Below are 288,358 nucleotides of genomic sequence, written 5' to 3'. Positions count from 1 at the left end.
CTGCTTTTTCCAGACACATTTATTGGCCTTTCTTGAGACAACAGCTTTCTATTTCGATGGGTAATTCCAGTTTCATAACTATATATGTTTTTTTTTCCTTATGAACCTCTTCAGGTACCTGAAATAGCACACTCCTGGGAGTCACAAATCGTAGCTGCACATTTGCCAAAGAGACAGGACCTGGAAAAATGTGGGGTGGGCTTTGTAATTTTTGCTGTAATGGCCACAAAGCTAATTTCTGCCATTATATAAACAAAGTGCTGCTGTGTTCCTTAACGGGTTTGTAGTTCCCATTTCAAGATCACTATTGAAAAGATGTTAACAAGCCTGCTCGCTTCTTTGACTGTATGTAGGAACGCAGAAAGTTGCCTTATACCAATTCAGACCCCTGAATCATTATCCAGGGTTTCAAGTGGGGGGACATTTCCAGCCCTACCTGGAGGTGTGAGGAATCTGTTATATAGAAAGTAGATGCTCCATCACTTAGCCACAGTCCTTTTCTAAAGGACTGTTAGACCTGACAATCTAAACTCTAAAGAAATGCCCCAAATGTGATAAAAAGGTTTTTTACTTAAAAAATTCCACTTAGATTGAAATTTGAAATGGGGAGGGGGGTATCCAAAGATGGAGGCACTCAGCACCCTGCCAGACTTGTGTCAGCACAGGAGAACTAAGGGTCAATAGCCATTCTTGCATTCCTCTTTCCTTTTTCGGTGGTTTCCTTGTTTTCCCTTGTACAGTTTCCCTCCCATTGGTATCCATCAGTTGGGAAAACAATTACGGCAGCTCCGGGGATGGTGTCATTGGTTCCTTGTTCCAGGGGAAATGGGAAGGCTGTGGATTCCACAGGCTGGCACCACCACTAAAAAGGCCCTCTCTCCATCTAGCCACCAGTAATGGATCACTTCTTGTATAGCAAAAATAAAAATAAATCCCCAAAGCACCCGCATGATAGAAAATATTCAGAATACCAGGATGAATGAATTTCTTACAGATCTACACAGTCAAACTCCAGGAGCTTCAATATGGAGCCTTCTTACTATAAAAAATGCCAGATTAGTCAATAAAATTTTGTCAGTCATTCAAATTTATTTTCTAAAAACCACCAGTCATCACAAAAGCTAAGCAACCAACAAAACAAATTTGAGTCAGAGTGATGCACATCAATTTATTTCCTTCCTGACTTTAGCAGAACTGAAATGAACAGTTGCAAAATTATGGAACACAATATATTTTCAGTAGTTGATGTCAATACTTGTCTTCCAGCTTCAATACATTGAATTTTGAATTGAAATACAGGCTGTGGGAATCATGTCAAAGCTCAACAGACCAGTTCTATCAACCTCTCTCCTCAGAAGTAAAAACCAAAAAGAATCTTGTGGCACAATGAATATTAACAAATTTATGATAGCATAAGCTTCATGGACTAGAGTTTGTTGGATGCATAAACCTTAGAGCCCCTCAGCAGTTCAACTCACATTTAAAAATGGCCAAAATTAGAGTGACGGAGAGAGAGAATTTCTCAGTCAACATGAAGTGCAATGCATAAAAAATCTCTCCTGAATGTAGGTGTCAAAGCACTTGCTCAGTCAAGTACATCTAAATGCTTGTTTACTTCCCATTTAGTGTTTTTTAAAAAAACTGCTTCCAATGGGGAATCTGCAGAGATGCTGTTCATATCCTTTTTTTTTCAGATGCACTTCCCATGCATTTCAAAGATTTCCTATAGTAATTTTGCTGTTATACTGACTGCAGAGAGAGATCTGCTTTTTAAAGGATTCACATAAAAATGACCATAATTCATATTACTGGGATGTAAAATTTGGGGAAATTGCCAGCAGATGTTTGGGTCACATTTGCACCCTGCTTATTTTCTAAGGGTGTGATATACACATGAATACAGTGTTCTTCAGCACTGGGTCCTCAGATGTTGTTGGACTACAGTTCCCATAATTCCTGACCAGTGGCCGCATGAGCACAGCAAAAACTGCCAAGTTACAATTGGGGCTTACCCAAGACTGAGGTGAAGGAGAAGATGGTGTCTCCACACATAGAAACACACACTTCCATGTACAGTACCAGGCTTTGGAAATGGGGCAGTTGGGATCCATTTATGTCTCCTAAGTTATGTACGTAAGACATTCAGAACATTTCAAAGAGGTTTCCAGGAAAGGATCAGGCTACTTGCTTACCGATCCCTTTGAAGGATGGTCAATCATTCTCCCCTAGTCTAAGTGGTATTTGCTTAATTCATTTGAAGATAACTAGGTTAATATCCTAAATTCCTAAAACTGGAAATGATTTGTATTGTGACGTTTGAGACCAATGCACTTAGTAATGAAATAAATGATTTCTTACAGCTTAAGCACTGGGTTAATGTGATCCACCACTGCCCACTATTTCATTCTGCAGCAGATGGTTATCGAGAATGAAAAGGAGAATCCTATAATGTCTCATTCTATATGGCAAAGCAGGCCGAGTGTGCTTCTGAAATGCTGCCGAAATCCTTAAAGCAATTTCTAACATTTGTACGGTGCCCTTAGCATTTTGTTTTATCTCCACAACAGTATGCTTAAAAAGGAGGTTCCACTGAGACAGTGATTTGCCCATGGCCACCCAGTAAGCTCTATAGCTAAAGGCTGCCTCACACTTCACTGGTATTGTAAATAGGTTTCTCCTGACTTTTGCTTCAAGGCAGGCTCCCAATTCTATGCCTTCCCATGGAAGCTGACACCAGAGGAAGTAAAGATTGGTTCTGAATCTTAATGGGAACTGATGCTGAAATCCAGAGTTCTAACTACACAGATGAAATGCTCCTACCCAGAAGCTGCTGTACAAAACAAACAAAAATCCAGTCTCCAAATTTATTTTCCTCCTTCAGTACAGTGGAACCTCGGTTGTTGAATGCAATCCATTCCGGAAGACTGTTCGACTTCCAAAACATTCGACAACCGAGGCGCAAAGGACTGTTGGCAATTTCAATGGTGAAAATTGAGAAACACACATCGGAGGCATGTTCAAAAATGGAAGGTTTTCAGCATTCGGGTTCCGAAACATTCGGCTTCTGAGATGCTGGAAAACTGAGGCTCCACTGTAGTTGAATGCACTGTGCTGTGGTAGGCTGCAGTCACGGGTTGTAAGTGTTTGCCCAGGCTTCATGTTTCCTTTGGAAATGAGGCAAAACGGAGACACTGGTGTCTTTATGATATATGTTTTATTTACATATATATACAGCCTGAGCCTAATGTGGAGAGATTCAGAGCACTGACTACCCAAAAGGGTCTTGCTTCTCCCATAGGCACAGTCCTGGATTCAAATAGGAATCAACCATGCTCTGTCTCCTTTCTGCATCATAAAAACAACCCATTTGGTAGTGATTTTTTCCCATTTTGTTTTTGTAGAGGCAAGTGGTTACTCACGTCCTCCCCATTTTAAATTACATCTCCTTATGCCATTAAGATGCAATGTGATGTCTGTGTGTCCTTTTTGTCAAGACAGAAGAATGAATCAGCTTTATCCTGACCATACTATCATGGATGTGTCAGTAAATGTTATGGTTAGTGAGCCACTGGTGTGTGCTAATGATTCTCCACGGCCTTTGCTGTTCCCAATCTCTTTGAATGTGGACAGGAGGGGAACATTAAAGAAGATGAGAACATTAATTAAATGGCATACTTTCTTGATGAATTCTGAGGCTCTCTTTATTTGAAAGCACCGACTAAATCCAGAGGAAGTCAGATGGATTAAAATTAAATCCCAAGATTTAGTTGGGCAGATGTTCGTTTTGGAAGGTTTGCAGGCTATTATTGGATCAGCAAATCGTGGTACAGTTCTGTACAGGCTCCTTTCTCGATAGGCCTACAAATATTGTCGAATCACTACCCTGACCCCACCTCACCTCCTCTCCACTTCCCCCTCCCCTTCAATATCAGTGGTTAACGGACAAGCCATATTATTCTTAATGCTCATTCCAGTGCAATGCTTCTGAAACAAGGCTGAAGACAGTTCATTCATCTGCAAGAGGTTTAACATAAAGCCTGCATTAAATCACAGTATTTGCATGGAGGGGAGGGAGGAGAACTTGGAAAGTGTTTCTGCTCCTGTAGCTGAATTTTAGCAATAATTTATCCTTTGAGATATACATGGAATTTGGTGCTGTGAACAAGACGTTTTTGGCCATCTGTCACCACTAACTATGTAGGGAGCAGAATGAAAACATTGGACTTGCTAGGTGTACAGGGGCAGAGCAAATAGCTACGTGTTGAAGACATGTACAGAGCCATAAACGCACAAGGTGCATGATGCATAGAGGCATCTGATGCATAGAGGCAGTCAAACTGGACTTTACCCACCCTGAGATTGAGTTTTGGGATGGCAAGAGGAAAGCCAGGTATGCTGCAGACAGCTGGCTGTCCCATGATGGACCAATGCCAATGTGAGGTTCATCTCAATGGAAGGCACCACAAAGGATCTTCCCTTTGGTGTCTCCCATTCTGTTGGAAAAAAGCCCTGGGTGTTCCTGCAGCCCCCTCTGTCCAAGTGTCCTCCAGTATGTGCAGCTCTGGAAAAGGCATTTCCCTTCTCCAGTGTGCTCAGCGACATATACCAGATGGTATATGCACACTAATCTTTTAACATCACACAGCAAGAAGCGTGACACATCATACGACTAATTACATATTTATTTACACACTATGTACAGATAAAGAATTATGGCATCCTCTCTCATCAGCTCTGAGAGAAAACAGGCACAAGTAAAAGTGAAAGTACACTACAAAGTACATACAGCGGAAGAGATAAGACTGTCTTCCGTTTCCCAAACTCTTCTCAGACAGGCATGTGATTTACACCAATCACAAATGCATCATCGGAGGAGCAAAATTGCTAACAGATATCACCCCAATGGAAGTGGCAAATAGATGCAGGAAGGACCCCAAGAGGCAAGGGAAGTGAGGATCACCCAACATGAAAGACTAGAAAAGGAAAGGAACACTTCCAAGTCAGACCTGGGATAATCCGACATTTTCTGTGGGGGCAGAGGGGATTAACATCTACTTTTGTATAGAGAAAAAATTGTTGTTGTTCTTTAGGTACACTGATTAGGATTATGATTTCTCCTCCCTGATTTTTAGGTTGTTGGTGTTAAATATGAATTATGTTTTATACCCATACTTGAGATTACTGTATTTTTCACCCTATAGGACACACTTTTTCCCCTCCAAAAATGAAGGGGAAATGTGTGTGCGTCCTATGGGGCGAATGCAGGCTTTCGCTGAAGCCTGGAGAGCGAGAGGGGTCAGTGCGCACCGACCCCTCTCGCTCTCCAGGCTTCAGGAAGCTATCCGCAAGCCGTGGGAGCCCGCAGGAGTTCCCCCTGGGCTCCCACGGCTTGTGCAGCGCTGCCTGCACCCCGAAGCCCCGGCGTGCTGAGCAGTCGCGCCGGGGCTTCGGGTAGCTCTGCGCAAGCCGCGGGAGCCCTCCCACGGCTTGCGGAGAGCAGCCTGTTCTGGGGGCTGGGGTCGGGGGAAGCTTGGGCTTTCCCCGCCCCAGCCTAGCGCCTTGGGGGAAAATTTTTTTTCTTTATTTCCCCCCAAAAAACTAGGTGCGTCTTATGGGCCGGTGCGCCCTATGGGACGAAAAATACAGTAATAGGTAATAATTTACATTACAAAACTCTGCATTTTACTGTGTATTTCTTCTTATAAATAACATCTCTCTAATTGTTTCAGTTTTTTGTTCTATATAGATATAATTTTATGTATCGACGTGCAGCATGGGATTCAAGTAAGCTGGGTCCCCCCTGTACCCCTAAATCTGCTCTGGTTTAGGGGGATGCTTAACAGGTTTAGGGGCATGCAGGAGGCATTCTGTGTGTGTACTTGATTCCCTATGTTCAGAACCCACTTAGTGCTATGTTGAACACCACTCATGTTGTTTATTATGGTCTGTGTTGTAAACCAAGCTGTGGCTTTCTGATGAAGGATGTCATACAAGTTTAACAACTAAATAAATACCATATTAGATAAAGTCCAAACATCCCCTGAGTCCAGTATTCTGTTTCCCACAGTGGCCAACTAGATATCTCTAGGAAGCTCACTGCACTGTTATTGTCATCTGTCTGTCTTGAGAGACAATGGAGTGCAACTATGGAGGTGCAGTGAAACCACTTGGGAATCACAGTGCCTGCTGTGGCTGCAGAGACCAGTAACTTGTAACTGCTGCCTCCCACGTTGTTTTTGCTGTGTTAGCAGCACTGAAGTGACGAAAAAGTTTGCTTTGCTGGGCAGGTTGGGTCAACAAGTGTTTTCTTTTTCTTTTTTCCCTGACAGCAAATGGTTAACGAACGACAGCTTATGATTGGCTGGGGTTCCAGGAGAGGGGGTTGAAAAGGAGAGGATTTGTAGAGACAGCTTTTAAGTTGGGATAGAGGTTGGGAGAATAGGTTGGGAGATAGGAAGTGAGAGGAGAGAGAGAGTTGGTTCTGGGTAGAAACATCCACTCTGAGAAATATATCACAAGCTAAAGAAAGGAGACTCTGAGCTTAGTGTGAAGGACAGTGTGTGGTATCCTGTAAGAATAATTAGGCTAGGAATTAACTGGGAAGCTGAGGCTGAACCAGGAGAAGTAGAAGCTGTGAGAATTCCAGTCAGGAGGGGAGAGATTCTTCTAGAAAGAGAAGACTCCCAAACCAGTTAAGAGGAGTGTGGTGATCCCTTGGGTCTGTTACTTGGAGTACCTTAGGAGTAGGATTGTCAAAGGGGTGTGTAACTGACAGGAAGTACCATATTGTTTAAGAACCAAAGTATTAAGCGGCACCAGCTGTGCAACAACTGAGAAAGAACTGAAGTGAAATAACATTATGATCTGAAGTATCCTATGTTTTACCCACTTTGTGTCATAAACTTCCTCTGTTTAATAAAATCTTTCTTGTTTATTTGATCAAATCCTGCCTGAGACTACAAATTATTAAGTTTTCCCTCACACAAGTCCCCCACAAAATAATCTGGGGAAGTTTGTAGGAATTCGTGGAATTGGTGTTCTGTGAGGTGGGTGCACTAATATTTAAGTGAGGGCAGGCCCAATGGCGCCAGGGGTAAGAACGCTGTTGTGTCGTCGCAGCCTCTCTGGGGCTCAAACCTGGGCAGTGTGTATGGAGGTCCTGGGCTGTGCAGATTCCAAGACATCCCCACCCCTAGCCTTGCTGGTGTGGTCCAAAGGGAAGCAGAGCAATATGTTTGGCATTAGCTTGACCGCAGCTTGCTTTCTTAATGGCCCATCACCTTTCCTTTGTTTTATTAATGGTTGACTTATGTCATCAGGAAACTAGCCTGGCTTATATTTTAATGCTTGCTCTGTCCATGAGTTAGAAAGGTCTGGCACCCACAAACCCCTAATGCTGTTTTCCATTTTGTTTGTCCAAAATCGTCTGCTAATCAGTTTCATTGGAAACTCTCTGGAATTATATATAGGGTCTGGTGACTTCTGTTTCAGTGTATCTGAAGAAGTGTGCATGCACACGAAAGCTCATACCAAGAACTAACTTAGTTGGTCTTTAAGGTGCTACTGGAAGGAATTTTTTTATTTTGTTTTGACTATGGCAGACCAACACGGCTACCTATCTGTAATTGGAAAGGGAGAAAAATCTATGTTTGTCCCTTTTAGTTGTCCTATATCTAAAATGAAAATTGCAAACTTTTGAATATGTGAGCCAGGCCCAAACAGAGGTAAAGGAAGAAAAGGCAGGTGATAAGGTATACCTGCAGCCTACAGACTGGTGGGGTGGAAAGAGTGGAATACAAAAGGAGATTGTCAAGGACTTAAGGTCAAAAGGCTCCCTGGTTGCTGTCTGTCTGCTGGTCTCTTCTTTAATTTTCTAAACAAACTGTAAATTCCCTCGTTGCTCTCTAATGGATGCCTTTTAGGTTATGTTATGAATTGACACTGAGTTTCCCCCTGGCACATGGCCCTTAAAAATGCATTGTCTCGATATGGTTTCTCACTTTAAAAATTAATAGCAGAATTATCTGACCTCTGGAAATGTCAAGAAGAGAGTGACATATAATTTTGCAGGAAAAGAACATGCAACAATAAATAATCTCTGCAATGCATAAAGCCCAACACACTTTGATTAATCCCTGTTTCTGTGAACCGTCCGATGTCAAAGGCTTCCCTGGATTTCAAACCAAGGAAGCACTCGTTTTCTTAAAGAGACAAATGTGTCAATTCCCTCATGCATTCTGCAAAGTTTTGTGATTTCACACATCCTCTTTTTTAGCTGTAGTGTTCTTAATTTTTCACCCTCCATTTAAAAGCAAGTAGGATATAATGGAGGGACACGGGTGGCACTGTGGGTTAAACAGAGCCTGGGACTTGCCAATCAGAAGGTCGGCGGTTTGAATCCCTGCGATGGGGTGAGCTCCCATTGCTCTGTCCCTGCTCCTGCCAACCTTTTTAGGATATAATGGAAGTGCAGCATCTCATTTGTCCATATGGACTAGTCTCCAATAAATCAATCAACAAGTTGGAAGGGAAGTTGGAGGTGATCCAGTCTAACTCCTTGCTCAGTACAGGATCTGTGATGCAGCAGGATACAACCACAGCATCCCTGACAAAAGGCTGTATAGTATTTGCCCCACATCGCATCAGAATGCAGCAATCTCCAGAGTCCAGAAGCACTTACTGCAATGATATCTCTCCTAGTGTTCAGCTGAAATAGACTTCCCAGCAATGTCCTCCCTTGGGTTCTGTGTTTTGGAGCAGTAGAGACATCTTTAAGAAGGTACAGGCAGGATTGGGTATTGTGGCTATGTGTGACTCATGAGACAAAGATGTACAACTGGGGAGTTCATGGTAAATTCAAGAGTTTCAACCTCATTTTTTTTCTTGTTATTATCCCTAACTTTCATGGCTGCAAAGATATGGGGGAAATCAGGAGTTAAGCAATCAAGCAAGCAGTAAACTATGGAGCTTTATTATTATTTTAAACTTTATCATTATTTTTAAGGCACATGGTATAAACTGCGTGATGTTTTAAGTTGCAATTCTTCTCCCCCACTTTTTTGGAATAATGTCAAAATAAGGATATTCGGGGGGGACTTGGGGTGCTTTCAGGGTGCCATTTTTTTTGGGGGGGGGTTAAATCATATGCTGGCAAATTCAGGTTGATTTATTAGAATTGATCAGAAGGTCTTGTGCAACAACCCACCCACCCCCAAGTTTGATGCATCATCAAACCATACCACAAACAGATAAGAACGAATGCTCGTTAATAGCTAGCATTGACTAACCAGGCTGAATGCTGAATAAACAGGAATTCTGGGAGCATCACTGAACATGTCCTCTAATTGACAGCTGACAAGGAGTAACATTACGAGGAAGCCAGAACGGGGGAGTCCCAGTCCCCCCTTTGCTCCTCCTGTATTTCAGATTACATGCAATTTCATTTTTATTTCACGTCCAACTTAGCCACAAAAGAATTGGACCCAAATCATCTCATCGTACATAAGCATTTCATAGCATAACAGTAAAGACTCTGTCAGTTCTATCCATATCTACTCATTGAGCTCAGTAGGACATAATCCCAGGAAAGTAGCCATAGGATTGCAGCTGTAGTGACATGTGGTTAACATTTCACTTAAGAACATAAGAAGAGCCTGGCTGGATCAGTACCAACCAGATGTCTGTGGGAAGCCCACAAGCTTTAAATAAGCATAGTAACAATACATCCATATGCAAATTCAATAAGCAACTAAGCATTATATTACCATCTCACTGTAAATGAAATATATCACCATTTCAGTAATATTTGATCTGATCAGCTCTGCAACAGCAGCGGGGGGGGGGGGGGGGATGCATAGACAAAAGACAGAAGTAAAAGAAGCAAAATCATTTCCAGTGAAGTAAATTGCATATGAAAATCAATTAGCAGTGGCAAAGCTATCATATAACACTCATGGAAAAGTAATTGGCATATTTTTTTTTCATAAGCAAAAGTGGCATGTGGAAAGCAGCTTTGCTTCATATGCAATTAATCCTCATGAGTGTATATATGGATACCGTGACACTGAATCAAATTATTCAGACATGCTGGGTGAAACAGAAACATTTTCAGGTGACACGGTATCACAATTGTAGGTGCCGATATGATTTCAATAGGAACAGAGTTCCAGGGTATTTGTGCCATAATAATAATAATAATAATAATAATAATAATAATAATAATAATAATAATTTATTATTTATACCCCGCCCATCTGGCTGGGCCTCCCCAGCCACTCTGGGCGGCTTCCATAAAAACCAAAAATACAATAAAATATCACACATTAAAAACTTCCCTGAACAGGGCTGCCTTAAGATGTCTTCTGAATGTCAGGTAGTTGTTTATCGCTTTGACATCTGCTGGAAGGGCGTTCCACAGGGCGGGCGCCACTACCGAGAAGGCCCTCTGCCTGGTTCCCTGTAGCTTTACTTCTCGCAATGAGGGAACTGCCAGAAGGCCCTCGGTGCTGGACCTCAGCGTCCGGGCAGAATGATGGGGGTGGAGACGCTCCTTCAGGTATACTGGACCAAGGCCGTTTAGGGCTTTAAAGGTCAGCACCAACACTTTGAATTGTGCTCGGAAACGTACTGGGAGCCAATGTAGGTCTTTCAAGACCGGTGTTATATGGTCTCGGCGGCCGCCCCCCAGTCACCAGTCTAGCTGCCGCATTCTGGATTAGTTGTAGTTTCCGAGTCACCTTCAAAGGTAGCCCCACGTAGAGTGCATTGCAGTAGTCCAAGCGGGAGATAACCAGAGCATGCACCACTCTGGCGAGACAGTCCGCAGGCAGATAGGGTCTCAGCCTACGTACCAGATGGAGCTGGTAAACAGCTGCCCTGGACACAGATTTGACCTGTGCCTCCATGGACAGCTGTGAGTCCAAAATGACTCCCAGGCTGCGCACCTGGTCCTTCAGGGGCACAGTTACCCCATTCAGGACCAGGGAATCCTCCACACCTGCCCGCCTCCTGTCCCCCAAAAACAGCACTTCTGTCTTGTCAGGATTCAACCTCAATCTGTTAGCCACCATCCATCCTCCAACCGCCTCCAGACACTCACACAGGACCTTCACCGCCTTCACTGGTTCTGATTTAAAAGAGAGGTAGAGCTGGGTATCATCCGCATACTGATGAACACCCAGCCCAAACCTCCTGATGATCTCTCCCAGTGGCTGCATGTAAATGTTGAAAAGCATGGGGGAGAGGACAGAACCCTGAGGCACCCCACAAGTGAGAGCCCAGGAGTCTGAACACTCATCCCCCACCACCACTCTCTGAACACGGCCCAGGAGGAAGGAGCGGAACCACTGTATGACAGTGCCCCTAGCTCCCAGCCCCTCAAGACAGTCCAGAAGGATGTTATGGTCGATGGTATCAAACGCCGCTGAGAGATCCAGCAGAACTAGGAAACAACTCTCACCTTTGTCCCTAGCCCGCCGAAGATCATCAACCAGTGCGACCAAGGCAGTTTCAGTCCCATGATGAGGCCTGAATCCCGACTGGAAGGGATCCAAATGGTCCACTTCTTCCAGGCGTGCCTGGAGTTGTTCGGCCACCGCTCCATTATGCTAAAAGCAGGTATATATATAGGAATCTGATTAAATGCTTTGAAAATGACCCCTGCCACCGCACAGATTTCTATAGTAGTTCCCCCCCTAAGTTAGACCAGAATGGCATAATGACTTAGATATAAACATGGGTTTCTCCTTGACCCGTGGCGTAAGAAAGAACTGAAGATGGAAAGGTCAGTTCAGCACCTCCTTATATGTATGGAGAAGTAGAAAGAAAATCTGAAGAGGAATTTAAAGTCCAGTTTGTCAAGGATATTTGTTGCCCACTGGAGAAGGGTTTCCAGATGGGCATTTGGGTCTTTTTTTGTCTCTGTCTGTCTGGTGCTGTTGCCATGCAGTGAGGCAAATGTGTGAAGTAGTACATCACATCTTTCCCCTGCAATATTCACCTTCCACATATCACCAGGGACAAAGTGTTGGGTATTTGCAGTATGGTAGCGCTGCAGAGAGCTTGCTGGGGAGACCATGCATTAAAAAGCAAGGGACTCAAAAATAACTTAAACAAGGTTTTAATTACAAAAAAAACCCAAAAACTCCTTATACACTAAATACATTAACAACAAACCAGACCCAACCACCAACCCAACCCCCAGGGTAATGGGAGAGCTAGGTGCTGCTCCTTATATACTACATGCAAATGCTGACACACCTTAATCAATGCAACTCAGCAGCACCTGCTATATTTCACAGCTGTAAAGCTGGGTCTCGTTATCTTACTCTGGCCCTTGCTCTGGCCCCTTAAAGACATACACATTAGGTGGAACAATGATGAACCTTTACATTTAAAGAAACCATTCAACATTTCCCCTGCGGTTCATCATTGTGGAACAAAAACATAAAGCATACTTTGTACATGTTTTTCATGTGTAACCTTTGGAAGTGCTTTTGTAAAAATGTCCGCAATTTGATTATCACCTGGGACATATTCAAATACAATCATTTCGTCAGCAATTAATTTCTTTACAAACTCCAAACGTAATCTTAAGACTCTGGTGCGCTGCGTATTGTTTTCTGAACATAGGATAGCAAGTCCACTCTGGGAATCAAGGTAAACTTTAACTGGTAGTGTTACTTGCATCTGTAGGTCTGCGAATACTTGCAGATACCATTCTACATCACGAGTGGCCTGAACGCATGCACATAATTCACTCTCTGTTGTGGAGAGACAAATAATGGTTTGTGTCTGGGACTTCCATTCAAACGGACAACCATTATAACAAAACACCATACCAGACACACCCCTGCAATTATTTTGTTCCACTGCATGAGATGCATCGCAGAAAATTTCAAAACCTTTGTCAATACTTGATGTAAACTGCAACCTATAATGTTTGGTATGTTTAAGGTACATTACCACTCTCTTAAGAGCAGAGAAACATTGTGTAGTAGGTTTTTCCACAAATTTTGCCAGAAAGTGAAAAGCATAAGTTATATCTGGTCTTGAGATTCTTTGAATGAAATTTAGCTTGCCTATAGCAGAACGATACAAAGTTTTGTTAGGAAATGGCTTATCTTCACCTGTAAAGGTGAAACCACACACCATAGGCGTTTCCTTCCCATTTGCATTTTCTAAACGTAGCATTTCAACAAGGTCATCAATTTTTGCAGTTTGATGAACCAGAAAAGATCCATTTTTGCCTTTCTCAATTTGCATGGATAAGTAATTTTTAGCTATGCCTAATTCCACCACATCAAATTTCTTCTGTAACTGTGAAACTACCTCTTCATATTCCTGTTTAGTTTTTGTAGAAATTAACACATCATCTACATACACACATATTTTTGTCACAGAGTTTGCCCTTTCCTTTATAAATACACAATTGTCTGCCTTTCCTTGTGAAAAACCAATATCCAGCAATTCTTTTGCTAAAGTTTGGTGCCAATTCCTTCCACTTTGGTGCAGACCATAAAGGGATTTATTTAATTTGCATACCAAACCTTCAGCAGCGTCTATGCCTTCAGGAACACGCATAAAAATTTGTTCTTTTAAATCTGCAAACAAATATGCAGTTTTTATATCTAGGTGATAAACAGAATGTCCACGTTGTGATGCATCTTTTAACAAAAGCTTAACTGTTTCATATTTTACACTTGGCGAATAACACAAATCATAATCTTCGCCTGGGATTTGTTGAAAACCCTTAGCAACTAATCTTGCTTTGTACCTTACAACTTCATTTTTGTCATTCATTTTAACTCTATAAACCCATTTTGAATCAATAAGTCTCATATCTGGGGTTTGTGGTACAAGAGACCAAGTGTTATGCTCTTTTAAAGAAGCTATCTCAGAGTTCATAGCTTTATACCAATTTGCAGCTTGGTGCTTAGGTAAATTCTGAACGTCACTGTAGCTGTTTGGCTCAAAAACCACCTTATTGGCATACACAGTATTAAAATGTTCATCTGCAAATCGTTGTGGCTTCTGCCTCTTTCTATCTGAACGTCTTAGTCCAGAAGGAGAGTCAGACTCCTCAGACTTAATGGGACTAAGTAAATTACTAGTTTCAGGTTGTAAATCATCATTGTCAGACTGAAGAGGTGCCTGTAGGCTAAGCTCACGGTCAGAAAAATCAAGAGAATCTAACCTCCCCTCGGGTGCCTGTGACTTTAAATCATCAAACAAATTATCAGATTCAACAGGCTTTTTGTCTTTTTCCATTAATTCAGAAGCACCATTTCCTGCTGCTGCTGCTTCTTCCTCTTCTTCCTCAGTATTATCTATACCCTCAGTATTATCTATACCATCAGTATCTTGGAAAACAGCAACTCCATTCCAATTTACAGTTTGTATCATGCTTCTGGTAATATGAAATTTGCCAGTTGCTGGTATGTAAATTCTGTACGCCCCCTGCTGGTAGCCCATTAATTTACCCTGGACACTACGCTCACCCAATTTCTGCTTAGCGGGATAATGCATAATTACATCTGAACCCCAAATGCGTAGGTATTTCAGATTAGGGCGTTTTTTAAACAGCTTCTCATAGGGGGTGACATCTAAACCAGAATGATAACTGCGATTTCTAACATAACAAAATGCATTAAGCGCTTCAGCCCAAAAGTCTTTGGGCAGATTAGCATCGTGCAGATACGTTTTAACCCCTGCCTGCAGGTCACGCTGCACAACTTCAACAAGCCCATTTTGCCAGGGACTTCGGGGGCAAGATAACTCATGAGTAGTCCCCTGCGCTTCCAGGAATTTCTCAAAATCCTCAGAAACAAATTCCCCGCCCCGGTCAGAAAACAGGTTCTTAATTGGTTTGTTAAAGTGCGTTTTTACCCAGTTGCAAAAAACTTTGTACTTCTCAAATGCTTGTGACTTTTCAGCTATTGCATAAGTCCAACAGTATCTACTATACTGGTCTATCAGGGTAAGCCAGTACTTAGAACCTCCTAATGATGGTGGGAGTGGCCCAACTAAATCACAATGTACACGCTCAAATGGCTCAGTTACTTTCCTATCTGAGCACCTACCCTTGCGTGCAACCTTAATCTTATTCTTGCAACAGGATAAACATTGCATAAAGAATTTACATGGCTTTAAGTTGAGGCCATTAACAATATTCTTCGTCCTAATTACATCAGCAAAATTCAAGTGTCCCAGAATTCTGTGCGCCTCGTGGAGACACCCGGAATGAGGCCTTGCATTCCTCAACCCCTGGCTTGACTGTGCTGCTCTGCAATTTATAGGCAATTGGGAGTAGGTGCGAAAATACAGTCTATATAAACCATCAGAGTCCCGGGCATACAATAGACGTTTGTTCCCCTCAAAAAACTCACACATTGAATTTAAGAAACGCACACTTATGCCTTGACGAGCAAAACACCTTACTGATAATAAGTTGTCCACTGATGGGCAGTAAATGCAGTTCGCTATTGTAATGTTTAAAGAGTCAAGTTTAACAGTACCTCTGCCAAGTGACTGCAAGACTTGTGAATTGGCTAAATGTACATTACCAATTTCCTCTTCGAAAGAAATAAACAAGCTTCGATTGTTGCAAACGTGGTGAGAAGCTCCTGAGTCCACAATAAAAGAATTCCACTTGGCACCTTTAATTCTTTTATGATCTGCAGTCCGAGCGTGAAAAGCTCGTGGCTCGTTTCTGTCTTTACGGTGCGATGTTGGCTGCTGAGATGACAACCGTGACTGACGATCAGAAACAGGCTTGGGAGTACTTTGCTTTCTTTTGACTCTGCAGTCCTTTGCAAAATGTCCTTGCTTATTGCAGAACCAACAACGCTTTGCAGCTTTAAATGCAATCGCATCACCACAAGTTTGCATATGGCGTTCCTCATTACTTCTGGAAATAGGAGTGCTTATGGCACAAGCCTCCCTTCTATCCAACTCGCCCATTAATCCTGCCGTTACCCCTTCCACAGTTAATTGTGCTGGTGGGATGGCAGATATCTGGCTAGCTACACCATCAAAGTCCTCGTTAAGGGAACAAAGAATGATAAAAACATACTGAATATCAGGTATGTCCATGTCCCTTCGAATTAATTCGCCGCGTATTGCCTCCAGACGTCTCAAGTGTGCTGCCAAATCACCACCAGGCTGCAACTTCGTCTGGTACAGCTGCTTGAAAAACGTCAATGCAGACGCTGACTCTTTTCTAACATGCACTGCTGCAAGACTGTCCCACATTTCTTTGGCAGTTTTCTTATTCCTTATATAGACTACTTGCTGGTCGCTGACTGCCAAATTAATTATCGCCCTGGCTTTCGCATCTCCTTTCGACCAAGCATTAGTTACAGGGTCAGGAGGGTCTTCAGTTACATAGGTCCATACTTCCCTAGAGGTCAAAAGCGCCTCCACCCGAAAAGACCATAAACTATAGTTCTCATCTGTTAGCTGTGGGAAGACCAGAGACTTCTCAGCTTCAGGAACCCGGTCAACCATTCTGGAAATCTTCCAGACCCACAAAAACTACACTAACAGGAGAAGGAGTTTTCAAACCTTTCTCAGAGTCCAAAAATATGCAGTCATCCACTCAGCAGCTGGGCCCATAACCAAAGATGTTGGGTATTTGCAGTATGGTAGCGCTGCAGAGAGCTTGCTGGGGAGACCATGCATTAAAAAGCAAGGGACTCAAAAATAACTTAAACAAGGTTTTAATTACAAAAAAAACCCAAAAACTCCTTATACACTAAATACATTAACAACAAACCAGACCCAACCACCAACCCAACCCCCAGGGTAATGGGAGAGCTAGGTGCTGCTCCTTATATACTACATGCAAATGCTGACACACCTTAATCAATGCAACTCAGCAGCACCTGCTATATTTCACAGCTGTAAAGCTGGGTCTCGTTATCTTACTCTGGCCCTTGCTCTGGCCCCTTAAAGACATACACATTAGGTGGAACAATGATGAACCTTTACATTTAAAGAAACCATTCAACACAAAGTGGTGGTGTTTATCTTTTTGGCTGCCCTTGCTGGATTCAGTCTATCCTTCTCCCGCTTCCTCCTCTATCTTATACCATCTGTTTACCCAGGAAATGGTTGTCTTGTTTTCATTTCAAATGCCTGTCTTTCTTTCTTGACCGTGCTTTAGCTTTACAGTCTATTTCCCAGATGGCTGGTGGAGATCAACAGGCACTCAGTTGAACCTCTGTTCACATCTTCCTCCACACTGTGTATAATGGGGCCCTGCTTCCTGGCCCCACCGTTCCCATCCCACTTCCAGTGTTTATGAGGTCTGCTGTGAGATGCCTTCTCAAAGGGCTGCAGGTTCTCCATGCAGTTGAGAGCACCCCGTGATTCAGAATCCTGATCTCATAGACCAATTACACCTGCTCATTTAAACACACATAGCTGCCCTCTGAACAGGGAGGTACAGTATTACAAAACTCGGTCAACATAGTCTTGCTCCATCCTCCACACATTAGATCCACACATGGAGAGCTATATGATTAGGGATCACGTCTCATTGCAACATATCACTGGTGCTCTCTTCTGAAGAGGGTGGTGAACCACCAACTACAGGCTTTCCCACCCCACCATAGCTGCCCAGCAGAAAAATGTATTGAGTTTTTGCTAATGTGCTGAATGTTCATCCTAATCCTGATTAGCACAGGTGGTCTTCAGCAGAATTTACTGAAGTCAATTGCTTTTAAAAAAATGTAAACTTAAAAAAAATTATGTGCATGTCAGTTTAAGGTTGTTGGCATCCATCCTTCTTGGGAGACAGTGGAAGAGTGTGCTTTCCTTACTCCTTATGGGGAAGACTCCTTACGGGGTCCTCGCTGCGAGATCACATTCACCCGGTGCTATACCAGCTGCACTGACTCCCGGTGGAGTACAGGATCAGGTTTAAGGTGCTGGTTTTAACCTTTAAAACCCTATATGGCCTAGGACCCTCGTACCTACGGGACCGCCTCTTGACATCTTTCCGCAGGGCCTGCAAGTCAGAGCTGTTCCACCAGGCCTTTGGCCAGGGCACAGCCTGACTCCCTCCTTTGGCAATCTTCACAGAACTCTAGCCCAATGGTTGCCATCAATTTGATTTGAATTAATTTTATAATGAAATGATTTTAGAATGTTGTATTATTTTATTGTTGTTAGCCGCCCTGAGCCCGGCTTTGGCTGCGGAGGGCGGGATATAAATAAAAAAATATTATTATTATTATTATTATTATTATTATTATTATTATTATTATTATTTCAAGGGTAAAGTCAAACTGTTGGAGAGTTACAGCGCCTGCAGTGGCTGTAGAGACAGGAGAGACAGGTTTTATTGCAGGTGGGGCAGATGAAGGCGTCCAGTTTTGCTGCCGCAGGTTTACCATGACATTTCTTTTGTCTGCACTCCTCCCAGCAGTCATTCCTCCTCTGGTCACTGCTGTGGATAAATGACCTGACTGTCCGCCAAAAGCATACGAATCAATCTGGCTAACCTGATTCAAATACATGCACACACACACACCACTCGCACACAAAAACAAATCTCACTACAGCTACCCAGATACAACCAACCACAACCGAGGCCAGTCCCCAACCTCTCTCACCACCAAGGAAGCACAACAAGCAAATAGTAAGAGAACCCACACAAGTAACACTGACACAATATCCCACACATACACTAAGTAGAAGACTGGAAACATAACCACCCCACCCCACTCACCATTCCCCCCCCCCTTTTCTTCCTAACCTAACATTGTATGTAACACTAATGTCTCACAACAAATGAAACTGAATTGTAGAAAACACAACTTGAAAAAAAGAGACAACACACGTGTTTTTGTACACTAAGAAACTTTTAATTATATATATATATTTAATCACCTGTCTCCAGGCACATCTTCAAGTGATTCACGTATGGTTGGGGTTAATGTTGGCAGCCTTCATATCATGTTTGCAGACTTCTTTGTAACACAGAGTTGGTCTGCCAGCAGGCCTAGTGCCTGAAGCACTAGGTAAACCCCTTGGAACTAGGCTGGGGGTAGGAAATCAAGCCAATGGATAAAGACTTAAAGCTCATCCTTCTTTAGAAACAGCAGGTGGGCCATTAATATAACAAAGTGCCTTGACTGCATACAGTAGCTGCTCTACAAAATCATTTAAATATCTGTAATATTGTCTTACCAGGAAGTAAGCGCCGAGAGCTCTTTAGCATTTGTATCAGAACCTACCAGCCCCTTTTGACATTATATTTTATGTGCAGCAGCCATTTCACCACAATTCCTTGCTGCACTGGGAAGGTAATGTCAGGAGTTGACATGAGAGGAGACCATTTTGCCTGCTGCAGAAACTGGTTCAGTGCTGGCATGAGAGGGACCTGTGTTATGGTCACAGAGTCATCCCTGTGACCTTGGACTTCTGATATTACCTCCACAATGTGAGATGGAACACCACTAAAGTGAATTCCACACAGTCAAGGAAATTTCAGAAGGAGCCCTAAAAGAATCATAAAAGGTAGAAGGAGGAGGAGGAGTTTGGCTTTGATATCCCACTTTATCACTACCCTAAGGAGTCTCAAGGTGGCTCACAATCTCCTTTCCCTTCCTCCCCCACAACAAACACTCTGTGAGGTGAGTGAGGCTGAGAGACTTCAGAGAAGTGTGACTAGCCCAAGGTCACCCAGCAGCTGCATGTGGAGGAGCGGGGACGCGAACCCGGTTCACCAGATTACGAGTCCACCACTCTTAACCACTACACCACACTGACTCTGAGATATGATCAAATGCAATGAAAGTTTTGCTGATAATGAACAAAGTTTATGGGTAGAGAAGATGAATCCTAAATTTATTTCAGCTGACAAATTGTTCCATGACTGGAACTATCTTTGACCTAGCTTCCTACATGGCCTATTAAGCCAACGTTAATCAATGAGAACTAATTGTGGTTACTCATGGGCCTGTGAAAGCTCTTCTCCCCATACTGTGCAAATCGATGTAAGCATATGCAAAAGCAGCTGAATCAGAGTAATTCAAAAGATACCAGATCTGCTCAGGCTGCTATTAAAAAAAGATACAACAGATTATACTCCACTTCAGAAATGTTTCGTTTTGTTCCTTCACCAAAGGAAAATCTAACTTGTTCCTTAAATGTATATGAACATCTTTTCCAGTATGGAAGGGGGTTCCTTTTGAGTCTCAGACCCTAGCACATCTGATAAAGGCCTTGAGCTATAATTGTCTGTCTGGGGTGGTCTTACAGCCCCTTGATCCACCAGTCATTTAAGTCCTATTCAGTCATTTTTTTAAAAAAAGTCTGATGAGTATTTGTGAGGGATCTAGGTTTCTGCCCTTTCCACGTGTGTTCAGTGAATGCCTGAACAGAGCTTCTGCACATACAGCTGTAAATGGAAGCAGTCTCAGATGTTTAATGAACACACGTGCTGAGGGAGAGGAGGAGCTTCCTGCTGCAATGCCGTTCCCTCTCCTTCTACATGCATAAATTGAATACTGTTGTTGAATGAGTGAACAGGGCACCAGTCAGAAGGGGGATTCCTCAAAGACCTTCCGGGGTGAAGAATGCCTATTATGGCAGCTCAGGTAGAAGGAGAGACAGAATCATCCCTCCAAGCAACTCATTAATTAGTGCAAAATTCAAAGCCAGTCAACAGCAACGAAGGCCTTGGCTGTTTTCTTTTTAACTTTTCAAACCAAATACGTTTTAAGTAACTTTTTTTGTTGTTGTTAAGAGAACACAACAGATTGGTTTTACAACCAACCATGAAATTAGACAAATCCAATAGTTTTGTGAGAAACTGTGTCTGATCTAATTAAGATCAATGTAATGGGCTGCTTGCAGCCTAGAAGCAAATAAGTAATTCACTTTAATTTGATTGCATTCTGATACAACTCTGGGGTTGTGTATGTTTCAACTTAGAAAGATTTGTCACTAAACTACAGTAGTTCAGTTTGACATAGGATACTCTCTAACCTCATTATTTTTGTCCTACAGCTTTATTTCTCGTATTATTTATTGTTGATGTTAGTATAATGTTGATGTTAAGGTAATATAATTTCTATTATTTATCAGTAATGAAACATTGATGGTATTGTTGTTGTTGGAATCTGCCTGCCTCGAGAGACAATGGAGTACACCTCCAGGGGCGAAGTCAAACCAGGAATAGCCAGATGGAGGTACTCTGGATTTGTGTCAGGTCTACCCCTTAGAATTTTCTTCGCTAACAATATCTGGAAGGCTATTGTGAGAACAGAATGTTTGACTGGAAGGGTCTTTGGTTTGACCCATATGGGCTCGTCTTATGATCCTTGTCTCTGCTCTTAGGAAGCCCAACCACTCTTCAGTAATTAATAATCAGGCAGAGGGAGGCATAAACAGCATCCTTTGACCACCTTCCTCCCCACACATCCTTGTTCTAATTTCATTATATCTAATGCCCAAAAAGTAATATGATAGAATAGGCCAAAAATATGTGTTCTTTCCTGTCCTACTTCCCAAAATGCAACCCTTACACTCCTTTGTACACATTTATAAATAAAAATGTATTTGTTGGGAATACTAACACAGAAGCCTTTTCCAGTTCCAGAGGATGAAATGCCTAGTGCCTGAGAGTGAGATTATTGTCTCAGTACCTGGTTCTCTAATTGAACAATTGTGGAGCATTAGATGGGAAAAGGACATAATAGCACTTCTAACTGTGTCAAAGTGCTGATCCGCTTACCACATAAGCTGTGCAGCCATTTCTGCATACTTCAGCCAAAGTTATGTCTATTTCCCTGCCGACGGGCTTCCCAGAAGCACCTGTCTGGGAAACAAGATGCTGGACTAGTTCTAGCAGGACTGATATTATGTTCTTTATTTCACTTGAACCAACCCAGAACCTCTGATAGTCATCTGGGACCCCTCTCTGTATGCCTATTCCATAGGAGGTCAGGAGGGTAGTAGTACAAGAATGGGCCTTTTCAGTGATGGCTCCCTGCTTGAGAAATACTCATCTCGGGGAAGCTCACCTGGTGCCATCTTTTTTTGTTTTTAGGCACCAGGCAAATACTTTCCTTTTTATTTGTGTTTTTGGCCATTAATTTGAAGGGATTCCTCTATCAGTGGGGTGGGATCTGCAAGACCTGTCTTTTGTTTGGAGAAATGTGGTTTTAAGGTTGTGTTTGTTCTAACTGGTTTGAATGCTTATATTGTGTTTGCAAGTAGCTTTGGGTCATTATCATTATTAACCCTGCAAAGGCACTTACGTATATGCCTTATCTAAGTATTACAGTAAAACATAGGAGCTGAAGTAGCCACTGCAATCTTCCAAGAGCAGCTCTGCCTTGACATTTTTTGAGTGATCTCAAGGGATCTCTGATCTTCTGAGAATTCTTTCCATGTGCATTTCTTTGCTCAGGTAGGCATAAGCAAAACGCTTCTTATCTTCTGCCCAGATTCTATATTTGTGTTTTGGTTTTCCACCATTGTGGCTGCTGATTCATCATCCCTCTTGATATATACCCTACAGGATATCTAATCTGACCTCAGTATGCCCTTTTGCGACCAATATTGCTTCAACAATTCATAGCCTCAGAGAGGAATTGAACAATATTTTGCTGGCTGATCAACTTGAGCAGCTACAAGGCCAGAAGCTCAGCTGTGAGTGTTGAACTTTAGCTGCAAACGTTGAAACACTGATTCTCCCTGACTTCAGAGGCTGGTGGTAAAGAAGCAAATGGTTCAAAATAAAATGAAAGCTAGTGCTTAAAATTAAAAATATTTTGAAGAGTGAAACTTCACTATGCTACAGAAGAAGCCTTTGTCTTTTGATTCTCTAATGACTTCTGCTAGACTTCAGTTGTTATCTTGGCAGCCCCAATGAAATTTCTGTGTCAGGGCATTGCCAAATCACCTCTGACAATCCCAACTTCCACCTTAGCTGGGATTGTGGCTCATTTCCCAGTCTGCCACCTCCACCCCAATTGCCTCTGAGAGTTGCTTTGTCCCTTCTCACACAGGTCAGCCCAGCCCTTGCCTCTCCCATGGACCCCCACCCTGCGGTGTCTTTCAGTGTCATGGGGTGGTCACTTCAGTGCTGCTAACACAACAGTTTGACTTCACCCCTGGAAGATCACTCCATTGTCTCTTGATATAGATGAATGCCAACAACTTGCAAAATTCAGTTAATTGCAAAATTTGCTATTGCAACTCATAAATTCAGATAAGTGCAAATTTTGAAGGATGGCTATGCTTTGGTCTGTGCATTGTTTCAGGAATTGAAAATTAAACCTAGTTCACCTTTAACTGTGAACTGGTTTGGATGTCTCCCCCATCTCTAGGTAGCCAATGGGCACCAGTTCATTGACCATTGGCCATGCTAGCTAGAGTTCAACAATGTCTAGATGGCATCATTTGGCTGTCCCCAGAACCACTGTCTTGTCATTGTCTTCACTCCCATTGATCCACATTTGCTTGTAACCTCTTAACAGTGCTTTTGAGTTTTAGAAAAAAATGATGGAACGTAACACAGGATTGGATGTAAGAACTCATTTGGCAACTAAATAAGCCAGAAAACTGAAGGAGAATTTTGGATGAGGGTGAAAAAATGACACAGCATATTTTATAGAATTCTCTCTGTGTGCCAGTTTCCCTTTGTATGAAAGAGACTTGGTTTCCTGCTCAGTGAAATGTTGGCAGTCCCTTTCTTTTTCTCTCACTGTAGATGAATTCATTAGCTTGCTTTTTGGTCTATCTCGCTATTGCAGCATTCATTAAGCCTTCCCAAAGCTGTGCCCGGCTGGTTTATGGTATTCAGAGTGCAGCCTGGCTCTTGGATTGATCCTTGTGTTACACTAAAAAGCTGTAATTTTCAAAATGACAGCTCCTATTAGGTGGCTGCTTGCTTTAACTAACTGTTCAGTGCTGGACATACTGAACATAGCCCAGGGAAAATTAACTGCATATTAAGTCTCACTGAAATAAGTGTCCAATTTAAAACTTTATTATGATTTATTTTTGGTGGGAACTCAAGTATTCAGGCATTGTGAAGTAACTGTGCACTGCCCCTTAAGGACAACCCAGCCTGCAGGCTTGCCTCCATCTCCTTCTCATTTCAACCTAGGAAAAGCCCTGCTGCAGTCCTGGATAATGAGTCCTGCCAGTGAGTTGTGTAGAACTCTGTGTATAAACCATTTAAGTTAGAATCAGCATGGAGGCGGCCCATTCTTACACTGTATTTGGAAATAATTTCAGCCAAAGATTTCATAAGTTTCATATTTAATCATGAGTTTGTTTTGTGAGTTGTACATCTCTGACAGGAACAATTACGAAGCTTAATAGTGCCACATTTTATAATAACAATTTAAATGGTGATGTTGTTCATATCGCAGTAGGAAGATGTATAATTTGATCTGAATAAATCCCATGGTAAATGTTGATGGCGTGTGGTGTGTGTGTGTGTGTGTGTGTGTGTGTGTGTGTGTGTGTATTACTTCAGTCACTGTTGAGCATCACCTTCAATGAGATGGAACTTTGGCCTAGTTTATTTGGTTAAAAGAACATCTTTATAAACTATTTGTCTTCACTGGGAATAGCTTTTTCCTGTAAGACCTATTGCAGTCGTTAAGAGTCGTCAACAGGCTCATCACAGCTATCTGCCAATCACCCAATCCCACCACCTTCTGAGTAATACCCCTCCCCACCTTCTCACTATATAGAAGGGTCTGGTGACTTCTGTTTCAGTGTATCTGAAGAAGTGTGCATGCACACAAAAGCTCATACCAAGAACTAACTTAGTTGGTCTTTAAGGTGCTACTGGAAGGAATTTTTTTTTATTTTGTTTTGACTATGGCAGACCAACACAGCTACCTATCTGTAACTGGAATGATAATAAATGTTAGACCAATTCTATCATAGAAATTAATACTCCGCCTTATAGGCTTTGGTCCTTTGCACACATCCCCATAAAATATTTGAGGGAGCTGGGTGACCCCAAAGTTGATGGGCATTGCCATTCAAATGGTGTGCATGTGCCGCATCTTCTGATTATGTGGTGTGGGGCTTCCCTGCCCCCCCCAAATATTTGATTCAAGTTGGCATCCCTGCTCACACTTCAGATAGTAAAGCTGTCTGGGAGTATACTAGATCCTTGTCATAACTATGCTCTTGCCATGGTTAACAGCATTCTTGAGCAGCATGGTGACCTAAGAGAATACTTAGTTCTGAGCTTTACTGATTAATTTATTGAACTCTCCGTGTGTGAGTATTTACACAGCACGTTCAGGAGCCAATTGTGCAACAACGTAAGGCTAACTCAGAAACCTTCCATGAGTTCTCTGCAGACAACAGGCCACTGATTTTATGTTACAGGAATTCAGGTGGCAAAGTCGTGGGGCCTCTTTTCTTTATATTTCACAATGAACAAAAGACATTTCATAACCTTTACAAATAAGGAAGAGGTGGGCCAACTTGTGCCACCGGCATTCTGGGCTATCTGGTATTGTATAATTTTTGTATTCAGCAATGTCTTTGTACTTAAATTGCTTAACCCATGTAATGAACAATACTTACCTTGGCATTGTTGTGTGCTGCATACTTTTCCCTGAGGGGGGAGCTGAGTTTTTATTGTAAACTGAATAAACATATAAATAAGTAAAACAAGGAACAAAGCAATAAGATGCTCTCTTTTGTATGCTGAAGGTCCCAGCTTAAATCCTCAGCATCTCCAGGTAAAATTGGGACCCTGGAAACCATGGAGAAATGCTGCCAATCAGTGTTGACAATACTGAGTTAGTAGACCGATAGTCTGATTTGGTATAATAGAGGAACCTCCTATGCTCCTGACAGAACTGCTGCTTTTAAAAATGGGGCGGGGGGTTTCACCTCTAATGCTGTGGCCTTCATAGCTGGAATGACTTTATTAGGAGTGAGATAATTTAAAGACAAGGGACATATGTGGTGCTGAGGGTTAAACCACAGAGCCTAGGACTTGCCGATCAGAAGGTCGGCAGTTCGAATCTCCGCGACAGGGTGAACTCCCATTGTTTCGTCCCAGCTCCTGCCAACCTAGCAGTTCGAAAGCACGTCAAAGTGCAAGTAGATAAATAGGTACCACAACAGCAGGAAGGTAAACGGCATTTCCGTGTACTGCTCTGGTTCGCCAGAAGCGGCTTAGTTATGCTGGCCACATGACCTGGAAGCTGTACGCCGGCTCCCTCGGCCAATAAAGCGAGATGAGCACCGCAACCCCAGAGTCAGCCACGACTGGACCTAATGGTCAGGGGTCCCTTTACCTTTACCTTTAATTTAAAGGCAAGAACAAGCTTAAGGATCCTGGCTGGCCCTGTGGGAGGAGAAGAGAACAGAGGGAGTCTGCATGACCTTGAGGCAGAATATGGCTCTTTCTTGCTGACGCATGTTGTGTCATGTCATGCCACATGCACATTGGGCCAGCAAATGAATACAGTATTGGAACAGGAACAAAATTCACTTAGTTGCTTGCTGATATCTAGTCCTGATAGTCAGTTGATGTTATTTTCTAAAGCAAAACTGAAGTTGCTTGTTCAGTGGCTTTCGATGGGTAGATTTTTCTTCAGTAAGATTGTTCTAAATCTCACAGTATATAAACTCAGGGATGCTAAGCCTTATGGTGCCTGTCCCCTTTACGTTCTGGGCAGGCTTCTCCAATAAGGGGGCTCCGTCAGGTATTTTGTATCAGCTTCTCAGCTGGCATGATTGGCTTTCATTTTAGAAATAAGCAAAACTGTACTGTTTTGCTTCAGGGGACTTGTTCGGAGCCTCTGGTTTGCTGCTGGAGTGCTAAACTGATAGCACTCTGCCGATGTCCCTATCCTATAAGCGCCAGAAAAAGAAAAACATCACCACAGGATTTTAAGAACCATTTGTTTTGAGCAAGGAAAAAAGGAAGAGATAAAATCTTCCCAGCATTATACTGGTGCTAAGTGTTTATAGTGAACAGTTGGAATTTAGCCTACAGGGTTTGTTGCTTTTGGTGTTGCTGCTGAGTGGACAGAAGCTGGGCTGCTAAGATCCCTGCAATGCACAGTGAAGTCAGTGCGATGTGGGGGGCTGGAATATTGAGTCCTATTGAATTCAGTGGGGCTTTCTCCAAATTAAGTGGGTTTAGGATTCCAACCTAAGTCATGCTTAGCATAACCCCATTGAAATCAATGGAACATAATGGCGCACTTAACTCCCACTCATTTCAAAAGGTGTACTCTAAGCATAGCCAAGGCTGGATCCAATCCATTAATTGGGCAATGCATCTGCCTCTCGTTTAATATCAGTGTCTTATCAATGCATCTGCCTCTCATTTAGTATCAGTGTCTAAAATAACATGTTCTGCCATATGATCATCAGAAACTGTAGGTCAAGCTGATCTTCATTTTTTTAAAAATGCTAAGATTCCTGCTTGTATTTATGCAGTGTTATTCATTTGCCTTCTGTGAGGCTTGATAAAAATTTAAACCCGACAACCCTTTTAAAAAAGCAGATTCAAATATATCTAGAACACAACTGGAAACTCAATGGGGTAGAACTATGTGATTAACATTCATCTGATTAGCCTTTAGGGCTAAAACAAAATCAATGAGTGTCTGTTTGGTTGATGGGTTTTGGACAAGGAGGTAATTTTTAAGGATCGTTCCAATCAGATCTGCATCATCGCTAAGACATTTTAATCACCTTCTGCAAAGACATGATGGTGATTATGAGCGTTTACTATGGAAAGTGTTTTGCTTTTAAAATCACCCAGCGGAAGCTTGGCCCATTGTTAAGTCTACTTGTAGGGCTCTTCTGACATAAATCCATGCTTCTACAAATTGCCAGAAATCAGGAGCTGTGATGTCATACCTCTAGCTATGCCCACTCAGCCATGTATTCTTAGTATTGGCAATCAAGTGAATGATTTATTCCACCTTCCTCGTACTGGTTACCTTGGCATCAACTTGGAAAACATAGCGCAACCACAGCCCTGCACATGGTGCATGTTACACTGAAGCATTGGATTACTTTTATATGGTAGGGACTCTGCACAATATAAGACTAGGGGAAAAGTAATGATTGCAAATGCTTTTTACTTTTTGGTGATATAATGGGGAAGGGTATAATTTATGTGCCTTTTTGTGGCATCTACTAACTTCAAATTGTTAACATAACCCAGAAGCTGTGGCTCTTTGAGGAGCTGGGTGGGGAACTGCTGTTTTGCCAGCACAGGTGGGGCATGCCTTCTATAGGATGGTTTCATTCTTTCCTGGTGTGCAGCTGGAATGCAGATGAGGTCCCTTGAAAAGGTAGGTGCATTTGAAATGGAGTGACCATTGCAATCACTCAAGCTGCGTATGAGAGAAGTAATTTGTCACAGATCCTTGCCCTGTTGCTAAGCTGTTGGACCAAGAAATTGTCACACCTCTTGAAAAACATTCATATGCAACCACTTCATTTGCAGCTAGATCTGCTACTATTTGCAAAATGTATACGAATGCATCTATAATAAACACTGGGGCACTATCTTAGATAACTATCAAAGGAATAATTACTTGAGAAATATTCATATGTAGTATTGCAGATGCAACTATAGCAAATAGTTAAGAATATAAAGACATAAGAAAAGCCTGCTGGATCTTTGCCTCTTTCACCAAAGTTGTACTCTGAGGTCACGTTTCCTAGAACCCAATGGTTTTTGCCCCACCGTGAGCTGAAAGGCAGCACCCCATGTTGGGTCAAGTACAAAGATTTGCTGGAAAATAAAACTCCAAGGTGACTGTCTCCTGTGGAGGCAAAGGCAGTAAAAAAACTTAATATGGAATCCAAATGGCCGAAATATGGGGAGATTCTGGAACAAAAAGGGGATAAATGGAAATTGCAGAGTTATGAGAAATTGAAAGATAAAGTGCGAGACTGGCTCCATTATTATCAAATAATGGAGGTTTATAAGTTAGACAGGAAAATTGGTTTTCAGGTGGAAAAATCAAAACTGGAGACAGAACTGTTAGAACCCAATGCTAAAATATTATCAAGAATGTATAACTTGCTGTTGAAATGGAATACCCAGGATGAAACGGTTAAATCAGCTATGATCAAGTGGGCTCAAGATATTGGTCATAACATTATGTTTGCTGACTGGGAACAGTTGTGGACCACCGGCATGAAATTTACGGCATGTAATGCCCTAAGAGAGAATATTATGAAAATGATTTATAGGTGGTACATGACCCCAGTCAAGCTTGCAAAAATTTACCACTTGTCTGATAATAAATGTTGGAAATGTAAAGAAACTGAAGGTACATTCTTTCACCTTTGGTGGACGTGCCCAAGGATTAAGGCTTTCCGGGAGATGATCTATAATGAAATGAAAAAGGTATTTAAGTATACCTTCTTGAAGAAATCAGAGGCCTTTCTCCTGGGCATGGTCGGCCAATTGGTGCCAAAGAAGGATAGAACATTCTTTATGTATGCCACAACAGCAGCAAGAATACTCATCGCAAAGTATTGGAAGACAGAAGATCTACCCACCGTCGAAGAATGGCAGATGAAAGTTATAGACTATATGGGACTGGCAGAAATGACTGGCAGAATCTGAGACCAGGGAAAAGAGACGGCGGAAGAAGAATGGAAGAAATTTAAGGACTACCTTAATAAAAATTGTAAAATTATTGAATGATAGAACGATGTGGATTTAGAAATTAAGGGGTTTTCAGCTGTAATGATTAGGTATCAAGAAAAGGAAGATTAAAAAAGTCAATAGAGATAAGGGGAAGGATTTGCTGAATTGAACTAATTAGAGATTGGAATACAGGAAGGGGAGGTATGAGGAGGTCAGGAAAGTAAGGCTTATGAACATAAGGGACTGAAATTATACTTGTTATTGTATGTGGTTTGTATGTTTTGTATGTATTTCTTCTTTTTACTTTTCCTCTGTTCTTTTTTTTTCTTTTTTAGATAACTTTCTGAAAACTTTAATAAATATTTTATACAAAAAAGAAAGAAAGGCAGCACCCCATGTTGATTTGATTGCCGTTCTGGGCATTAGTACAATACTGCTCACACTTATAAGTCATACATTAAGACAAGCACCCTGCACATCCGCTTATTGACTAGACAGAATAACTGCTGCTGCTCTAATCAGTTAATGCTCATTGCAGTCACTCCAGCTGGATATGAGGAGAAGTCATTTGTTGCAGATCTTTGTCCTGCTGCTAAACCGTTGGACCAGGAAATTGTGGCACCACTTGAAAAATATTGATATGCAAGCACTTCATTTGCAGCTGGACCTGCTACTATTTGCAAAATGTATATGAATGCATCTTGGCAAACACACATCTATAACAAACACAGAGGGCACTATCTTTTTTTTTAAATAAACTCATCAATTAGATAACTATAAAAGAAACAATTGCTTGAAACAAAAACAAAAACAAATAAATCACTTCTTAGACTACATAGCTATATTAACCAGCTGTTTCTATTGGACCAACACCTTGACTTTTTCATGATTTAAAGCACTGCACCAGAACTACACCAGATGATTGCAGTGCCTGGAGGGAGACAATCAGGTTGTGTATCCAGAGCAGGAATGACAGCTGGAAGGAGTGCAGAGAGAAATGTCATAGTGCATCTGCACCAGTGAAACTGGACTCCTTTATCTGCACTACTTCTACAGCCACAGCAGGTGCTGTAACTCTCCAATAGTTTGCCTTAACCCCCGAAGGAATCCTATTCCGTAGACAGGCGGATGCCAATCAACAACCAACACAGGAGTCTTTTTCAGGAGTCTTCAATAGAAAGTCTGTGACCTCTATCCAATATATAAAATTAAAAGCAAAGGCATAAAACCTTCTAACAGTATAGAGACAGGAGCTATAGTAATAGATTTAGCAGCAGGACCATATTCTGATGGATGCTTAGAAATCCTGCAGTGCTTTTTGCAAGATGAAGAGTGATAACCCATCATTCTGAACAAATTCCACTGGTGGTAACTTTACTAAGCCTTCAGACAGTTACTCTGTTGTCTTCATTGGACAGAGTAGTCTCCCACCTGCCAAAATGTACCCCAGTGAGGACAGCTTTTTGTAGCTGCTGAAATAATAATCCTTGCTAAATTTGCTAAGTACTTTGGAGGTCTTCAGAGGTGAGAGGTGCTATAGAAATGGAGACTCCTTCCTGATTCGCTGAACTTTCTTTTCCAGAATGAAAATAAAAATTGAAGGGATGTTGTTCAATATGTGAACAAGAGTGTTACCTATGCACATGTTTTACAACTCTAAAAAATCTGGAGTTGGATTTTATTAATATACACATTTTTTCCTCACGTGTTGAAGCATGTGACAGTGAGAGAGCGGGGCATGCAACATTCTGAAACCAGAACTGTCAGGGAACTGCCATTGGCTCAGGGGCGAGAGGGGAAAAGCCGAATGGATTACAGAGAGCCCCCAAAGATCGTGGGAAGCAGCACTTCCTCAGCGGAGGAAGGTAGCCACGCCTCTAGTGGAGAGGAGATGCAGGGCTCGGAGGAGGCAAGGCAGTGCCAGGACACCTTGCCTGGGCAAAGCGGGGAGGAGAGAGGTCCCCTATTAACCATGCCTTCCTTGCGCAGTAGGCTTCCATGCAGAAAAGGGAGGTGCAGACTGGGCGTCAAGAAACTACTCTGCTGGGGAAGGTTTAAGGACCGCCCACTCTCAGATTCTGCCAGTGAATGAGCAAGACACGGGATAGAGGCGCTCTGCTTTCCAAAGGTTTTTAGCACCGATAAGAAAGCTTTAAAACAGACTATTGCAGCATATTGCCTGATTGCTCTATACCTCTAACAAGAACTCTCAATCCATTAGGGATAGGGACCCTCCAGGACTCTGTCTTGCCCACAAGATTCTCCTCAGGCCACACTCCCACTGGTCCTGCTCCACACCCTCCTTGACCTGCAATAACATCCTTCAGCTGTGAAAATGCCTCTGGCATGCCAGGTGGAAGACAGAAAGTTACCATAGGTGTGTGTGAGTCATTTGGTAAAAATGCATACTAGTTGCACTCCACCTTTCATCTTGCTTTGAGATGCTATTTCCTTCCCTTCAGCTGGGGTAGGAACCTGTGGCCCTCCAGATGGTGTTGGACTTCAGTTGGCATCAGTCCTAGGCAGTGTAAGCCAGTGGTATGGGATTAGGGGATTTGTTGTCCCACAACTTCTGCAGAACAAGTTACCTCAGCCCTGTTTCAGAACATCACTGGTTGGACAAAACATTACCACTGGACAAGAACATTGGTGATACCCAATATTACTCATACTTATAGTAGAGTACATTGACATTAATGAGTTTAACTAACAATGAATTTCACCCCCCCCCAAAAAAAGGAAAAATCTGTGGGTAAACAAATGGCTATGATTTCCTTAAAGTTATATTGAAATCTGCCTTCACGTTGGTAGCTTTGATGTTATACTTCAGTGCCTCATTCTGTTTGTTGATACTTGATCAATTAATTTCCCATTTTGCTATATCTAAAAGGTCTAAATCATCTTGCAAATGATAACACTTATTTTTAAAAAATATTTTTTTCATATAATAATTATAATAAATGCAACTTTTTACCACATTATTGCTTCAAATACCCTCCTTCGCAGGGCCAGCCCAAGACATTGGACTGCCTGAGGTGAAAGGCAAAATGGAGCCTCTCTCCATTCCATGTCCATATGCTGACCAGGCTGGCCATAAAGCACTGGCAATCAATAAATGTTCTCCAGTACACCTGAGTGCAGCAGGTTTTCTTAGGGGACATAGGACAGGAAGTACACACCACCTTCTGTCTAAGGCAGCTGCCTCACTCTGTCCAATGGTAGGGCCAGGCCTACCTTGCCACAAAGCTTCAGTGGTATTTTATTCAACACATCACAGCACTGTTTGTAAATTTAAATTTCAGAAAAATCTTCCTGGAATGATGCTAAGCAAATGAGGAAAAATCTCGATGTAGAAATGGTTCGTTCAAAACATGTACTTTTCCAACTTGAAGTAGCTTTGAACAAACAATGAAAATAATGATGAATGGCTCTGAAAAGCAAAAATGTGGATCATGGGGATCAAGGAGACAGATGTGAAGTAATGCCTGAAGCCTGAGGAACATGCCAAGGCACAGCTGGCTGCAAAAAGGGAAATTTAATGGAAAGAATAAGCTGTCAAGTCAACAGTTGATTGGAAATAGCCTTCAATAGCTCATGAATGGTGGCAAACAAGGTGAACAGTAATAATATATGCTATTCTTTCTTACAGTACAATTTGTCTACTCAGAAGTAAGTTCTGCTGAATTCACTTGCGATTCCTTCCAGGAGTATTTTTGGACTCCAACTCCCATCATCCCTAACCATTGTCCAGTCTGTCTAGGACTGAGAGGAATTGGAGTCTACCAACATCTGGGTCCCCATACCAGGTTTATATTTAAACTTTAGCCCTATATCACTCATCATTCACCCTTATTTTATCTGTAGCCCCCTTTTATTTACTTCCAAAAGGAAATCCAAAGCAACAAATACAGCAACAAGAAGCAAATGATACGAAACTGTATATGACAATTCAGTTAATCACAAAATACATAAAACAACAACAATTTATTTATACCCCACCCATCTGGCTGGGTTTCCCCAGCCACTCTGGGCGGCATCCACAAAAGATTTTAAATACATTAAAACATCAGTCATTAAAAACTTCCCTAAAATGGGCTGCCTTCAGATGTCTTCTAAATGTCTGATAGTTGTTTATTTCCTTGACACCTGATGGGAGGGTTTCCACAGGGCAGGCGCCACTACCGAGAAGGCTCTCTGCCTGGTTCCGTGTAACTTCGCTTCTCACAGTGAGGGAACCACCAGAAGGCCCTCGGTGCTGGACCTCAGTGTCCTGGCTGAGTGATGGGGATGGAGACGCTTCTTCAGGTATACAGGTATAAACAAGAAAGGAATAATGAAATAATAGCCCATATTTTAACTAAAAATGTGCACATATCCCTTCTCCAAAAAGTCAGCGTGCAAAACCATTCAGATACAACATTCAGGAAGACAAATGTACCCTACTGCCAGTGGAAGCCAATGGCTGATAAGGATAAAAAGGGCCACTGCATACCAAAAAAAACCCCCTTCATTTCACAACAACCTCCTACACCACAGCTGAATACAGAGGCTTCATATTTAGTACTTTTTAAAGTGCTTCCTGAGATTGAACTTTGTGTGAACTTTGCAGAACGGAGACAGTTCAGTAACCTGTTGACCTCATGCCACTAAAAAACAGACATAGTGCACTGACTTTAAATCTTCACAAATAGGATGGCAAAGAAAAGGCAAAGGGATTATTGTGTCCATCAAAGCTTCCCCTTTGGTACTATAGTTGTGCTCTGCAAGCAAGAGAAACTCTAAGTTGCCTTTTATTATATTGTTATAAGTTTGCAGGTTGTGCAGATTTCCCAAGATTCTTAAATTTAATAAATGCTAGACACTGGATTTAGCCAAGTGCTAAAATATAGGTGAGACCAATTTCCTGGTATCAGGAAGCTACTTGACAGAGGGCCCACGAGGAAGTGATTAACCTAACAAGAGAAGGAGATGAATGATCAGCATAACTAAGGCTGTGCGCCAGCCAGCAATTGGCTGGGTAGTTTGGAAGGCGGAAATTGCCAAGGTTATGGGAGTAATGGCATAGGAAAATTGTGCCTTTTGCACCAAGCTTGGAATGGCTGAGGCTGAAGGGGAGGGGCTGCATTTGGCAGGGAGGAAGGACAAGGAGTTGGGGACTGAAGGGAAGCAGACATTAGATCTGGATGGAAAGCAGGAATAAAGGGATGGTGCTTAGGATGGCTGCGTTTCCAAACTGAGCTGCTCTGCAGGACTCTGAGTATATTTCAGCTGCTGTGAAGAACAAGCTGCTCTTGAGATGACATTGCTGTAAGGTCTGCAGCCCCTTCATCTAAATTCAAGCACAAATATGTGTAATTAAACCATATTTCTTAAAGGCAGCCTCCACTGCATCTTACTTCTCAATGGAAATGTGACCCAGGGTGAGTCCCTGGGACCCCTTGGTATCTTGGCAGAGATTGAGGGAGTGGCGTGAAACCTTTGTAACAACAATAGGTGCAAATAATGGTTGTACAGTTAAGAGTGGCAGACTTGGGGTTCTCAAATGTCAGTGGCACCCTGTGCAATGCTAAATTTTGGGGCACCCCCCTCTTCTGCTCTGTTCTACAGCATTGTTGTGGTGCCCCCTTGAGCTTGGCACCCGGTGCGGCCAAACCAGTTGAGCTACCCTAAAACCACATCTGAAGGTAATTATTGGATCTATAAACATTAAGTACATAGAGCCCGTCCACACCATGCATTCAAAACCTAATGCTTCCCCCAATGAATTCAGGGAACTGTAGTTGGTCATGGGTACTGGGAATTGTTCTTTAAATGTGCTTTAAATGTATGGTGTGGATATGACAGAGAATGATCGACTGGCCAAAGGTGACCCAATTAACTTCATTGCTGAGTGGGCATTTGGATTTAGGTCTCCCTAGTCCTGCATTCTGCTATGCCATTGATATATGCATAAAAATGTTAGGAAGATAATATTGCCATTGTGATATGTGTTGCTCCCAGTCCATTACTCTACTGTATATGTAAAGTGAACATAATAAGTATAGATTCAACTATTATTTCAGACAATGGATAAGATTAATGGATAACTTTCCTAACTAAAAATAGCATGACATCAAACTTTACAAGACATTTGGGCAAAAAGTGAGACATATGATGATATCAAAATGATGGATTTATTCTCTCCTAAAATCTCTCTGACCAAGTTTTGATCGGTTCAGCCAATATCTTTGGACTTTAAAATCTCTAGGGACTTGTTATTTTCCCAGGAATATGATTCGATGGTCTGACTTTTCTTGGTAGGAAATAAGATGTTGAAAATAAAATAAATACTGGGGTGAAACAACAAACACTTTCCACAGTTCTCATTATCTGCAAAAAGAATATCTGCAAACTTTACATCATGAGACACTTGGGGTTTTGTATCCAGCTACTCCAAGTACACTAAATGAAATCAATGGGCTTACTCTGGGTATTGTTATGAGGCACAGGTATCACCCCACTTAGGTGGGGGGATATGTCCCAGGCCCCCGTGTGCATAAGTGAAATTGCATAGAGTGAGGACCCTCAAAAAAGCCTCTAAATGTCTATTTTCTCCTGCTCTCTCTCCTATCCAGAGCAAAATAACTAGTTAAAGCTCTGGGACCAGCTGGAGGCTGGAGGATGCATGGGAAAGCAGCTGCTGCTGCTGCTGCTGCTGCTGCTGCACTACCCCGCATATCAGCTGCTAAGTGGAGTGAGTGAGCAGCCTAAACAAAGCCCCAGTATGCCTCAGGTCTCTTCAGGGCTTCCTCCACCCTCAAGATGTCTTCTTCGGGCTCTGGGGTCTCCTCGCATGCCACGAGGACTCTCCAGCTCTCTCCCACCATTTTCTGGTAGGATTCTATTTATTTATGTATTTTCCAGCACCGCAGATATATGCCGCTTGTGTGAGTAGAACACAACTAAGCACCTGTATACATCAGATCCATGTATGTATCTACCATGTTTATAGATCCAATGTACACTTTTGAAAGGAATGGAATCTTTTGAGGGGAGTAAGGACATTTGTCCATTAAAAATGTGTGCACACCTTTAACCGTTATGCCCAATAAAGAACTTGTTACACCAGGAAATAGAAGAAGATTGGTTTATTACTCAGAAATGAAAGAAACAAGAGGATATTTGTGTTACTTTAGACAGCAAGGTTGCAGGTATGTGGGGAGCAAAATAATCATTCAAGGCATACTCACACCTTAGTCCTAAAGTGTAATAGAGTCTTGAACTACCCCAAAGTCTAGAGAAAGTGAGCGTAGTGATGTGCCACAGTAGTCACACAGAAAGAAAGAAAAAGAGGGTAGGGTACACCTGACATTTGAGCAAGTGGAGCACAAAGTCAGGAAGTCGCTATGTGCCGTCTTCAAGAGTTAAGCTTCCCCCACAATTTTGAAATCCTGTATCAGCAAGGCAACAGAGTCTCTCACCAATTCCTTTCATCTGTGCGGTTCAGCATAGGGTAGGGTTGATCCCTGAGATCCCTGAAGAGCAAAGAGGGGGTTCCTTTGAACTATTGTGCCTTCATTCTAGTGTACTACAGTGGTACCTCAGGTTACATGCGCTTCAGGTTACATACGCTTCAGGTTACAGACACCGCTAACACAGAAATAGTGCTTCAGGTTAAGAACTTTGCTTCAGGATGAAAACAGAAATTGGGCTCCGGTGGCGCGGTGGCAGCAGGAGGCCCCATTGGCTAAATTGGTGCTTCAGGTTAAGAACAGTTTCAGGTTAAGAACGGACCTCCGGAACGAATTAAGTACTTAACCCGAGGTACCACTGTATTGTGTTTTGTGAGATACATTTGAAGTGAAGAGGACATTGCCTTAATTTTGGGAAGACCACATCTTTATCTTTGCAGTTCCTGAATCATAAAGTAACTTTAAAAGAGATTTTCATTTTCTGTTCCTGCTAACAGAAGATTGGTAACTAGATATTTACGGCAAATACAAGGATTAGTGTTCCGACCTTTTCTGCAATCTATATGATCAGGGTGTTATCATAAGTGATAGGAGCTTGCACCAGGTTTACATATAGCTCATGAGTTTTATTTTATACAGTGGTACCTCGGGTTAAGAACTTAACTTATTCTGGAGGTCCGTTCTTAAGCTGAAACCGTTCTTAACCTGAGGTGCCACTTTAGCTAATGGGGCCTCCCGCTGCCGCCATGAGATTTCTGTTCTCATCCTGAAGCAAAGTTCTTAACCCGAAGTACTATTTCTGGGTTTCTTCAGGTCTGTAACCTGAAGCATCTGTAACCTGAGGTACCACTGTATTAGGTATTTATTTCTTGCATTTATATCCCAACCTTCTTCTCCAAGGAGCTCATGGTTCTCCCCTCCTCCTTTAATTCCCACAACAACCCTGTGAGGTAGGATAGGCAGAGAGACAGTGAGTGGCGCAAGGTCAACCAGTGAGCTTCTTGGAATTTGAGCCCTGGTCTCCTAGGTCCGACTCGTCCGACACTCTAACCTGCGCGTGTATGAAACTCCTAGCAAACGGCTAGAACCAGCCATAGCAAGCCAAGGGCTGGGCTAGAACTTCGCTGCCTGGTGTGTGTGTGTGTGCGCTGTTTTTCAACTTGCGGGGAGAGTTCCTCATAAGCGAGAACATTTTTTTAAAAACTGTTTCGCTCTCAGGCGGCCCAAGGGCTAGAGCTCTTGAAACCACCTCGTCGTGTGACATTGACACAAGAGAAGCATCTGGCGGTGGTGCTTGAGACTGAGCGCGCCACGCCTCACGTCCTTCCGCGGCGGCGGCGGCGGCGGCGGCGTCTCCCTCTCTCCCTCCTCGCAGCTGCTTCTGCCCTCATTTGCTTTCCCGCCTGATGGGCCCTCGGGGAGTTTGGAGGCGCGCGAAGCGGCGCGCGCGCAGGAAGGGAGCGGAGGGGGGGGGAAGAGAAGTGTGTGGAGAGCCCCAGCCGCGCTTTTGCCTCTCATTTATTATGATGACCAGCGCGCTGGCGAGGTTAAATAGTTGCCAAGGCGCCAGCAGTCCGACTCCATCTCCTCCTCCTCCTCCCTCTCTCTGTCCGGGCGGGAACTAACGACTCCACACACCAACTGCTGCGAGAGGAGAATCACGTTGTTCGAAACAGCTTCGCCTTCCTTCTCCCTGAGGCACTTTTCTCCCTGGCCGAGCAGCTCGAGGCGGCGGCGGCGGCGAAGCCGGCCACGGAGGTCCCCGCCCCCCAGCCCCCTGAGGAATGGAGTCGGGGGAAGAGTGAGAGGGGAAGCGGGTGTCGTTGGCTGCGCTCCTCCGGCGGCGTCTGCGTTGGGGCGGCGGCGGCGGCGGCGCGGGAAGCATGGCAGAGGCGCACGAGCAGGTGGGAAAGGGCATTCGGGACGAAGAGGCTTCCTCTTCCTCCTGCGGGACCCAGAAATGGAGTTTTCCTCCTCGGATACGGGCACGTAGGTGGGCCGAGGGAGATGCAGGGGGGGGGGGGCGACTTTCTTTCCCCACCCACCGGCCTCTTGGTGGGTCTGGGGCGGGAGCGAAGGAGTTGCAGTGTGCAGAAGATGAGCGCCCCAAAGAGCCAGTCTCAGGGGCGCGCTGCGCTGCGAAAAAAGTGTCTCTCACTGCGTCTTTTTATTTAATGCATTATATATTTATTTAAAGGGACTTGCTGCCCTTCTCTCTTCAGTTTCAAAACGAGATGGTCTGAGCAGCTGGCGTCGACACGCAACAATTAACCACAAGGACCAGGTTTCTGAGAAGTTGCTAACATCGCAGCAGACTCCCAACAAGCTCTAGCCCACACCTGGAAAACTTGTTCCACAATAGCACAGGGCATCTCTGTGTGTGGTTGCTCAGAAGTAAGTCCAGCTGGGTTCAGTGGGTCTCCTTTCCAGGTAAGTGGATACAGGAATGCACCCCGACAGTGCAATTCTAGCCATGGCTACCTGGAAGGAAGCCCCATTGAGTCCAGTGGGATTTACAGGATCACAGCCTTATTCTTTTAGTCTTTAAGGTGCTATATGACTTAACTGTCCGGGGTCCTTCACCTTTACCTTTTTGACTCTTGCACACTGTGCATTTGTCTTTACTGGTAGGATAGAATCCCATCTGCTCTCATTTCTACTGACAGGCGATTAGAGGTGTTTCTCCTGAGCTGGGGATTGCTTTAGAGGGAACTTGGGCAATTTCTTAGGGAAACAAGGTTTGCGCCACTTGGCTTCATAGCTCAACATTTGCATAGACTTTTATAGGGAGACTCTGCTCGGCACCCTTTGTGAGTTGTAGATCATTTTGAGGAGGAGTCTTCAGAACTTGGTGGTGATGAAGTGGCAAAGTGATTGAATTGTTGCGTGGCATCACTGAGCTCATCCCTCAGACTGGCTGTGGTGTCCACTTCAGTAAAAAAACCAATCATTACATAAAAAGGACATGAACATTATTCAGAGCGGATTCATTCATTCATTCAGAATTGATTTTTATGCTGTATTTGAGAGCATTCCTAAAAATCCTCTTCAAAGCAGCAAGATAAGTGACTGCACTGTGGTCCTTAAGATGTTGCAGGTTTCCCACTTCCATCAGTCCAAGGCAGCATAAGAGGTGATAGGGGATGATGGAAGTTGTTTTCCATTAACTTCTCTCTCTCTCTCTCTCTCTCTCTCTCTCTCTCTGTGTGTGTGTGTGTGTGTGTGTGTTCAGGTTCTCCCTTTTTTTTTTTAACACTCCCCTTCTCCAAAGAATGGCTTGCTCTTTTCCCCTGATTTTAAATAAAAAAACTGTGATTATGTGATAAGATTTTTTTTTTTTTTTTTAAAAAACCAACCCATAGGAATATTCACTAGGAAAACTTAGATGGTTTATGGGTCATGTCTGCAGCACAGAAGAACTCCTGTCCTAGAGTGGCAGGGACAACACAGTCAGATGGGCAGGATATAAGTAATAAATTATCATCACCTGTCAGGCTAGTGAACCATTGCAAGTCCTTGTGTCCATGTTGTGGTTTATAAAGTTGATGGGAGGATATGAATATTTTTGTTGTTTAGTCTTTTAGTCATGTCCGACTCTTCATGACCTCATGGACCAGAGCATATTAGGCACTTCTGTATTCCACTGCCTCCCGCAGTTTGGTCAAACTCATGCTGGTAGCTTCGAGAACACTGTCCAACCATTTGTCCTGTGTCGTCCCTTTCTCCTTGTGCCCTCCATCTTTCCCAACATCAGGGTCTTTTCCAGGAAGTCTTCTCTTCTCATGAGGTGGCCAAAGTATTGGAGCCTCAGCTTCAGGATCTGTCCTTCCAGTGAGCATTCAGGGTTGATTTTCTTCAGAATGGATAGGTTTGATCTTCTTGCAGTCCATGGGACTCTCAAGAGTCTCCTCCAGCACCATAATTCAAAAGCATCAATTCTTCAGCGACCAGCCTTCTTTATGGTCCAGCTCTCACTTCCATACATCACTACTGGGAAAACCATAGCTTTAACTATATGGACCTTTGTTGGCAAGGTGATGTCTCTGCTTTTTAAGATGCTGTCTAGGTTTGTCATTGCTTTTCTCCCAAGAAGCAGGCGTCTTTGAATTTTGTGACTGTTATAGAACCCCTAAAATGATTTATAGACTAGTAAGCTGGGAATAGCATTAATTGATCTGATGGAAAGTAGCTATTAATAACTATAGTGATTTTTTTTAAAACCACGATTGAAAACAAACATTGTTCAACTTATAATGAATATACAGTCGTACCTTGGATGCCAAACGCCTTGGTACTCAGACGTTTTGGCTCCCAAATGCCTGGAAGTGAGTGTTCCAGTTTGTAAATGTTCTTTGGAACCTGAACGCCCAACGGCACTTCTGTGGCTTCCGATTGAGTGCAGGAGCCGTGTTTTGTTTTCCAAACATTTTGGAAGTCCAATGGACTTCTGGAACAAATTCTATTCAACTTCCAAGGTATGACTGTACCCTCTTAGGTTTTCTAGAAGTTCAAAATCTAAGGGCAGCATTACTGGAATCATTATTATTTTTTATTAAATTTGTATATCACCCTTCATCTATAGATCTCAGAGCAGTTCATAACATAAAAACTACAATATAAAAGAACAGCTTTACAAAGCCTCACAAACCATCATGATGATTCTTTTGTACTTTTTAAATGGTGTTTTATTTTTTATTGCATACGTATTGTTGCACATTGCCCTGACATTTTATGAAATGGTGGGGTTTAGATACTTTTATAAATAAATAAATAGTTTTACCAGCAAGGCTGCAGGTATGTTCATTTGATTTAAACTATTTTAATGTTGTATTTTATGTTGTTCTAACCCACCCTGGGAACTTCTCATGAAGAGTGGTTGGTAGTAGTAGTAGTAGTAGTAATAATAATAATAATAATAATAATAATAATAATTAATGTAGACTGTGTGTTTAAATAGGCACTCTAAATAAGAATATGTCTTTAGATTTCTACTCTGTCCTGTCACAAGCATTTTTCATATATCCTTTCATGTTTGTTTTTAAAAACAAGAGAGATGGATGTTGCTTTATGCATGACTTAGAGCAAAATTTCTCTATTTTATAAATTACCCTGCCAGGAACAAATCTAGGTTTATTCTGTGGACTCTCCAAGGAGCCAGCTCTCTGATGTTGTATTTGAATTTCAAAAACACGTACCTAAAATAAACACCAACATATGAAAAGGCCCAAAGTGCCAAGTGAGCCTCCTTTGAGAGCCGCAGACAAGTGGTTAATTTCCACCCCATTGTGTTCATTGAATGGGCTGGAAGACCTTCCCATTCTGCTCATCACAGGAGTCTGTACCCCTATGCTTTCTGTGAGTTATTTGTGCTGGGAATCAGTGTTGAAATGTTCCTTTTCTTCATAAGGTTTTGTTTCCTTTGGGCTTTATCCCTTCACATTTTATACTTTCCTAGGTTCACCAGGCTCGGTTCCTTCTCTTAATGTTTACTTTCATTTCTTTTAAAGGGTAACCACTGGCAGGTTAAAACATTTGTCACTGTTTTGTCCCATGCTTGAAGAATCAAAGAGCACAAGAAGAATCCTCCCGGTTCATACCCAAGGGTTCGTCTAGTCCAGTATCCTGTTCCAGTCATCCAGTTACTTCTAGGAAACCTACAGGGTTTGAAGGCAACAACTCCACACTGTCCTGTCTACATTGCCTCTGAAGTTGGAACTTCCATTTACTTATCATGGCTAATAGAGGTTGATAGGCACCCTCCATCAATATGTCTAATTCCCCCCGTAAATCTATCTAAATCAGCAGCTATCACCATGTCTTGTGGTAGCAAAACTCATACCGTTTCCCCTGAAGATTTTGTTTGTTTAAAGGCTGTTTAGGAGACAGGCTTGGACTGACTTGGCTGGAAGATTTTGTTTGTTTAAAGGCTGTTTAGGAGACAGGCTTGGACTGAGTTGGCAAGATCTATGGACCAGCAAGATCACTCTCTGCTTATATAAGAGAAAATGCACATAAGGTTTGTCACAGGTGGTGTATGACCTTGGTCAAAATATTTCGTGTTACTTCCAAACTAGCTCCAGAATATTGACATATCTGTGGTGGCTGGGGTACCTATTTCCACCTGTGGTGGGGGTGTACTCCATTGCAGAATCTTTGGTCTGCAGTATTCCGGGAATCTGATGCCAGATTGGCTAATTAGGAGCAGCGTTTGGAGAACTGAGCTCTAGTTCCCCTTTAGTATGTGATCCTAAAAAGACACTTGTCCAAGGAAATTGCCCTGTGCGGAGGCTTTCCTGGGCAGGTGGCATACTGAGGCTGTTGGTTGCTGCTGTCCTAGTATAAGAATCATTGCTAGTTTCCTACACCAAAGTAAGAAGGTGTTTTAATCTAGCTGTATCCCATATACATTTGTGAACTGTTCTTATAGCTCTGGAGAGTGGATGAAAAGCATTTTGTATGAAGGAGTCCCTGATAGTTTAACTGGCATGTCTTCATACAATAGCACTCCAAAATTATCCGTCTCTTTTTAACATTAAAAATATTGTTTGCTCTCAAGACTTCTGTAGATGGACTGGTCCATGTTATCTTAGCTTGTTGCAAAATACAGCTTAAAAAATCTTCTGTTGCTGCTGCTAATGAGAAAAAATAAATTATTCAGTCCCTTGGAAAACTTTAAGCATACCAGGGTTGGGTGATGGTAATCTCTTAAATCTTACCAGTATGATTAATTGGTCTTAGTTCTGCTCCCATTCAAAGATAATAGAAAAGGAAATCTTTACATATCAGAAGATAAGACTGCTGGAATTGTGGTTCTGACAGAATGAGCATGGTGGGAAGTTTGCCATTTAATTAAATAAGAGAGCTATGATTTTATCTGTGAAACTAAAATGGCAAAAACTGACCAGCTACAATACATTCTACTTTTAGAAGCATCACTGTGGTCTGTTCACAAATGGATGTTGGTAATAATCCTTGTTAAATTTAAGGACAACAGGTGAGGGAAAGCTGTGCGAAAACTGCCAGCAGTACAATCAGACAGTGCTTAAAATACTTAGGCTCCCTCTGGATTCTTAGAAAAGCTGTCATTCTCCAGCCAGAGATGCTTGTTAGGCACCATTAAGAGTTGGCTGCTAAGTAGTGCAATTCAAAGCATGCAGTCAACAACTTGCCATTACAACTTTATAGTATGATGACTTTTTTGTTTGTTTGGCATTTTTACTCAGATATAATGGAAAACAAGAGTGGGGGGAAAAATCCTATTGCTCATGTGGTCACAGTTTACTATTGACAAGTTTGAATAAGAACAAAACAATAATATGTGTGTCTTAAGTACTAATTAATATAAGTAGACATTGCTCAATTATCTGATCCTAATGGTAAATATTTGTCTCCTAGCTCAATCTGCCTACAGCACTGGAATAACATTTTTACAATTCCAGTACAACTGCATAGTTTGTGCCATTACGCTTGTGCAGTATCAGTGTGCCCTAGTCTAACATGCTTCGTTGCTTTGTTTAAATTTATGTATCTAGTTCCTGTGCTTTCACTATAGAGTTATGATGATGGAGTTGCACATTCTCTCTAATAGTATCACAGAGATAAGTTTTTTATGCAAACATTAGCTCTTAGTATCTTATATTGAACTCTGTATCTACCATAATATGAAAGTAGGGGGCGGCGATCGTTCTTTCCTGGTGCTCAGAAGAGTCAGGAGGATTTTTATCGTCTTACAGAATGAATCTCAGTAGTCAAGAACAACTTGTGATCTGTGTAGTCAAACACAACACATGAGTCATGTATGGCAACCCAGCAGAGGTTTGACAAACTTTCTATATTTGTTGCCTAATTGAACTTCAAAAAGAAAAAGAAGGTTTTAAACACTTGGCACACTGCTATGGGTAGTTGAAAGGCTAGATTCTGCATATTGAGTCAAAGAATGTTTGCAGAGGTTGCTTTAAAGTATTATGCCCTTATTGTAAAGTTTTTGTACAAAAGACATGTTTCCCCTTTTGTACTTGTCTGTTTATTTGGTTTGGTTTCTGACCTCGACTATTTTTATGCTGAAGTTCACATACAAGAAGCAGCTATATTAACCTTGGGAATAGTCACATGGATTGGTTTGTGACCCAAACCTTGCTGATAATATTTGGCAGATAGGAATGTAGATGGGGAAATGACACATTTCTAGAATAACTTCAGTTTAGGGGCCTGTATTTTCCTGCAACACCAAGAAACCATGGTTTAATTATCATGAATAAGCCCAAGTCTTGGGTTTCCAACATTTCTTCTCTCTTCATCATTTGTGCGTGAGAGTCATCTATAGTTCCATGTAACATACACACTTAGAACTGTGTTTTGTTCAAACTCTGTTTATTTGGTTTGGTTTCTGACCTCGACTATTTTTATGCTGAAGTTCACAAATCTGGTCACAATCTGTTAACAAATCTGGTTATCAAACCATTTTTTTATTAAGTGGAATTCTTGGCTTGTTTGCCATAACCTAAACCATGGCTTAGGAGATCTTTTGAATTTAACTTGTAATTTGCAGTGAGTAGTTTATATTAGTTAAGCCAAAGTAATTGGATTTCAGCTTATGTTGTCCCATTGATAGCATTAGTGCAAAGGGATGATATTACTTTACCCGGGTTGTAGATCAGGATGAATGAAAGCTTTTCTGCTAGGGTTTATTACAATTTCTGAATGGAGGTTAAGAGAAACAACTGGACAATGGCCAGCAAATCCCACTGTATTTGCTGTTCTTACAGTTCTTTGAAGTCAGTGGCAGAGCTAGTCGCTCTGGCACCTGGAGCGGTGCACATGCTGTGCACCCGAGGAGGGGGGCAGGGCGAATCACCCAGGGGGGTGATCGGCGCAGCGATGGGCGCCCCTTGGGGGCGATCAGCACAGCGATTGACACCCGGGGGGGGTGTGCGACGATCTACCGAGGGGGGATTTTGTCACCCTCTCTCAGGGATGACACCCGGGGCGAGCTGCCCTCACCGCCCCCCTTCCTATGCTTCTGTTTGGAGTGAGCTATGACACTTGTACTGGCTCAGATTTGAGCCATTTGCCTTACTTAAATCATATGCATTGAAGTTAGTGAAACTTCTAGGTATGTTATGGGCTACATGTTATTTACAGACAAGACTACGAGAAACTAAGCCAGATATACCTTGTGGAATTATGTTGGGCTAGACTGAGTTAAATCAAACCCTGGTCACTTCATTAGTCAGACCATTGGTAAATTTGGTATTATCTACACTGTCTTGCTCAGACTTCCTGTTTCAGACAGAAGTCTTTCCCAGCCCTAAGTGGAAACTCCAGGGATTGGATCTGGGGCCTTTTTCATGTAGTGTATCAATGAGGTACTCCCCCACCTCAGATTGTCACCCCCATGCCTGAACCAGTGTCCTATCAAATTTTAGCACTTTAACTTATTCTCTCTCCCCCCCCAGTATTGTACAACACTTCCTTTGACATGTATCTATGACCCTGCATGCAACACTTTAGGTTTTTTTTAATCTGTTTTCTTATTAAACAAACAGTGGCCAGTACAAAGGTTTATCTAACTCTTTCCCAGCTTTGATCTAATGGAAATATAGGCTCAAAGGAAAGCAACTGCAAACTTGCTTCAAAGATTGCTTCTGTCTCCAGAGATAGCAGAGTTTCCAAAGCTAAATACAAATGAAGCAGAAATATAAACCGCTCTTTGGTTATCAAATTAAAAACTTTCAGACGTCTGCAGGCTTATTACTTTTAGTTCTTAAGCTCTAAATAATTATGTTGCAGTTTTCTGTTGTTGATATTGGCCAGGAACCAAAAATAGTGTGGATTTCTGCACATAACACAATGGCCCATTTTGTATGTGGTTTCAAACCATCGGTTAACAGTATGTGTAAAACTCTTGCCAGTCCTGCAGTCTCGTGACTTCTTCCTCAAGTGCAGGCACAAGGAGTCTGAATGTGTCCAATTCTGCCCCAGAAGCTAGAATTTGTCAATGGCTATGTTTGTACAGTATGTAAAGCTGTATGGTTAGTATTATGAGGTCAAGCTACAGTGAACTTGTGCTTCTTTTTTATATTAACTGCAGCTTGTGATGTCTGGGCTTTGAAAAATTGCAGTTTGTCTGTAGTGAGCTAGCTTATTCTCACTATACATAGTTATGATAAACTAGTTAATACAATTTAGGGTTCAGGAATAATGCTGAAAGAGAAGTAAAAGCTTCATACTTCCTTGTAGCTGCACTGGACTAGGGGAAAATGAAGAATATGAGCCAAAAACACCTTGTAGCTCATTTTTGTTTTGCTAAACGACAGTTTTGTATTGTGTGCAAACTTGGTCATTATATCCAAACTTAGGAGAACACCGGTTAGTTAAAGCTTTGGATTTCTTAATGAGTATGAACCATGGTTAATGAACATAACTGACGGTTTGATGTTGGCTTTCTTGAGCAAATCATTGTGTCCACGCTCATTCCTGTAGTGCTTAGCAATAGTTAACATTAGTGTTATCAAGAAGGTACCCTCAGCAAATCTTGATACAAAGTGTTTGGGATGAGACAGTGCCTAAGACACAGATGGGGAACCTTAAAGTAGAAGTGGGGAACCTGTGGCCCTTAAGATATTGCTGCGCTGCAACTCCCATCAGCTCTAGGCAGTGTGACCAGTGGTCAGGAATGATGGGAGTTGTAGTCCAGCAACTTCTGGAGGTCCATGTGTTGTGTATCCCTGATCTAATGTGTGTTGAGCCCACCCATGAGGCAAGGTGAGATGACCACCTCAGGGATCAAGATCCACACGACAGCAGATCCCAATGCAGATCTTTATTCCCCATCTTGTTTCTGATGTAGATCTTCACTTACCCCATCTTCCCTGGTGCAGGGGGCAGGGGGTACCATTTTGTGGTTCGCCTCAGGCGCCAAGGTATCTTGGGCCAGCCCTGGTTGAGCTTTATCCTTTTAGGGATTAAAATTCATACCCTGGATGTTGACCAGAGGAGGACAGAGAGTCAGTGCAGATGTTGGAGTACTAGCATAATGCACTGACAGATTCTCAGCCCACTTACAGGACATGCTCGTTTTTGCATAAACTATAGTTTCCAAGTGGATTTCAGAATGTGTTTAAGACACTACAAATGTAAATGAAGAATGTAGGGACTTCACAACATAGAAATGATTATGCATAGTGGGTAGGAGGTGTTCCTGGCTATCTCTGCACCTGTCATAACATTATTTTATCCCCTGATTGATCCTTTGCATTTTGAACATAGAAGACATTTTCAAATGTTCTTTCTTGACAGCTATATTTCATTTTCAGCCTCTCCCCCTCAATTCTCTCTCACTTCTGGGCAATCCACTATGGTTTTGTCATACCTTTTACCCAGAGCATTCATTAAACAGCTGTGTAAAGTAACAAGCCACATACCTTGTGCAATCCAGTGCCTTTAAACGCTGCTTTCTTAACTCAGTTGAAGCTGTACTACAGAGAAAGTGCAAAGAAGATGATGAGGGATGTGTGAATCAAAGATTTGAAGTGACTGCTAAAGAGCCCTTAAAGACAGCTACTATACACATAAAACACTAATGAAAAGCAAGATGAACACCAGTAAGGTGTCAAATGGAATAAGAATTTGTCTGCGTGCAAAAAGAGAGAGAAGGAACTCCAAATTGTCACTGGCTAAGGGTATGTGCTAGCTTTAATTTGGACATGCACAAACATCTGCACACTGGCATAATAAAACAACCTGATCTTATGTATGATTACCACCAAACAATCACCAAATCCATTGAGGCTCACCAAGTATAGAATCGCAGCCAAAATCCTTTTGAGGCCTTGGTGGGAGAACAGTTATAAGTTAAGAAAATCATGGTTATGAATTTGTACCTCTTATAACAAATGCATCTTTCTCAAATCAATGCCTTGCAAATATTTGCAACGAGCATGCAAAATTCTGCCTTCACTCACCTTCGCCCTTTCCTCGTCCTTCAACTTCCAGTTTAGAATTCAGAGTTATTTTTATTCACATGCTGTGGTAATTGCATTATGGGAAAAGCTGGGGGCTGAGTAGATTTTCTGTTTTGCAGTGTAATTTGCAAATCCATGCTTTTTTTGGAAGAGATTGTCACAATCGTGGGCCTGTTCCCCTAATTGTTTTGCCTGCTGTTTACAAATAGAACCATCGCAGAGAATAAATCCTCATTTCTCGTGATATGCTCCATGCTGCATTAGACCTTTGATATGCCTACTATTCATTGACTACGTAACAGGATTATATACCATTTATCAATTTATGAATTGCATGTGTTCTTATGTAAATGCATTTTTATTATAATCTATTTTTGTTTATGCTCTTAAATATGTTGTGACCTAGAGTCATTTTTTGTGTAACGAGCAACTAGCAAGCTACAACAATAACAATCTCAAGGCACGTTCTAAACTCGCAACCAGCCTTGGACACGGAACTGAAGAAGTCATGTGCTTGCAAGGAGGATGAAAACTAATTTATGGATAAGCAGATGGAATCCTTTGTGAAGAGCCTGTCTATCATGTGTAGACCCAGGAACCAGCAGTCAAGACGGCCTGAGTTTTACAAGAAGTCACTTTGCCTTTTGTCAAGATCTCTTGTTCACCTGTTCTTTCTTCCCAGACATATCAGTAGACCTACAGAGAAAGTGCAGAATAGCAAAGAAGTGCTTGGCATTAGGCTGGGAGTACTGAGATCCATTCATGAATGAATTTAAGGGGCTTGAATGGTTCCTTGTTGCTCTGGAACAAGTTGTCTCCTGCCTGGGAACCCTCCACAGAACTGCTGATTACCTGCTGCTGCTACCAAATTTCCTTTGGTGGTGGGCTTCCTGGAAAGCTATTGCCATCTCTGTTTGTGGAGCTCTGGCTCTGGGTCACAGCCATCTGCCACCACCTATTCATCTCTACTTGGCTTTAGTCAGGCTTCAAGGACTTTGTCGTGCTGCCTGTAGGGCTCTGGCTAGCCAAATCAGGCACCAAGCCAGCTCTCCCCAGCTGTTGACAGGGATAGAAAAAGGGTTATGTTACTGTTTGCCTGCTTAACCCCTGTGCTTCTTTCTTCTTGACCTACATTTGACTCAAGTAGGGCTGTGCATGGTGCAGCCACATCAGCACAGTTGAATTTGCATGCATGCAATGCCACCACTTATTATTTTGCATTGGTTCAAGTGTTCCTGTATTTAATTTAAATTTGCACTCTAAACAGTAGGATCAGGTTCTTACTATTGCAACTTCACACTAAACATTCTGGACAGAACATTTAAGATACACTCTTTGCAACTTACTTCTAGATAAGCATGTTTATGGCTGAGTAGTAAAATAGTGTATTTTGCTGTATATAACACGTCCCCATGTATAAGACAACCCCTATTTTTTTGGACCGCAACAATTTTCTTTAGCTTTTTTTTTGGGGGGGGGATTTCCCAGAGTTGTTGAGCTTTTTTGGGGGGGGGGTCACCACCACCAATTGCTCTACAGCCTGCCTGCCAATGTAAATCACACACATTGCCACGGTCACGCATCGTACAAACGATCGCTGCCAAAACTCCACCTGCCCATTCAGTGCAACAGCTGATTGCATGCACGCCTCACCACTGCCATAAATCACACACCCAATTGCTGCAGCCAATTGTCAGCAGGCCTTATCACAGCGACCAGTCACATGCCCAATTGCCGCTGCCAGTCTGCTGGCTGCTGCCACCAATCACCCATCGCCCCTCTGCTATCTATGTATAAGACGACCCACAATTTTTGCCTACTATTTTAAAGGAAAAAATATCGTCTTATCCATGGAAAAATACGGTACTTCTACTTTCTGTATGTGATCTACTTCATGAGCTTAGATTTCAGTATATTCTAAATCTGAAAAGAAATGCTGTATGTGTGAACTTTGTCAAGTCTTAATGTTAACTCTGTATAGCTAGACCATGCTTTGAAGGACAAACAGGTGAAAAACAACTGGCCCTGTTAGAGTTCATTTTCCTGAACTCAATATATTTTGGCTTCATGCTCATAAAAATTCATGAATATTCAGGTTCTGTTGAATGTCTGATTGACAGGAATTGGACAATAAATGTTTAAATGGCAGACCTTTCCAAATGCCATGGAAACTCGTAAGTGAAATTTATTGTTGGCTCTAGATAGCACTTCCACAAAGTACTTCTATATTATTAAGGTCATGATCTGATGCACAAACTATAAACATACTTTCTGCTACAATTAATCTTCAATAGATGTTAAGTAACCTACATGCACTAATGTATGCCAGAAAATGTTAAATATTCTTCAAAGATGGTGAAAATATTAAGTGTTGGGTGTTTTTCTTTGATTGCTGCCATTTAGTGAAATAATGCAATTCAGACAGAAGTGTAATCAGCTTTTGGCAGAGCTGACCCTAACATGAAGCTGGCTAAAGTGATTAATTTGGGTGGCACCATGAGAATTGGAAGAAGATCACAGACGTCAGGAAATGATGTCTGAATGGTACATCAAATGCTGGAATAGCTCAGTTGGTAAAGCAAATGGATACTCGTAGTCTCAGGGTTGTGGGTTTGAACCCCGTGTTGGGCAAAGATTCTTGCATTGCAGGGGACTGGGCTAAATGATCTTCATGGTCCCTTCCAACTTTACAATTCTATGATTCTTTATTTTTAAAAATGTTGGTCTACTAGACTGGGGGCATTTGGGCTGTGCTTCTGTGGCACAATGTTTTGATTCAGCCCTAGCATTCAGCCGGTAGAAGGAAGGGCCAACAGTGTAGCCATAAGCTGCTCAGGCACACGAAATGTTATAAAAGGGAAAAACAGATGCAGCCACATCAGAAGCCCTGCTCTATGATACTGTGCAGCCCGCTTCTGATCTCTTTGGAATTTTCTGGAGAAGCTGTCCTGCAGACTGCAGTTACCTACTGCAGCGACTATTTAGAAGTGAGAGGGAAAAGTTCTAGTCCTGCATCCCCTAGTGATCCATTATGGTCCAGTTGTTCCTCATAAATTGTTGTTAGATTTGAAACTGATTTAATACAGAGCGTTGACTTCATGAACCTTCTTCCCTCCAAAGTATTGACTACTTCATCACTGAGCACATGATTGTTCCTTTTTAAAAAAAGGTTATTCCCAATGCAGCAATCTCTCTCTCCCTCTCCCTCTCCCTCTCCCTCTCCCTCTCCCTCTCCCTCTCTCTCTCTTTCTCTCTTTCTCTCTTTCTCCCTCCTTTCCTCTACTTGTCCACTCCTTCATCATGGAAAACAGGTCTACTGATGCAAACATCCAGCTCTTGTAAAACAATGGGAGAGAATCTTTGTCCTGAAAATGGCCGGTGGGCCACACTGGATGTGGAAGACGTAGAAGGTTTCTCCGTAAAAGCTCATTATTCATTACTGAATATGTTAGTCTTAAGACATGTAAATTAGCACATTGCAGGAAACCAAGCTTCAAAACTCACATGCTTCTAAGGTGTTTAATTGAATATGCAGCTTAGTTTCTGGAAATTTATCAGCAAAGTTTTCATTGGCTCATTGGATTATAATAATAATTTATTATTTGTACTCTGCCCATCTGACTGGGTTGCCCCAGTTTTACTCTGAAATTATTACCCTAAATTTTTTTTAAAAAATACAATTCTAAATTATCTCTGATCTGAAGAATGGTAAAAACAATACACTTTGACAAGCCGTCAGAAATAAGGTAATAAAAGAAATCACTTTACTGTCACATGTGCATTTGTGGGGCCCCAGAAGTGGTATTTTTTTTTAAGTGAGAATTGGGATTTTGATGGCCGTTTTAAGCCATCATTCTGACATGATGATGATGATGATGATGATGATTTAGTGCATCAAGTGGGGCTGTTTGGTGTTTCAGATGAGTCATATGTTCCTGTTCCGTCAATTCAGTTGCTGTGCAAGGACAGCTCCTGAGCTAGGAAAATTGGGAGGAAGCTGTGCAAGTGGGGGAAAGGGGAACATCGTTGGTTAGATGGTCCTTCAGTTTCTTGTTTATTTAGAAAGTGTATTTAGAAAAATTATGTCCAATCCTTCCACTAAACAGATACAGTGCTGATAATGGGTTGCACATTGATAACAGGGCTAGGGAACCCTTGGGTCAATTTTCAGGAGAACTGAGTGTGTTGGAGTGCTCCATCCTTTCTTCTCTGCATCAAGCCCCTTGCAAGATCTTCCCCTGAACAGTGTCTTAGAGCCCTGAACAAGGGCACTCAAAGTATATGCATGACAACATTTTGTTGCAGAACCTAAAGTGTGTGTGTGTGTAACCCCTTTCCTGAGTTCCTAAATTTAAAAGTGTGTTAAAGAGGAAGAACTCAACAAACAGGAAAACAATAACATCAGTAGGTGCCTTCTTTTATTTGTATTGATCAGCTCTGTGCACCGTGATGCTTTGATGTGAACCACATTTATAGCTGTCATGTTCTATTAAATACAAAACAGCTGAATTCAGAAAGAACCTCACACATTGATTCATGAGCGTCAATATCTGAGGGATCCTGGGGTTACTGCTGGGTGATGTTCGTTGTATAAATTGAGCTGTTCTGTTCATGCCCTGCTAAGTTGAAATGCAGTATTAATTGGTATCATTTGTTAATTACAGTTATATCAGTTTGCTTGTCTCAGAATAAAGATAATGCTTTGCAGCCATTGTCTCTGTGTGATCTTGTGCAGCATCATTATTCTCATTGAACAGGTTGGTAATTTAAATTTACCAATTAACTCACTGAAGCTTTTGTTGTTATGGTTGTTGTTTTGTTCCCTCCTTTCCCAAGTCCGAGGCAGCTGAAAGAAAATAATAATAAAAAAGTATTTATTTTATTTCATTGCATTTCCATCAACCAAACTCTTTGGGTAGTTTGCAAGAAAACGTAAAATATAAAAATGCAACCCAAGCGTCAGAATAGCATACAAAAACAGCACAAAAGGCATAAAAACAGACCATCACAATGTCAGGATAAAAACTGGGAAGTAATTTAGTGCCCGTATCTTACTGCACTAAATCATGTAATTAAAATGACTAGAAGAGTACAAAAGAAATTCTTCACCTGACACCAAAAAGCCCATAATGTAGGCATCAGGTGATTGTTTCTGGAGAAATGGTGGTCACCAACCTGGATGGCTTAAAAATAGGATTAGACAAATTATGAAGGATAAGGCTATTAATGACTACTGGTCTCAATGACTTTTGCATTCAGGTCCTGCTTGTGGGCTTTTCATGGACATCTGATTGGATTCTCTGAGAAGACGCTGCTAAGTAGATGGGCCTTTGGGCTGATTCAAGGCTCTCCTCACATTCTTAACTAATGTTTTATACATTAAAAACCAACATTAAAACAAAGGGTGTTGCTTGTTTGTTGCATTATTAAGAGCCACAGCAATAAGACACGTTTCTGCTTAAAAACATTATAATAGTCTATGGGTGTGTTTGTGTGGTAAAATGAGTTACTATAGTAATGCTGTAGTAACTCCTTTTTTAAATCATTTTTATTAAGTTTCCTACTTTAACAATCCAATCAAATCACATTGAATGTTCCAAATTATAAAAATACATATCAAATAGTCCAAATATTCTGCCTAAATTATAATTTTTTGTTGGGACTTCCCATGCTTCAAGGTCGGGGTGGCTCTGATCATCTAATGTCTCTGCTGCCTTGAATAGTCTTTCCAATAGTTCCTTTAAATCTTCCTGTTGTTAACCTTCCTTCTTTCATGGCCTCTGAGTTGTTTCCACAAGCGAGTAATGTTGTAGTAACTCCTGATCTCCGTAATCCACTACTGAAATCGTATGGTAGCAGAATGTTTGATTCTTCCATTTCCGTTGCTCTATGGCGCTACTCTTTTAAAGTTATATGGGTGTGGGAAGTGTGTGCCTGTGCATCTGTGCTAATCTTGCTATGAAACAGCAGCATACATCATTGAATTCCCAGCATGTTCTGGCAGAAATATGTATGTGTAGGGCTTTTACCGGAAGTGCCTTTTCTTTGCGTCTTCGACAGCTTTCAGGGTGTCCTGGTTTTTACTTTTTGAAATATGGCAACCTAGTTGTGCATTCATGATATTGGATTAGGCAGCTACTGTTGCACTCCAATAAAATAAATTCATGAACCAGGATATCTTGTAAATATATGTATTGGGGATAAAGACTCCTTGGTTTTTATCACTTACATCTGACATAATTTGCCAACCATAGCTTTTTCATTGTGGTCTTTAAAAGTTAGCGTTTTTCGGTTTTGTTAGTATAAACAAGAGCCTTACACAAATTAGAAGTCCTAGGGATGGAATTACATCATTCATTCATTTAATTTCTATCTTGCCCTTCATCCAGACATCACAGGGCGGTTTACAATATAAAAACACAAAAATACATACCACAATAAGAAACAGAAACAATACCCCCCTATATTATTATAACCATATGGAGCAAATTCTATGATTTTTTGCAAACAGGGAGAGATAGCAAGAGAATGCTGTGATTGAACCCTCTCCTTCTCAGCCACTTGTCAACTCACTCTCTTTCATGCTTTTATCCTTGAGATATCATAGATTCATAGAATTGGAAGGGAACACAAGGGTAATCTAGTCCAACCTCCTGCAATGCATACTTTTTTTTGCCCAACCTGGGGCTCAAATCCAAGACCCTGAGATTAAGAGTCTTGTGCTCTACCAACTGAGCTATTCCAGTATGGCCTTTATGTTTTATGTCTCAGTGAGAAAAGCATATTGGAAGTGGTTGTTTTGCTTCCTATATCTGCCATTCCACTGGTCACTCTGAAACTCCCTGTTCTTTCCCTGCAACAGCTTTGCTTGCTAAAAAGAGACCCTGAGGAAAAGAATAGCAATTTGCCACAAAAAGGTGTTCTCCGCTGAGATTTTATATATATTATATGACTGAAGAGTTTTCCATTTGTGGTATTGAAACCTGAAGGTGGCAACTCCATCTAAATGTTTTTTACATGATGTTTTGATTGATGTAGCAGCCACCAATCTAGTCTTCTTCTTTTAAATCATTCTTTGACAAATTAGAGTGTGTAAAGCTTTCTGGCATGCAAGCAGTCCGCTGACAAAAGGTTTTTAGCCATGAATGCATTACAGCGACTGTGACATAAAGTAGAGGTTTTAGCACCTCTGTGTTATATTTTGGCTTCCACACCCCTTTAAGCTTCATATTTCAGGTATCTCTGAATGGGAAAATACATGGATTCCTCAACTCTCACCACTAGCATTTTTGTGCAGTGCTCTAGGTGCTTATAGAAAGGAAGATACAGACTCCTTAGGGGTGTGTGATTTTTTAAAATAAAAGATATGGTACTATTGGCTGCATGAGCATATGCTGTGTAGTTATCCTAAAGCTGTCTTAATTTGGTTCTGGTTCAACCAAGAAGGGTTTAGTATCTAGTTTGGCACACCTTAACTAGTTCAGCTTACATGGGGGAAAGTAAGCATAGTTCATGTTAGGAATGTGAATTGCAAAGTAAGTTGAAATAAGTTAATGTGCCTAATTCTTTGGCAAAACAACTATAACTATTCTGGCCTTTAGGCCAGAGAATAGAAATAAAAGGTTTTGTCACCAACATTAACAGTTACAGAGACGGAGTGGTCATTATGGCATGGTAGAGGCACACCAGAGATCTTACCGCATTTCTCTACTGAGCTTTTCATCTTCACAATAGGCAGGGAATTCCAACAGAGTAGAATTCTGGAAACGAGTAGACTGTCTTGCTTATTGTTTTCCAGCCCATTAAGAGCTCTGACTACAGAAGTCCAGATGAGCCATAAAACTATATTATTCAAACATAGCTTTATCCAGATACTGGGTTTTTGTGTGGTCTGTATTCTGTTTGAAGCTAGCAAGTATACTACAACATCATTAGTTAGTTAGCTAGTCCTGTCCTTATTCCACATCATTATTTATTCTTTCCCCCCAAATTTGGGTTCAATGATGTAAATACGTTCAGGTTCTACTCCAGTTAAAAAAACCCCAAAGAGTTTGCACTAGTTTTTAGTTCCCTGCTGATTAATTACATATAATTTTCATATATTTGTGGAATACTTCACTTATTACAGTATTTTCTTTTATTTGAGATAGTGGGTCCCATCACTTTTTATCATACCTCTGATATGTTCACCAAATAACAGGTTAGTTTGGTCTAATTCACTCTGTATAGCTAGGTACGCAAGATGCTCTCTAGAAAGATGGGTTACAAGCTTCCTCCTGACCCATTTCCCCACCTCTCCTCCCATGTACCAGCCTGATGTCTCTGATACCTGGTGTCTTCCCATCAACTCTGATCATTGGCCATGTTGGCTGGAGCTGGTTGGAGTCCAGGCATCTGGAGAGCACCATGCTGGAGAAAGCTGCCATATGCCATTGCATATGGAAAATAATGTCTAAATAAGGAGACCCCTTATTTGGGATACCTCTTACCGTGGATGTTGTTGCACTTTTAACTTGTGTGCATTTAGCTTTATGTGCTTGGCAAAAAGGGGAAAGGGGGTAGGTGATCAGAGTGGGGGGAAACTTTGGCAATCCCACCTGCTATTGAACCTGATATGTTTTAGCTTTACGTGACTTTGCAAGTTGGCAGTAGGGATACGGGTGGCGCTGTGGTCTAAACCACTGAGCCTCAGAAGGTTGGCAGTTCGAGTCCACGTGAGCTCCCATTGCTCTGTCCCAGCTTCTGCCAACCTATCAGTTCAAAAGCATACCAGTGGAAGTACTGTAGATAAATAGGTACCACTGTGGAGGGAAGGTCAGTGGTGTTTCTGTGTGCTCTGGCACTCGCCATGGTCCTCCATGTGCTAGTAGCGATTTAGTCATGCTGGCCACATGACCCAGAAATCTTTCTGTGGACTAACACTGGCTCCCTCAGCCTGAAAAGCAAGATGAGCATCACACCCCATAGTCGCCTCTGACTGGACTTAACTGTCCAGGAGTCCTTAAGTTGCGTGTTGCCTGTATTTCATAATAAACTCATACCAGCTGCACTGATATCATAATCCATAGAAATTAACCATGTAAAAAGTCCAGACCAGTACCCATTGTTACATATCCATTCCGAGGGATTATTGAAGTGTGCTTATATGAGAATAACATTTGTCAGCTTTTCTGTTGTAAACTCTCCTTTCCATGTTTTTTTTTAAAGCTATAAATATTTGATTGACTAAAATACTGCAGTTATCTGTGGTAAGTAATGTTGCATGGCATGTTTTAATCATTTCAATGAAAACACATAGATTGGGGTGACATTTTGTTTCCTCTTCTGTTCCTTCCCCCTCTCCTGCTTTCAGACACAGAATATGGGAACTCAGCACCGAATAAAAGTAGATGTTCCTGATCGTGTTCTTTACACTGTAGGCTCCTGTGTTCTTGTCATTGGTTCTATTGGAATCACAGGAAATCTCCTTGTCCTCTATGCATTTTACAGGTATGGTTTTCTCAGGCTGGGGATAAGTTTGAATAGGGGTGTTTTTTGTACTTTTTAAATGAAGGGGAAAAAGCAACAACTTGAAGGGCTGTTGAGGTACTGATGTGTCTCTGGTCTCACCTCCACATACAGGGAGATATGGCTCTTATACCTACCTGCAAGTTGAACATTCAGGATCAGGGTATATCCCTGCTTACTACTGTTTGATGATTAAAGCAGTGGTGCTGTATTCAAAGGGATGGTGGGAAAACAAGAGGCTGGTTCAAAAGCCTGCTTGGAAATTTAACCAACAGGCACCAGAAAGCAACAAAGTGAATATGAGAGAGGTATGACTAGGCAGGAATGGGAGATGTGCAGCATTTCAACTAGCACCCTGAAAAGCACCATTATACCAGAGAAGGGAACGTACACAGCATTGCAACTTCTCTGTGAAAAGGATGTGCTTTATTTTATTTTTTTTAGAAAAATACCAAATTACTGGCAAGCCCTATCTGTTCTAGCATTAATACTGCCAACACAAGTAGGTATTTGCACATTTAACTGTGAATAAGGTTTTTAGACTGTCTATATTGTAGTGGAATCCTTGATGAAATTCACATTCCAACTTTCTATTATGTTTTTGTTACCTCAATAATATACAATGGTAAACAGAAATACAGTGGCCAAGTTAACCATTCATATAATAATTTCAGTTTTGAGACTTTCTGTTGTGAGAGATTGAAAAGACTTATTTTAAAAACATTTTCTCTGATTCCATATAGGAGGTCAGAATTTGCCCTGGTTTATTTTGTCCAGGTAATGGTTTTCCTATTGCTGAAACAAGTTGCTCATTATCTTTTAACATTGCTCTGAGCTCAGCCACTGAAAATGAAAACATGTTTTATTTTAACATCTTACTAGTGTAACATCACAGTGTCACATATAATCTTCATGAAAGGCTACCATAAAAACAGTGATAGACTGTTGTGAAAATATCACTAGAAATTGAGGGTGATACCTCCTAGGTTCTAAAATTGTCACAATATTTTGAGCCGGTGATGGGATGTTCTTTTGCACAAGAGCCTTGTTCTGCATGTCATGTGTTCTGTTCTTTTAAATCTCATCAACATTTCCTACCAGCAAATCACACATTTATAAAATATATCTATTTAAGTGGGAGAGAGACAACTTGAGCTTGGGATATTTTAGAATTTGAGTTCCAAAAGTAGCAATGGGGGCAAATGTACCTTCTGAACATTAATTTGTTTATGACTAGGTTGCCTTCCAGATATAAGGGAGTTCAGGTGCTGTGCCCTGATATTCTGATGAACTTTCTGTGGACGTTGACAGCTGTGCCTTTGAGTTCTAGGTGAACTGAAACTGCTGAGTAATTCCACATGGATCACTGAGCAGCAGTCAGATAGTAATGACTTTCGGTCATGCTTAAACAAGGAAAGATTTGACCTAGTGACCTAAAGAAGCAGTACTAGAGTTCATAATTTATTCTCTTTCCTTCTGATTCTTCTGTTTGTCTTTGCCTGCTAATGCTGCAGGGTCTGTCAAAAACAAGCACAACATCAAAGAGTAGTATATCATGCCAGCATCTGTAAATATGTGGCTCAGGAGCTACCCAGGCTGCCTGCTGAAAAGATGTAATGTGGTATGAAAGCAATGCAGTGTTGTAGAGCAGGTCTATAAAAATAATTTACTGATAGTCTTGGTAAATTTTCTTGTACTGTGATTTTCTGTGCAGGTAGGATTCAGACAATCAGGGACATTTTTTGCTCCAGGGGAGAGTATCCCTATCTTTTTAGTGAATGAGAGCATAAGGTGATACATAGGAATTCTAATGTGAAATGATGCACCAGTAGCACCCATGGCAAATAAATGGTGGATGGTTTTAACAGTTGCGCCAAGGGATAGTTTAACCTACCAATTTTGCACTAATGTTTCCAGTTCAAAAAGTAGATTCACACATGCCTACAACATACTCAGGTCGATGCCCCCCTCCCCAATTTCTTTGTAAGTATACATTACATATAGACATTCAGGCAAAGGTTCAATTTCCATTCAGTTCTTCATGCATAGAGAGAGCAAAGCAATGAAAAGCAACTTGTATTGTCTCCATGTTAGCAGAAATGATCCAGTCACACACATACACCTACCTATATATGTGGTGGGAGAAACATTTCCCAAGATAGATAAATATGTAAAATTCTGCTAAGCTGAATCCAGTATAAAACTACCTTAATGGTGCTTTGAGTCTGAAACAGAAGCATGGAATAAGTTTATACAGCATTGCTGTTACAACATTTTAATACTATGATTGTCATGGTGATACTATGTTTGAAGCATCCGCAGTGTCCTGTTCTGTGGATGCTTAAGGCTGTGAAGGTAAGCAAGTATATTGTACATGGTTTGAGTAAGGGGTGGTATAAAAATACCTGTATAAATTAATTAATTAATGTCCCAGAAAGTTGAGTCATGTGGAGTCAAAACAGGCAAAGTCAAGTGAGTCACTTCAAACAATGATCAAGTTCAAACCAAAGTAGGACCTTGGATAGCTCCAAGTGGATTAAGCTCTTTTCTAATAAGGTAACTGTAGGAAAATATTGTCCACGTGGAGAGGAAAATCCAGCTGAACCTTTTTTAGGCTGATAAGCTCCCTGGTTTGGTTAGCTCAACAACCCTGGCTGGGTTGTTGAAGAGGTCCTATCTAATTTTGGAGTCCTTGACATTTGTGAAGAGTGGGGAGATTGAAGTGCTGTAAGGAACTCATCCTCTGAGTCTTGAGTATGGTGACAGGGTTTATTTAGCAAAACTAAATAAGTTTGGTTTATTTTATTTTATAAACTGAATTATAATTAAAGATAAACTCACTGTTTTGCTTTCTTTCACCTTTTTTGGGGCACCATGATGATGCTTATTAAGCAACAAGCGGCTGAGGACACCGGCAAACTATTTCATAATGAATTTAGCAGCAAGTGATTTTCTGATGTCTGCAACTCAAGCTCCAATCTGCTTTCTCAACAGCATGCACACAGAATGGATACTTGGAGACATAGGTACTTTTCCAATGCTGTTTTGCACATGAACCTCTCCCTATTTCATGCAACTTGTCTTTGTGGCATGAGAAGGTTGTTCAAATCTATTTGCTGTTATAGACAAACTGACCCTGTTTTAAGAGTTACTGAGCATATCTGCCTTTTTGTCACTAAAGTCAGTTCCTCCTTCCTTCTGCTTCTTTTTAATGAAACCGCCTATAAAGGTGGACCTGGCAATACAGTGTCCCCACCCCAGTACCATCATAATATATAAGCAACCATGTCAGTCTGTGAAAAGATATGCACGATTGTTTTGTTTTGTACCTTCTCCCTCCCCGCATTTCAAAAATGAAAATCTTGCACTCTCTTCTTTCTGTTTTAGGCTGTAACTTTTATGCTTTTTGTGGGGCACTCTTTGGAATAACATCAATGATGACTTTATTAGCTATTTCAGTTGATCGCTACTGTGTGATTACTAAGCCTCTGCAGTCTATAAAAAGGTCTTCAAAGAAACGCTCGTGCATCATCATTGCCTTTGTCTGGCTCTACTCGCTGGGATGGAGTGTATGTCCTCTCTTTGGATGGAGTACGTTACTTACTCTTTTCTTAATGTATATACTGTCTTGTGTGCATTGCCTTTGCTTTCTTAAATATGTGTGGGACAGCCAGGTGACATTAGCAAATGGGGTGACAGTTATCATTTCTAGGGCATTATTGCCAATGAGAAATCTGGTTCTTTTATAGTGGTGGAGTCCTTATTTTCAAAGTGAATCAGCTGGCAAAAGTAGATGAACAGGTTTATATCAACACTTGTCCTAGCTAGCAGAACTGGTAGGTGTTCCTCAGGTTCCTCATTAAGAGAGCTGCTGCATCAACAGAATGCTTAAGTGCAATCTGACTTACTCTGCATCTCTTCATGTAGCTATTTGAAAGAAGAGCAGGGAGAGGAGGACTTTAATAAAGAATGGGGGAATCCTTAAAATCTATTTGAAAAACTATTGTAAACAATGACACACATTGGTAGGATTGACATAAAACTTGTAGTAAAAATTTGAACTATGGAATGATAAAGGCTTTACAGGAATAGAGTTATGAAAGAGATGCAGAGGGGGAAATCATTATATTAAGATCCACAACAGGGTGGGTAGGGAAATCAAAGGGGGTTTTATGTTTGTTTTTATTTTGCCTGTATATGTAAAATAGAAAGGAAGGAAGGAAGGAAGGAAGGAAGGAAGGAAGGAAGGAATGAGCAGGAAGGCATTAGCTGCAGGAAAATAAGGGACAGAAATCTCAACGTGTCAAGTTATTTTTCATGGGCAGTCTTGCAGCTCTGTGAAGTATCCAGGCTGTAATTGAAACACATTTTGAAACACATTTCCTGTGAACCTGTGGATCCTCTTCCTTTCCTTTCACCTGTATCTATTAAATTGCCATATTTATATAAGCTGCTTTGATAGGCAGGTAAGATGGCCCTCAAGATCCTTTCCATCTCTACAGTTCTATGATACTTGCACTGGGATAATCCCACAGAGGTCCCACAGTTAATAAGTCTGACAGCATATATCTAGTAGCATAGCCGTCAATGTTGCCAGAAACTCTGGTTGAGGGCTCTGTGCAGTCAGGTGTGGGATAAGTAAGAGGGATGGAGTGCATCCCATGAAGACTGGAGCAGCAGAATGGTGCTGTTCCGCCCACCGCTATCTTCACAGCTGGCACATGCCAGTGAGGAAGTGATGCCCTTCCTCAAGGTTGTATCCAGTACTGAATGAGCAGCATTCTGTTTGTTCGATGGGACTTTTCTTTCTGCTTGCATGCCCCCAAAATCTTATCCAGAGGGAGCAGATTTTGAGGGTGAACAGGAGGCTGCTGGAGAGAGAATGAAATTGCATTGCACAAGCAGAAAGATGTTGCACAAGTTGAATGGCAGAGTTGCACACAACCCAAAGCTGCCACTTCTCTGTGGAAGCTTTCAGCTTCCTCCTGCCCCCACCTCATCAGCTGCCACTGGTTATATATGGAGGGAAAACCCTAACAGCTGAAGAAGCCTGAGGGATTTTGTTCTTGAGTTCTGCTGTGTGTTCCTGCTATGTCTATTTTGTTCTATTGTTAGAAGTGTTTTTAACCTGATTTATATTTTTTTACTTGTAAGCCACTCTGGAGTAGTGAGAAATGTAACACCCATAAATGTAAATATATGACAGATAATACCATAAATATTACAAATATTTGGAAACTAAAGATATTTATATCATTGTAATATCATTATAAGAAGCACAATGGCCAGTTATTATGCACATTAACCTCTCAGTTTAACATCCCCTATAGATATAGAAAGATAGATTTCCAGCATAACTTTTTGAAAGTTCAGGGTTGTCGAATCAGTGATTTATGATTTAATTTAGAACAAAAGCCCCTGCTAGAAAAACCTTGAAAGACCCATAATGAAAATGGTATTAACCACTGGGACATGCAGAGCAGCCTTATTAATAAATGCTATCAAATTTGTCTATGAAAAAGGAGTTGACCCTATCTCTATTTGCCAGCATCATTTTCAGAGGGTTTCTTGCCTCCCAGGAAGCATTCAGCGTGATCATGTGAAGATTTTAAAAGGTTGCTCGTGGAAGATTGGCAGTTTTCTGATTACTTGTGCATAATACATTTATTCGTAATAAGAATTGCTCTTAATAAGTCCCAGTTGGGTGACTGAATGCATGCCATTTTTAGACAGCAGAATCATAACTGCCTTTTCTAGGACAGACTTGAACTCTTCAGCAAGAAACCAAACATACTTCTCCCTGAGACTGAAAACTTTTGTGGGGGATGTACCATTGAGCTTCAGACAAGTGTTTGCATGGCTAGCAGGTGCAAACCCATGCACATTGATTCTACATGTTTATTCAGAAGTAAGCCCCATTGAGATCAATGATATTTACTCCCAGGTATGGGTAGGATTGTGGCCTTAGACTATCACCCTGTGTGTCACTTACCTTAGAGTAAATCCAACTGAACTCAAAGGGGCTAACTGTCTAGTAGATATGTGCATAATTTGATGCACGTTATTGATTTTATTCAAATCGGGGGCAGTAGACACAGTGCCCTCCAGATGTTGCTTGAATGCATTTTCCATCACCCCTGATCATTATCCATGCTGGTGGGAGTTTGGGAGTCCAACAGCTTCTGGAGGACACCATATTAGCTGCTCCTGATTAAGATTACAGTGGTACCTTGGGTTAAGTACTTAATTTGTTCCAGAGGTCCGTTCTTAATCTGAAACGGTTCTTAACCTGAAGCACCACTTTAGCTAATGGGGCCTCCTGCTGCCGCCATGCCACCGCCATGCCGCACAATTTCTGTTCTCATCCTGAAGCAAAGTTCTTAACCCGAGGTACTATTTCTGGGTTAGCAGAGTCTGTAACCTGAAGTGTATGTAACCTGAAGCGTATGTAACCCGAGGTACCACTGTATTTTATCCTTTAAGGACCACTTCTTCCCAGGCAGCTCACAAATGAAAGATCAGAACAACACACAACAAATAATAAATTTAAAAGCAGCAGTTAGATTAAAAGTGAAAGCCAGTCTGCAGTATGAAATGGCACAGCCAATGAGAATTGAGCCTAAGACATCCTTTCTTACAAGCAACTGCCACTGAACTATTTCTGAGTAACTATGCATAACAACTAAGTTATGCCATTGTGCCATTATGCTATTATGGCAAAATGGCTAGAAGCTGTCTTTCACAAGAAGTGATCTCTGGCCCTTGAAAGCTTATACCACAATAAGTTAATAGTGTCACAAAATTGTTTGTTACGTTTACTGCAGCAGACTATAAGAGTCTCCTATGAAGTAGTGCCACTTTTTCTTAATTGTCAAGCTCCTGCATCTCTTCTTATTTATGCATTGTATTAATAATCATGTTTATTCTCAGGTTCCTATATACCTGAAGGTTTGATGATATCTTGTACATGGGACTACGTATCCTATTCTCCAGCAAACAGAAGTTATACCATGATGTTATGTTGCTTTGTGTTCTTTATCCCTCTGATAATAATCTTCCACTGCTATCTATTCATGTTTCTGGCCATTAGAAGTACTGGCAGGTAAGCAGAGCACTGAAAAATATTCATATAAATAGATAATTATTTTGTAGGCTGTTTCTTCTTTTTAATCACAGTTAACTTGCTGCTTATGGCTTCAAGACTTTGTTGAGGATCAATGTCAAGAGATATCTATTTTATGGGAATTACTTTCCTTTCTGTCCCTTTGACTTTTGACTTGGGCAGAGCAACCCAAATTCCTGATCTGCTGGAATGAAGGCAGTATGGGTGAGACTTCTGGAGGTGTCCCCTCAGCCTGGCTGTGCCTGGCTCTATCAGTAGGGAGACTCTACAGCAGACATCCCTCTGCTGACTGCCCAAAAGACAGATGGGCAGAAGCTACTGTCAGACGAACCCTTGTCAGCGATAGTCAGGAAGTGGGTGGACCTGAGTCAGCCAAGGAGCTGCTGGACCCTAAACTGGTCTAGCTACCAGCAAACTGTGGTGAGGGGCCCAATCCAGGCTTGTTTGGGTGCAGGAAACATGCACACTTTCCTTCCTCTCCACCTTCTTCTACCTTGGTTGGCATGAGCAGTGGGGTGGTGGTGTCTGGATGCGGTGGTGTCTCTGCCACTCCACTGAAACCTGCTGTTGCCTACCAGGAGTTAGAAGTCTGTCCTTAATTGGGCAGTCTTTTTAAAGGTGTTTTGACTTATTGGTTGGGTGTATTTATTGTATTGGTCTAAGAGAATGTGGATACAAAGGAACTTAGGTAATACTTTTCATTGAACCATTTCCTGTAAATATGGAAGAATCCTAGCTTCATAGAACTAGGCTGGAATAGTGCAAATATGCATATAACAATTCCTTGTTCTGCTTGCATCTTTTGCAATGCTCCAAAGTTCCGCAGCCCTCTTCATTGTGAGGTGTGCATGTTTTTGATGCAAATCTTACCATGTGTAACAGCCACTTTACAAACCTTACGAAGAATGTAGGGAACGGAAGGGGCAATACGTTGTACTTCCTGTCCTGCTCTCATCCACCCCAAAGCTGCTACCAATGTAAGCTATCTCAAGAAAGTTCGTAAGACCAGTATATCAGGTGGGGGAGGGGAACTAAATATAATTAGGAGAACACACATACACGTTCTCTGCCTCTTTTTCTGAAGTTCTGTTTTAAGAGAAGCTATGCACCATTGCATTTACTGCTAGTAATGCCTTTCATACGCTGAATGAAGTGTTTATTCCTTAAAATACCTCCTGCTGTTTCTTTCACAGGAACGTTCAGAAGTTAGGATCAACCTATAACCGGAAGTCGAATGTTTCACAGTCAGTGAAGAGTGAATGGAAGTTAGCAAAAATTGCCTTTGTGGCTATTGTGGTGTTTGTTCTGTCCTGGTCCCCATATGCTTGTGTCACTCTGATTGCGTGGGCAGGGTAAGTGGCACGCCACCAATGAAGCAGTTTCAGTCAAGGGTGGATAAGGATTATGTATGTGTAAGCAATGCATCCTGAAACTTCAGTTCCCTTGAGGAACATAAGAACTTTTTCCTCTCTGGTTTGCTCTGTGAATGAGGCATAATTGTAATAAATGCTACCATCTATAAGGCTAAACATCTTTACAAGTGTCCCCCCACTTAGGCGTAATAGACTCACGTGCGACCGCATATACGCATGGTGCCAGGAAGTAAATGAATAATTAGATTCAAACCTGGGGATGGTGGGAGAGACCTGGAGAGTCCTCATTGCTCACAAGGAAACCCTCCCTGGAGCCCAAAGAGGATGTCAGTGATGGCAGAGGATGCCCCAAAGAGACGGGAGGTGCACCAGAGTTTTGTTTAGGCTGCTAAGCCTCCCCATCTAACAGCTGATGCTCGCAATAGCACAGCAGCAACAGCAGCTGCCACTTCTCCATGTATCCTCCAGCCAGCCCCAGAGCTTCAATTCTAGTTGTCAGTATTTTTGTATACAGTGTTTTTGGTCCGGATTGGAGAGAGAGCATCAGAGAGGGCTTTTAAAGGGTGTTTCGAGGCTGCTCCCCAATTAAGCGATATTTGCTTATTGTATAAGAGCCTGGAACGTAACCCCTGCATAATTGGGGTGGACAACTGTATACAGAAGCTAGAGTAAACACCTAGTTAGAGGTGAATTACCCCCCCCTAGAATATTCCTGCAGAGAAAATGGAGTGTGATGCGCCATTCTACTTCACATTAAAGTATCTGATTTACTGCCTGTTTTCCTATTAAAATGTCCACCCTCACCTATGCAGATTTGTAGATAATTGCTTGTGCATGTAATAACCTACACATTCTGATTCAAAAACAGAATGCTGCAAGCAATTGCAAAATGCCTACCGTCTTTTGTTTGGAACCTATAATGTGATATGCAGTGAAGAAGAAGAATAAAAGACACCTAGAGTGCACTTGATATTGGGCATGTTTTCATACTTCTGGAGTAATTGCTCTTCTCGCAGAAATCCTGAAGTTTAATACCAGAAAAAAAAAATCAAATGTGGCCCTCCACACTACAGCATTTCAACCTCACATCAGTCAGGAAATATTCAAACTATTTTGTGCTTCGTTGTATGCGTTGGTCCTTTTAGTTATTACCCTTGTATTTTAATGCTGTGTTTTTTTCTTGTTTCTAGCTACGCCAAGACCTTAAACCCATATTCTAAATCTGTGCCAGCTGTTATTGCCAAAGCTTCTGCGATCTACAATCCCATAATCTATGCAATCATTCACCCAAGATACAGGTAGTGTGAATGCATCCGTATGATAATATTTTATACAGAGATATGTATTGTTTTGAATGAATTCACCGTTGGATGGTAAAGAGAACGTATTACTTGAATCACTGCACTGTGAGTGTTTCCTTCCATTTGGATGTGTGTACACTCATGGGCACTCATTCTGCAGAATAGAGTTCCACGCTGGGTATTTGGTGAAGAGTGTGTCACAGACCTTGCAAGACCAGGCAAATTCCTAAATATAGAAACCTAGTAAGCCTCTAGCCAGGCCATTGGTGCATCTAGTTCAGGGGTCAGCAAACTTTTGCAGCAGGGGGCTGGCCCACTGTCCCTCAGACCTTGTGGGGGAAGTGGACTATATTTTTTTTGGGGGGGGGGTGAATTCCTACTGTATGCCCCACAAATAACCTAGAGATACATTTTAAATAAAAGGACACATTCTACTCATGTAAAAACATGCTGTTTCCCGGACCGTCCACGGGCCAGATTTAGAAGGTGACTGGGCCACATCTGGCCCCTGGGCCTTCATTTGCCTACCCATGATCTAGTTCAATTTTGTCTACACTGGTCAGCAGCAGCTCTGCTACACTTCAGGCAAGAGGCTCTTCCAATCCCACCTGGAAATGTGGAGGACTGAACCATCTGCATGCCGGGCATGTGATCTAACACTGAGCTAGAGCCCTTCATTAAGATACTTCACTAAGATTGTACACTTCACTCCTCCCTAGTACAGGGCTGCACGATGGCCTGTTGCATACCTGTGATGTAATCAGAAAGCCTAGAAGCCTTGACACCCATCAGCCTTCTCTGCTTCCCTATGGCGTGGTCCAAGATAAATTGGGGCAGGGAGCAGCACTTTGTACCATTAGGTTTATACAGTGGTACCTTGGTTCTCAAACGCCTTGGTACTCAAACAACTTGGAACCCAAACACTGCAAACCCGGAAGTAAGTGTGGCAGTTAGCAAACATTTTTGGAAGTTGAACATGCTCCTATTTGAGTGTTATGCTTCTGTTTTGAGTGCCACACTTCCGTTTTGAGTGTTACGCTGAGGTCTGTCTGTTTTTGCTATTTATTTTGTGTTTTTGTTTTAGCGGCTCTTTTTTTGTTTTGTTTTTCTGACTGTGTGGAACCCAGTTCAGCTACTGATTGATTGATTGATTGATTGATTGTGTGACTGCAGTACATTGTTTATTGCTTTAATTTTATGGATCAATGGCCTTGTTAGATAGTAAAATTCATGTTAAATTGCTGTTTTAGGGGTTTTTTCAAAAGTCTGGAATGGATTAATCCATTTTGCATTACTTCTATGGGAAAGTGTGCTTTGGTTTTGGAACAGACCTCCGGAACGGATTAAGTTTGAGAACCAAGGTACCACTGTATTAGGTTCTAAGGCTCTGAATGCTTCTGTAAGGATCATGTGAATATGATTTGAAATCTTTTACTCCAGTTTGCTATCGCTCCTTTTTCAGTTCAGCAGCCAAGTCTGGTTAACAGTTAAAGACAAGTAATTTGTAGCGTCGAAACACAGTAAAACTGAGTTTTCTGCTGAGCTTGAAATTGCTTCTATATTCAGAAACTAATGGATTCTCTTAAAAAACTTTACAGTTCAGGTATCTCCCTTTTAAACTCCCCCCCCCCCAAGGGATATGTTCCTATTTTCCCAGTTGCTGGGAGATTTTTGAACACAGAATCTTTACTAGCCCAAATACTGCAATGCATTTTTCTCCCATTTAGGGAAAAGCAAGTACAAGAACAGAAACTAGAGGGGCCTCCATTATTCTTAACTCTTTGCCATGACTAACAGAAACAACATAAATTGTGTGCAACAAGAAAATATATGCATGTTTGTTTGAACTGTATATAGAATTGGTTTGCCTTGGTGTGTAGATTTTTGATTCTTTTTTATCGCTTTAAGTCGAGAGTGGGGAACATATGGCTTGCAGACCAAACTTGGTTTTCCAGGGATTCAAATTTGGCCTTGAAGGGCATTTTCCTCAAACTGCACCTGACAGAGATACAGCTGCCAGTGCGCAATCAGAAGCCTTAAAGCATGGATAGGCAAACTAAGGCCTGGGGGCTGGATGCAGCCCAATCACCTTCTAAATCCGGCCCAGGAATCACCGTGTTTTTACATGAGTAGAAAGTGTCCTTTTATTTAAAATGCATCTCTGGGTTATTTGTGGGTCATAGGAATTCGTTCATTTTTTTTTTCCTTTTCAAAATATAGTCTGGTCCCCTACAAGGTCTGAGGGACAGTGGACCGACCCCCTGCTGAAAAAGTTTGCTGACCCCTGCCTTAAAGTGTGCTCTGAATTGTTCATTGGCAAAGGAAAGCAGGCTGCTCATCATCTGGTTGATGTTGCACAAGCAAGTTTCCCATTGGGAAGGGTGCTGTTGTGCTGAGGTGCTGCTTGCAGGCATGGAGTGGTTGCCCGCTGTAATAACAGGATGATGGACTAGATGGGCTATTGACCAGATCCAGTAGGCTCTTCTTATGTTCATAAATGGTGTGTACCGTATTTTTCGCTCTATAAGACGCACCAGACCACAAGACGCACCTAGTTTTGGAGGAGGAAAACAAAAAAATATATATATTCTGAATCTCATAAGCCAGAACAGCAAGAGGGATCACTGCGCAGCGAAAGCAGCAATCATTCTTGCTGTTCTGGCTTCTGGGATAGCCGCACAGCCTGTATTCGCTCCATAAGACGCACACACATTTCCCCTTACTTTTTAGGAGGGAAAAAGTGAGTCTTATAGAGCAAATAATACGGTATGTGTGTGAGAGAGAGAGAAAAGGAAGGAAGGAAGGAAGGAAGGAAGGAAGGAAGGAAGGGAGAGATTCTGATTCTGTCACAAACAAACACTGGCATTGCACCATCTCCAGAGTTATCAGATTCAAGGACACATAACTCTTTTGAATCATGGCCAATAGATAAATGACTTTGTTTTACTTCTGTTTTACTAAAAGGAAATGCTGCATAAAAGTTTTAAACAATAGATACATGATTCTGCCACAAGGTGGCAGCATAAATCATTTGTGTGATTTTATCCTTGGCAGCAAAAGTAACCACTTAACAATCTTTTATAAAAGGTTTGTAGTATACTAACAGCATTCTGTGACACATAATGGCCATTCTTTTCATCACATGTTTGGGTTAATTTCTTCGTAACTTTTTGTTTGTTTATCAAAGCATTCATGGATTTCAGAATGCAAAGTTTCTTAAATTTGGGTATAGCAACAACAACAACAACAACAATAGTAATAACAATAATTTATTATTTGTACCCCACCCATCTGGCTGGGTTTCCCCAGCCACTCTGGACGGCTTCCAACAAAGATTAAAAATACATTACAATGTCACATATTAAAAACTTCCCAAAACAGGGCTGCTTTCAGATGTACCATTTATTTACGTTGCCATCCTATATTCCTCTTAGGCCAGCTGGATGGATGCAGGATTAATTGAAACATTAAATTTGAATTGTGAGAGCTTGATATTTCCTAAAATGTTTGGCTGATTCTATACGTATTGAAACTATACGTAGTTTTATTACTACTGATGTCCCACAGATTCCTGTGGTGATTAAGCAAACAATCAGTTGCAGAAGTTCAGCCTTTGGGCTTCTCTAAACAACCTATGTATCCCTTATTCATCCTGATTTGTTTCCTCAAAACTTATGTGGAGATTAGATTATATCATATCTTGTCTTTCATTGAGCATTTTTTCTGGTGTGTTTGTGGGGCTATTATGAGACAACGATTATTCTGCACTCATCATGGTTTGCTTGCAAGTTATTCACTTGGTCATTTGTTTTTCCCACACTTTTTGAAGCATTTCCCCATCACAATACAAACCACAAAAATCTTGTTCTTTTTAAAAGGGGTCTTATTGCACTTTAACCCTCTTTAATTATGCAAACCTAAAGTTATGGTATGTACTTGAATCCCTTCTGTAAAATAGTGAGGCGCTCTTGTGTTTTTACTCTATTCCATCTCCCAAAGAATCAGGGCATGTAACTATAGTTACCGCAAAGCCCCTTAAAAATAAATATTGGGATGGATTTAAAGGTCTCCTTTCACTCACAGAAGAATTATTTTATATATTGAGCTAGAGGGGGTTGCACAATACAAGTGACAATCTCAGTTGGCAAAGCATGAGACTCTTAATCCTAAAGTTGTGGGGTTGAGCCCCATGTTAGACAACAAGATTCCTGCATTGCACGGGGGATAGACTAGATGACCCTTGTGGTCCCTTCCAACTCTACAGTTCTGTGATTCTAAGCTCTGCCTGTGCAAATGGAAGAATAACAGTGATAGCACTGTGTGAATAAATGAGCTCAGAACAGGTGTAGAGGGGAGAGAGGCTAGTTACATAGACTCATTTATTTGCAAGCAATTCATACTCTGATATTTGCATAAGCCATTCTTCTGTTAGTTCTGATTAATGAAAAATATGTAAATACAGTTGTCTGGGGGCTTATTCCCAAATGGTGGGAAGAGGTTAATTTGTCACGCGACTTCTTTGGAAAGAACTAAAGACACACTCCGTTCCATGCACAGCCAGCAGTCAATTATTCTTTAGTAGCTTACAGACCATTTTTGCCTTCACTGTAGAATGGTGCAGTGGTTAGAGCGCCAAACTATGACAAAGGGAAACTGAGTTTCCCTAGGAAGCCCACTGCATGACCAAACTTCCTCTCTCAGCCCTGTCCTCTACCTCACAAGAGCATGAAAGGGAATGCTAAGCATGTATGCTGCCCTAGGGCTGCTTGAAGGAAAGCTTGAGATTAAAATGAAGTCAATAAATAATACGTGGATAGGAGGCACAGGAAATGTCATTGATAAAAAGTTCACGTACAAGTTCATTCTGTTTCTGTAAAGCCCAAGGAAGTGACTGCTTTAGATGAACTTAATTTTAAAAAACGTGCAAAGTAAGAAATAGTGATGTTGTAGTCCTGGGAAAAAGGGGTGTATTATTCATACACCTGACATATTAAGGTAACAAAGCTGTGAGCAGAAGCTTTGTTTGTTTTGTTTTTGCAGATGAAGTGTAGCTCAGTAGCAGAGCATTTGCTCTGCATGCATAAGATCTTTGGCTCAGCCTACAGGTAGAGCTAGGGGCATGGGTGGCGCTGTGGGTTAAACCACAGAGCCTAGGACTTGCTGATCAGAAGGTCAGCGGTTCAAATCCCCGTGACAGGGTGAGCTCTCGTTGCTCGGTCCCTGCTCCTGCCAGCCTAGCAGTTCGAAAGCACGTCAAAGTGCAAGTAGATAAATAGGTACCACTCCAGTGGGAAGGTAAACGGTGTTTCCGTGTGCTCTTCTGGTTCTCAAGAAGCGGCTTAGTCATGCTGGCCACATGACCCGGAAGCTGTACGTCGGCTCCCTCGGCCAATAAAGCGAAATGAGCACCGCAACCCCAGAGTCGGCCACGACTGGACCTAATGGTCAGGGGTCCCTTTACCTTTACAGGTAGAGCTGGGAACATCCTCTGCATGAAAATCTTAGAAAGGCACAGCCAGTCAGACTAGCCAGTAATGAGCTAGATGGACTAACCAGGGGTGCCACGTCCTGTTTCACCCTGCCTTGCCACCCACCCTGCGAAGTGGCAGTGGCTGCAGTTTCCAGCACCAGCACTGATTGCCAGCCAGATCTTATGGGAAATGGGTGGTGGGGCAGATAGTGGGTGCCCTTAGGGGCTTCCACTGCCCGAGGTGGTTGCTTCACCCCACCTCATGAGTAGGCTGGCCCTGGGACCAATGGTCTGAACTCAGCATACAGCAGCCTCCTCATTTCCTAGGTTTTGGATGAGTGGAATAGATAACCACCAGCTTATGATGCCTTGCAAAAATTAAAGATTTGCCTGCCTTTTGTTCATGAACAGTGGGGTATGTGAATGAAACAACACACATGTTGGTGATCTTAGGTGAGATAGCCATGCAGTGGAAGTTGCTCCCAGTACCAGTCACCACATGGAAGCCAAGTAAGGTTCAGATAGTTTAATGTTGCAGAAGATAAGGCTCAGTAAAACAGTTCTGGATGCAGATATAAGTTCCAGCTTGTCGACTTTTGCAAATGCAGATATATACAAGTACAAAATATATCTGTTGCTCTAAATAACTCTTAACAATTCAAGATGTAACACTGGACAAGTAATAGACTCAAGACAGACTTACCCACTCACTACTGAGCTGACATACATTGATCACAGCCATAGCAACTGGCTCTACTGACCATGCACCTGTGATTAGCTCATCAATGGGGTAATTTATGCTCATGAATGAAATTAACCTCTTCTCGTGTCCAGTTACTCCAAAAACACCCACCAAGGAGTCACAGCCACACTGAAGTTTGTTGTTGCACTTTGATTTTGCTGATTCTCAATAAACAAGAAACAATACAAGTTAGAACAATATGCTTCCTAAAGTCCCAGTCTGTTTCAGCATATTCTTATGTTTTCTTCCACCTTGTAGATGTTGGGCCTCTCCAGATTGGCAGCTTGCTCCCGCTGCTGTTTTGTGGATGCATTCTTCCACATGTCCTTGATGCAATAATAGCGCATTTGTGGTAGATTCATAGTGGCCCACCATCCATGCATCATACTGCTTTATCAGTTGTTCTTCAGTGTATCCCTAGTTATCATTTTTTTGCTGCCTGGCTGGGCACTCTTGCATTGTAGCACAACAAAAACAAGGCAAAAGGAAATCTGGAACATTTCTGGTATAAAATGTTTCAGGAAGAAGTTACAGGACTGATTGGAAATGAAGCAGTATGTCTATCATTTTCAAGCCTTTTTCAGCATTGAAAAGGGGATTGCATGTAACACCCCCACCCACCTACCCACCCAAATACCACCACCCGCAATACTGCCACAAGAACAAATAATCATGAATAGACAATAAAAAGGACTTCTGGAGATGCCTATAGTCTTTGAACTGGCTCTTATATAGATGGGGTTAAGAGAACCAAGACTTAACTCTTTTCTATACCATACAGCTGGGTCTCCTGAAATGTGCAGTCTGTTGTTTCTTTCTAAGTATTCTCCAAACTCTGTTTTCATTCACTGCATATATTTTTTTGCTGTTCTGTTTCACAGTATTTTTTTATTATGTCTTTTAGGAGAACTATTCGAAGTGCTGTCCCTTGCTTGAGATTCCTTATACGGATCTCACCAAGTGATCTTTCAACAAGTTCTGTGAACGAGTCGTCATTCAGGGCTTCTATGTCCAGCCGTCACTCTTTTGCTGCCAGGAACAAGAGCAGTTGTGTTTCTTCCATTTCTGCAGCAGAAACTGTAAGTTTGGCATGGGTGACCGTCTCCCAGGTTTTATCCTTTTGCTTCACATAAAGGTGGCAGACTAAACTCCTTCACTATTAGAAGGAGTGATGATAGGAAAACTCATATTCATTAAGCACTTCCAAACCTCATTGAGAATCCTTGGGGTCCCTTCCAATTCTACAGTTCTATGGTTCTGTGATATTAGTGGTAGAATCAGACATGTGCTTCATTTTATCCTTTAAGCAGCCACAGGATTCCTTGCTCCCCACCCCCTTGCAAAAAGGATAGCATGGCTACACACTCACACAAACACTTACATTGCAAGGCTTTGTGTGCCTGATAAAGTTTGTCTGGTTAAAAAATCAATCTGTGGGGAAATGGATTGACGGGGTGGAGTGGGGTGATTGCCACAAAAGCCAACTAATTTGATATTAATATAACATGGTTTTTGTGAGAAACGGGAAGAACCAATTTCTCCCAAGCTTGGTTCTTTGGGCAAAAGTTTCCCCAAAACTATGAAATTTGCGGCAGCTAGACTGATGACTGGGAGTCGCCGCCGAGACCACAAAATACTGGTCCTGAAAGACCGACATTGGCTCCCAGTACGTTTCTGAGCACAATTCAAAGTGTTGGTGCTGACCTTTAAAGCCCTAAACGGCCTTGGCGCAGTATACCTGAAGGTGCGTCTCCACCACCATCGTTCAGCCCAGACACTGAGGTCCAGCTCCGAGGGCCTTCTGGCGGTTCGCTCACTGTGAGAAGTGAAGCTACAGGGAACTAAGCAGAGGGCCTTCTCAGTGGTGGTGCCCGCCCTGTGGAACATCCTCCCATCAGATGTCAAGGAAATAAACAACTTCCTGACTTTTAGAAGACATCTGAAGGCAGACCTGTTTAGGGAAGTTTTTAACGTTTGATGTTTTGTTGCTTTTTAATATATTCTGTTCGGAGCCGGCCAGAGTGGCTGGGGAGACCCAGCCTGATGGGCGGGGTATGAATATTATTATTACTATTATTATTTCACAGATTTAAGCTGCATGCAGCCTTGAGACTCCTTTGTTTGCATATACCATCAAAAAGCATCCTTCCGTTATAGTTTTCCCACAGCAAACTAAATGAGGGAGATTTTGTTTTTAAAAATGAATTACTACAAGAGATTGATTGGTCAGTGAACTCCGGCAGTGAAGCTTCACATTGTTCATGGTTTGGAATAGAAATTATCTTAAGAGCAAAAGGGGTTATAAGCTACCCAGTTATTCATATACTGGAAACCTGTATATGGGCTTACTGGTAAAATACTGCAGGGCAAGTTCATTAAGAAAGATGTGTAAAAAAGAAAAAAGTTGATAGTGTTCATAAAGAAAATATGAACAGACCATTATCCATCAAGAAAAAAAAGTTGTATAAAAAAACACTTTGAGAAATAATTGCAGTTATGAATAGTTTATAAATGAGTGGTCTTTAGAAAGTTTTAAGGATTGTGAACTTTGACTGTGGTTCTGCACTAGGTTGGTTTCAGTGGCTCTGTACATAACGGAGTGCAGGATTACAATGCAGATCGGCTGAAATCCAAGGTTCCTGAATCCTAGAATTTAAATATACCCACTGAGACAAAGCTGCACCAATATATACTGATTCAGTAGGGATGTGAGATGATTTCTCTGTTTCAAAAAAACCTAATCTATCAAAGTTGTGGCATATTGTGATAACTTATCAGCCAGGTCCGTCTTAAGGAGAATGATTGCAACACGAAGGCAGAATGATCACTTGCCAAGGTCGCTGGAGCCTCTTCTCTCACCATAAATTATAGACCAACCTGCTGTAGAAATTGCTGCTCTAAAATGATTTCTTACAACAGACACGGAGAACCATTGGCCCTCCAGATGCTCTTGGACTGCAGCTTCCGTAATTTATTTTTACATATGTGTGTGTGTGTGTGTAAAAATAAATTACTGAATGAATAAGTTTAATGAATCTTGCTAATTCATTAAAAAAGAACAATTGTACATAAAAACAGTGTTAATCTCTGAACGCACCCCTGAAGATACAAACAGATCCACCATAATAATACAGTGCCTCTGATAACCCCTCCCACTGTGTCAGTCCAGGAGGATACCATGGTCAGTGGTACCAAAGGCCACTGGGAGATCAAGCAGGGTCACAGTGTCCCATTCCTTTCATAATAAAGGTCATCCATCAATGGGGCTGATTGGAGTTGTTGCTTGTCTAGAAGTCATTAGACTCCATCTTAGATATAGCTAGGCACCAACATCCTGGAGGTTCTGATTTCCTAAAGGGACCCCTGACTGTTGGGTCAAGTCACGGACGACTCTGGGGTTGCGGCGCTCATCTCGCTTTACTGGCTGAGGGAGCCGGCGTACAGCTACCGGGTCACGTGGCCAGCATGACTAAGCCGCTTCTGGTGAACCAGAGCCATGGACAGAAACGCCATTTACCTCCCCCCCCCCCAGCAGTACCTATTTATCTACTTGCACTTTGACGTGTTTTCAAACTGCTAGGTTGGCAGGAGCAGGGACTGAGCAACGGGAGCTCACCCCGGCGCAGGGATTCAAAACGCCGACCTTCTGATCAGCAAGCCCTAGGCTCTGTGGTTTAGACCACAGAGCCACCCGCATCCCATTCTGATGTCCTATGCAACCTTAAAGCCCAATTCTATGCATCTTTACTCACAAGTCAAGTCCACCGAATTAAATGCAATTTCTCTTTCCCAAGAAATGGTATATAGAATTGTAGCTTCCAGGGTTTTTTGCTCTAATTCAGCATTTGTTCTTTGTGTGATAGCTCCAGAATAGCTACCAACAAGGGGCATATTCTACATTTTCTTTAAGAGAGAGGGGGGTGTTCTTTTAATATATTCTTTTGCTTGCGGGACTCAGGTCGCTCTGTTTAATTTAAAGGGGACTGGCAGGAAGACATCTGTGCATGAGGATAAAGGATCACACAGAGAATTAGGGCATTTATCTGCAGTGACCTGCCTTGTTATGAGAATCAGTGAAAGTACTTTGCCAGAATAAATTATGGTAGCCATAACATGGGCTGCTTGAATAAAAAAGCAGTCATGCACTTAACTACTTTATTGAATTTCTTTCTATTATTTCATCCTATACTTAATTTTCTTTCCAATCACCAAGCATCAAACGAGATTTTAAAGTGTTACACAAGAGTGTCTTACTCCATGTTTCTTATCCGTGCTCAGGCCTTGTAAAACATGTTCCCTTTCATCACAATGGATAATGTTTTAAGGTCTCAGTCTTGTCTAATCCTTGCTCACAGGGTTCCAATAAACAGACTTACTGGTGCAGCTCTGTTTTTAAAGCTTTTTGAGTCAAGCATCTGTGTTGTATTTCAGTCTAACGGCATACGTTTTGCATAGGTAAGATCTTAGGTTCAATACCTGCCATCTCCAGGCAGAGCTAGGAAAGACTCCTGCCTGAAACCTGTAGAACCCCTACCACTAGATATTACTGTGGGAGGAAATATAAATATATTAATCCCTATGGGCCCACATATGTAGGCGAACAACAAAAGAAAATGGCTGGGTGCCTAGATTCAAAATGTGGGGCTTTGCACTCTCTCCTGCAGGGAGAGAGCCCAAGTAGCAGAGATTAAACTTACAAAAATTAAGCAGCAGTATAGCATTATGAATATAGGTTGTTCAACCTTTTTACCCCATTCAGCTGCACATAGCAGCTGACCTCTATCCTACCCTTCTCGCAATGTGCAGACCACACACTGTTAAGTATGCTTTACTTACAGATTCAAGGTCTTAGTCATGCATTGTTCCATGCAGCAGCAAGGATAATACAAGCAAAATACTCTTGGGTAGACAATACAGAATATAGTTCTAAACAGGTGCTGTAAGCTTGGGAGCAAGCTTACAGATGTCCTCCTTCATTGGTTGGTTACATGATACAGAGAGGAAGAGAGAAAAAGGAAGAGTAAAGAAGCTTCACTTCCTCTCCAGAGGAGAGGGCACATGACCTATCTAGCAATGCAACTCTGTGTTCCTTAAGCCCCTGCTGCACTAACCAGCAGTCATGCATGGTTATGTTTAGGGTTGCTATATTTCAAAAAGTAAAATTCCTGACACCTGCAAAGTTGTTGAGCTTTTTCTATTTTAGGAAGACCCCAAACATTTAAACTACAGTTCCCATGATTCTTTGGAGGATGCTTTAAATGTATGGTGTGTATGTAATCCTGGTTTTAGTTTTATGGGAGGTGGGGAGAGGTCTGTTCTTCCTCATGCTACTCGGTCTGCTTTTTTTTACTGTTCGTATTTATATCTTACTGTTTACATCCTCTGTGGATGGTTCGATTTTTGAACTAGAAATATGCAATATATGTAACTCCATACTTGCTGAAAGACCTGAGGACCCAGTGTGTTGTAGTGGTTAAGAGTGGTGGACTCGTGATCTGGTGAACCAGGTTCGCTTCCCCACTCCTCCACATGAAGCTGCTGGGTGACCTTGAGCTAGTCACACTTCTTTGAAGTCGCTCAGCCCCACTCACCTCACAGAGTGTTTGTTGTGGGGGAGGAAGGGAAAGGAGATTGTTAATCACTTTGAGACTCCTTAGGGTGGTGATAAAGCGGGATATCAGATCCAAACTCTTCTTCTTAACTTCAGCAAACACATTTCATAGGGAAATCTCACTATCCTACGAGGAAAGGTTGATGGAACGTATGGTGCTTAGTCTACAGAATAAAAGATTGAGCTGGAGTGGGATGAGTATATGATAGTATTCTTAAAAATGTAAGAAAAGCCTGCTGGATCAGGACAATGACCCATCTGCTCACGCATGTTTCCACGCCCTTGCCAAATCTGCTGTAAGCCCCACAACAGGCTTAGGGCAAGTGCAAGGGAAGTCCTGCTGCACAAGTGTAAATCTTTCTGCTGGTGGTGTGGCTGCTTAGCACTACATTTGATACAAGCCTATGATTCTACATTTCGGTAGTTGAACACCTCATGTACCCTTATTCCCAGTGTAGTGCAAGAGCAATTTTATATATATCTATATATATATATATATATATATATATATATATCTATATATATATCTATATATATATATATCTATATCTATCTATCTCAGTGGGCAAGAGGCAAAATTGCAGCCTATTGATTGTTCGTGTATAAACATCTCAGTTTCCTTTTTTAGACTTGGAGTGACATGGAGCTTGAGCCTGTGGAGGCAGCCCATAAGAAACAGCAACCCTATCGAAGCCGCTCTTTCTCAAAACAAGCAGAAGAAGAGACTGGGTTGCTCCTAAAGACCCAGAGCTGTAATGTGCTGACTGGAGAAAAGGTTAAAACAGCAACCATTTTTAATTCTCCTTAATAATAAAGTGACTGATCCTCAGCATATGCATACAACCTGGACTCCCTGATTATTCCTACCCAGCCCATTACAGTGATGTCCATATGTTACTGTATTAGAAATGGTTTACTAATCCATTTCAGTATGGTTTTGTCTTGTGTTGCCCGAAAGGGCAAGGCAAAACATATTATCCAAAAGTCAAATCAGATGCTCCTCCATATATAGGTGAGTCCAACAATCATATTGCTTCTCCATAGTGCTTTGATCTCCAACATTTCCATTCTCTGTAGTTCATTTACTGAGTTTCCAGTAAAGTTAGCTTTACCTCCCATCTCCTTCAAATCCCATCTTGGGAATTGATACAAAATGGTGGGACCTGCTTTCTTTTTAAAAAAGAAATCTTGTCTTTGAGGGGGAAGATGAAAAAGAAATTCCTATTTCTCACTGACAGTGGGAGACTCTGGCAACTTCCACCTTCATGAAACTGAAAAGGGTGAGTACCGAACGCATCATCCATTGATGCAAAGAAAGGAACTGATGGCTTGTTGGCCACAGTTCAGTGTCATTTTCTGAAAGGTTCCTTTGCACAGTTGGAAACTTCAGGCAATGACATTATGGCCCGTGTGCAACTTGCACACACTGAATCCAATTCAGGTAGCACTTCTGCGTTCCTTGTTTCATTTTGCCACAAAGGTGTAATGTAGATTAACAGTAATTATATTCATTGTCTTCTTGCAGCTATATTTCCCATACAGGCAACTCCCACTTAAGAAAAACAAGTGGGGGCCCCATAGCAGATAAAGAACCACAGGAAGAATGTTTAGTTTCAAAATTCCTGGGTGAAAATTGCTCTGCTGTCCTCCAAAGTTTAGCCTTGACAAAAGAGTTAGTGCAAAAGAGTTTGAAGTTCAGCTTCAAAAGTTGGGGTTTTTTTTTTTTAAAAAAAAAGAAAATAGAGCAAAAGATAAAGGCTGGTATTCATCTTCCCATCCTTTCTATCTGTTTATTTTATTTGATGAGATTTATTATATTGCTTGCATAAACAAAACCCTCGGGGGGGGGGATCAAAAGTTTTAAAGCAAACATACACAATAAAATGTCATGTCTGGGGTGGCATTTCTAAACTGAAAACAATGCAATGAAGACAATCCCAGGATGTTAGTGAATATTGCACAATTGCACTCAGTTGCACAAACATTGTTGGCCCCATACACTCCCAGAGGCCAAAAAGCAGGGGTTGCCACTGTCAGCTGAATGGGCCAACTGAATATGACAGGTATGTAAAATATGTAGCAACTGTTCTGGAAGGACTGTGTGATTACTGCTGAAGAAGGCTAAGTATGGAATACTGATTCTCTCCCCATCCCCATTTTCTTTGTCATAGGTTGCATTGTCCTCCATCAGTCTGCATGACCCGTTTGAGAGATCGTTTGGAGAGAATGCCCCAGAACTGCTGCTCAAGCCCAGTTGTTTGAGAACATCATCTCTTCCATTTGGCTTGAATAGTAGCAGCACAGAAGAGAATGCAGACACTTCTGACATGGAAGTTCAAGAGCAGCAAACAGATGGAAGCCTCAACTCATTAATGAGCCCCACCATCCCACAAATAGTTATCATTTCTACCTCAGAGACCACCCTCTCTGAGGGGCAAGATGAGCTGGAAAATGGACAGGCAGAAAATTCCGGTGTATTATTTTCTCCAGGAAAGAATCACCTGTTGGACATAGGAAGGCTTAGCCCCTCTACCAACCTCATTGAAGCAATTGAGAAGCTTCTGTCCTAAATATGGAAGAGAACAACTATTTGGTCTTTTTGCTGCTTCTTTGCATTATTATACCAAAAAAGGGGGGGAGGACCCACATGAAGAACTCTGAACCTTGTAGATTAAGCAGATAACTTTATAAATATATTTTTTTGTAATGCAATCTTTAGCCCTTCTTGAATTTTATGCACTTTGCAGAAGCAAAACAACAGCAATAGATGCTGAAGGCGCAAAGCATCCATAGCGTAGATAACAAATGTTTGCCGACCAAAACACCTAGTAAATATTTCTCTGTATCTGTATTCAGCATAAGTTTTCATGCTTGTAATACCTTTCCAAGCAGTTCCATTGCTGGAGTGCCCAGCAACCACAAGCCCTGCTGTATTTCCAGATACTAAGATTGGTTCCGGAAAGAAATATCAGCTATGCATTCCTCAATAAACCTGGTCCAGGAATTGGTCGTTCTCCACTACTTTAGCCACCAACTGAAAGATGGTAGATCAAGTGGAGATGTTTGAGGTGGCACAAGCAGCCACTGTCTAGCAACCAGAAACCAGTTGACTTTTTGTCCTGACTCAACACAACAGCTAGTTTGCCATCTGTTCTTTGTAACTGAAGCTATGACTAGAGGAGGAAGAAATGAAAGTAGCAAGAAGATGAGCAACCCTTAAGACTAAACTTCCCATTTACTCACAGGTTAAATGAGCCCACTTTGAAAACAATAGCCCTTGGGAATGAGGCCAAAACTATGCACAAGAAATGTAATATAGCATAGCACTTGTTAAGTCCAGATGTAAAGATCAGTGTCAACGCTTCTCAGTCACAAGGGAAAGTGAGACTGTTGTGCAAAGCTAATGCAGTCATTCCTGTCTTATCCCCATAGGGTGTCAACAGTGGCAAAAAAAGTCACCTTTGGTTGTGGTTAACAATATGTGTCAATAGTAATGAGCTCACTGTTAAATTCTCACAATAAGCTTTACTCACGAATAACAATAAAACCACTTAACTGCTCTAGTACAGTTGTCTCTTTAGGATTGATTGCAAGCTTTTCATGTTTCCCCTGGGAGCTTTTTTTTTTAAAAAAAAAAATCCACAGATTTTGCTCTAAACGAAGAAACAGGGACAACTGTCTATTTCGGCCTTCAGCGCTGCATGAGGAAGATGGAACAAAATATGGGTGACCTACAATTAGTTACAGTTCTATAACATAATAGTAAAAGTGGAAATTTATTGGCTCTATACGTATAGGCATCCATAGGTTCAGAAACAATATCTGTTTGGATCAGTAATTCCCAAATGCGGTCCAAGTATTGACAGAGTTGCCAATGTACTTATCACTAGGGAAAATATCCTATAAAGCTGCAAACAGGTCTTTTATCACTTATACACTTTTTTGGGTAAATAATAATAATAATGATAATAATGAGGTGCTGCTACTCATATTTTGGATGCCAGCACAAAATAACTGGCATGGGCAGCAAAAAATAAATAAATGCTGGTACTCTACGGTGAATACTATCATGAAAAAGCACTGCACCTATGTCGCTATAACTTTATTGTGCACTCTGGTTCTTTGATAGTTGACAAAACGGCAGTGCACCTTCAGCAACTTTGCTGTGCCTTTCCCATTCCCTCTCCTAAACTGGATAGATATATGATTGTGCTCACTTGCAGTGCTTTTGATGCCTTCTTGTGAGGGAACTGGCTTAGCTCTGGTGCTGCAAGCCTCTTTAGGGGCCCAACAGTATTGGAAATAATCACGGACTCCCCCACTTTCATCTTTACCCACAAATAATAGCCACAATAAGAATATCCTTATGTTGAACAATAATGGAAACATTCAGGCCTCCTTTTTGAACAATTTGTTCAATTATAAACCAGTTAAAATGGGGTTTTACCATCATTTAGGTATTCTGCTTTGGCAAACATCCTTGGGTTGGGAAAGGTTACCTTAAGGGGTATCCCTGATCAATACTATCTCTGATATATTTGACTCTAAATTGGAAAATAAATTATCCGGACGCTGTGTTCCTTTCCTGTGCTATTTCCTTCATGATCATCTCTGCTCTACTGTCAGTAAAATAAGCCAGCTACAAAACCAGATTCCAATTTCCTTTCTAAATTCTGATGAGAAAATGCTTCCTAAACAGCACCCTGGAGGTTGAGACTGATTGCATCATCCCTTGTAAGTAAGGATCAGAGTGAGCGAGAGAATAATTAAAAGGAAATTGATCGTAGATAAGCTTCAGCAGCTGATGAGGATTTATTTTTTATGATGCTCCACTAGACCAGAGTAATTCCACATCTATTTAATCATCAAGAAATGCCACAGAAATCAATGTGATATACCTACATACCATATTTTTCCATGTATAACACACCCCCATGTATAACACGCCCCCTATTTGGGGGACAACGACTCCAAATTAAGAAAATGGGGGGAGATTGCCCAGAGTTGTTTTTAGGGGAGATTGCAGGAAATTGTTCACCCGCTGCCACTCACACGGGTTGCAAAAGCCAGCTATCATTTGTCCCATTCCCATTGCAGACAGAAGCTGCCAATTGGCCGCCCAATTGTCACAACGACAGCCAATCAACACCAGCCCTTGCAGCAGCCACCAATAACAAGACCAATAGCCACTGACAATCTCTGGCTTGCGGCAGCAACCAATCTCACATCCCCCCAATGCACTATCAGTGTATAAGACGACCCCAATTTTTAACATCATTTTTTAATTAAAAAACCCTCACCTTATACACAGAAAAGTATGGTATATATCTTTTGCTGATCTGTACGGAGGCAACCTTTGTACAGTCCTTACTGAGAATGGAATACCTAAGTCCCCACCCAGAAACTTGGGATGGTCCACCACTTACCTGTGATCCTTCCCTTATACCTGTGCTTCCAGTGGAAGACACAACCTGTCTTGCGATTTTTACAGGTTGCAATGTAGTAGGAAGCCTAATCCTAAAACTTTCACAATTGAAGACGATTAGAGTTCAATTTGCAATGTTGTGATGCCCCTCCCTCCCTCTTACACATGAACATCCCTATGTACAGTTGCTCCTATGTCCATTAGACCAACTATCCATACCTTTGCAAATGTTTGTTTGCCTTTGCAAATGGCAAAAGGAAAGTGGAAAAGTAGCTCTAGATTCCTCTTCAATTAGGCATATTTTATGCCTGCTCAAAGTAGGTCAAATATACTTTGAAATTACGTGGCCACTAGATGTCATCAGCGGAGCGGCTTTCAAAGTAACTACTGTTCACCAGCATTGCTACTGCTGATGAGTTGGGGGTTCCCCCACCTCTCTCTCTAAAGATGCCCATTAACTTTTGAAACTTATTTTCCAGACAGGTTGACCAAGATTTTAAAGTTAAACCATATGCCTTCTAATGCAAAATGATGTCAAAGAATCAGAGGCGGTCCATGACAGGCTTTGCCATCTAGTTGCTTGAGCAATTCTTCACATAGATAAACCAGCTGCTAATGTCCATGCCAGCAAACATGCGAATCAAGCACCTAGAGGTAGGGAAACAACTTAAGGGAAAGAGATATTTTGTCTAGTGCATTGGGCTGCAATTGGTGGGTCGGGATCTGCTACCAGGTCACAGTCTGATCTAATGTTGGTCTTTACAGCAGCACTGCCACCATACAAATATATGATAAAAGATTAAAAACTGAGCCCCCCCCCAAAGTATGTTTGGGTTAAAGGTGGGTCCTGAGTTGGTAAAGGTTGAAGGCTATTGATCTCGTGCTCAGTAACAATCTGTGTAGTGAAGAACCAATCTCAAGCATTGGTTCCAAGCCTCCCAGTTAACAAACAAACAAACAAAAAACCCTATTTAGCACAGGGAAATGGACAAGAAAGGAGAATGGGGAGCTGAAATGTCTAAGCATGGTGAGCCAAGGAACATAACATACTTGATTTTTATGTACTGGACAGTGGGCTGCTGAAATTGTGCAAACTGGCTCCATCCAAAAGTATTTCATTTGAGGTGATAGAAACACTTTTATCTCTGATGCCGAGTGTGTAATTAACAGCCCATTCAGACATGCAAGCCAGCACTTAATGTGGCAGCTATCAAATTATGAATGTATGTATTCGGTCCAAGCCGAAATATCCAAGAATATACTTACATAAATGTCTGGCAAGAGACATTTCGAATCATACAAGATTGAGGGCAATAATAACTTTTAAAATATTTATATTCCAGAGCTACCTTGGCCTGGAAGATACAACCCTTTGACAGATGCTTGATCATTCAAATAAGCTCTTGTCAGAAAAGATTCCTTCATGTACACTTGCAAGTCTTGGCTCTACATGTGATGTTTCTCACCCACCTGTCTACTCCTTATTAGCTTTGTCTACTCTGCTTCTCCATCTTGACCTGTTTTATGTGCTTTCTGCCCAGAGGACTTCTGGGAACATTTGAGGTTTGACCTTGCCCTCTCTGCCATGCTGACTTGCATTGAATAATACAGTTGTACCTTGGTTTGACTTCTGAAAAGTTCAAAAACCAAGGCACGGCTTCTGATTGGCTGCAGGAGCTTCCTGCACTCAATCAGAAGCTGTGGAAGCCATGTCAGATGTTTGGGTTCCAAAGAAAGTTCACAAACTGGAACACTCATTTCCAGGTTTGCAGCGTTTGGGAGCCAAAACGTTCAAGTCGCAAGGCGTTTGTCAGCCAAGGTACGACTGTACATGAAAAGCTTTGTACTTTATTCATTCAGCGTTTCCGTGGGTAAGTGTCCTTCCCCTAGTACAAGTGAAATCTAGTTTTCTCACATTAATGTAGCAAGGCCTGGTCTATACATGCAGCATATGAGCAAAGGAAGCTGCCTTATGCCTCATATCTTTCCCAGTCTGCACCTGTACTGGAATTGTTTTTAGATGTATTGATTGGTTCATTGTGTGTTGGCCGCCCTGGGCTCCATTAGGAGGAAGTCTGGAATATAAATGTATTAATAGCTAGTCACAGCATTGGTCTGTCTACCTCAGCATTGACTGGCAGTGGCTTTCCAGGTTTTAAGATGGGGAGCATTCCCAGTGCTTCCTGGAGTTGTGGAAACCTTCTGCATGCAGAGTAGATCCTCTACAACTGGGCTATAATACAAGGTGGCAATGGGGGGGGGGGCTTTTAAATGTTATCTTACCTGTGCAGGAGCTGCTCACATAAATCTTGCTCCCACAAAGGGCCACAGAGTGTTGACTTCTGGGAAGAAAGAATGGCTGCACTACTTCAATCTGACCAAGATATTCTATTTTCAATCCTTCCCTCCTGGGAAAGACTCCTCTCGAGCAGAAGAGGGAGAGGAGCAGCATCAGATGCCATAAAGAGCTCAAATTTCCCATATGAACCAACCCAGACCCGAGAGGAAAGGGGCTGCCTAATTAGATGTCTTAATTCTTCCCCAGGTGGCCAATCTCCCGACAGAGAAAATATACAGGGCCTCCATCTCCCCTCCTCCAGATAAGAAAAACCTGAAAATAGATCTTCCCTGATCCTCTCATTATTTTGACCTCCTGTTGCTGCATTAAAAAAATGAGCTACCCATCACCTCTCATTTGGGAGAAGTAAACACCCTTAGGATCATGCTTTTAGGATTATCAAAGTAACTAAGATGTCAGCAAAGAGTGATACAGGAACCGGTTGATTTCCTTCCTGCCTCTGATTTGCCTTCACATATTTCATCTCTACAAACGAATAATGACGCTGGCTATTAACTCTCTGGCAAGACATGAACGATGATTTCTATATTTGAAATGTTAACCATGGGAGTGTCTCATTTGTTTATTTGTTTCTGTTTTGGGACTCAGATCACTAAGGGCTCTTTTCATCCTGAATTAAAATTCTGGGTGTGGTGGGTATGAGCAGCAGAGGCACCAGAGCTTCCTTGACTTGGCACTCGCTGTGCCAAACCTTTTTTAAAGCTTTGGGAATGTGACAATCTCAAGTTCCTTATGAGATGGGGCACCTGGGAATGGTGCCGTCTCAGGCCACATGTGCCTAAGGGACATGCCTTCTGACTGGTGCCACCAGTAGAATGCAAGCCAAATGTTTCTGACTTGAGTCCATGGGGCATGAGGCCAGCTCAATCAGGAGGTGGGGCGAGCTTTCTTTTATTTATTCATTTATTGCAGGATGTATAAACCACTCTACTGTCCGAGAACACATTCTGAGTATGATGGACAGAAATAGAAAATAGCATACAAAACAGATCATGGTATTAAAACATAAAAAGCCACAAGAATTAAAAGCAGCAGAAATAAAGTAGACTAGTTTCAGAAGGCTGGTGGGGGAGCGAGGAGAAAAGTTTCCAGCAAACTCTGATAATGTGATGAAGGAGCCCAGGGCAGGAAACACAAAAATAATAATAAGATCCAAAGATGTCTAAAAACAATTCCAATACAGATGCAGACTAGGAAAGATCTCTCCTTGGGGGGAAAAAGGTCTTTGGTAGGTGGTGAAAAAAACAGCAGAGACAGTGCCTGTCTGATATTTAATGGGAGGGGATTCCAAAAGGTAGATGTCACAATACTAAATTTCTATATTGTGTGGAATGGACTTTGCAGAATGATGGGGGTTTGCTTCACTTTTAAGGGTTGTGCAACACAGAAAACGCAAGATTGAGTCACAGCATGGTTTACTGCAGGGCAATGTGGCCCCATCAATGGATCTCCATCCACAGATCTAAGTGACAGATGGCATGAGGACTGTAGGGTGAGAGATGGTATCTCACATGCCACATCCTTATTGTGATCCATTGGCTGAGGGATAAGTAGTCACAAGCTTTTCTTTCACATTATCAAGAGTTCTTGCTGCTGGATATTAGTGAATACTACCACATACAAAAAACCTCTCATGTGTTATCGACAGGGACTAAGTTTAAAAACACCAAAAATCAATTCACAGTACCTCAGTCCCATCTTTGAGAGATTTGCCACACCTTACACCTGACGTCATTGTGATTTCAGGTGATGACAGGTGAGCAACCCTGCCCACCAGTCACATTTGGCCTGCAAAGTCAATCCTGATGAGGATCTGACTCGTGGAGTCCAAATGATTCCTTGCCCCTGGATTGGAGCATCTGAACTCTTAAGTCTAAGCATTCAAGAAAGAAGTTGGTGGTGAAGTATGAACAAGCTCACAAGCAAGTCTAGAAACCAAGCCTTATGAGGAACAGTTGAAGGAGCTGTTTATGTTTAGCCTGGAATTGAGAAGAGTGAGTGGAGGTAGGATAGTCATCATCAATATCTCAAGGGCTGTCACATGGAAGAGGAAACAAGCTTGTTTTCTCCTGCTGTGGAGGGTAGGACCCAAACTAATAGCTTCTATTAGTTCTATTAGGAAGACCTTTCTGACAGTGAGAGCTGTTCAACAGTGGGAGGTTGTGGACTCTCCTTCATTGAAAGTTTATAAGCAGAGATTGGATAGCCATCTGTCTTGGATGCTTTAGCTGAGATTCCTGAATTGCAGGGGGTTGAAATAATTGACCCTTGGGGTCCCTTCCAACTCTACAATTCTATGATTCTAAGAAAGTGCGGAGATAGGGCTAGTCTTCAACGAGATAGGGTAGGCAAAAGATGATGACGATGGAATCATATGGATACAAAACAAGAGAAGGCTCTGGAGACCAAGGGCTGGGCTGCAGTATGCCAATCATTCTAAAAATTCTTTCCAGGTTAACAAAGCCTCCATAAAATCTCACAATAAATAAATAAAACAGCTCATGATCCATTTATTCATTTGGTGGTGACCTCCCTCCTTTCGCACAGCAGTTCTGTCAATCATCAGGATTGGCCCCCACAAGCTTATAATCCTGGTGCAATGTTACTGCTTTTGCCGCTCATAGTTTCAAGCAATCCTTTTGCGTTAGTGGAGAGACAATCTACAATTCCTCCCTCTGTAATTAAGCTTCGTGTAGAGAAAGGTCAGCAATGGAAGGGCATAGCTTCTGTTTTGTTTTTAGTTAGTGACATTGGCTCTCTCCATAGGCCTATATGGGAAAGACATCTGGTAACCATTTGTCCATTATGTTTTCATGATTTATTAATGCAGACACACACACACACACACACACACACACACACACACACACTGGTGTAGAACAAAAAAGCCAAAACACAGAGCCAGCCAAAACAATAGTATGCTCCTGGATGCTAAAACAGAACTATTTTCAATACACATAGAGCAAAACTGCAACAATTCTTTTCACCGTAACTCTGCCGAGGGCCTGTCTTATGACTTGGGATGCAGCTGCACAACAGAGAAGTGTTCACACATTACACTGTGTTCCTTCCATCCTTGTGGAAGAGCTGTAGAATGCAAAAAGCCAAGGTTCAATTTCTAGACAGACCCTTGTTTGAAATCCTGGAGAGCTGCTTTCTGTCCATGCTCACATTATTGAGCCACATATACCAGTGGTCTGACTTGCCATAACTTAGCTTCCTATGCTGTTAGAACATACCCCTCAACTGCCCCAATTAAATTGGGACATCCCATTTTGCGGGGCTGTGCTCTCCACATTTCTTTAGCAATTTGCAGATTTCCTTTTTAAAATAAATGGCCATGAAAACTCTTCAGCGTTTTAGTGTAAATTTATCCAAATAGTCAAAACTGCATGCAGAAATGCGTTTAAGGCACACATTTTTGCAGTTTCTCATAGTATAATGCATGCTTATATATTTTTTTTTCATTGGTATGTTGATTTCGATGCATACTTTTTGTTAATACATGCACTTTTGGAAGCAGTCTTTTATTGGAGAACTGCATTGCAAAATTCAGACATGTGCAACTTTCAAAGGATTTTGGTTCTCATATTGTTTTAGAAACTGCAAGGTCAGTAGATTCAACTTAAAATGCAGCCTTCATCAGATTCCACTCCCCTTTCCCCATTCCTATGTGCAAACCAGTATGAGTAAAAAAGAGGGGGGGAAGTGGCAAAGATTCTTTTAGCATACATGCAACCTGTATCCAGGTTAACTAACACACCTCAATATTATCCCCTGCAAGTTGCATTTTCTGAAGAGACCAAAGACATGGAGACTATACAGTAAAAGAAAAGAAAAAAGGTTAAGGACCCCTGACAGTTAAGTCCAGTCCCAGACGACTCTGGGGTTGTGGCGCTCATCTCACTTTACAGGCCGAGGGAGCCGGCGTTTGTCAACAGACAGTTTCTCCGGGTCATGTGGCCAGCATGACTAAGCCAGCTCTGGTGCAACAGAACACCAAAATCAGGGAAGCGCATGGAAACACCATTTACCTTCCTGCCGCAGCAGTACCTATTTATCTACTTGCACTGGTATGCTTTCGAGCTGCTAGGTTGGCAGGAGCTAGGACAGAGCAACGGGAGCTCACCCGATCGCGGGGATTCGAACTGCCGACCTTCTGATCAGCAAGCCCAAGAGGCTCAGTAGTTTAGACCACAGCGCCACCTGCGTCCCATAGTAAAAGAAGCCCCAGTCTTTCTCTGCTCCTGACATAAGAGGTTGCTTTTGGGGGGGAGGGGGAAGGCACCACTATAACAGCTGGGGAAAGTTAGAACTCCATATGCTCTGTAGTTTTGTCACATGTAAAAAGCATTTGGGGGAGACAGAGAGTCGCACAGGGCGTTTCTTCTTAGTGACTGATTCCCTTCTATGTCTCTAGAGTTTGGGCTGGACATCATTGCATCTTCCACAGAATTTCTTCATTGGACCATGCAAACAGTGATTATTCTGGCTGTAGAACCAGATTACTGACATGTTCATTGCAAAAGCTCCCTGGCAACATCAACAGAAAATATAAAGACCAATAAATAAATGCTCAATGTCAGGATATTTTCCCTAAGGTGCAAATTAATAAGACAAAAAATTCTTCCACACCTATGATGTGCAGGTGTGGATAATAGACATTCCCATTGCATTCCAAAGTATCCCAAGACTCTGGTTGACCTTGGATGAACTCTTTTGGGGAGGCTTGCAGACACTTCATTATATTCATTGTTGTGGCATCTGCATGAGTACAATTTAAGATAGGAACAGGCAGGTCTCTGGCTTGTAGGATCTACTTTGTCTTTTACTACAACCCCAAAATACACCAGCTGGAGCCTGGTGCAAAAGACATAGACGTAGAATTAAAAAATTATGAGCCCAGGAATCAGTTGTGAGTGTCAGAAATAAACACAATTCACAGTTCTTCCACACAAAAATAAGACTCCTGGTTGCTCCAAGCTGTTTTCACTTTAGCAGTATAATTGAGGGTTGGGGAGAGTCCTGTTGCTGCTATTATTAAACACTTTGGAGTCAAGAATTATTATAAATGCAAATATTAAATTAGAATCTCTATGCAGTGTGTTAATCTGCTAGGAATACCCCTTTTAGTACTTATTTCTCCTTTGAAGGAGTATTATTTGAATATTAGGGACAACTGCCCCTACCCACGTTGCTCACCACCCCTGCCTAACCTGATTATACTTCGTCGAACTTCCACTTCCCTAACAGCTCGCACCAAACCAGCCCTTCCCATCCCTTACAAACAAGTGGAGATGTTTGCAAAGGCTTTTCAAAGCTCTGTGGGGTTTTGAAAAAGATGGAAGAAAGCTCCCATCTGCCCATCACCTGATGGGCAGATGGTTGCAAAACCTTCAAATATTCTCCTCCATGCTTTAACTTCAAACCTCTGCAGGGGGTTGAAAGATAAATAGGGGGCGGGCAGGGAACATTTGCAAGCCTTGAGAAAGGCCCACTCTCAACACCCATCAGCTGATGGGGGTGAGAGAGTACCTTCAAGCTCCCCCCACCCACATTTCTCCTTCAAACCTCCTGTTGTTGAAGGCTTTCTTTTCATGGTTCTTTTCCATCTCCTGTCCCTGCAGCTGCACCAGCCAAATCACTGCAAACTGCAGTGTGACAACTTTTCTAAAAAAAGAATAATATTATACAGTAAGAAATGTAGGTGCATTAAAGATTGTAAGACATTCGCAGACTATGTAAATCACATTATCTCGTCTCGCAATCTTTTTGGGAGAAAATCATAAATGCCTATCCATTATTCTTTTGCGGTTCTGCCTCTCAATTAAGCCCTTTGGCTTGGGAGGGGTGCATATAGTTCTCTGTGCGACTCCTGTACATTTTAATATTTGTTGTCGGGAGATCAGAGTTTTTATTGCCTTTTCCTACCCTAAAGCGATGTTGTTATGCAGGGAGTTGCTGACAGTGGAGCTCTATGAGAACCTGAGCAGCGAGGTGCAGCTTTGTAAATTAGTGTTTACTTAAAATATTTCTTAACCACTGTTGATAAAAAGATTTCAGGTGGGGTGTGTGTGTACAAAAGTGTGGAAACAATTCACACAACATATTTGCAAATGGGTAAGATGGGGCCAAAAGTACATGTAAATACATTCAGGAAAACCCCTTTCCTCTGGAGATTCACTGAACCTGAAAGCTGCTAATCTTCAGAAGTTGGGCAGAAGGCTGATCTACTGGCAGATCCCTGGGTGATTTGCAACAGATCAACAATGGTTTCTGACAATTGTTTAACAACAACAACAACAAGGCTTTCCCCCTTCCATCTACAGGGTGAGTCTTTTAAAAGAGGCCCCATGGAACATGTGTACAGTGGTACCTCGGGTTAAGAACTTAATTCGTTCTGGAGGTCCGTTCTTAACCTGAAACTGTTCTTAACCTGAGGTACCACTTTTGCTAATGGGGCCTCCTGCTGCGCTGCTGCCACGCAATTTCTGTTCTCATCCTGAAGCAAAGTTCTTAACCTGAGGTACTATTTCTGGGTTAGTGGAGTCTGTAACCCGAAGTGTCTGTAACCTGAAGCATCTGTAACCTGAGGTACCACTGTACTCTGTATCCACGGGGCCTCTTTTAAAGGACTCGGGCTGTATTTTAGTCAACTGAGGTGAAGAAAGATGAGTATGTGTCAGGAATGATTTTGTGTGTGTTGCTTGTGACTGGTTTGTGGGCTCAGCTCTGCCCCTGAAAACAAATTCCTCAACGGAACATGTGCTCAAAGGCACATTATTCCTTAATGCAAACGTAACAAATGTGGCACAAGGCCAAGTGCAAGAAAGTGACTGAGAAGAATATACACTTAGGCTGCGTACACACCATGCATGTAACCTCCACAACTCCCCCCAAAGAAACCTGGGAAGTGTATATTCTCCACAATCACTATTTTGCACTTGGCTTAGGATGGTGGATCTCAGAGTTCTAGTGAAAAGCAAAGCAAATCCCAGGAGCCTGAAAGTTACCCATTCTTCTTCTTCAAGTAAAATAAGAGAAGAATATGCCTCCCCCATTAGTTTGTTTGTTTGTTTGTTTGTTTGTTTGTTTGTTTGTTTGCCCTAGCCTGCACATATTGCTGTACAGTACTGCATGTGTATGAAATGTATTTAAGCTGTGTTGCAAAGCACTCTGTGTTGCAAAGCACAGACAGATTTACAAATTCATGTGTTTGTGTGTGTTTGTGACCGACAAATTCCAGAGCAGGCCATCCTGTTAGACTGCAATGGATTGCTTTGAAGTCATTTCAGCACCAGGTGACGAAAAGAATCACCCTGCAATCCGCCCCGGTCCTGTCCTTTATTTTGCCAGAACAAAGGTGGCAACCCTAGGATAACTTGTGCCCATGGCAAGTAGCTGTATTGGCGCCCCTGGCAAAGAGCTATGCGCCCCTGGCAAAGAGCTATACGCCTGGACTTGTGCCCTTGACAGGGGCTGGTTTCACAAACCCCTGGGTGCACAACTGTATCTGGCAGCTGCTACCTATCATGTGAAGGAGGCTGTGAGGCCTCCATCAATACCTTAATTCCCCAGTCCTCAAAACAAGTGCAAACGGTCAACAAGGAAAGCAGCAGTGGGAAACCTCTGTCCCAGCAGATGTTACTCCAGTTCTTAGCATTTCTGACTATTGGCCATGCTGGCTAGGAGTGATGGGTGCTCCACAATATCTGAAGGACCTTTGGCTCCCCTTCCTTCCGCTAAAGGTTTGGGCCTGCCCTGTCAAACTGATAGCAACAATTGCGTCTTTCCCAAAACAGGGCTCTGTAACCCAAACACAGTATAAGAAATAGAAATGAAACTACGTCTGCCTTGCCCCACTCTTAAAATTAGGTGTGTGTGTGTGTGTGTGAGAGAGAGAGAGAGAGAGAGAGAGAGAGCGCGCGCGCGCGCGCTTTTTGGCAATTCCTGATGAACAATATCTGTCTTAGGAATAGCTATTAAGTATAGCCATGCTGTTATCCAAACCTCATAACCTGTTATTAATTTTGGAAGCCTCAAAACTTTACAACCTGTTATTATTTCTAAGGAGTTGGTTTATTTTTCCCTGTCCAAGGCTCTAAAAGCTATCCCATTCCTTTTCAGTGTCATTAAAGAAGAAAATAAAACCCCAGCAGAAGAGCCAGTATGTTCCATGGAACCCAAGTACTGGGTATATTTATAGAACGCACTGCCTTGCTCCATAGGAGTCTGTTAGGATGCTTCTAATTCCAGAGATTGTTGGCCAGTCTTTTATCGATCCAGAACGACTGACATCACTCCTGCTATCAGGTTGGGCTGATTTCATGTTGGAAACAGGTAATGCCATTACTCTCGTTCTCCTTGAATTAGCTCCTGTAGTCCCAGATGACAAACAATCAGGTATTCAAAACAGGTCACAAAATTTAACTGGGCTCAGCAAGCCCAAGATTCTTGGTGTACAAGCATCCTCTGGAATTGGGAGATGACAAATGTTCCTCAGATAGATGCACATAAATGACCACCACTGGGGATATCAAGCTTACAGAACTGGGACAGAATGAATTCATGAGAGAGGAGCGTGCCAGTTTTAAACTTCAGGAAGGACAGGTGAGTCCCACATTTGTCACCCAAACCAGCTCCTTTCAGCTTGTTCCTACTACTTTTACAGACACATGACATGGGATACTGCAGGATGAATAAGACAGAGGGCTGTCTTCCAGATAACCTGCTTGTTCAGTGTTGGTGCTGATTTGTTTGCACAAAGTTTGCACAGAGGTTGTAGGACGTCCATTGTTTCTTGAGCATTCCCTTTTTTTTTAATTCTCACACATGAGTAGACAACACTGTGTCAAGCAATTGTTATTCCACACTTTCCAGTGCATTTTCTCATTGTTTTCCTTAGTGCAAAAGAAAGGGTGTTGTTTTTATTTTTTTGTAAAGCAGGTTTTTCTGCAAGTGCCCAATTCATTTTCACTGTGCAACGTAAGTTTGCCTGTATATGACTGATACAGCTTACACACCATGCATTTAAAGCGCATTGCCCCCACCCAAGAATCACAGGAACTGTAGTTTACTCCTCCCAGAGCTACAATTCCCAGCACCATTAACAAACTGCTGTTCACAGGTTTATTTGGGCAGGGGAAAGTGCCTTAAATGTGCTCTAAATGCATGGTGTGTATTCAGTCAAAATCTCATCTCAAGGCTTCCCAAACACTGACAATCAGCTGATTGTTGGTGCTATGAAAGCACTGTACATACCTTTCTGCCCACATGGTGTGATCTCAAAGCTTCTTTCACCTGATGTTATTAGCCACCTATCAAACTTGGCCCACAGGTGTGTTTGTAGAAATATGGATCTGGCCCACCAGCCACATACAGTTTCTCATTCTGGACTCAGGGCTTGTCCACTTTTCAGCATTATACAGTATAGCTGTTAATCCACTCCCCCTGCAATTGAATTAAATGGAGGTAGTCCACACCTGCAAATACCTGAAGATGTATTTGCAGAGCAACTTGGGTTTCTCCCATTCATATTAATTGGCATTTCCTTTTGTTTTTTGTCCCTGACTTATAATTTGTTGATTCTAGTATTCCGATTAAGCATTGACAGGGCATGCATGCAGATAAAAAATATATATGCATGCATTAAAAAATATTCCCATGCAAGATTTGTGCAAAAGCAATTGTAGCAATTGCAAATTTGCAGTTTTCTGGTTTTGTACAAATCTGGGAGAACAAAAGAATAAGCTTCTAACATACTCTTATTAGTCTATGCATGCACTTTTCAGAGATTGCTGCCCATTATATCCGTTGCAGAATTTTTTAGTGTGGTTTGTTTGTGCAGTTTCTGGTATGCAAATTCAACGAGGGCACTGGAAATGAGCGCAGCCAGAAAAAAAATGGAAGCACAGAGGAAGCAGTGGGCAAGGAAAAGGAAGTAGCAGAAAGTGACAATTGATCCAACCAACCGAAATCACAGAAACAAATCTTCTGTGACCCCCACATGGAGTGGTTTGGAGTCTGATTCCCATAATCTATCAGATTATCCAGTAAACCAGACTTTACGGGGGCAAGCATTGAGACTGGTGTGGTCTGAGAGTAACATCATGCAGTCTCTGCAAATCAAATATGAATGCAAACAGCTGCTAACACACAGTAAATACTAGTGTGCAAAAGCCCTTAGTAAGAGTAAAAGGTAAAGGGACCCCTGACCATTATGTCCAGTTGTGGCCGACTCTGGGGTTGCGGCACTCATCTTGCTTTATTGGCCAAGGGAGCCGTCGTACAGCTTCCGGGTCCTGTGGCCAGCATGACTAAGCCGCTTCTGGTGAACCAGAACAGCGCCGTTTACCTTCCCACCGGAGTGGTACCTATTTATCTGCTTGCACTTTGACATGCTTTCGAACTGCTAGGTTGGCAGGAGCAGGGACCAAGCAACAGGAGCTCACCCCGTCGTGGGGATTTGAACCGCCGAACGTCTGATCGGCAAGTCCTAGGCTCTGTGGTTTAACCAGTAAGAGACAACCCTGTGAATGCACACATATATGTGCAGCATCATTAAGAAATATGATAGCTCAGTCTGGACAGTCCCTAGAGACTAGTCATGTTGGAGAAGCAGGTGTGGAACACAGGAAAAAGAGAAAGAGAAGCTAGAGACCAAGATGGCACAAGTCTACTGAAGAGCAAGACCAAAGCGTGGGAACAAGGTGGTCAGATCTTGTATGTTCTTTCCTCCTCCTTCCCAAATCCTTTTCCTTTTGTGCTGTGCATTTTAGGCTATAAGCCTTATCACTGATACTTATATGCTGCTCTGAGAGCCTTTTTATTCTGGCTGAAGTACAGGGCAAAAAGGCTTTCAACAAATAAATAAGCCCCCCCCCCCGGGAAAATTATACCCTAGGAAGAAAGGTTTTATAATGCTTTATATTTGCACCCCCACTCATATTTGCAGACAAAACTGGGATTATTTTTCTGAATCGTGAAGTTGATGTTTGTGTGCTTTTCCTTTCCCATTCATATTTCCATATGATATCCATGGAACCTTTGGAAAGCAGGATGAGGCACTGTAATGTCTGTGTGTCTGTGTCGGGGGACGGTGGGCGGGCGCTGCTTCATATTCAGGGGTTTGGGGCGCACTGTTACTTGTTATAGTGTGTACTGACGCTGGTGGGCTTGAGCTCACCCTGCAATCTGAGATAATTGCATGACCTAGATACGGTGCCCAAAAAGAAAAGAACCAGATCATAATGTCATCCTTTTGGCAGCATGATAATTTATTTTAATGCTAAGAGGGCATGTGGAGGGTGTGCTGGGGGCCTACGATGGGGGCATTTCAGGTGTAAAAAGATACATGGGGGAGATACTGTACATACAGACAAACCTTTAAACAGGACTTGCTGCTTGGTGGTTTCTCCTGCCTTTGGGTGAGCTGGGCTTCCCTCTCCATTGCCCTTCTAATACACTTTAAACAGACATGGCTTCCCCCCAAGAATCCTGGGAACTGAGTTCCCTGTGGAGAGAGACTGGTTGTTAAATCACTCTGGGAATTGTAGCTCCGTGCGGGGAACAGGGGGCCTCCGAACAACTCTCAGCACCCTTAACAAACTACAGCTCCCAGGATTCCCTTAGAGAAGCCACAACTGCTAAAATGGTATAAACAGTGCTTTACGTGTAAGGCATATCCTCCAACATTTCTCCAATGAAAATAGGGACACCCTATTCCATAATGATAATTTAAACCCTGCCCTTCTGACTGGGTTGCCCTAGCCACTCTGAGCAGCTTCCAACATATATAAAAACACAACAAAACATTAAAAAACCCTTCCTATACAGGATTGCCTTCAGATAGCTCGGGGGTGGGATAACTCCATACCCTCCAACACTTCTTCAATGAAAATAGGGGCATCCTACCATATCCTCCAATATTGCTCCAAAGAAAATACAGTGGTACCTCGGGTTAAGAACTTAATTCGTTCCGGAGGTCCATTCTTAACCTGAAACTGTTCTTAACCTGAGGTACCACTTTAGCTAATGAGGCCTCCCACTGCCACCGCACAATTTCTGTTCTCATCCTGAAACAAAGTTCTTAACCCTGGGTACTATTTCTGGGTTAGAGGAGTCTGTAACCTGAAGCGTTTGTAACCTGAAGCATCTGTAACCTGAGGTACCAGTGTAGAGACATCCTAAGAAAAAGTGGGGCATTCTCAAATCAAACCAGAAACCAGGAGGGCTTCTCTAAACCAGGAATGTCCCTGGAAAATAGGGACATTTGGAGGATCTGGGTCTGGTAAGGTGGTCTGAGTCTGCACACAACGCAATATTCTCTCTCTGCCAGGCACAAGAGTCAGGAGACATCTCCCCAACAAGGAAAAACAAAACCTGCAAGCTACATACTGGACAAGACCTTTAAATTACCTGCTTTTCAAAATGCTAACCCAATTCTATTTTACTTGGATTTGCATGTGGCACTTGAGTGATGCAAATGACTCTCTGCCAGGCCCTGTGCTTGCAGCCATCTTCAATGATATGAAGGGGCAGCAAGCCCCTCCTCAGTTGCTTCAAAGCACATAACTTTGGTCATCACTATTATGTTGGCTGGGAAAATCAAATTCGCCTTCCCCATCCCCCCCCCCGGCACGATTAGCATTCAACTTACCTGGATGCATTTTCCCTTTCTGCTGGAAGACTTGGGCATTCTTCATCACTATTTCAGTCTCGCCTGTTATCCATTAGCTACATGTACTTTCCTTGAGCTAGAGACACATCAGTCCAATGAAGGTTTCGCTTTCTGCTGACGATGCACAGATCAATTTTACTGCAAACATGGTATTTAGCCACCCAGGCAATGGGTGTTTTGATTAACAATCTAGCTAGGGAAACCGATTTAATCTAGGTGTTTATGTTCAGTTCAAGATTTTTTTTGGGGGGGAGGGGAGGGGTTGAAGCAGCCTAACAATGTTAAGCATTTCACACATAAAAATGTAAGCCATTTCTCTTCCCAGCTCTTGTCAGCTAAAGTTTTATTTACTGTGGGAATGTAGATTTCAGCCCTTCTCATCTCACACCAGTGAGTTCAATAGCCACAAGGACTGTGACTGTTTAGAATTACCCCCCCCAAAAAAAACCTATTTTATTTCTTCAATAAAAAGTGTACAAAATGTGACAAAATAGACAAAACGTATTTGGTTTTAAGGTTTTTTTTATTTAAATGACGTGTTTATTGAGTTTTGTAAAACAGCAGCATACTAACGAAACGAAGAACGTGATTGCACATGATTGCAGTTAGACTAAAATAAACAGAAGGTTCAGCATACTTTTGTAGACGTTTTAATAAAATAGTTTCTGCAAAGGGGCATTTTGGACATCTGGGTCCCATATTGATAAGGTAGCCTTGCCATACATAAGTATGTGTCACTGGGGGCCTACGAAGCATATAAGCAGAAACCATACAACATCAAAACTGTCTCATTTTGTGGCCCCTCTTAGAACCCTCCTGTGATAGGTTAAATACTCAGACAAGGCAATTTACCACACCCTCTCAAACCAAACATCTCTAGAGGGACCCAATGCAGACTGGCAATTTCAATTCTGGCTACAGCCAGCAGCAGAGCTAGCAGATCCTTGTAAACCAGGGTGGGATTTAAATTGCTTTTGATGGCCACGAGAGCTAAGACCAGATCTGGAGTTAAAAATTGGTTTGCAGTCAATGGACTAGGAAGACTAGGCTAGTTCCCTAAAGGGTCCAAGAACCCTCCCATCACTTTCCCAAAGCCCGCCTGGCTTTTGGAAGGAAGCAGCAGTCCTCCAGCATCCTATCAGAGGCCTCCTGCCTCCTGCCCAAAGCTTGGGAAGCTTCTGTCTGGTTTAGGGAGGCGTGATGCTCATGCGCATGATGCTGGAATATCACACAAATTACAACTCTTCCCTACCACCCCCCACCCCAAATCGCCCTTGTAAACCGGTGCTTCTGGCCCTAACTGTTCCTCTATGGAAAATTTCACTGCATGGCACTGAAACATACACCTATTCAGCTAAGTTTGTATGGAGATAAGTTACAGATCAATCTGCATTTTGGCTCTGTGTGTGTGTCATGTTCCTAGTTCAACAGTATGAGCAAGCCACAAAACCAATTATGAGTACTAATAGCCTAAAATTGCAGTCAGATATCAACCAAAGTGCACCTTTACCTTGTGTAAGGCATTTATGATACCTGCTGGCTGTTGTGGTCTAAAAACCAATGCATTCACTAGTTGCCAAGCCCAGTTATTTTCATGCTGCTGCTTGCTAATGCCTCTTGGCTGCCCCCAGGGAAGATGCTTAAATAAGAGCCATGCTCCTCCTTTACCACCATGGCATTGGCCTAATCATCTATTCTTTCTAAGCCTATCTATCATCATATATATATCCAGAAAAACAGATATTATATAGTATGTGATTTTTAAAAAGTTCCATCAGCAAAATAATGGCATAAATATACCAGTCAAATGAATTGTTGTTTAGTCGTGTCCAACTCTTTGTGACCCCATGGACCAGAGCACACCAGGCACTCCTGTCTTCCACTGCCTCCCGCAGTTTGGTCAAACTCATGTTGGTGGCTTCGAGAACACTGTCCAACCATCTCGTCCTCTGTTGTCCCCTTCTCCTTGTGCCCTCCATCTTTCCCAACATCAGGGTCTTTTCCAGGGAGTCTTCTCTTCTCATGAGGTGGCCAAAGTATTGGAGCCTCAGCTTCAGGATCTGTCCTTCCAGTGAGCACTCAGGGCTGATTTCCTTAAGAATGGATACGTTTGATCTTCTTGCAGTCCTTGGGACTCTCAAGAGTCTCTTCCCCCACCATAATTCAAAAGCATCAATTCTAAATGAATTAGGTAATTTAATAAGAAACAAACATTTTGCTAAAGGACCAACTGGAACATTTAGTCACCGACCTGCAAGGGTTGTTACACTATGTGCACATGTGCATAGCAATTGAGAACATGCTGTACTAAACTATTCCTTCTTAACTAGCTTGACAGCTACCTGCCCTTTAAAAATGAAGCAGTACATTCACTCCTTGTTGCTAAAGCAATGGAATTAAACAGAGCAACTTGGCTTTAGTTTTAGAAAGAGGACGGCTGAGGGATACACTTTCTCTCTCATTGCATGTAAGGCCTTGTTGGGATAAGATAGCCTATGTTTCAAACCTCATGAGTGAGACTTGTTAAAAATAAATAAATTGAACAAACAACATCTCTGACTAGCATGAATAATAATAAATAACTGACCCTGGAATCCTGACCAGATTCACTTTTACACTTTTCAATATATTCATAAGTACAAAATCCCTCCTTTATTCCAAATCTGCTTTTCAGATACAAACTTGTGAATTTCCCTGCTCACATTTAAGTAAACGTAAGCATTTCTAGGCCTAAGGGATATATTTAAGCACATGCTTATCCTTTCTGCTGAAATCTGCATGTTTCCACTCAGGCTCATATGCATGTTTGCTCAGAAGTAAGTCCTATTCCATTCAGTGGGGCTTACTCTCAAGTAAAAATGCAGGGTGCAGTCTTAAATACAGTTAAGTTTATAGTTATAGTTATCATAGTTATAGTTCCCAAATCTGATGTAAGCAGGCCTTTTGTGTGTAGGCAGCCAAGATGTGTTTCCAGAATTCAATGGATCTCCAAACACATTTTATGCAACCGCTCCATCCTTCCTGAAGCTGGCCCAGCCTCATCAGAGTTCCTTCATTTGGTTTGATCTCTTATTTTTCTTGAATTCTTGAAGTGTTGTTTGTCCCACCTCAACTCTTTCTGTGTAGTTTTAGAACAACTGGAAGGACCAGTATTTTGTCTGATAAAAATAAATTGATGGCTTTAAAAATAAATTAAAATCCTGGTTGTCTCCACCTCCCTGATGTCTGATGCTATGTATTCCTGTCATACGTAAGGAATAACTTTCACTTGCTTTCCAGAACATTTGGTCTGGTGTACCATAACATCAAATCAAATACCTTTATTGACATCACAACAACAAAAAACCTGTCTTTACATATTTCTGAGCACAGTTCCAAGTGCTGGTTATGACCTATAGAGCCCTGTATGGCTTGGGTCCAAGATATCTGAAAGAGCAGATTCCCTCATACAAACCTGCATGGGTTTTGATATCTACAGGGGAGGCTTTTCTCTTGATCCCACCACTCTCACATGCTTGGTAGGGACGCAGCAGAAGGCTTTCTCAGTGGCTGCTCCCAGACTTTGGAACTCCCTTCCTAGAGAAATTAGACTGGCTCCCTCTTTGTTCTCCTTCTGCAAGCAGGTGAAGACAGGCTTTAAGGAACTGAGAGGTTTTAAGGAAAGGACTACTGTTGTAATATTTTTATTGTAATGACCTGTACATTTTAAATATCTCTTATATATATATATATTCTAATCATCTTTAATTGGTTTTTAAAATTATGGCTCCCCACCCCAATGTTTTTAACTGTTTCTATTTTAGTTGTAAGGTGAAAAGGCAGGATGATGATGATGATGATAATAATAATAATAATAATAATAATAATAATAATAATAATAATACACAATGCAACAGCTTCCATGCAGCTCCAGTGAAACTGGCGGCTTAGCAGGTGTTTGCCTGTATGAAATAGCATGTAAGGCATGTTCAGACAGCAGTTTTCTGTGCTCCTGATTAGAACTTTAAGCCCATAACTGGAAGCGTCAGATGTGCTCCACGAAGGGAAGGGAAGGATCTTGTTTCACTCACAATGGGAGACCAGTCATGCAAACTACACAGCCCACCTTGGTACTATGTTGGTCTCTGTCAGCCATGGAGACTGGCGGGGGTCTAGTGTCCTCTGAAGCAGAGAGGTAGCTTGCTTAATTACAACAGGCTGGTACATCAGACAATGGATTCCTTTCATTCAGCCAGGAGATGATGAATGCATGCATCACTGTGGGTGGTAAGGAAAGGCTGACATGACCAAGCATGCTGGAAAGAGAAGTTATTTTTCAAGCATGGCAATCTAGTCTAGTACAAAGTCAAACAAGACATCAGTCAGCAGATTCAGGACCAGGCCTGCAATTCTAGACCATTATAAGGGGCAGGTAGGAGAAACTGCTGTAAACACACTTGACAAGAGCAAATGCTTTGTGTTTATCATCCATTTATTTTCATCCCATCTTTCCTCCAAGGAGCTCACGACATGACCCGTCCCTTTTATCTTAACAATATAACCCTGTGAAGTAGGTTGGGCTGTGAGATAACAAATGGCACAAGGTGAGCTTCATATCTGAATGGGGATGGAACACTGGGTGTTTTCTGCCCAAGTCCAACCTGCTAACATCCTGACTCTGCGTCACATAATTCATAACCATTTACAATACAGTGGTACCTCAGGTTACATACACTTCAGGTTACATATGCTTCAGGTTACAGACTCCACTAACTCAGAAATAGTGCTTCGGGTTAAGAACTTTGCTTCAGGTGAGAACAGAAATCGTGCTCTAGCGGCGCAGTGGCAGCAGGAGGCCCCATTAGCTAAAGTGATGCTTCAGGTTAAGAACAGTTTCAGGTTAAGAACGGACCTCCAGAATGAAGTAAGTACTTAACCCGAAGTACCACTGTAGTCTAAAAATGAAAGACAAGGCAACACCATGTTATTACCAGATCCACCCTGTCCAGAATGCTTTGCCTTAAGAAAGCCCCATCCTTCCTTTCTCAGAGCAAGACAGGATGGAAGAGGAGCCTCTTGAGGGGCTTCTCTGGACCTGCCTGGGCTGATATTGCGCAAAACAAGTGGGGACAGCAAGTGCCAGTTCACACACACCACTCAATCTGAGACAATTGTCTCAAATCATGTTTGGACTGACCTGAACATTGGGCACATGCAGTTTCAATAATCAATTTTATTTTGTGATGTGATATCCATTCTTGCATTTCAAAATATTTGAAGCTTTATTGTTTAGGTGTATGAATACTATTGTGCATTTTATTATCCATTGAATTCAAAGGCTACCATCTCTGTTGAATTCTGTTGATTTTAGTGGGGGAATAATAAAATCAAAGACTTAACTATTAAGGTCCTCTCCAACTCTTTATCAAGTCCAAGCCCCTACAATGCAGAACTCTCAACTTGATCATGCCAAGGAAGAGTTCACTACTTCTCATGCACTTATTTTCTACAGACAGCTGTTGCCACCATAAAGTTCTTCTAGATATTTAGTCAGAATCTCCTTTCTTGCAAGTTGAATCCATTGGTTTGGGTCCTACTCTCTGAAGCAGGAAAACAAGCTTGCTCCATCCTTCACAAAGACAGCCCTTTAGATATTTGAAAAGGGCTATCCTATCTCCTCTTGGTCTCCTCTTTACCAGGCCAAACACAATGAATTCTCTCTTTTTGCTTGGTTTCCAGACCCTTGATCATTTCAGTCACCTTCCTCTGCACACGTTCCAGCTTGTCAATATCCTTCTGGACATAGTATTCCAGGTGTGTTCTGACCAAGGCAGAACAGAGCAGGGCTATTCCTTTCTTTGATGTGGAGAAGTGCCCTGTACCACACTGCTTTTAATGGGTCTCGTTCCCTAATCAAATGCACTTAGAATTGCTATAGGCTGACCTGCTCTTCTTGGGCATGAGCTCCTCAAAATTCAACGGGATCTACCCGGACGTCCGCCGCCTGAGGCAAAACAGGAAGGTGCTCACACCACACTGCCCATCCTGCTACCGGACCCCCAGCCTTGCTTACCAGGGCAGCTGTGGCTTCCAGCAAGATCGCACAAGGCGGTTTTGTAGGACTCTTGCCAAGATCTCACTGGAACCCAGAAACCACCACAGCAGCTTGCAGGCACCCCTTAAAGGCAGACCCCGCATGGATTGCCCCATTCTGGGACTTTCTTCCTTTAGAAGTAATTATAGAATTACACCGCCTTAAGTATGTGCGCAACACCGGCTAATAATAGGGCCTGGGCGCGCTTCGTTTTAAGTGGACCGTGCTTAAAAGTTGTTATTTATTTAAGGGAGACCGTAGCCTTACGTATACTTTGCTAGCGTCAATTACTTCCGAAAAAACGTAGGAAGGCGAGAGAGAGAGAGAGAGAGAGAGAGAGAGAGATGAGCAGTGGCGTAGCGTGGGTTGTCAGCACCCGGGGCAAGGGAAATAATTTGCACCTCCTAACCCGTGGATTTGCGCCCCCTAACCTGTGGATTTGCGCCCCCTAACCCCCAGATGTTGCGCCCGGTGCGGCCAGCCCCCCCTGCACCCCGCACGCTACGCCACTGGAGATGAGCCCTGAGCCCTGAGCCCTGAGCCCTGGCTGTTCAGCTAGTTCTGCTGGAGCTCGGCTTCCCTGCGCCGGGTCCCGCTCTCCCCGCCCCCCTCCGGGCGTCTCTCAGCTGGCGAGAGAGCTTCGCCGTCCCTCCTGAGCCGGGGAGGGGAGGAGCGACGCGAAAAGGGGCGGAAGTGCAAACAAGAGCCCGAGGAGAGCGAGCGAGCTTCGGCTTGCCGTCTGCTCTCACACGCTCGCGAGTTTGCTGGGAGCGCCTGCGCGTCGTCGCTGTGCTGCCGCTGCCTGTGCGCCCTGAACTCCGCGCGCCTCGGAAGTGAGTGGAGGGGTTTTGTCTTTGGAGCGGGAGGGAGTGGGGAAAGCGGACTTTGGCCCGAGGAGGACGAGGCTCCCTTGCAAAAAGGCAAAGGGGAGCGCGCGGGGAAGCCCTTCGCGGAGCCAAAGGAGGGCGGAAGAGGAGAGCGACGCCTTTGGCCAGGGCGTGGGGCGAGGCAGGGGGCTGCTCCTCTTCCTCCCCGCGGCGCCGGCTCCCTTGGGGGCGTGAGAGAAGCCCGCCGCGAAGGAGACCTGTGTCGGGGTAGCAAAGTGCGTGCAGAGGAAGGGAATAAAAGCAGGGAGGGAGAGTTCAGCGAACGAGGCTCGAGTACCGAGAGGCAGCCCTTAAAGTCCGGAATATAAGACATTCAGAGATTTCTTATTTCTCTTTCCAGTTCCACCCATCCACTACCTCGACTTTATCTTTTCAGAGAGGCGCACTCCTGTCGGTGGCAATGGGGTGAAGTCTCAAGAGTGTCTGTCTGTCTGTCTGTCTGTCTGTCTGTCTGTCTGCCTCTCCCCTCTCCCCCCTTTCGAAGACCTGTGATCGAGTAAACGGGAAGTGAGCAGCCAGCTATAATCTTGTTGGTTAGGTGCCTGCGCTGCCTCTCCTTGGGGTCCTTTCCCCAGCTTCACTTCCCCCTTGAAAAAGAAAATCGCATTTCATCAGCAAGACTTTAGCTAGCCGTTCCTGCTGCCTGCTGACAAACCTGTAATCCGGACGTGGCAAAAGACAGCATGGAGGGGGAATGAGTCTTAGGGAACACATTCAGGGCAGGGCAGGTTGAAGGGTGTGGGATTGTTTGATGGCTCTGTTTTTCTGGCCGTTGTCAGGGCTTTGGTAACTAGGCTGCAGCCAGATAGAAAAAGTCGAAGTCCCCTGTGTGTGTGTGTGTGTGTGTGCGCGCACACACATACATGCACACCCACATGGTATATGGTTAGTGTGGCTTGACTTTTAAGGGCAGGGCTTTTTGTTTTGGTGCCCTGTAGCTGCCATATTTTGTGGTATCCTTAAAAATATAATGCAGTGTAGCAACCTGTTCCTTGCTAATTTAACTATACAATCTTCATGGGAACAGATGTCCATCTGAGACTTTAGGGGAGCAATGAGATGCAACTTAAACATTCCAAAAATGTTGCATCGGCAACATTAGCCAAGTGCGAGTCTTTAAATGTCAAAATGAGCATCTAAAGTCTCTTGAGGGGAAACGATTGCAGCTTCAATGAAACATGGAGGTGAAACAGAGATAGCAGATGATGGCGCTAAGCGAGTCTTTAGTACTTGTGTTGTGCATACAGTACATTAAACCAGATAACTACCACCATTAATGCATTAATTTCCAGAATATGACATCCTCAATTATAGACATGCTGTGTGTGTATTAATTGCAGAAAGGGGCAGTGAGCATGTTCTATGAGTGGTTGCCAGTGGAGGATAAAGCACATCGCTAACCTCTGACATTCTGTGCTTTGAACTCCTGCCTGTAGCAGTGGGTCTCAGGTTTGGTTTTGGGGCTGGCAGAGAAAGAGAAGGCTTTTTCACAGTAGTAAGTCGCTCTCTTGAAAGAGGTGAGATACCAGTAGTCTTTCAATTTGACAGCCACTAGAAGGATGCTGGTTCAACTATGTACTTGTGTATATGTATTTAGAATTTTGCCTTGATACAGTGTGTCCCTCACCCCTGCCTTGGGGAGGCTTGTTGTGCAATTTGAGAAACTTTAATATGAATTGTTGTGGTATGCTAAACCATATTTGGGCAATGTTGTCAATGCAACAATAAAAAATGCTACTCGTTTTGTAGTTTTGCCACCCCACACCACAGCAGTAAATATTATTCAAGGAAATAAGAAGTATCCTTTATAACACTCCCCAAATCACTTGGGGTAAATGCAGTTCCACATAAATACTAAGTAACTTTAGTATCTTTCCATACCATGCTTTGGTTTCGTTTTACAGTCTGTGCAGCCTCTCAGCCTTTCCCAATCGATGGGAATGGATAACAGCTTCTACGTAAGGCTCAGTTACAATATTTTATCTCATGTGGTGCTGAAACACTTCGCTTGAACTTTGAACAGCAGCAACAAATCTACCATTAAAAAAAATGCCTTAGGCTTCATATGCAAATATTTCGCTTGCAAAATGTTGGTTTGTGTTATGTAACTTCTGCTAGCTACTACTTTGTGTGCTTTAGGAGTTAGGTAGAAGATTTCAAGGGCTGTTATTTTTTTTACTGCATTAACTTTAACACTTGCTGTAACTGTACTGTCGTGTTCATATGCACGTATTTCTAAATTCATAAAGTCTGAGAAACCCTTTTAAAAATGAAAAATGATATAATAATTTGTTTTAAGAATGTATTGTTTTATTGATTCCTTTTATGCAGTTTTAAAAGGAAGTTGCTTTGACTATTGGTCTATAACTTTATTGGTTGTTTAATAATAACAATAACAATAAATTCAGAGAGCTGCAGATATTTCACAGCAAGAAAGCCAGTGATTAAGCATTCATAATTATTTACTATCCTAACCTGATATGTGCTAAGGTACATGCATATGTGTGCAGTCCCCAATTCCACGTTTTGCAGTATCATTTCGGCCTGAGCTTAGGGTAACAATTGAATAACCCTTGTGATTTGTAATTATTGTGTAACAATGCAATTCTTGTTGCATTGTATCATTTCGGCCTGAGCTTAGGGTAACAATTAGCAACAACCCTTGCTATTTGTAATTACTATGTAACAGTTAATGCAATTCTTTATTCTTTCATCTGTGCTCAGATGTTTCCTTTTGCTCACCTTAAGGCAGTGGAGATAGAACCCTTCCTTATCTTGGGGTGACACTAAACATTTAGCTTAATCCTCCATGGTTTGACTGAAAACACATAAGTGGCATTCAAGGCTTTGGAGAAGCTAGACAGCAGAGGTTCCATCTTGATGGCTTGAGGGCGGTTGCAGAGTAGGAGGAAATGGAACAGCCGCAACCTAGAATCCTTTATGTGCCATGTTTTCAGTTCATTCTCTTGCGCCTGTGAAGCATTTTTCCTTCAGAAGAGAGAGACTGAGGCAACACCCAGGGCTGAGTTCTGAGGGGACTCGGCCATGGAATCTATTTTTGGAACTGGGCTGAGCAGGGTTCATGTATGGCATTTTTCAGTGTGTACACAAAGCATCCTGCATGTAAACCTAAACACCATATGTGTAACATAGGAAGCTTGCTAGAGGCACATTTTGCTAGCAAATTTGGACTTCTTCCTGTGTGTGTGTGTGTGTGTGTGTGTGTGTGTGTAAAGGTAAAGGACCCCTGACAGTTAAGTCCAGTCATGAACGACTCTGGGGTTGTGGCACTCATCTCGCTTTACTGGCCGAGAGAGCTGACATTTGTCCACAGTTTTTCCGGGTCATGTGGCCAGCATGACTAAGCCGCTTCTGGCAAACCAGAGCAGTGCACGGAAATGCCGTTTACCTTCCCGCCGGAGCGGTACCTATTTATCTACTTACACTTTGACGTGCTTTCACTTTGATGTGCTTTCAAACTGCTAGGTTGGCCGGAGCTGAGACTGAACAACGGGAGCTTGCCCTGTCACGGGGATTCAAATATTTATATGTATATGCAGTATCTAGCATTTAACCTTCAGCATAGGAGCTACATCTCTCCAGTCCCCACCCATGTTTAGAATGAAAGAGGAAGCTTTCTGAGCAAAGATGGCTCATTATTCTATCTGTAATTCTGTTGTTTTCCACCTTTCTATTGGTATTGGCAACACAGAATAAGAACATAGCAGTAGAAGTGGAAAAAAGCACCTAGGAATAACACCTAGCACTTGTTTATTTTTATTTATTAAATTTGTATACTGCCCTTCATAGGTGGATCTTGGGGCCATTGACATCATAAAAATACAAAATATAAACACAAAATATATAGTAAAAACAAGGGAAAAAATGAAACAATAACTCCCTCCACCCTCTTCCCACAAACACATTTAAAAGGATGTAGGCAGCGTATGAGGAAAATACTCAGGGGAGGGAAGCTCTCACTTTGTGCTAGCCTTGGAAGCACACAAGAACATGATGCATCTCTATCTCCAGGTGTTGAGGGCTGTCTGTCGCCACCCAGAAGCTCAACAGAGAGTGAGAGAAGGACAGCCCCCTTGAGATATTCTTTCTATTTGTGAATGACTTACAAAGTAAGCGCCCATTCCCTCTCTACCCTGAATCCTTTGCAGTGCTGGAATACGGATGCGAGGGGTTTGTTCCTTTGGTCTGTGGCACATGGAAGGTTCAGGGAAGGGGGGAAAGAGAGAGAGAGATCTCCTTCATGCTCATCTGCAAATAAAATTGACAGGAAAATATTCCTCGTTCACTAGTGGCTAGGCTACCTGGATAGGGATACTACATTTGTGTAACCCTGTGCGATACATGCCTTCCTGCAAAAGGATTTCAAAAGTGCAGCACCATTCCAGGGAAGTCCCTCTTTCTAGCCTGGTATAATGTAGACTACAAACTTGTGGGTTCCCAGGGAAAGGTCTTTGAAGACCTTGGTGGGGAAGTGGTTTTCCATAAGATACTAGTCTTAGCGCAGGCTTCCTCAAACTTGGCCCTCCAGATGTTTTGAGACTACAGTTCCCACCATCCCTGACCACTGGCCCTGCTAGCTAGGGATCATGGGAGTTGTAGGTCAAAAACATCTGGAGGGCTGAGTTTGCGGAAGCCTATTTTAGGGATTTTAGAGAGAACTGGTCGCTACTGCAACATTTCATGGTTCTCTGTGACTGAGCAACCATCAGTTACGTGGTAGTTGCCAAACAGTCTCTTAAGAGAAGTGAGTTAGAATTCATTGTGGTAATCCAAGCAGGATTGCAAATTCCCTGTCATGCAGGAAGTGGTGCAGCTGGACAACCAGACAAAGCTAGCAAAAAGCACTCCTGGCACAGATGCAACCAGCATATGAGGAACACGAGGTGTACTTCCAAGCTGCAAGGTCTATTTTTAGGCTGATATTTGCCCTGTCCAAAACTAGCAAGTACTCATCTCCTTATTTTACTAACGTCAGTGTTTCTCTTACAAAGGTTCTAGTTAATTGGTTAGTCAGCTTTTGCAGGGTGATTTGCATCAGAACGTTTTCTGAGGCCCTAGAGTATGGTCTACTTTAGCAGGCTTGTTTTGCTTGTATTTAGTAAACAAAGCTAAAAGCTTTGAAACTTCCAAGCTCACTTAGTATCTGTTTGCAGTGTTGCATCCATTCATTGTTACTATTGACCTTATGAAATACCCCCCCCCCTGAAAATTCACAGGCAGGGCTTTGGACGTTGGTGACTCTCCTCTTAGAGACTTCAAAATGTTAATATCTGAAGGCCGTATTGCAATTGTTCTTTGTATGTGAGTTTCTTCAACTTTCCAAATAATCTTTTAAAACTTCCTTACAGGCATTCATTCTCTGGAATTAGACCTTGACTTCCAGACACCATGAACAACTACAGTGTTTCTTTGGTTGGTCCAGCCCCCTGGGGTTTCAGGCTTCAAGGTGGCAAAGACTTCAACATGCCTCTGACCATCTCTCGGGTGAGCCTATTTTGCCTTTTAAAAACCTTTTTGTGCCAAAAGCTGCAGCAACATGTGCCACTTGAAACTAGTGAAAAGGAATATTTGGTAACATTATGTGCCTGCTGAATGAAGAGGCATTCAATTCATTTGGGTGCAATTTGGGCATTCATCTTGTTTTTAAGAGAAGTAGCAGTGTCCCGTCTTAGAAGTGGTGGTAATGGCCTTCAAAAGTTTATTAACTGACATCGTCACTAATTAAAAGAGTATTTCCTGTCCTTTTGTATTTGTGTCAAAATTAATATTTTGCTTGTGTTCTTGCTTTTTATCAGTTGTGGATCTGAATTTCGACATGATAGGAGAATACACTTGAATGTATTAGTTGTGATAGACATTCAGGTTATAAAATGCCAAAAAGCAACAGCCAGAACCTGATTCCTGAGTGGTGCACTTTCCTTTCCTTTAGTGTAAGTGAGAGGTGGAGAGAGAGTTCTGTGGGAATGGGACTTAAATTAGTACTGGGGGTTTGTTAAAATGACCAGGTCTTCTCATACCCATTCTTTGGTAGGTAAAGGTAAAGGACCCCTGGATGGTTAAGTCCAGTCAAAGGTGACTATGGGGTTGTGGCACTCATCTCACTTCAGGCTCAGGGAGCCAGCGTTTGTCCACAGACATCTTTCCCGGTCATGTGGCCAGCATGACTAAACCACTTCTGGTGCAACAGAACACTGTGACGGAAGTCAGAGCACACGGAAATGCCGTTTATCTTCCCGCAGCAGTGGTACCTATTTATCTACTTGCACTGGTGTGCTTTCAAACTGTTAGGTTGGCAGAAGCTGGGAACAGAGCAAAGGGAGCTCACCCCATTGTGCAGACTTTTCTGATTGGCAAGCCCAAGAGGCTCAGTGGTTTAGACCACAGCACCACCAGTGTCCCCCCATCCTTTGGTAAAAGTAGTCAACTGACTAGGAAAATGCTGTTGAATAATGTATATGTGCCCTGGGAAAGGGCAACCCTATGACTTCTTACCCAGAAAATAGTTTCCTGTTAACTATTCCAGACTAGAATACTTACTGGTACTTTCTTTTGCAAAGGTAGCTCAAATTATTTAATTTATTTTATTTAAAAATATTTAAAAGGGCCCTTGTGTGATGGTAGAAAGAAATGCTTCCTGACTTCATAAGATCAGAGAGAACAGGTGGATAGCACTGTCCAATAGTCTTCAATGTTTTTTAACCCTGGATCTTCCTATAACCCAAGCATACATTTGGGAACCCATGATGGTAATGTTTGTGGTTAAGTCCTCATCCACCAGTTGAAGGCCAATGGCATAGACAACGGAAAAACAAAGGAAATGGGTAATATAGCAGAAAGAAAATTCGAAGCAAGCAGTTTAAGATCACATTAGGGGAGTCAACACTTGGAAAAATGTGTTCTCCAAAGCTGATTATGCTGAGGAGTTCTGAGCTGTCATGGAGTCTCTAGGTTGGATCTATTTTGTAAGTTGTTCTTTTAAACTAGAAAAAAATGTGTATTACCATGCAGGGGTCTTTAAAGTATCCTAGGGTAAATAAAGGGACTGTTTCCCCCCCATTGCATTTCTTTCCTCTGCTTCCTTAAAAGACCACATTTTTAAAATGGTCCGGCTAACACATTAATTCCCAATACATAACCCACTAGCATCTTGTAACAGCAGTGCTGCCTTGGGCTCCTTTGGGAGGAAGGGTGGGATATAAATTTAATAATGCAAGTCTCATGAAAGCAAATGCAATTTATGCATCATGTTTATGTGTGTGTGACAGGTCCCCAGTGGATTGCATCCATATTAATAAGTATGAACTAGGACTACAAGTACATTATACACATACACACACAGTCCAAATGTAGATTGGAGTTAATGTTCAGTGTGTGTTCCTTTGTACGGCATGTTGGAATTAACACACTTCATTCTGGTATGCTGATCAATTGCTCCTCTGATAGTATTATGGAACTGTGTTGTCTTATGGGTACATCAGAACAGGGAGTACAACACAACACTCTTCTCTTCCCAGTAAAGCCAGAAGTGCTAGCTAATTAAATGTTGATAAAGAAATGCGCGAACAAAGGAGCAGAGCTGTTTATGTGCCCTTTACCAAGGTCCTGCTGTCTTGTTGTGACCTTCTTGGGTTTGGGGGAAGTCATGCGTGCAATTCATTCTGTACTGTGAGAGCAAGTTATTTTTATGGCTTTGTATTGGGAGCTGGCATCCCCATACTGCTGCGTACAAAGGGAAGCTTAAAAATACTTTTCAACAGCACTTTTAAACGGTGACTAAATAGAAATTAGTTCCTAATGGATTTTATTATTAGCAAGAGCCATCCATAAAAGCAAAAGTCATATTCAGTAAAGCACCAAGAGTTTCCTTCATAAAAACCGCTGCACTCACAGCTTCAGTAGAATTGGTAGCTGCCTGTTTGAAATGGAAAAAAATGATTTCAGCTTTCAAATGCCGGGTGAAGTAAGCTCAAGCGAATGGAGAAGGCTTTGATCTGAGCTAATTGCAAGCTACAAAACTTTAAACAATTTGCCATTTTTACCTTCACGGTTGCCATAGCAAGCCTGCTATTTTCAACCCGGTTTATGGTGCTGAAAACTGGATTATAGGGAAGACCCATGGAATCATATTTAATTTAGGGCAGCCTTTCCAAACCTGGTGCCCTCCAGATGTGACGGGCTATAATGACCGTCATACCTGGCCATTGGTGTGCTGGCAGGGGCTGGTGGGAGATGCAGCCCCAAACATCTGGAGGGCACCATGCTGGGGAAAGCTCATTAAGTGACTAACTTCCTAGAATGGAAGCAGTAAAGTAAAGGTAGTCAGCAAGGAAGAGAGAGAGAATTGGAAAACATTTAATGGGAGTAAAAAGCGGACGGGAACAAAACTGTGAATGGAATTAAAGGGTATTTTAGGAGTACCATTACATTAAATCACCTTATGTATAATGTCTTTTTAGATTAGGCATTTATTTATTTTGAGTATTTATGCCCACCTACTAAATGAAGTTGTCTAGGTAGCTTATGATATATAGCTTAAGATACAGTAACATAAGCAAGAAATATTATAGAAGTAACAAAAAGTAATCATCGTCCCTTCCCCGAGCCCTCAGTTATTCCAGTTGTCATTCTGCTTCTGAATCTCTGGAGCAGGTCTTGGAGGAAATGATCCAGACTCAGAAATGACAGCTGAAGTAGCCAGATGTTGGTCCCCTGCAGAGCAACCTCCTCACATGTGCTGCTGCTGTTTTGCCTTGCAGTTCCTGGCTCTGTAGGCAGATGCAAAACAGGAAGCTGCTTTATACTGAGTTAGAACATCAGTCCATCTAGCTCAGCATTGCCTGTACCTTGGGTTAAGAACTTAATTCGTTCCGGAGGTCCGTTCTTAACCTGAAACTGTTCTTAACCTGAAGCACCACTTTAGCTAATGGGGCCTCCTGCTGCTGCCATGCCACTACTGTGCAATTTCTGTTCTCATCCTGAAGCAAAGTTCTTAACCCGAGGTACTACCGTATTTTTCGTCCTATAGGGTGCACCGGCCCATAGGACGCACCTCGGTTTTTTTTTTTTGGGGGGGGGGAATGAATAAAAAAAATTATTCCCCCCCCCAGCCGCGGCTGCCGCCCCAAGCCTTGCGCACACTTGCCCGAACCCATAGGACGCACACACATTTCCCCTTCATTTTTGGATGGGAAATAGTGCGTCCTATGTAGCGAAAAATACAGTATTTCTGGGTTAGCAGAGTCTGTAACCTGAAGCGTCTGTAACCTGAAGTGTATGTAACCCGAGGTACCACTGTACTGACTGACAACAGCTCTCTGGGGCTTCAGTCAGGTGGCCTCTCCCAGTCCTCCCTGGCATTGCTAGGGGTTGAATATGGAGCATGGAAGCTCTACCACTGAGACAGATACAGTACTAGCTTCTGATCCTGTTCCATCTGCCATTCTCAAGACTGTGAAGGAGGTGCAAATGGGCACGAGGCAGTTTTGCTCCTAAGCTGAAAAGCAAGCACAAGAACCTTAGCCAGTAGATGTAGTTTAAAAAGACTATTGAGTACTTCCAGTATAGTATTGTGTTCATTGTTTCGCAGCACTTTTTGTTGAGTAACAGGATGAATTTTACACTTGAGGAGTATGTATCAAATCTCCAAGGAGGCCTCTGAATCCCCCTTCTTTTGCTTGATTTTCAGGGGGCATATGTGGGTATCCTCCCTATTATAATTAGTTGAGCATTCCTTGTCTCCAAGGGGAGCTGGTTCCTCTGTGAGTCTAGTGAACATACGTTCATGCACCACAGTTGCTGGACTGGGATCGAATTATACCACTATAGGAAAAGCAAACATTTTTTCTTGCTCAGCTTCATTCTTAAGTAGGTTGCAAATCTGGACTGTTTAAAATAAGAAGCTTTCAGTTAAATGTCAAATGAAGGTAAGGCATATAGGTTTAAGATGCCTTTCATATCAACTGAAATGCTCGAAAGAAGCGTGACACGGATTCCTGGATCTGTCGTGCATACCTCTCCCCTCACTCCAATAGACTTAAATACTTAATGTCCTCTTATGAAATACGTGTAGCAGTAAACTTTATAGAGTTTGTTTTCTAGGAGTGACTGCCTATAAGCACAACCTAGTGGACAGAAAGCTTAATTTCACACCTGTAACAAAACAAATCGAACAAACGAGTGGAAACTTGCAGATGCATATGTTTACATAATATATTTGTATGTTTTGACCCCACTTCTCTCTCTCTCTGTCCTCCACTCTTCACACACAAACATGGTAGGTTTAGCCACTCAGTAGTTGTATATGTGCTCTCCATAGTTCACTCATATCTGCTGAACGTTCCACTTATCCAGATATAGGAACACTCAACTGGATGATGTTGTTAACCATGTTAACCGGATGGAGAGGGGGAGAATAGTAGGTTGAGTAGCTTGTGGCTGCAGAGGAGATGGAAGGAAGGAAGGAAGGAAGGAAGGAAGGAAGGAAGGAGGGGAGGGAGGGAGGGAGGGAAATGCTGCAGTGGGAGCTGGGAAAAGACAGGGAAGCCTGATCACTTCTTGGATATTCATTTTTCTGTTCTAAAAAGCAAGGCTTGAACATTTAGGTTGGTGGTGACTCCAAGCATGTGTTCTGCAAGTATTGGCTGTGCTATTGTGGGAAACCTGGAAATAGTGTACACTGAAGCTTGTTTGTATTGGGACCAGAGATAGGTTGGGCTCACGAGATCATACTTCAGCTGAATAGTGGGTGGCACTACTCATTTGTCTTTGTATCAATAGAGGGTTCTCAATGGGAAAGCTTCTGAATGAACTTGCAACCTAATTTGCTCTGTGCAACCAGTTCCACACTAGTTTCAGGGGGAAATAGGACCTTTCTGGGCCACAATGCTGGGGAACACATGAAATGGTGGTGAAACTTGGCATGCAGGGGAACAGGTGCCCAGTCTGTATTTTAAAGGGCAAAGAAGCAGTTTTCATGTGCCCTTTCCTCTACATTATACTGCTTGTTACTAGTTATCTACAATGCAAAATGTAGCATGAGAAACCATCCTAACTGAATCTGTTTCTACCTTATATTCATTTCAAAGAAAGAGCATTAACTGACAGGCAATAACAAAGAAGCAGATGGCTAGTTGCAAAACATCCAAAATGAGCCTTTGGGCAAGTTCCACACAAGTACATTCTGTTTAATGTAAACAAGGAAGAATTAGACTTTGTTTTTCTTATTTTCATACTGAACTCAGAGGGCTGGCTACTCCAGTCAGTGTCCCCACCATTTTGAAGAGCTATTTTTAGTTGAAACTGCTTTCTCATTATTCATTTGTCGATGGTTATCTTTAAGGGCATTGTGAGAAGAGACAGGGAGTTGAAAGGTTTGTTTGTTTTTCTTGGTTGAGTGCCAGGAGATAATATGGGTTCCTAACTTTTTTGAAAGGAGGGGAGAAAGCCTTCCATCCTACTATCCATATAAGGAAATGCATGACAGAAGATTATCTTTTGTTTGCTTAAAATAGTGGGAAAATTGGTATTTCCTTGACCAAATAAAATGTTTTTCATAGTTGGCTTCTGAACTTTAGGAATGCAGCAAAACCCTGTCAGTTTACGCCTTAAATGGATGCATGAAGTAAGGTCTAATTGTTTTGTCTTGTGCCTGAAGATTTCTTTAATTTTAAAACTTGCTTAATTTAGTTTACTGAGAGTGTCTATTCTGAGCAACAACCTAATTTTTTACTGCATCATATGATTGATGTACGATACCAGTGTGCTTGTCTGCTAGGCAGGAGTGAAACTTTCTCCATCAGAGAAAATCTACATTCATCCATTAGATTCTGTTTGTACTTGTGCTCTGTGTAATCCCTTGCCACCTATTTATCTCTTTTTTATTGATTGATATTTTGTACTTTATTTAAAAGCATCAAGAGTCTGGCATACTTCTTTTTTTACCTACTTACTTAAGTGTCCACTTCACAAAATTGGCTCAGACTCAAGGCATGACAACTTAGCCTGCAATAAACTTGTTAATCCTACAGGAGCCACAAGCAGGTCTCTTTGTGCTTGCTGCAATGGACTAACACAACCTCTCTGGAATTAGACACTTGATCAGGAGCTCCAAAATTTCCCAGGTGCCTCGCTGCCAGAGCACTTGGTAGTATTGCCTTAGGAATATGTACCATTTTTTTCAGCCTTTACTTGGCTGTTTTGTTGCTTTTCTTTGCATCCTTTAATACTCTTAGAAAAACATGGTTGTGTCATACTTACCGGGTACTTTTATTCCTGTTTCCCTTGCACATTTGTTTTACTGTTGCATCATATTGGCTTGGCTCCCAAGTTAACTAAAGGAAATTAATTCATGGAAGGAAAGCTTCTCATCCCTTCCTTCCCCTTGCAATCACCTGCACCCTCTGCAAAGGTGTTCATATGAATAGTGGCCTGAATGATGTGGAATGGGACATGGTGGGTATTATGGGCGTGAAGAATTATCCAAAAATTAGGGAATTTTCCTATGTGGACTTACTGAGTTCTTCATGCCATTGTACTGATGTTGTGAAGATAATCCACAGGGAGCCTGGAATTATTTTGTCATATGCATTCTCTCCCCACCCCCAATCAGTCAAGTTGTTACAATCACTTCTTCAGGATCTCTTTAGTGACTCACCTTTAGTGTTATGGCCTTAGCTACTTTACATAATTTTGTCATGTATGGATCTTGCACCTAGCCCAGCTTTCTAGATGTGCAATGAATATGAATTTAAGCTCGGAAAGAGCCCATGACTTTTATTACATAACACTCTGTGCATGTTATGCTTAAGTGCTAAAGCAAACACTCTTTACATGCAACCCAAAATATCTTTTAAACATATGGTCTCTTGGCTTATATAGCTTCTTTGTTCTATGTCAGTAATAGATGGGGGTTGAGGGAATTGGTCTTTCCCATTTTCTATCATGTGCTTGGCAGCACTTCTGCAATATACACAATTCATTTGTCGCTCATGGTAGGTAGAGAAAAGGGAGCACTTTGCCTTTCAAAATTAGTAGAATGTATATGGGTTACTCAGATATGCAAGATTAGTCTTTTGGGAGCTGCTGCTCAAGGACGTGATGGTCAAATGGTATTTTATAGGACAGTAATATAGTGTTTTGTGTTTTTTCCCTACTTGCATTATAGTTAGCAAGCTGCAACACAGACATAACAAACTGCATAAGACAAGGAATTGATGTGAAATATTAAAGTTAACCAATACAATAAAAACAGTAACTAAGAGTCACCATTTATCAAACTGATTATTCCAATCATAATAAGTATTTATTACAAAGGGAAATTGAAATAAATGTAAGCAAGCTGATATATTATTATAGTACCCGTGATCCATCAGCACAAAAAATGAGAGCTTGTGTGGTGCTGTGTTGTGCAACTCTGGGCCATCTACATGAGTTCAGTACAGTGGTACCTCGGGTTACAGATGCTTCAGGTTACAGACGCTTCAGGTTACAGAGTCCACTAACCCAGAAATAGTACCTCAGGTTAAGAACTTTGCTTCAGGATGAGAACAGAAATCGTGTTCCAGCGGCACGGTGGCAGCGGGAGGCCCCATTAGCTAAAGTGGTACCTCAGGTTAAGAAGAGTTTCAGGTTAAGAACGGACCTCCAGAATGAATTAAGTTCTTAACCAGAAGTACCACTGTATAGCAAAGTTTGGGCACAATCAACCTGTGCACCAAGTTAGGCCCTGTACAGATCCCAATTTGTCCTGGCAAGGCTGCGTCTCCTAGGCCATGTCCTCTCGCCCCCTCCTGGCAGGAAGAGATGTGGCTATGAGAGAACAAAAGGAAGCTTAAAAGTGTGCTTCCAATTGTTTGTTAGCAAGCAAGTCTTGCTGTCTTCAATGACTAGGAACTCTGCAGGGCCCTGCTGTCACCACTGATGGACATTGGTGGCAAACCTTGCTTGCCAAAGAACAATTCAAGGCGCTCCCATCTCTAGTCTAGCAACCAAAATTGGAGCAAGACCGCAGCAGCTGTATGTATCTTAATTGTGCCCTTCCATGTCATTGGTAAATTAGGTCATGTTGTTAAACCATTGGTATGGTAATTCTTTTTTCTGCCTTTGGGTTGATTTTACTTCTGGGACTGAGTTCCAGCAGTCATGAAGTGTTGCAAGCTTGACATTGTAGCAGACAACTCTGGATTTAAAATTAGGAACAGGCCACTGTTCCTTTGGCTTCTGCTTCCCTCTCTTGTGGATGACAAGGCAGTTTGTAGAATCATATGGTGCTGCCATCATCCTACCCCAGCTTAGCCCATGTGGTGGAGTGTAATAGAAGTAGCATCTTACTGAACCAAGGCTGAACCAAGATGCATGATTGTCCCCCATATGACTGCGTTAAACAGCAATAAATTATGTGAACCAGAATCACTGTAACAGAGCATGTTGGGTATAACCATCAATGGTTTTATGCAATCCAGAAATTTTCCCTCTGTCTCCTCTGACATTCCAACAGATTTGGGGGCACATATCTTGAACTGCACACTTATTCCTACTTCCTTTGTTATTTGTGGAAGCCTGGCTATTGTTGTTGATCTTTTGGTTAACACAGTACAGATACTTCTGTGGCTGCAGCATACACGATAGACGTTTCAGACTTTTGGAGAAGATCGTGGGCTATGAGCTAAGCCAGTGAGGGTTGTGGTAATCATTTCCAGCTTTGTCAGTGTGGTGCAGAAACTCCAAATGACCTTCACGATCTTTCCCCTTTGTGGTATGTCTGAGTTTCCCAGTGTTGTTAAGTGACATTCTGGTGCCTAACCAGATGACACATTTCCTTTTTTGGTATTTTGTAAAACAGCTTCTCAGATGAACTTCAGGAAGAAATAGTCGTGGTTTGCATTTTTGTATTGTGGGTGCAGAAGCTGAAGGAACGGGTGTGTTTCAAGAAAAATTGGGTATTGGGACTTTGAATAAAACTATGCTGTCTGAGTGTGGATCACATATCACCTTATGCTTCTGTCACAGAAATATACTACACCAAGGAAACTAAGTGGTTTCTAGGAGGTGTGCTTACTGCTGTGTTGGTGCAAAGTTGCAAGTTGTGAAATTGCAGTAAAGTTGCCTGCAGGTAGACTGGCACAAATTGGGGAGTGGAATCTTTCTAAATTTAATTGTACATTATACGGTGGTACCTCGGGTTACATACGCTTCAGGTTACATACACTTAAGGTTACAGACTCAGCTAACCCAGAAATAGTGCTTCAGGTTAAGAACTTTGCTTCAGGATAAGAACAGAAATCGGGTTCCAGTGGTACAGTGGCAGCAGGAGGCCCCATTAGCTAAAGTTAAGAACAGTTTCAGGTTAAGAACGGACCTCCGGAACGAATTAAGTACTTAACCTGAGGTACCACTGTATAGTGAACTGAGCTCTTTCAAAGAAGTTCTCAGAACCAAACTTTGCAACACTTCTTTAAAAAGTGGAATGAGATCCTCTTCCAGTGCCTCTGGCCTTTTGGACTGTCCCAGTTTCCTCATAGAAGATTTCCCCCTCCAGATTGAACTTTTAAATCAAATGCTGATCATGGCAGGATTAAGTGTCATGAACTTGTTTTGATACTTGACCTGGGTGAGACTGCTGCCTTAAGTACTTAATGAATAGCCTAGGTCAGCTCCATAACTGTGCAGAATTAAGTTGCTGTCTGTCACTGACATGACACCAAACATTCTGTTATCGTTTAAAGCCTTTGTCTGTCAATATTTTGTTCTAGAATTGAATTAACTCATGTGAATCCATGTTTGCTGGTGAGTTCAGTTATATATGAAATATACTAAGGTGATTTATATTGGTAATCATTTGTATATGTATACTCATGGTATTTTTTCAAGTGCACATATGCAGTGTTAGAAGCTCAGATATGTATTCTAGGTGCCAAATGGCTCCTTAAACCAAGGTTACAGTCACCAAAATGGAATGTTTAGTTGCCATTTTGGGACAAGACGGCTGTAAAGTCTTATTTTTCAAAACAATGGGCTGACTGTGATTGATTCTCATTTAAACATCTGGCTATTTCAGATGACAACCTTGAGCTAGGTTAAGAGCTTTGAGAACTTAAAGAAGAAAAGTCACTTTTCCCAGGGACAGTCCACATATATATTGGCCTGTTCTGACCTCTTTCTCTTAGTGGTGATTGCTCCTGCTCAGGCTTCACAGAAATAGCATTTTGGTTCCAGAAATTCATTCCGATTGTGCAGATAAAATATAACTGATAGAATTCTTCAGGATGGGGTATTAGTGTGTACAAACAGTCCAGATCCGATGATTACCAGGCATGTACCTCCAGAAGGTGGTAATGTCGGGCACCATCTTGGCGCCCAGGCGTCTTCACTTGGTCGAAAGTGGTCAAAAGCCAGGTTCAAAATGCACCTGGCTAATTTTGAACACTGCACCTATGATCTTGTTAGACTTTCTTAATGGATACTAAGTATTGAGAAGTGACTTTTCACACAGCTGCCCTATGTGACCTTAGTGCCCTGACTTCCACTCTCAGTGATATTCTGCAATTATAGCACTGAAGACTCTTGATATTTAAGGACAGATTGAGGTACTAGTAGTGCTATAGTGTATCACAAAGCTGCATCTTTTTTGGAGAGTTCTTCAAAGCTGTAGTGCTCAGCTGCTGAATACAGTACTTTCATATATGAAGTAACTAGTTCATCTGCAGATAAGGACTCTGCAGTCCGTCTATGAACTTCTATGAACAATAGAGATGTTGGTAGTGGGAGAAGACTTATCACTTCCATTCACTCCTTGTGGACTTCCCAGAGCCATCAGTTGTCCACTGTCTGAGGAAGGACGCCAGACTGAATGAACCATTGGTGAAAATGTGACTAAATGGCCTGTCATAGAGCAAGCTTTCATTTTGGAGTGCTGCCGTGTTGGCTCAGCTTGCAGTGTGAATCATGAATCAAGCAGACGCCAGTCTGAAGTTGGTCTGAAGATTGAACCAATGCACACAGGAAACATTGATGGCTACAGAGAAATAGGAGCCATGTAATAAACTGTATTGGTGCAAGATTGAAGCCTACACTGCTGCCATGGCACTCTACTTGGGGACAGCATGGAAACTTCATTTGGTTCTGAATATGATGGCTAGACTTTTGTGGGGGGGGTGGGGTGGAAAGGCAGATCATATCATGCCAGTTATGTTTCAACTTCATTGGCTTCCAATTTGTTTCTGGGCTCAATTTAAGGCTCAGGGATCCAGGGGTTGGTGAGCAGGTCAAGAGGCAACAAGGGGAGCAACAGATGTGACTCCTGCCTTTTGTACAATAGACTGCATTCCAGTCATGCCTAGTGATAGGTTTCTACACTTCCACTTGTGTCTCTATCCAGGCAAGCAAGAGACATTAGCATAATTCTAGGACACTTTCCAGCCAGTCAAAAGCACTCAAGGGCGTGGAGCAGGGCCAGTTAGGCATGTGGCCTGGGGAAAGTCCCAAGGGCCAGGGAGACTTGGACTACCACTTTCAACCCTTGGGCTCATGGATCCCTACCTCTGATGTAAAGAACCACCTGAGGAATTGACTCTTTGCCATAAGAGGCTCCCTGAGATTTGCAGTTCAGTTTCTGAAGCATTCCTCATTGTCCCTTTGCCAGTGAAAATACAGCTGTTGGGAAGCAAAGACAGGGTCTTCTTAGCATATGGAAAAGTGATTGTGTTAAGGTGGACATTTTTTTTTTAGCCGAGCTTTTTATGTTATTGGTCTGCTGCTGATGGTGTGGTTTTTATGATGCTGTTTTATTGTCATTTTTATTGTCTTTAAGAAAACAACATTGTGATTTACCGTATTTTTCGCTCTATAACACGCACCTGACCATAACACGCACATAGTTTTTAGAGGAGGAAAATCCGTAGGCATGCCACCCATAGGCATTCCCTCCATAACACGCACAGACATTTTCCCTTACTTTTTAGGAGGAAAAAAGTGAGTGTTATGGTGCAAAAAATACGGTATATTTATATCATAAGCCTTTGCAAATTGGATTTAGTCGCATGTAAATTCAGGATATAATGTCCAAATAAATAAAAATCGAAGTCAAGGTTAGTTTTACAGTTTATCCAACACTGGGAATACTTTGAGCTAAAATCAAGCTAAAAATTCTTACTTCATAATTTTCAACATATTTGCTTTCCCCCCAGCTTTTGGCGGCTAATGGAGAATTGCCTTAGTTTTGACTTGTTCAAACAGCAATGTCATGTTCATGGTAGCTGCCAATATGATAAGATGGTGGTTAGCATCTTGCTGAAAATAAAATGCTCTCTGAGGCAGCTGATTTGCGTTCATATAGAGAAAGCCACACTCAAAATAGTTGAATGTGGTAGATTTTGATCTTGTAAACAAACAAAAACAAACAAACAAACAGAGCTAAACTTCTGTCTATTAATTGTTTTCACTTTTCTATGACTATAGCACAGGAGAAGTTGCCAGCCTTTTGGGACCAGAAGGCACAGCTTAGATTTTGAGAGAGTTCTGGTGCCATCTTTCACAAAATAATTGCTCTGTGCAGGTGCACCAAAACACGAAAATAACAGACAGCCACCACGACAACCTTATGTAAAGTCAGCTACGTCCTGCTTGTGGAGATCACACAATATTGATATCTTCCTCTCTCTTGCACACAAACACTCTGATGCTGTTGTTAACCAATAGCAGCAGGGAACATTCCTCAGTTCCAGGGAACATATACAAGGTAGCCACACGGCACTCACTTTCATTTCACAGAAATTGCTTTAAAAGTACCTGCACATTTTGACCCATAACTTTCTTTCCAGGAGGACTAGAGACTTGCTTAAAACAACATCAACAACTCAGAGTCTAGGGCAGTGTTTCCCAACCTTGTGCCTCCAGCTGTTTTTGAACTACAACTCCCATCATCCCTGACTAGCAAGACCAGTGGCAAGGGATGATGGGAATTGTAGTCCAAAAACAGCTGGAGGCACAAGGTTGGGAAACACTGGTCTAGGGCAGCTTCCCAGGGCCACCAGTAAAAGCCTTTGCCCATGAGTGCTGAGTTGGCAAGCCCTGATATAGAAGTTGAGGAGAAAGCATAAATACGACAAGTGAGGCTTTGAGTGCTCTTTCTATCTGCAACTTTGACTTACTTTTAGACAAACTCCTCTCCTTTCACAGTCATTGCAGCTAAAGTCTCATGCATCAAGATACAGTGTCCAATGAAACAATTTTGCTACTAGCTTGCACAGAGCTTGGTTTCAAATATCCATCAGGGTTCAGCTTCTTCAGTGTGTGAGAAATTCTAGTGTACAGCTGTAAGGCTATGAGCACTATTTCCTGACTTCTTTCTTTTTTGTCATCCTTAACAAATACCTTCCATTTTTGCCAGAAAGTAGATGCTGTATGCAACAGTTAGCGCAGCTGAAAGTGTTGCGTCAATTCCACCACCCACCCCGGATATTTATTTGTTGTATGCTGGGTCATATGTAATTTTATCTTTGAACGCAGTAACACAATACCACAACTTGGAAAGTGTGCATTTTACTAGCATGCCTAACTTCTCCAGCAGTATAACGTGTGAAATAACTTTGAGCAAACAAATTAAGATGAAAGTTTGCCCAAATTTTTAGGAGTGTGAAGGTACTGGGATACTGGTTTCCTTGTGCTTCAATAGTGATGTTTTTTTTTTTTAATAATAGACAGAGTTTTACTTATTTCTGTAGTTATTGGAAAGTTTTGGTGACACATCATCAGGATATGTTTAAGTTGCAGTCAGTTGCATTAAGATTTAGTTCAGGTGCTATGAAGTCCTTGTACTTCATAGGCATACTCGGCATAAATTGTACAGGTTGTGACACCTAGACTGGTAAGTGGTGCTATGCAGCCATTGCTCCAGAACTGCTAGTTAGCAATTATCCAACTGCATGTGTACGAAAAGCTATAAAGTGTTGTGTGTTTCTCATGCCTTTTATTGTCTTTTCTTTTTAATAGCCTGGGAAAAAGCTCCTAACATTTACTGGATTTTTAAAAGCACTTTCTCCCCCCTTAGCTTCCCCAATGTGTCTCTTACTGCAGCGTACCCTATACGTTTATGCCCATATGCCAAACCAATGACATGCTCCACATCTTTTTACTGCAATAATCCATCCAGATGCTAACTAACTCCAGGCCATTCCCATGAAACCTCCCACTGCAAACCGAGATTGCTTTTCCATTTCGGTTATGCACATCAGACATCGAAAGGCATCAAAAGCATCAATCATTAAATCCTTTCTCTCTCCCCCCCCCCCAGCTTTCTGAAAACAGTGCTTGATTTACCTTGCAGAGTGAAATTGTTGGCCATGAATTGCCCAGGCTTTACTGGAATAAAATAAGTGTCCGTTTTAGAAACGGTAAATCTTTAGCTGCCTAATGCTGGCTTTTTGGTTGATGGAAACTAATTGCTACTTTGCCATCCCTGAAGAGGAAAGGTCTTATCCAAACACCAGTGATGTGCATGCACAGAAACAAGCATTTATATGTGGGTCATCTGTAATGGCAATGTATCAGAATGCTGAGTAGTGGTGGAGAGGGCATCTGGGAGCACTGTTTCAGCTGGCCCAGGATGCAGGGCGACTAGATTACTTGACATGCGCATGCACACATGCTGGCCCTGGTATCTGAGTGTGTAGTCATGTGCCTTGGCCGCACCCCCACAGGCTTCTTTGGTGCTCTGCTTGCACCTGCTCAGCCTGTGCTCTGTTCCAGTATAGAATCACTGGTAGCTTTGGGGCTGAGTAGGAATTGTTTGCCTACCTGCAGATTGGTCAAGGAGGTTTGTCTAGTCTTCTCTTTACCAAATCGGAGAGTGTTGAGGGGATGTTAAATAATTTGGATGCGCGGTTAAATTGGTCAAATTGTTGGCAGGGCAGATACAGGAAAGAATAAGGTTAGATAACAGTTGACCTTCCTTAGGTACTTTTGAAGGTGAAGGGCTTTTCCGGAAACCAGGCAGCTACCTGGTTTGTGAAGCCCTTAGCTTGGAAATAGAACATTACATCTACCCAGAGTTGTGGGACAGAAAGGCCTCTGTAGTCAGCATCAAGTGGAGCCCAGGGCTATTCCCTGTCACGCCCCTTGAAATGGGTAGGTTTCTGCCCACCCAAGGTTGAAGTTAAGTTAGGTTCCCACTCTTCTCTTTTCTCCTATAGGTACTGTAAATAAAATGTTCAGCCCATTACTTGTGTCTTGCCTCTTTATTCCTGGGTCTGGTCACACACAGATTAATTTAGCTTCATCAAGGCTACTGTGCCTTCAAACCCACAGCATTGACACCTTAACAATTATTTTAAAAAGAGTTAAAAATTTGTTTTAATTGTAAACACTTCTCATGCGGTATTCTCTGGGGTAGCTCTAACCTGCAAAAATGTGACATACTGCATAGTGAAATTGTGCTAATTATGGAGAGAAATGTGTGATCGGCTTCATGCCATAAATTTCTTTGATGCAGTAACTTCCAAATTTTAAACAAGCAAAGTATATGCATTGAAAATTCAGAGTAAAGTACTATTATGTATGCTTCAATTCTACAAATTAATGTCTGGTATGTGCAACAGTCTACACTGGAACACCATGTCCCCAGATTCCAGGAGTGTGCATTTATGACGTATATGACCTCTGATCTATATCACTTTGGAATCTTGGTTCCAAAGTTTGCTTAGGAGTGCTGTAATCAGTAGTGGATGCTGAATGTGCTACTTGTTTGTGTCTGGTTTTCCGTAGCACTTACTACACACTGGTTCATCAAGCAAGCACTATTTAAAATTTGTCTTAAAGACTTAAAAAGCAGAGTATAATATTCTGTTTTTAGATACTGTGTTTTAAAATATAATTGAAAAGTGCTTCTGCATATGATGTGTTGGAAGTGGGCATAACATTAAAATATTCTTTAAAGTATATTAACTTTAAATTTTTGTCTTTCTTCCAGGCATCTGTTGTGTGTTTCAGTTCCTTGTAATCTTATTTGCACATCTGGACATAAGCAGAAATTTTTACTAAAAGCACGATCCAGGGCTTTTGGAAAAAAATTAGGAATATTTTTTTTTTTAAATCTGTAGGGTCAGTTCTCTCACTTGGGATGAGAGATGAATCTAAAGGTTCATTATGTAGCTGAACTGAAACTTAATATGCAGGGTAGTGTGTAAAAGTGAGGTGCCAGTATAGGCTCTAAATAACTTCTGCCCTCCTCTGAGCATTAATGTTGAGCCTTTCTTGTTACTACTGACAGTAGAGTACATGGCTTTGCAGAATCTTCTCTTGTGCTTGCTTTTGCATGCAAAGACCAAAAACAACTCAACTGACCAGTATAGTTAAGCTTCATTTTTCTTTTTAATTGGCCAAACCATTATGGAAAAAGCAAGGTTTAAAGTAAACTCTGCAGGCCCTCTGTTTTGTATTCTGAGGACCTCAGCTACAGAGTTAAAGTGTATACTTGATTTCCCGCCCCCTTGATTCAGTGACGTAGCAGTGTTAGTTTATTACAGCAAAGAGAAACCATAACGTCTTAAATCATAACATGGAGTGCACCTGACATAGGTTGGGTAAGCACCCTGAAGCGTACATTCTAGATGCACACATCTTTTCCAAAGATTGCCCCTTTAACTTGCTTTAGTAGCATGTTCTCTAGATCTTCCATCCCGTGGCCTTCAACAAGGTTGCAGGAAGCAACTTATAGAGTCATGTGTGCCCATTCTGTGCTTTAAGGCTCTCAAGAGACAGCCTTAATGAATGTGTGTCCTACTTGACCCCATTGCAGACCAGGTTCAGCAAATAAGGTGTTGCAGAAATATTTATGCTAATGTTGTTCAGAAAGGTGGCTCCCAAGTTATGCAGGAAAGCCAGGAAGGAATCTGCACGTCTCCTAGTTAATGGCTGTACCATCGTAGGTAGACTTGTAGATTAGCTTGTAGATCAGCCTCTTATCACCCTGGGGCTTTCGGGATGTGCTGAACGATACCATGGCCATATTTCTGGAGCTGTTGGGAGTTCTTAAGGGCACCAGATTGTGAAAGGCTGCTATAAGATCCTTCTCACCACTGAAGAATTTAATTAGTTTTCACATCATTATGCATCTCTTTTCTTTTGCTGAAATTATATTTATTTACCACCCTTCATCCAAAGATCTCAGGATGGTTCCCAAGATAAAAATACAAGATAAAAGCATAAATAAATAGTTAGAACAAAAACAAAACTACTTCTCTATCCCTACTCTGTTTTAGTGACAACTTTGATGGAAGACAGTAGTTTCCTCCTACGATCATCCATTCCTCCTTCCTCTTAGATTTAGCCTCTTTTACTGTGCCTCCTATTTCTTTGACTTGATGTTGTCAGCTCAACCATAATAAATAAATTCTGTCCGGTTTTCTAGGAAAGGAATTTTGAATTATTTATTTATTTTGCTTTGAAGTTTGTTTCCACTGTACTCCTCAGCAGTACTCAGAAGGCAACATCTGTGTCTCTTTTGAAGCTAATCACAATGTGGTAGGAGGCTTGTAATGTCCGTGAGACCTGAAATTATGATGCATTGTTCAGAACATGGCAAGGGACATAAAAGCCCAAGGCAGCTCCAGGATACATTTGTCATTCTTAATGTTGACACATTGCAAAGCAAAACTTCCAGAGCTACTGTTTCTTTGTCAGCATAAGGCCCTGTTCTTTGCCTCTTTGATGCTTTCCTCACCCTAATCTTGTTTTTCAAATGATCTCCCCGGTCCCTGCTTCTTAAAACCAGTAGCTTTTAATTAAAAGGAGTTAAAATGTCATTATCGCAACGTGCTGCTTTCCAGGCTCCATCACTAAACATGATGTCGGAGGTATCTGGAGGCCTCCACAAGATTATCTTAACCGATTTAGCTACGATTTGTGACAGTGATATGAAGCTTTTTTAGGCTGTATGCTAAAGCTGGTCCCACTGAATTAAGCAGGGCCCATTTGGTTTAACTTGGATAGAACAGAAAACAGAACTGAAACAAAATTTATCCAGTTACATTTTTAACATGGAGGAGCAAGAAAATGAGAGTTTTGACCAGTAGTGATGCTCCAGATTTTCACTGACACTGTGCTGCTGCTGCTGTTGTTTTTGTTCTTTTTAAAGGCAGAAAGGTTCAGAAAGGAACTTCCAATTATTTGAACCACCTTTTAAAATGCAAGTTTTTTAGCCTGTATGTTCATAGTGACAGCTTAAACTATTCCAGCAACTACACTCAAATCTCTGCAAGGCTCAATTTTCACACTCATCTCTTCCTTATTTGGACACCGTTTTTCTCTCTGCTTTTTCTTGGATGTAAAACCTCATACCACTTGTCAGGGCATGAACCTATTTGTCCTTTTGAGCTTTATTGTAGTCACTGTATTTTAAAGTATGTATTTTGTCTCCCTTGTGGTAGAATTCTTCTTAATGCACATTTAAGGTTTTGATTATTATTATTTTTTACACTAGCTTAGGTTGTTGTTCCTTTCTTTTTTGTAGATACAAACTGTGTACATAAATATATATACACTGCCTATAAAACCACCCAATTACTGCTAGGGCAGAGGTTAAATGAAAGAGTGTTTCCAGCGGTTGTGGTGGTCATATAGATGATGCAATATTAAGAGCCTTCATGGTTTGAGAACAGAACGTCAATTGTGCAATGTTACTTTGATGCAATCAAGCACTATTTTACAGTCAAAACCCAACAAATCTTTAGTTGCAACCCAAAAAGTAAAGAAAAATTCCCTTTCTTGAAAAAGTGGCTGCAAAAGGATGAAAGCCCTTTAGGAGGAGGCTTTGTTGTTGATGTTTCCCAACATCTATCTTACGAAATACATTTTTTTCTCTTATACAAAGCCTATGGGCTTTTTTAGTTTTGTGTGTAGGGTGTTTTTTTTGTACAGCTTGCTCTTATGAAATACTTAGGTGGAGTAAATGAAAGGTAGTGTCTACAGTGAAGGTAAACGTAGGGCTTGTGATTCTTTCTTTCTTTCTTTCTTTCTTTCTTTCTTTCTTTCTTTCAGTTCCTAGCCCTTGCAGTTGCAGAAGTTAGCCTTAAGTGCATGTGGTTGAATGACTGCTTGTAAAATCTTAGAAGCAGACAGAATTGTGTTCTGGAAACAGGGTTTTAGTGTTCTTCATAATGCTTTATCCCTCTCCATGACTGATAGAAGCACAATAAATTATTTGCTGTACATTATTGCAGTGTGTGGATATGCTTGCTGGAAAACACATTTTTTTGTTAAAAGCTTTAAGTGTATATCAAGAACTAGGGGCAGTTTGAGCTTTTTCCATATGCAAACACAGGCATCAAGCTGCTATTTTTGTATTAAACGTGTAGCCTTTGCACCTCTTAATAGGAATTAGTCTTGGTCATTTTGTTATGAGGAGTTTGCAGGGTCATATTTTCTACCACTGGCGATTTTCTTTCTGTATCTTTCTTAAGAATATCCACATGAGTAATAAAAATAACCGTGCAGACCACAATCCCATATGCTCCTTTTGAATTCAGTTCAGCTTACCTCTGAGCAGACATGTATAGGATTGAATACTCTGTAGATCTCTGACTGTGCTTTGTAGGATTTTCTGGCAATAAAATATTCCATAAGCCATTTGTTTATGATAGTAAGCCCTGTAGGTTTTAAAAGGCCAATGAATGAATGCTTTAAAAAAAAACCTAGACTGCCATGAATAAAGTTTGTGCCACAATGAATTATGTCACCATAAATTGTCAGAAATATCCTTTTTTGAGCTTTCTTGCAAATAAGCAAGCACAAAAGGAGTCCAAGTTAGTAGACCAAAATTACCTTACATCTCAGACCTACTTGATGATTTTAAAGTGTGCTGCAGGGAGACTCTCCTAACTGTCTTTCATTTTCTTTTTTTTTAATATGACCATTTCTAGTTTCTCCATTATATAATCCTAAACTGGGCTGCAGTCCTGTACAATAAAACAGACAAAACACTATATTAAAACCAGTTCAACCCAACTTTACAAAAGCAGATAAAAATACAATAATGAAATAACCAGGGAGCCACAATATGGGATCCTCACTTGCAGCTGTGATAAAATTCCTAACAATCCACAAAAGGCCAAATAAGGAGATGAGTTTTCACCTGATGAAAAAATGACAACAGTTTCACTGCTAGTTGTGCTGCTTAAGGGGAGGAATGCCCTAGTCAGGGTGTCAACACTGATAAGACTCTGTTTCACCACTTAATTAACTTTTCTTGATGGTGCAGCAATGAGAAGCATACAGTGTCTCTTAGCCTAATTTACCAGTTCTGAGAATAAAAGTGGGGAGAGACTATCCCTTTAGCTGGATGGATGAAAACCAGAAATTGAGCAGTTTGTTTGTTTTTTAAAGAAAAATCTATGACAGCAGCTTGGGGTTGAAAAACAAGACATGCTGTCCTAACATCACATTATTTTATTTGTGAATTGTTTCCCATGTAGCATATTGTATAGAAAGAACCATATACATGCAAAGAGTTTTAAACATCCATGGCTGTTAAAACTTGGTGTGTTACAAAGTCAAGGGGTAGAAACATCAGTAGGAGATTGCCCAGTGCATATAAAGGGTTGCAGTGGTAGCACTTGTACTGCTACTTGGGATTTGGGTAGATCCATTAAAAAGGTAATAGTGGGAAATGAGGGCTGCTGCTATTAAAAGCAGAACCAAACTGAAGATGCAGAAATTGGAGCCTTTCTGTTTTGCACACGGCATTCCTGAGAAAGCACAACTCCTCCCTTTCAGATGAAATGGAAAACAAATAAGTGAGAGCTATTGGTGTCCCAATAGTCAGATCAGATCAAGAAAGAAGGAAGCTTTCTTCATAATACAGTTGATGTTGAAACATTCCTTCCCAAACCTCCAGACAGCACTTATGGTTTTTATTGCTCTAACTTTCTTTTTCCTTTCCAAATACCCCAAATGGCCTTGGGTTTGTTTTGATATATTGCCTTTTAATAGAGAGGGTTTCAGTGAAGTGCAGCTAAGTTGATCTTGTGAAACAGCTTCTCCAAACAGCCCCAAACTGTGAATGAGTATCAACATGCTCCCCCCACAGACAATAGAATCATAGAATTGTAGAGTTGAAAGGGATCCCAGGAGTCATCTAGTCCACCCCTCTACAATGCAGGAATCTCAGCTTAGAGCATCCATGACAGATGGCCATCCAACTTCTGCATATAAACCTCCAAGAAAGGAGAGTCTACATCCTCCCAAGAGAGGCTGTTCCAGACCAATTCAGTTTGTATCCCTAGCAGCTGTTACAATTGCTGTTGACTTAATCTCAGTATGAAATAGGGAAGGTTTCATAGTGCCACAGGTGTAATCCCCATGTTGGATTTTTACTAGTGTGTGTGTGTGTATGTGTATTTCCATACACAGAAGTTGGTTGTGGAGCTATCCTTGGAATAGTCACAATTTTGATCCTTCCCAAAAGGTACCTTTTTGTTTTAAAAGTAAAAATAAAATTATCAAATAGAGACTGAAATAATATATTTAAGATACACATAATGCATATGGGGGAACAGAATGTTTGAATAGTCCCCAATCCTTTATTTTTATGCAGCAATAAAGACCTGGAATAAGTAGCACATCAAGTAGATGCCTAGGCTGAAACCTTTTTTCCTGAATGCTGTTTCAAATTGGTTGTTGGTCCCAGAGCACGGTCTGTAGCTTCTCAGAGCTACAGTCTTGGTGAAGCTAAGCAGGTTTGGAGTTTCCCTGATAGAGGACAGTCTGGGAATCCTATGTGCTTTGGTTGAATGGAGAAAATAATATAAATGATTTTTGTATGTCTCTCCTGCCTATATTAAGTGGTGCAGTCCCACCAGACTGTGCCAGATACCTCTTTGGAGCTATTATATAAAAACTAGCAGTATAGATTTTTTGGCATGTTTTCTGGAAGGCAAAGCAGAGTGGGCTGTGTGCTCACCAAATCTTGATTATCCCAATGGTCCATAGCACTTCATGTCCTCTATTTGCAGGGAAGAATCTGTTTAAATACTCGACACTTTATAAAGTAGTGTTGCTGTTGATTTAGGTACCCTTGGGAGAAAACGACAAGTCTGTAATTATTCACATACTTTCAATGCCAGTATTATGGGTGAAGTCTTCACTGCCAACTTCTTCCTCGGTACTCATTTGCAAACTAGGAATTAAAGACCAAATTTAAATCCAAAGCAAAATTACATAGATGGATTACAGAACAGTTGGATATACTTAGTATGTGATAGAAAGGATGATGCAGCCAGCTATTTAAAAGGTGTGAACCATCCCCATCTAAGAGCAAACTGCATGCAGCTGAGTGGGAATAGCACTGGAGCCACAGAGAAACAAGAGCAAGGCATCACCAGTGGCGTAGCGTGGGGGGTGCAGGGGGGGCCGGCCGCACCGGGCGCAACATCTGGGGGTTAGGGTTAGGGGTAGGGTTAGGGTTAGGGGGCGCAAATCCACGGGTTAGGGGGCGCAAATTACTTGCCTTGCCCCGGGTGCTGACAACCCACGCTACACCACTGGGCATCACCATGCTTTGTGGGTTGAATCCTGAAGTACAGTATACAGAAGTACAAATCTTTTTTAAAAAAACAACAGAAGGCGCACCTACCCCCCCCCCCAAAAAAAAACCAGCCCAGTGAACACTGAGCATGCTCAGTGGCCTGCAGGAACCACAGAGTGTTGAGTGTCAACTGACAAAGGAAAATCTGAAGGCGGGAAAGAAATAATGGCCCTGCTTAAGCTCAGTCTTTAAAGCATGACTGGCTGCAGCTCTGAGCAGAAGTACTCCTGTTATGGATTGAAAATACTCTGCAACAGGCTATTGTAGGTCATACTTGTAATGTAACTGCTATTTAAATTGGTGTGGCTGGTGGAAAACTGAAGCCACAATTGTGTGAAAAGTCATACCTGTACTTTCAATAGAAAGCAACCAAGCAACTTTGCTGTGAGTATATTTCATTGTGTAGCCCTATAATTGTAGCAGAGAGGTCTGCTTAATAAGCATGCTACAGGAAGCTAAAATTTCTTGGCCAGATCTTCTGACTACAAATTTATCATCTTGATGCAGCTAGGCAAGTAGAATGCATGAAGCGTATTCTGAAATCCTTATTACTGAGGGCTGACATACCGTGGCATGGTATGTGTCTAATGACATTTACAGTACCAGCAAATGTCATGTACATTTTCATGCTGGGCTTTCGGCTCAGGCAGGCTCTTGTGCAGCACTAAGTAAATGGCACCTTTGTGAAACATAAGCTGTTGAATACCAACAGCACTCAATTTTTGCAGCACCATCCACTGGGGGAACCAAACATTTCCCCAACCAGTTTGCTCATTTGTGACTCATTTTGAGTTTTGAAATGAAAGCACCTTGCCGTGAATCTGGAATTGGGTACAAGTTAAATTAAGAGAATGTGAAGGTAGGTATGGTATTGGAATCGCCAAAAATATCATTCTGATTGGACTATATTTGCTTGCACTTTTTTTGTTTTGTTTTCATAAACAAGTGAAGTTATTCTCTTTAGGTTCATATAATTAATAGGCAGGCTTTAATAATTCTCAGAGTTATATAGGTAAACTTGTTAGACTCTACCAGGGGAACAAAGTCTTTTGGGTTAATGGAATGGCCCAAGGAACAGAAGCCAAGCATACACATTATCCACCAAACTTCACATCTGACTCTAGCTGAGTCTTACATTAGATATGCGCTAAACTCTTAAGGGGGTCTCCAACCTGCACAATTGGAAATCTTGAGAGAAAAATGCTAGTGATTCCCAGGACCCTCCAGAAGGCACTTAGACTCTTCTGAAACAAATAAAACATAGGCAGCCTGATCCAAAACAAAAACAAAAACAGGCAGCCACTTCTAATTCCTGTAAATATAAAAATTAGACAGGGCAGGAGGCATCGGTGAGTGTGCAATAGTGCTGGTGGCTTCATATTGTGCTCTCTGATGTATAGTCAGTTGGCATTTCCTGCAACATAGACTCTCACCATCATGTACAGTTGACATCTCCCCCCTGCTTCTGTATACTAAAGGCAGTTAGACTATACACGAAGGTAAGAAAAATGCTCCCAAGAAATATAATTTCCAAATAACAACCCATTGTTATATGGAGGGTAGTTTATGGGAAGAAAAATATGTGCAAGATCTTATTTTTTAGCACTAATCACTTGCATTTACTATCTAAAATGAACATACAAAATAATATGCTTGAGTGCAAAGTTTAGCAAACTTCACTCGAAATCAATTCCCTGTTAATTAGCACTATCAACAAGAATGTAATCCTGCTTTCCATTTTGACATGATGAATTTTTACCGTAACATTAGCCAAAGCCACATTTTAACATACATAACTCCCAGTAGGCCACTTTGTCTTGCTTATCAGAGGGATATCAGCACATATTTTTTAAAGCCACGAACACTTTTTTTGGGGGGGGTTGAGCATTTCAGCGCAAAGCTGAAAAAGATCTGCTGCTTTGCACACATTGATTTAGACAAAACTCTAAATCGTCTAGTGGTTGGTGGAGGTGGCGAAGGAGTGGGTGAATTTAAGCATGAGAATATAAGGTGCTGGAGGAACATATACCCTGATCTTAGTATGATTATAAAATCAGGAACATTGTGTCTGCACTGACTTAAATAGGAAAATAATATTGCTGTAAGGAGGAAGGTGTGTGGCAACAACCAGTTTAGAAATAATGAATCTTTGACTCATGTCAAAACTGTTTGTAGAAAGGGAACCTTGCTTGTCCTTTGGGGAGGAGGAATCCAGAACATTGCAGTGCTATCGGGTTATAAGAGGATACAAGAGAAATAAAGAGGGGATCCCTATATATAGCAGTTGGCTGAGTGTGCAGTTTCTTCTATGAACCATTCCAAATCGGACATCTAGCATGCACTCTGCCAAAAAGCGACATGTGTTCACCAAAAACAGCAAGCAGCGATAGCAACACATCTTGAGTGCCATTTCATAGTCCTGCAGCTCAACTATACCACTGACTCTTGGATCTGCTGCAGAAATAGAAATTTTGTAGGACCGTAGTTAGCTAACATGCTTTCAATAAATAACCTCTGACACTTTTTTTTTTTTAAAAAAGTAGAAAAGCTTGGATTAATTGAAAGAGCCAGGAACAGTTGCCGCATGAAACAATGAGATTAATTTCCAATAAAATACAATGTTCAAAAACAGGCTATAGGGTTAAGGAAATGCTGGTGGGGGAGATTAGGACAATAAATGTCTCCTCAGCATCTTCCGGACCATAGCAAGTACATCAGAGGTTGTTTCACAGTTATCTCTACCCTTCTTGAAGACACACAGCTCTCCATCCAGACAGCCAAAGACGCTTTAACAGGGACAAATTCTAGCCAGATGAAAGATAGCTCAGTTGGTAGAGCATGAGACTTCTAATCTCAGAGTCGTTGGTTCTAGCCCCACATTGGGTGAAATATTCCTACATTGCAGGGGGTTGAACTAGATGACCCTTGTGGCCCCTTCTAACTCTACAATTCTACGATTCTGACTCTTATGAAAGCTTTGTTCCCCTAGTTTATGAAGGTGACCCGGAAACTACAACTAATCCAGAATGCAGCAGCTAGACTGGTGACTGGGGGTGGCTACCGAGACCACATAACACCGGTCTTGAAAGACCTACATTGGCTCCCAGTATGTTTCCGAGCACAATTCAAAGTGTTGGTGCTGACCTTTAAAGCCCTAAATGGCCTCATCCCAGTATACCTGAGAAAGCGTCTCCACCCCCTTCGTTCTGCCTGGATGCTGAGGTCCAGCGCTGAGCACCTTCTGGCAGTTCCCTCAATGCGAGAAGCAAAGCTACAGGTAACCAGGCAGAGGGCCTTCTCGGTAGTGGCGCCCACCCTGTGGAACACCCTCCCATCAAATGTCAAAGAGCTAAACAACTACCTGACATTTAGAAGACATCTGAAGGCAGCCCTGTTCAAGGAAGTTTTTAATGTGTGATAGTTTAATGTATTTTTAATCTTTGTTGGAAGCTGCCCAGAGTGGCTGGGGAAACCCTGTTAGATGGGCGGGATACAAATAATAAATTATTCTTATATTATTATATCTGTTTTGCCTTTCCTGCCCTCCAGAACTGGAAGCTGAGCTAGCTTAGCTTGCTGTTGCACTTGCAACAATTAAAGAATATAGTCCCATGGAACAGGACGGACAACACAGATAAAAAATACCGGCATGGGTCAGCTTCCTGCAAGTATCCCCAAAAGCTGAAAGGGCTTTTTTTTCTGATGGAGTCCAAGCTTAGACCTGGGAGTCATTGCATGACAGAAGATATGCGTGGGGAGATTCCTGTGAATAGAGCTGATTAAGTGTTATGACAGAGGATAAAAGCCAAGGCATAGCGACAACTCCACCCTTCTGCTGTATTATGAGAGAGGTGCTATTGGAAAGTTTCTCAGGAAATAAGAAGAGGAGTACCTGATGTGATTAATGCAGGGTGTGATTGCTGGTTGTAACACTGCAATGCACTTGTATGAACTGTCTCATTCCCACATAACATTAGTGTGATGGTGCTGCCTCTGTGGGCACTAATGAATATGGATGGAGTAGTGCATTTAGATGTGACCAGCAATATGCGGAATGGCCATGTTCAGGTTTCTTGCACAAATCAGTTTGTTTGTTTGTTTGTTTGTTTCATTTATGAAACTCCCAAAACTCTACAAGGAAAACATGCGCAGAATAATTGCACACATAAAAACTACTAAAGTGATTGCATGTAGGAATGTGTGTGAATGTATGTATGTTGAAACAACACACATATTAAATCAATTCAAATTCAATTCTATTACCAACTGGGATAAAAATTATCTACTCAGAGGGTTTGTTGAAAGAGGAACAACTTCAATTGGTGCCTGAAAGACAATACAGAAAGTGTCTGTATGATATACAAGGGAAGTGTGTTCCTCTTTTGCGCTGTGGGGGCATTTCTACTTGCTCGCAGTGGCTTAAACTCTTAAAGAAGTTTGTTCATGTGTGCACAAAAATGCAGTCATAAAAGAATTAAGAGAAACGGCATTTATTCACAAGGCTGAATAGAAGAAATCAAAAGACAGAGATTAACATTTTCATTTAGCATTGCTATATTTGAAAGGAATTGGCAAGAGCAGAAACCCAAAAGTGAGACTGATTTATCATTTGTGAGTTGAGTTATGGTTAATAGCTGGGAAGTAATGGTTGGAAATACGAGCAATGGAAATTTCTCCCCTCCAAGACCGAATGCTCTTTATGTGAATGGGGCAGGGGTAATTAATTTATCAACAGTGAGGTCTGTGTAGCAGTACAGCAGTGCAATAAATTATTAGAGAAAGGCATGGAAGCCCATGCCGTGAGACACTTGAAACTAGGCAGAACAGAAGCATATGCGAACATACAGAAGGGAATAATCCTACATTGGCAGGCTGAATGGAAAGGATAACTTGCTCTTTTCATCTTTATATTCTTTTAAGATTTTATTCATGTTCCCAGTGGCAGTTCTATTCATTCACTTGCTGCTGAATAATTACTGAACTATTTTCATTCTCTTCAAGTAAGAGATGCTGATTTTGCCCTTGCCGGTTAATTTGATCTAAATTTTAAAATGTTAAATAGTTGAGTTAAAGGGCATGTATTTAGACTTAATGTTGAGGTTCTCTCTGGCTGTTGCTGCCTAGTAATACCAATATATACCTTAAAATGAATTTTGATCAAAATAAAAGGGTAAAAAGGGTTGTATGTTGGGTTGTTGCTCAGCAAAACAGTGGAATAGGGAGGGGACAATTTTTGGTGAATCCCTCCCCCCCTGCAGTCCCCACACCCCCAAAATCTGCTCCAGAGGAGTTTTTGGGGGGGCGGTTAATGCAGAGCAGATTGGGGGGAGGGGGATGCAGGGGGCTTGCATAGGGGAAGGGAAATCACTGAGAATTAGTTCTCATCCTATTTTGCTGACAGAAGCCTTACTGCACAACATCAGTTGATAGCATTTGCAACGATCTACTAAAATTTGTTTCCTTGCAGTCAGATTCTTGAAGCATATTATTACTGCAAGATCTGCATTTTTAAATGTGATCTGTAATTATTGAGCTCTACAGAGCATGCCCTCCTGGTTGCTCCATTGCCTTCACCTGTACATCTTGAGTTGGTCACCGAGAAGGACTTCTCTTCTGTTTGTTCAGCCTTTAGCATCCCCACCCTCACAAGGCGCCAACCATAACAACATTTCGGTGTCTGTTAAAAGAGGTGTTTTTTAAATAGAGCATTTGCTGATTTGTATCAGTCAGCTGTTAGTAGTACAGGTGTTACTCAACTAAGTCACGCACAGAAAACAAAATTAGATGTGAATCCTAAGTTAACTTGAAGTAGGTCACTGGAAGGAAAGTTTCCTATACGCTGTTTCCAATACCATCCTACATTTTTCAAGAGACTCCAAATTTTTCAAAGAAACTTTTTGGTGGACAAAGGTGGCTACAGAGGTGGGTGAGAAACTTTCCTTCCACAAACTTCTTCCATATTAACATTTCTTAAACTCCTACGTTGTTAGACGTAAGGAGTTTTTGGGCCTATTTTAGGTATCTCCCACTTGTATTCTCAGAAAGCATCTTTCCCCATGTCTGATGTAATATACTAGAGTATGAAGGCTGCTCCCTGGAACATTGTTTGGGCTTCCATTTACATAATCAATGCAGAGATAATGCATGGCTACACCCATACTTTGTGCTGATGATGGCGGCAGCTTTGATCGAGGTTCTGGATCCACTTATCTCACTTTCAGTTTTGTATGTCATTTTGTAGTGCTACTTCTTCATTTATAACTCATGAATAACCTTGTCACGTTGAATGAAAAAGGGTCTACAGTTCTAGATGCAATATGCTCACAACATGAGAGTGACCTCTCTAAAGAGATGCAAGAAGTTTCTGGTTTTCACTACTGGTTTCAGTGAAGGTTATTGACCTGCCCTGGGCAAGTGCAGGCATGTTTCCTAATTGGTCCGGGGAGTTGGGTGTGTATTCACAAGGCCCTCTCTAATCTCTACTCCGCTGACAACTTTATGGATGGCTTCCCATTCCCAATTTCGTGTGGGTTGGTGATGCCGATTTCCCTAGATCTGTTTGCTAACAACTCTAGGTCCATAGCACTAAAGTTGCACTTGGAGGCATGGTCCTCAAGATGAGGAAGGGGTTTGCTTTTGAATCACATTGTCCTACCAGCACATTGCTGCCACGAGACAACCTATGCTGAGTACTACCTCAACACAGTATAGTTGTAGAGCTTGCAGTTCTTGATCTCAGGGTCACAGGTATGAGTCCCACATTGGGCAAAAAAATCCTGCATTGCAGGGTGCTGGACTAGACGACCCTCACAGTCCATTCCAACACTACAATTCTATAATTCTATGACTTGTTAGCGTTCTGTACTGATCATTGTATGGTTGTAGCACAACATGACCCAGTTATTTACTGACATGCTGGAAGCTAATTTGTCTAAAGCTTAAGTGAACATTGCCAGTGGTCAAATAATGAAATAATCCTTGCCCTCCATCAATTACTGTTGGAGCTGGACTTTAAAGTACAGACTGAATGCTCTTTCCTAGAGGCCACCATGCCCTGCTGGGATCGCGTGACTTGATCTTTACAATGAATTCTTATTGTAAGAACGTTTGTAACATTTGGTTTTTGAATGACCACTTAGAAACTTCTCAAGTCTGATTAACTCTTGGGGTAATGCTCTTGGGTGGTATTTTTGTTTTTTTAAAAAAACGAATACTTATATCTTTGCATTTGTTACCTTGCAGTTGAGTGATGGAGGCAAAGCGGCTAATGCAAACGTGGGAATAGGTGACGTTGTTCTCAGTATCGATGGGATAAGTGCCGATGGCATGACTCACCTGGAAGCACAAAACAAGATCAAGACCTGTTCAGGCAAACTGACTATGAATCTGCAAAGGTAAATGCTTTTCTTTTTTTTAAAAAAAATATATGTAATAACTCTTACTTCTAAGGAAAACCCACACATTGTTCTTTTTGTATGTTGGAATGCATGTATATCAACCTTTGCCTGGTTGATGCCCTTTGATGTTTTGCGATGTAATTGAGTTATGTAGCTTGAAGGGGCATCATTAATTTTTTATTATTATTTTACTAAAATGGTTGGGTGTATTTGTATGACCCAAACCTGTCAGATCACCCTGTAGAGAAATATATCCTGAGCTTTTAGCTTGCTAATACAGAGCTAAAATTTCACCTAACTTAGTGATATTTGTAACCTCTCCTCCTTATACTTCCTTTGAAACCTTGTATCTTGTCTTTGTTTTTATGTCCTAAAGGCAATGAACTAGTATACTCTGAACCTATAGAGAATGAACTATCATTATCAAAACCACTACCCCCACAAAAAATCTAAATCTGCTTCTGTGTCCAAGTATGAGACCTGACAAAAACATTTGATTGCATTACCTATTGGTTATAAGTGTAAGTGTCCTCTGTGTGTGTTTCCATCCAGTGATTTGGTTTAGGAAGGAGCGATAGTGGTGATAGAAAACCAGAGTTTTAACTTGGAGCTCAGCCTAAGACCAGTTCTCAGTAAGGAAGCTTCAGCCTTGGAATATGAACAGTACCTAAAAAATAGAAACCTGAGAGCATCTCCGCTCTTCATCACTGAGTTGACTATAGCTCATCCTGCACACCTGGAAATTAGGTTTTAGAGTGCATTATTTAGGCAGGGTTTAGATTACAGTAATATAGCATCTGGTACTTGTCACTGCAAACAGTTTATTTGTTCTGCAGGAGAGCGCATCCTGCAGAAATGGACCTTGAATGTGGTGGGACCTTCCTTTATGTATCAGACAACCACTGTCTCTGTTATCTTTTAGGTGTTTGTTGAGCCTTTATAACCAGCTGGGATAGCCATCTTCACTGAGAAGCCTAGTTGAAGCCTCTTTCAACAAGGCTTCTCAGTGAAGATGGCTATCCCAGCTGGTTATCTGTTTTGGATTTGAAATTGATATTATACAAGTTGAATTACTGCTGCTTTTTATGTTGTTTTGCTTTTGTTTTTATATGTGCACATGTTTTTGCATATGACAGATTTGCAGGAACGATTTCCTCATCAGAGTTTGGGGGTGGGGAAGGAAGTGTGTGGAGCAGTAATAGGTCAATATGGGGAGTAGAATGTGGCAGCAATCCTGGTTTTTAGCTTTTATTTGGTACCTAAATTGGAAGATCCTTGGAGCTTTCCACTGAGTTATTCCGATAGTGAATGAGTTAGTGTTTCAGCTTCCATACAGGATATGAGTCACTGGTGTCTGCTACCTGACAGCTGGAGGCAAAGTCAGCTTATCACAGGATTAGGCGAGCAAAGATCAAATAAATTGTCCTTTGGTACCAGACTTGGTATCTTAGCATTGTTTAAGGGGGAGTGCTGCCTTGTGGGTTTGTGCCAGTTTCCAGTCCCATATTCTCCATCTGTTTCTAATCCTCTTTGGATCCCAGAAACATTAGACAGCATTGTCTCAATACCAATGCCTATCACATATTTTCCTACTGTCATGGTTAGTAGCAGAAGCAACAAAAGTTTTGTGGCACCTCAAATTTTACTATGGTGCAAGGTTTTGAATGCTGGAACCCACTTAATCAGATGAGTGAATTGCTGTTCTTTGTCAGGAAGTTCGTGTTCGTGTTACTGGCAACACTGCTTTGTGAATGGTCATTGTAATTCTTTTATATTCATTCAAGCCTGAATTGTCTCAGTCTTCTTCATTTCATTTCCCTCTTTCCTCCACTTATTGTACTTATATTTATCTACACCCATGTGCATATAAATCTGCCAGTTTACGATTACACTTTTTGCATCTTATGATATAGACTGTAGTCCATGAAAGCCTACAATATAACAATTTTTTTCGGTCCTTAGGGTGCCATAAGACTAATATATTTGCTGTAATAAACTAACCCCTGGAAATGGTTAGTAGAAAGGATACTTAGGGTTGCAGGATATGCTGTATTCAGATAGATGCCTGGGGGCCCCCATGTCTGCTGTATAGCAAGAGCTATGGAAGTCTGTAGCTTCCTTCATGTGTTATGAATAAGACCTCATGTGTTGAAGAGGAAGCTTGCCCTTACCCTTGTTACTGAACCAATGTCCCAATGTTGACACCATGCATGTGGATGTCCCCAAATAGGAAGCCTTTAGGTATAAAGCTCTATGTAAACTGGGGCCCTGCATGATGTATCTCTATGCATGTAGGTTTCTGCTCTTGGTTCCAGCAGTGACTTTTGGGGCTCCAGACTTTGAAAGCAGGGCTGCGCACACAGCATCGTTTCCTCTTTATCATGTGTAAAGGTAAAGGGACCCCTGTCCGTTAAGTCCAGTCGCAGACAACTCTGGGGTTGCGGCGCTCGTCTCACTTTACTGGCCAAGGGAGCCTGTGTTTTGTCCGCAGACAGCTTCCGGGTCATGTGGCCAGCATGACTAAGCCACTTCTGGTGAACCAGAGCAGCGCATGGAAACCCTGTTTACCTTCCCGCTGGAGTGGTACCTATTTATCTACTTGCACTTTGACGTGCTTTCGAACTGCTAGGTTGGCAGGTGCAGGGACTGAACAACGGGAGTGCACCCCGTTGCGGGGATTCGAACCGCGACCTTCTGATCAACAAGCCCTAGGCTCTGTGGTTTAGACCACAGTGCCACCCGCATCATGTGTAGACCCCTTTAATAAGCATACAGTTTCAAGGCAACTTCTGTTATGCTGTTGCTAGAAAACAGGTAAATGACTGCAGCGTATGCCAGAGATTTTGGTTTATGCCGAAATAACAGCAGACAGCACTTTCATCAAAGGAGTGAATTGGTGTGAACATTCCTAAACTGCTCCCTCTGTCAGATATATTCCAGCAGTTGCCTGTTAAAATGCACAAGTTCCATCCTCTTTCTTTTTAACACTTTGAACTGTTAGAATGGTACTCTAAGAGTGAAGGGGGATGTTGACAATGTTTTCAGCAGCTGCTGCAGCTACTGGTACTATCTTTATTAGCATCAAGAGTGTACCATGTTTTGAACAGAACACAGCAATGACATATTCCCAGTCCAGAAGCCTTGCTCACATCAGGTTGATAAGATAAGAGTGGAACTGAAAAATCAGGGATGCAGTGAAGTAGGAAACTGGCACAGGTAGTGTTCTTGTGAACGCTTTCTGCTATATAATTTGCTTTGTTTATGGTTTAGTTTGTTCTCGTCATCATGCACATGAAATCTATTTAAGGTTGTGAGCATGTCCATAACCGTCTTTCACAGCACCCTAACTTCCCCAATGGCTTTGTAGGATTATTATTATTATTATTTTGCTCCCTGGTATTTGATTTTTTCCCTTTTTCAGTTGAAGTACAGACTTGTTTCCCATGAGAACGGATGGAAACCAGATGCAATTTTTTGGACAGACTTCAACTCCAAGTCATTTAACACACACTTGGATAAATTATTTTATAAGCTTCTGAAAATAAATGTATTAAACGGTACATCTATTTCCAGTTGAGTTGAATGGGGATGATACTTTACAACTTTTCTTGTGGAGAGACCAGTAATAGAAAGTATATAGAGCGCTGCAGTTATATAAGTCATCCCCCCCCCCCCATTCCATGCACCCATCTCTTTCTTGTACGTAATGTGAAACAGAATGCCAATTGAAAGCTTCTTTTAAAAAGCAAGCATTTTGGTACTGGAGAAATTTGAGCAAAGCAATAATAGTCATGGGAAAAGGGTTACACAGACCCACCAACCACAGTTCAAACTATTTTTCTCCCCAACTCCCTCTGAAAATTTGGTTGTCTTTATAAACAAAAAAGAGCATCAGGGTTCCATTACACTAATTTGTGTGGAATGTACTTGGCATCTTTTGTTTTAGCGTTAATTTGGAGAAGAGCCTATAGGGGAGCTTCTCACCATAATGATCCTTCTCATATTTCCTCTAACAATCCTTCTCATGTTTTTTCCCTTTCCTCACAAACCATAGTCTCAATATTAAGCACAATTATGTGCATGCAATCCTAAGTACCTAGTTATTCCAGTCTTCATCAATCATTTCTTCTGTGTAAACCGTATAGTATGCCTGCTCTGCTAAAAATATTAATCTAAACTGTGCACAGGGTGGGGACAAACATGTATTTATTTGGGGGGAATGAAGCTATTGGAGATGTAACTATGATGATAATGATGATGGTGTCTAGCTTTGTGTCTCTTCCATGTTATCAAGAAGGGGGCTGGGAGAGCATTCTAAGAAAGGTAATCTTTAAAAGAAGCTAAGAGTGGGAGGAGCTACACTGATAAGATTGTGGCTGATATTTTTTGTCATTTCCATTTATGAACTGCAAAATTGCTATTCATAAACTACCCCCTTCCCAAAAGTTCAAGAGATGCTCAAACGCTTTCAGGGGAAATTAGAAGGGTGAATCAATGACCTCTTATTTAAAGGACAAATTCCTCTTGTTTTCTCGTCTACACTTCGTTTTCTGCTTTGAGAGAGGAACTGTTCCTCTTTATTACATTGAGGACTTCTGTTTTCTGCTTCTTCTTTCCAGCTTCATTAACTTAAAAGATATCAGTAAAATGATATGTAGTATTCGCTGTACGTTTCTCCCACTTCTTTCTTAATGAATTCCTGCATCTACTCAAACTGTAGACCGCAACAACATAAACTATCTGTAGGAGACTGTGTGCCAATAAAAGTTATGGCATGTTAAAAAAAATGCAGAAGGGTTGTAATTTAACACAATGGTTTTTCGTTGTGGCTAATTCTATGACACTAGGATGATGTTGGGCCTTGACATATATGTGTTTGGAGGGTGTACCCCAGAATACAGCCAACATTCATGCAAAGGAATTTTGGCTATCTAAAATGCAGATAGTAGCAATTGCCCAGTTTAAATTTCTTGACTTGCCAGATGAAGGGATGCTTTAATCCTGCACTTGGAAGCAAGCCTCCTTGATGTCACTCGCTTTGAAGTACTTAGGCTCATGATATGATAAGTTACTAGAGTTCCTAGTACTTGATCTCTTTTGCCTTAAATAGTCTATAAAGTTAATAGCTTAGGGTTTTGATTCTGGTCTTGGTTCAGAAATAGGATTTATTTACATCAGAGTTATTTTTCTATTTTTATTCTGCCTGATTTGGTTTAAAATGCTGATGGCACAATGAGCACAGTATTAACTAACTGGCTATTTCCTCCTGTCTCTCTCTCTCTTTAATGCCAGTGAGTATATTGGCAGGTACTACATTTCCCTTGAGGGGCTGGCAAAAGTTGATGTGAATTAGTTTCCCAGATGAATGCAATTTTGTGGAATTTGCTATACTTCGGAATTCCTAAAACTTTAAATAAACACAAGGGGCAGAATTCTTGATTCCAGCTATGTTTAACCCTTGGCAGAGAGCACTTTGCCCTGTGCTCACAGTTTTAAAAACCTCAAAGTATCCTGCAAGTAAAATGAATTTGACACAGCTAAGCCCCGTAGTGAAGTTCAAAAGCAATCGTGTTGGATAGAGATGGAATGCTGAAAGCTGGAAGGGAGGTGAAAAAGTCAGCTATTTTGACAGGATATGCAAAACTATCAGGTGGAAGCAATGTGGAATTCATCATAACAGAATGGTAATAACATTTCACAGCAGTCTTGTAAGGCACTTGCCAACATGTTGTAAAAGCTGTTGTGCCTTTGCATTTATAAACTTTATCTGTAACAAAGATTAGCCTATTTCGCAACATCCAAAATGCAGGGTTGTATCCAACTAAGTTTTACTCAGGTAGAGCCATTGAAATTAGTGGCTCAAAGTTAGCCCTGGCTATCAATTTCAGTGGGTTTACTCCAAGTAGAACTAACACTTGTTTTGAAACCATGGCTCTCCTTTGTTAGTATAGTAATCATATCTGGTGTTTAGATTTTGAAAATTCATGTACATATACCAACAACCACTATCTCGTTTACCATGGGATGTCAAATCCTTCATTCTTTACCTTTAATAAAGCAGCCCCCTAATCCTAATTCCCAGCTCTTCCAAAACTCCCAACTTTTTTATGTTTGTGAATTTCTCATAAAAACCTTTGAAATGAGAACATTCTGCATCCCAGACAATACCCGAGATACTTTATATTTTTTATGATTGCCATTGAGCCATCCAGTTACTGCCCAGTGATTAACTTGCTAAGTGCACCAAATGACAGCACAAAGCATTCTTATTTCTGAAATGCCAAATGGCTTCCCCCTTCAAAAAACAAACAAACCTCTGAATATGTGACATCCTTGTTAAGTCCCATAGAAGTGAAACTGCTGACCCATGACAGCAATGTTCCAATTCTCTTTCACAGGCAGGCAAGACTACTTCCTATTATGAAGCGAAAGCATCTCTTCTCCAGTTAGCTGTGGAATGCAGGATTAGCCATTCCAAAGCGACTCTGTTCCCGTATTTAGCCACCAGACTTGCAGCAATGACGTAAAGACTTGATTCACCTGACATCCTAATACAGTAGCTGCCTTTATTTCCTTGATGATTGACGTTCAGTCATCTGGAATGCAATTTTCAAAAGAGCCATAGCAGCTGAAGGGGTGTGTGTATCGCTGGTCTAGCCTGTTCCCTTCCTTCCTCTTCTCCCCCACCCCCATTTTACACTGTCCTTCATTGTGGAACCTCATGTGCTTGAAGGCTTATGTTAAGAGTTTCAGATGTTGCACAGTGCTGTAATTCTAGTTTACTTCATCTCCTCCTCTAACAAATGCATAACAGAAATCCAAGATTTGGGGTGGGGGTGGGGGAGACACCCGAGCTGAGTAATTTGTAAAAACTGAAATAGCAAAAATTATACCAGCTGTGTAAATATGTTCCCCAAATCTACTTAACTTGCAGGAAAAAAAACCTGGCACATACTGCAATGCACACACGGGTGTCTGCACACATCTCTTTCCCAGGTGGTGTCGTTGATCTTCTGGTGCAATGGATGCCTCCTCAGAGTTTTGGCCTTCAAAATAGCTGAGGAACTGTATAAACTGTATACTTATTTCATATGCTCTGTACAGCTTTTTTTGTGGGAGGGAATGCTTTGCACATACATAATGATCCTAATGTTACTCCACCCAGATTACAGATCAGGTCCACACCTCAGTAACAGCAACAGTACTGCAGGATTGGGTGTTCAATGGGCCTCTGCATAGCTATCTACAATGGTGAAACCATCTTTTAAAAGAAAAACTATTTGTTACTACAACCTAATTGCTACAACCTGCTGAAATATATTGTACTGTGTCGAAGTGATTTAGTTAAGGTAAAGTCTGTGCTAGAATGTACATGCCTCTTTGTACAGACTAATTGGTGAGGTTGGCATTCATTAGTTACCGCTCCTCCCTCTTGCCTGGCAAGCTCTGTCGTTCTTACCTCAGGGAACTGGAATTCTTACTGGATTACATTCTAAAGGTGAGCTTTTGTCATCAGGCTTTTGATAAAAGGCTGCTTTTTGAAATTAGTTACTAAAGGTTAGATAAAAGTCTGAGGTAAACGTCTTGCAAAACCACTTCTGAAGCTCTCCAAAATGTGCAGTGCTACATGTGGTCTTTGTGCCACAAGTTTTAAAATGGAATGTTGTGATATTTTCTTAACTTGTAATAAGTAATTGGGATGCCTTGGACAACATAGCCTGGTTCACATGTAATGCTGAACCATGGTTTGTTTAGCTTAGCAGTGGTTGGTGTTTTTTTTAACCTACTCTGGACAATTAACTATAGTTTATTTATGTCCAGTCAACCAGAGTATGAAACAATGGTTTGAAGCTGACTTACAAATTTTGGCTTGTGATAACCATGGTTTCTAGTTACATAGAATAACCATAGTTTCTAGAACTCACTGTTCACGGGTTTTTGTTTTGTTTTGTTTTGTTGCACACTGGCTCAGAAACTTGCATAACTCCAGAGGTGTGAGGTAAGAGTATCTTAGAAAATGAAATCAACCTTAGGTGAAACAAACCACCATTATTTTGCTCTCTGTGAAACTGAGCCTGCTTTCTTCCAACAAACCATGGTTTAAAAAGCAAATTAGCATTGCATTCAAATGTAGCCCACGTGTATTAAATTTTTGTGTTACCGCTTGTCCTTTTTTGTTTTTTTTAAGCCACTTTGAGGTTTTATTACAATCAAGTGGAACACACACACAGAGTTAAATAACAACACTGATACCTCTTCCATGGTGAATCATTAAAAATGTGTTGTCATCACAGAAAACTAAAATTTACTACAGCATAGACAAGGATCTTTTTACTGGTTACTCTCCATGTTCCCAAAGTCTTGGGTTGGCCATATCTTCAATCTTGTCTTAAAGAATTTACAGAAAACCAGATACACTAGTTAAGTGATGTTTACTTACTTGTTCAGTCTGTTGCAGACAGATAGATATCCCCCCCCCGACTGGATTGTATAGAAATTACCTGTGAGGAAGAGCAAGAGTTTATAAATCACCCAGAGGTTTTATTTTGCACTTAAGCTGTATACAAATTTTGTTAAATTAATTTTAAGAATGGCACAGTTTAAACATTTTTAGTGCCTCAGTCCTAAAAGCACACAGTCCAAATTAGACCTTTTGCTGTCACTCAAGAAAATTCTCTTCACTCCTTCAGCCAAACTCCATGTGCTTCTTCTACTAGGTTACATTTCCAACAATCCGGAGGCCTGCATGTGCAGCTTTTATTACTAACTATTTTGTGAGCATGTTTGGGAAGGGAAGGAAGCCTGCTTACAGTGGATCCCATTGTGTAGACAGCAATAGAATAGCAGTAATGTGTGCAAATGTGTTAAATCATACCAGGTCTGCTCCCCATTCTTTCCACCCCTTTGCTCCCACTTGGGAAAGATGAGTCAGACGGTCTACCTAATGCATAGCTCCTTTAGCACAGCATTCAGCCAGCATTGGGATTTGCCAAACAGAATTTAGAACGTGGCACTATTGTCCTTGTACATTTATTTTAAGCTCTGCCTGTTGGGATAGGGAGAAGATGACAAAGGGAAACAATGCCAGTTTGGCCAGCATTTATCTTAACTTCTTAAAATAATAAAATGCTTTGGGTGGTGGCATGATCCCTGGTGACATTTAGTCTTGTTGGTACTCTTTTCTTAAAAATAGCTGCTTAGTACCATGCAAAACACTGCACTTAAGCTGAAGGCTCATTGTCAAGCTGTAAAATAATATACTGTGTTCCCAATGAAATATTTTTCTTTTAGTTGATGATTGCATTGAATACACACTTGAATACATACTTGCCTCGGAATACACAGTTTCCAGTAGAAGCTCATACCCTCCAACATTACTCTGATGAAAATTGGGGGGGGGGGCTTTTTGTGTGGCGCTGCCACTTGAGTCAGCAGCATTGCAGTGAGTGCCAGCGCTGACTGCAGGCCCCAGCTCATCTTCCTTCCCAAGCTCAGCAGCAGCAGCACTGGAGGGGGGAAATGAAATATTCCAGGATCAAATCAGAAGTTGCAATGACTTTTGTAATTCCGGAATGTCCCAGAAAAATTGGAACACTTGAAGGATATGTAAACCCTTACACCATTTTTTATTTTGGTGTGAGTGTAACAGCAGTAGTCTAGATTTTTCCTGTGACCCAATCCAAGATGGGGTTCTAGTGTGGGAAATACAGCCTAGAAGATTTTAAGAAATTTCACAAGCTTAAGAGCAATTTATTGATGGAGTAGCTGCTAAGATGGTGGAGTCAGAAATGACAAGTGCCATGGGAACCCTCAGCATTTCTTGTTTTTATCTGTACACTGTCAGGGGGAGAAAGTGTTACATTATTATTAATAATAGTATAACAACAACAATAGGTTCATGCCCTGTTGGTTCAGATTCACCAAATTTGGAAACACAAAAGGGAACATTTCTGGTATGAGTGAGGAAAACTGAAGTTGCTCCACACATACAAACTCAAATACTTGTGGGTGTAGGCTACAGTACAGTGGTACCTCAGGTTACATACACTTCAGGTTACAGACTCCGCTAACCCAGAAATAGTGCTTCAGGTTAAAAACTTTGCTTCAGGATGAGAACAGAAATCGTGCTCCGGCAGTGCAGCAGCAGCAGGAGGCCCCATTAGCATAAGTGGTGCTTCATGTTAAGAACAGTTTCAGGTTAAGTACGGATCTCCGGAATGAATTAAGCACTTAACCCGAGGTACCAATGTACCTGGGTCTCATTTGAATGGGGAGAAAGTGGATTAACAGCTAAATGTGCTGCATTGTGAACAAGCTCTTTATTTCAAACTGCACACAATTCCCAGCCCAGTTTAAAAATACTTACTAGGGAATAAGCTCAACTGAATGGGATTTAACTTCTGAGTAAGCATGTATAGAACTGTGGTGTCTGAGTGTGTTCATTTTTAAGGAGAGCCATACAGTAGTTGCAGGTCCAGTATATAAGTGCACAGTAGCTGGCAGGGATAATAAAGGAAGGTATGACGGAGGCATCTTCAGATAGGTTTCCTCATGCTTTCTGCCTGAGGGAATGTGCTGGCACATTTCCATGGACTTGGTAACATAACCTTTACGAGAGACATGCTAACTAGGCTAGGAACATGTCTGAAAATGGAAGGGAATTAGTTGCAGTCAAAAGAACTATCATGCCCCTGAAAATGTGAGAGCACTTCTCAAATTCGGATGTTTGTAATCCATATTTTCGTTGTTCGGCTTAGCGGTGCAAGTAGCACTTAGATATTCAGTCATTGCATAGTCCGGATGGTGTAATACCCCATAGAAATTTCCAAGTGGGTTGGAGTTGTTAATATATCTAGCAAACTTCGTACCAAGAAAATATTTCCTGAATGACCCACCGGAAGCAACTTTTGCTACATAGACTTCAAATTATAACACAAAAGCTCCATCGGGGTTTAATCTCTGGCCGACACACCACCTATGAAATTGCACAAGTATTTGCTTCTAGTATTCTAAAGTTTGGGAGAGAAATAGTGCTTCACACCCAAAATACTAAATCCTAATAGGTATGATGATGTCTGATTGAAGTACAGTGGTACCTCGGGTTACACACGCTTCAGGTTACATACGCTTCAGGTTACAGACTCCGCTAACCCGGAAATAGTACCTTGGGTTAAGAACTTTGCTTCAGGATGAGAACAGAAATTGTGTGGCGGCTGCGCAGCAGCAGTGGGAAGCCCCATTAGCTAAAGTGGTGCTTCAGGTTAAGAACAGTTTCAGGTTAAGAACGGACCTCCGGAACGAATTAAGTACGTAACCAGAGGTACCACTGTACTCTGCATTGGGACCTGGCTATCCAGCTGGCAATGTTTAAAACTCTAAAAGACTTAGACCCCAAACATCTGACATAGCCTTCCCTAGAGACCCCACTTCCTCAGATGTTAAGATTGGCAGAGGGTACCCTCATGGCAGTTCCACCGCTTCCTAAAGTACAGGGAATGGGGGCCCAGGAGAGGGCATTCTCTGTGGCACCCGTAAATTGTGTAGCTTCTCTCCTCTGCATCTCCATTACACGGTGTTTATTGCACTCTGAAGACACACTTCTTTGTGCTGGCCTTTTGATACTTAAGGTTTTTGCAGGATTTTCCTCTATATATTGTCTGAGTTTTGCTTCGTTACTGTTTTCTTTGATATTGTTTATTTGGCTTGTTGGTAACTTATAACACAGAGCAACTCGAAGCAACTTGAAACATACTTAATATTATAATGGTTTTGTGTTTTTAACATTCACACAAATGCAAACAATTCATAATATATATATAAAGCAACACCTTCCCCACCCAGAACAACTGCAGGACGTTTTGGCAGCAAACGGACAGCAAAAACTGATTACATTGTTGAAATCCACTCTGGTATTTTATTATGAAGGTCAGAGAAGAAACCCTTTAAATAAATAAATAACCTTCAAGAAGTTAGGGAATTCTCAAGTTCTAGACTGTCTGGACTTGAAAAAATGGTTTGTTTGTTTTTCCAGCCCTTCCCTCAGGGGAATTGTTTCATTCCATCACATTTGGTCACATCTTGCGTTCTGCTGTACTAACTGGCTACTTTGCAAGCACAAGTTTCATTCCCCAGTTGTGTTAAAACACTGGTGATTTGAACCATAGCTATAGGTGCATTGAAAGAGGAAGCCATGTTGGTTTCCTGGGCGTAAGCCCCTGTGTGAGCAGAGGGCTCACTAGAGAATTCACGTGGGGAATTTGAATTAAGCTGCTGGATTTCTTTCCCAAAGCTGGGAATCTGCTCTTCTTGACAGCAGCAGAATTAATGTGCGAAAGCTATCGAAAGTTGGATGATGGATCTTTTGTTTTCGAAAGAATGTGTGTCCTGACCTAGCTGAAATAGTACTCCCCACACTCGTTTCCTAATTCAACTGCAGCTAACACAGCAGTTTTGGGCCCTCTGCTATATACAAGCTGTAAGTATTGTCTGTCACTTGCTGGCAAAAGGATCTATGCTCAACAACTTTGCTCCAAGGGGTCATTGAAAAGGCCATGATGTACTGCCAGTGAAGAAGGAGTTCAACTTACTCAGAGCAGCTCTTAAAGACCATGGCATTCAAATTTTAAGTTCTCGAATAACCTCCTAAACACTCAGTTCCGGGGTACCTAGGGTGCTGATTTTCATCATGACATCATAGCAGACCAGCCAATGGCTTCAAGTGATGGACAGGCAGAGCTTGGGGGCTGAGGAGGAGACGCCAAGACTGATGAAGTCAGAGGGATGATAAGAGAAGTGGAGGCACTTCAGGGAGGAGGCTTGGTACTGATGCATTCCCTTTTGCTGGTAATATCCACTTCTAAGCATTCATCATGGGTTTACCAGGCAGCGTCTTGAATTACTACTACTAAGGCTTCATTTCACTCTTCTTTCTGTTTTCACTAAAGAGCTGTTGACCGCACCTGAACCATATAACCACTGATTACAGGTTTTCTGTTGCTAACTTGCAGGCATCCCTTAGCAGAATGTGGCATTCTGCCATGGAAAAGCACTCTTTAAACAGATTTCAAGGAGATTTCTTGGTTTACAAATAGCCGCTTTTCCTTCCAGCATTATCCAAGTAAGCAAGCATTTACAGCAGGCATAGGCAAACTCGGCCCTCCAGATGTTTTTGGGACTACAACTCCCATCATCCCTAGCTAACAGCACTAGTGGTCAGGGATGGTGGGAGTTGTAGTCCTAAAACATCTGGAGGGCCAAGTTTGCCTATGCATGATTTACAGCGACACTTCGCACAGTACTTGGAATCCCATCAAAATACATCGCAGTAGCCCTAATAATGAAAATAAAGATGTTTGGTGTTTAACATTTGCAAACTACATTGGCCTACCTTATGCAAGACTATTTTCCTAGACAGTTATCTCTTCCGCGAAGGAATAGCACACATATGCCATAGCATTTGGTGTAGGTCAACGTTGTCTTTTACAGTGTATACATGCAGTAGAGTACATAGCAGCAGGTACATTTTGTTTGATTGTTTAAGACTGTTTTGTATTGCTTTATTATTTGCATTTCTAAGTTATGTATAAAAACAATGCTCAGAAAATGGAGCAAAACAGCAAAAAAAAAAAAAAAAAAAGGATCATAAAACCAAAGAGCCAGTGTGGTGTAGTGGTTAAGAGCAGTAGTCTCGTAATCTGGTGAACCGGGTTTGCGTCTCCGCTCCTCCACATGCAGCTGCTGGGTGACTTTGGGCTAGTCACACTTCTTTGAAGTCTCTCAGCCTCACTCACCTCACAGAGTGTTTGTTGTGGGGGAGGAAGGGAAAGGAGAATGTTAGCCGCTTTCAGACTCCTTCGAGGAGTGATAAAGTGGGATATCAAATCCAAACACCTCCTCCTCCTCCTCCTCCTCCTCCTCCTCCTCCTCCTCTTCTTCTTCTTCTTCTTCTTCTTCCTAACACTGCCTTTAAAAGACTGCTGAAACAGAAAGTCTTAGTCATGCACCTGAAGTTCCGCAAGGAGTGTGCCTGTCAATCTCAGTTGGGAGGGAGTTCCACAGGCTTGGTTCCACTATCCTGAACATAGTTAAAGCCAGCTGTAACAATGACAGTGAACAGTTTGAATGTTTGCTTGAAGCTTTGTATAGTTGCAATAATTGTCAGGCATTAGAGCATGGGAATTGACAGCAGTGCTTGGGAAATAGTGCTTGGTATTGGAAAAGAATATGAACTGAGCAGATTGCAAGCATACTTTCCAGAATTTTAAGAAAACGAGGCAAGTAAAGCTGTTATAAATTCCAGATAAAACAACTCTTAAAAAAATTGTGTGTGGAAGGTGCTCCCTTTTTAAATTTAGCTCTTTAAAGACTTACCTCAAAGGCAAACCTTCCCCGGGAGTGGTTAACTGCCTTTAATGCGCTGCCATGAGTTTTAGGCCATGTGCATTCCAAGCACACTAATTAGAAGGAACGTTATAATTTCCTGCAAGAGAAATGTGGAAAGGAGAAAAATGGTTTCATTAGCTGAGAGGAAGAATAAGTAATAAAAATATTTAATACTCATTGGGAAAGATGAATGATACTTAGTTATACCTGGGCATCTTTATATCACTGTAATTAAAAGCAATGAAAGGCATTTTACTCCCAGTTGCTGAGATACTTCAGCTAGGATGAAAGGGCAAAACTGGCTTCCATTTAATAGCTACGATTCTTCACATCCTCCTTATTTTAGTACATGGAAAAGTAATTGCTTGTACAAATAAGCAAGGTCCACTATAAGTTTATATTCCAGCTATTCTAGGTTTTATTTGTACAGAGCATATTTGGGTTATTTAAAAGGCATGCGTAGAAATTAAGTTAAAAGGGCAGAAAGATTATTTGCTTGAGCCCTATGTTCTAGCATGGCACACTAACATTCATATGCTAGTTTTATGTGGCTCAGTGACTAAAATCCTTTTACCGCACTTATATTGAAATAATTGTAAATTTCCAAATTGAAACTGTTGCCAATCCTTTGGTCCTGTTATATGTTCTTGGTTTACCTTTTCTAATTAAATTGCTGCTGATAATCAGTCATACGTTATGTTTTCCCCACCTTTAACTCCATGGATGGTTTTTGCATTTATAGGCTGTGTTTTAAATGTAATGCTAAACCATGGCTTAGTGTTACGAAAATGAACAGTAGAGAACCTGGGCTTGTGTCTTACCCACATGTCCTATATTGTCCTCAATTAGGTTCTCTCCCCGCCCCCCATTTTATATTTTATATATGTTGTGATGGTGGAATCCAATCTGTATTAATCTTAACTATGGTTTGTTGAAACAACCCAGATTCCTAAAGTATGGTTTGAAGCTGGCTTGTTTAAAAAAACCATAGTTGTTAGCATCCATTGCTTGTTCAGGATTGGACATTGCAACAAGCTGCTATTAATAATGGCTTCTGTGGAGGATAAGGAAAGGAGTATGTGTGCCCAAGGGGCACTACAACTCATTCACATATTCTAAACTATGCCAGCGATCAGGAATTGAATTTGATTTTTTACACTGTTTTTTTCAAGGACTAGATACTGCCTGTCAAATCAAATGCTAAGAAACTTATGAGGAGGAAAAAACATAGTTCACAAACTAGATTAGTGAGATGGGGGAAATACTCATTGAGCAACGTTGTTGTGTGTAATCTTAAATCAATTTACTGTGTCATACTATACACAGCATTGTGGGGTGGATGGATTGAAAGTGTAACAATTTTTCCAAGGATTTGTGGGCAAGTTCTAGCAGAGTTGGCAGTTTTTCCAACTCTTTAAACTGTCAGTATTTGACAATTTCGCCACATGGTGGCAAAAGTTTTGAGTCTTGTCTTTCATGTAGAAAGAGAATAACATTGTGACTGGCAGACTGCCACGTTAGCCAGAAATCAGTAATAATATTTTTCTGCTTAGTTTTACCTAATCTAGTTGTTACTTTCCATTTTCTCCTTGTTCCATCTGTTTTGATAGCGACGTAGGTATACATACAGATTAGATTACAAGATGAGAATTATTCACCGTAATGGTTCTATGTAAGCGGACATTAGTTTGTGTATTTTTAAAAGTGATATACCTTCTTTTAGGAATTGTGAAAATGGAGAGAGTTCATTACAGGGAAAGCCTGCTCCTGCCCATCCAGATCTTGAAGATGTCGAGCAGTTCTTTTAAGGAATTCATCATTTTAAGCTGCTGAAGAGGACCTCTCTTTTTTTGGTCAAAATGCATTTGACAGATTTAAATGTTGGCTTTTAATTTTACTAGTTAATGGCATCATGTTGGTTTGTGTGTGGTAGCTATTTAGAAGTTTGAGTGTTATATTTAGAAGCAATACGATAATAAAAGTGTGAATCAAAAGGTTTTGAGCGTGCTAAAATAAATAAAATTTTGTTCATCTGTAGTTACAACTGTTCTGATAATTCTTTACCCTATTACAAGGTAGAGTGTCTTGGAAAACCACGTGATGGGGAGAAAGTATGAAGATATATAATGTAGATGCTTTTATTCTGTATGGTTTGCTATAGTCCATCCTTTGCATATCTGCTTACTTTATGTAATTAGCTCACAGCTTCTACCATAAAAACTAGAAATTGGCCTCAGACCTATTCCTCCCCGCCCCCTTTGTCAGCCACCACCTTTCTGCATTCATCACACTATTGTTTCCCCAGGTTCCTCCTTTTCAGTGTCATCTCCTGTTGTCTCCCCCACCTCACTTCCTTTACCATGTTCTCTGTCTGCTCACACTCTTTTCTTTCCATCAATCTCTCTTGTCTTTAAGCCCTGCTAGGCTTTTTCACAGCTGTACTCTTCCTCAGCTTCCTTCAGACCTGTCTTCTCTATCTCCTCTGACTAAGGGCTCTAGTATTTTCATCCAGTATGTGCTCTGTTTCCCTGCATCTTGGTTTCCTGTCCTTTAACTTCTAACTTCCTGCACTCTAGCTGGACTGTGTTTTCAGTGTCCCCTACCTTGCCCACACATATTAGACACTACTAGGGCAACATGTGATGGTTGTTCTTAGTCAACCACACCTTTCACTTCAGCTCACAGAAGTAGAATATTGTTTTTAAAAAAGAAGTTCTGTTGCTGACCCATTTTCTTCAACTGACAATGCAACTTCATCACAGTTACTGCTAAACCTCTATTTGTATCACAGTAATAATGCTAGTGTGGTTAAGGTAATTGCTTATGAATTATTGTATATGCTGCTGTGAAATTCTTGGAGCAATTACAGAAGGGAGGAAGGAATGTCAGCCTAAAAGTGGTGCAACTGATCTATAAGGTTAGTTAATGTGAGATGAGGGGGCATTGAGCCAACTGCCCTATCTCAATAAGCTTTATGCCTTTGTGAGGAGTTGAATTCAGGTCTCACTTAGCTAAATAGCTGCCCTCTAGCTGGCTCCCCCCTCTTCCCACTTCTTTTAGTTGCTTAAAAAAACCCACAGTTGAAATTACTATAACCCGAAACAATGCAGTTATTGGCAAAGCACAAACATTTCCAGATAGCTGGATAACTTGCCAGAGCTCTTCATATTGTGTTAACCTATTTTTATGTCTGAAATAAGCAGGAAAAGGTGAATAAAACAAGAATGTAAAGAATGAAGAGTTTGCTGGTCTAGATTTCCTGTAGCAAAGAACACGCTGCCTCATTTTTCATATATGGCTGTGCTGAATGCTGGTACATTTTGAAGTGATTTTACTGTATCTCCCTCCCCATCACACAGGAAAATAAGAGTAAGGAGTGCCTTGTTGTGCCAGCTACAACAGTCTTATAAGTTCTCACAACAATGAGACCTGCATTTACTGTATTGGTGCTTATTGAACCTCCTATTTAAAAGTGCATGATGCAACCAACTTGCTGAAGCTAAGCAGGTTTCGGTCTGGTCAGTTCCTTAACCAGCAACACTGTGTATCCTGCCTTGAGTTCTAGAAAACCAAGGCAGGACAGAGATATAATGTGATGTGTTGGTTGTTAATGGCACCATGGTGCCACTCGTTAAAATGCTTTATTATTATTATTAAACTTTATTTTCTATGATAAAGTACACGAATAATTTCTCAGTGCTTGTAGAGAAGCACTTAAATACATTTTCAAATTCTTAAATGCTCATCAACTAATCAGTGAATTATAATGAGACGTATGAAAAATGTCTCCCAATCGATATTGTGGTTTCTTTCCCAGTAATTCATAAAGGTGCCTTAGTTCTGTGCAGACATAACATTTCAGAATTCTTAACTGAGGTTAAAGGGAGTCCTAGTGGCTGTGTGTGAAAGACAGGAGGAAAAAAACACCCCAGTTTCTACTTCTGCTAATTCTTTTCACATCTGCACCGGTGTTAACACTGCAGCGTTCTAAGGAGTTTCTTGTACTCTGGTTAAACCTAACCATTTTTATTAACGTTGGTGCAAGCATAATGCTGCACTGCGCTGAGTTTAGGAAATGGAGGGGAGGTGAAATCATGTGGCTCCTCTCTAGTCCATCACATTCCAGTCAGGAGCCAGGACAATGATGACGTGGGAAGGACTTGCAGAAGTAGCCACAATCATGTAGTCTTGTAGTCAGACTCTTTTCACAGCAGCATGGATTTCTTCTACACCAGGGAAGAATGGGGTCTGTTCATTTTTAACACATCAGCAATTCATTTGAATTCACGCTTAACATAATATACATGGATATTTTCCATCGTTAAGTGTTGCCCGTCTTTATTTTTCCCCTCCTCATCAATTTTCACAACCACAGCAATTTTCTCATTCGTATTTTGATGACCCAACTGATTTTTATATATGGTTCTATGTTCCATCTTACACAATACCCTGAATTGAGTAATAGCAGTTAGAACATTTCAGGAATCTCTGGGCAGATAGTTATTTTCCAACCACAATGTGTTAAGGGGGAGGGTGGTGGTGGTAAGTAATTGAATCCCAAATTTATAAGAAATGTACTGTAAGGCATTCAATTTTAGCACCGGAATTCGTTCAATGCCATGCCTTGCCTGCACAAATTCTGCATTTTAGGTTCAGCTGCAGAGCCATAGAAATGCTGCTTTTTTAATAAACAAAACTGGTATGTGCAAATAGCTGGGATAGAACTGGTTTGAAGCAAACCTCTCTTGCATGTCTGTGGGAGATTTGTTTCATATTGGGATTGTGATGTCTGCATGCCCCTCATTGAGCCTCACCCAGCCTCATCTCTCAACTCAGGGCAAGTTACTCAAACTCAAAGAGAGAGGAGCTCCTAATCCCCATAATTGCCCAGTATGTTGTGTGTGCTGGTGGGGTGGGGGCAATAAGCCTTTATTTAATACTCTGGCAACCCCTCTGCATACAGGCACTGCAGCCATAGGGGCCTGGACCATATCTTTGGATATTTATGTTGTAAGGATGACATCAAATATAAACATGGTAATTTGAAGTGTTCCATTTGCATGCAGAAAAGATTTTTTTCTGCAACAGGAGAGTCAAGATTTAAGATTCTAGTTGAAACTCTAGACGCTGTAGTTTGATTTCCTCCACTCCATTGTGCCAGACCTGATGAAAGCAAATATGGGAACAATACATGTTTTTCAGTTTATATGTACAACTATGGAGAAAGCAACCATTTTCATTAGCTACAGCTATAGTTGAAGCTTTGCCTTTGTTTAAGTTTTGCTTCTATGTACTTAGGAGGCTGTTTAATACAGAACCACACTGGCCCTTCTAGCATATTCCTAAATGGCAGCAGCTCTTCATGGTTTGACAGGGACTGTCCCAGCCCTACCAGAGATTGGACCTGGGACCTTCTGCATGTGTTTTACCACTGAACCATGGCCATTTCTTCATTGTATTTCTATAATCTGACTAGTTTGTAATTGCATGTTAACACTGATTTATCCAAATGTTTATTTTGGGGGCCATGTAGTCATGTTTCATTGGATGTTCCCACTGGATGGTCTCTGAAACAGGAGAACAAACCTGCTTCTCAAAGAAGGCAAAGGTCTCAGCTACACTGGCAAAGAAAAAGCACTTTATATGCCTTGTATATACATGATAACACTGTGACACCAGATAGCGCTGTTGAGTTCCGTTTTTGCCAGCCTGATTTCGCATATAAAGTTTACAATGCATTTAACTGAAACACCTCTTTGAATGTATCTAGATCCAGCCAAAGTCTTATTTGTTCTTAGCGTTAATTAGTACGGATTCAGTAGGGAAGAGTGAGACCCCTCTGAAATTGTTTCTAACCATATCAGATTCCTCCCATTCAACCACCGATTTTCCTAAGTGTTTTGCCTTTCTGGGAATCTCTAAATTCTCCTTGGGTTTTTCTTTACTTGCAGTTCAGTGGCAAAATGTATACCTGTACATGGTACACCAATATCCAATGGGAAACTCAACCTGTTGACTATAACTGGATGATAGAATACATGTGTTTTTTGTGTATCTGCCGCCACCATCTTATAGACTGTGAACTGTGTGGTTTCTGTTGGCTAACCCATTGGAGTGTGGTGCTGTGTCATAATTTAAGCATGTAAATGTTTGTTTCAAATGCATCCAATATACTCCGAAGACATTCTTCAACTTTGGGATGCAAATGCTTTGCTATTCAAACACTAAGTTAAGCAACTGATTTCTTGCGGTTTGAAATAAGACTATGGATTCTAAGAAAACTAATACACTGTGTAAAGCTCTGTGGGTCCATTGACAAATACCACTGATTTGAATTAAGCATTGCTTAAATCAGTGGGATCCCCAACTGCTTAGTTTTGGTTGGATTGTGCTGTTAGAGGCTATATAGTGATTTAGAAGATTATTGAACTATGTGTAGTAGGTTTCTTTAGAATTTACATGGCCTGTTCTTTTTTCTTTCTTTCAGAGCACCTTCTGCTCCGAAACCTGATCCCATACCTGTGCAACAGGTAAGTCCTCCACTTCAAATCCAGGGATGTATCACTGTAACCAATTAACTCCTTGAAATCCTTCTCTTAACATGTATTAATTGAAGAGCTCTTCCAGTGCAACAAAAATGGTGTTTCAAGATGTTTATCTTGATCTGTAAAGCCCTATCTTTGCATTCATTTTGAGGATGACTGGGTATGCTATGCAGGCCATAGCCACTTACGCACTAGGATAATATGGGAGTTCAAAGCTGGGCACAAAAGCAACAATACCAAGGAAATACCTGTTTCAGTCAGGACCAAACTATGTTAACATTATGCATACACTACCTAGCCCGTTGTTCCCTTACTTCTAGAATGTACTTAACCATGTACAAAGCCTTCTGGGAGATTATGGAGTTCATGTGTCTTTGTAATAGGAACTGAGTGTGCAGCTGTGTGTTATGGTTTTTTTTACTGAGGATACATTTGCTGTATCTTCCTCACAGACTGCTAAGACTTCAGTCTCCAAAATATAGGGGGCCTGGACGTTAAGTCACAGTTCGTACAGTAGCTAAAAAGAACTCTGGAAAGGCAGAACTTCTTGAAAGGGACATACATGTGATAGGTGACCTAAGGTTGTCCCTGTCTTTTTTAGTAGTTGAATACTCCTTTTCTGTCTGATTCCATCTCACTTTATTAGACCTGAGTTTCATGACTAGTTGAATAACCCCCCCCCCAAAAAAACCCCCCACTAAATGTGGAAATGGTAGGTGCTTCATGCCTCATATTGAGATTCCCTTTGTAGAACAAATATGCAAATTTGCCTTTTAATTAAACAACCCAAGGAGTAGTGTAGTGCATCCAGCAATTTCTGTCTTATTGCTAAGAAGAGCCCTGCTAGATCAAAGACCTATCTAGTTGAGCATCCTATTTTCGCAGTGGCCAACCAGATGCCCATGATAATCCTGCCATCAGAACCTGAGCTCTAAAGCAGCCCTGATTGCAGTTCCCAGCAACTGGTATTCGCAAGCATACTTCCTCTGACAGTAGCGGCAGAACAATTGTGGCTAGTAGCCGTTGATAACCATATCCTCCTTGAATCTATCTACCCTATTTTTCGCTCTATAGGACGCACTTTCCCCCCTCCAAAAATGAAGGGGAAATGTGTGTGCGCCCTATGGAGCGAATGCAGACTTTCGCTGAAGCCTAGAGAGCGAGAGGGGTCGGTGCGCACCGACCCCTCTTGCTCTCCAGGCTTCAGGCAGCTATCTGCAAGCCTTCTGAGCACAGCAGGAGTTCCCGCTGTGCTCGGAAGGTTTGCGGATAGCTGCCTGTTCTGGGGGCTGAGGTTGGGGGAAGCTCGGGCTTCCCCACCCCCAGCCCCCAGTCCTGCAAGCTCCGGGAGCGGGGTGAGGTTTCGCGCAATCTTGCTGCTCCTGGACCTGAGGGGGGGGGAAATAAATTTCTTTTCTTTATTTCCCCCCCCTAAAAACTAGGTGCGCCCTATGGTCCGGTGCACCCTATGGAGCGAAAAATACAGTAATCCTCTTTCAAAGACATGCAAGTTGGTGGCCATCTCTACCTCTTCTGGGAGTGAATCTCATAATTCAGCTATGCACTGTGGGAGGAAGTATTTTCTTTCATCTGTCCAGAATCTTGCAATATTCAGCTTCATTGGGTATCCCAATGAGAGAGAGAGAGGGGGAAAGAGAATTTCTATCTACTTTCTCCATGGATACTTCCATTCACCTCCATCATGTGCCTCTCACTTGACTTTTCTCTAAATTGAAAGGCCACAAATGTTGTAAACGCTCCTCCTACTGTATAGCCTTCTTTTACAAACTTCTAGGAAAACAGTTGGGCCATTCCCTTTATAATTCTGGGTGCCCTTTTCTGACTTTTCCCCTAGAAGTGTATAAATGAAGGCTATACAGAACAGTGAACTATTTTAAAAGTCGCGAGGACCTTGGGTGTGTTTAAGATAACTTTTTAACACACACAACCCTGCACACACTTTGAGCAGCACAGCCCCATGTGATATAGCAAACTGCTTGTGAAAAATCACCTTGAATCAAAAAGAGGTTGGCAGTGATTCACCGGGAGATGGTAATTCAAGAAACACAAGTCCAGAACTCCCTTGGTCACATTAGAAAATAGCAAAATGGTTATTCAATACTGGCCAAAAAATGAAGGTATTTATGTTGGGCTTTGCAACTTCCACTACTTACCTCTGATTCCTGCACTGGGTGAGTCTCCTTTATCTCTTAACACTCGAGCCCAATCAATTATGAATATTTTTGGTCAGTTCCCAGCTCATGCGTGTTCAACTTTTTCTCCTCAATAGTGCATGCCACATGTGTGATTAGAACTAGTGCTTTGTGGGTAAAGCTATGTAATGGGCAATCCTTCATTGGTCATCAGTTTGTGTTTCAAGATGAAACTGCAACAGATGACACTTATATTTTGCATGCCATTTGTATGTGCGCGTGTGTGTCAGTGTGGCTTTCTTGTGTATTTTTGTGTTGTTGTTGTTGTTTTTATTTCACATAGGTAGAGCCTAAGGAACTAGTTAAGCCTGTGCCCATTCCGTCCGCGGTCGTGCCCAAAGTTTCATCCACAGCCAACATAGCCTTCAATAAGGCCCCAAGACCCTTTGGGTCTATGTCAGCTTCCAAGATCACGTCCATTCCATCGCCATCATCTGCCTTCACTCCAGCTCATGCGAGTTTTTCATCACATGCTTCCCTTACACCACTGGCCAATGTCATGCCTCCCACTGCATTCACCGCCTCTGGACTGCATGCTAACGCCAAGTCTAATGCTGACCAGCGTTCACCTGAGCTGAGCGCTGCTAAACCTGCAGTTAATATCCCATGGCAGCCCACACACAATGCATCCTTGAACACCTCTTTCAACGACAATGCCCAGGAGGTGGCAGAGGGACAGCGAAGAGGATTCAGAGAGAACCAGGGTGACAGTAAAGAGCAAAATGGGTAGGTGGTTTCAGGAAACCTTTCCCCCTATTTTGGTGGCCTTAAAAAGGGTTTCCTAGGCAATTTATCAACCTGTCTTTCTACCTTTTTGTTTTCTAAACGAGCTTCTCAATGAAATTTGGCTGCATATCCAATAACTTACTTGCTTTTGAGTCACATTAATTGTAATGGCTTTTCCAAAGGAATCCTAAGGACTATAGTTAGGTGTGAGTTCTGGGAATTATGTGTTGGAGACACCTCAGTCCTCTCACAAAACTGCAGTTCCTAGTGGTCCCCGGCTATGAAATGACAACTGAGCAAGTTCTAAGTATGTGGCATAGACCAGTGTTTCCCAACCTTGGGCCTCCAGCTGTTTTTGGACTACAACTCCCAACATCCCTAGCTAGCAAGACCAGTGGTCAGGGATGATGGGAATTGTAGTTCAAAAACAGCTGGAGGCCCAAGGTTGGGAAACACTGGCATAGACAATGTTGTTTTGTGGAAAGGTTTTGTGGACATTCTTGATTTCATCAAACACTGAGGCATGTGACTTGCTTCTTATTTTAATCCTTTCACAGCAGTTAACCTTGTACTATTTTACTGAGGCCAGGTGTGGAGAGCTTGTGGTTCTCAGCTTATTTTCATGCAGTGTGGGTGAGGGATAAGGAGGACTCTAGCAGAAATGGGAAGCAGGCCAAAAGGATGGAATGATGGAAAGAGGAGATAGGGAAAGTGCTCCAGGGAAATCATTAGTCGAAGAGGAATCTGCCATTTCACAACATGAAGAGAGATAAAAAAAGAGGGCGCTATATTGAGAGAGAATGGTCGGCCGTCTCACCCATCATTTTTTAAAAATTAAATTTCTATATCACCTTCATTTGAGGATCACAGGACGGTTTACAATATTATAACACAAAAATGCATATCATAGTAACAAACAAACAAAACATACACAGTTTAAAAGGCCATAGATTGTTTAATTAGCCCAAAGGCCTGGGAGAAGAGGAAAGGTTTTGCCTGGTGCCTAAAGCCTTCTTGGGGAGAGCAACCACAAACGTGGAGCCACCACAGAAAAGGCCCATTCTTGTGTTCCTGTCCTCCAGACCTCTCATGGAGGAGGCACATAAAGAAGGGCCTCAGATGATGATCATGGGGTCCAGGTAAGTTCATATGGATACCATCAGGGCTTTTTTCATCTGGAACTTGGCAGAACTCTCAAGTGGGTTTATGGTGAGTTCTGGCATCTCTTTTTCTAGAAACATTGCACTGGTAATGGTTCATATACCATTGGCATGCAGCCCTCAGCAGATTGTCCCTTAGAAAATATACCCTTTATAGGAAAATATGTTCCCCATCCCTGCCAGGCATAATGAGATGGACCAAGTTCTAGGAGAAGGCGTTTCACACAGAGAGGTAGCAAACTAAGCCTTTTTAGCCCACTTTGTACATGTGCACTTTAAAGTCAGCTCCACTCTTATTTAATGTTTGTAGTGAAAGTTCATAAGTGCTTTGAGAGATAAAAGGTTTGACCTTTGTGTCTGGAATGCCCACCCCGGCCAGCACATTTACTTCAACAGAATGCCTACAATGCAACCCTTATGCATCTTATGTTGCACAGATGGCATAGCAATTGTTACAACTCTCATGAGCAGATGATGCTATAGTTCCACACTATCTAAAATAAGGGGGAAGAGTTCCTGACAACTCAAAGCAAACAAAAACATAAATATATCTTGGCAAACCATTTGTAGCCTTCCAGGAAAAGCTATCTTTTGCAAAGACATGGGAGCTGCCATTCAGCTGTGGTAATTAGCATTCAAATACAATTTATTACAATGAAAATGGCTTCATTCTGCCAAGGCTCAGGGCTGTCTCTCCCTCCCACCCCCTAAGTTGAAATCTGATGACAGGCTAAAAACTGCTTTCTAACTAGTAAATTTAGCAAACAGTGAAAATTCTGGTCATTAGATTATATAATGCTTTGCACGGTATAATTTTTAAGAAATAATTTTAAGTTGCTTCATGTACATGATCTCCAGGAATTCTTACAAGAATATGATAAAGGATATCAATACCATTATCTCCATATTGAAGCTATGAAGGGGCTCTGACTTGCCTTGGGGTCACATAAAGAGCCTTGAGCTTTGTACTTTCTTGTTCATTTCCCCAAAACTGTTTTATAAATAAGTGTTATGAATAAATAACAGAACAAATATATATATATATATATTCTAACTTCCCTTAAGGTAGCATACATATCCATTATATTCTTCACTGCAAAAATCTAGCTGCCTAGCAGTCTAGCTAAGCAATTTTCCAGTTTTCCAATATTATTTGAAGCCTAGTTTCTGATATTATCTAGCAAAGTAAAAAAGAAATAGCTGTAGACTTGTTGGGCTTAGCTGTACTGAAAATATTATGGTTTCAAATGATGCTCAAGCAATTATTAGTGTGGCAAGAATTTGCTTACACATGAGACATCTAGTGCTGATTAAACAGCAAGACGTTGAACTGCCCTTTTTATAAATATTTTTAGACCTCAGTAATACAATCTGTTTACTGGAGGTCTTCCTAGTCCACAGCACATCACATCTATACATGCAGCGCACTTTGAGATTAAGTACAAGCATGCTTTTGTGTATGACTTGAGGCCATAGTTCTAGTACAATTGCTTCCAGAAATTAGAAACTAATTCAGGTAACTATTTTCAGAGGGGTAGCCACGTCAGCCTCTTAAACTGCAAAAACAACAAAGGGTCTTGTGGCACTAAAAACAAACAAACAAAAACTTAAAAAGAAAGGTAAATGAATGGGCAACTTGTCAATGTTTAAAATGAGAACAAGGAACTTCCAGTCATTTCTATACATCTGAAAATGAAATTACAATTCTAAATCAAAATGTGTCACATGAAGTGTATTTATATAAAGAGACCTTTGAAATTACATATTAACAGCCATTACCTTTATATGTGTTAGCAGAGGAATCTTGGCTTCTCTCTCGCTGGAGAGCAGTTTCACTGCCAGAATGGCACTTAACGCCCCTGGAAGAGTCTTTGGTATTGCCAGCAGAAAGCTTTCAGAAAGCTAGCGAAGAAGTACTGCTAGTAGTTTTTCTATCTGTCATCTATCTATCATCTACCTACCTACCATCTATTTATCTGTCTGTCTTATCATCTATCATCTATCTATCATCTATATCATCTACCTATCTATCTCATAAAGCAATACAATGAAAAAGCAGACTAGTCTAAAGAAAAACCAGAAAAACAAAGAGGAAAAACAATGCAATGTCTTCTCTCACAGGTAGATCTTAACCCAGCCATCCCCAACCTGCGGCCCTCCAGATGTTTTGGCCTACAACTTCCATGATCCCTAGCTATCAGGACCAGTGGTCAGGGATGATGGGAATTGTAGCCCAAAACATCTGAAGAGTTGAAGGCTGGGGATGCCTGTCTTAACCCTTGTCTCACACAGAAATAGGTGGACCCTCCCAGCTTTCACCTGGGAGCTTCCCTTTCTTCTCCCAGCCTCCCACGCTGGGAGATCTTCCCTTCCTTGCCTCTCACACAGGGCCAGCCATCACCTTCATCTGCATACAATCCCTTCATTAACCCAGCATAGAGGACAACAAAAAAACAAACAAAGACAAAATAGAAGCAAAAGTACTGCTAGTAGTTTTCCAGTGGTGGTAGGACCCAGGACAGGACATTTCAGGGTGATGCTTGGAGAGTAGATCCAAATCCCTCTTGTTCCATAGACACACCTACCTATTGGGCCTGAAACCACTCCAGCCTTAGAGGTAGAATTGTTGATTTCCCTTCCATTATACCCAGTTAGGCTTTCCTTTTAAAAAAAGAAAAAAGAAAAATGGGTGGTGGCAGGGGGAACAAATAAAGTCAGCCCCTACTTCCTGCCCCAAGCATAGCAAGCTGCAAGGGCTTTAGGTGTGGCAGAGCAAGCAGCACAGAACTTCAGCCTTGTCATGTGTTTCCCTGCAGTGTTCAGATTATTCCAGTACTTCCTACAATAGGTGTTCAAGGTAGGCTACTATGATCGTTATGTGGCTTACCTAAGATCACTCTGGGGAAATTCATGTCTGAGCTGAGATATGAACCAAGGACACACACACACATCATGCATGTTCTTGATCACCATGAACCAAGGACACACCCACAGCATACATGTCCTTGATCACCATGCCACATGAGCTCTGATTAGCAAAATGTCACCCAACGTCCCAAACCCCCAGTGGGGGGGGGGGAAATAGTTCACGTGTGTGGGGATAAGTCCTGAGAAGACTTATGTTCATCTGCAGCATGGGCTGGCTTGGTTTTTAAGTTGCTGTGTGCCATTCTGTTTTTTATGTTTATTGTCTTCTCAACAACCTATGCATGAACATCGTTCTCTTAGCATCAGACCGATCACCTGATGCTGCACTGAACAAAATGTGTTCTTACAAGTTTGCTGACATATTTAATTTAAAAATGTGAGGAGGCACTTGGACTTTGGTGACCCTGGCATATGTTCAGGATGCAACAGTAGGGAAGTCAGTACAATAAACATACGAATTGCTCTTTTTTCTTTTGCAGGAAGCCACAGTGACAAAGTTAGTATCAGTAGCACCTTGAGTGGAATTGTGTTTTCATGTTTTTTAAGAAGTAGCATGCATGACGGTTGTGCTTTATAATTCAACATCTGCAAGACAAATGCAGCGCTTATTAAAAAGTGATTAACATTAATTGTTTGCATTTTTACGCTGCACACAGTATGCATTTTTTTACCAAATAAGAAGTTTTGTTGCAGTGTTTCATTTGTAGCAATAATAATAGCAATAACAGAAACAATAATTTAATGATTAATTTTACTGTTATAAAAATTGTAACAGTTAGACCTTTTATCCTACAATCCTATGCATGTCTCCATGGAAGTAAGCTGCATTGAGTTCAAAGGGATTTACACCCAGGCGCATATGTTTAGGATTACAGCCTCAAGCATGTTGCAGTTAAACTTGAGATAGCTAAAGATTTGTTTAGTACCCATTTTTCCCTACCTGCTTCCCCTGCCCTACTTTCCTGGCTAGAGTCAACTAAAATCATTACTATATAAATTGACTTTGTGAAAAGAAGCGAGTGCACTCTAAATTTAGCTTTGCCTGTGGCACCATCTTGCTACCAAACTTGGTAACTACTAGAAACCAAAAGGACATGCTAACCTTTGCCATTCACAATACTTGTTAGCTTTTAACGTAATAGGTTCATGATTCCGAGTGAGCCTGTTATTAAATCTTACTGATTTTTATTTACTCATTTGCTCTAATTTCCTAATTAATTTTCTATTAACTTTTTCTTGCTTCACTTTTATATGCAATTTCCTATCTGTACTCCGCCATCCTGGAATCTTTTCCATTGTCTGTCTGTTGTTCTGTCCCTCCCTTCCTTCAGTAACCCTGATGAGGTGTAAGTACTTCACTAATATAATTTGCCTCTTAACTACTTAAGCATGTTTTTCCTCACAACAGTAAATAAAACAATGCTGTATTTTGTAGCTATTCTTTGTAATTAACCCCTGGATTTCTTAGGAATAGCTTGCTTCAGTTAACAAGAAAAATGATTGTAAAGTTAACATCACACAGTTGTATAAGAATATACAAAATCTTTGTGCACACAAATTATGCCCCAGAAGACCCATGTTAATACTATGAGCTGCTTATTTGGAGAAGGATTCCTACCTCCTCCTCTCCCATTTTGTAATATTTCTTGATGGTAAATTTAATTGTGCATTGCACACATATTGAACCAGTTGCTCAAGGTAAAGGACACCTGGATGGTTAAGTCCAGTCAAAGGCGACTATTGCTCAAAGGGGGGCTATTATACATATATCTAAGGACCAAGAGTTTAAAGCTTCTATTTTTAATCCTTTCATACTTCTATTGCAAGTATATTTCCAACTAGTCTAGGTTATGAGAAACAAAAATAGAGAAAAGTAGCAAGAAAAACAGTTACTGATTATTTATGAACTGCCTTTTACATAACCGTCCAGGGGTCCTTTACCTTTTTTTACCTTTACGTGTGTATTGGGTCTGTTTACAGATGTATCACTAGGGGCAATGAGTCCACAAGACACTGTGCATTTTTTATCTTTTGTAAACAGTCCTATTCTTCATCCCATACTGACACATTGTAGCACATATGGCAGAGGTTGTATGTGCACAAGTAAACAGTTCACAGTACTGACCATTTCCTTTACTTGACCATGTTTGTGTATATCTGTAATGGCATCCTTCTTGCTTGGGACAGAAAGGCAGGGTGAGAATGCAAAAATAGAAGAATGGGGGAAATATATATTAAATCTATTTGGTTATCAAATACAACAGAAACGTTCAACTGTTTCCTCTTAATTCTTTTTGTCTTCTGTCTCCTCTCTCCCCCTCTTCCTATTTCTCCTTATACTGGACTCTTTCCATACTTCTGCCATGCCCTTCAAATGCATAAAAGGCAAAACCCACCTAAACGGTAATAGCCAAAAGCTCACCTGTATGTGTAGTTCAGCAGTGTGTGCATGCTTCAAATGGAGCTTTTATGTTGTATGAGAAAGATAATGTTGGCTTATTCATAATCTACAGATGCTGGAAAATGTTCTCCATATGCACAATCAGCCTCTGTATTAACAGATAAAGGGAGTGGGGCAGCTTCTAAATCAGACAAACTTTGCTTCTGGCTCCTCATAGTCTTCATCTTACTTTTGAGTAATGCTAGAACAGAGGTGGAGAACCTGTGGCCCTCCAGATGTTGTTGGGCTGCAACTCTAATCAGGCTCAACAAGCATGACCAATGGCTGTGGATGGTGAGAGTTGATTTGGAGGGCCACAGGTTCCCCACCACTGTGCTAGAGATTGAGGCAGTGGCAAGTCAGTATTGCATGTGGCAAAAGCAGTGGTTCCTTAAGAGATGGTTCATGAGATGCAAGGTAAAGATAAAGGGACCTCTGACCATTAGGTCCAGTCACGGACAACTCTGGGGTTGTGGCGCTCATCTCGCTTTACTGGCCGAGGGAGCCGGCGTAAAGCTTCTGGGTCATGTGGCCAGCATGACTAAGCTGCTTCTGGCGAACCAGAGCAGCGCACGGAAACGCCGTTTACCTTCCCGTCGGAGCGGTACCTATTTATCTACTTGCACCTTGACGTGCTTTTGAACTGCTAGGTTGGCAGGAGCAGGGACCGAGCAACGGGAGCTAACCCCATCGCTGTGTGTCTTGTATAAATCTGCTAGTGTAGGCATAATAGGGAAGGAGGTTAGCATTAGAAGCATTCTAAGCAATGTTTACGTCTGGGGATCATGGAGCCTCCCTTCTTTACTTCTAGAGGTGCAAAGCAAGAATATGATATCTCTTTAAGAGGCTAATGTGTGAACCAAGACAAGAAAAAGAGAGAAAGTGTTGCTGCACATTTTATAATGTTATCTGATGTTCATGCATTCTATAAGGTAGAAATTGATTGCAAATTACATCATATACGACCATTGCGACAAAAGGGCAGGACTGAATCTTAAATGGATTCACTTGCAAAAATGAATGATACATTTCAGTGAAACTGATTTTTAACGCAGGTATTTAGTGTCTCTATCTCAGTCAGTGGGTTTGTTCACATGTGATGCTTAACCACAGTTCATGTCTTAATTATGATTTAATGCAAACAAGCAGTGTACTGTGGCTGTTTTAAAAACCGTGTTTTGGCACTATAAGCCAAGTACTGTACAAACTTCAAGGATTTACCATTTGGTAAATGTGAGCCAGGGTTTAGATGGTGCAACAAGCCAAGGTATGTTAACTGTGGTTTAAAATGACTTGCAAACTAGCTTAGTGTAATAATAATAGCAATGGCAATGATGCTGTTTACATTTTATTTCACTTACTGGTGTTCCATCTTTTCTCTATTCTGTTAGTCCACCTCGGAAGCATGTTGTGTATACAAATACAGAGTTTTACCACCCACCCACTCATAGCAACAACAGCAAGAAACGATTGATTGAGGATACTGAGGATTGGCATCCAAGGACAGGAACTACCCAATCACGTTCTTTCCGCATCCTTGCACAGATCACTGGCACTGAACACAGTGAGTTCCACTTTCTGAATGGTTGTGGCATTTGACATTGTCCTATATCATGTATTATGGAAGCTTCAGCAGATAATAGCCAAAAAATAAAAATAAAAAGCTGTGTATTTAATTCTGTGGGTCCTGTAGCAGTGGGTACAACAGCAGTGCAGGGTGTGCTATGCAGTAGCACTTTTGGAAAGTAAGGAGAGTTTCCAAAGTACTTTGAGAGTTGGGTGGTGAAAGAATAAAATTTCCCAGTGGGGTAGGATGAGTCCCTTGCATGAGTCTAAACAGCTCTTTGGATCCCAGCTACCAGGAGAGTTTGCTTAATGTTTTCTATTACTTTTGCCAGTCTTTGAAAGTTACACTCTGAAAAAGTATTGTTGTTGTTCTAAATAATAGCCTGAGTCTTTCCAGGTATGATACCTGTAAAGCTTGGTAGTTACATAATGTGATATTTAATTTCTCAAATGAGATTATTCCATACATTTAGTCAACCAATCACATTTTACAAATACTTTTGTTTAAAAGAGAGTGAGTGAGAGGGAGGCTGCATATATACCATGCATTTAAAGTGCAACAGACTCTTGGGAGATGTAGTTTGTTAAGGGTGGTAGGAATTACAGTGGTACCTCAGGTTTAGTACTTAATTCGTTCCGGAGGTCTGTACTTAACCTGAAACTGTTCTTAACCTGAAGCACCACTTTAGCTAATGGGGCCTCCTGCTGCTGCTGTGCCTCCAGAGCATGATTTCTCTTCTTATCCTGAAGCAAAGTTCTTAACCTGAAGCACTATTTCTGGGTTAGTGGAGTCTGTAACTTGAAGCGTATGTAACCTGAAGCACATGTAACCCGAGGTACCACTGTATAAATCTTTGAGGGGTAAACTACAGTTCCCAGAATTCTTAAGTGTGTGTAATGTGCTTTACATGTATGGTGTTTAAGCAGCCAGACAGAAATGTCAGAAAATATTGGGGAGGGGTGTTTTTGATTAAAAATGGTGACAGAAAAGTGGTAAAAAACCATTCATAACAGTTTAACAAGTGGTAATTGGTTAGGCATATTGAAAAGCTTGAAACAATAGTTTTACACTTCAGGACTAAGATTTATAGATTAAATCATTAATAATTATAAGATTAGTTGAACATTGGAGTGAGCTGCCCATAAAGAAAAATGAAGCTAGTAGGTTTCCTTTAAAAATAGGGCACCCTACCTAATACACTTGTGATTTTAGATTTAGATTTTGTGATGCTAGATGTCATTATTTTTCATAAAGGAAATTAGGCTTGCTGGTTCTCTGGATTATGGCAGAAATGTAAAAAAAACAAAAACGTCTGTGGTGTTCTGATGGAAATGTAATTAGTGGTTTATTTATTTGCAGTGAAAGAACCAGAACCTGATAATTCAAAGAAAGCAAAGTAAGTTATTGATCTGAAATATAATTTGATTTGTTGCATGTTTTATTTTTGATTAATAGTGTGAAAAAAATTATTCATGTGGGTGCAAAGTTCAAGGCATGTTTAAAGTGTTTGCACGTTGTTGTAGATAGCAGCGTAAGACGCCCCCTTTTAAACTCTTGACATTCTTTTGCAAGGATGAATTTTGCTATAAAACCTGGCCAATGTTCACATTTTCTCAGGCTGTGTATAGAAATGGAAATGCAGGAGCAAGAAAGCAGAAAATGAGATTTATACTGAGTTTTTAAAGGTGCTTCACCTTGAATATTGGGTACCCCGTTCGTCTTTAGATTACCTTCATAACTTCATTCGGTCCCTTTCACTCATTAAGCAAATGATCCTTTTCTCAAAATCATGTGGTAGTTACTAAACTTTGGCCCACTTTTCACAGAAGTGGCATGAGAATGTTTCCAATTACGTTGAATGTTCACTTTGATAAGCAAGTGACATTACCAAGGAGGCAGGCAGGTGGGATTCTAAAGATGCCCGGTTGTTTGAACAAATGTACATGTGTGGTAATGCTTTCTCTGTAGCCTGTACCCATTCTGTCATGGTTGGGATCCTCTTGGTAGACCACTTCCTCCAGCTTCCATTAGTCCCAACCAGCAGGGCCAGTGGTCTGGAATGATAGTACCACAGCATTTGAGGGACCAAAGCTTCTCCAGCCTTTGGTCTCCACTATAGACATTCAGCTTTCCCAAACTTTACTATAAGGAATACAAAGTGGTGGCATCTGTCTTGGCCAAGGTAGGTGGGCAATGGGACCTGTTGGATTACCAAGTAGAAGCAGAAAGCTTTACACACCCTTTTTATTGTCTAAACTTGTATCTACTGGATCAGTTCTGAATCAGATGTAGTTGTTCTGCCCATTACTAGTTCATAACAGAGCAGATTTTCTACAACCAGTCGCAGCAGACTTATAAGTGCTTGGGATGTGTGGAGTGTTTGTTGTGGCTTTAGCAGTATATCAAAAGGATGGTATTCCTTGTGATATACTGGCCTTGCAGTTTATGGTGCAATTAAAGGCAAATATGTTGGCAGGGCTGTGTTCAACAGAGTTGAACAGATGCATGGAGTTGGCATTTGAAAAACAATCAAGATTCTGCACCAGGAAATGCTAATTTTTGTGACGTCTGTAAATAATGCAGTTTGAAGATTTGCATGGCTTCTTATATTACACAATTCTGATTTAGCTAGCCATGGGAGGGACAAGGATAATAAAGACCCTCCCCCAACAGCTGAAAAACCAGGCTTTGTTCTGGCTTTTGAGAATTCAGTGGGTATTAACCACACATTGTGAAGTGCCTCTTGTCAGCCTTAGGTGCCAGAAGTTTGCTTTCTCTTAAAACCCTTTCACTTCTCTGAAATTTGCATCCCAGTGCAAGTACATTTAGTGTAAACAAACAGAGTTGCTAAAAGTGCATAGAATCCTGCATGCTCAGGTTCTTGCATGCAGTGGGCTGCGATGCAAACCTCTTTCCTCTCTTATCTATCTCTTCTGTCACTTCTTTCCACAGGGAAAAGGTTCCCCTTCACATCATAGGTCCCAGATACACAAAATTACGTGACTGGCACCATGGCGTCTCAGCACGTGTCCTTAACGTCCAGTGACTTGCCAAGCTTTAAAAACAAAGCACGTGTCCCTTCCTTCTTCCTCTTTCTCTTCCACTTCCTTTACAAATAAAGAAATAAAAACCATTAGCTTTGATTACATGAGAAATTCTAGCCTTTTCTATACTATTTTTTTCTAACAGTTTCCTACTGATGTGTAAAGAATGAGATGAACATGTTCTGTTTTAAAATCAGTATCTAAATAGGCAGCCAGCACACAAGTGGCATATAGAATATTCTAAGTAGCTTGGAGAAGAACCTGTTTTTGTCTATTGCAGAGAAAGAATAGGCTGCAATAGTTCTAACATGAAAAAGGGACAGTACATTAAGAAACCATTCTGCTAATTCTGTACAGCTTTGTTTGAATTTGGTGAAAACAGTTGTTAGTTTCCTTATATAGCTTCTTCAGAATCAGTAGTAGGTGCATTTTAGAGCGGGATGTAAATGTTTCAAATGCATTAAAGGAAAAAGAGGCCATTTTGGGGATTTTAGGAATGTTAGCATAATGCAACTCTTCTCAACTTGAGAGAAATGTCACTGTGCATACATGGTTTCTAAACTCTCCTTGGCTATAAACCTAGGAAAAATAACACTGGAACAGGGCCATGTATAACAACCAATGAAAATAGTATGAAGTAGTGAGTGTAGGTTTTATTTATTATGGGGTGGTTTTTTTCTTTGTCCTTAATAGCAGCTTTGATGGCGCATATTACTCTGTAATATAATGTATTATAGCAAATACATATTGATTTAATTTATGCTTTGTGAAGCTTGAAGAGTATTTAATAAATGTTACCTTTAAGTTAATTTCTTCCCTCTTGCCTTATTCTTAAAGTCTTTTTGAACTCTGTGCATAGCACACATGTTGACAGTACTGGCAAAGAAGGTCACTATATACCTGTAGTGTTTTTAGAAAAAAATATGTTTAAGCAAATTTCTTAAAGAAATGCCTGAATTTTGTTCCCTACACTCAGCTGAAGACATGGTGCAATTAAACGGTCATACTTTTACTGATAGCAAATCTGCAACTTGCAGACAACATAGAAGTGCAGGCAGTTCAACTCAAGCTAGATGGGATAAATGGCTAAGTGGCCAAACAAGTGGCCAAACACTTGGCTTGGGTCATGAACCAGCCAGTTGACTGAGCCCTTCCTAATCTGCTCCCAGCAGCACTGCAAGGGAAACGTAGACTTCTCCATTCTGACTAGCAAGCTATCAGCAGAGTATGTCCGTCTGGCACAAGGACCCCACTTCCTTGCAACTTCATCTTGAGCCAGCCAGGAGTGAGATACCATCCCTTACCTGGGCAGCTGCATTAAGGAGCTTGCAATTAATCAATCCTACCCATGATATTAGCCCACAAGCCACAACCAGTGCCAGTCAGCCAAATTGTAGCATTTGACATAGATGGAAAAGAAGAAGAAGGAAATAACAAAAGAGCCCTGCAAAAGAGTGAATTAGTGTGGGAGGAATGTTTTTACTGTATTTCTCTTTCCTCTTGGTTTTAATGTATCCGTGTGGGGTTTATTGTCTTATTTGTTTGGTTGTAAGTCGCTTTGGATTGCCCTGGACAAGATAAAATAACTCACTGGCTGGCTGGCTGAATGAATGAATGAATGAATATCCATCCCAACTGTAGGGAACATGAGTTGCTGCAGAGTTGAAGATGGGCAAAGAGGAAGAGGCAGAGGCACCTTTTACTACAATGTCAACTCTTCCTCTTCTTTGCTGCACTGTGTTCTAAGCATCATTGTCAATGTACTGTTTTCACACATGATTTCCATTCCAGAGTTACATGGGAAGGGCAAAACCCGGTGAAGCCACATTTTCCTATTAGCTTTAAGCTCTGCTTATTTTTTTAAAAAGATACCTAATTAGGATCCTCCTTCAGGGAAAAAAAACATTTTTATTTATAATTACAAATAAAGCAAACAAAAGAAAGCCTTGAACCGCTCCAGCTTCAAAAGTTTTCTTCTGCATCATTTACTTTGTGGGGAATGCAAGTTCTCCAGAGTCAACTGCCTAACAATATTTTCAGCTCACTATTTGTTGACTTATCTCTAGGGCAAGTCAAACAGGAAATGGAGATTTGAGGTAACTGCTCACTTGTTTGACATTAACAGCCACGTGTGCAGAAAACTTGAAATATGCCAGGGCAAGCTGTTAAACTACTAAGATGTGTTTCTGCTTTTTTTTTTGTTACATTATAGAATTTTTAAAAAAACAATAGTGTGCTATTTGTGATCAAATTCTGTTTGACTCTTTCAAAACCACAAGCTGTTTCAATTGCGGGGGGGACCTCAATCTCAGATTGGTTTGATTATTACTTCATCGTTTTCAAATGAACTGAATTGTCACGTTGGTTGATGTAATAAAATGACACATCTCTGTTTAATGCATGTGCATTGCACCGTAGAGAGTAGTCTTCAGGAATGTTCAAAAACACCACTGTGCTGTGTATTTATTTAGCTGGTGAAGAGTCTGATTCAATGTAAACTCACTTTTGTTATGTGAATGTATTGTGGCTTTTATGTAATATTTACAGTGAATTTTTTGGCACTAGAATGTTTTACCTTATTTTACAGTTTTGCAGATGTTATTGTCAAGAGTGTTTTTCCTCTGTTTTGGGGCCCATTTTGTAGATTGTATATTCATTATGACCTAATCATAGGTTTAATTTTCATAATAACTATCCCTTCAATAACCAGCTTGGTTCATAATCAAAAGAATGCCCTATAGCAGCTAAAGAAACTGAGCTATGAAGTCATTTTCCAGTTCAAATTTCACCTCTGTCATGAACTCACTGGGTGACTAGGCAGGCCGGTCTTTCTCATCCTCCTCTGTCTTCCCATTTGGTATATGGAGAGTAATAATCATAGAAATGTAGAGTTGGAAAGGACCCTGAGGGTCATCTAGTCCAACCCCCCTGCAACGCACAAATCTCAACAAGATCATACATGGCATCCAATCTCTGCTTAAAAACCTCCAAGGAAGGAGTCCTCCATCTTCCGAGGGAATCTGTTCCACTGTCAAACAGGTCTTCCCATCAAAACCTTCTCCCTGATCTTTAGTGAGAATCTCCTTTCTTGTAACTTGAAGTTATCGGTTTGGGTTTATTCCTCCAGAGCAGAAGAAAACAAGCTTGCTCCATCTTCCATGTGACAGCCCTTGAGATATTTAAAGATGGCTAGCCTTTTGCCTCTCAGTTTCCTCTTATCCAGGCTAGACATACCCAATTCCCTCAACCATTCCTCATAAGGCTTGGTTTCCAGACCCTTGATCACCTTGGCTGCCCTCCTCTGCACGTGTTCCAGCTTGTCAATATCCATCTTAAATTGTGGTGTCCAGAACTGGACACAGTGTTCCAGGTGTGGTCTAACCAAGACAGAATAATGACTAGGGCCACATCCACACCATGCACACAAAGCACACGCTTAATAAACTACATCTCCCAGGATTATTTGAGGGAAGTAATGACTGTTTAAAGCAGTATCATGTATGATGTGAATCTAGCCTTACCCTTACAGGGTGATTGTAAGAAATATTTCTAGATAATGCATCTGAAGTCCTTTGAACACTTGAAAGTGTCATACAGATGTTATATATTACCATTATTTATTACTAGTCTAAAACAGTTCCAGGAGTCACTTCACATAGGGTTGATGTATGTCCTCTTTTTCCAGGACACTTTTTCTTTTTCATGGGTAAAGTTGTCATAGCTATCCATAGTTAAAAGTAGAAGATGGCAAATGTGTCCTTTTTTCACCATTAAAATATGGCGATCCTACTTCACAATTTCAGAGGGATGAAGGTGGAGCAAAGAGTAGTCATTTCTTATACAACTGGTTCTTCTACTTCTCGGTAATATTTGAATAACCAAAGGTGGAAGATGTGGTGGTGCTCTGTTTCAAAGGTTACAGAGAAATGCTGGGAATTCTCTAAATGTAGAAAGCCACTGCAAGACACAATGGATGTGCAGAATCAATAGTCCCTTTGCAATATTATCCAAAGGATAACCATGTTAGTCTCTTGCAACAAAAACAAATTTATTGTTGCCTAAGCTTTCATGGATATAGCTTCATGCATCTGATGACGTGGACTAGAGCCCACAAAAACCTATACATGATAAAGATGTCAAGGTGCTGAAACACTTGTTTTTAATGATAATAGGCACTGTTCACTACCAAGAGCAACATTTCTTGTTGAAGGCCTGTTGAAATGAATGGCTTTTGCTGAGAAAGTTAAAAGTGAATATTTAATAGTTTTCTCACAAGCCACTATAAAAAAGTGTTAAAAAAAGTATTATTCTCTGGCAATTGCTCAATTAAATGTTGGCAATAATCTCAATTACAACTGTGTTTTGGAGAGTTCTGGTGGCCCTCCTTATTTGCAGGGTTTGATACAGGTCAGAAGCACACATAGCACAAATCACTCTGAAGACCATGTTTACATTTATATTAATGCAGATAGGATTCATTGCTTTGACAATAGTTGTAACACGTTTTCTTTTTCTTTCTCCCCCTAAAGTTGTAAGTTGTTCTTTTCTGTAATTCCATTTCTTAACTGCTCCCCCTTTTTGCTGCAACCCCTAGCACCTAAATACTGATCAATTCTTATTGTACGTGGATTTGTGTTGCATTTGACAGTGTGCAGTCAATCCAAATCTCACCCAAACTCCCCATGCTTCTATTTTGACTACTTTGAATAGCTGGAAAGCAGCTTAGGGATTGCTCCAAGCCCCTAACTTTTGCCATCACTTTTGTGTAGTCCAAGAAAAACTTTTTTTTTTCCTGGCACAATGAGCATTCAACTTACCTGGATGCCTGACCCCCTTCTGCTAGAACACTTGAAAGTTCTTAATAACTACCAGATTCCATTTCATTCTCAGCTGTAATCCATTAGCTCTGTCTTTGAGCTACAAATATGGGTCTGATGCAGGGTCCCCCCCCCCACCCCTGGTGAACGATGTGTCAATCAGTTTTACTGAAAAGATGGTATCTAGTAGAGATGTACAATTTCTGAGAAATTTTGAAGCTTTTGAAGGGGGGGCATTCCTCCCAGGTTTGCTTGTTTTTTTAAATAAAATTGGGGGGGGGGAGTTGAAAAAATGCAGTACTTTAAAAAAGTATTTTTTATGCATCAAAAGTTGCTTGACCTAAAATGGATTATATATACTTGTACCACATATCTCAGTCCCTTCTTTTCCCCTCCACCAAGACTCTTGTCTCTATCTTGTTTCCTCCTTTTCTTCAGTCTCTAATTGCTACTTTCCCTCCCCCCCCCGACCTTATCTCTATTTACGGAGTTCAGTGGCCAGGGCTGTCTTTACCCGGGGGTGCAAGGGGTGCGGGGCACACGGGAACCGAATTCTGGGGTGCTCCAGGCTCCCGCCGCTGAAGCACCTAAACTCTTAACTATCTACCTGTTATGAAATAATAAATAATTTTGATCAAGCCAGGAAAAACAAAATACATATATATCTAGGTATTACCGAAATACATACCTACTGTTTCACTAAAGGACTTTCAGCTTTGTGCGCTCATTCACCAAAGACACGCCACACCAGCGGCGGTGCTTGTCATTCACAACAGCAGCGTTTGTCAGACTCAATGACGGCGCTTGTCATTCTCAATGGCGCCTTGCATGCAAAATTAACTCTTACATCATAATAAAAGTTAATTTGGGGGCGCTGGGTGGATCTTTGCACCCCAGCGGTGCATAAGCTAAAGACTGCGCTGTCAGTGGCAACAGCACACAAATCTTAATTCCCCCCCAGCAATTCACATCTGGATGCTTGTTAGTAAGCGGTGTAGATGGCTGGCTGTAGCAGACCGGGGTTGGGGTGGTGGGAGGGGAGACAACTGCACTGAACAGAATCAAGGGAAAGGGGGAACGGATGTACTGATGCAGGCATTTTCCTATCTACACTCCCATTATCATCCCAGTATCCCTTTTGAGCTGGCACCCACAGCACATTTAGCAAAGAAAAAAAAAGAAAAAAAAGTGAGAGAGATAGTTGGATTGAGACTTACATCCTGCTTTAGAAACTTTGAAATGGGTGGTACAGTATAGAGATCATTAAATTACACCACACTGATCTCAGTGGAACTAAAGTGTGGCTAACAGAGTGGTCCATATTGCTTGCTGCTGCAACCAAGGCTCTACAAAACATGGAGCTCGCAACAGATCTGTAGCCCACTGATTCATGTCAGCTGCAGTGGAAAGTGAGGCTGGTAGATAAAATCTGAGCTCCGTACCAATTTTAGGTAGTAATTTGGCCCATGGTAGACCTGATGCTGTCAAGTGCTGGCTGTGGGAGCACTTCAGGATTCCAGGCCAGCTAAGCCTTGCCCTCAGAACACCCCTTTTGGGTGCTTTCTGCTGGACTGTGCTGGCAGTAATACTGCCAGTGAACCACCTTTCAGAGAGCAGAAAGGGGCATCTCTTCCAGCAGGAGGCCAGCTGAGCTGGCTGAAGTGAGGGAGGTAAGTCTATACTCAATCCAGATCCCCCTCAGCCAAGCAAAAGAGGGGTTTGGATTGCAGCCTTGCTTAGTCTAGGTTCGGTGCAAAATTAGTAGCTCAGAATGTATCTTTGTGTCCTTTGGCTAAAGCAATCCTCTTGCCCTCTGTTATCAAAATAATTGAACTGGTTACTGAAATTCTGAACACTCATACTAGCATTTCCTAGAGGTTTAGCAACTCTATTTTATGGAATGTTAAGCTAGATATATAGCCTCAAAACGTGTGACTGGTTACGTAAATTGTGTGTTCTCTGTTACTATTATGAATAAAGCATGTCTACGGAACTAACTAATGGATTGGAAACCCAGCATTCCCATACAGTAGCTACCCAGACCTGCGAAATACCTGATGTGTCAGAACAACCACCGTTGCCAGCTCAAAGGTCTGTTTCTCTGTCCTTGTTCCATCCATTCATGGTTCACTGACATGACTAAACTTTATTGTGGAAAACCATTTTGCACCACACATGAATGCACATGACACTTGAAGAAGTCATTATTATTCTCAAGTAGTTCATCAGACTTGCACTAAATTTGATAATTAAGCAAGCATTATCCTTGTCACAATTGTCACTGCTTAATGGCACTGCTTTATCACTGGACCAGTGGATTCCCACTCCCTATTTTGGAAAATGATGGACCCAATATACTCACTCCCCATGAATGGTACTGGGCACAGCCAGCACTCCTGTCTGTTATGTGCATGGGAAACTGTTAATTGCGAGGGAAGCATTATTGTGAAATATTTTTTGCACAGGGCAATGCACACAGCAAAAAGCAGGGTGCCGTGGCAAACTGGATTGCTCTTATTCATTAATTTTAAGAGAAACAACAACTTAAGAGCTAATAGTGCGGATGAGATATTGAAGTTGTATATGTGTATTCCATTGGCCAAAATAAAAGTTATTTCTATATTGGACTATGATTTGTTCTGAATGCCCTTGCCATTTTTACTGAAACTTCCATTATTTAATTTCAAGTGTGTTTTCAAAGCATGCAAAACATACTCAGCTTTTAGGATCTCCCTATCACTGTTACGAAACAAACTTGAAAATTCTCACCAAGGTCTGAATTGCATTGTGAATTCAGCTTTGACTGTTCCAAATAAGTTCTAGAAAATGCTGCAACCTTCTGCTTTGGCAGTGGCTACCTATTAGTGCCAAACTCTTGTAGACTTGCTGTCACCCCAATGGATTAATAGTTTTGTGCACAAATGTCATCTGTCAAATCACATTTAGATGTAGAATTTAACATTTTCTTCATAAACTTGACTTATTTTCTGATTTTGGGGATGGAATTTAAACAAACTGCTATCTATCAGGGGAGAAGCAACTTCAAATACTTCTGTGGTAACAGATCCAGCTCTTATCACTATTTCTTCAACCAATCTTCCTGGTCCTAATCTTTCTACTACATCTCACAAGAGGTAAATACTTGCTGTTCTTTACTGGATTATTGGTTTTGAAAGCTCTTCCTTTGCCTTATTTACTTCTTGTTAATGGGAAAGTGAGTTATCCCAGTTGAATAACACCTTCATATCCATCAGTGGTGAACCCGTCTTATCCGGGGGGGCAGGGGGGGAGAGACATTCCCTTGACAGAAAACTTTTAAGGGCTGTACGTTGGTGGTGGATAAGGCCAGAGACAAAAAGTGAATGGGGCAGTAGGTGCAAATCCTACCTTGGAATATTAGGCAGCCTTCCAGCCACACAAAATTTCAGACTTACCCGCACCGCCTAGCTCTTTTCTTTCCAGACAATCATTACCACAGTTCAAGGGCACATTCCAGCGCAGTCATGAATTGCAGCCAGTAAGGGGTATAGTTAGACAGGGCTGATGTTCCCCACCTCAGACATAGCTAATCCTAGAAACTGCCAGCACAAATAACAACAGAAACTGTGTATCCTTATTGAAGTCTATGAATTAGACTTCTGGTCAATCGTGTGTACCTCTCAAATTCCACCTTGGGTCTCCAGTTGTTTTTGGACTACAACTCCCTCATCATCCCTAGCTAGCAAGGTCAGGGATGATGGGAACTGTAGTCCAAAAGCAGCTGGAGACCCAAGGTTGGGAAACACTGATCTAGCCCAGCATTTTGTCTTCTTTGTCGACAGACAGATATTTGCGGATCCTACATGAGCTGAAATTGGTTGGAGATAGCCATGCCTGTAAAGTTTGTCAAATTAACCGTGTAGTATGGGAACTTAAGCCAACTCCAGATACATTTGTGCAATTGCTGGGGGTGGGGTGGGGTGGATACTAAGAGAACTTCTGGTGTTAGAAACTTTGTCATTTTCTTCTTCAGAGAACTTTTTTTCAACAATCCATTGGAGGCCTTGCCCAAGTGTGCACCATATCCACCTGCTACTGTTCATATTTTAAGTGATAGCAGCCAAGTAGCCATTGTGTCCAAAACGGCATCAACCTACACTAGGTAGTTTCATACTAATTTATTACATTCTGTTCAAAGCATATCATAAATTATTTTTGAAAACTGTTTATCACTTATTCTCTGAAGCGCGCAAAATGCCTGTCACACTTTGGTGAAGAACAGTGAATGTTAGGTTTCCTAAATTTTCTCTCTGCCTGCCTGCCTCTTCTCCCTCTCTCCTCAACTTTCTCCACGGTCCAACTTCCCTACTTCTGAGACCTATCCTACAGCTCTGCTCTACCTCAGGTAGTTGCTCTGCCCTAGCTTCTGCCAACCTAGCAGTCTGAAAGCATACCAGTGCAAGTAGATAAATAGGCACCGCTGCAGCGGGAAGGTAGATGGCATTTCCATATGCTCTGGCTTCAGTTACGATATTTCATTGTGCCAGAAGCGGTTTAGTCATGCTAAAGATGCGAAAAGATGTCTGTGGACAAATGCCAGCTCCCTCGGCCTGAAGCGAGATGAGCACTGCACCCCAAAGTCGCTTTTGACTAGACCTAACTGTCCAGGGGTCATTTACCTTTACCGCTACCTCTACCTCAAGTGACAGTCTGTATCCAGAATGAGTGAGAAGGGGGAGGTGAGGTATTTCATTCTGCTCAGACATTCAATGTGATCAAGAGATGGAAGTTCAAAATGTCTTTTACATATGGTCCACTTTTGCTGGGGGCAACAACAAATGTCTTTGAAGCTCAACCAAAAGCAAATGCTACTTGCTTTCATATCACAGCATTTGTGTTTTCTCCATCACTTCCTGAAAAATTCAAACAAGTCACAAACTATTCTGAATTGGTTCTGGTCTAGAATGTAACTGATGGCAGTGCAAATGCTTGCATTTGGCTAGTCTGAGAACATGCAATGCCCTGAGAAAAGATAGTTCAAATGTTCCTACAGTAGATATTCTGTTGTCCACAAGATGGCAGCAGGGCTCAGTAACAGCAGAAACCATAGATTTTCTGATCAATAGTTCCCATGAGCATCAACATAAAAAGCAAATCTCTGCTTGCAGTGGTATTTCGTTAGACACCCAAGTTAAAACAGCTTCTGTACACGTACCTAATCTTCAGTGATCCTGCCATCTCTCCCATCAGCATGTATAAGCATTTTCGTTGTAAGCCGGCTAGAGGTTTTCTTACACTCAAACAGTATATAAATTTTGTCAAATGGATATAAGGGGACATGTTCTGTATGACTGTTGAAATTTGTGTTGTGTGTACTCCAGACATATGCAGTCTGGTTGGTATAACACTGGAAATGTTGGCGCACAGGCTTTCTTAAAATCCTACACTGACTGATCTTTCTGAGTTGTGTCAAGTGACCCTGACTCAGTATAATTTTTAGTTCTCCCTTCTGACCACTATCCAAGTTCTGTGTTAAGTATGGTAACATTCAAGTTCAGGGAATGAAATTGGGCGTATAATTTTTGTCAGTTACGAGCTGGAGGAGTGCCATCTCCGGGGAAGGAAACCATGACTGCCTTCGCATTCTCGTTATCCAAAGTTGACTTGAGTTATCCAAAGAAGGGGGGGGGATTGGACATTTGGCAAATATAAACACCGGATATTTGTATACCACAGGTCTTTTGAACAGATGTAGTTCATTAAAAAAACCCGAAAACCCTATCGAGCACTGTAACTGTTGGTTACGCCTTTTATTAGGTAACATTTAAATAAATAAGTGTGGTATTTGTGTTTAATGTATCATAATTCTTGTTGAATTAAGGTCAAGTAGGATAAAAACTGGTTCTCCAGAGCTTGCCCCAGCTGCTGCAAAGTTGGGTGCAAACGAAGCTGATAATAAAAGGAGCCTACCCCTGACTAGCACAGTGGCAACTCAGACATTTGAGACACTTATGTCTCCAATTGCTCCAGAGGAATCGACTTTGACAGTCCAGACTGGGAAATCTGCATTGGTGCCCCCTCTTCCTGGAAGGTATTGAAATCCTAGAATTTTGAAGACCAAATTACTTCCTGTGCTTTTTTTTTAAAAAAAGGGAAATAAGGCTCCCTGTATTTATTTTGTGTGTGTGCAAAAGCATGACAAGGGGGAGGTGTTGCTATTATCCATAAAAGTTAAACTGTAAAAGTAAATGCTTTTCTTTCTGAAATGCCAAGAATACATTGCAGAAAAGTTTGTCCAACAAAAACAGAACAAAAAAAAATAGTAAATATGGACGGAGTGACATTTTCAATAACAGTAAGTTTTTGGCCAGGTAAACTGGCCACAAGGGAATTATTGGAAGCTTAACCCTAAGCAATAACAGCAATGCTGCCACACCTCTTCTGATTGTTCTGGGGAGTCTAGTAACTTTGAAAATATATATAATGCTTCTGAATACTAATGTTGCTCAAAATAATCTCATACATTCCCTCCAACCCCAGTTGCTGTTTTTATGGGGGGTCAGCTAATTTTCTTTTAACATCTGAAGTGAGTTATTCATTACAAAATTCAAGCTCTGTGTCCCAATGACCTGAAACCAAATACTCCATGCTTAAATTCATGGAAGACGATCAGAGACGATCATGCATCAAATTTTCTTTACAATTGCCTAATAAAAGCCACCATGCTGATTTGAAGCTTTAAATGAATTATGGAGATACATCTTAAGAAGATCAAAAGGAAGGTCTAAACCTGATACAAAGTTTAAGCTTGCTTAAGCCTATATTCAACCCCATTGAAATCAGTGGGGGCAAGCATGCCACATTCTGTGTTGGATTTAGATTTGGATTCTCTATTGATGACAGAAACTGCTTCAGGCTCAATAACATTCTTAGGGAAGAAAAAGTGGAAAATGCATAAATTCAATCAGCCAGGCCTTGCTGACTTTTCCATACTGGATTAGTAGTGCAGGCTGAACTTCATTTTTGAATGGCTACAATTCCAGTAACTACATATCAATCAAAGATGCACTTGGATATTGTGAGAACTACACTATTGACTAGTCCAACACGTTCAGTACTGCCCTCCTGGTTGGTCGGGAGACTCAAAGTCTTTCTCCAGCCCGAACATCACAGCGACTGATGCCTCAGAGATGTCAGCGCACTTCAGGATCAGCAGAGTGTTAGCAGTCAGCGTGACAGACTCAGTAGTGCAGCAATATTGGCTAAACTACTTTATTTACATATAATACCCTTGGAGCATTCTGTCTCAGCTCCTTCCTCATCAGCATCAAAGAGCAAAAAGAGAAAGAACACAGGACAATAATTCTACATCATGGAAACACAGTAATACAAACATCCTGTCTCCATTACTTTCTACTATGTGGAATGAAAACATACACCGTCATTTGATAAAACAATCCCATGACTGCAACACGGGGCAAGAATCCTAACATATACACACACAAACAATGCTGCATTATTGCTATTAGATTAGTCCAGGCAGTCTGTAAGGAGAATGTGAAGGCATTCTCACTTAAAATATGAGAGCCGTCACCACTGCATGGGTTGAACATGGTCAAACTCCCATTACAGAGCCAACTTTAAAAGTCTCTGAAGCAGTTATGAAAATTTCATTAATGAAATTGTACGCTAGGTGGCTTAAATGTCTCCCCCCCCCAAAAAAAATCATAGAATCATAGAGTTGAAAGGGACCCCAAGGGTAATCTAACCCAATCTCCTTAAACGCAGTAATCAACACGTGGCCCAACACGTGGTCCAATGTGCTAGCGGTTTTGTTGCTGCTTTGCTAGGAATGAGCTTTGAAATTACTTCTATAAATGTGTCTTGTATATTTTATTTCTCATTTCCTTTTTCTCTGTCCTTTCGCTTCCTTGCTTTTTCTCCATTTGAACTGAAGCTTCTACCCTATGAAAGAGCCACTGGAAAATCTACTGGGAAGTAATGTAACGTTTGCTCCCATCCCCTCTACTTTACTTCCAAAGGTGGAATCGCCACAAGTTAAGAGTGCTGCTGCTGCTGCTGTGTCTGCTGCAGTTGCTGTACGGAGGTCTGGAATATCTTTGTATCTCATGGAGGGTGGGAGGTGGAATATGTTCACTTGCAAGTGGTGAAATTCAGTGGTACTAACTTAACAGAGCTGGTTAAGACGTGATGCTAAAACATTTTGCTTTAGTATTCTTTCTCTGAGGTAGCTGCAAAGATCGTTTCAGAAAGTTCTACTTACGTTTTTAAAATACTGCCATTTGCCATGTTGTCTGAACATGGATAAACTGGCTGGTTAATGAAAACAAGCCAAATTCAGATGACAATGTTCAACTACTGTTAATCGAAAACAAGTGGAAGCTGCTATCACCATCATGGCTGCCCAGTAAGAAACCAGAGGGTCAAGGCTCTGTTTGTTTTGCTTTAGTACATAGTTGTGTGAATTCAACCAGCGTACTAGCATTTTACAATACACTCAAGAATCATGGACATAGTATGGGATATTATTTGTCTTTCAAAACCCCACATCATTTCCCCAACTGAGCGAATTAATTACTTGAACATGCACCAGAGGGAGGGAATACCTATATTCTTTAGTAATATAACTCCTTTCAAATATACACAGCAGAAGCTGAAAAGATATGAATTGTAAGTTAGCTCTGCTCATTTATTGAACACATCACACAAACCAAAATTCAGTCTTTTACCTTGGGGTTTTATAATGGATGCAGAATCCAGGATGTGTCACTCTAATTATTTAAATGAACCCATACAAGGTGATTTGGATGCACTTAGCAGTTTCTGTTCATTACTTTTGAACAACTATCCAGCCCAGCCTTCTAATTTTGATATAGTGCTGTGTCCAAAACTTGGAATTATCTGGTTCAACATAGAATTTTGCATGCCTCATAATTCTCAAGCAGCAATGTTATTTCCCTCAAAAAGAAATATTTGCAATGAACGGAGAAGCATATGGGAAGAGGGTTTTTTGTTTTGTTTTTGGCTTGCTATAAGTTGAAGCTGTCATGAAAATACAGGATAGAAGGATAGCTAGTAGAGCTTAGTAAAGCCTTTGCAGATGCTATTATTGGCTGCTAGGATTAGAAAGCTTCTCAGAGCCTGGTGAGTCAAATTTGGAGGCTGCACATCTTTCCTTTTCTCAAAGGCTCAGGAGCATTGTATATTACAACCAGAATCATGAGTCAGTTTAAAATTATTGGGGGACAGGGGCGGTGTTAGGGGGTAACAAAAGGCCCCTGAAGCCTGGGTGTCCTGCCTCTGTCCCATGCCCTTAAGTACTTGTCAACACCCCTGTTGGGGGGCTGTGAGTAGAGGGAGCATTGCCTTAGAGTTGGCGACTCATTTCTGAATTGCACTGGATAGTTCGCCTCTCACAACTGTAGCATGTCTAGTTAATCTTCTACTTTGTGAGTAAACCAGCTGCCAAAGTAAATTCTCTTTAAATGCTTACCAGACTCTCTGATCACAGTACCTATCGTTCACTGTTGGATGCCCTTCTCATTAGTCCTATTATCAAACCACCAACTCTGGAAAGTACAAGACCATCAAGACAATCAGCAAATGCTTTCGAGATGCAAAGAAACTGGAGACTGTAAGAATGTGCGACAGGAATGGTTTTGCACTCCTTTGACTTCTTATCTTCTAACTTGTTAATGGACTGTCATGAATTAATTCACACTTACGTATACCACTCATGTAGTACTTAGCTCCAGCAATGGAGGTCTTCTTGCGGTTTATTTTCACTAGTACTGATCAGTCACTATTAGCAAAATATCCATTACAACCTAATAGAATGGGACAGGGAATCTTGCTGCATGGGGGGAAGCTTTGCTTTGTGTGTGTGTGGAGGTGGGGGGGCACAGAGCTGTTAATCACTCTAAAAAGCTGTCATTATAAATTGTGCAGGTTGGTGGTGGCCCTCCAACTCGTTTTGAATTTGTGATGTGCTGCATAGCACCGAACCTTTTCCCTTAATTTAAAAGAGGTGTGACCTTTTTGTTAACCGCAAGGCGGGAAAATGTTACCAGAGTGGAATCGTTTTGAATGAGGTACTGGCAACAACTCCATCAGTGAAGAAGCCACATTATTGTATTATTGGAACAGAGAGTCTCTCTTCCTCAGATATTCACTGACTTAATCTTATGAGGCTGTTACTGTCGGTAAATGGGGAGCAAATAAATGGTTTTATACACATTTGACAGCTACTCCATAAAATGTTTCATGTTTCCTTGTGGGGTGGGACATTTTGTTCTGTGTCATACTTCCTGACCACAACTATGGTAACATTAGACCTAACTTTCCTTGGACGCTTTATTTAACCTACAAACCAGACGTCTGTGTTTTGATGGTTTAGATGCAACTAGCTCATTTATTGTGTCTAGCAAACTAGTTTCCTCTGGCTTGGCACACATGGACCATTTCACTATTAACGTGCCTCAGGAGCAGGCATAATTCTGAATATCCCAAGTCACAGTATACAAAGGATTTTGTTTTGTTCTATCATAAATTCCTTAAGAGCAATGAATGTCTGTTATGTATTCCACAGCCAGATGAGTGTTCCCCCCCCCCCATTTTTTTGATGCGCAACTTTTCTTTTGGTACTTCATAAAACTTTGTCCTTGTCCCTCCCCAAATCTGGGTTGTTATGCCAGTTCTAGGCCAGTTTTATAATATATGAAAGTACTACCATATGTCTTTCACAATAGTGAGGTGCAGAAAAAGGTTGGAAAGAAGGAACGTTTTCAAAAATCGTAGGCATATGAGAAAATATTATGAAACTACAGGAGTATAGGGTTTCACGTTTCAGCAGCACAGTCAGTTGAAAGCAGTCAGTCTTCAAAGGCTAGTTCTATCATTAAATAACAGGAGTTGTTTTTGTGCTAGTGTAGCTGCATATGTGCTTCCATACATAATGTGCTTCCATACAATTGACCGCTGCCATATACTCTAGTCATGTGTCGGTTGCCTGTGGAATATCTTTGAATTGACCCATCCAGTGCAGAAATACAGGGGCATGACACGAAAAGTTTCTTAACTTCCTGCACCTCTGAAAACAGGAAGAGTGGTTGGAATGGATGTACCCTTTAGACTAGGACACGAGTGGGGAAATGTGGCCCAGTCAATTGCTTTATTTACCACCACAATTTGGCTACCACTGCCTGTATGTAGATGCAATGCTAACTCTCTGCAAACTGATTTGCTAATTAGGAGCCGGACTCAGAAATGTGGTTTTTCTTCCTCTTCAGAGTGTGTACTGGGGGAAGGGCGGCTGGAGTCTGACTTGGGGATAGGGGGGCAGTGGTCTGTGAGGACCTGTACCAGCCAGGAGGCAAGAATCAGAGGGGCAGAGAAAGCTTCAGAGCTGGAGGAAGAGGAGGCAGAGGCAGCCCAGGCAAGTGAAGGGCCAGGTGCTTGCCCACCCTCTTCTGCACCACACTCTCCCAGAACCAGGAGAGAAGTGAAGTGGGAAGAGCAAAAGCAGCTTCCTTGCAGGTGTAGTCTCTGACTAGGTGTTCACAGCCCATTGGGGAAAGGTACATAAATTGGGGGGGGGGTGGTCACCAGTTGCCGCACCTGTTCCACAGAGCATGAAACCTGGGAATAGCTCCCTAAGCACTAGATTGATGTGTGTAGGTCTCCAGAAGTGACTGTGTTATCTTTGACAATAAAGAGTTCATTCTCTGCTTTATGCATTCTTTGGATGGGAAGCGCCTTTGACAAACATGATCAATCAATTTTTTTATATAAACTTGAATTGAAACCATAGATTAAAATGGAACTGGAAACTGTGATTATGGGGGAACTCTGGTTTCTGTTGGTGCACATTTAACAAAGGAAGGGAGGAGAATTTGCTTGGAGAGGGAAGGAGGAAAGCATGTGCTCCTTGGGCTCCAATTTGAAAATTTTGTAGGGACTGCAATCTAGTTGCAAAAGTCCATTGGTCATGTAATGAAAGAAGGCAGAGAGAACTTTGTGCACATCTGTCCTAGGGATGCATTTCCCCGGGAACTTAGAAGTCCAAGGGTAGATATCTAGGATTTTGCTGCAGTAGCAGCCCAAACACAGGTAGGTGGCATTGTAAAACATGCAAGTATAATTTGCTCTGTTACTTGTACCAGGCAAGTGGCTGCCTTGGCTGCCTTTTAAATTGTGAATTTCCAAACTCCCTCTATTAGCACATAATTGACACCTTTCTAGGATTGTAACACTAATGATTTAGTGTTATGGAGGAAACCATGGTGTGTTTTGAGGAAACAGATTATGCTGCTTCTGAAAAAGAATGCTTTGTGCTTGATGCAACTTGGATTCCCACTTCTCACACCTTTATTGCGTGTGCCCTTTTTAACAGAATCCAAGGCAAAAAGAACTTGAATAGCATTACCCTATTTGTTCTTTTTTACCTCTTTGTGAGCCTGGCAGTTCCTCCTTTTTCCTTATAAACCATTGGAAACACTGTTACTTTTAGCAACATAAACATTTACCTTTGTAATTTACAGCGGAAAGTTTTTTTTTAAAGAGCAGAATAGGATTATGGGGTGGAAAGTAAGAATTTCTTCTCCCTTTGTGTCTCCTGTGACCTTGGCACCAATCATTTTTTTTTTATGTTGCCATCGTGCAGGCATTTTTCCTCCAAACATTTCTGTTATGCCTGCAAACATTATGAAATGGCAGGTTTATTTTTACATCTGTTGATCTCTGTTTAACATTCCAGAAACCACAAATTAGAGTTCAATACCTCCCTCCTTTTACTGGTGATAAAAAGGTAGAACCATTTTAAATACTTTGTGTATTTCTCTTTGTTTTTAAAAAAGAGATACCTGAAACATAGCAAAAAGTTGATTTTCATTAGAAGCTAATCCTTAAAACAGAGACACGGCTAAGGCTGCAGTCCTAAAGCAAAGGTAGTTAAATCATTGTTTATTATTTATATATACGTATATAGATATAAAGTATCTTTATAACAAAAGTCGAAAGGGAAGCTTGATTGGCAGTGGGGGAATAGAATGTTGGGTGGAGCTAGAGGGCAGTGGCGTAGCGTGGGGGGTGCAGGGGGGGCCGGCCGCACCGGGCGCAACATCTGGGGGTTAGGGTTAGGGGGCACAAATCCACGGGTTAGGGGGCGCAAATCCACGGGTTAGGGGGTGCAAATTACTTGCCTTGCCCCGGGTGCTGACAACCCACGCTACGCCACTGCTAGAGGGAAGTGACTTGTACAGAACATTAGGAAAACGACGGTTAATTATGGTTGGGTAACATGAGGGCTAGCATTAGGGGAATATGGGGCAAACAGATATATATATGAATACAGTTGTACCTTGGATCCCGAACGCCTTGGCTCCCAAACAAATCAGCCCCCAAACGATTGAAACCCGGAAGTGAGTGTTCTGATTTTTAAACAATTTTCAGAAGCCGAATGTCCGACATGACTTTCGCGGCTTCCAATTGGCTGCAGGAACCTCTTGCAGCCAATCAGAAGCTGCGCTTTGGTTTCCAAACATTTTAGAAGTCGAACGGACTTCCGGAATGGATTCCGTTTGACTTCCAAGGTACGACTATTTGTATAAAGGAGTGAGAATAGTTGCTGGAGAGACAGTATGTTAAGTCAGAATGCTAGAGTTATAAGAATGCCTGCATCTAATAAGTGTTTGTCCTGGTTCTTGTGTTCACTGATTAGACATCTATGCCACAAAGGGGAGTCTCATTTTAGAAGGAGAGTCTTGCTGCTCTCTAAATCAGTAGGTAGTAGAAGAAGACACCTTAGGGAAAGCCAGGACTCAGTAGAATAGCGTAAAGGATTGACCTATAGTTACAACCCAGCAACAGGTTCTAGAAAGAATCCTGCTCAAATTGTGTTTCCCTATTTTCATAAGTGAGGCAGGTGGTTATGGAATATGATCTTTGTTGTGGTGGTGGCCTGACTTTGGAATGCTCTCCTGCAAGGCTCATCTATTTGCACTTTTCAAGTTTCCCTCATGAAACATTGATGTAAAGTTTGTCTGATCCCTTACGCAGTATGACTGACTTTTTCCTTTAATCTCCCTTCCCCCAATATTTTGCTTTATCTGTCAAGTCTTTCTTCATATTCCCTTTGTCAAATGATATACCATATAGGCACAGTCTCTATCAGCCTGCATTGCAGTTTCCATGGACAGATTGGCAATAGTGGGCAAAAATGTTAAATTTTAGGGAGTGTTGGGAGGCAGAATAAAAGCAAACACCCCCTGGGGGGGACGGGTTGCTGTCAGGCAAAGGTGAACCACCCTTGATATAATGAGAATAAAATTTGACATTTAATGTAGAAAACAAAACTTGAAGGATTGAAGAGCACAAGTCTTGCTGAAAAATGGTTTTGCTTACAGAGGGTACTGAACCGTATTTAAAAGTTACAGTTAATTGCTTTGTGTGGTGAAAAATAAACTGTTTCTGTGTAGATTTACTTATTTCTGGAATTAACAGCACTATGGCCAGTGCTTAGGGATCTGTATGGGCAAGCTGTCTCACTAGTGGGGGATTTTTGACCAGGAATGTTTGCCTGCTACTCTCTTCTTCAATGCAAAATGATAATAGTGGCTCTGAACTGTAGGCTTCCTGATCTAAAGAATCCAGCAGATGTCTGGCCTCTGTAGTCTGCCCTGGGAATGACCGCCCCACTGTTTTGCTTAACTTTCTGAAGCACTTCTGTACATTAGCTTCTTGCTAATGTACCAAGTTGCAATCTAGGCAGACAATGGTGCAAATTTGCCCATGCTGAAGTTCATTCCTTTTCACAAAAAAGCACCCTAACCTGTACTGCGTGATGTGTAACCTTTTAAATTTCTTGCACCAAAGGGAGTTCCTGGATTGCAGCGGTTCTCTGTCTTGTCCCCATAAAAGCCCGAGAGAGTTCCTTGTTCTTCAAGAATAGGTAGATGAGGAGGAGGGGAAAAAATCTTTAAAAATTATATGTAGAGATCTACTTTACAGAATTAATACTAGCTTGGGGAAATGCAATACATAGGTTAGGCAAGTGCTTTGCATATTTCAGCTCTTCTGTATCTCATTACCTTTTACTTAAGTGGCTCTATTGCTCTAATTCATTCTTCATTAGTCACTGTCGCTAATTTAGCTTTTTACTAAATTTAATTAATTCTATTTTCTGCATGTTCAAATTATATTTCCAGCTGCAATGCTCTTAACAGTTAGTGAGTTTGATTTGATCTCTGGAGGACTTGAAGCAGGTTTCTAAATCTTGAAGCTGAAAGCAAAATATCCTCATATGTAACCTCAGAAGTCAGACATGGGAAGTATTGATTTCAGGCAAACTGTCAGCATAGATCTCTGCTGTGAATTGAAATGAGATGAGAAAATCATACCCTTACACACCTTCCCCCCCTCAAAGTGATTCACAGATCTCTCACAGAAGGCTATTGACTGGTCTTCTGTTGATGATACCACACTGGTCTGGACCACCTAATTTACCATTCTTAATACCCCCTACTGGGTGATTCACTGAGGATGCAATAGAGGCAAAGAGAGATGCTTTTTTCACAGCCATCAGTGTCATCCAGTTGGAATGGCTATACACTCGTGTCTCTATTTGATCAGATTCACACCAGAACGTGTGCCACCTGCTGTAGACAGTGTCTGGCCTCCTTTATCTTCTGAAGGTTTTCGGTAAACCAAGCAGCCTCCCAAACTTCCCATGGCGAGAGAGGGGGTTTAGGAAGAGTCACGTCAATGACCCTTTCCATCCACTATTCCACAGTGAAACCAGGGCATTGACATGTGGGGTGTGAGCCCTTTTGTCTTTCCTGCTTTAGGGAAGCACTTCATCATTTCAGGCACTTTTTCTCCCAATCTGTCTCCAGTATTGGAAGTGAGCTGAGAGAAAAGTACCTGAAGTGACAGATCTCAGGGAGGTGAAGTGTCGAGAGGTAAGCTCCTCTCACTTGCATGCCTCTTTGAATTCCCTCCATTTCAATGCACAAATGGGACAGACACATGAACAACAAATATGGCTGCCCCATCGTATCTGATTTGGCCCTTTTGGTCACAAAGAGAAAGTAGGAGAATCTGAAGGGATACAAGATGGGGAAGGGGCAGCAGGAATAGGAGGGCTGAGGGGAAAGGGGCCAGAGCTCTCACAGCAATTAAGTCTCCCTTCCCACCTTCAAAATTTCCCTGATCTTTTACTAGCTCTTTTGATAAAAGGAGTGTTGGTCGTTTCAGCCTAAAACTGAAACTTAATTAGTACCAACCTATCATACATAAGAAAATGAGAAGCACATGGCGATGCATTAAATAACATGTTCTAACCTGCCTGCCTTGTGTCTTTTAAAAGAAGGACACGGGAAGCTGCTCTATACTGAGTCGGACTCATCCATCTATCTTTGTCTTGGGGTGGGGAGCCTTTCGTCCTCTAGGTTTTGCTGAACTACAACTCCCATCAGTCCCAGCCAGCATGGCCAATGGCCAAGGCTGATGGGAGTCAACACTATCCGGAGGCCAAGTAACTGGCAGAATCTCTTTTCTTGCGGACGTTGGGGATTGAACCTGAAATCTTCCGCATTCATGGCACATGGTCTCTCCCCCCCCCCCCGATTCTTAAATGCAATTTGAAAGGCTTTCTTAAAGCTACAGATCAGGGAAATTGTATCACTTAAAGGAACTTAAAAGTCCTTTACTACTTTTAATGGTAAAAGATGCATTCCTTTGAGGGAGGTACCCAGTTGCCAGGGGGGCTCATTCTTGAGCTTTTTGCTGGCTGTGTTAAATGAACTTGACAGATGAGCAACTCTGCGTTAGTGTTTCTCAATATTAATGTGGGATTTTCTTCCCTCAAAACACTGTCCCATTAATCAGTCTGACTGATACACAGAATTATGCCAGAAAGCCGATTGCTATGGAAATTAGCGCTTTTTAAGTCGTTGTGCTGCATATTGACAGCATTTCCATGATTACTTGAACGTGATGCAAAGATTACCACTGGGAGGAAGCCCAGAGGGAGTGCAGCAGCAGAAGAGAAAAACGTTTTCTGATTTGATGAAGTACATCTTACAAAAACTGTTCCAACAGTTATTGGTGTGTGAGACCTGCCACAAATGTTGACAGAGAGCCTCCTTCTAAGCTCAATAGGCATTGGAGTGAGCCATAAATCAAAAGTTTCATGAAAAGGCCACTCTCCACTAAGGCTGCAGCCTTCCCTTCCATTAAAATACCCATAGTTTGTTGCATTGCAGCTGTATGGCTTTATTTTTTACTGTTATCATTCATCCTACATATAGCGTTCCATTCTGTGCTCATTTAATTTGTGTGTAATAACTAGTATGGCATTGTGAGTGAAATGTCTAGGACCAAGGGGAGTCGTTTTCAAATCCCCATTCGGTCACAAAGTTCACTGGGTGATCTTGGGCCAGTCGCTATCTCTTAGCCTAGCCTAGCATGACTTACAGGTTAAAGTGAAAGAGGAAGAACCATGTACTCAGACCCTAGATGCTCCTTGGAGGAAAGATGGCATATAATTGTAATAGTAAGTAGCAGCAAAAAAATAACAGACTTAAAGCATCTGCTAGTTTCACTTGCCTACTGAAATAGCTTCAAACAGAAAGCCTTGGGTGCATCTGACCAGTGTTTTGATAACAAAAACACTGACTTTTCAATAGTGACATCAGCCACAGTGCAACCTGGAATAAGCTTGTTATTTCCAGAGGTGTAAGCTTATCTTTTAAAAGTATTTTTCCTGATTTGTTTGTTCATTTGTCTTGGGCATTTCAGAAACACTATACCTTAGCATTATGTACCAATTGTGTAACTGATCTCAGCATTTTGCTATTTCAGTGTGTGCTTGCGTTTCAAAACATTGAAAATGAGAGCTGTCACGTTCCCTGAGTCCGAATTGTCATAAGACAAATACATTGCTGTGTGTGTTGGATATAATGAAAGATAAATATTTTGGAATAGAGTTTTGTAATTTCAGATAAAAATTATCCTTCATATTTATGTAAATCAAGAGCACATTCATCTAACTTCATCTACCCTTGTTTTGTGAATGCTTTAAACTAAGGGATAATATTTTGTTTCCAAATAGTGATTCCCAGGAGCAAACACAGTTTACTGCTTACACTGCTGCCACAGTAAGGAGCATGCCTGAAACTCCAGAGAATGGCACACGTGGACCACTTCCTGCCAATCCAGCATCTGTGCCAGCTGTCAAGCCGACAGGACCTCAGTATGCAGTCAAAACCTCAGGCTGGCAATCTTCTAATCAGCCAGGTACATTTACCAACTACTATTTGCTCAGTTAAAAATGCAAAAGGAGTATATGGAAAAGATAAAATGATGAGGATAATTCCTGTTTGTAAGTTCGAGTTTTTAGTTGCCTTACTTTGCTAGTGTGTTAAAGGATATAATAAGAGTAGGGACGCGAGTGGCGCTGTGGTCTAAACCACTGAGCATCTTGGGCTTCCTGATCAGAAGGTCAGTGGTTTGAATCCCCTCAATGGGGTGAGCTCCCGCCGCTCTGTCCCAGTTCCTGCCAACCTAGCACTTCAAAAACATGCCAGTGCGAGTAGATAATTAGGTACCACTGTGGCAGGAAGGTAAACAGTATTTCCATGCGCTCTAGTTTTCGTCACGGTGTTCTGTTGTGCCAGAAGCGGTTTAGTCATGCTGGCCACATGACTCAGAAAGCTGTCTGTGGACAAATGCCGGCTCCCTCGGCCTGAAAGCAAGATGAGCGCCACAACCCCATAGTCACCTTTGACTGGACTTAACTGTCCAGGGGTCCTTTTTTATAATAAGAGTATGTGGCATCATTTATACAATACATACAAAAAAAGCCACCCTTCTCAAGTATATCAGTAATTATTAATATGATGCACTTATACAGCCAGTTCTGTGGAGAATAAATGTTTCCACTCCTATATTTTTTCCTGCAGGAAACTTCTACTTTGACAATAACACAGAAAACATTTTAAAAATGCAATTCTCAAGGTACATAGGTCTGTGGTGCCATATTGAAAAGGGAGTGGATGTAACTGCCCTGTGTGGATGTGCCTTATGGAGAAAAATTCAGAACTATACTTAAACAGAAACATACTAAAGCAGTTTAAAATTACCTCAGCTTTCTAAGCATCTGGGTAAAAAGGCAAAGGCAAAGGGACCCCTGGCCATTAGGTCCAGTCGTGAGTGACTCTGGGGTTGCGGCACTCATCTCACTTTATTGGCCAGGGGAGCTGGCGTACAGCTTCCGGGTCATGTCGCCAGCATGACTAAGCTGCTTCTGGCGAACCAGAGCAGCTCACGGAACTGCCGTTTACCTTCCCACTGGAGCGGTACCTATTTATCTACTTGCACTTTGACGTGCTTTTGAACTGCTAAGTTGGCAGGAGCAGGGACCCAGCAACGGGAGCTTACCCCGTTGTGGGGATTCGAACCGCCGACTTTCTGATCAGCAAGTCCTAGGCTCTGTGGTTTAACCCACAGCGCCACGCGCGTCCCTTAAACATCTGGGTAGGCTTGCCTAAACAAGAATGTTTTCAGCGGGTGCCGAATAGCTTGACTATCAACCATCTTGAATACAGGATAGAGTCCCCTTACCTGCTTCTCCAATGGTTCAAGTTGTAAAGCTGTATTTTCAATGGCACTTTAAAGGGATTTGTCCTTTCAGGGGAGGCAGGGAATGTGCTTACAAGTTAGGGGGAAAATCTCAAAGTAAAAGAGAGAACATAAGGTGTTAGTGTGCCATGCATTTTTAATAATGCAGCCTTTTGAGCATATGGCTGTGTTGCAACCATTTAATAAACGAACAACTCTTTGGGCTTCAGAGGTGTGGAACTTCAAAGTATCCTCAAGGTGGCGATAAATCATCGTATCTATGCCCCATTGAACTCACTTTTAGTGGCAAAATGTGAGACGAAGTTACGGCTGTTTACAAAAAGGAAAAGACGATAGCCTGCGTTGAATGCTCTGTGTTCTTTTCAGATATGCTACATTTAACAAAAATGCAGTGTTTGACCTTCAGATTATTCTACTTGGTGGTGGAAAGTTAAGAGTGTTGAAAGTTTTAGTATGCGGTCTTCCATAACTGGTTGATTTTTATTTTTTTTAAAGCATATGTTCAAAATCACATTTCAGTACTTTTTCTCTCTGATATTGCCGCTGTCACTTCTGCTGTTGCCAGCTCAACAGCAAGGGCCACAACTGTGTTAACATGCTCTACAGAAGAGTAAAGATTCTTGCTCCCTGCCTGGAGCTGAGCTGAACTTTACGAGTGCAGGTGTTTTTGTTTGTTTTTTAAAGCAAATGATTGTGATGATGGGAAGCACTAAAAAAAAATCCACCTTGAAAATTGGGAGAGAGGCATGGTGAATTTTAGAGGGATTTGAGGGCTGGTCCCTATCAGAAAGGAATTTTGCAAGGTGGTTTTGGGAAAGAAAATGCCTTTGAAAGCAGGGATTGCACTAGTAACAGTGATGGTAATCCTGGCTTTCAAAGGATCTCCCCGGTTGGGTGGAAAAGAGTATATCCCATTCCATCCCGGCAGGCTGAAAAATGTCCTTTGAAAGTCAGGATCACACTTGTTGTTACTGGCACACTGTTTGTTTTCAGGAGCTTTCTCTTGGTTCCTCAGCCACCTTATAAAGTTATGTAACTGGTATGCACCAAGCCTGCCTCATCTCTGAAATTTGCCCCATCTCCAAAAAAAGTGGCAGAATAAAGAGGACAAGGGGGTTGGACAGGGGGTTGGACAAGGGGGTTGGCAGGGGGTTGGACTCGATGGCCCTTGTGGTCTCTTCCAACTCTATGATTCTATGATTCTATGACAATGGCTTAGAAAAACTCAGGCGATTGGATTTGACACAGCACTGCCGCTAATTTATTTATGTTTATAAAAAGATTTATATGCTGCCCCAAGATGGCTCACATCATAAAAACATAAGGAGAAAAATTTGAATAATCAGGGCTGATAAAAGGAGTGACATTTACTGCTCATTATAAAGTCCGATTAAAACAAATAAGAGCCTATCGTAACAACTAATATAGCTATATTCTGCAAAATACTTTTCATGCCGGGGGGGGGGGAGAGAGACATTTAAGAGAAGGCTGCTCAAAAAAGGAAGTTTCTTAAAACCGTTTTAAAAACCCACAGTTAAAGGCTATGCCCATCCCTGAGGGCAGTTGTTTCCACAACCTGGGTGCCACCACAGAAAAGGCCCTTTCTTTCAATCTTACTAACCAACTTTACTTCACACACAGCCACGTGAGCAGGGCCTCTTGAGGCACTTTGAATTGTTCGCAGAAACACCTCATAAAGCTATTATGGTTCATGACTGATCCCATCATTCTTTTGAGTTGATTCTTATCTCCTACAGCCTTGTTGGTGTTTGTTTGTTTGTTTGTTTGTTTGTTTGTTTGTTTGAAGTTAACACATTATTTTGTTTCCTGAGGCAGACTTCATCATCACCATCATTTTATTTGTATGCTGCGTTTCCATAGTTAAAAACCATGCTCAAGGCGGCTTACAACATGAAAAGATTTACATAATTACAAACATAATAAAAGTAGTCATAAACAATAAACAATAATTAAAACACCGTAAAAAAGTACACATTATAGCATCTAAAAATAAAGATACAAAAATATGTATAAATAACTGCAACAACAACCACCACCACAACAAAACAGTGAAAGCCCCTAAACAATACCCTAGCCAAAGAGTGTATTCAGCAGCCTTAGCTTTTGTAGCTGGAGTCAGTCCGGGCCCCGCCTGCCAAGTCAAGTGGAGCAGGTCTTCCAGGACTCACACCCAAGATGTCTTTCTCAAGATAACTTGAGAGGCCTCTGAGTAATAAAAATAAGCCAAAAGACACAAAGAAATATAATGGTTTTTACAATCATATATCTAGCCATTTGCCTTCTAGGTGATTGGGCAGGGAAGGCCAGGATTGGTTGCACTTTAAATCAAGAACTAGAGTTTTAAATTAGTGTTAAAAAGGAAGTTGGGCTAGTGCAGAAGATTAACAGAAGGATGACTTCAGTGACTGTGGGAGAAAGATGATTTTGACAGAGGCTCTGCGTATTGTCTGAAGGTGGGAGATGACTGACAAGAGGGAGTAGCTTTTGAAAGTGTACTTTCTAAAATATGCTGGGGGGGGGATATAATGTGTCAGTTCTTCTTAAGTGAAAATAACAGCAGTCACAAAGGGTTGTATCTAAAGGCATTCATGCAGATGAAATTGCCCATAAAAAGAAGGTGAGAAAAATCCACAATGGAAGCATAACAGTGCATTCATCAGCTTGTTTATGAAACTTGTTGGATTTCTTGGTGATAAATACCACCTGTGAAGCATTAAGGAGATTTATATACTGATCCTAGAACACATTTGGAAAACTTGAGCTTTTGTGGAACTCTATACCAAGTACAGGACATGCAAAGACTTCCCATTATTACATTTGGCTATTTTTAGCAACGGATACTTGCTCCTCATGCAACTGCAACTACTTCATGAAATATTTAAAGTGCTTTTGTCCAGGTTTTGCAAAATAGTTTAACTGCTAGGTAAAAATAGGTAACTGATTGTCTGGATCTATTTCAACCTGGCTTCAGGCCCAGTCAGGGCACTGAAACTGCCTTGGCCCGCCCCGGCTGATGACATTTGTCATCAAAGAGCGATGTGGGGAGTGTACTTCTGCTCATTCTGCTTGATGTTTTGGCACCTTTTGACCACAATATCCTTCTGGAGTAGCTCAGGAAAGTGAAAGTTGGGGGCACTGTACTTTAATGGTTCTGCTTCTGCCTCTAGAGCCATTTACAGAAAGCAGTTATTGGGGGCCCCTCTAAGGCACTGTGAAAGTTGGAAATACAGGGGTCAATCTTGTTCCCATGCTATTTAACTGTGTCTGAATCTACTGGGAGTGGTCATAAGGAGATGAGAGTTAGGAGTTAGCAATATTTAATTATACCCACCTCTGTCCTTCTGTTCCATCTGAATCATAAGGCAGTTGATGTTATGTACTGAAGTTCTCACCCTGGGCCAGCAGGGGGATACTGTAGGTAGTTATGCAAATGAAGGATCGAAAGTGACGTTCAGTGATTGGATAGTTTGTATGCAAATGAAGGATCGAAAGTGACATTCAGTGATTGGCTAGTTACAGAAAATGGATACTGATGCATTCTAGTGGAGCTCTATATAAGCAGGCTGACTGAGCTCCTCAGTTCAGTTCTGTTCCAGCTTACAAATAAAGAGCTGCTTTGGAAGAATCGCTGTGTCGTCTGATATGTTCGCCCACAACTTAACACCTGAGGTCGACTCACTAGAAGTAATGGACATAACTTAGCCATGTTCATCAATTTCAGTGGGTCTACTTTGAATAAAACTTAGTTGAATGCCACCCTAAGACTTGAAGACTTTTATCACAAAAGAGGCTCCCTTCCAAGTTACATACTGATTAGTTCCTTATAATATAAAGCTTTTCCCCCCGCTCAGTCTCCAATATTTCATGCTTTTTGTAAGGACTTTACATAGCGTTCTCTAATATTAGACTACAAATAATATACTGAGGTAGGTACCCTGTTAGTGCTGCCCAGCAGATGGATTCCCAGGAATCTCTCCAGTTGCATCACTGATTCCATCTGTTCAAAATGAAGTACGATAAAAGCTTTCTGATATTCTGTTTTCATGGGAAATATCAGCATCAGTATGAAAATACAGTTGTTTTGGAACTGACAATCAATGCATAATAGCAGCCCTTTTCTGTTCAACTTTGTCAGTTTCTGCTCCGACATCTGATACTCTTTGTTTAAAGATGTTTCTGGCCACAAGTGAATTCAGAGCCTGCCCTGAAAATCCATACTGTTCTAGTAACTTGGAAAATTTCTGAAACCAGAAACTACTCGGAGCTGGTACCATCTGTTTCTTTAAGTCACGTCTTAGGAAGTCTATCTTCACCCATTTGAAATAATCTGCACCAATAATTAGATATCCTAACATGTGTTAGGCCAGAGATTTCCATAACACATAACTGTTCTTATTAAATAAGCAGGGGGAGATTTTAATACCCAACTCACATGCAACCCCCCCCCACCCCTTTGAACTCTTTTCTGTTCTGGTGATATTTGCAAAGCCCTCGATTTATGTGTCAAAAACAAACATTGGCAGCACTTTTGCTCCAAAGACGTTTAAAATGACCATATTGATCACAGGTGCCTAAAATTCAGGAGTCTAAGCATTCATTTTAATTTTTATTATTATTTTATTTTATTTTATTATTTTTATTTTTATTTTTATTTTTATTTTTATTTTTATTTTTATTTTTATTTTTATTTTTATTTTTATTTTTATTTTTATTTTTATTTTTATTTTTTATTTTTTATTTTTTATTTTATTTTATTTTATTTTATTTTTGTAAAGCCCAAGATCCAGAAGCAGAAAAGCTGTTACAAGATAACATGATTTTATCTGTTCTAAGTCTATGTACTATTTGTATAACATTTTTTCCTCTTACCGTAGTAGTAGACCACTAATTTGGATTTAGCATTATTAATGACTAGATCATTTTCTTTGCAGAAGGCAGTAAATAATATTCTCATAATGCCTTGCAGTGTTGAGGTCATATGTTTACGGGCATAGGGAGACCTTAGGAATATAGAAATACTGATTATGCAGCGCTGGAGCTAAAGCATCATTATTTTTTAATCAAACTAAAATACAGCATTGTTGGACTCCTTTAAATGATCAGACCTAGACCTGTTTCAGCAATTTCACTTCTGCATAGATTTTTAAATCATTCTCTGGAACCTGCCTCCCCTTTTTTTGCAGAAGAATAAAAGAGGATGTGATTAGGCATCTCTGCAGTCAACCAATATAGCAAATGTAGGAATAGACCTTAATTCCCTACAAACATTGCATAGATAGTTCAGTAGCAACATCAGAGGAGTTTCATTCTAACAAATGGACAGTCTGGTATTAATAATTCTAAATTGTTTTTCTGTCACGAGGCGGCATACCACAAACTCTCACAAGTTAACTAATGTGAATTCCGACGCAGCCAAGGAAAGTATATTGTGAAACCACAGCAAAGCTATTCGTAAATGTCAACTGTTAAAGCTGGGGTATTTACTTGTGATGTGAAATGTCAACCTTTTGAAATCACCGTGGCAGTGGGGTTTATTTTGGGTTTTTATTTCAGGGTTTTTTTTAGGATTGTGCAAATATAAATGAAAATATGTGAAATTCCTGGGACCACTGGAAGATACAATGGGGGCTGTATAATATTTTGGGGGGTTGTATGTATTGATTCATTGGTTTATAAACTGGTGTGGAAATATTTAGCATTATTCATATCTAGGTTCAGGTAGTGGGAGAGCTTTGAAATGCTTGCATTGTTTGCTTCCGCAGCCCATTTGCTGCTCCTATGGTGTTAGATGCAGAGTGGATGGATTAATATGTGCCCACATCCTCTTCCTCCTCCCACCCACTTCTGGCAACAGTACATCCTTCCTTGGCCTCTAGCCAGGCACGGCCATGACCCCAATAATTCTGCAATGAGGCTACCCTGTTAGGTGGGATCTGCCGCTATGGGAAATTTAAGGGAGAGAACCTTTAAGCCCTATATGGCCTAGGACCCTCGTACCTATGGGACTGCCTGGAGGACCCTACAGTCTTCAAACAAAAACATCTTGGAGGTCCCGGGCCACAGGAGTTAGGCTGGCCTCAACCAGAGCCAGGGCTTTTTCGGCTGTGGCCCCGATCTGGTGGAACGCTCTGTCACAAGAGACTAGAGCCCTGCGGGACTTGACATCTTTCCGCAGGGCCTGCAAGACAGAGCTGTTCCACCAGGCCTTTGGCCAAGGCACAGTCTGACCCCCTCCTCTGGTAATCCTCACAGAACTCTAGCCCAATGGTTGCCATTAATTTGTTTTTGAATTGATTTTAGAATGAATTTATTTTAGAATGCTGTGTTACTTTTATTGTTGTTAGCCGCTCTGAGCCCGGCTTCAGCTGGGGAGGGTGGGATATAAATAACATTTTATTATTTATTGCTATTTTTTGTTGTCTTAGCCACCCAGAGGGCATGGTTCCAAACAATATAACATTTTAAAATGGCAAAATAAGAGGTGAATTAACCCCACTGCTAGAAAGCATTTGCAGCGCTACAGCACATAGAGACATGCCCCAGGATCAATGATTGATAGAAATTCACCATACGTTATCCAGAGTGCATTCAGACAGTCTTGTAAAAAACAAAAAGTTCTAATTTTGCCTGCTACCCCATGACAAAGAGCAATAGCAAAAAGCTGTTGAGGGTTGATTAGTTAATTAGGACATGATTCTCCATTGCAACATATACCTCTGCAAAAGAGGTGTTATCAGATCAAAACAGTAGCATTTGACACCGACTTCACATAGGTTGCTATGATTAGACGAGGTGCAGGCAGTTCAAAATCAGCTCAGGTGAAGAAGGATGCTAGATTATAAAAAACTGGCCACCACTAAACTAGATTTAAATTTGATGATAAGTGAGACTAAAGAAAATATAAAAATTTTATTGGAAAAAGTGTTAAATCATATTGGAATGTGTGGACATGAGATTGTAAACAAGTTGATAATTTGTTTGGAAAAATTTTTTTTAATGATGTAAATGGGAGAGGGGGACGTGAGGGAGTCCAAAGAAGTGAAGAATTTGTTGTTATAAAAGTAAGATTGTTTTATGTGTGCATTTATATTTTAAAAAAACCTTAATAAATATTTATAAAAAAAAAAAAAAAAAATCAGCTCAGGTGTTGCTACAGTGCTTTGAAAAGGTGGGGAATAAAGAGAGAAATATGGTCTGATAGTAAATGCACCTGTGTGGGTGTGGATATATATAGGATAGATTCAGTAATGCAGTGAAATAATCTAGATCTAGACTTAATACATAACTTTGATTTCACTTCCTACTTATTAACAGGCAAAAAATAAAAATAGTTTACAAAGCTAATTCAACTACAGTGGTACCTTGGTTTAAGAACAGCTTAGTCTATGAACAACTTGGATTAAGAACGCTGCAAATCCAGAAGTAGGTGTTTTGGTTTATGAACTTTTCCTTGGAAGCAGAACATTTTTCACTTCCTGTTGAGTGTGTTCCATTTGTAAATTGAGCCCCCCGCTTCTATGGGAAAGCACACCTTGGTTTAAGAATGTTTTGGTTTAAGAACGGACTTCCGGAACGGATTAAGTTTGTAAACCAAGGTACCACTGTACTAGTTAGCCTTGCTGGAGTGTAGGGGACTACAGTAACCTCTTTTAGTCTCTTCCATCTGTCCTTAATTAATTTCCAGTTGGTGCCAATTTTGCATGTGTTCATTCATGAATTTGTTTCCACATTAAACTGGTTTTTTAAAATGGGGGGGGGAATCCATCCAAAAATTCATATTAAAATATGTGTTTTATCTCATTGAACATATTTTTAAATGATTTTATCCTAAAATATATGTTTTTGACACTTGGTACAGTTTGTGAGTCGAGGACTGTTTGTTCCAGTCCATTGTGCTAGTTTGGGAGATGGGAATCAGTTCAGTTCACTTAAAATTGCAAACTGAATGAAATTCTCTTCCATTCCCTAGTTTAAATATAGTTCAGAGACAGGGTCTTCTTATCAGGCTAGTTGATTTACAGTCAGCACTCTCATCTCTCCTTTAGAAAATGTTGGCAGAAGTAAAATGGAAGTGCTGTTTAGTAGCAAGGATAGTACGGTTTAAATGTCTGGGGAAACCCAGACATATGGTAACCCTAGTTTTATTGTATCTGAAGGTAATGGCTTGTGAATTTTGCATTGTTAACTACTGGTTTTTATTGTCTGTTTATCTTCATTTTGGGGGGCCTTTTGGGGGTCTGGTTGCTGCCATCATCATTCTGAACTGCATGGAACTGTGCATGCAGAAGTCCCTTGCTTTCTTGGAATGTCGGAATGTCTCTATCTCTCACAGCCATTTCTGCCTCATTACTTAGTAGTTCTACTTTTAAGAGTCCCAGTATGGAATCCCAATTACCCCAATGGCATTATCCAGAGCTTGGGCTGGGCGATAAAGCAACATATTGTCCCAAACCAGCTTGAAGTCCTTATTGTGATATCGGGTTCATAATTTTTGATCTCACAAATCATGAGAAGGGTGGGTGCAAAAATCACGTGGGGAAAACCATGAAGCCAGCCAAGACACAAATATATGACATATAATGAGTAATGCTACTTGATGCAAAAATTAGCCAAACTAAAATAAATAGATGGGTGTAAATAGGATGCGATGGTGCTCCAAGGTGTTACTTCCTTCCCAGGTTCTATAACTGCCCTTACTTGGTGTTTGTATGTGTATGTCAGTACACAAACACACAGACACAACTCTGAAATTGTGCTGACTTTTGAGTGGCTTATGGCGCAGCAGATGAGAAGATGACCCAAGCCAACCCAGAATGCTCATTTTAATTAAGAAGCTTCACAGCCCATTTAATCTGAGCTCTTGAGAGATGAAAGGCTAGCTACTACAGCAGGAAACTAACCCTCTGAAGTTGTAACCGGGCCTCTAATGCACCTGTTCTGATTTTCATGGTGCACATTCTAGCTTTCTCAGTCATTTTAAGAAATGATAACAGCATAATCCTTCCTGTTCTGCCTTTCATCATGAGAGGATTTAAAGCTTTAACTGTATTCCACAAATTCAGCAAAATAAAATAAAATGTGGCTATTGAATGCTGTGTGCTCTTTCTCTGCTGCTAACCTGAGTCCATGATTCTTTAGGGGATCTTAAGGGACTAAAGTATCTCATACATTTACCCTAATTATTTTTTTATTTAAGCAGGATAAATTCCTTCAGCTTCCACATGGGCAGGAAATAAAGAACTTCTACTGTATAAGAGTGTGTTAATATTCTGCTGAAGAACCAGCATTTTGTTTTATACTGGTCTAATAGCACTATATTTCATTTCAGCAGTTGAAAATGAAATGGTGCACATTGAAGTAGTATTGTTATTTATAGATATTACATGACACTTGATCTTATATTTAAGTGAGTGCTGAACTATTTAGTCTGTTGTATTGTTGCCATGGGCAAGGCAGAGTAACTGCCTCACACATCTGACCTTACTCCCTTGTACCAATGCTTCACTATTTTTCCCAGTTCAATATTGAGTTGGCAATCAGCAGTATAATATGCTATTAATAAAACCTTGGCTGTGCCAAATATTGTCACCTTTAATTTTAAGGCTTTAAAATAGTGATATAGAAAATCAAAATAGTAATAGTAGTAATATTTCATGGGATATGCTGTGTTTGTATATGAATAGGTGAAATATTCTTTTGCATGCCTAAGGAGTGGTATTTCTTTATCCAGTTGAATATTTGTAAACATGTTTCTGAACATTACAATGTTCAGTTGGGGTTCAGCTCAAGCAGGCCAGTTCTGTCTCTTGTCCCCTTGCCTGGTTCTCCACCCCAACTGACATGCAATATTCTGTAACACATGTTGGCTACTCACTCCTCATTGGGGTGTGTTTTGGAGGATCACCCCATTTGGTGGTGTGGGGGGTTTTTGTGCTTCTGAGAACATTGGTGCTTCCTAAAGCATTTCAACACCTCTATCTTGTTTCTCAGTGGCCCAGCCCCACTTGGGTTCCTGTGGCTATTATGCAACATTGCACAGTACACATCAGGTCACCATTTTCAAATGAGGAAAATGCCTCTTTTTTTCTTGGTAATAGCTAACTAAAGGAAGCAAGTCTTCTTTTATTTAAATGTACTTCTGGTAACGTCCTAACATTCCTTGACATGCTTCATGAAAGTATGCTTTTTTCAAACACGCTTCTGTATGTACTGCCTTTGTAAATGTGTCAGAAGGTAGCATATCATTCATCCCTCATTTGTTTGCTTAAAGTTTAATATCTATAGTGTTTCGCTTTTGAGTCACACTCTAATTCAAATAATATGAATGCATAGTTGCTCTCAGACTGTCTGAAAACTCTGTTTTTAGATATAGGTAGTAAGAAGATAATAAATCTAAAAACTAGTTTTCACATTGTAATGTTAGACATATAGTGTCAATAACTTTGTGTTTCATCCAGATCCGCAATTGAAAGAGAGGGGTCGTACTAACATATTTTATCCCAAATAAAATCGGATTGTTCATAGTTCTTTACAGTGTCTTTGTTATTTTTATGACGGCCATATTTTTTAAATTCTGTCACCTCCCACTTCTTTTGCTAAAACGTCCTGATTGGCAATAATCTGTACCTGATGAAAGTTCAAGATGTTTTTAAACATTGTTTCCTTGTCTTAAGCCTGTGTATTTGCAATTAAGTACTCATAGCCATACCATTTTTGGAAACTATACATGAGTCTATTTTGAGCTACAACCTTTCAAGCTTTTTATTAAAGCATTTAAAAAAACTTTTTAAAGTGTGATTTTGTACATATATACTCAGAAATAAGCTCCATTGAGTTAAATGGCACTTATGTCCAGGTACCTGCACAGTTCTTTTTTAAAAAAAGAGATTTCATTAACAAATAAAATTTATACTATAACAAAAGATGAAAGATTACATTTTAATAGAGAAATAAATTAATCTCACATACATAATCTCAAAACCAGTAACTACCCCCCCCCCACAAACATTTTCCATTCATAGCTACCCTTTTCTTGAACTAATAGTTTGAGTATATGGTTCTTGGATTCCAAAAGAACTTTAGACATTTTGGATTCAGCAATGTATTTTTTAGATGGGTTTTGATGCTTTTTGCTGCTCTCAGCTGCTATGGGAAATGATGATGATGATGATGATGATGATGATAATGCTGTTTTGCAACAACTCTCACCAGTATGGAGTAGGAGCCCCTGTGTTTGTTTGTTTGTTTGTTTGTTTGTTTGTTTGTTTGTTTGTTGTCCATGGCAACCATTTTTTGCTGGCACGCACATCACTTTTATCAGTATATGAGTACCAGGGCCACATTTTTCTTACTTACTAAATAAAGCACTGATAACAAACAATAAAATAGGATTGCAGCCTAAGAGCTCTTATTGCACTATAACAAACCAATAAGGGCTTATAGTTATGACCTGAAAAAAACTACTTTGTAATTATAATAGTACAGATTAATATATAGGTACACATCTATTTCATTGTCTAGTTGCTTAGCTATGACCCAATCATTACATATGCTATGCTCAAAACTTCTTTGACGTTACTCATATTTATCATTGCAAGCATTGTTGTTGTTGTTTAGTCATTTAGTCGTGTCCGACTCTTCGTGACCCCATGGACCAGAGCACGCCAGGCACTCCTGTCTTCCACTGCCTCCTGCAGTTTGGTCAGGCTCATAGTTTATTATAATGTTTTCCTTCCATTTTTCTTTATAGCAGCTGGAAGTGGATGGGCATCAGACAAGAGTGGAAGACCCGGAGCGACTGTGCCAAGTGAAAAAAATACAGCAGCACCACCTCTGCCAACAGATGAAGACACTTTGGTTCAGATGGCAGAGCATATCCCGGCAGGAAAGCGAACTCCAATGTGTGCTCATTGCAATCAAGTAATTAGGTTTGTAATTTCCCCCCTTTTAACATGAGGTAAAGGCTTTCTAATTGTTAATCTACAAGATTTTTACACCTGAGTATTCTTAGCCCATAGACAAGACCATTCCAAGTCTTCTCTTAAAAACCCCACAAACATTATAAATTATAAGTTTTACTAGCTGGTATTTCTAGAACTCTACTTGAAACAGATTGTATATATAGATATAGTTAATGTTTGTGTAATTCATATTAGAAAAAACAAAGATACATCACTGAATAATTTGAATCTGAGAAGGAAGTAAGCATAAATATAAACTGCATATCATAGACTCCCAGTAGCTATGGACACTTTTTGAAACTGTTTTTAGTGACATTGGCACAAGGAGCAGGAGACACCAGAAGTGAAACTTAAAGCAAATAAGTATTCATTGCAATCAGACCCAGAAGGTAAACAAGGTGAAAAGCAAATAGCAGGTGATATGGAAATGAAACAAGAAATATGCAGTAGCAAATATTTCTTTGAAGGCCAGAACAGGTAAAAGAAAACTAAACAATACCGCCTCTATCAAACTTAAATGGCAATTAAACAAACAATTGAATCATTGCTAGAACTATGCTTACACGAGCTCCTCAGGAGTTTGACTGCTTCTGACAAGTCATCTTCAAGTTCAACCCATGTAATAACAATGATTGACAGCCTGCAGGTTGCGCTCCAGCACTGCCTTCTGTAACAGCCTTGTCAGTGACAGGTATCCCAAATCCCCAAGACAGGTTACAGAGCTATTATTGTCTGCCTGGATTAGTCAATTCACACTGGAACTCTTAACTGTGGCCAGTCATCAAGTAAATGATGAAACCGTAGGGGTGTCAAGGAAGATGATTAGTCCACCCCTTCATGTGACTTAGTTGAGCTGGCTCTTGCACGTTAAATGGAATTGAGTCTTACATGATTCCATAAGGAAAATTACGAGGAGACAAGCAATAACCGTACCTTGCCCCCACTCTGAGAACTCTGGGCCTGCATTTGGATCACCAGTTCTCCATGATCAGTTGTATCAGAGAGCACAGAAAAATGTAGGAGGATCAACAAAGCATAATTAATGCTCACAATATCTAGGCTCGGAATTATAAAATATATTGTATGGGTATGGATGCAATGTGTAATTGATGCCCACAGTATCTGCAGGCAAATTATCCCAGTGCTTTATTCAGGAAATGAAAGGAAGCAGAAAACACCAGATGAGAAGGATATGCACCGAAGCCATCTGACAATACCTTAATCAATATATCATGTTCTCCATACACTCTTGCACTACAGTGGTTTGGGAAACTTGTGATAGCCTTCAGGGTTGAGGTTTTAGCATAATTACAGTTCATGCCCTTTGGGGCAGTATTACCTATGAAAAGGTAAGCGCTGGATCAAATGACATTCCACAGCACACCTGTTTTGCAGCCAAACTGCATTGTAGACTTGGTTACTTTACACTGAGACATAAAATAACCATGAAATGCCAGCTCCCAAAATTTAAGAGAGGCCACCTCATAACTTTTTAATTTCTTTTCTTAATTATTGATCAAGTTATCATCTAGTCATCATAGATACTTTCCTGGGCCTACTTTTTTTAAAAAAAATCCTTCTTTTTGCATTGAAACCTAAGACAGATGACAAATTCAACGTAGCGCCGTGGCGATCACTCTGTCAGTGCAAGCATTTCAGCTTCCCAGACAAAACAATATCCCCTTTCCTCACCCTGTGTGCTCTTCCATGGGTTCAGCCAGCCACCCCAGAGCCAGGTTTGGCAGGGTGCACTGCAGGGGGAGGGGGGGAGGCCTATTGCATATGTACAAATCTACAAAATATTTGTAATGTGGATCTGATGGGGTGTTCTTTGACAGTACTCAAGTACTCATGCAGCATGGCATGTCTTTGAATGTCAGAATAACTAAGTTAGCTATCACTTTCAAATCCATATTTTCATTAATGTATTTTTGTGTAGTTTACATGCAATGGGTTTATTTTAAAGGTCTTTCATTCTAAAACAAAGTTATCATAGGCTTTGTCAGCTGCTAAAAAAGAGGGGGGGGGATCTCCCAAGATAAATAAGGAGTTAAGTGTTGCCTGACACAGAAAATGAAAAAGCAATGCAGTATAAAAATGTGATTTTTATTTTTATATTATCTTCATTTAACGCGAAGAAATCAGGCCAGAGTTGTTGTCTTTTGGTTACCAGAACAGAGCAAACAGTGACACTAACTTGATACACTCCAGCAATCTTTTTCCATCAGTGCCCTTTCAGTTACTGTTTGAACAATACAAATCGAAGAAAGTGCTCACATTGGATGTGGAAACACTGGATATGGAAATATTGGATATTTTCATCCATGGGGGAACACATCTGTGTCTCAAAAGTCTGAAAGTAATACTGGTTCTGAGTATCTGACCACAACTATAGTAACAGAAAGCAATTTGAGTGCAGGAAGCAATCAGTGAAGCAGGCTTAAACTTCATCCAAACTGTTGTTATTCATTAATAAATGGAGACTAAAAGGCATGTCCTATAAATGATTACAGTTCTACTCCTAGGGAAACATTTGAAGGACTTAGCATGGATCTTAAGCGTGTACGCTCAGATGTAAGTTCTATTGATACTTCAAAGTGGTACAGTAGATGGGGGAGAGACTGAAATTAGTACATTAACTGACAGCCAGTACTTAACACTTATGTTTTCTTGGCCCGTGTTGCAATTCACTTTATGTTATTCAGAGCATGAGTATTAAATTCTGGATCAGTGAAAGTAATGTTATAATCACTTTGTGGTCTTTTCTTGGTGTGATTCCATGCATTAAACATGGCACTTTTAACTGCAGAAATCATGAATAACTTCTGAATATAGGGAGATACTGGAAGAAAACAGTTGCTTCCCCACCCCTCTTAAATTGGGACTTTTGTACTGCTTTAAGCGGTTCACTTTGCAATGTCAAAACTGTAAAATCACAGCAGAAAACTTAAATATAACAAGTATGAAAAAACTGCTTGCTAAATGTAACAGGTGGTGTAAAAACACTTCCTCCCTTCCTACTTCATTAGCATCCAAGTCTATCATTTTAGAGCAGACAATTGGAAACTTGATTCCACCTGGGGCCAGAAGGACCTCTTCTGTGTTCCTAATGAGTCTGGTAAATTAGCCTTTGCTGACACAGTGAGAAGGGAGCACTTTGTTGTACATAAGGACTTGTATTGTTTGATCGCTACATAACTGAAAGGGCATTGATGTAAAAAGGTGCTTGTACAGAGGTTGGAGGGTATCGGGTTAGGTCAGTATTTGCACCGTTCAGGTAATCACATGGCAGCAGGGGGTGTCTATAGAATTCTGGACTGTCCTCTTAAAGCTGCATGGAGAACTGTAAATAATAAATAAAACCCTTTGCAATAAGTTCTAAAGTCGCCAACAGGCCATAGAAAGACAAAAATCAATTTTCTAAATGAAATAGCGTGTCCTCTTTTTCTAGATGTTTGAATGGTTGTGCAAACATGCAGCAGGAATTCTAGATGTGGCTGGTATTTAAAAGATAGCTTCCATTCTTTGGCAGAGGAAACTGGTTAAGCCAAAGACTTGTAAATAAATTTGATGCTGAAGTTGATGAAAAGGGGTTGCATACCACACACAGGACTGTTTCAAGAGTTTTCCATCGGATGGGCAGACTTCTCACGTGCATCCAGGAAATGAGTCTGAAATTTAGCTTTCATCTTCTTCCAAAATTACATTTATTCTCATTTTAGAAATGAGTATTAATTCTGTTTCAAGGTAAAGGGATAATAAAATGCCTGGAGCTGTTTCATATTTGTTTAAAAGTTAGTTTTACTTTCAACATTGCTTTACTTCACTTTTGAATCTTCAGTCGTTTACATTTTCAAATTGACCCTGGTTTCATGTGCCTTTAATAATGGCATCTCCAGTGTGGTGCCCTCAGATACCCACTCACCCCCCTCGGTGCACACCAAGGTTTTTGTTGGGGGACGATGTCTGTTTCTCATGAGTTTTGTCTGCTTCTTTTTCTCACAAAAGGTTGGCCATCCCTGTTGCATTATGCTTGCCCTTTTCACCAAACCTCTTAATAATAATAATAATAATTTAATTTATTATTTATACCCTGCCTATCTGGCTGGGTTTCCCCAGCCACTCTGGGCGGGTTTTCCAACAAAATATTAAAATACAATAGTCCATCAGACATTAAAAGCTTCCCTAAATAGGGCTGCCTTCAGATGTCTTCCAACATTCCATTCCAACTTCTTCAGTTTTTAATTTCTTCAACAGTCTTGTCTTTTAAGAGATGCTAATTCAACACCTTTCCCTTGAAAAATGGATCATACCAGGGCAAGCATTCTTAGCAGAGTTAAATCTAACTTATTAAAACCTTTAAACTAGCTGTTGAAAATAATGTAATTACATTCCATTGTACCTTTTCATTCTCTCAGTATATATATTTTTTATAAATCAGCTTTGCTTTTAAGGTATGTTATCGGCATGTTCTTAACATGAAAATTGTCCACGTTTCCCTGCTTCTAATTACATAGCATTTGATTATTTTGTTTCTGTTCAAAACAGAGGGCCTTTCCTGGTGGCCTTGGGGAAATCGTGGCACCCAGAGGAGTTTAATTGTGCACACTGCAAAACTTCCATGGCTTACATTGGCTTTGTGGAAGAAAAGGGAGCTCTTTACTGTGAGGGCTGCTATGAGAAGTTCCTTGCCCCTGAATGTGCCCGATGCCAGAGGAAGATACTTGGGGTAAGTAATAAAGTTGTCATGTTAAAGTTTTGGGCTAGATGTTGGAATCCTTAACGCTAGGTCAATTCAGAAGTATTGGGACATATGCAGACCTAACCGTGGAACCTCGTAACCACCTTTAAAAGACTGAATTGCAGAAAGTCAGGAAACTCCTTCTCTTGTACCTTATCCAGGGTTAAATAATACACTGGCAGTAGAAAGACTTTTTATCATGTCCCTGATTAGATTTAAGTTCAGAAAAGAATGGTGGCTCCCAGCAGAATAAATGATAATAATAATAATAAAGCGATAAAACATTCCCTAAACAGGGCTGCCTTCAGATGTCTTCTAAAAGATAGTCTTCTAAAAGACTTGACATGTGATGGGAGGGCATTCCACAGCCCTTCATCCAAAGATCACAACATAAAAATAAAAAAAATGAGAACACAAAATACATAACACAGAAACAAACCAATATGTCTCTATGAAGCCTTTACTAGTAACCTGTGAAATTTGTAATCATAATACCCCAGGTGGCGTTCTGCCTGAGATACTTGTAAAAAAATAAGCACCTGCTACCTAAAACATTTAGGTATGAAATTTATTCAGGGCAGAAAAAATTGTTCAAATTATATGTTCAGATTCATAGGCATGGGGCAACCTGAACTCACTCGTCTCTTGCTCCCTTGTTATGATTCTCAGCCTACGAATGGCAGTAACTTCAGAAAATCTGGTTCAAGATCCAGTGCTTTCCTCAGTGCTTTCTCCAGATTCTTTCCTTCTTTCCTTTTTTCTTGTAAGAAAAAAGGGTTTCTTCATGGTCTAGAGAACAGCAATCCATCTCATTCCAGTCCTATAGTGATCAACATGGTGGTGGTGTTTTTTGTCTCTCCTGCATCTAGGAAGTAATAAATGCCTTGAAACAAACCTGGCATGTTTCCTGCTTTGTTTGTGTGGCTTGTCACAAGCCCATACGCAACAATGTTTTCCATTTGGAGGATGGTGATCCCTACTGTGAGACAGGTGAGCATTTTACTTGACTCAGTATGTGTGTGTTAGTTACACCGGCATCATGTTTTTCCTCTACAAAATAAGAACCATCCCTTGCTGTTACCAGTACATCAAACTTTTACAGATGGAGCTTCTCTAGTTTGTCTTGTTTGTTTAAACCAGGGTTCCTCAACTTCAGCCCTCCAGATGTTTTGAGACTACAATTCCCAGTATCCCTGACCACTGGTCCTGCTAGCTAGGGATCATGGGAGTTGTAGGCCAAAACATCTGGAGGGCCGAAGTTGAGGTAGCCTGATTTAAAGAAACAATTTATATACTGCTTAACTCCAATTGCCTCTTAAGCAGTGTCTTAAAAAGACAATAGATTTAAAGGGTAAAAATCAGTTAAAACTGTAAAATCAGATTTAAGTAAATTTGGAGTCCCTGATTGGGTAGAAAAAGTGTGGGGGAAATGGCACTTGGTTCATTTCTGTCATTATTTTGATTATCTATATAGGGTTAGATCCAAAGGTTTCTTTCCTGTTATGGGAGAGCTCTCTTTATGATGGAGAAAGGGAAATAAGCAGCTGGTATTTTTCAGCTGTTTTTATTTACCTCTTACAGAAAACTGTATTTCATTAACCTGGACCTTGGTCATTAGTAACTGCTTAAGATGCTAGTGAGAATACTAAAGCAAGAATCCCAAAGTAACATGTTCACACATGTCTGAATTGGAATGTGTTTTGCAAAACTTCCTTCGATGGCAAACAATTTTGTTTTCCCTTGTGTTCTCTCGCTCTCTCTTGCTCTCCTTTGTTCTTTTAATAGTTCCCCTATTTTTATCATTAAAAATGCAAAAATTTAGAATTAAAAATCACAATTGTTTGCTTTTCCTGTGTTTTTGAGTGGGTTAGTGGTAAGCTATTTCCCCCTCAACAAGACATAGGATTGGCAAAACCAAGGAACTGTCTTTTTGGCACAGGATAACACATTGCTGTGTGAACCCAAGGTATGCCTCAAACTTGACGGCAGTTAAGAGTAGATGGCAGTGTAAACCCTGGGAACCAAGCTCAGTGGCATTGAGTGGAAGTAGTGAAACTGCAATACAGAAAGAATAGTTAGAAGTCTAAGCTTAAGGCACCAGTTTTGCACCCAGCAAGCCTTCAAGCTAGATTTCTCTGTGGAATCAGAGACTGGAAATTAGATGAACAAGCTTCAATACAGGACATCACTGACTTGTCCTTTGTAAATTTTCTGTGCACAGATTACTTCAGGCTGCTGTTACCATGGTTAACGTAACAGGAGAAAAATCTTAGACTGTGTGTCTGGGGTTGAAAGGGAAAGAAAACAGAAGCTTTTCAATCTGCCCTGGCTACTGTTTTCTGTCTTCTGTAGAAAAGCTTGTAAACCTCTTGAAACTGTAAACAGCAGCCAAGTTAAATAGGCGTGCACCCATTCTCAATATGATACTGTGAAATGGAAATGACTTTTTCAGGTTTAAAATGAGCTCTGTTTGAGTAGTAAGTTATACCAAACTTAGTAAACCCTTTAAGTTGTAGAAGTAGCATTCATATGATCTTAGGGAACTGAGTTGGTCACTGGGAGAAGGGCAATGAGAGTTATAGCCATATGCTGAGATTGCTTTTGTTGCAGGAATGTATTGTGTTGGATTCCTTGGAGAAAAACGGAAGGGTTTCCTTGCTGTCTGTTTCTGATTTGCTTATATTGATTCCATTTTTATTATTTATTTTACTGTAATTTTGATTATGTGAGATGCTTTGACAGTTCTCACAAATGAAAGGGAGGTATATGAATTTCCTAATGAATAAATAAAAATGGTTCTGGCAAATAAAGAGACAGTGTGGTGTAGTGGTGAGGGTGTTGGACTAGGAGACCAAGGTTCAAATCCCCACTTGGCCATGAAGCTTCCTGGGTGACCTTGGGCCAGACACGCAGCCTCTCAGTCTAACCTACCTCATAGGGTTGTTGTAAGGATTGAAGGGGGAATCATGTACACCACCTTGAGTTCTTTGAAGAAATGGGTGGGATAAAGAAAGAAAGAAAGAAAGAAAGAAAGAAAGAAAGAAAGAAAGAAAAGTATTGCAATGCCACAATTTTTAGAATTTCATTTTTCTGATGTGTCTCTCTTCAGTTAAGGAAAAACCATAGGGTGATAATCCAACTTAAGTAGTACAAAGAGGAGACCCACTGAAAACAGGAAATACCCATTGGTTTCAGTTTCTCTACTCCAGGCATGACCAATGTTAAGTTGTGGGTGAACATATCAGACGACACAGCGATTCTTCAAACAGCTCTTGTTTATTCAGAGGCCAGAACAGAACTGAACGGAAGGGCTCAGTCAGCCTGCTTATATAGAGCTCCAGTACAACGTTACTGTAGCAACTTTCTAAAACTATCCAATCACTGAACGTCACTTTTGATCCTTCATTTGCATAAAAACTATCCAATCACTGAACGTCACTTTTGATCCTTCATTTGCATAACTATCTACAGTATCCCCCTGCTGGCCCAGGGTGAGAACTTCAGTACATAACAACCAACATTGAGTGTCGCTTATGTAGTGGTGGAATGCCAAAGGGAAAGGGGATCATGTTCTCAATTCTTAAATCTTCCCATACCTTACCTATGGCGTGTGATTTGAGCACTTATGTGCTTACCGTGACATTTATTCAGATTTAGTGTTTGTTGCAAGTTGTTCAGTGGCCATGTTTGTGTCTGCCTACACAGATTACTACGGACTCTTTGGGACCATGTGCCATGGCTGTGAATTCCCCATTGAAGCTGGGGACAGGTTCCTGGAAGCCTTGGGCCACACTTGGCATGATACCTGCTTTGTGTGCTCAGTAAGTATAAAAACTTAGTTATCAATGGCAACAATGCTATTGCTAGCCTGAATAAGATAGGAGTAACTTCTGAAATGCTCTTTTAATAGTGTTATCTTGTGTGCGTTATGGATAATTCATAATTGTTTGGAGAGCACTTTGCTATTGTGTAAAGCTGGCCTTTTTTGTTTTTTTGCTCCTTAAATATATATTTGATGTGAATTTGTTTGACACTGTTTTCTTAAAACCCTTTAATCATTCAGATTTGTTCCCATCAGTTGCCAAACATACAAGTTTGTAGTCTTCTGTTTGAAGGGCTGTAGTTCAGTTGTAGAGCAGATTATCCGCATGCAGATGCTTCCTAGATTAATGGTTCCCTAGATGGGCTTAAACCATGGAGATTCAATTCCCAACTCAACTATAAAGCTCACTGGGTGCCCTTGAGTCCAGTCACTATCTCTATGTTCATAGAGAACATAGGAGGATAAAAAAGGGAAGCCGGAGCCCATTTACATATTTCCTTGGGAAAAGAGCAGTACAAAAATACAAGTTGTATCCAACCCATTGTGAGCACAAGCTAGTGGCATTCGCCACCCCATCCTTCCCACTGTAGCTCCTGGTTGTCCCAGAAAACCTCTCCTGAGGCTGACCTTCCTAGGTGAAAGGTTATTGGTGGCTTCCAACAACAATAGAACATTCAGCCATCACTGCATCAAATCAGTGCAATAGTGAATTCATTTTTCAAGTATGGATCTTTGCTGAGGCAAGGCAGCCACACACACATGAGAGAGACGCATCAGCAGCCTTGTGGGGGAAACCTGGTGTTTGCAAAAAGTATGCTTAGAAAAAAAAGCATCCTAATGTAGGGGACCCAAAAACAGTTTAGTAGAAGACTGAGCATCTTCAAGTAGCCAAGGAATGCTGGTTTGGGTTAAATGGGAGGATAAAGGAATGGACACCCATAAAGAGAGCATGACTGGCTAGAGCCCTGAACAGGAGCACTCTACACCGCAATATTTTGTTGCAGATTCCACTTGTATTTTATTAATGTTAAAAGCAAAACAAAAAAAAGCAGACTAGTTTGTTTAGAATTAAGCGTGATGAGCACCTGAAACACCTACATTGTTATTGATCGATGTGCTAATTTTTGAAACGAGAAACATTTCTGTCTTTTTGAATTTCATTTCAGGTGTGCTGTGAGAGTTTGGAAGGCCACACTTTTTTCTCCAAGAAGGACAAGCCCCTTTGCAAGAAACATGCCCACTCTGTGAACATCTGAAGCTCTGGGGGTTGCTGAATAATAGATATTGACAGGGAAATAAAGTTCCTGGGTTTTGGTTTTCAGTAGGCTTACTGAAGTATTTATCTAGACTTTTTAACTGTAGAAGCAGAGATTGGGGTGGGGAAGGAATAAACAAGGAGCATTTAGAGCCCTGCAGATGTTGCTGGACTCAAATTCTCATCATCCCTGACCATTGGCCATGTTAGCTGAGATTGATGGAAATTGGAACCGAAGTATGTATGTTGTGTTATTATATAGCGATTTTATGTTGTAACCGCCCTGAGAGTATAGGGTGGCATACAAATTTAATAAATAATAAAATAATAATAAGAGCAGGGGAGGGGGCCACAGGTTCCCCACCCCTGATTTAAAATGACTTAGAGTAGTAATGTCAGACAAATGAAGATGGACACTCTCTCTTAGTGAGAGCAAATCTTTGGGACTTTGTGGGATGGGCTGTTTCGTTTTTCTTTTTAAGAAAGGGCAATATTGTTTCAATCACACATTTTGTAGCTCAGCTTGCATTTGTATTTAAGTGCCACTAGTGGTAAACTAAAGGTGGGTTTGTTGCTGCTTCTTAGGTAGGAGAGAGAGGGAGGAGGGCCAATTTTAGATCATGAATCAGTTTAACTGGTATGTATCATATGCATTTCAGAAATATAACCAAGAACATGAAACTGTTTGGCACAAAAGGGAGTATTCATTATTGTAGGTAATTAGGAAATTTGAAACTAAGCAGTGTTAAGCCAATTCTTTTAGCTCCCACATTGTATAAATATTTGCCTTTTTGCATTCATTTTCTCCCTTAAAAGATGTGGGGGGAAAGAGTTAACATGTTATTAACCAATTAATGAGACACTTGGCCATGCAGAGTATAATTTGTATGAGTGCAGATGAAGAACATGCAACTTACCTGCTCTTAAAATGTCATAAATGTTTCTAGAAAATGACTGATGAATATTGGGGTGGGGTAAGTCTGATTTGGGTTACGTAAGATCATATCTTATACTTTCTTGTATATAATTTTACTTTATTGTGTGCACATATTTATTTATTGTGTGCACTTCTTTGGTGTAACAGAAAAGGGAAGGGTGAAGGATGAAAAAATGTCAGCTTTCTTAGATGCAATACTCTCACTGCACTAGAGCATAGTAAATCAAATAAAAATTAACATAATATTTTGTGGTGTTAGGACATTGTGAATTATATAGATTTACCATTTTAACACAGGTGCTTGCTTGCTTGCCATAATTTGTAAATAGATACATGAATTAGTTGACGTTCTTTCTACACATGTCAATCCCTCTGGTTTCTCCAGAGTTAGGAAGATGATTTTGTAATGAAATGCAAGGCAAAGTATTTATCACTTTGAAAGTGGAAAGAAGGGAAATAATTTTTACTGTAATGCAAAAGTAGCACCATCCAGATGTTTTTAGACTTCAGTTCCCATCATTCTCACATTTGGGATAGCTGGCTGGAGCTGATAGGTGTTTGAGTCCAACAACTTCGGGAAGATTACAAGTTCCCATACCTGTTTTTAAAGCATATCCTACTATAAGAGGAGCTGGGAAATTCCAATAAGGGCAAACAATTAGTCTGCAACCTCTGGGTAACTGTTAAGTCATCCAAACAAGACTAATAAGTGTGTGATTATGCACATACATTTTATGTGTTCCATTGAAAGAATAAGTTGGCTTCTGTGGAATCTACATAGAAGATTAATGGGCCATGCTACCAAACTGGGGTGTGTGGTTTTTTAATTAAAGTAAAAGTAAATCAATCCTTTCCAGCTGATCATAGGAGCCAGTTTAGCTGTGCTTGCCTTGGTTTTCAGTCACTTCTGAAGAATGACTACAAAACAAAGAACTGTTGCTTTGAATTATGAAATGCTGTGTCACGTTGTGTGACTTCACAGACTGGACTGTGGGGCATGAAATATTCCACTTCCAGCTTTATTCACTCCAGTGAAGTGGTATATAAAGTTTATGTATTCTAGCTTTTAAACTTCAGAAGCATAGAATGAATGTGGTTTTTAAGCTATTTGGCCAACGTTGACTTGTAAGTGGCCACATGCCAGTTTATACTTGCACACCTGGCTTCCACTCCCCCAGTCAAAAATGGTGACTCATGGTTCTCTCAGCTACATGTTAGGCTATGTTGTTGTGCCATGGCAAATCCTGCTCAGTGTTCCATACCCTGGAAGCACGCGTGTTGCAGATTATCACATAGGATGAGAAAATAGAATCCCCTGTTTTGGTTCATGTGCACATTATTGATTGTTCTGTCCTTGCTACATGGCAGGACAGTTTAGCTGGCTGGACCAAGTGGTTGCATACCCCACCTGGTTAATAGTTGTTTGTGTTAAACTGGTTTCTGTTATAAACAAATAGAAACAAAGGGTTATAGCCAACATTAGTTGTACTGAGCTCAGGCCCACTGAAATAAAAAGACATGACTAACAGGTTCTTGCATTGCGGGGTCCCTTCCAACTTATTCCAGTAGGTCTGTTCTAGAACTTAAGTTGGATACAGTCCTTAAAGCATGGTTCATTATTAACTTGGGATCTAGTAAGCTCTGCCAAGCACTTATGACCACCCAAAAATATAAATATACTCAAGAGACAAGTAAAGTCCATGGGAATTTAAGTTATATTTCCTACCATACTTTTAATAGCAGTGACCAAGGTTTTTGCAGTGCACTTTAATTCAGTATCTCTAAACTCTTTTAGATGTGTCGTTTTCTTTATTCTCTACACATATATGATGTGGCAAAGTTCACGACCTGGCAATTGGCTGGGAAACTTACAAGTTGAAAAATAATATTCAAAATGGCTTAGTGGACAACACCAAGAATTTATCAAGCAGTTCCACCAAGTGGTAGTCTCCAAATGTACCAGCAGCTATTAACAACAACAACAACAACAACAACAACAACAACAACAACAACAACATAGTAAAATAACAGAGAGAAGGACATTTGTATGCAAGTTTAGGAGCAATTCACTTAGAAAATAGCTTGTTTCAGAAGGCAGAGCTGAAACCCAAACTGTTTATGAGCATCAGGCATTAAGTAAAGTAAAATCTTAGCTGCACTAAAACGTTTTTGCATATTGTAATAAGCCAGTACACAGTTATCTGCAAACAGAATATTTAAAGTTCCAGTAGTAAGAGAGCTAAAGCAAAATCTGGGACTAGTTGCACTTTGTTCTTCTTCAGTATTTCTCAGAAGTGGGGGAGTGATGACATTCAGAACCAAGACAGACAGAAACAGCTCTTGGATTTCCCAGATCATTGTGTTCAGCTTTGTTCTGCTCCAGTCAATGGATTCTGGTGATATGCATGTTATGCTTTGCTTTGTTGCTTCTCTCTCTCGTTTTTTCTCTTTTTTAAACATCTTGTCTAAATCCAGTTGTCTTTGGATCCAGTTGTTACAAAAAAGCAAAGTCAGCAACATGATAAATAAAAAGGCATGAAATTACAGTGTATCCCCCCCCCCATTTATTTATAAAAATTCTCATCTCTGTGATCTGGCTTACACTGTCAAAACCTGGCTTAATAAACCAGGGCATGCATGACATCCAACTCCTTTATATCTGGAGTAGACCTACTGAAATCAATGAATGATTGGATCCATGGAGTACACAATATCTTCCATTAAGGCCAGCATACATAAGCCAACTTTAAACCATGTCTTCATATCATGGTTTGCTTGGAAGTTTCCTAGTCTGCATGTAATGGGAAGCTGTGGTTTAATTGCAGCTTCCTAGCTTGTTTTCCAACTCCTGCAAAAGGAGGAGCAAAGTGGGAATAAATAGCCTGCCTTCAAGTGCATGGAGCTCATGCATTTCCCATCTTAATTAAGCCAGGATTTGGTTGTGCGAATGCAACCTGTGTTTTCATAAGACAACAGCATGCTTAAATCTAAATTTGATGCCCCGTACCCCTTTAATCTTTGTTTGCAATAATTTATTGTTTAATTTCCCAAATCCTGGGTGCAAAACAGAGTATTTGACAGAGTTGTGTGCAAAGATGTCTGATGTCCTCTGTAAACCGGAGAGAGTAAATAGGAACTGCAATTCTATCTCCTCTGACTAAGTTTATCTGATACTGTATTTAGCCTTGGCACAAAGCATTCTCTGATTTCACCTTAGGATACTTAACCATCTATAGTAACATGGTCAATTACTTCGTGATAACAGTAGCCTCATAAGATTCTTATGAGCTGGGTATCTTTTGACTAGGTGAATGTGCTGCTGTTTTCTACCTTGTTTGTACAAGGGAAGGGGGAGCACCGCATATGACTATAAAAAGCTACAGCCAGCTTTACAGGAATCTTGCCGCTGCTGCATTTGTTTAGGCTACAATTAAAGACAAATGCAAGTCTATTTGCAAAACAGTATATTAAACTCCAGAAGCCAAACTCTTAAAGGCATCAAGGCTGGGTTTGACATTTTAACAGCAGAGGGTTGGTTTCTGTCAACCAACAATATAATTTAACATTAAAATGCACCAAGAAACAAAAATAAGAGATCTGTCATTCATTCATTAAGAAACTGTAATCTAGTGTAATATTTATAGTCTTAAAACTCAACAGTGTGTTTTCACAATAAATCCCCTTTCACTGCTCAACCTAGAACAAATCTTTCAGTCAAAAAGGTTTCTGGTTGAAATGTACTGTGTTAAAGATCTTCAAAGCCTTTCTTACAGGACTGCACATAAATCCTTTTAACCAGCACAGGCTTAATTTAGGCTGGAGTTTTACTTTTCTGGGGACGTTAATATCTTGTGCTCAGACAAGATCTTGGTTATATCAGAAACACATAGAGCCTAATTTATTATTAGCAACCTGGTGTTAATTAGGGGGAGTTACTAGAAATAGTTTGCTTGATGGAAATTTATTAGGAAATCACACTTTACTGATGGCAGAATAGGAGTCACTGAAAGAGCCCAGCTCCTACTCGAAATTGACTAATTAACAGGGTGTCAAAATTCCTCTGAGGAAGACTTGGCTATAATCATGGAGACCCTCCCAAAGTCACTGGCTCCTCTATGCTATTTAAATTTTAAAATGGGGGGGGGGGAGTAGTGCTACCCAGCCAAAGTTTCCAAAATGTTGAAATGATCGGTTCTAAATGGATTCATTGATATCCGAGGCTCATTAAAAGAAAATAGGTGCCCCCTGTTCTGCAGACAAAAAGCATCTATGCATATTTATACTTCCTTGGTGGTGGTAATTTTTCCTTCCCTGTGAGCAGCCATTTGTGATTATAACTCGTCTCTCTCCCCCCCGCCCATAGCTATGTTTTGTGAACCATGTTTGGATTTTAAAATGGAAGGACATTTTTTAAAAAGCAAATACCTGCCATGTTTATATTAAGGAATGTGTTAATGAAAGCATTGTGTGTGTGTGTGTGTGTGTGTGTGTGTGTGTGTGTTCGTGTTCTCCTTCATTTAAAAGTTCACATCTGTGTTTTGTGTGGGAAATGTTTTGGCAACCCTGTGGTTCATGCCAAATCTTTTTAAAACACACATAAAATGGTATAGCCAGAGCAAAAACTTGCTGCTGTCCATTAATACTGTGGGGTGTAACGAGCGCTTTTTTTCCAAGAGAAAAGGGGCTGGTACTCACGGCACGGGGAGGGGCCAGCATGTGGCAGAGGGGGCAGGTTAGCTGCTTGAAATTCCCTTGCCCACCCACTCATCTACTGGGGCACTGCTACCCAGGTGAAGAGGCGTCCCCTGTGGGTTGCAATCACCACCAGCACTTGCCTGCTTGGGTGTGGGAGACACCTTTCCTGCCAGCAGGGCTCCTGAGGCCAGACTCATCCCCTCCCCTCCCCTGCTCTCACTCTCTCACTTTGGGGCAGCTGGCTAAGCCATTGGGTGGTCAGTCAGTGGCTCCTGGATGCAACTTTGACCCATTGCACACATGCATGCACTCCCGTTCCCCGGTCAATTGCCCAATACTACTACAACTACTACTACTAATAATAATTTATTATTTGTACCCCGCCCATCTGGCTGGGTCTCCCCAGCCACTCTGGGCGGCTTCCAACAAAGATTAAAAATACATCAAAATGTCACACATTAAAAACTTCCCTGAACAAGGCTGCCTTCAGATGTCTTCTAAATGTCAGGTAGTTGTTTATCTCTTTGACATCTGATGGGAGGGTGTTCCACAGGGCGGGTGCCACTACCGAGAAGGCTCTCTGCCTGGTTCCCTGTACCTTGCTTCTCGCAGTGAGGGAACTGCCAGAAGGCGCTCGATGCTGGACCTCAGCGTCCGGGCAGAACGATGGGGGTGGAGACGCTCCTTCAGGTATACTGGGCCGAGGCCGTTTAGGGCTTTAAAGGTCAATCCCAACACTTTGAATTGTGCTCGGAAATGTACTTCTTCTCTCACACAGTCAGTTGCTTTTCTCTCTCTCTCTCCTGCGTCCATCCCCAAGCTGCCATGCAAGGAAAAGGAGGGTGAGCTGCTGTGTCAAGGTGTGCATTGCTTGCAGGCTGTGGGAGAAGGAGGAGGGCACTCCCCCTCCCAAGTCCATCCTGCACTCTGCTGCTCTGGTCTGGGGCAGCAGCAGCGCAGAAACCGCCAGCTCACCCAGGCTCCATCTGACCCTTCATTTTATGGCAGCTATGAGGAGGAGAAACCTTGAGCTTGCTTGCTGCTACCACCACCTCTGCTCTGCAGGGACGATGCGAGCCACAATCTGCTTCCTGTGCCATGTCCCACCACCCAGTACTATCCTTGCTTCTCCTCAGCAGCAGCCAAGGGGCAACCATGGACTCTTGTGGCAGTGTTCTGCCAGGAAAAAAGCACCGGGTGTAGTTAATATAATAGTTATTGTGATCACAGTTTTCCCCACTGCGATCACTCTGTCTGCCCGGTTGGTGTTGACCTGTGACGGTACCTTTTCAGTGGTGTTCCCTCCATAGTGGGATGCACCTGACTCCCATCATTACAAAATTTTGGGAAGAATGTGGAAACTTTCCTGTTTACCCAGGCATTTGGTGGCTGACCAATACTGTTCCTGGCGATGGCACTCAATGGATGGAAGGTTTTTAACTGTGACTGCTCTTAGAATGTTTTGATCTATTTTAGAATGCTTTTGCTTTTAAATGTTACCGTGTTTAAAATGTGTATCTGTTTGCTGCCCTAGACTCATTGGGGTGGGGGGTGGGGAGAGGCAGGATAACAAACAAATAAATGAAGATGTATGTTTTCATTTAAACTATAGTAATAATGTCTAGATTTGCATCTATACATAAATTAGCACATGCATTTTATGCAAACTGTTTTAATTTTTTAATGCGTGTGAGCATGCCAGTTTGACTGCCTGTGGGAACCCTGCCTATAGTTCAGCTGAAGCCTTTCCTTGTCTTATATACTGTGTTAAGCTCTAAACCTCCTTCCCCCACTTTTTCTTTATTTGCACCCCCACCCCACCTCCAGAATACTTTGCATGGTGTTTATAAAATATAAGCACAAGAGCAAGCTTCTTCCAAGCTCTTCAGGATGGAGTTTGGTGCAGCTGCTCTGGATGATGGAAAGATCCTAAAGGGTAGTTGCCATGGCTCACTGTGTTAAACAAACCCCAGTGTGTGTTTGTGGTATGCAGATTATGTGCTTGCATCTGGTGATACTCCACGGCATGCTTTTGGTAGACTACTTTATGTCATTCCCTGGGGAATAACTGCTCCGGGATCTCTCCAGCCCTAATCTCTGGTTTGATACACTGCCTTGTCATTCGACAGAGGGTCTGAACTCCTTTGGAATTCCTCTCCATCTGGAATAGTTCTCAGTGTGGTGTTGTAATATGGACAGCAGCCAACATGTTCTACTGCAGTTTCTCTATATCTCTATCCCCCGTGGAGTTCTTAAAGTCTTCCTGTGGGCACATATGTTTTGGCAGCAGCTGAATTAAACCTCAGAGAAATGCACATTTACATACAACTTAAGAGAAGTGCATTAGGCTTTTTTTTTTTTTTTTTTGCTGGGGGGTGTCTCTTGGAATGTGTGGTGTAATTACAAGGGGGAGGATGGGCAATAGCCATTGGAGTAAGATTACATCATGGGGGATAAACCCATTAATCCTTAAGCTTCTCATCTCATCACTGTCTTTCCTAGCCATTTGCTTCCAAAACTCCTTCAGAGCAAATAAATCTCAAACTCGGTGGACAAATAATGTGGCATATTGCTTTGGAAGGATGTCTGACTTGGGAATTCATTCTTTACCATGAAGATCATAACATTCTTAGGAAGAACTGGTTTTCGTTTTTCTTTTGCATCACAATGAAAAATAAGCTCCTATATTTGTTCTGTAAGGTTTCTTAACAGGCCAGATTCAAGTTGCTCTGTTAGTATATAAAACCATGTAACAGCTTGGGACTACTTTACTTGGAGGGATCACCTTGAGCAAAACATGAGCCCACTCAAATGCTTCAATCTGTGGAACTGGCACTTTTACAAGTGCCACATAATATTCATTCCATACCTGTAAGGAACTGATCCTTTTGAGTGGCAGCGGCTACTCACTAGAACCCCCCAGCTTTTAATATTAAGGCACCTTCATTGGCATCTGCTGAAAACTTTTTTGTTTTGGCAAGATCAACCAGAGATGTAATGTTATTATGCAGATGTGTTTTAAAATGCTGGTTTTATCTATCTATCTATCTATCTATCTATCTATCATCTATCTATCATCTTTATTTTTATAAATGTTATGCTTAAAGGTAAAGGTAAAGGGATCCCTGACCATTAAGTCCAGTCACGGACAACTCTGGGGTTGTGGTGCTCATCTTGCTTTACTGGCCGAGGGAGCTGACGTTTGTCCGCAGACAGTTTTTCATGTGGCCTGCATGACTAAGCCACTTCTGGTGAAACCAGAGCAGCACACAGAAACACTTTTTACCTTCCTGCCGGAGCGGTACCTATTTATTTACTTGCCCTTTGACATGCTTTCAAACTGCTAAGTTGGCAGGAGCTGGGACCGCGGGGATTTGAACTGCTGACCTTCCAATCGGCAAGCCCTAGGCTCTGTGGTTTAGACCACAGCACCACCCGTGTCCCTAATGTTATGCTTACCATTTTTTAAAGTTAGTTTGTCCTTGTATATCTTCCTGTATACATACAAACATAAGGCTGGCAGAACCAACGGTAACTTGTTGTGACTTGTTTGCAAAACATTTTGAGGATAAAATTGTTGCATTCACTGGCATCTTGACTCCACTGTTACAGGAGAGGACTCTCAAGGGGTGTCCGGTCCTATTGTGTTGGATGAGTTTCAATTGGTAAGGCCTGAGGCTGTGGAAGAGGTGCTTGGGTCAGTCAGGATGATGGCTTATGCTCTGGACCCACTGTTTGGGGTTGTTGTTGTTTAGTCGTTTAGTCGTGTCTGACTCTTTGTGACCCCATGGACCAAAGCACGCCAGGCACTTCTGTCTTCCACTGCCTCCCACAGTGGGTCCCCCTTGCCGTGGGGAAGGGGCTTGAATAACTCAGAGAAGCTATGAACTATGCCGAGCAGGGCACCCAAGATGAATAGGTCATAGTGGAGAGTTTTGACCAAATGTGATCCACCTGGAGGAGGAACCGGCAAGCCACTCCAGTATCCCTGCCAAGAAAACTCCATGGACAAAGACTGTTTGGGGTACAAGCATGAAACTGCTAGTTTTCTCTAGTATTAGGAGTTCCTATTTCCCCACTGTAGCATTTAGACTAGTAAACTTATTTTCCAGGGTTATCTTTTGAATCGTATTGGGCTTATAGTTGAGCAGCTAGCTGCTATTTCTGGAACTTTATCAATCAAAACACAGATCTGGTTACAGATAATGTCAGTCATTTACTTAATAAAAAAATTCCTTCCAGTAGCACCTTAAAGACCAACTGAGTTAGTTCTAGGTATGAGCTTTCGTGTGCATGCACACTTCTTCAGATACACTGAAGAAGTCATTTACTTAGTGAGAGAAAGTAATCACAGCTGCCAGGTCACTTTCACGTAGGACATCTGGCTATAAATGTTAAATATCCATTGTGAAAATTATACTGTTAGCTCTCCTGTAGTTTTACAAGAGATCTTTGGTCACCCACGATATACAAATGCTCAGTAAGAAAGAAAAAAAGACTTGCAAAAAATTATCACATTAAAGAATGGGTGTAATAAAGACTATACTGGCTTTGTGAATGCTGGCTGGCTCCTGGCTATCTTGGGAGTAATATGTATAAAATGAGTGCAGACATATTTGGAAATTTGCTGGTAACTTTAACTACATGGCAAGAACCCAGGACTTGCTTTAATCTCTTCACAGGGTGCTGGGCTGTGTGAGTGAACATTTAAAGAATGTCCATAATGGCTCCTCATAATCTCTTTGAAACTCAATAATGGGTGGTGACAAAGTGGAACACGCTTTCAGCCTAACTAGGGATCTGTGGGCACTCCCAGACTGCTTCTGGATTCAATCACGTACCAGCAAATTCAGGTCATGCAATTATAGTTGAGTGGAAGGTCTTGCTCAACAAATCCACTTCTCCCAAAGACTGAGCTTTTTGCAGTAAGGAAAGTGATGGGGAAATGCAGAGGATAACCCTCTTGCTTTGATTCCAACATTGTCTAACCACCCTGCAAACTAATCAGGATGGATGCTTGATAAACAAGTTGTCCTGTGTGGTTTACTTGAGGTCTGGGACAGTTTCTTCTCATGACCTCCAGGCTCACAGGAGATGGCAAGCGAAGCTGGAGACTCGGGGCCCTTGGTGTACTATCCAAATAGCTGCATGTGAGGCAGCTCAAGAAGTGGGTCCTGTGGTTCTCCAAATGAACTAACTCCCATCACCTGTGACTACTGGCCATGGTAGCTGAGGGTCACAGGCTCTCTACCAAGGCAGTAGGTGGGGAGGGGCTTCAGAATAGGCCTTAGCAGAAGATCTGAAAATATGGGGTGGTCTGAATTGATGATTTGAGATATCCTGGTCCCAAGCAGCAGCCCCTTGAACTGTGCTTGGCAATACAGTGGTGCCCCACAAGACGAAATTAATTCATTCCGCAATTTTTGTCATCTAGCGAATTTTTCGTCTTGCGAAGCACGAAATCCCATAGGAATGCATTGAAAATCAATTAATGCGTTCCTATGGTCAAAAAAAGTCCAAACAAAGCCAAATTTGGTACAACAACAGTTTATTAACTGCTCTTTAAAGTCTCACATACTGTAAAGAGCAGTTCAAAAATTGAAGGGAAAATAAATTAACTTTATAAACATGACAGAAAAACATTTAAAAATCAACAAAGTGTACAGTACATTTTCTAAGACTCTGGGGGACCACTCGAAGAAGGCTCCTCTTCCACTCTTTGCTTCTTGGTCAAGAACCTGTCCATAGTCTGCTGCTTTATCCGCCTTTTCAGCAGCTCCCTGAAAGACGACATGACCCTCGTATCATAAAAGTTCCCAGCGTCATGTGCCACGTGCTTCTCATGGTGGTGTAGATCTGCAAAAGTCTGCACCTCCTTCCACTTCTGGCAAATGTCCCTCAGTCTTTCGGAGGACAGCCGTTCCTCAGTTGCTTCCTCCTCTTCCAGTGAGGCCTGCTCCTGCGCAGCCTCTGCCTGCAGAACGTAGCCCTCCGTCGTCACAACCTCCAGGAACTCCGCTGCAAAGTCTTCAGCCGCAGGAACATCAGAACTGGCAGCCTCTCCATGCCTGACCACACTGTGGATGCCAGATCTTGTCTTGAACCGGTCAAACCAACCTCTGCTAGCCTTGAAGACTTCTGGCTCGGCTGAGGTTCCTGGCTGTTCCCGGATGAGGTCAGCGTGCAAGGCCTTGGCCTTCTCACAAATGACGGCCTCAGACACTGTGTCCCCTGCACGCTGCTTCTCTTCTATCCAGATGAGCAGCAACTTCTCGACCTCCTCCAGGACAGCTGGGCGGTTCTTCACGATCCTGGTGACTCCCTTGGCTGCATCAGTCGCCAGGATCTTCTCCCTCATCTTCAGGATGGTCCCGATGGTCGATGGGTTCCTGCCGTACTCCCTGGCGATGTCCGTCACACGCATTCCGCCGTCGTGCTTCCAGATGATCTCCTTCTTCATTTCCAGCGTCACCTTCTCCTTCTTCCTCTCGCCGGCCACCGCAGCAGCAGTCTTCTTGGGTCCCATGGCAGCACAGCTCCTACCTTCGTAAACTCAGAAACAGAAAAAAAAAATCAGTGATGTGCTTCAAACCCAAAAAATACAAAAGCAGCCAGCCACCCACCACACAGAAATTAAAACCCAGAACCAAGGCCTTGAATCCCAAGCACCCCAACCCCAAATCCAAAATCCAACCCCCCAAAAAAAAGTTTTAAAAGTTTAGCTTACCAAATGGATGAAAGAGAAGTTCTGGAAAAGCTTCAACAATCAACCACCGACGTCCTCAGAAACCTCAAATGGCTGCAAAATAAGTTTAGGAAAAGCTTCAAAAATCACCAATGTCTTCAAAAACCTCAACTGCTCCCACAGACACGCACCAACCCACCCACAACACAGAAATTGCAAACCCCTCCCCAACTGCTCCCCCAGCCCCTCCCCAACTGCTGCAAACCCCTCCCCAACTGCTTCCCCACCCAGACAAAAAAAAATTTCAAAAAATAACAACATGGCCAGCACTCAGAAATTCAAACTCAGAAAATTTTTCAAAAAAAATCAACCTGGCCCAGTGGTCACAGAAAATCATAAAAATTCCCAAAAAAGGCCCACAAGCCCCCAGATTATCGCAAACCCCTTCCCAACACCAAGTCCTTGAATCCCAAACACCCCAACCCAAAATCCAAAACCCCCCAAAAAAGTTTTAAAAGTTTAACTTACCAAATGGATGAAAGAGAAGTTCTGGAAAAGTTCTGGAAAAGTTTTGGAAAATCTTCAAAAGTGAGCAAAGTCTGAGAAAAGGCTACCAAACCACGTGCTAACAGTTGCTCCTCGAAGTCAAGTCGCAACTGCAGCTGCTCAAGCTAAGCACCCTTGGTTTTAACGGTTTTTACACAAAGGAAACAAAGTCGCGAGACGTTTTCGTTTTGCGAAGCAAGCCCATAGGGGAATTCGTCTTGCGAGGCAAATCGCGGGCGAAAAAACCTTTCGTCTAGCGAGTTTTTTGTCTTGCGAGGCATTCGTCTTGCGGGGCACTACTGTACTAGGGATGCCAATGGAGCTGTTTTAATCCCGTTAAAAATGTATTAATGCTACAGCAGAAAATAGGCAATATTATTTCTCCAAAATATTGGCTTAGCCTTCCTTCTTTACTAGAGCTTCAATACTGTATACTTTGGCACTTCTACCTATAACCTAAGTCTCCATGCCATTCCATTTGTTTAGTCTACTGGAGCAGCACTTTATGCAAACAATTTTTTTAAATTAAAAAAAAAATCGCTCAGGAACCAAAGTTGAAAAGAGCTTAAAGGTATAGGTTGTGTGCAGCCATGAAGACTGTCATGCACACTTGACACTTGTTCCTTGTCCCAGGAGACGCTTGTTAGTGATATTCAAAATATGGTATTTGCATGCCACAAGTGAAAGACTCTTACAAACAGAGCAATCATTGACCTGCAGTAGACAAGCACTGGTGAGATGCCCACAAATATTTCTCTGCACAACAGATACATTTTATGCATAGAAACTGGATTCTATCAGGTGGGGGGGGTGTACACACATACCAAGAGATGGAGGGAAGGGCAACAGCAAAACTCTCATTTCAGAAATGGTGAAGTGAGTTAATTACAAGCCTGGTGCATTCTTGGTTTCAAAGTTCTGAGACGGGAACTAACCACAGGATCCAAGCAACCTACTTGGCTGTCATTTGTACCCATTAAAGACTGGTGGGTAACCTGCGGCTCTCCACATGTCATTGGATTCCAGCTCCCATCAGCCCTAGCCAGCAGGGCCAACAATCAGGGATGATGAGCACTGCAGTCCAACAACATCTGGAAGGGCCTAGGTTCTCCTGCCCTGTTAAAGGCAGCAAGATGGAGCTCTAGTCAGTTAGAAGCAGTCTCTGAGCAACAGGCACATGGTCATAGGAATGCATGAATCTCATCTTACTTAGGGCCAAACAGACTGCCCATTTCTGCCTGTGGTGGCTGCAGCAGGAGAAGTTCAGCCTGTGCTGCTCTGCAGCTGCTTCAGACTACTTGTGTTCTAAGGCCTGACAGCAGCATGGCAACACTGCCCTGGGCCCCCTGGGCCAGAGAGACACCATCTGAATTTCCCACAGTGCCCTAGAGCAAGGGTGGATCAGAGCTACTGAGTGACCATCCAGAGATCGCTCAAGCATGCTGTTGGAGGCATCTGAATACCAGTTGTTTGAAACTGCAGGAGAGCTGTTGCGTTCATGACCTGTTTGCTGGCTTCCCACATGCATCTGGTTGGCCACAGTGAGAACAGGACGTTGGACTTCACAAATCTCCACCAGGCTCTCCTGTGTTCTTACATTGCTCTGGGGCATTGGTGCTCAGTTGTTTAGAGTGTGGTGCTGGTAATGCCATGGTTGCAAGTTTGATCCCCATATGGCACAGCTGCATATTCCTGCATTGCAGGAAGTTGGACAACATGATCTTCAGGGTCCCTTCCAATTCGACAATTCTGATTCTAAGATTCTAGTACAGGCTTCCTCAAACTCAGCCCTCCAGATGTTTTGAGTTCCCATCATCCTTGACCGCTGGTCCTGCTAGCTAGGGATCATGGGAGTTGTAGGCAAAAAACATCTGGAGGGCCGAGGTTGAGGAAGCCTGTTCTAGTAGATCCCCGGGGCTTTCCTATTTAATACTGATGACAAAAAATGAATTTCCCCACTTTAATTGCGTAGCTGAAACAAAGAAAGCTAAGCAGGAGTGGTCTTTTGTGTGAAAATCTGTTTTCATTAGCAGTACTTATCAGCTTAGAATGTGCTCAGAGGCACGCTGTTCTTTCATTCTAACTATAGGCCTTTTGTGCCTGGCTCTGACTGGTACCTCTTGGAGATCTAGTAAAAACAAAATAGATCTGACAAACCCAAAGCCTTCCTACCACTGCCCTGGAGTGATGTTGCTTGGTGGACATTGTGGGAAATGAGTATGGCACCCCTAAAGCACAAGCTATTGATCGCAGTTCACTGATGCTGCTGGACAACCTAGCATAAGGACCCACCAAAGTAATAAGTGTCCCATCAGATGGCATTTTACTGAGGGCGTCCTAAAACCCGAATTTTGTTTTGGGAGTTTACACCACTACAGGCTGAATTCAGTGCAAAGGCTGGCTCTGATAGCACTAATGCAGATGCACCAAAGGAATTAAACTGGTTGGGCTTTACAAGTTCATTAATGAATTAAACTCACTAAGGGCCTTGCATACAAATAATACATCCCTTGCCCCTTTGGCTTACAATTCAAAAAGACATGACACAAAAAGGAGTGGGAGGGAGGAGGAAATAAGCACTCAGGTCCTCTTCTAAGAACCAGCTGGGGTGGGAACAGGGCTGGATTTAGGTTTGATGAGGCCCTAAGCTACTGAAGGTAATGGGACTCTTTATATGTCCAGCTGTCCTTTGTCAACAACAAATTGTCACGATTTTGTGTTGAATATACTCTATATGGTAATTTATGGACCTAATATGTATCTAAAGCCATTTGCACATGCAGAATGTAGGCACCCTATATATAGAAATGAGCAAACCAGTGATATTTTAGGGAGCAGACTAGCAGGCAGGGCTCATTACTTACATCATAGGAGCCTACACAACACAAAACTCTTGCTGTATGTAAGTTTTATTTTATTTGTTTATTATCTTATATTTTGGAAATGTACATCCAGTTGTTTTTTTTCCTTTAATTTTTTTAGGGGCCCCCAAGAGAGTGGGGCCCTAAGCTATAGCTTGTTTAGCTTATACATAAATCCGGCACTGGGTGGGAAAGTTGACAGAGAAGAGCCAAAAGTTTCTCATCTCTCACTGCACTGATAGAGGGGCCCTGTTCTACACTCCTCTGCCACAGCCTGACACAATGGCTCCTGCCTGGTGACAGTCAAAGGAGGGAGGAGCCAAACACGCCCACAGTCCATGCACAACCCTCAAGCTATTGGGAAGAAAATCTGGATATAAATGGAACTTGTGGAGCACTGCAAGCCTTGACTGTAATGTAACATGGAGCACTGCACGTGTGCTGACAGTTAAATGTGCCACATAACACAAGGGTTCATATAACAGGCTTGGCACATGCCAAAGCAGGCCAAAAGTTAGCGGGGGGGGGAACCCTCTTCCTGTTGCTGTCTGAAATTGTCCTGAGAATAGGCGGTCAATTGTCACTTAGGCTGGAAGCCCTCGCATTTGTTAAAATTTATTTTTCCTTCTGAAATCCTTGATACTATTTGGCGCCGATTCTTATATTCACAGAATACTCTTTAACGGGTCTATGGCATTTTATTAGCCTTTAAAAGTTTTAACAGAGTATGTGTCTAATTTCTTAATGTGTTCCTATTTGTTTCCTTTTTGGTTATTTTTGGTACGAAGTTGTAAGTTGGTGGTGTTGGATTTTATAGCCTTGGCACTGTCATGGTTCCGCAACCTTCCACCCCGTAGTGGAAGCTATGTCAAAACTTCCATTATAAGCTCTTGTTTTCAGGGGTTTATGACTTGGGCATACAGCCGAATCCCTAAATATATGCTTTCCTAGCTGTGCTGCTCTGCTATTATTATTATTATTACTATTACTATTATTATTATTACAAAATTAAATTTATAATCAAGTAATTTAGCTTTTTTATATATATAAAAAAATAAGTTGGTAAATATTTTCAGGTTGCCTTGCACCCCTTTGTAATTAATCATATTTTTATGTAAAGCAAAATATTTGATCATGATTTCTTAGCATTGCCTCCCTCGACTTCAGCAAATGTACTGACTTAATAAGTGCTGTGGGATGAAACAAAAAAAATTGGCAATCAGTTAGCAAATAGTGTGATTTCATTGCCATTTACATCTTGTAAAAAATTTAAATGGACAGGATATTAAACATTGAAAAGTGGCTGCAATTACTTTTGGGGTAATTTTGTAAGGGTTTTTTGTTCTACTTTCCAATCTGTTTCATAATGAAAATACGCACAGAAGGAAGCATTTTAAGTTACTGAAAAATAAACAATATTGCTGATGGTGAAAAATTAGAAGGACTCAACAAAGAAGGAAGAAACTGATTATTTTTTTGGTTTCTTTGATATATCACTTGATCTTTAAGCTCCACAATGTTTGGAACCGAAAGGAGAACCTTGCCCTCAAGGTTGATGGATCTGACAATAGGTGATGGAGAAGACCTCTGGCTGAGATCCTGGACAGCTGCTGGCGGTTATCTAATCCTGGGCAAGATAGCCAGACCAAGTAAAGGACAAATTCCCAATCATGCAGAGATACAGCAGGAAGTGTCTTCAATAAGTGAATATTTGGACTGCACATGAGCATGTTATTTTATAATATTGAGGCCTGAGCAGAGAATTTGGGAACTGCTGCCCAAGAGTTGTGCAAACTGGAACAAATTGCAAAAGCTTGATTATCAAGCAAAAACAGTTTTGTAGCACAAAGCTCTTTCATAAAAGTTTCAGACCCTAGCAAAATGAAACACAGTATTATGCTTTAAGCCTGTAAAAGGGTTTCGTGTTGGCCAGAAAATGAAGGTCTGGGATGCAGAGAAGCTTTTCCAATTGCATTTGGAACAGGTGTCCATAGCAAAGCTGTGGAAACAGAAAAGCAGGCACCAGGAATTCCCAGGCTTTGAAAGAAGTGTGCAGCATGAGACCATGGGATGTCCAGCACAGAGGCTGTATAAGAAATGAAAGAGAAGTGATATTCTCTGAGGTGTTTTTTTTTTATGCAATATAATCCAAATTAACAAATTTGTAACAGGGATTTAATGTAGGTAGACCTCCAAAAACTAAGAGGCCTTTTAAATTTCAGAACAATGATTCTGCCTGAAATAATTAAGAAAATGTGAATAGTGCTGTAAACTTGAGGCTATGTGTTCTCTAGAGGTGTTTTTCCGATTTAAGACAATTCCTAAGCTCAGAATAAGTTATGTTAAATAAATAAGTAGGATTCCTGTTAATTTTTCTGTCAAGTTTTTTAAATATATGAAATTTGTTAGCCAAGAAGAAGAAGAGTTTGGATTTGATATCCCGCCTTTCACTCCCCTTCAGGAGGTTCAAAGCGGCTAACATTCTCCTTTCCCTTCCTCCCCCACAACAAACACTCTGTGAGGTGAGTGGGGCTGAGAGACTTCAAAGAAGTGTGACTGGCCCAAGGTCACCCAGCAGCTGCTTGTGGAGGAGCGGAGACGCGAACCCGGTTCCCCAGATTACAAGACTACCGCTCTTAACCACTACACCACACTGGCTCTCTGGCCAAGGTTTAGAATAGCAAAAGAAAATATCCATTATGAGGAAACTGGTGGAAAGTATTTTTAAAGACAAAATAAATGAAAATAGAGAAGAATAAACCTTACTGAAGCAGAGCCAGCTGGCTTCTGCAAGGGCAAGTCCTGTATCACTAGCCTGTTAGAGCTTTTTGAAAGTGTAAACAACCACATAGATAGGGGAGATCCAGGTAATATTGTGTATTTAGACTTCGAAAAAGTTTTTGACAAAACACATCTGAAATATACTCAGAGTCGCAAAAAGTATCTGCTTTATATACATTATTTACACAATGGGCTGCACATGATTGGCTAATTCCAGGATTCTACTGTAGGCCAATCAGGTTGTGGATTCACTTCTATCTGGAGCATGATTGGGTGGTTCCTGCTAACCAATCATACTGCTGCATTGTTCTAGGACCAATCAGACTGCTGCATTCTGAATCCTATTGTTCTAGGACCAATCAGACTGCTGCCTTTTGGAGCCTATTGTTCTAGGACCAATCAGACTGCTGCAGTTTGGATCCTATTCAACTCAGTACATAACAACATCACCGAAGACTTTAGGGCAGTCATGGGATAAGAGGCAGGGTCCTCTTCTGAATCAGAAACTGGTTAAGAAATAGGAAGCCAAATGTAAGGATAAATTGACAGTTTTTCCAGGGAGGGATGTGGAAAGTGGAACCTGTGTTTTCTAACTTGTTTATTAACAACCCACAGTTATAAACTGTGAGGTGGCCAAGTTTGCGGAATTGTTCAGGGTGATTAAAACAAAAATGGATTGTGAAGAGCTCCAAAAGGATCAGAGCTTTATCCATGTGGCTACTTTTTCTCATCTAGGTTGCTGCTCACCAAGCCATCTGCCTTTCCAGCCTCATTGGCTGCTTGCTGGGTTTGTTTGTTCCCAAGCTTGCCTCTGGAACCATCCACCACTCCTGCCTTCTGTTTCTTTCTCATTCCTAGCCTCATTCTTTCCCTTCTTTCTTTCTCTCAATCTGACTCTCCCCAAGCAGTGTTCAGACTGAGGGGCTGCTCCACCTCCTCACTCCTCTCACTCACAGCTGTGTCTCATTTGGAGGTTTGAGCTGAGATGCAGCTTCCAGGTGTTGGGCATGAAATCCTTCTGTAGCTTCTATGGTTTGTGTTTGGCTTACCCTCCACCCTGATACAGAGGAAGAAAAGTGTTGTGCCAGAGAGAACACCTGCCTGCTCAAATTTTGCTTCACAAATTACTGACTAGCAGTGGTTGTCCAGAGGTCCAGGTAAGTCTTTCCTATAACTTGCTCCTTTTATCCTTTTTTAAAAAAGGAACAACTGAAAATGCCAGTGATCAAATCTGAGGTCTGTGTACAAAGCATGAGCTGTGGTCTCTTCACTAAAGATGCATATGAATAACATTGAACAGTTTGGAAATGCTACATAAATGCTAACTTTGATTATGATTATTTCTGTTATTATTTCTCACATGCTAATACTGTATTGTATTACACGTGGCCCTGCTGGCTCTTTGGGCCTGAAGCCAGAATTTCTCAATGCTTGCTTCACTCGCAACTTGAGATAGCAACAATAGCAAGGGATGTGGAAACAGAAGGAAGTTCCAAGGTTTTCAGACTTTAAAATCTGGACTTAGGGGCATTATATTTTTGCCAGCAATATACTGGTACACGATGTTATTTCAAGTAAGAGCATTTTCTGATCCAGGGTGGTTCTATATGGAAAATGCCATGGAATTTGTCAGGAAAGGTCATAAATGAGTCATGCGTGCTCTAAGATACTCATTGTTAATCTGCTTGTTGAGAAGCAACATACTTGATATAACCATAACTTAACCCTGCTGTTACATGTGGGAGAAGCTGTAAAATCTTAGGATGCTAATTGATTAACTAAGATTCCTATTTTCTCAAACTTGCACAGATGGCAAAAACAGCAAAGGGAGCCAAAGGGAGATTAAATAAAGAGGCATTTGATTTGTTATAGAATCATAGTCTCATAGAACTGTAGAGTTGGAAGGAACCCTGGGATCATCTGCTCCAACCCCCTGCAGCCTTACAAGGGAGTCTGTTCCACTGTTGAGCAGCTCTAACCATCAGAAAGTTAATCCTGATGTTAAACAGTTTCATGAGTCCATTCTGCAACCTTGAAAAAACTGTATTATTGATTTCGTACTATTGGAACTTTACGTTAAAGAATCAACAATAAGCAATAAACAAACACAGGTCTTTTGTGGTCCATTTTGCGGAAGAGGCTTTTAGAGACAGAAAAGGACAAGTGGGTAGAGTTATAGTCATTATCTGAGTGGTATCATCTGGAGTTTTGGAGTATGTTGTCAGCAACATGCTGATGACACACAGCTCTAGTTCTCCTTTACATCTGCAGGTGCGGTAGTGGAAGGTTGCAGACTGGATGAGGGCCTACAAACTGAAGCTCAATCCAGATGAGACTGAGATGCTGTTTGTTGGTAGTTCCCTAGACTGGACTGATGGGCGATGGCCTGCTTTTGATAGGTTTACACTCCCTCTGAAAGAGCAGGTAGGCAGGTTGGTGGTACTTCTGGATTCATAGCTGTTACTTGAGGCTCAGGTATCCTCAGCAGTGCAGAGTGTCTTCCATTAGCTTTGGCTGGTGGCCCAGCTGCACCCCTATCTGTACATGGATAGTCTAAACTCTGTTGCTTATGCTCTAATAACCTCCAGGTTAGATTACCTCAATGTATTATATGTAGGGCTGCCTCTGAAGATGGTTTGCAAAGCCTTTCCGGGGGGGGGGGGTAAAAATAAATATATAAGAATAAATATGTATTGTTCTTTGCCTCAGATAGCAAAATGTATTGGGCTGGCTCTAGACATGAAAGAGAAAAACTTGATACCTTCTGCAAACAAACAAAATATTGTGTGTCCCCCCCCCCAGTTTTCTCAGTTTCCCTCCTATCTATCTATCTATCTATCTATCTATCTATCTATCTATCCATCCATCCATCTATCTATTCCAGCAGGCTTGGCCTCCCATTTCAGAAAATGACTCTGTGTGCTTTGTTCCATTTAAGTGAATGGTTGCAGGCACCTGTCATCATCCTTGGGTTTTTAACTGTGTCTTCCAAAGAAACCTGCATGCATGTTTTCTGAACAGACTGATTCTACCACCATCAGAGATCAGAACTTTGAAAAGGGTCCTGAAGACATATGTCTTAAAAAAAAACCAACCACTCCTGAAGACAATTGCTTTTCCATCATGAAAGGCGTAATGATTTTTCCAGGTTTCAGAAACCATTTAATTATATTAATATGTCTGGAGTTAAATGGACAAGGAAAAACCCCTGTTTGGAGCATATCAACTGGTCTTAAAAAACATCAGGCAGGAATCTCAATTGCATATCACCTCATTCGAAAAGAATGTGAGAAGTTATAATCAAAGGTTTACATGAGTTGAGTATTGAGCCGTGGCTAACAACATCCTGATGATATATTCAAACAGGATTCCAGACACCACTTTATATTTTATGGCTGGGATACTCCAGATCAGACATTTATAAAGTTTGGATACATTTCCTTTTCTGACTTTCAGAAATATTTCAGAATGCAAAACAGGCTGTATTAAACTGGGTAACAAATGATCTCAAGGAGCCAGATGAAAAGTATTTTGGATTAAGAGTCACATCTCATAGGTGTGTCACCACTGCTTCCTCTTTTTTTTTTTTTAAAAAAAGCATTTTTATGTTAAGGAAAATTATGAAAAAATGCACTAGAAAGTGTAGGAACACTTGGATGAAACATCATTTAACCTTCCAGGAAACATTTCAACGTAAATGGTTTATATTGTAAGCCACCCTGTGATCCTGGGAGAAGGGTGGTATAGAAATTTAAAAAAATAAAATAATAAAATAGTCGATGCTATCTAATCTCCCTGCAAACAAATCAGGATGGATGCTCAATAAATAGGTTTTCTGGAAGTTCCCCAAGTGTCGTCTTTTTCTTCCTGAAAAACGGTCTTTGAACAGTAGGCCAAGTAAAAAACATGCCTTTTGTGCCAAACAGCAATGGGTATATGAATGAAATAATTACAGGACTCTGTAAAGAATTAAATAATTCTGGCAGGGTGGTTTGTACATTGGATAATTGTCACTGAATTCACACACCCATATTCGTGCTAGAATACCGTAGAGGAGGAGGAGGGATGAAGTGAAGTGAAATATCAGCACTCTCCCTTTTCAAAAAGAGCTGTCAAAAATATTTTTTGGCCTTCAAAGCAAAACTGGCACCATGTTGTAAGGGGGAGCAGGAAAAAAAAATCAATTACCACTTGACTCTCTTCTGATTTTTCTCTTCACCAAAAGCACGACAGTTTTTAGCATCCAGACTTTGGCTCAAAGTGAAGGAAACAGTCAACAAGGAAACAACTTGTTTTAAGTGTTTTGCTGGTGAGATGGGTGGTGGTAATTAGTGGCTCTGGTTCTGGATGAAATCAATACCTCCACAAAGAGTTCCCATTCTGTTTACGGTAAATCCTATAAAAGCATTATAGCCCCCAATTTCTGGTGGGGCTCTTTAGGACTTTTTTCAGGGAACGGTAAATAATCTAGATGAGGTCCTTGCTCAGGATGGGTCCCTGCACTTCACTATTCATAAGGATTCTCCTGTGTTCAATCTGGTCATTGCTATTTACAGGCATTCTCGGTTTAAACTGTAATACATGTCCTGATTTTAACCTTTAGCTGCTGGTGCATCACTGTGAAACAGATCTGCAACAGAGAAAAAGATGAGGAAGTGTAACAGTTCTGCCCCCAAGCAAGCAAAACAAGAAGGTCAAATGTTTATGCAGAGATTGGCCTTGACAATCCTTGAGGTGGTCATTCAGAAGAACTGACATACAATTTGTGCTCTCTGCCATCTTTTCTCTTCTGTGCCAACATATATGAAATGCCATTCTTTCCCCATCTGCACTATATCCATCAGCCAGTACATGATAATAAAAGAATAGGAAAGTCTTTTAGCATGGCATATTCTTGATGGAAAGAGTTAGCTCCGAGTTTAGATTTTCCAGTTACCAAAGCTCAGTGATACCAAATAGTCACTTTGAGTATAATGCAACAGCTTTAGGTGTGTGCACATGTTGTTGTTGTTGTTGTTTTTAAATAAATAGGTTTAGGCTGCAAACCTGCATACACTTTCTTAAAAGTAAGCGACACTTTAACTCAGTTCAACGATCTGAGTAGACATGCTTAGGATTGCATTTTTAAGGACGCCTGTCTCTCTGAATTGTGACATTTCTGGTTACTTTGTTGGGTTCAGATACTTTTAGACTTGAAGCCAAGGAAAGTTTGTTTGTTGTAAAAAACTATGTTATTAAAGTGTGTCCTGATTTAGACTTTTCATATACAGTGGTGCCTCGCAAGACGAAATTAATTCGTTCCGCGAGTTTTTTCGTCTAGCGAGCTTTTCGTCTTGCGAAGCACGGTTTCCCATAGGAATGCATTGAAAATCAATTAATGCGTTCCTATGGAGACTGCTTGCCAGGCTGGCGGTGCGGAGAAGGGCTTTTCTCCCCACCGCAAGCCTTCAGGACAGGTACGGGAACAGAGGGGAAGGCGCGCAGCGCTTCTCCTCTGTTCCCGGGGCTTGCGGTGGGAGGAGGGTTTTTCCTCCCCACCGCCAACATTCAGAACAGCATTCTGAAAGTTGGCGGTGGGAAGGAAAACCCTGCTCCCACCGCAAGTCTTCAGGACAGCCATCCGAAGGCTGGCGCAGGGAGAAGGTCTCTCCGCCCCACCGCCAGCCTTTGGAGCAGCCTTCCGAAGACTGGCGGCGGGAGGAGGTCTCTCCGCCCCACCGCCAGCCTTCGGAGCAGCCTTCCGAAGGCTGTCGGCGGGAGGAGGTCTCTCCGCCCCACCGCCAGCCTTCGGAGCAGCCATCCCAAAGCTGGTGCGGAGCGAAGGTCTCTCCGCCCCACCGCCAGCCTTCGGAGCAGCCATCCCAAGGCTGGCGGTGGGAGGAGGTCTCTCCGCCCCACCGCCAGTCTTCGGAGCAGCCTTCCGAAGGCTGGCGGCGGCAGGACGTCTCTCCGCCCCACTGCCAGCCTTCGGAGCAGCCTTCCGAAGGCTGGCGGCGGGAGGAGGTCTCTCCGCCCCACCGCCAGTCTTCGGAGCAGCCATCCCAAAGCTGGTGCGGGGAGAAGGTCTCTCCGCCCCACCGCCAGCCTTCGGAGGAAGTCCGAGGACAGTGGGGAAGACGCGCTGCGCTTCCCCGCTGTCCCGGAGATTTCCCTATGGGCTTTCGTCTTGCGAAGGAAGCCCATAGGGAAATTCGTTTTGCGAAGCTCCTCCAAAACGGAAAACCCTTTCATCTAGCGGGTTTTTCGTCTTGCGAGGCGTTCGTCTTGCGGGGCACCACTGTACAGTAATACTATCACAGAATCACAGACTTGGTACAACTTCAAATGTTTTCTAGTCCAACTTCCTGTCAATGCAAGAAACTTCCTAATACAAAACAAAACAAAACAACCCAGTAGGTTGTAATTCATTGCATTAGGGTTGTCTCTTTTTTTCACCCCAATGCCCACATTCCTCTAGGATCAGGAGCAGTTTATCAGATAAAGGCATTGAGAAGGGTTATTGGGGGACCTAACTGACTCAAAAAAAATTGGTCTGAGGCAGTGGGAAAGAAGAGGAGAAACAATAGGAAATACACATTGTTTACAGGTAGGAGGAGATGGGATTGACAATGGGGAGCACCTTTTTTGTCCACCCAGTGAATGATAATTTGCTACTTAGGTTCTCCCTTAATTGTACTTTCCTGCCAATATTAACTACTGTTGCTGACTTTTCCAGATAAGTCACATTGCTCTCCTGAAATCTAGCTATATTCCAACTGGATACATCCTTTCTATCCCAACATTTGGGGATTGTATCTACCTAGAAAACTTGGGGAAGGATGTTGGACTCTTCCTTTTTGTGGTAACTCGGAGGGTGGAGGTGGAAATTCAGTCAAGTTCTCATTTAAAGGTGAGCTTACCAAATTCACACTTTCTGAAACAATACACAGGTTGAAACACAGCCATCCTTCAAAATTCACGGTGCTCTGAATGTTGTAATGCAGTTTGCCAGCCATGTAACATGTACAAAATTGCATATATTGGGGTAAAGTGTGCAGAAAAATGCAGTTAAAATAATATGCAAAGATGCATTGTATTAGGGTAAATCATTTTGTAAAAGAGTGTACATTAGACAAAATGTGCACCAAAATGTGTGTATTAGAACTTTGCAATAAAATGATGAGTTTTCATGAGGATTTTTAAAAATTGCTTATTGCTGCAGAAACATGGAGAATAGAAACAGAGAAGTGAAACTGACAGATCTAACCAACCCCTAGTGGCAACTGTTAATATTTTAAGTATTTCTAATTTTATTCTTGTTTGTCTAGGGGTTTGTGGCAGTTAATTACATGGGTTAATTGTTCTCCTTGAACCCCTGTATAGCTAAAATGGGGGGCAGGGGTGATTCTTCTATCTCTTGTGATTTTATTGCCTACTGTTTCTTGAGTCATGACAGGTTACTGGACTTTAGTGTGTGTTTTAGTCTGGTAGTGTATTATTTATTATTTTCTGCTCATTGTTTGAAGGCCTTCAGGCTGGAAAAGCGATTTATAACTAAATAAATGAATGAATATATAAATAAATGTAGTATCCAATGAAGTTTTACTCAGAACAGACCCATTGACATCAGTGGGCTAATGTACACATGCCCATTGATTTCAATGGGCCTACTTGGAATAGAATTTAGTTGAATACAATCCAATAACAACAACAACAACAACAACAACAACAACAACAATATGTTCAAGCCTCAGGGCTGCTGTGTGAGGCGGCTGCTGCTGTGTGTGGTTTGAGTAGCATGAAGAGGTTTGGATGAGTTTGGTTGCTACTGAGAGGGAACAAGGAATCCTTTTGTAGACAATTCTTGGTGAATGGTGGCATGCATCACCTTGCCTCTTGCAGCTGCAAGTGACGGGGCCAAGAGGTTAGTTTATTAGGTCTAATTTAAGTCTTGATGAATGAATAGCTGTGGCTTGTACCTATTGCTATGAGTTTGTCCCTGACCTGTGCAGCTCATTATAAGCTCAAGGACAGGCTCATTCTCTTTTGAACATCTTGATAGTCCAAGGAATTACACTATTCTCCCCTGCAGTGTTGGCTGATCAAATAGGTTGGGTGCCTTTGCTACTAGTGCTTAAAGGATTCCCCAGCAGTCAGTTTATCATTTATATCATTCCCTTCCATTGCTCCTGCTGATTCCCAGCTTTACAGCCTGGGCTGCCATTTTGGTTGATATGTAGAAGGAATAAGCTGGGATTTGTTGAGGCAGAGACTGATGTTGGTATACCGTTGGGAGAAGAGGAGGCAGCACAGCCAAGCACAGAAAGGGAATTGAATATGAATAGCAGCACATGTTTGACTAATGCAGTTAGTTAGAGTGTGATGTTGATGATGCCAAGGTTGCAGGTTCAATCCCTGTATAGGACAGCTGCATATTCCTGTATTGCAGGACTTCCTGACCCTCAGGGTCCCTTTCAACTCTGTGTTTCTGTGTTAAAGGGATGCAGTGTGCCTACTCTGAAGGGATGGATGAATGGAATAATCTGAATTTAAAACTCAGAGGAAGTGGCTAGTATAGGGAACAAATTTGCACTTTCCAAAACAATACATGAACAGAAACTGTCATCCTTCAAGATTTTCACCTCTCTGAATTTTGGAATGCAGTTTAACAAGCTAATGTTTACAAAAATGCATGTACGATGTGTAAAGCATGCATAAAAATGCATTTGTTTGTGATAAATAACATACAAAAGCACATTACATCAGGGGAAATAAGACTGGGAAAATAAAAAAAAAATGAAATTAACAGATTCGCCCATCTATGGGTGTAGATACGAGCAGCATGTCTAAGCTAGGCATTGTGGACTCTCCTTCATTGGCGACTGTAAAGCAGAGGTTGGAAGGCCATTTGTCATGGATGCTTTAGTTGAGATTCCTGCATTGCAGGGGGTTCCCTTCCAACTCTATGATTAGCCTAGCAGAGCTAATACCTGTTCAGGACACAAACAATTCTGCCCTTCACAGTATATATATACTGCCAGAAAAAAATACTGAGAAAGTCATTTATTTAATTAGATAAGCACTCCTATTTTATTTTTTATTTTATTTCATTTTTTAAAATGGTTCTCTTCAGTCTACACTGTGATGAGTACATAATTGGGCTGGCCTTGAAAATGGCTGTCAGTATGTTTATAAATCATCGTTTTAAAATTACATGAAAGGTCTATGCCCTGTCTTTGTTGGGAGAGACAGCTGTACAGTCCTAAAAAAATAAGCAAGGGCTTTTGTTTATTTTTCTTAAGAGTTACTCAGCAGAAAATGAACATTCTGTTCTCTTAATCTAAGGCCAGAGATTCTTCATCCTCCTGTTCTACTGTCAGGTGGGGATTTGCAGGATTTAAAAGGTTGTCATAATACACGGTTGAAGCTCCTTCCAATGGTTAATATCTAACCTGAAAAGAACCGGGTCCCAAATCTGCTAGGATGAAATGTGCCTTGTCTTAGAAGCCCTATATCTAATCCCGAATGTGTTGGGGCTTATTCTGATTACTCACTGATGAAAGAAGGGCTCCTCTAGAGCCACATCACTTGATGATTAAGCTAAACATAAACTACAAGGATAACCCTCAGATATTTTTTTAAAAAATGGCTCCGGGACTTTGCCCAGATTTGCTTGAATCCTTGGCTCTTTCCCTCTGAATATTTTCGTGCATCTTGACAGGTAGATCAGGCTCCACTGCTTCAGACCTTCCTTCCCAATGCAGAGAGTTGGTGGTGGGGCTTGGGTAACAGGCACAGCCCTACTGTCTTCATCAGAGGATTGTGAATTATGTGAGAGTTAACACTTTCAGTAGGGGTGTTCAATGATGATCTCTCATCTTGAGATCAGAGAGAGAAATGTGAGGAAACAGAAGATGTAGAGAGGATGCAGCCTAAGACATACCAGTCTAAACTTTAATGGACAGAGAGGTCAGCATGGATGTGAGAGGTCCAGGGGTAGTCTGGGGATCCTGAGGTCACCTGAACTATCTGTTTTAACCCCATGAAAACCCCTTTCAGTGAGCTGAGTTGCACCCAAAAGTCCAGCAAAAAAAAAAAGTTGTAACATTTCAAAATCTATATTACATATCTTTTTAAAAAATACAATACTTAAAATGAATGTAAATACAGAAATTTTGTATCTGTAGTCAACTGTGCTTATGTTCAGTTCCGCCTTTACTGCATGCAATTCCCATGTTTATATATATATTAAGTGTGTTTGGTTAGAATCTTGGTGGCTATATACATTTAGTTAATGGTGTTTATAGTATTATTCTGTATTTTTCTATACATAATAATGACATGTGGATTTCTGTGCGCGCGTGCACAATACAAGGGTCTACATAATTTTCTTGCCCATTGGGAATTTTTTTATACAGTAGACTTCCACAATGCATGTTGGAGTAATACCTTTATTAGGCCAACTGGAATCTCACACGTGTGCAAGATTTTGAGTTCTCAGGAACTTATGATCAAGCTAAATGGTAAACAAAACAAATGCAGGGAGAGGGGGATAAAACCCTTGTCTAACACCCAGAGTCTACATCTGGTAAGAATCTTAAGGAAGAAAGGTTAGAGGAAGTAGCAGACATTGTTTTAGTTGCTATGCACGTATCAGGTTGCACCATGGCCTTTTGGGAAGAAGAAACCTAACAATGGCTGATTCTCTGCCTCTGGAATTACAAAAGTCAGCTGTTGCTGAACTTTGTCTCCATCATTAGGCGAAACACACAGGTTCCTTGGTAGAAGAGAAACTAAGCAGTCTTTCTATCAACAGCAGTAGAATTTTAGACAGTGTGCTAGATTAAACCAAATTGGCAGCATTAGTTCAAGGGACTGATCCCTCAACGTTCCTTTTCAGGTAGTATAAGACCCTCTTCCTCCATGTTAGGCTCATGCTGTTACACAGCTAAATTCAGTATTTTCCTACTCATTCAGAAAGTAAACATAGTTGTGTTGGCCCATAATGATAATTCCCAAATCCATATAACAGAAATACCTTTGTAAGGCCAACTGAATTATTGCAAAAGAATGTGCACATGTTATTGATCGGGTTAGATTGGTGATTCCCAAAGTGGGTGGTACTGCCCCCTGTGGGGTGGTAGGATTGCCTAAGGGGCAAGGAAATGGCAGGGGGCACAAGAGGTGTAAATGATTACCAGACTTTGAAAAGCTGCTATCACTAGATTAAATTCATCAGTTTTGTTGAATTAAACTAGTTTTAATTGAATTTTAATTAAATGTGCAATTAAATGTTACTGTTCTGAATTTTATTGTGTATGGGTCATGCAAACCACTGTTCTGAATAATGCTTTTTATAGGGTAGGGACATTGGGGATGAGTTCATGGACCTAGCAGGGCTGTGGCTCAAAAAAGTTTAGGAACCACTGGGTTAGATGGTAAACAAAGCCAGGGAAGATTGTATCAAGTGGGTGGATGTACGTACACACACACACACACACACACACACACACACAAAACACAGAACCACCCACAGAAGGAAAACACCAGTCAATCCACAATCAACCTGTGCATCTTCATCCCAATGTATCTTTCCATGGTTTCCTGGTGGGCGATATTTTTTTGTTACCACATAATGAGTAAATCAAGATCAAGTAGCTGCCAATTGGTTTGTTTTTCCAACATGCACAAAGCTGGTGTGTTAATTTCCCAGGGTCCACAATTAGTGGTGTCTACAGATTATTAGATCAATGGTCAGGGATCTCCAGTAATTATTGTCATAGAATAAACAACAAGTTATTTATGCGTTAAATCTCAGGCCTCCAAATCAAAAATGGACAAGAGAGAGATTTTCATTGCATATCAAGTTTCGGAATTAATTGCCGCAATCTGAAAATATAACTCTACCTGTGCAAATGGGACTGTCCCATTGGTGGCTGTGGCAACATAAGTGCCTGGATATGTTCACCTCCCTCACTTCCCTTTTTTAAAAAAAATACCCATGAGGTAAACTCTATATATGTCAGTCCCTGGATAACAGCTCTTGAGATAAAATAGATTGTTTTGCTTACTGCTGTAAAGATAAAGGTTTTACTAGAGGGGACCTGTCCACAGAACTGTATCTTTAATTGGATTCCACCTGTTGGTTGGTTCCAATCCTGAGACCAAATTAAAACCATCTACCATATCAAAACTATTTAGAATTCATGATGCAGAGAGTGTGGATAATCCACCATGAACTCCTCCTGCACATGTTCCACTAAAATGAACTGGGCATGCAACTGAGCAGAGATGTGCTTTCACATGATTCCTGTTAATTTGGATATCTTTCCCTGTGACAAAGCCCTGGTGAATTCCTTCCATCATGGATTCCCAAATGGGTTGCAAATTATAGATTGTGTTTATAGATCCATTTTTCTTCCCCCTTGGGCAGAAGGGATGAATCACATACCTTTCCTTGGACCCAGCCAGAAGAATTGTGGACTGGGGGGCCTGGTTTAGTTTGGTTATTTTTGCTTACCGGATCAAAAGAAATCTGATTCCCCTGGAGCTTAATTGGACCAAAATAGTGCTGGAAATCCTCTGTGCCTCCCTGGGGTAGAAGAACTGGTCCAGCAAATTGTGTAACATGGCATCTTTTGAAAGAGCAACATATCAAAGTATCGGGGAGTACTTTGAGACCATAATGCCACTGGGCTCTTATTTTTAGAACTGGTGAACTGACAGCTATGAGGTGATGTTGTGCAATGGGAGATGCAGTGAAACAGCACTGGTCAGTCTTGGCCATACGATGAAAATGCTCTGTCTCTGTGTAGGGACTTTTTATGCTCTGCAAGATGTATTCTCTTAAATCCTTCTTCTTTGTTTTGTGGTGTGTGTTTTTAGCAAACTGCTATTCTGAACAATGCTTTTCAGGCAATTATCCTACTGATAATTTCAGGTTAAAAAGTAAGTTTGCAGTTCTCAAGAAGGCAAGGAGATTTTCTAACAGCAATCCTAAATGTTTTTCGAAGGATATCCCAGTGATGCTTCAAAGCAAAAAAGGGGGAAAGCTGGATATTGGGTGTCCAATATTTACATGCCAAATGCATTACATAAAGATTTTCACAAAGGCAATAGTTTTGCTATATTTGAGCAATTTTGTGCTTTCAGAGTTCTTGCCTTTTTTTCTTCTTAAAAAACAGCAACAAACCCTTCTAGCTTTAAATATCTGTATAGGGTGGGGGAGTTCTGTACAACGGTGACCTGGGTTGAAATGCAAAAGGAAATGGTGAGTTCCTGCTTTCATGCGCCAATGCAGATGAAATACAACTGACATGTTTTTCTAAGTGCAGAGGCATAGAAACCTAAGATTTTGCCTAACCTCATTCTGAGTGGAAACGCAAAATCAAAGCGAAAAATAAATATTCATTGCCAAAGATTTCTGTGAAGCTCAAGATTGATTTCCCCATCTAAGTCTCCTACAGTGTGTCCTGTGGGAGACTGAAGTCTAGGCCACTGCTTTTAATGCAGAGAAAGAGAATCATGGCAGAAACTAACTGGTCAACATAATATGAGGCCTGAAGCTTACTTTCTTCATAAGAACTTGCAGAGAAGGTGCACAGTCACATGGAGAAATATTAGTGGTTCTCAGTTGGTGGTCTGCTGACTCCAGGAGGTCCTCATAAACCACCCAGGGGATCTGTAGCACCATTCACATAACAAAAACTAAAGTAAGGGATCCATGGCTTGGCTTTTGAAAAACAGGGCATCTGCAGGACTTGGCTAATTGGGAACCACTGCCCTAATCGGTACATTAGGGGTGGGGAATGTGGTGGTGGGGGTTGTTTATTGGATTATCATCAGGACTAATCATTGGCCAGGCTGGCTGGGGATCATAAACTGGCCAATGGAGAAGAAGCTGTTTCAGGGTACACTGATGCAACAGGCTGCAGTGATGTGCAACCTTCAACAATATTCAGGTATTCGGCTGATTAACTTTCCATGGATTTTTAAATCTGTTTGTGGGAAGGGGGTTATTGGTTTGATTTGTTTTTGTTTTGTTATGTATTTTGTATTCTCATTTTTGTATTTTTCTGTTGTGAACTGCACTTTGATATTCAGATAAAGGGTGGTATACTACTGCTAATAATAATAATAATAATAACAACAACAATTAACTCCTTCCTAAAGGGGGAGAGTGTTCTAATTAGTGGTAAATATTTTGAGAAATTTAAAATATCTCAACCTGTTAAGATATTTTAAATTTCTCAGAATATTTACCACTAGCAGCCTGATATTTGGTATTGCTCAGTAATTTTAAAAATACCAAAATATCAGTGCAGTCTTGAAATTGGTGGTTAAAATCAGGGTACTTTTGAAAGGTTATGTCTGTCATCTTGAACCAAAGTACCATCCAGTTATATCCAAACATAAAAGAAAAGCTTGATCGTAGGAACCATCATTCAAAATTTGGTTATGATATCTTAAGAGATATCCAAATGCATAGTGAACAGACATGCAGCTTTCCAAAATATATAGTAGATTAAAAAATAATAATTCTGGTTGAAGCTCAGTAGTGTAAATAAGAGTAGAGAATGATGCAGGTTGATGTCTTTTACACAAGCTGGATAGGGGTTAGATGGAAAGTAGCTTGTTCTGGAGCCTAATGAGAGTACAGACCAAACACTGCAGTTTCTTACTGTCTAAACATGCCATAGGTCATATAGAAAATATTGACCAACCTTACAAGAAAGTTGCAAAGTAGTAGTAGTAGTAGTATGATAAAATTATAACTGAACTTTTGGTAACCATGTATGAATCTCTCTGTGTGTGTGTGTGTGTGTGTGTGTGTGTGTGTGTCTCTCTCTCTCTCTGTCTGTCTCTGTCTCTCTCCTGAATATTGCATTATAGAAAACCTAGTCCCCTCTCTACTGGTTCACAGAAGGCAAATGCATTAATTAGAAAAGTGGGTGGGGTACAGTGCTTTTTAAATAGAAAAATAAGTGTCAGTACTAACCATGAAGTTGTTACAGTAAATGCCACACTTTTTAACATCATCATCATCATCAACAACAACAACAGAGGTGCCGGTACTGGGTATCCTTGAGTACCCACTGAAAACAAAAGCCCTGGTTGGGTGGAAGATTACATTAGTACTGTGCTGAAATCTGACTAAAGAGTCAGCACCGCTGAATAAATACCATTAGATTAAACTAATTAAACCATAGAACATGAAGCTAAAAATGGGATTAGTCCACATTATTCGCATAATGACTGGTTCAGGGAACGAAAAGAAATCAGATGCAGCTCCAAGAAAAGTAGATGGAGAAAAATGATCTTTGAGACATTTAGGAAATGTGAACAGCTTTGCTGACGTGAGTCATGCCATTGAGCTCCAGTGTGGTCATCCATTAGCAAATCAGCTTGTGAATATAACTTTTTTTGTGGAGTGTACAAAGTTCGCTGTGGGATATTCCCTTGTCCAGGGGGAGGGTAGGAGTATTAGGAGACTATTTTTACCCTAAGGCATTGTGTTTGTGTGGAGGCCCGTTACTATGGATTCTTTGTTTTTATATTTTATCATTTTGTACCTGCTTGAAGGTTTTTTGCACTGTAAAACTTGAGTTTTACAGTTTAGTTACACTAAAAAGATCCCCAGTTTGCCTTGCAGTAGCAGTACTCATGTAAGTTGAAGTGACCACTTCCATGAAATAATTCAGAACAGGGTTGTCTGCTGGCACTGGCGGAGGAAGAGGAGTGCCGGGGGAGTGCACCGCCCCCGGCAGCGCAATCCTGGTGGGGTACCATCGTGGCTGCCCGCTCCGCGCTGGGCGCCATGCCCCCACAGGCGGTGTACCATGCCCCCAGGACATGCGCCATGCCCCTGCAGGAGACGTGTCACACCCCCGAGATGCACACCAGCCCCACCCCCGCCTGCTCTCCACCTCCCCGGTGCCAGAGCATGAAGCTCCGCCACTGTCTACTGGCTTGTCTTCCAGAGGTGAGGCATAGAAAGAAAACAGTAACCCATATCCTCAAGGTCATCACGCCATCATTTGACATTTAATATTGTACACTAGGGATGGTGGAGAATTTTACAATAATAGAATTTTAATGCCAGCTCTGCGCTGATCACTCACTCACTGAGTGTAGAAGACAACTGGTTTTCATGAGACTGCTAGAGATATTTAATAGTACTGATGTGTGTGTGTGTGCTTGTGTGTAATTTGTGTATGTGTGTAATGAACTTAATGACTAAGAAGCAATGTGCTAAAATATGTACTCCCTTGATCTCGGTTTTATTGAGGTTATGATTGTCTCCATTAATATTCATTATGTTTCGTATCCCGTCTCCCTACATTTTAAGCTCTTTATTACAGGCTAGATGCAAGTGGGTGTAAGGTTGTAATGCTTAATGGTTATAGCAGCTTTCTAAATACACAGCCAAATGAATTTTAAAAGCAATGATGATTCACGGAGCTCCTCGCCAAGTCACACCGTGATGCAGTACAAAACTGAGCTCATTCTGATTTACACTAGTTTTATTTAGCCTCTTCACATCTCATCCTTAATTAGTAATATATTAATATCATGCTTTTCATTTATTTCTTATACAGAATAAAAAAAAAATAGTGCAGGCACTTTTTTCCCATGGATATTTTTAGGACATATAGAGTCCATTACCACCCCACCCCCTGTACCAGTGGGATGTACTTGATGATGGGCAATGAATTACAGTAGCAGTACTGTAAATAGCAATATCCATTATGCAAGCAAATGCTGCCAACCTAGCAGTCGAAAGCACATCAAAGTGCAAGTAGATAAATAGGTACCGCTCTGGCAGGAAGGTAAACGGCGTTTCTGTGTGCTTCTCTGGTTTCGTCAGAAGCAGCTTAGTCATGCTGGCCACATGACCCAGAAAAACTGTCTGCAGACAAATGTCGGCTCCCTCGGCCAGTAAAGTGAGATGAGCGCCGCAACCCCAGAGTCATTTGCTACTGGACTTAACTGTCAAGGGTCCCTTTACCTTTACCTTTAAGCAAATGCTGGTAGCATTGCCAGCAGGAACGAAAACAATTGAAGTTATTTTCACAAACCTCCAAATTGGGCCATGATCATGTACGTTTACAGAAATCAAGACCACAAGAGACTGGGTTTGAGTTATGATGAGGTGATCAAAAGACAAGCAAGTACAGAACAGGGAAACCAATCCCTATTATGAACATATAATCACAGAACTGTAGAGTTTGAAGGTATTGTGAGGCTCATCTAGTCTAACCTTGTGCAATGCAGGAATCTTTTTGCCCAGCATGGGGCTCAAACCCACCACTCTGAGATACTCTACTGACTGATATACTCAGCCATAAATAATCACAGAATGTACACAGAAGATAGTATAGTTAATTCTTTACTGTCAAAAGTGAGCACTTACAAAGGCTTCTATGACTCCAAATACCCATGCACACCAGTTGAACATCTAGGCAGCTATTCCCCGGTCTGCACTCTAGGGAGCAGTTGCAGCAGCAGGGGTCAACATCACCACCAGCTTATGTATCTTCCCCCAGTAGGCTGCACACAAGCAGGTAGAGACTACATCTGCATGGAAGCTGCCTCTGTTTCCCCCGCTTCAATTATCTCCTGGTTCTGGGAGACAGTGGTGCAGAAGATGGTGGTGAAGCACCTGCCCCTTCACTGACCAGACCTGCCTCTTCTCTTCCTCTCCCTGTGCTCCTCCCTCCAGCTCTGAAGCTGCCTCTCTTGCCTCCTGACTAGTACAGGTCCCCACAAATCACTGGCCCCATCTCCCAAGTCAGACTCCAGCCCTGCTTCCCCTGTTGCACACTTGTCAGCATCTTGCCAGTCCTGATAGAAATTATCTCAAGAAAGTTCAGTTTATTTCCTCCTCATTCCTCAGATGCTGCTCAGGTCCTCTGATCCTAATCCTTCAACTTCCACCAATTATATCCCCCTTCTAGTGCAGAGTTCTGCAAGACAAGGGGGAATCTGGTAGCAGATCCTTCTGGTGTATCAAATGGAGTAGAACCATGGTATGAAACCTGTAGCCTCACTATGCTGGCTGGGGTTAACAGAGTTCTAATCCAACAACATATGAAGAACCACAGGTTCTTTCTCAGTCCTACCTGAAGATGCCAGGTGTAAGTGGTATGACATCACTTTCTGGGGAGCTGGGCTGTGGGATACAGAGGGAGGAAGGGAGGATGCCACGGACTGATGGAGCAACTGCAGCCACCCAGGGACACTGTGCTGCTACCCTGAACAATCATCTTGTCAAACAGTACAAGGTGGTTCATCCATCCATGATTACGGAAAGTTGCTTGGTCCACATGTAATGCCAAGCCATTATTAAAACAAACTCAGGTTCTGTAAGCCAACAACAAAACATGACATCAAATTGTGGTTTTGATGACAAAAACAAAACAACATTGCAGTTAAGATGCTGGATAGAGTTCACACATAATGCTAAGCGATTATTTACCATGGTTTAGTATTATGTGCAAACCAGGCACTCACTCTCTCTTACGTTTGTTACAATTTTCAGTAAAAATGCAAAAAGAAGAACTGATAAACCACAGGAAAATGGCAAGTGTGGATGACCTCCAATGCTGGTAAATTAATCAAGGTGGAAGAGAGTAATATCCTCAAGGTATCCTAAATGATGTCTTGAAAAAATAGGATCCCTTTGCAAAGGGATATGATTAACAAACATATTTATCTGGGTTGTTTGCAGGAGATGAAAACAGAGCACACATCTCAGGGCAACTTAACCGCTTGGTCTGGTGAATAGCCTGAGAGCACCTCAGGTGTGGATTTGGGTCAATCCCTAGAATGGAAAACTGCTGGGTGAACCATATAAGACTGGAATATCATAAATATTTTGCAGGAATTGTTGAACAAAGTTTCAAAGCAAGTGATGATTTTTGTCCCCTTGACACTTTGTTTATACAGTATGTGATTACAGGGGCTTGTGTTATGCTGATATTTAGGGCATCTGAAGAATACCGATCAACACTCTGAGGGTCAGGGAGCTGAAATCATGCAGACCACTTTTCAAACCAGAGTGAACATTTCTGTGGTTTTTGTCTTGTTTGCTTTGGAAGTAATATCAGTTTTAAACAATTACTTACCAACTAGTGTTGCTGCTGACAACTCCAAGCAGCATCTTGTCAGATAGCTCTATCTCTTCTTTGAAACATCGCCGTTGAGAGCTCTGAAACATCGCTGTTGGCGGCCAAGAGTTTTTACAAGTGCCATTTAATAGACAAAGCAGCTCAAAGAGACTGTTAACCCATGAATTATGCATGAAGTAGTCTCCCCTGGAAAAACAAAGCAGAAGGGCAGGAAGAAACATGGTCAGTGTTTCAGCAATTTTTTTAAAAAAAATAATATTTTTGGAGTTGGATTTTAGCAGCATCTGGAAGTCCATAGGTTCCTCAGCCCTGGTCTATCTGTTTTAGCTTTACAGCCTGAAAGACAAAGCTCGTTGGTCCTATTTATTTATTTTTCACAGCTTAACAACTTCTGCTTTGATAATTCTCCAGTTTAGCAATATCACATTGACCAAATACGGACACTATATAGTCTGCTAATCTTATTTATAGCTTTAAAAAGCAATTTGCCTTTTTTCAATCATGAAGGAAGGCATAACCATCAAAAATTTGAGGTGTTTTCCGCTCTATAAAATGCTGCTTAATTCTTTGCCTTTGCCCTACTTCTATTCATTCTTTCTTTTAATACTCTTTTTTCCATTTCTGAAGGTTTTGCCCTTTCCACAAACTCTAATTATATAGCCAATATTTGCCCATATACCTTATCACTTTATTTCCTGCTCTCTCCATCTTATGACATGTGCATGCTTCTTATGCTTTTCCTGAGCACTGTTCAACTCTTTTGTGCTACATAGTATGCCTATGGGTGTAAAATATTGAAAGGAACAGTTCAACATGAGGCAGCAAAGTGTTTGATGGGCAGCGGGGATCGGTAAACACCTACGAAGGGATCTATCAGTGCTGTGAGCAGCAAAATTGCCAAAGGAGCCAGAGGTTTTGAATGTGTGAGAATAATCTGTGAACATGAATTTTGCAAGCTTAGGCCACAGAAATCAAACAAGAGCAATCTTTCTTGTAAAGCCTCCAATATTTCCGCTTCCAGGCTCAGTCAGTCCTAAACCTTTTCTCGCATGCTTTGAGCAGTTCTGGCTTGGGTCCCAGGCAGGGCCTACAAGTGCAAAGGTGCATGAAAAGAAAAAGGCAAACAAGATTTCGCCCAACATGTCAAGAACTTAATCAAAGGTTCAGTCCTCAAAGTGGGTGACAGGTCAGGTGGAGGAACTTTTTGTTTCTGTGTGTTTGCTTTTGAACTGGTTTGCACACTCCTTGGTATGTTTCAATATCCCAAAATCTCAAGAGCACTTCTTTGCGTTCTTCCTTAGCGTTCCTCCACAATATGAAAAACAAAAGCTTTGGCCTTTGTGCATGTGCTTCAGAAACACATCAATTGGAACTTACAGTGTAGGCAAGGTAAAGGTAAAGGGACCCTGACCATTAGGTCCAGTCATGACCGAGTCTGGGGTTGCGGCGCACATCTCGCTTTATTGGCCAAGGGAGCTAGTGTACAGCTTCCAGGTCATGTGGCCAGCATGACTAAGCTGCTTCTGGCAAACCAGAGCAGCGCACGGAAACGCCGTTTACCTTCCCGCTGGAACGGTACCTATTTATCTCCTTGCACTTTGACATGCTTTCGAACTGCTAGGTTGGCAGGAGCAGGGACCGAGCAATGGGAGCTCACCCCGTCACGGGGATTTGAACCGCCGACCTTCTGATCAGCAAGGCCTAGGCTCTGTGGTTTAACCCACAGTGCCACCTGCATCCCTTCACAGTGTAGGTAGTCTGTAGCATTCAGAGCCCTACCATTAGGCAGAATGAGATTCCCACCCCACTTCTTTTCTTGAACACAAGGGTGACATTCAACTAACTGGAATTAATGGACCTAATTTAGCCCTGTTCATTAATTTCAATGGCTCTATGCTGAGTAAAATGTAGTTGAAACCACCCAAAATGTGGAGTTTGGGTGGGGGTTGTGCAGTTGGAAAAATGACGAGGGGGAATTAAACATGATGAGCATATCCAATGACAACCAATGCCAGGGACAGCATGTGCAGTCAAAGGATGTGCTTGGTTTCCACACTTAAAACAAATGGCCCACTTTCTTCTTATTTTTGGCTGGCACCACCTCCTCTTCACTTTTATCTTCAGGCAGGTAATGCTTCAGCACATTCTTAAATTACAATACGGAAAGTACTCCTTTCTTGTGCTTGCTAGTTACTGTACTAAGGCAGATTCATAAATGGGCCTTCGCCAACAAGAAGTTGCTACTACTGACTCCTATGGAGCTAAAGTGGTGCTTCAGGTTAAGAATAGTTTCAGGTTAAGAACAGACCTCCAGAACGAATTAAATACTTAACCACAAAGGGAGAAGCACACTTTATGCTTTTTTCAGCTTACCCCGCCCTGCTTTTTGTGTGCGCGCAGTGTGCCTGATAAGATAACTTGTGCAATTAGAAAATCTACTACACCAGGTGGTAGATGCTGGGGGGCAGTGGCAACATAAACCCTCTGGCCTGCCTTTCTGCGTCCCCTGGCTGAACGCTTCTGTTGGAGGACAAAACTGTCCTGCACCCCCTTAATTGGCCTGCTGCCCTCGGGTGTGATGCAGGATACAGTGGTACCTCGGGTTAAGTACTTAATTCATTCTGGAGGTCTGTTCTTAACCTGAAACTATTCTTAACCTGAAGCACCACTTTAGCTAATGGGGCCTCCTGCTGCCACCACGCTGCCAGAGCACGATTTCTGTTCTTATCCTGAAGCAAAGTTCTTAACCTGAAGCACTATTTCTGGGTTAGCAGAGCCTGTAACCTGAAGCGTATGTAACCCGAGGTACCATCCTAAGGCCAGTACTGAAATAAGTGAGGAGGGCTTGGAACTGGCAACCTTACACAGTGCACAATTGATATGGAGTAGAAGCAAGGATGAAATGTTTGTTCCCCACAGGGTTGGCTCTACGATAAGTCAGAATAAGGGTGATACCTCAAGTGGGAAGTGGACAGAAATCATCTCCCTTAGAAGGAGCATAGGAAGCTGTCTTATACTCAGACTATTGTTTGAAGTGACTGGCATCAGCTCCTCAGGCTTTCAGAGAGGGCTCTCTCCTGGCCCTACCAGATTGAACCTGGTACCTTTTGCATGCAAAACAGGTGCTCTACAACTGAGCCACAGCCTTTCCTTATAGTACAAGGTGGTACAACTCATTTCCGCCTTCTTACACTTCTTTTGCTACAGGACCAGACCAATCCTATCTCTTTGGCAGTTTGCATAAAGTAAATTTGGATGTTGTCTTAGTCTTTAATCCTGTGCACACTTAAATGGCGTAATCTCCATGGAGCATAGCGGAATTTACCTCTGAGTAAAGATGCCTAGGAGCACATCCATAGCGTCATTCTTTTGCAGATATACTTCAACCACATGCTGGCCAGTTCAGGTTGCATAAGCAAATTTGGGTGCTCTTGCTCAACACACCCGTTTCCAAATCAAATCAGAGTTATTGGGTTAAGGGACAGGAAAATGCATTGGAAAGTGTGGGATAACATGACACTGTGCAAGGCTTTCTCACACATTACACTGAACTCAGGCACAAGCTGCCTATATGCATGTAAAAGGTTTTGTGTGTACACATGTTGATTTGTACAGTTTATCTGTTTGTGTACACAGATGGTAAACTCCTTGAACACTACATGTGAGTAACCCCATGAGTGTACAGTCTGCCTATTTGTGTACAGTGGTACCTTGGGTTACATACGCTTCAGGTTACAGACTCGGTTAACCCAGAAATAGTGGTTCAGGTTAAGAACTTTGCTTCAGGATGAGAACAGAAATTGTGCTCCAGCAGCGCAGCGGCAGCAGCAGGAGGCCCCATTAGCTAAAGTGGTGCTTCAGGTTAAGAACAGTTTCAGGTTAAGTACGGACCTCCGGAACGAATTAAGTACTTAACCCGAGGTACCACTGTACATAGCTACACAGATAGTACTGAATGTGTTGTGTGAACACCCCTGCAACATCCCCACAAACAATTTGGAACGGATGCTTAATAAACTCCTGGAGTCATAATAAACTCCCTGCAAACAAATCAGGATGTCTGCACCCTAAACAAGTCCTCTGCAAGCAACCTGGGATTGACTCTCAGCCTGTTTTGAGGATCCACATAACATCAGGGATAGGGAACCTGCCGCCCTGCAAACGATCTCGGACTCCGGCACCCATCATCTCTCATAATTGACTCTGCTGTCTGGAACTGATGGAAGCCGGTGCTTAAACACACCTGGGGAGGCACACAGATTCCCCATCCCTGATACAAGCCAAAGTGGGTTCTAAAAGCCATCGAGTCAATTTCAATAAAGCAGTAAATTCGCTGCACGGGATGCATCGCGCGCAGGCGGCGCGTTCTCACCCCCAACACGTAGCCTGCTCGATAACGTGTGAAGGAAGGTTCCGCGCCTGCCTTCTTCGGCGTGTGGAGAGGGGGGGGGGAGCGAGAAGAGCGAGGCGAAAAGAGCTGCCTCGTATACTCCCTTCCCTTGAAAGCATTTGGCTCTCTACAATCACTAGTGGGAGCTGGAGAGGGCGAGGAAACCAAGCCGAGCCGATCCGTCCTTGAGAGAGAATAGAGGCGAGAGCAGCTGGAGCAGCGGCTCCCTCAGCCCGGAGACGCCGCGCGGGGAGGAGAAGCAGCCTCTGGCGGCGCGAAGCGGGCGACGCCGCTCTCCCGCCTCCTCCCAGCCCAGGAAGGGAAGCCCGGCGTGGCTCGGCTGCAGCCTGCCAGCAAGACTTCGGGTTTCCAGGAGTTGCAAGTGAGTTTGGGAGCAGCCCGGGCGGGGAAAGAGCGAGCCGGGGTGGGGGTGCTGTGTATTGTTGAGGGACAAAACTCTGTCTGAGGTGGGGGGGGGTTAATTTTTGCCGCGCAAGTTTCACCGCGTTTGGCTTGGAGTCGGTCCGCGCGCCCCTCACGTTTTCCCGCCCGCTCCCAGTAGTCTCTGAGGCGCCTTTTCACTCCCGGCGAGGCGGGGGGGCTCCTGAGGGTGGCGGTGGGAAGCGCCTGGGCAGAATTGGGCGCGCGGGGGGGGGGGAGAGAGAGAGGCGTCTGGAGGGGGGGGACGATGTATTCCTGCCCCCAAATCCCTCAGTTTGGGAAGGGTCCGAGTCCGCGGCGTCGGTTCCTTCATGGGTCTCCTCGGCAGAGCCCGGCCCTCCCCTCACTTTCCAGGGGGTTCTGCCGGGGAAGCTTTCAGGGCTTCTGAACACAGGAGACCGAGTCGAGCACCTCACGCTTCTCGTCCTTCTGCCGGTTGCTATATTAGAGGAGTCCGATAAAGAGCGGAAGACCGCCGAGGAAAACCCACAGCTGGAGACTCCTTTTATTAGGGCCAACGAAGATGTCACAGGGTAGTAGCAAGCTTTCAAGTTGAGCGGGACTCTTCGTCAGGCGAGATGTTAAGACAAAGCAGGAGGGGACCGAGGAAAAATTAAGCAAACCAAGCAGAAAAGTTAGGCTGGGTGTTGTAGCCCTAAGGTCAATCTTTAGGACAACCTTAGCCTACCCTAGGTAAAAATGATTGTCTGTGGTCGCTTGCAGATGCCCCGTTGAGCACGCATCCTGCTTTGTTTGTGCAAAGGCTGCAAGCAGATTAGACAACGTTGGCTAACCCACTCTGGGTTGCATGCAGCTAAAATATGCCGGGAGTGGACTCCTTGAAATGAACAGACTTAAATTACTCCTCTCCATTAATTTCAATATATCTACTCTGAATAGGGCTAATATTGTATTACCTTTTCAAAAAATAAAAATAAAAAAATCAGAGGGCTGTATCCAATGTTGCACCAATCAAACATCAGCCCACAGTTTGCAGCACATTTTCCCGCTACTTTACTTATTGCAAAAAGTTTGATTTGGTGGAGAAACAGGTTTGCTGTGCAAGAGTGTCAAATTGATCCTAATACTCAATTTAAAATTGTCACCCCTGCTATCCCACAATGTATTTGCTATCCTACAATGGCCAACCAGATGCCTATAGGAAGGCCCCAAGCACATGGGCAGCTGCCCTCCCATAAATCAAAATCAATACAACTCTGGGGTTCTGCCCCCCTCCCCCAACAAAAATCCTGGCTACACGGATGCCCAAGCAGGACATGGGAGCAACAGTCCTCTCCCACTGTTGAACTTGCAGTCACTGGGGGGGGGGGGGGAGAGAGTAATGCTGGCACAATAACTGATTTTGTGTCACTGTTGCTGTTTCTTTAGTTTGGAGTAGCAATGGCCAACGCAATGATTGGGAACAGTCACCATGGAGATTGCAGGCATTGTGTGTGTTTGAAGCAGATACAGGCAAAACCATCTGGAAGTTCTGTAGCAGATTGCTCTATCGATGTGATTAATTGCACACAACCACACATTTCTCTGTAGGATTAAAAAAAGAAACTAGAACAAGACAACGCAGTAATGTTGGGGACAGGCGCACCTCCTCAGCTTGGTGGTGGAAACCCTTCAGCTGAGGCATGTTGATGGTAGGAATTAGGAGAGAGATGTATTTTTGATACATACGAAGTAGCCCACTGCTGAAAACTCCACATTTGTTTCTAATTTGACACCAGTTAAATGACCGGGGGGGGGGGGTTATATCTAAGTTACAAAAGCCATGTGAACCAACATTGCACGTTTGGCCTGTAGTTGGTCATTTCACTCACAAAATAAATTAGCCCCATGTGTGGTCTTTTGGAGTGAGGGCATTTTGAACGTTAAAGACGAGAAAGGTTTCTATTCATTAAAAGTCAACTTTGCGATCAGTAGTCCAATACCTAGTATGGTACTGAGTGTCCTTTATCCAAGGACTGTACTGGCAGCAACTGCAAACTCCTTGTTCTAACAGGTGTCCTCTGTCCACTATAATTTTCCATTCCTGCTGGTAAGATGACCCACCGGTTACTAGGAACTTTTATCAAGTTAACTAAGCCTCAGCAAGGATAGTAATCCATATGCTATTCATTGCACCTGCATTTTTTTGCACTTTACTGTTGTAAAGATGCATAGATACTTTCTGTCTTGATTCAGTGACATCTGACTTTTTTGGACGATTATATCAGAGGACAGGTAGTGGATTTTGGTGGCTTCAATAAGCATTAATTATACAAGGTCCGCTCTTCTTGGAAGAACATGTAGGCAAAGGAAGAATTGATTCCATATTCATAGTTTCATGGAGATGAGTCTGTGAGAAGGAATGCAGTCTGAAAACCATTGTAGACAGCTACAAATAAACCATTCTTGGCAAGAAGTGGCTAAGAGAAGATCTGGTGTGCTTATTGGGATTTAAGAGAGGGGCTATAGCTCGTTCCTTAATCACAGGTTTTGCACACATAATGTTCTAAGTTGAATTGTTGGCATTTCTAACTAACAGAGCAAAGAAAGATCTCTGCCTGAGACCTTGGAGATCCAATGTCAGTCAGCATTAGACAGTATTGGGACAGATGTGCCAATGGTCTTACTCAGTAACTGTGAACTTGGGCAAAGACAGACTTTGCAAAATAGATGAGATTCAGTTTGGACCCTGATTTTTCAGCTTTATAGCCTGCCTCAGTCCAAATCACTTTGGAGGTTGCCCGATTTGATGGGGTTCAGTACCCTTTTCTTACCAAAATGAAGCTCCATTTCCTTTCCCCTCTTACTATTGGGAAATACAAACCAGCTGTAACTTCCCCTCTTTTGACAGCAGTGGATGAAATCTGCTATTGTAGGAGCCTCTCTAGAGTCCAGAGTGGATAAAACCTGCCAAATTTTAGGAAAATGGGTCCTAGTTTGTTTGCCTCCCCCCACCCCCATGTGTGTGTGTTGATAGACAGATTTTGGTAAAGGGGGAAGCTGTAACTGATTTTGCTTCCTTCTCTATGTGATTTTTGTCTCTCTCTCTGTGGTCACTAATTCAGTGGCATTAGATGCATGCCCCCTAGGCAGTGCTGCATGCAGAGATGCAAGCAAAGTGTTTTGACTTGAGTAGACTGGTGTCTTGCAACCTTCTGCCTGACTTCCCTGACTCTGCATCTTCTTGGAGCAAGAGGACCTGGTGCAGGTGCAGGATGAGGCTGCTGCTGGTGTAGTGTCTTCTGCCTGCTCAGCTGCTTTCTGCAGTGTGAGAGGATAGAATAGCTTGTAAAGGTAAAGGGACCCCTGACCATTAGGTCCTGTCGTGACCGACTCTGGGGTTGCGGTGCTCATCTCGCTTTTTTGGCCGAGGGAGCCGGCGTACAGCTTCCTGGTCATGTGGCCAGCATGACTAAGCCGCTTCTGGCGAACCAGAGCAGCGCATGGAAACACCATTTACCTTCCCGCCAGAGTGGTACCTATTTATCTACTTGCATTTTGACATGCTTTCAAACTGCTAGGTTGGCAGGAGCAGGGACCGAGCAATGGGAGCTCACCCTGTCGTGGGGATTCGAACTGCCGACCTTCTGAACGGCAAGTCCTAGGCTCTGTGGTTTAACCCACATCGCCACCTGTGTCCCTAGAATAGCTTGTACCCTCTGCCAACTCAAAGTAACCCTAGACTATGATCTGTACCTTGCTGCCACTGCTGGTGCTGCCAGTCTCAGAACACCGAGGCTGGGGTGAAGCTGCCACTGCTGCCTGTCATCACTGCTCCTGCCTTCAACGGTGTTGGTGCATTTGAGCAAGAGGAGTAAGCCAAATGGCCAGTGTTGCTACCAACTCTGCCATTGCTCCCAGTCATTGCTCTCTGGGGGCAACACATGGTTTGCTGCCAACATCATGTGCATGCCTCATGATCAGGCACCATAATGGATTGCTAACAATAAGGGCGTGGCTGTGTAACAATGATGGTGATGAATGTCAAAGTGGTGCCTTGCTTCTTACAACACTGCCTGTGCACTCAATATTGTAGTGTAGTAATAGGCAGTACTGTGTGTGTGTGTGAGGGAAAGAAACCCACACATGCAGTAAGGTGGCAGTGGTGGTGATAAGATTTAATAAGGTAGATTTTTGCTTGTTTGATAAAAATAAATACATTTGGGACAAACAAAGGTGTATGTGTCTTTCTTCACACAAAGATACTAATATTTAATAATATAAGGCAGATCACTGCTGAATAAAATCAGTGCACAGAGCATGGGGTTTTTCTCACCAGGCTGGATGGTTAACAGCTGACTCCCTTTTCACTCTTTCAGAGGAGGCGGATGACAACAATAGGGGCAGTTCTGGGGAGGGCAATTGCAATAAGTCACCTTCCCCAGCCTCCCAGATGTTCTGGTTGCTGAACTGCATTCCTGAACACCTAGATCATGCCTAGATATCAGAAATCAGGGGTGTGCAACGGCCACAAGATTTGCTTTGTATCTGTAACATTTGGAAGCAGCCCACTGTGTTTCAGATCTGCTCTGATTCAATTTATTTGCCTCCAAATCTGAATATATGTTCAATCCCCATTGACTAAAAATGGCTATGACACTCTTCCTCTTCACATAAGTGGATGAAATTTGCAGGCAGATGAACCACACCTGTGCGAATTTAGCCTGCCAAATTTCAGGTAGATCCATTCAGGGGATATTGTGCAGGAAAACTTTGTTAAAAATGCAAAAAAGGGGGGGGGAAGTCTCTCTTAGTTTCTGATGAAACTGAATGCAAATTGCACATGTGGTCACCCTTTGGAGGAGATGAAGCCTATCACATTTCAGAAAGATAGGTGCTGTGGTTCTCCCACAAAGGCAGACATTACCACTTTGGAGTGGGAATAAAGAAATCACATTTCCACCCCCAATTTCTTTAGGGGGGCAGGCAGAATTGGTGCTGGGTTAGAAACCTGCCAAAGTTTGGAAAAGTCATACCTTTTCTCTCACACCCGCCTTATTGAAATTCCGCTTTGTGAAGAAAAGAGACAGCGAAAGCTATAGTTTTAAATTGTTTGTTAGGAAAAAGAATGCTTGGGAAAGAAGCAAGCCACCCCCAAAGTCTTAATTCTGCTGTTTACACGCTTTTCTCACAGACAAAACTCAGTGGAGAATGATGACCCATGAGAAGAACAACTCTGTTTACTTCAAAATCCCTCCACCAAATCACAGTGATTGAAGTGCTCTTGTAAAACAATTAACGGTGATTAAAAGCTGGGCCTGTATGTTAAAATGAAAGATTGTATCCTCTCTCCACCCTTCCCCTCTCATCTTCATCATCTCTAATCTTAAACTCTGGGAATTTCCTCAGCTTGTTTAATATCTCAGAAAATAAAATAAAAACTTGCACAAGTCACAGAGTGACTTAGAAGCTTAGCAGTGACCCTGACACCTCCTTGAGACACCTTGCTAATGGTGCAATCTCACTTGGGAATGTGACATCATGACCCAAATCATCCTGATTTGCCTTATTTTTTTGGGTACACAAAGAGCCACTGTGTTGGCCACTGTGGCGACAGGATGCTGGCTAGATGGGACTTTGACCTGATCCAGGAGGGGTCTTCTTAAGTTCTTAGACCTTTCAGAAGTTGATATGGGACCTGCAACAAACTGCTGCAGAATGGAGTCCTGTGGTTCAGGATTCCAGCCATTCCATTTCACCATTAATATTTCATTCCTCTTTGCAACCCTGTCCCAACTCCCTGGTATGGTCAGTCAGCATTTGTGTGGAATGCACAAACCTTGTTGGGAAGGTTTGTTTGGTTCTCCACAGCCCTAAGATTTTCCAGAAATGTTTTTTTGTACTTCAGCAAACCCTGGCATTCTCCAAAGCCTCCAGATATTTCCTTCTTTGGGGTGGTGGGCGGAGGTATGCCATTTTGGCTACATACACAACCACATTTCACAGCCTGAACTTTGGAAATAAAAGGAATGACAGATTTGAAGATGCAGTGCAGTGTTTTAATCTGGTGGCCATTTTTTACCTTCTAAATTGCAACCAAATATTACTTCAATTCCTACTACTTATATCTCTTTTTCAATAATGCTAACTGGATGCAAGCAACACTTGTGAGTGAAGCTCAGTTCTTTTGATTAGGTCAGTGAATGCTGTGTTCTGCTATCAATAATTAGAATAGAATAGAATAGAATAACAATACAGTGGTACCATGGGTTAAGTACTTAATTTGTTCCGGAGGTCCGTTCTTAACCTGAAACTGTTCTTAACCTGAAGCACCACTTTAGCTAATGAGGCCTCCTGCTGCTGTCGCACTGCAGGAGCACAATTTCTGTTCTCATCCTGAAGCAAAGTTCTTAATCCGAGGTACTATTTCTGGGTTAGCAGAGTCTGTAATCCGAAGCGTCTGTAACCCGAAGTGTCTGTAACCCGAGGTACCACTATAATCTATACCCTGCCCACTCCGGGCAACTCACAGCATATATCAGAACATATTAAAACACCATACATTAAAAACTTCCTGATACAGGACTGCCTTCAGATGTCTTCTAAAAGTCAGATAGTTGTTTATTTCCTTTACATCTGAAGGGAGGGTGTTTCACAGAGAGGGCCCAGCTACCGAGAAGGCCCTCTGCCTGGTTCCCTGTAACCTTGCTTCTCATAGTGAGGGAACAGCAGAAGACCCTCAGAGGAGAACCATTTTATGCCGTTTTATGCTTGTCTGATATGTGTGCAACCGTGCACAAGTGCATCACAACAACCCAGAGGTGACCAGAAAAGGGGGTGGTTGGGGTGGGGTGTAATGGGCAGAGCGAGTTCCCCCAATGCACATGGGAGTCAGGAACATAACCCTCATGCAAAACAGTTGTTGCCTGTAATGTGCATATCCTTCCATAGCATCACAAACACATATTTTAGACAAGGATCAGAACTGTGTGTGTTTTTTATTAAGGGGTAAAATAAATAGCTGATACAAGTGAATAATTCTGATTTAAATGAAACACGTTGAGGAGCAGATGGAAAACACATTCACTTCTACAATGCAGCATATTTATAGTCTGGTAGAACTTCACTACATTACGTTCATGAGGAAAGGGATTGAAAAGCTGTTCTTAAAGCTAATATTTGTAATAATAATAATAATAATAATTGCTGTTCCTATTCCACAAGAAGGAAAAGGATTCCTTCTCTCCATGCCTGAATATTCAGATTATATTAAAAAAGTGATAAGGAACCTGTGTCACCCTCCAAATGTTTTTGATCTACACATCCTATCAACCCCAGCCATCATTGAGAGTGGTCAGAACTGTATGCCAACATCTGGAGGGCCACAGGTTTCCCCATAGTCGTATCAATTCTGAAACATCAATAGATTAGTGCAATTGTCAGCCACATGCACAACACTATGACATCATCATCCTTATTTGTGCATGTTAGGTTGAGCTTGTGAATACAGATGCCATCTGACTTGTTCACATTTTGAAGCATGAAAATAGAGGAAATTCTCAGCTGATTAATCTTTTGGGAGCTGAATTTCGACCTGAATTTCACATTTTGCAAATTTTCTATGGCTTTTCTACCCAAAACTGATGCTCTAGGATTTTGATCCGATGCATACTTGTGTGTAGTCATGCAATCCAAACCAGTTTACTCACAAATAAACCCATTGCGTTTAGCAGGGGGTGTTATTCTTCTGAAATAGTGTTTTCAATTGCAGCCTAAGTCCCATTGAACTTTAAATTCTAATTAAAAATTCACAGGATCAGAATGGAAAGCATGCAATTATTTTCAGTTTAACACAGAGCCAACCAAAAGTGAGAAAGGGAGGATCCAGGTCATCTGCAATGTTGTTATTTTGTTGCTGATAATATGTCTTGAGTTTCCATTCTATATGTGTTCAAGTAGCTGAGTACTGTACTTTTCTGTAGGGTGTAAGTGGTCAGCGGCTTCATCGCTGGTGATGAATTTATGAAGTCTGCTCTTATATCCGATCCCTTCCGAAAGGGGATTAACTGACAGCGTATGCCAGGTGGAGTTTTCCATTGTGGAAATAGGTTCACTTTGCAAATGTTGCAAGCAGGTCCACATCAACTGGGCTTTAAAATGTGAAAGTTTACTCCCTGGCATAATATTTTGCTCAAGGAAACCCTCCTTTCATTTGTCAGCTAGCTCAGCACCCTAGTGACATCACAAGTCACTTGAGCTTTGCCCTTGTGCCTAACCATAATGTCATTACAAGCTCCTTGATGTGTGCAGTATCAGGTGACCTGATTTGGATCTCATGAAATAATAAGGGGACACATCATGGAAAACATTAGTTGAACCAGGTTAAAGCTTGCATGAGAGCCCACTATGAATCTCATGAGGAAATGGTAATTTGTGGGGATTTTCTGGATCCCTCCCTTGCAACCTCAATTTAGCCCAGCTATGAAGCATTTCATTTTAAAAGAAGACAACAGTGGTTCTTCTTTTGAAATCTTCTTTACTGCAGGTTGTTGCCTTATATTCTGGACTGTTGTGGCATGAAACAGCAGCAGCAAGTTACATGAAATTTCTTGACTCAGGTAAATAGGACTTGCCGTTTTTTTATCTGTATTGCTGCTGTGAATTTCAGATGTTTAAAGCATGAAGTATTGGCCCTGTTTCTTCTGTGAATAGAGCTATTGAACCATTGAGTCACTGTCTGGGTGAATTCATGGAGAAGTATTAGGTGGAAAATGTAGTAATAGCTTGAAAAGTGGTTTTTACAAATTACATCATCCTCCTTCTCAGTGGTCCAGGTCAGATATACACATTTAGAGTGTACAGTGCTGAAAGTTGGGCGGGGAGGAGTGAGAAAGCTTGCTTTGTGTTTTTCTTCTAACATTAGCACACTCTGTATTTGGAGATTTATACTTAACCTTAGCATGGCTTGGATGCAACAGATGTCTTATTAAATTAAATAGATATGCTGTTTTCCCATTATATGGATCGTGGTTGAAGCAGTTCCAAGCTCCTTAAAGGAAGTGCTGGAAGAAGTATACCATATAAACATACTTAATTTTGTTTGTATGCCGCCTTTCCACAGTTCAAACCATTCTCAAGGCAGCTTACAATATGAAAAGAATACATAGCTACAATATAACAAAACTAGTAATAAACAATGAATAAAACATTAAGGTATATACAAGCAAACTAAACAATGTCCACATAAATCGCAACAAGGTGAATAATAAAAATGGAAGAAACTGTGGCAACAACAGCAACAACTCCCCAGCCCCAAGTAATATGTTTGGAGACATGAGTCACCCCAACACCAGAGGAGACATGGTAGAGAAGTGCAAGGAGCTGTGTTCATCTATGTGATTTCCTAGTGCTTCTACTGTATATTTGGAGACATAGGAGGACACGGGTGTCAATCTAGCAGACACACCCAGTTCTGTAAATGTGATTTGGACTTAACTAGGTTAAAGTCTTCCTTCTTTTTCTTATGGAAGGTAGCAATAACAGCAGCCTTGTGACATGGCTTATTTGTGCCAAATGAGTCCTAGATGTTAGAAAAAGGCTACGTTCATCTTTCCCAGGCACCAGGTGTTGGCAAGGAAGGCAGCTGATCAATCACAGCTATTATTTGTCAATCCATATGCATTGTTGCTTAGGACAATAGGTGCATCAGTGTATCCTTACACAAGTTTCTGTCCCCTGGAGGAATGAAAGCTTTTCCTGTTAATGTTTGCAAAAGCAAGATTTCATAATTTTATTTCCCCGCAAAGATTTTGTATTCTCCCCACTCATTCTCTGCTGCTGATACGCTGCCTGATCCTTTGACCTGATTTTCAAAGGTGAAACCATTACAAATTGTGAGGAGTCAGCACCTTTTGAAAAGCTAGGGAACTGCAAAGAGTTTGTTCTCAGCTGAGTCCTCTTTGAAAGAAGGATTAAAACCCAAGCTGACAGATTGTGTCTAAAGCAGATCTAGGAATGGGATGATAGGGATCTTGTGATTGAATGGCAAAGGCGCATTGTTGTTTAGTTTTATGGCATTCATGAAGATGGGAGAGGCTGTGAACATCCATGCTTTTGCTATGGCTGACTCATGTCAGATGTTAGCTGTTCAGCTTATTAGGAACAATTGCCTTGCAAATGCATATGCTCCTGGCATAAGGATCTTCTTCAAAAAGTATGTTACCACCTGTGGTGCAATGGGTCAGTGCATCTGGCTGTTAACCAGAAGGTTGGTGGTGTGAGCTCACACAGGGGTGCCAACTTGAATAAAATATTGTGGGGGCCCAGGAGGTTGGACTAGATGACCCTCAGGGTACCTTCCAACTCTCATTTTGTAATTCTGTGTTGCAATGTGTGATACTATTAAACATATGAATTAATTACTTTTGCTGTATCTAAGCAAAGGATGCTGAGTGGTATGGAGATATGCACCAGTGCTCTTATTGACAAATTATATTTTCTCGATCTCAGGAGTCTGTTTTCCTGCAGAAGAATTTTTTTTATTTTTACAAATCCACACTGTATGTCTTGTAATCGAATATGACTCTGCTTGAATCAGTGAATTTGTGGGTATGGGTGTGATCAGTATGTTTTGTTTCACCTGACTCACTAATGCCAGATATTCCAAAAGCAAAGGGCATTGGTATGACTGTACTGCAGCTAAGCAGGCAAGTTTAGATTAGGCCACCATCTGAGCAATGGTGGTTATGGGGAGAAGGAAAGGAATTTAATGAAAATCAGAACCCCTACCTCTTGACTTCCCCTAACGATAGCCAACTCATTTCCTGCTCTGAAGTTAGTAGCAAAGAGATCTCTTGGAAGGTAAGAGGCAAAGACCTCCCACCCCCTCACCTGATCTTTGGGGTATGTGGAGCCAAAGGTTCACCGACTCTTACTATACCAGTGTAGTACAAAGGGTTGGAATTGGGCGTACCACGGGATGCTTCAAAGGCCCACTGTAACATGTTTGTACAACACTTTGAGGATAAAGCTGTTCACCTTTAGAATTATCTTGATGACAGCTCCTGATGACATGTCCAATATTACAACTTTGTGGAATCAAATTCAGCTGATGCAGCCTGATGACATGGAAAATGTACTTGCACTAATGTGCCCAGCTATGTGCCCTCTTGTACCCTGGGGGTGCTTCTGACACTATGGTCTTATGCAGTATATAAATTGTTGCAGTAAATATCACTGGAAGCATAAGTGGCTTCAGTGTTTAGGAGCTCTTTTCTCCCAGTTTAGGTTGGTGTGGCAGCCATAGCCATTCCTAGATTGGAATAGCTTGTTTATGGAAGTCCAAACAAAATAAAAAAATTCCTTCCAGTAGCACCTTAAAGACCAACTAAGTTAGTGCTACTGGAAGGAATTTTTTTATTTTGTTTTGACTATGGCAGACCAACACGGCTACCTATCTATAACTGGAAATATGGAAGTCCAGGCATTGGTAACCTCTAGACTGGAGTACTGCAATGCGCTCTATGAACCCCTGGAAGCCACAGCTAGTGTAAAATGCTTCAGCAAGGTGGTTGAAGGGGATGCCCTATCAGCAGCATGTAACGTTTGTGCTAAAAGAGATGCACTGACTGCCGATACATTACTGCACCAAATTTAAGGTTGTGCTATTGCCATTTCAAGCCCTGAACAACTTGGGACCAGGTTTTCTTTGGAAATGCCTCATCTGTTTGGTTACTTTAACCCTCTGGAGATACACTCAGTAGTATGGGGGACACCTTCAGATTTTTATCTGATATCTGCCTATTATAGTGATGTGTACCCCTTTTTTCCATATTCCAGTTAAAGGTTGCATGTGTAGCCAAGCTGGAATCATAGAACTGTAGGGTTGGAAGGGACCCTGAGGGTCATCTAGTACAACCCCTTGAAAGCAGGAATATGCAGTTGTCCAGAACGGGGATCGAACCTGCAGCCTTGGTGTTATCAGCACCACGTTCTAACCAGCTGAGCTATATTTACACTGGCTGCCTTGCATTCAGATTCTGGGCTGATTTCAGGGTGCTAGTCTTGACCTATAAATCCCCAAATGACTCAGGATCCAGATGTCTGAAGCAGCCACTCCCTGTCTCAGCCTGCCAGTGTCTTTAGATCAGGGAGGGAGGCCCTTCTCCTTGTTCCACAACTGGGAGAGGTCCATTATGTGTTGACAAGGATAGGGTTTTCTCTGCATTGGGGGCCCCTGTTTATAGAACACCTTTTCCCAGAAGCATGAGTGGAACTGACATTTTTTTTCATTCCAGAACCGGGTAGAGACCCATTTGTTTGCCTGGGAATTTGTGGGAGATTAGTATTAGTGTTGCTACTTCAAAGTAGGGAGATGTTATGTGTAACATTTTTGCTTTATCTTTATAGATTGTGTGTGAACTGTTGTGGTGTTTTTATTGTAGTATATACTCTGCTGTGGGATTGTACAATGAAGGGCAAGCTAGAGAAATTCTTACAAAATAAATAAACAACAAACAAGTAGTTCCTGGACCACACCTGCTCATTTATGAGAATAAAAACCTTGCTTTATTTAAAAAGGAAATGGAAAATTAAAGGCTGATAAATTCTGCACAATAATCAGTTTCTGTCTTGGGAAACCTGTTTGACAATACGGTTAGATCCCTAGCCAATGGTACCATCAAATAATACTTCAATCTTCATTGCAACTTTAAAGGGCTTGATACTGCTTTTGTTTTCTCATGATGTGACTTTTCTTTGTGGAATCTGTTCAGGTGTCCTAGTTAGGGAACTTGTTTGTTTTTAACAAAAAAGTACTAGGTTTAAGACTGCCTTTAGTGAAGGTGTGTCTTGCTTATCTTGCTGTTGTTTTAGCAGTTCATTTGAGAAACTCCTTTAATCTATTACAAAAGGTTGTGCTGTGTTTGTTGTTTCAGTGGATTCATATTATTTATATTGAGAATGTCCCCCCCCCCATCTGTCACCCAGTTTGACAAGCCTAATTTTTTGGTCTTCTCCTATTTTTTTTAAAAAATATTATTATTTAACAACTATCGTTTAAAATCCAGCCAAAGTTAAACACAACAAAATCCCATTGATTTAAGTCTTTCTCCCGTTGAATCAGTGACATTGTAAAGGGATCATGCCCTTTTATATAAAAATAAAATAAAATAAATTGTCCAGTAGCACCTTAGAGACCAACTAAGTTTGTTCTTGGTATGAGCTTTTGTGTGCATGCACACTTCTTTTTATTTTTTGGTATATTTCTACTGCGTCAGACCAACACGGCTACCACCTGAACCTATGCCCTTTTATTTTATAGTTTAGGATTGATTCAGATAACTTACCCTTCCATCTTGCCTGTCTTTCTGAGGCCATTAAATGGATGGATATGCATAAATATGAGCTATCATTTGAAGGCATCCACAACCACGGCAGCTTACATTTCTTAGATTTCTCCTATCACTCATAGATGATTTAAAAATTTTAACCATTGAAAACTTGCACCATTCCTTTGCATCCAGCCAATCCATGACAGCAGAGCTGTCTTGGTAGAGAATCGCACAGGGCCATTTTGTGAACCAATGGGACCCGCAGAAAGATTGGATTAGTAGCAGTATGAAAAAGGACTGCCATAATTGTACTGCTTATTTTGGCCTCACATGGAAATGCCAGACAATAAATTCAGAGTGTGCGTGGGATTCTTGTTGACAGCCTCAAGGTTACCCATGGACAATTGCATGGGAGTCACCAAGTATTTGACTGCTATTAGCACCACCATATGACTATTACCCTCATATCCCAAGCTGGCATCTCTGTTGATTAAGTCTTTCATTTGCCCACCTCACTGTTCACATATGCTTTTACTTAAGCATTTTTTCTTGACAGATTTAGTTGCCTCTGCTCTGGCTAAGTGGGCACTTTCTAGTGCCATTTGCCCGCCAGTGAGAGACGTAGTGGTATAGAAGGAATGTGAGTGAGGCAGCTGGTGGCCTGTGGTGCTGACAAGAGGAAAGGCGCCGGCAGCCAGGGAACTGATTTATTAGTAAGGCCAGCATCCTTTTCCAGAGCCAGGAGAGAAGATTTCTGATGTGGTTTCCAGCATCACCCAAATTAATTGGCATGTGTGTGTGCGTGCGCTCACATCATCTGCATGCCAGTGGCTGCAAAGGACGCTGAGTGCTATATGCAGATCTTCAGTAATTTCATTGAATCGGTTGTGAGTCTAGTGAGTCACTGGCACTTTTTAGCCCAGCTTTGAAGCCAAATAATTGCTGATTTTAATATGTATTCCATTGCCAGCTTTTGTTCCTTCAAACAGCCCCTACACTACTTGGGTCTCCCTGTTGCACAGTCAGTGCTTGAAGTGTGGTAGTTTGGGGACACCATTGCAGTTCTCTTCAGGTGGACCTAAAACCACCCCACTTTCTTCAATGCATGTTATTGAGCCTGGCTCAACCAGAATGAAACCATTCTAGTTTCCATCCCCTTGCACTGCATGGCCTCCATGGCTTGTGCAGTCACAAGAGTTGTTAGTTCCTTTGCTGGATGTTGATGTCTCCCATTGCCTCCACTGACACTTTGCTTTGGCAAGGCTCGTGACTGAGGCTCTGTACCTTTTGCACCTGGCACAAGTTCAGGGATGGCTCCAAAGCCTTGTTTTGGCTTGGGAGGACATTGCTTTGCTGCCCACTTCACGTGTTGGCTTGTCCTTATTTGCCCACTGTCAGGGCAATGTGGGTTTTATGGGTTACCAGTTTCATTTGGAACCTTGTAGGAATTTTTGTTCCTTAGGTTCCCCCCTCCATCTGCGCTGCACAGACTTTGGCGGGATGGGGCACTGGGGCCTTCATTTCGCTCTTGGTTAATGTCATGCAGGGCTGGATAAAAACAGGGGTAAAGAGCTTTCTGCTTGATGAAGGTGTGCTTCCTCATGCCTTCTTGTCAGTGCCACAAGGCTTCAGAGTGGGGATCTGAGTTAATGGGCAGGGAGGTCCTAAGCCATGGAAGCTCACCCCCAAAATTTGAGGTGTAGGTGTATGATCCTATCCCTCAGGTTTATAGAATCCCACACAATCTAAATTGTTGTTACCTGCTTGCAGAGCCTTCAAATATATAAAATAAAACGTGTGGGTATTTTACAGTACTTCTGTCACAGCCTCTCTCTCTTTTTTTTGTGTGTGGGTAGGTGTCTGGGGGCTTCCAATGGGAAACAGGAATGTGAGAGCAGGAAGCTGGAGTAGGTGGGCCTTCTGCCTGATCCATGTAGCCCTCAACAGAAAAAAAGGTTCCCCACCTCAGTTGTATAGCCTTTTTGTATGAACTGATATCACCTATATTTAAGCTGGCACATTTCAAGGGTAGAAGTACTTGCAAAAATAGAGTTATAACACTAAATTGCTTTCCCTCTCCAATATCCAGTTCTTCAAGCGTATATGTTCAACAGCGGAGTTGAATATATGTGTCTTTGTTTCTATTACTTAGCATTGCAGTTTATGCAATGTGGAAACTATTTTTTAGCCCATGTACCTAAGCAGTGAACCTTCTCTTTGATCCAAATAGAATTTTCTCCCTTGACCGAATGGAAGACTCCAAAATGTTTTACTTGGCTGCAGGGAATATATATATCAAACAGGACTCCCTTACCCTGGTCTTCAGTAAAGAAATAGTACTGTAAATATCCCCAGTCGTAGACTCTTAGAATTGGAAGCGACCCCAAGCATCTTCTAGTTCAACCTCCTGCTATGCAGGAATCTCAGCTAAAGCATCCATGACAGATGGCCGTCCAACCTCTGCTTAAGGCTTGACAACCATATGTCAGGAGTGCTTTGATGGTGTTTCCTGCTTGGCAGGGGGTTGGACTCGATGGCCCTTGTGGTCTCTTCCAACTCTATGATTCTATGATTCTATGAAAAACCTCCAAGGAAGGAGAGTCCACTACCTCCTGGAGGAGACTGTTCCACTGTCAAACAGCTCAGAAAGTTTTTTCTGATGTTTATTCAGAATCTCATTTAACTTGGAAGCCATTGGTTCGAGTCCTACCCTCCAAAGCAGGTGAAAACATGCTTGTTCCATCTTCCATGTGACAGCCCTTCAAATATTTGAATATGGCTATCATATCTCCTCTGAGTCCCCTCTTTTCCAGGCTCAACATACCCAGCTCCTTCAACCATTCCTCATAAAGCTTGGCTTCTAGACCCTTGATCATCTTGGTCGCCCTCCTTTGCATATGTTTCAGCTTGTCAACATCCTTCCTTAGCTCCTTATGCAGCCACACCAGTTTCTTTAGGTGCCTCCCACTTTTCTTTCTCATTGGAATTGTCTGCATTTTTACCATCAATATCTCACATTTACAAAATTCCCATCTATCTTGGACTCCCTTCTCTTTGAGTATTTCTGGCCATGGGACTCCACACAGTAGTTCCTTAAGCTTTTTGAAATCAGCCTTCTTAAAGTCCAGAGTACATGTCCAACTTCACTTAGCTTTCCTTTGCCTGTGTATAATGAAACCCAAGAGGACATGATCACTTCCTTCCAAGGTTAGTTTCACTTCATCAATCAGTTCAGAGGTGGTTTTAGGTTAGCACGACTAGTGCAGTGGCACTGGGCGCTGTGCTGCAGAGGGCACCACAACAATGCCAGGAGGATGCCGAATTTTAGTGTCATGCAGGGCACCACTGAAATTTGAGAGCCCAAAGTCCTCCACTGATCAGTTCCTCCCTGTTGGTGAGGACCAGATTCAAGAGATATGACCCCCTTATTGTTTCTTCCACCTTCTGGGAAATGAAATTGTCAGAGAGGCAACTGAGGAATTTGTTGGACTTTACATTTTGGCAGAGTCTGAGTAAATTTCCCCAACCGTGTGCTATGTATCCTGATCCTGTCTACACCATACATTTAAAGCACATCTGCCCCAAATGTGTTGCACTTATTCTTTGCTTTGTATGGGTCTCTTTTCCTCCCCAAGAAGCTAAAAATAATATATTTGCAGTTACCAAACCACAATTTTGTGGTACTATTTATCTTATTCAAAATGGGTTTTTCAAGCCTAACACAATGCTTCTGTTACTCACGCACCAATTCACTTCCTGAGATAAATATAAAATAAAGTATCTGAATAGAGCTGATAAATTAAACATATGCTCTCCTCGTGGTGAAGTTAATTCTGTTGCAAGAGGAGCACAACAGTTCTTGCATAATGAATGCTACAGAGATCATGGTTCAGGTTGATTCAAAGTCATTCTGTTGGTACACTTACCACTGCATCCTGTGCATGCCTCCTCAAAGTAAACACCACGTAAGTGAACATACGGTTGCAGAATTAACATTCCAGTTTATTCAGAAGGTATATCAGTCCATTAACACAACTCATATGTCTACTGGTGCAGCAGCTAGGCAACGTTTGATCCTGGACTAAACTGTCTTATGCATGGGGTGGGCTTGTGTTCAGTTTTGAAGCATGCAACATCCCCCTCCTCGCCCCCGCTTTACGCACCTGTTTCTAAACTGGAATTTTCTTTTTTGCAAACAACATCTTCTCAGAAGCAAGTTCCATGGTGCATACTCCCAGGTGAGTGGGGTTAGCACTGCAGTTTTCAGTGCCTGGTGGGCTCTGAGTGTTGCAGCCATTGTTGGATCTGCAAGTCTGCTTCTTGTGCCAACCAGGTTGGAAGGTAGGGCAGGAGGAATCTAACAGCTGTGCCAGCTCAGAGCTGATTTGGGTTCCTGTTGGGCTCAGTGCTGTTACGTGATAGCAGTGGGGATCCTGTGAGTGGAAATGGGGAGTTCGTGCTGGCATCAGTCTGCAGGCAGAAGTTGGCAGGACTGGGGGAGGGACAGCTCAGCCCAATCTAGCTCCACTCCTAGTCTAGGGCAAAAGGGGTCTTGATTGCAGCATACATGTAGAAAAAAGTAATATATATTTTAAGTAAAAAATATATTTTAAGTAAAATATGTATGTATCTGGCTTGCCACCCTGACTATAAAATGTTTTTAAAAATAGGAAGAAAGGGAATGCTGTGGTGACTGGCTTCAGCCTTCTGGGTGGTCATCCTCCCCACACCCTTGGAGCTGTCTATTTCTGTCTTTCCAAATGAATAAATAGTATCACAGTGTCTATTGTGTGCATGTTCCTGTTTGCATTGTTACATCACAAGTTAGTTCTCAAAGCATGGACTTCGGTAGGGTGAAGTCAGGTGCTCTGTGGTAACATATATCTCTGGAGCCCTAGATTGTTGCTGAAAAGAAGCACATTTCAGGACCAAAGCAGATATTTCTTTTAACATGAGTCAGGCTAAAAAAAAAGAAAAAGATAAACAAATACCAAGTAGCCCCTTCCCATGATTTTGCAACAGGACCATAGCACATTAGGAGAGGTGCCTAAATCTCTCTCTCCCCACTAACAACAAAAATTGCCATTCATGGGTGTGACAATTAGCCTCAGGGGAGAAAAACAGCTCTCATTGGCACCAGTGAGAGAGATTTTCATTGGGTTTTGTCTTAATAGTTTGAGGATTAAAGTATATATCTGTAGCTTTCTTTCTGTAGCTTTCTCCCAGAAATCTGCTTTATTCTGTAGTAAGTATCCATTTATGTGTTTTTTAAAACAATGCATGGCTGCAGCTAATAAGATATACATGTACAGGGTTGTAGTCTGTTTGAGAAGCAAAGAATTGGTAGTTGTGTTAAAGTATCTTATAACTAATATTAATGCCAAGAACGATTCTGAAAGTTGATAAGCAAGATTTATTGCAACCTTGCTGAAATTGTTCTAATACCCCAAATGACAAAAAGCAGAGCTATATCAGAATTGGAGAGCAAAGACAGAAGAGATTGTATACAAAATAGTTTTAGAATATTAAAATTGTAAATGTTAACTGAATTGCAGATGAGTTTATCTCTAATGGAAATATTTTGCCTTCTCTGATATTATAATGATGGTGTATAATATTATCATTCCTGTGTTTGACCACCGTCTGTTTGCAGCAGTATTTCCTTTCAAAGAAAGAGCACAGCCTTTAGGAGAGAATTCTGTAAATCAATGAGGCCCTGATTTGTGGTAGACCACCACACTAATCTGTCTGAGCAAAATGCATATTAGCCACTTTTGTGCTTGAAAGGTCTTAATTTCTATTTAAACAGTTTTTAAATTACTGAAGCAATACATACTGGAGAAAGATGCATAAATTTCAATGGCTGTGATTTTTGGCTGCAGTTTTTTAAGGAAAACAAAAATGGGATTTTCTTTTCCTTGTCTCTTACTTCCCTCCATTTCAGTTAGCTCAGCATTGGTGGCCTGTTTTAAAGTTAACTTCAGGACTCAATATTGTATGTTACACATAAGTCAAGAGGCACAATTGTATTTATTTTGTAGTGAATGATGTGATTATTTTTGTGGTGCCCTTTTTTCCAGGAACCTCCAACTTGAGTTCTGCGTGTTGATTTGTTTCTAAAAATGAGAATAACCGCTTTATGAATGTAGTTTTAGAAAAATGCAGGCCACATTCCTTACCAACTCAGGTTCAGCAACTGCCATGTTAGTATTGATAACCTGCAGAAGAATTGCATGCAGGAGAATCCTGGCAATCTCAGTGCTCTTATTATTGTATGTTGTGTCATCTGAACTCACTGTGGTGAACAGCTGTTGTACAGATGCTCTGTTTAAGTATCCAGGACCCAAACCATAATTTTGGGCACACTCATGGATTTGCAAATGCTTGCTGGGATTGATGGCATTATAGTGCATGCCATGTCAACCAAAATGCTTTTGAACCTTTGTATACACTTCAAAAGTTTTTTAGCAGTATGGAACAGAGAGCTGTTGTACTACTGTACAAGAAATGCAGTAACCTAGATCCATTAGTCATTAACATAGTTGTTAATGGGACTCTTAGTTGTGGGACTCTTCAGACTATGAGAAAGAAATGTTATTTGAAGACTACCTGACATCTTTCATTTTAGCCTCCCCCATCGGCTTTCTCTGTTGCATTCTGCTTTAAGACACAGACTAAAACTTAGCTCCACCCCAGTATATATAATAACTTCTTTCTGTTTACCATTCTCCTGATTGTGTAGTTACCAACTTAGTAAGCTGCTCTGACCTCCTTGGAGGAAGAACAGGATATAAGAGAAATAACTAAAATAATATTTGGCACTGAGGTACTAAAAGTCCACCCAGGAGACTTGGGAAAGCTTCATTTTGAATCTGTTCAAGGTCAATTTATTAGACAGAGTGTTTTTGTCAGTGTTCAGAAAACTACAAAAAAAAACCTTCATAGATTCCTTTGAAATAAGAACTTGAGGGGTGGGGGGGAAGACAACTTTTTACATTTCTTCCCCCCCCCCCTTAAAACTGTATTTTAAGACTTGGAAATAAATTGGAAGGGACAAAGTAATTCAGGCTGACAAGCAGTGTCAAAATGATATTCTTCAAATTAAGGTGGGCCACTTTGTTAAATTATGAGCACATGTTAGGTTTTTGGAAGTACCAAATATTTTGGTTTGGCCTTACTGACATTCCCGACAGCGTTTGCAGGTTATAAATAGGAGCGTTTGAGGAAAGAGAAAAAGATACACGCCCATTCAGTTTTCAAGAAATACACTGGGCTGATCCCGTCTATAGACCAGTGGTGACTAATTTGAGAAGAAATCAAAGGGCATGTCCTTTTAAAACTGAAATTGTTATGGAGAAATAAGCTCTAAGATTAGTTAACTTAGAGGTGGTTGTTCTTCACCAGAGCCAATGACTCTCGTTGTCTCCTCTACTAAATCTTTTCAGTGGAGTTTCCAGATTCTGTTTTAAATGTTTGGGGGTTTTTTTATATACAGATTCTAAGCAAGAGAATAAATTGCTTGGACTAAAATAAAACTTTAGATCTCATGTTTAGTTTCTGTAAAAGGGATGCATACTCTTTTTAATGGACTATTTATTCATGTATTTTAATTAAACTCTGCCCTTTTTACCTGACAAGACTTAAGGTTGGCTTACAGATAAAAACAAGAATTGCTAGAAACATAGAAAAAAAAATGAAACATCAATAGAATTAAAACTATATACATATATAAAATCTGTTAAAATGGACAAATAATTGCAATAAAAATAAAAACAGCACGGCACCAGGAAAGGACTTC

General features: G+C 41.5%; 3 protein-coding genes and 1 long non-coding RNA gene across 8 annotated transcripts; 2 read left to right on the top strand and 2 right to left on the bottom strand.

Annotated features, from left to right (window-relative positions):
- Positions 1-38,473: 38,473 nt before the first annotated feature.
- LOC309350180 (melanopsin) lies at positions 38,474-83,733 on the top strand. 2 transcript variants are annotated; one of them, XM_081876950.1, is made up of 10 exons: positions 38,474-38,984; positions 58,396-58,532; positions 61,443-61,576; positions 61,938-62,141; positions 65,481-65,652; positions 66,867-67,025; positions 68,237-68,344; positions 75,464-75,638; positions 80,799-80,945; positions 82,342-83,733. In XM_081876950.1, exons 1-10 carry the CDS (start codon positions 38,964-38,966, stop codon positions 82,738-82,740), a joined length of 1,656 nt encoding a protein of 551 aa, XP_081733076.1. In that variant the 5' UTR covers positions 38,474-38,963; the 3' UTR covers positions 82,741-83,733. The 2 variants fall into 2 exon arrangements, with proteins under 2 accessions (XP_081733076.1, XP_081733077.1); XM_081876951.1 differs by lacking the exon at positions 61,938-62,141.
- Positions 83,734-107,361: 23,628 nt separating this feature from the next.
- On the top strand, positions 107,362-224,910 carry PDLIM5 (PDZ and LIM domain 5). Of its 4 annotated transcripts, XM_081876752.1 has the most exons (22): positions 107,364-107,539; positions 112,963-113,098; positions 143,430-143,581; positions 164,454-164,496; positions 172,018-172,034; positions 172,870-172,884; positions 173,924-173,941; positions 175,370-175,542; positions 176,905-176,941; positions 180,656-180,685; positions 185,387-185,497; positions 186,436-186,540; positions 187,419-187,547; positions 189,267-189,476; positions 191,343-191,492; positions 192,903-193,040; positions 201,516-201,700; positions 214,815-214,992; positions 219,574-219,754; positions 220,636-220,756; positions 223,472-223,587; positions 224,756-224,910. In XM_081876752.1, exons 2-22 carry the CDS (start codon positions 113,003-113,005, stop codon positions 224,843-224,845), a joined length of 2,295 nt encoding a protein of 764 aa, XP_081732878.1. In that variant the 5' UTR covers positions 107,364-107,539; positions 112,963-113,002; the 3' UTR covers positions 224,846-224,910. The 4 variants fall into 4 exon arrangements, with proteins under 4 accessions (XP_081732876.1, XP_081732878.1, XP_081732879.1 ...); XM_081876753.1 differs by lacking the exon at positions 172,870-172,884 and having other exon boundaries at positions 107,365-107,539; XM_081876750.1 differs by lacking the exons at positions 172,018-172,034; positions 172,870-172,884; positions 173,924-173,941 and adding an exon at positions 167,008-167,450 and having other exon boundaries at positions 107,362-107,539.
- Positions 130,817-135,942, bottom strand: LOC309350475. The gene is made up of 3 exons (XR_014160415.1): positions 135,564-135,942; positions 133,445-133,560; positions 130,817-131,155 (listed from the first exon to the last, which is right to left on the bottom strand). It is a non-coding gene; the product is annotated as an uncharacterized lncRNA (long non-coding RNA).
- An 11,164-nt stretch (positions 224,911-236,074) lies between the features above and the next one.
- Positions 236,075-237,329, bottom strand: LOC309349346 (putative CENPB DNA-binding domain-containing protein 1). Its single transcript, XM_081875158.1, has 2 exons — positions 236,520-237,329; positions 236,075-236,444 (listed from the first exon to the last, which is right to left on the bottom strand). Exons 1-2 carry the CDS (start codon positions 237,000-237,002, stop codon positions 236,151-236,153), a joined length of 777 nt encoding a protein of 258 aa, XP_081731284.1. The 5' UTR covers positions 237,003-237,329; the 3' UTR covers positions 236,075-236,150.
- Positions 237,330-288,358: the final 51,029 nt, after the last annotated feature.

This window comes from Podarcis erhardii (genome assembly GCF_964252035.2).
Source record: "Podarcis erhardii genome assembly, chromosome: 9".
NCBI classification, from domain to species: Eukaryota; Metazoa; Chordata; class Lepidosauria; order Squamata; family Lacertidae; genus Podarcis; species Podarcis erhardii.
This window is presented reverse-complemented; position numbering and strand designations above follow the sequence as displayed.

What these genes read in the sequence shown, in the direction of transcription:
- PDLIM5 (XM_081876750.1), top strand. Translation starts at nt 113,003, where the DNA reads ATGAACAACTACAGTGTTTCTTTGGTTGGTCCAGCCCCCTGGGGTTTC. An exon ending in CTGACTATGAATCTGCAAAG is followed by an intron (nt 143,582 to 164,453) that starts GTAAATGCTTTT and finishes TCTTTCTTTCAG; the next exon opens with AGCACCTTCTGCTCCGAAAC. An exon ending in ATACCTGCTTTGTGTGCTCA is followed by an intron (nt 223,588 to 224,755) that starts GTAAGTATAAAA and finishes ATTTCATTTCAG; the next exon opens with GTGTGCTGTGAGAGTTTGGA.
- LOC309350180 (XM_081876950.1), top strand. Translation starts at nt 38,964, where the DNA reads ATGGCAGAGGCGCACGAGCAG. An exon ending in ATGGATACTTGGAGACATAG is followed by an intron (nt 61,577 to 61,937) that starts GTACTTTTCCAA and finishes TTTCTGTTTTAG; the next exon opens with GCTGTAACTTTTATGCTTTT. An exon ending in CCATTTCTGCAGCAGAAACT is followed by an intron (nt 75,639 to 80,798) that starts GTAAGTTTGGCA and finishes TTCCTTTTTTAG; the next exon opens with ACTTGGAGTGACATGGAGCT.
- LOC309349346 (XM_081875158.1), bottom strand. Translation starts at nt 237,002, where the DNA reads ATGGGACCCAAGAAGACTGCTGCTGCGGTGGCCGGCGAGAGGAAGAAG. An exon ending in GAGAGGCTGCCAGTTCTGAT is followed by an intron (nt 236,445 to 236,519) that starts GTTCCTGCGGCT and finishes CTGCAGGCAGAG; the next exon opens with GCTGCGCAGGAGCAGGCCTC.